Source organism: Marmota flaviventris, chromosome 12, assembly GCF_047511675.1.
Source record: "Marmota flaviventris isolate mMarFla1 chromosome 12, mMarFla1.hap1, whole genome shotgun sequence".
In the NCBI taxonomy this organism is placed as follows: domain Eukaryota; kingdom Metazoa; phylum Chordata; class Mammalia; order Rodentia; family Sciuridae; genus Marmota; species Marmota flaviventris.
The window spans coordinates 93,862,819-94,151,176 of NC_092509.1; the positions used below are offsets into that span (position 1 = coordinate 93,862,819).

A 288,358-nucleotide genomic window follows, 5' to 3' on the forward strand; every position below is an offset into this window, starting at 1 on the left:
TCTTACAGCTAGGAGTGTGTGCATGAATGTGTGTGTATGTGTGTGTGTGTGTGTGTGTGTGTGTTGGGGAGTGCACAAGAGAAAATGCTCAAAGCATCCTTTTGACCATTCCCCATTCTTGCAACTTCGACACGTGAATTTATGAATTTGTCAAAGCTGATGGGACCAAGTGTACTATTCCTGAAAGCTGGAGTTGGGGGCCTTCTAAGTGGGTGTCAACACATACCCTGAAAAACAACCCCTAGGAACAGAAGGGAGAAGCCCTCATGTACATGGAACAGGGAAGAGAGAAGAGGAGGGACAGGACACCAGGAGGGTCCCACTAGCCATTTCTTTTTTCTTTAAGAAGGATTTGCTTATTTTTTAATTATATTTTTAAGTTGTCCATGGACCTTTATTTTATTTACTTATATGTGGTGCTGAGAATCGAACCCAGTGCCTCACATATGCTAGGCAAGCTCTTTACTACTGAGCCACAACCCCAGCCCCTCATTGCACATTTCTAATCTCCGCTTCCCCCACCCCGACCCAGGAAAGGGGAAAGGCAGAAGAAAGAACGCAGCCAGACCAACTGTTAAAAATTATTTAATAGAAAGTTCAATGTCAAAATGTAACAATAAACAAAAATACACATGTATAAATATGTATATATAATTAGACCTGTACACTTTCTCAGACCCTTTTCAAAATGGAACAGAATCGTAACATCTTGGTGGTCAAATCAAAAATAATATTCAAGCCACACGGGTCCACTGGTGCCATGCGCAGTTCAGCTGAAGCACTTTGAAGGGTCAAAGAATTCCAACCAGGAGGGAGTTTGGGATATTGCCAGTGTCCTTTTCTGGAGACCCAGAGAGGGAAGATGAACAATCCCGTGGTTCTGTACAAGGTACCTGCTATTAGCACCTATAGCCGCTGCTGTCTAGGGACAGTTCTCCTGTCTGAATGACTTAATTTATGTTTGCTCCCAGAGTTGAAGTGCCTGGGAGTCTGTCTTGCCACTTTCTTGTTCCGCACCTAAGTGCCACACAGTGGTTTGGAATGCCACCAAGGTGTGCTAATTTGTACCAAAGCGGTGGTGTTCAAAGCTGGGGTGTATACCAGGAGGTAACCAAGGTCACCCTCAGGAGCCCATGAGAAAATGCTAGAACCTTTGTTTATATGATGTTTTGTATCTTATTCATTTAAAATTTCTGTGCTGTGTGCTTTTTGTAATGTAACCATCACTATAAAATAAGTGGATATATACTTTAAGTAAATCAATACACATATAGGAAGGTGCATCTCACAAAGTTCTTGCTGATACCCAAATGTGATGGAATCAGATCCGCAAATGATTTCCACTGCTTTCAATTTCATGTTCAGGCAGAGTGGTGAGGAGGTTGCCCTCCTGGGTTCCCATGCTCACCTGAGCACACCTCTGCAGGTACTCAGAGAGCAATGCCCCAAGGATCGGCCACACCTGACTGAGAGCTGATGCCTCACAGTCCTAGATTTTCCTCAAATGTTAGACCATGTTCCTAAATAAAACCCAATTCCCATGGGAATTGCAAAGACACAGCCATTTGATAACTGGCCTGGGAGCAACATAGTCCTTTCCTGGCCATGAGATGACAGGTGTGTGTGGGCATGAATGGGGAGAGGGTGCCTTACTGTGCTGTTGCTTTCCAGCATTAGGACTGTCACAGGCCACGTTCTGTTCTACACTCCTAGACCCAGGCCTGTGCATCAGGAACCAGAGGCGGATTTAGAAACCTTCAGTTAACAACCACAGGACTATTAGGAAAAAGTCAGTGTTGGAGTAAAAATCTTGCCATGGCACCAGAAGGCTGTGTTTCTCTTGGGTACATCAGGCTGTGCCCAGGAGGAGGGCAGGTGTGGGCATGTTGTCAAAGAGGTCAGCCCCAAGGAGCAGCAAGAGCTGCCCAGGATCCCCAAGCAGAGGAGCAGAGTCACTCAGCTGGGAAAACTGCCTTCAGGCCCAAATTCCTCCAAGCCCTCAAGGGAACTGTCTCCTGTATGAGCTTTTTTCTTGGATTTCTGGAAACCACGCTGATATACAGCTCTCATTCTGATGCATCTAATTCTATTCCTTCTGCCTAAAAATTTTCTGATTTTTTTTTCTTTTTTTGGTAGGACAAAAGACAAAGAAAGAAAAACCCCAATGCTCTCTACTTTGAATTGGTTCTTTGGAACACCCAAGGCACTGCAAATTGCTTTCATAAAGGGATTCTGCTTGTCTCTGAGCCCTCCCTGACTGACAGTCCCCAAAAGCTTCTCAGCAACTGTCCAGGCTTGTGGGTATTTCCCATCTGCACACAGTTCATCTGTGCTTTTGTCTGTGTGTTTGTTAAATATCACTTTTCTTTGGCAGGACTCAGGAGGTGCGCACTCAGGGCCCAGGAGAGGTTTGGCCACCAGGTGCAGGTAACCTCATTTAGGGGAGGGCTGTCCAGGGGCAGCTGCCTTTGGTTAGAATCATACACTAAACAGGGAAGCCCTCTCTGGCTTCTGTATATTTATTTTCGGATGCACCCTCATCTCTAGGTCTAGGCCAGCTTGGTCCCCAGAGGTATTTTTAGCCATCATGTTTCTAAGGTCAGGATGACCCAGAGCTATCTCTATGTCTCCAAACCAGATCCAGCCCAAGCTGAGGCCCTTGAACTCAAACAGCTTCTGAAGACAGAAAGAGGAGTAGGGGTAGGATGGGAATAGAAGATCTGTTGGAACAAAGCCTCCCAGTAAGCAAGTGTGCACTTCCAGAGAGGATGGCCATCCTGGGCCTGAGAGAGACTACACCCAGCTCTTGGGCTGTGGAAGGCAGAGCAGCACCTAAAGTTTTTCCATATGTTCCCCCAATCCACAGCCAAACCCTGGAGCCCTCTGTGGCCGCCCCTGCTCACTGCTGCGTCCTCACTCCTGGTTCTTCCCCACCCCCCGTCTTCAGCTCTGACTCTAGCCCCTTTACTACATGCAGACCCTGGTCAGTCCTCAGTGTCCATGCTGGTCCCAGGCTGTCTGTCCTCTTAGTCTGGACCATCCTTTGTAACACTCTCCCTGATGAATGTGAGCTCTGATGTCACTGCTTTGAGGGAGTCTCCAAGCACCGTGACGTGCTTCCATAGCACCCAGTACTTTTCCCTACAGGACATCAGAAGGAGCCCTTCCAGGGTATCTCCACCCTCAAGTAGGCTCCTTGAGAGCAGCAGCTGTATTTGGTTCAACTGTGTATTGCTGGCAATCAGCTCACTGCCTGGAATGTCCCAGGTGTCCATAAATAATATGTTGAATGAACGAGCCCTCGAGACTGGCAAGGGCCAAGCTGAAGATGCTACATCTGGGACAACCTAGAGGAAGGGACCCCAGCTTCACACACTGGTGTCAGTGTCCCTGTGGAGGTGCTGCTGCTGTGGCCTCCGTCAAGGCCACATGGATGAGTGGGAGAGTGCATGAGCAACACTGTGGTTGTACGTGGCAGGACCTGGCACTTATGCTTGGGATGTGTCCTTTAGGCACCATGGGCTGGGAAAGGTGGTAAGCCACAAGACTCAGCTAGAGGCCCAGAGAAGTCAACCACAGGGGCATGTCTGTACCTCAGGGGCACAAGGCAAGACAGCCAGCCGACCTAGTGTTCCCATTTGAGTCTAACTCAAACTTGTGGGAGTGATCACTAGTTTTTCCTGCTTTGGTATTATTATGGTGATCTGGATAACTACATTATTTTAAGATTACAGAAAGGCAAAACAGTTCTTTCAATTCTAAGGATGGAACCCAGGGCCTCATGCATGCTAGGCAAGCGCCCTACCACTGAGATACAACATCAGCCTTCTTTCTTGAAGCCAGTCAATAACATAAAGTATCTATATTTTCTTTATGCATGTATCTTTGTCTATATTAAGAATATGGATTCAAATGAAGAGTCCTAAAAAGGGCAGCTGCCTGATTCTCTCCAGGAAACTGCAGTGATTTTTATGGATTTGTATCTTGCTTAGAATGGAAAGGCTGGCTTGAAATCTTTTATAAAACTTCCCTTGCTCACTTGCCTGTCAAGAAGCACAGTCCCTGAAGGTCTGGACTGAAATGCCAGAAAACTGGGGGCTATTCTCTTACCCCCGGCTTCGGGCTCAATGGCCTCCTAAGGTTCTAAAGCTATTTTAACCCCAGGGAACCTGAGGCAGTTATGGATGAGTTTATGATGTTCTTTTTACTCTAAGTCTTACTCAATCAAGTTCAAAGTCTTGGTCTAAAAATAACCTCTGGGAAGGGAGGAAGAGTGAACTGATGTTGGAAAGGGGAGACAATATCAGAACAGGGCCTTCAGCTGAGCAGGGAATCTTTCTGAATCAAAGTAATTCCTTTGACTTCCAAGAGATAAGAGCCATTTCCCACATCACCTTGAAAGAATCTGGCAGCTGCCAGCCTAGAAATAAACAGAGTTTGGAGAACAGATTTCACAGGAAAACTGGTCATGGGACCCCCTGACTCTAGGAAATTCTTCTGATTCTTTCAAGCTGAGTAAATGAGGATCGGAGCAGGTCCTCCCCGGCTAGCACCTTTGACCACTATGACAGGAGTTCTCTTTTGTACCTGTCACGTCTTAAGAAGCAAGGAAAGGAACTCTGGGGGGTGTTCCTCCTCTCTTCTGACCTTGGAACAAGTTATTTAAATGACTCTCTAAGTCACTGCATGCCTATCCCCAAACATTTAAGATCTTGAAAGAGATTCACCTCTGGTTCTGGTGCTCAAACTGCCTGGAAAACACAGCTGTGGTCTAACCATCAAAAAGACACCAACCCTCATCCACGAGAAGGGATTTCAATACAGGTGACTGACCCCACCTCGCCTTTCCTCCACTGCTCTCCATCAGGTTCTTCCAAGCCTCCCGGCAAGGCTGAGGCTTTTAGCCTTAAGAAGATGCAGCTGCGATGAAAAGAGCAAATCCTGGGAACCCAGAGAAGGGAACTAGGCACCCAGTGAGTAGCCTGTTCTGGATGCATCTGGAAGGTTCCTTTCCCAGATGCTGAAAGGATACCAGGGGTGGGGAACCACGGGCCTAAACTCCCAAAGCCTTTTCCCCTGAGCACCCAAGTCCTGTCAGCCAGGGGCCTCTCTTGGTTTGTGTGCAGATGCAGGAAGGCCAAGTGAAACGCCCCCCATGAGGAAACCAAGCTGGTAAGGAGCCAGAGAATCTGGAAGGTAGACCCCCCCCCCAAGGTTGTTTTCACAGTGTTTCAAGGGGCACAATTATAATAAAAACATGTGAAAATACTTGAATGACATCTTTCCATTTTCCATTCAATATGTTATCGGATAGATAACATTCGACACTTAAAATACACTACTCAAACAGGGGGGTGGTAGACCCTGCTTCACAGGCTCCTGTGAGGATTACACAATTATGAAACGCCTAGCATAGTATCTGGCACAGAGTAAGTATCGGTCAAACATCTCAGTTCCTTTTTTCCTCTTCTCCAAGATTAGATTAAATCCCAGATAAGGTATGGGAATCTCCTGAAAAACACAGCCTCACTTCCTGAGTCCCAAGGTTCGTCCCCAAGGCCTATCTATATGTTCCCCACAAGCCTCATTTTTACCATAGCTTCCCTGACCCTTGACCAGAGCCGTACAAAAAGGGGACTGCTGAAGTCAAGGACATTTTCCTCCTTGGAAAAACACATCCACTCATTGGCAAAAGGCAATTCACAGACCTCATTCATGAAATTCCAAAAGGTTTATTGCAGGGACATTTATAGTTTGAAAGCCGGTTGCCTCAGCCAGCTTTACACAGCACACGGGGGTCCAGTAACCCAACATGACATTGTGGAGCTCAAGTTCCTCCTTTGAGCCACTTTTCCATTATGCCTTTAAATATATATTCCCTACCCACCAACAATGTCCGATTTTTCTAGTAGGGTTTTAAGAAATGTAACAAAAAGCTCAGTTTCTAAGAGGTATAAAGAAATAAAGCTCTGAGAGAGGGTGCCTTCCAGGGGAGAAAGCGTGGAGGGCAGATTTTATGTAAAATTACAGAGCACAACCTAATACCTCTTTTTTTTCTTTTCTTTTTTGAGGGAGGCTGGAGGGACAGGGAGAGAACCTTAGATACCAATTGTTTTGCCTTTTAGAAAGAAAATATCAGAGTCCCAGAATCCAAGATTCTGAGTCAGTGTTTTCCTGGATTAAGAATTTGATAATTTTTCTTCCTACAAAACTAACATATTTAACCAAGTTTCTTAGGGATCAGTGCAGATGGAACACTTTCAAATTCTTGCTCAGTGTCTAAGCAGGACATGGGTAGGTGGCCTTCCATCATGGGCGACTGAAGTAAAATTCCTAAGAGGTATAATCTCTGTTTTCAGAAGAATTAGGGGAGATTCCTGCCTTAGCAGAATAAGGTAGCATTGAGGTTGGGAGGAGGACAAAGTCATAACTCAAAGCTGGATGACATCAGCGGGGGCCAAGAGGCGGGCTCCATCACCCCTGAGACTGTTTCTGGGGCTGTGGGCTTGCTGGCGTGGCGGTGCCTGGGCGTGCCTGTGACAAAGAGGCGCTTTATCACCTCACAGTGAGCATAAGGCGGGTGCCAGGGTGGTGGGTGCGAGGACCAAGGCTGATCGAGAGGCAGGCCGTTTCTTATTTGAGTCATCAAAGGCCAGTCTCAGATCACAGGCGCTGCTGACAGGGAGGACCTGCCCCAGGGCGGGCGGCTGTGTGGCCCCCGCTGTTTCTGAGGGTTGACCTAGTTTGCCAGTCTCTGGACTCGGTAGCTTCTTTGTCCCTAAATAGACCATAGCACTGTGCTTCACTCACGGTTTCAGCCCGGGGCTGGGAGGCGTCTCAGAGGTAAAAGCCTCTTTTAGGGTTGTCCGCCAGTAACAAACACGTATTCAATTATGAGCACAGTACTCCATGATCCTGAATCTCCGCCAACCAAAAGAAAGCTATGCACACACCGCTGAACTTTTACAACTCTGCAACTCGGAGTCCATAAGGCGTGTGAAGTCCAGCTGTAAATCTTGTTGGCAGCTCCGCCCCGCCTACTGGCCCCTAGGCAGCTGCATCCTCAGTTGCTCCAGCCCAGAGCCCAGAACCCTCTCTGCTGAATGCCTCTCAGTTGATCCTCATCATGTCCTCGCCTCCATCCACCAGGTCACTGCTCTCCCTCCCTCCTTCCAACTCCCCGAGTCCTACACGGGAGGAGCAGCACGTACCAGCACATACGTGGATTATTCTTTTCCTTGTATCTGAGACAAGCTGCTTAAAGTCTGAATACACAGAGGGAAAAGAAAGGCAAGATTTTTTTTTTTTTTTTTTTGCTTTAGATCCTCTCAGAAGGCATTAAAAAAATAAAGTACAAACACAAGTCACTTGACAATTTTATGATTAAAACCAACAAATGGAAAACAGACAAGTTGCAAGTGTTGCCAACATAACCAAGCATTTCGTTCCAACCCAGCTCGATCACCCCATTGCTTGGACCTATTTTGAGGGGTACCAAATGCGTCCGAAGATAAAAATCACTTTTGCACAGCAAAGACGTATCCAGTGTTAAACAGGGGAGACAGAGCCCCGGGTGAGGAGCCTCTGCTTCACGGGGACAGCACTTATGGTTTTATGAAACCCTCCAAAGTCAGGTTCCCAAGAAACAGGTGGTTCCATGTACCCGTGTAACATGTCAAAATGTTAACCGTGACCTGGAGACCAAAAAACACAGGCGCGAGTCTCATCTTCCTGTGGCAGGTGGGGACTGTCTGGGAAGACACTGTCTGAGACACCAAACAGAGGAGTCACATGGAAGACGTTTAACATTTGCTTCATTCTTGCTTGATAAGAACAGAAGATGGATCCGGGAAAAGGTCATCCACATGACAGTGAACAAAGTCCCCAGTGAGTGAGTTTGAGGTGGGGTTTAGCAGTTCGTTGACAGTTGAGGAAAACTATTTTCATCACTTGGCCAAAAACCCTACAAGGGGTGGGAACATAAAACCCGAGACTACTGGACTCTCCCTGCAGTTTTCTGCTTGAAGCAGGATAAAAGGCCTTAAATTTTGGCTGTGTCTCTATTTATGTAACAACCACAGCTGTTCCTCAAAATAGCTGCTGCCGGCTACAAGATTTCAGGGATTTTTGTTGCTAACATTTGAGTCCATTTTCTATAGCAGGTGACGGGAGCTTGCTTCCCCTGGGTTTTGCTGCCCAGGTCTGAGAGGAGATCGGGAACCTCACCATTAGCCCATCAATGGTGCCACCAATTTTTTTGGGAATGGATTTAAAAGTCAAAGTTCATCTCAGGAAGAACGAATTTAACTCCTTATTCTGCTTCATGGCACATGATCTCTTGATGACCTTGGGACATCCTAACTACCCACTTTCTTAATTAATTATCCACCTTTGGGAGGTGGCAGTGTGGCTGATATGGAGGCCCTTGAAATTCCCAACCCCCAAAGACACATACAGCACTCCCTGTGCACTCCTGGAGAAACCTGGACTGCTGGCGTGGCGTTTAACAGGGTGCCCTCCCCTGAAAGTAACAAAGAGAACCCTCTTCAAAGCTATCAAACACGTTAAAAAAATACAAAAGTTATTTTCTCCTTTTGATTGCTATTTACTTGTGACAATATTTGTTAAAAATATTACTTCTGTCTTTGAGAAGAGATCAGTCTCTTCATATAGTATGGAAAAATAAACTCTACCAAACACACAGTCAACATTCCCCACCACGGCCAGGGCTTTTGGCTTTTGCATTTCCAAATATCATCACCAGTGTAAATGTCCTATGCTTTCGAGTAGGCAAATGATTTTCACTGTCCTATCCAGTGCCGGAAGTTAGAGGAAAAGGAAGTGGCAGGCTCATGTAGCATCGTGAAGGGGAGAATTATAAAATAAGATGCTTTATTTGCTAATAAAATAAAAGGTAACAGGGTAGTTTCATAGGCCCTCCTAAAAAGTCGCGGGGTGCCTCCTCCTCTCTTCTGACCACTTAGAGCCCTTCTAAACCTTGGTAGATTATTAACGGATGGGTGGGGTGCCCTTGAGGCCCATGATCAGCGTCACCACAAAGGCGGGCTCAACTCCACACCCAGGATCATCTTACAACACTGAGTTGGATGAATGGGAGAAGACAAGGATACATAAAAACAGTAAAATGTTTATTTCTTAGAAAAAAAAAAAAGCGAGGAAGAGGGATTGGAAATGATTGTGATCACACTTCCATCTGCATCTGACCAAAGCCAGCATTGCAAGCTTAATCGTTAAGAGACCTATTAGGTGGAACAACCTGCCGCCCCACTCCTAGGTCACTGGTAGGAGTCAGGTCACAACATGCTTTGAATAGATAATGGCTTCTCTACTTCTTCCAGACAGAGAAACAAGGCTTGCTGCAGCAATCATCCCATCTCCAAAGCTCAACATTGCCAGTGAGAAGCCAGGCTCGGGTCCGTCTCTGGACCGCTCAGGAGAGACAGGGAGGAAAGAGAGAGGGAAGGAGATGCTTGACTTAGAAGTGGAACCGGTCTAGAATAGAAGTTGATATCTGAGTTCACCACTACCTCATCTTATAGAAAATAGGTTGGAGAACATCTGTAAAACCAATAGTATCATTATGGTGAAATTGCAGAATTTTGCTGCATACCTGCACACAAGAAAAGTGAAAAGTTGCAACAAGTTTTAACTAGCAGCAACAAAGAAAGTTCGAGAACAGTTATTTTTTTTGTTTGTTTTTAGGAATATTCCTTTGCAAAGTTCATTAAGAAACACTGTAATTTAATGGGGCATACGATATGGAACGATCTTCTTTTGTTATAGCGCTGTTCGTTGAAGAGAACCGACCTTTGCAAAGATTTTGACTGGGGTGTAACCTATTTACACAGTAGCAGCTCCTGGTCTGAGTGGCAGAATTGGTGCTATGTGATGTCTTCTTCCTCCGAACAGTAATCTCGACCCTTGGAGGAGAAAAGAAAAATAAAAGTAACAAGTGAATGAGAAGTTCATTTTTTTTTTGAAGTTCAGAGCAGAGCCTGAAATAGTGGTAATTGATTTTCCTTCAGTCTGTTTCTTTGCAACAGAACCTGGGCTTCATCAGGGACCACTGGGCACAAAGTAGACACATCCTCAGTACTCGCTGACAAACTTTAAAGCTATACATGTCTCAAAGCATGAAAGTCTTCCCCAGGCCCCAATAAGCCCTTCCTTTATGTTGTCAAGAATTCATAACAAACTGTGTGGCATGTGTGTGAGACTCGGTCCTGGCACCAAGCAACAACTGAATGGACGATCCATCAGGAGATGGATTTCTCATCAGGAAGATGGACTGAGTCACTGTCAACTGCTATTCCCGTATATGGAACATAACATTTCACAGAGTGTGGTGGTACACATAACCCAGGGATGTCTCAATTGTAATTCATTCTGAAATCATTTTTAAAACAACAAACAAGGATTTGTTGAATCTTGAGCAAGGTGTCTAGAACCTTATTTTTTTGTGGATGCAGGAAAAAGCAAAGTCTTCTGGACTCTTTCACTAGCACAGCAGATTACGGCCTAGGTGATAGTTACTTTTGAACATATTTTATCCTCTCTGCACTAGGTTCCACATCTGACCTCACTGGGTTGTCTTGGTCAAAACACACTCTTTCTGGCTCTGTAATAATATGCCACAGATACAACAGGAGACAAGCACACCTGCCCCTTGCATCACAATGTCACAGATAAGGGTTTGTGAAAGGTCCTGTATTATTATCATTTTTGCATTCTTCAATGTTTTTATTTTAAAACACAAAGTATAGACCCTAATAATGTGTGGGGGAAATAACACTTAGAAACAAAATTTTATAAATCTCTGGAAAGCATTCCACAAAGTACCAATACTTCAAGAACAAAATAGTTTGCACACAACTGTTTCTCAAATGTATCACATGTTTGTCATAGTAACTGTATATTGAAAATATTTCACATTTTCCTAATATTTAAGCACTACCATAAATGGTGGGTGCTAACCCACCTATCCTATCAAGTTACCCCTCTGTGTCTCAGTGTCCTCATTTATAAGATAAAGATAACAGTGGTTCTTTTTTCACAAGGTTGTTGAAGATTAAATGAGTCAATTGTAATAAAGACAACTTGTTCTGTTAGAGTGTGCCTCACCCCTCAGCATGCTGGTCTCTTCCACCATCGGACTACTGACCCCCACCCCTGCTACCTGCAGGAGTGATGGAGTCCAGTGTCAACTTCAGGCTTGATTGACCTGCTGTATAACTAGGTAATCAGTGTTCCTGAGAAGATGGTGTGTACTTAGCAGTGTCCCCCCATTCACCACCTTCCTGGTGACACTGCTCAAGCTGAGGACACCCCAAGCCGGGACCCAGACCATTCAGTAGACGTTGTCTGAGTCATCCATTGGAGAGGCAGAAGGAGACCCTCATGGTCCCTGAATACTGGGAATGTGACCTCTAACATGGGGAGCAGGGCAATCCCAACAAGGCTGGAAATACCAAGAGATGCGCTCCTCTCACCCTTAACCCACGAGGTGCAGAGAGGGGACTTGCACAGGGATGCTGGGGGCTCAGCTGGACAGGAAAGGCAGGACTCAGGAGGTTTGATGAAGGTTTTATTAGGAAAGGAAAGTGGGACATGAGACAAATTACCAGGTTTTGGTTTCCTGGGGATAATCATGGTCTCAGTCCATGTTGTGATCAGGATTAAATGGGAAAAATACAATATCGTTGATAGATGTTAGCTGCGGCAATGATTACTCACTGCTGCTGCTATTGTAATTGTGGTTATTATAAACTGACTGTGTCCAGGCCTCTAGCAGGAGAGGAGGGACCTCCTCCCTTGTGGCTGTCAAGTGTGCGAGGACTGTGGTCATGAGCTGTGCTACCACAAGGGTCAGGAAACCTTCCCCTCCTTGGCCCTGTACTCCAGACAGACCCTCGGACACAAAGAAAGCTTCCAAGCCAGAAAGTGAAGTCCCTTCCCTCCTTATGTCTAAATGAGGCTGCGAATCTAAGCAGAGACTCAGCCAGCCAGAGTGGGGTTGAGAGGACACCTCTCCACCAGGAAAAACCTGGAAGTAATGACAGACAGACAGACAAACAGACGCACCCCTACCTCGAAGAACTGCTATACTCATTGATAAAACAATGTCTCCAACTCTGTTTAGGCAGCCGATGGACCATTTCAGGACCTACAAAATTTACCGCTACTACCAGAAAGGCTCTCCACACCACATTTTGAGGGACACAGCTAAATAAACCCTCTATATCAACACAAGATGCTGTAACTTTCCTTTCCTAGGTATTTATTCCTCTAAATTATTATAATTACTGCAAGATGGTGGAGGAAAACACGTTAGTTGCTTTGCAGTTATCATTTCATTTATTATTCATATCAACCCTGCAGGGTAGGAGCCGGGCCCTGTTACTTGTGGGGAAAGCTGAGAGAAGCCCAAAACCACAGAGCTAACCTTTGCCCTTTTTTCTTATGACTGTAGTGACTTGATAACTAAATTCAAATCAGTTTCATTTTTGTTATTATCACCTGTCAGCAGCTCTGGGAACCAAATATTTTGGCAAGTCAAAGCTATGAATCAAAACACATCCAAGGTAAGTGCTAGCATACGGCCACCCACTGCTGTTCTAATGACATCTGACTGTTATGGGGAGCCCCATCTCTGTATCATATGGGGCCCCATTTACACACTGGCCCCACTGGGCAGGACAGGGAGCTTGCTTCTGTGACATGACTTCATGTCTCGTTTAAATTGTTAAGAACTGTGCTAAAAAGAGAACCTGAAAGCCTTTAGCTGTCAGAGGCAGGAAGTAGGAGTGAGCAGGCTCAGGAGACACCAGCAAATCTCTCAGCTGAAGCACGCCCTCCCCGCTTAAAGGGACCCAAAATGGAAGTCTTTGTAAAGACGCTTTATGCAATCAGAATGGGGGACTGTTGCTCACAATTCCACCCTTGTGCAAAAGACACAAGGAAAGATCCCCAGGAGGCCTCAGAGAGCTGCAAGAATGGAAACTCCAAATGATGCCAACAAGGAAGGATTGTTTGAAAGAGCCATGGGGACATTTTGGTCTGGACTCAGAACACCCTGAGGAGCTCTTGCCCACAGAGAATTTTCTGGTCACTCCCTCTGCCTATGGGCTTACATGTCGTCTTGATTATCCATATTGTGTTTTTCCTTTCAACTTGAAGAAGTTACGAATTTGAGCTATTAAGGAGTAGCAAGAGATAAGACATGCTCCTACTTTTAAGTTCACCTAGATTACAGAGGAACAGTTCAAAGAGTGACTGGATAAAGAAACCGCTCCTTCAAAGTACCGAAAAGTACTTTTTCTACTCAGGTTAAACATCTACAGGTGCGGCCGTATCGTAGATGTCTTCAGTACCTTTCTGTACACGTGCATTTTGTTCATTCAGTCTAATATACACACAGCTCGAGATGTGACCATCGGTTGTGGGCTCTGAGAGTACTCCTGTGGGGAAGGGTAGGTGCAAGTTCCAAGTGAGGAAGTGCCGAATCTCTTTCCTCAGCTGTAAAGTGGGAATGGTAAGACCCAACTTGTAGAGTTGTGGGAATTACTAGGAATACATGTATGGTGTTGAGCAAAGCTGGGCACAGGGTAGGTGCTCAAATGCAACTTTTATGATGATATTGAAAAATGAGAACAACTGACCCAACAGTTAATGAAACTCTCCAGTGAGACGCTGGGCCATGTCTGGATCAGTTCATGCACATCCTCGCTCAGCCAGGCAGCAAGCACGGGCCTGGGTTCTGCTCTTCCTGCTTCCTGGCCAGCACCCCCTCCCCCAGCTCTCAGTCCACCCACTACTTCTCACTTTCTAGATCTTGCCTCAGAAGCCACCTCATGGTCTTCCCTGAACACCCTGGATAAAACAGCACTTCTTACCTGCTTTGTTTTCTTATCACTCCCTGCCATGATTAACATACTGATTCTTTTATTAACTCTCTTTTCCTTTGAACAGAAGCTCTGAGTAGGTTCAAGTTTTTATTCCCTGTTGAATCCCCAGGACTTAGGGTGGCATTGGCAACATGCCAAACGTTCAATAATTACTTGTTGAAAAAGCCAGCAATGAAAAATATCTATAGAATTTTAAAATTCTGAAGTTGGGAGAGGACCTAGAGATTTTCCTCTTGGATCTCCCATCTAATGTAGGATGAGCCTCAATTTACCACATTCCTCACAGAGGGACTTATCTGTTGCTAGAACATGTTGGATACTTTCCCAAGAGCCCAAATCCTGCCTCTCTGCAGCTCCCAGCTAAGACCTTGGTCTCGGCCTTTGGAACCCTCCGGTTCATCTTTCCAGATATCTTTCCAGACCAAGAGCAATCTTGATCCCCTTCCCTGAGACTGACATGGTGTCATTCTAGGTCTTCCTCCCTTAAATGTGCCTCAGTTTTCCCCTTGAAAAATGGACCCATCAAAAACAAAGAAAGAACTCTCTGCCAGTACAGAATATCTCATACACATCGCTTAAACTATGTAAGAATTAAGTGTCTGACTAAGGGGACCCCCAGACAAACAGATTCCAAGAGGAGCTCTATGCTAAATCTTAGTAACAGTATAACAGAACATGGAAGGCGAATTAACTCTTCAAGCTCAAGGGAACGCCAAAAGATCACAGAGAAAAATTAAAATATGAACACAACTGAATGTTTGAAAATGAACTTTTCCACCCCTGCCCCCCCAAAAAAATAAAGAAAAGAAAGCAACATGAAAAGGCAAACTTCACTCTAAGAAAAATATCTGCAAATTATAATATGCAAATGATGAACACTTACAAGGCTCCTATACAAAAAGACAAAAAATAATTGTGAGAGGATCCCAGTGAGAGGGAATGTGCACAAAGTGAAAATTCAGTCAAACCAAAATAAAACCTGAAGACACTCAAACAGGAAAATGATCTGCTTCAGTCATCAAAAAAAAGATATTTAAAAATAGTAGTGCCCAATTCTTGAGTGTCTACAACAGCATGTGACTTGTGTATATTGCTGCTGCTGAATAAAATGGTTCGGCTGCGTCAAAAGCAGTTTGTCAATACACATTAAGAATCATAAAGATTCATACCTTTCATTATAGTCACCGCAGAAATCGGAACAGAAAATAAAATATGTGGTTGGAGGTGGGCCTGGGGATTGACTGTAAGCAGGCAGGATAGATTTTACTGAAGTGATTGAAATGTTCTAAAACTACAGTGTGGTGATTGATGGTCTTGCAGTTGGGTAAATTTACTACAAATCATTGAATTGTGCATGTTAAGTGAGTCAGCTTTAAGGTAGGTAAACCATACCTCCATCAAGTGGTTACATATTTATGTGTGTGTGTGTGTACACATACATACACAGACACATATTTACATTCCAGTATTTTTATTAGGCATGAAAAAAAAATCAGTCTAATATCCTGAAGAGAAAATGGCTACTAAGGTTTGGCTCCTGTACTGTCTCCTACCAAACAAACAAAACTGAGCAAGACCAAGCGCCTGCTGTGTCTAAGATGGGCAGGTCCCTCTTGCACCTCCGAGTGTTCTCACATATTGCTCTCCCTTCACACCCTATCCTCCAGCCTTCTCTTCTTGGTCTTTATGATGTGGTTTCAATATTGTGTCAAGTGAAATTTTCCCCAGAGAATCAGTCCCCTTTCAGGGGCATTCTGTCACGCCACCAGGTTGTAGAGTAATTCTGGCCAAAATGTTTGCTTCCCTTGTACGAGGGGGCAGGAAGGGTTTCCTGATGCCTAATGACTCCTGTGAGGCCCACTTCACATGGGCTTGGGGGGAGGCAGGGCTGGGCTGTGGGCAGGTGCTGGACAGGAAGCATCCTGGTGCTTTAATTAAAGAAAGAAGATGTGAACATTTTGCAGAATCACAATGAAGAAGACCTTTTAAATAATTCAGCTGATAATGTTTTGAGCCTAAGTATGAACAAAGGCCAGGTACAGCCCCCCATGAAAGAACAGGCTGGAATTTAGCAGAAGGGCAGCTTGGCTGCAAGGAGGGGGAACCCAGGTAGGTACGTAATACCTATGTTTACCTCTGCAGACCACCCAGGAGCATGTCCAGCTCTTCCATGGTGCTCAGTCAGGTCCCTTAAGCAGTCTTTTGCTGTCAACACCAAGCTCGGAGTTAAAGAACCTCTTAGGTATAGCAATGGAGTCAGGGAATTGAATTTCATGTTTAGAGAAAGCAAATATGAAGTTGTACAGTGAAGGCTCATGACACAAGTTGTTTCTAAAAAGGCTCCTTTTTGTCTGGAATGATCATCATACAGATCCTTGTTGTTTGTTGACCGACTGAATAACCAACAGAAAAACCCATCCTCTTCTTTACCTGCTGGGATGTCACTGGGAACTCTGTTGGTGTTTGGCTTGTGCATCACTTTGGTTCTCCTACCTCTTGTCTGCTTCCTGGGCGTGACTTTTCTAACTCTGTGCTTCCTGAGGCTCAGTTTCTTCCTCTTCTTGTTCTTCCTCAGCCCTTTACCCTGTGCAATGGGACTTCACTACTTTCTGGGTGGCAAAGACCTTTTTTGGGGGGGGTGTTATAGGGATTGAACCCACTGAGCCCCATTCCCAGCCCTATTTTGTATTTTATTTAGAGACAGGGTCTCACTGAGTTGCTTAGCGCCTCGCTGTTGCTGAGGCTGGCTTTGAACTTACAATCCTCCTGCCTCCACCTCCTGAGCTGCTGGGATTACAGGCGTGCACCCGGCATCAAAGAGCATTTTGATTAATAAAGTATGACTGTCCCACCTGAACGTCAGGTGTGTCTCCTAACACCTTTGTTTCCAACCTGTTCCTCCATGTGTCACCACCCAGAGGCAACCACAGAGTCACGTTTCTCTGAGAACCGGGACATTCCTGAACTGGCAACACAGGGGCAGGATAACTGCATCTCACAGCCTGAGCGCCTGTGAGCCACTAGCCAGAATCCAGATCAAACTCCACAAGGAGGAGGCTGGAAAGTGGAATGAAGGGATCCCCAGGGGCTGCCCGGCTTCCAGCTCCTCCCACAGGGTTGCAGGGCTGGAAGTGCCCACCTCCCACCCCTTCCCCAGGGCTGCAAGTGCAGGAGCCTCTTTAGCCATAGATGGCTTTTCGAGCATTTTCATTTATGGTCCAATGACAATTTATAACAACAGTTTTAAACGCCGAAGAAATGCTGAAGAAAAGCAAAAATAATTAGCTGCCCTGTTAAAGTCTCCTTCCCCCGGCTTACTTCATTAGAAAAATCAATCGAGGCATTAATGGCTGTCTCCGTCTCTAATGAGCTTTATTCTAATTAGACTCACACGTTATTATTTCAGTTGGAGGAAGGTCTGGTTGGTAATGAGCAGGGGAGTGTGACAGCCTCTAGCTGTGCCTTTGACCATATATAGAACGATCACGGTGATTATACAGCAGTGACAACAATCCCAGTGTACTGGGCTTTTCATTTCCAAGAGAGGAGAAGTATTAACTAAACAGCTTTAACCCCCCCCCCCCGCCCCGCCCCACGGAGTGTTTATTATACCCGAATCTCCACTCCGCCAACCGTAAGGAAGGTAGCTTAGAAGCGTTCAGGCACATAATTCTCAGGCTTTATCTGAGGTTGGCACTCAGTTTTTATCTGAGCCTTATCTGATGCTGGTGTCTTCAATGAGGCAACAGGAGATAAGCAGGAGTAAGGAAAAAGAAGGTGGGGACATCCCAGGTTTTCCAGGTTGCGCTGAACTGGTGTCCTAGGGCAGGGACTGGGGGACTTCCTCTGGGGAAAGGCTGGACAGTAAACATTTCAGACTTTGCATTCCATATGGTCTCTGCTGCAACTCGAGGACAGTTGTAAGCATGCAGTTGTAAGGTGCCGTAAACACAAGTGGCCAAATCAGCATGGTGGCACCCCAATAGAACTGTATTTGTGGGCAATGAAGTTTGGATTTCATATAATTTTTCACAAGCTAGAAAATCCTCTGTTTCCTTCCCAACTATGTAAACATGTCAAAACCATTCCTGTTTCAGGAATTAGATGTGGCCTAGTTGTTACAGCTTGCCTACCAGTGGCCCAGAAAACAGAATTTGCACCAGTGGATTAAGAGGCCAGCGTTGCTCAAGGGTCTTGCCCTTTCCCAAAGAGATCAAACAGCAGAGGCAATTTCCATCCTGAGATTTCTCCCAGGATAGAGCCGGAATTCTGCAAAATGTTATTTAATAAAATTGTTCCTATTTTGCAAATAAGCAAACAAATCAAAATCAAAATTCAATTTGAAAATTCACCTATAACCCCATCTCCCCAATAAATCAGAGTTTTCAAGTTTCATTTGAATCTCTGTCCATGTGCATGTCATTTTTATACGGTTTCAATCCTACGATAGACATAATTTTTTGTTTTTCTTTTTTTTTAACTGAACATTATCTTATAAATCATTTTCCTGTTGTGACTGATCTTTTATAATGATAAATAGATGTGCCATAAATTTTTGTGGAATTCTTTGTGGAAGATTTCCAGGCAATTCGGTGGACTTAATGCTAAAGGATGTCTCAATTAGTGTGTTCCTAAATGCCAGAGCTAAGATTTACATACCACCCCTGTGGCCCCAAGCCAGGAAATCTGGGACAGCCCACTTGATAGACTGGGCCCTTCTGGATTTCCCCTGAGATTCACTTTCTTTTGGATGATGGTTTTAGCAAATCTGGAATCTCAATTCATCTGCGTCTTGATGGAGAAGTGCCTCCCAGACAAACTCTTTGTCCTGAATTAATTGCTTTTGCCCTAGAATTTGTACTGAACATGGATGGAGGTTTGGGGAGACTAATCTCGCATCTTCTTTTCCTACAGGTAACTGGAAACTGTTGGAAGGACTCCTAGGAGCATCAGCATTCCTGCAGGATTAGAGACCCCAGCAGGCTCCCTTGGACCCTTTCCTCCCAGCCCCTGAGCTTCTCTGGTTGTGACTGATCCAGTCAGTCACAGTGGAGGGAACCTCTTCTTTTATTGCTTCCTGGGCTGAGCTGCCCAAAGAGGCAGAGATGAGTGACAGGCTTCTCAAGTTCGTTCCTTTCCTTCCTCCCCACCAGGAGCACTGACACCCTGGATCCCAGGGCTCGCCTTCCCTTCCTTTCTCTGCTTTCAGACTAGGAAGTGTGTGCTGCAGTAATGAGGTTGGGAGTAGGTGGAGAATAGTGGACGAGTCAGATGGGGGCAGAGAGGCATGGTACCCTGGGCCCAGGGATGGGGAGAACACTTCCTTTTGGCTTTCTTTCTCTTTCAGGGCATGGCTAAAGTGGCCAAGCTGCAGGTACCCCAGAAGAGGGAGACAAGCAGGGTCCATGGGACTTCATTATGCATCCTGCGGAGTCCCCTGGCCTGATTAGCCCTACATGGTTCCTGAGAGTGAGCACTTTGAGAAGACAGAGCTAGGGGAGGCTCAGAGGACACCAGAGAGGCGGGACCCACGGAACTGATTGAATACGTGGAGACTATCCGGCTTCATGGGTTACCAAGCACTGACTGAATGCAGAGTTGTCACCCATGTGCCCAACTGGTCAATAAGAACAGCAATTCACACAGGATGGGCAATTTGATTGTGTCTGTGGCTATGACTATGACAGCCCTTGGAAACACTTGTGATTTCAAATGAAATCTCAAATAGGAGCATTTCAGGTGACTCGGAGCAAGGCTCCTTGCCCACGGGTTGACACTTCCTGGTGGTTTTCTTCCACTCGGTTGCCCATGCTGGGCACAGTGGGACTGTGAGCAAGACCAGTGGCCACGGTATGATCCGCTTTTCTTCCACTTGACATTTTGTCATTAACATTTTCCTCTGACTTTTAGAGATTTAAAAGTTACAGAAAGGAATAAAGAATGGGTCAAATGCTACATCTCCACTCAGCTGTATGAACTAGCATTACTTTCTATCATTTGCTTTAGTCTCTCCCTGGCCCACCTAAGAGATGGTATTACTATCCTAGTCCCATTCCCATTCCCCAGGTCCAACAAGAGTCAAGGCTTAATAATGGTTTTCCCAATTTATTTTATTTTACTTTTTGGTGCTGGGAGTTGAATCCGGAGTGTCAGGCATGCTAAGCATGCATTCTACCACGGAGCTCCACCTCCAGCCTCCAGCTATTTCAGATATTTTAATATTCATGTCAGATTGATACTAGATCAAACACACTGTGCTTTTACATGTATGAATGCTTAAATGTTTAATATCGATAAATAATTGCCATTTATAAAAAGATCATGTAACATATCACATTATGTGTGCATGCAAGTGTGTGTGTGTGTGTGTGTGTATGTGTGTGTGTGTTGCGGGACTATTGGGACTCTCAATACCTGATAGATGACTTGTGTTTAATAAATATTTGTTGGATGTCTGTCTATAAACAATGTACTACGTCATTTGTGTTTTAATTCATATGGTTCCATACAATTTTATTTTGCATATTCCTCTAATTATTTAATAATATGATTTGATTATTACAGTTATGGACATACACATACATGGTTCATTTCTTCCTCTCTTCTCTCCTTCCTCCCTCCCTCCCTCCCTCCTTTTTTCCTTCCACTGAACAAAGAATTCTGCAGTACACTTTACTGTGTAAGAGAATCCAAGGATATATACCAAGAAGTCTGATAGATGGTTTTTATTAGTTTATGTTAATGGCTCTTCTTTATGTATTCGGACAACAAATCCTCCTGATGCTCTCAGTGTTGCAGATATATTTCAAACTAGTTCTGGACCTGCATCTGGGATCACTCTGCTCTTTAATAAGGCAGATACTGACTCTGGAGGCCCACTTGTCTCCTTGTGTCTATTTTCAACTTGTTACTAGCCCAGAGGGGGGCAGGGGATGATTACATAGCTCCAAACCACCAATAATCAATTTTGAAAATAGGAGCATAAAATATTTCAGTACTCCTTTTGTGGGTTCGAGAAAATGGCATTCCAGTGAGGGCAATCCAGAAGTGTCAGCTCTAAGACAGCTTTCTCTGGGAACAGAGCAGGTTTTGTGCCTCCACCCAGTGGAATTTCAAAGAGAGGAATAAAATAACAAGAGACTTCAGAATAAAAATTTTCAAGATATATGCAGAGCACACTAAGCCTCCTAACACTGTTCTGACTGATAAATAAGGACATGTCTCATTCTTTGCCACAGAGGAAGAAGAAAAAGTTGGGAGTAAGTTGGATGATACCCTTTAAAGATCTTTCCAACTCCAAAGGTAAGCTGCCATAGTTGAAGCGTCCTATAGGCAAGACTTTTCTGACTGCCCATTTGGCACCTCCCCTGGCCCTGGCTCATTTCTGAGTCCAGAGAGCACATATAAGACAAGCTGATTAAAGGAATCACAAGCTCCTCTCCTCATTTAGATGATTTTGTTGAGAGCTGCCTTTCCTAACATTTTGTTGCTGTTATTACTATACGCATTTTGAGGCTGATATTAATGAATAGTTTTTTTTTTTAAGGCTCATAAAAGTAAGAAAAAAGAAAACAACACCCACAGGAATTAAAAAAGAATGAAGCCTTCAAACAGAAAAAAAATATAGATAGGGAATTTAGCCGTGCTCAAGCCACTGACTCCCTGACTCATTCTGTAATCACAGCTCAAAAGCCAGCAAAGGTGATTTAATGGATCTATAAAAGTTCACAAGGCTTGAACTCCTGAGCATGTTTCTACCACAGAGCAGGGAGGCCGACCCCTGTGCTGGGAAGTGTCCTGTTCCAACACTCCATCTGCAAGGAGAACTTCTGTCTTACTGCATTTTCAGTCAGTCTTAGACCCACCTACCCCTCATTCCCTCCTGTATGAATGATATGGATGATATGGACATAGGACACTTCAACCAAAATAAATGCTACCAGTTACAGAATATCTACAACACAGCAAAAACTCTGCAAGTGACCTGTGAGCTCCAGTCTCACAGCTAGGGGACAGGAGCCAGTCCTTGGATTTGGCTCGGGTCTAAAGCACAGGTTCTTTCTCTTGCACCATGATGCCTCCTCCCCTGGACCCCTATCTTATTTCCTGGCAATACACCTGCTGTATACTGTTATGCTGCTACAAGCTGTTACAACTGCAGCTGTGCACCTCCTATCACACTGAACCCTTACTGCAGGTTCCTCCAATCGTATCTCCACCCTTTGCATGCATTTGCCTCTGTCTGACTCCCAGAGGTCTTATCTGCACCATTCAATCATTTGGCAAGTTTCTTACGCTCTGTGTTAGGCTCTCGGGAAACAGTCAAAGCCAGACCTAATTCTTATCTTTAGGGATATGTTCAATGCATCCAATTATTTTAGATGTTCTTAAATAATGTAGCAGTAGTTACTAATATCGGCACTCTCTATCCCAGAGTGTTATCTGTAGGGTTGAAGCCAGGCTCGTGGTTGCAAGATCATAGGGAAGGAGGGAAATGGATAGCTAAAGAAGAGTAAGAGAAAAGAGAAGCTGAATGGGAACAGACCAAGGGAACAAGGCACCCAGCATCCTGGAGCTTGGTGGCTTCTAGTGGTACCCTGAGCTACCTTCCTTTGCCCACTGGCAAAATGAAACCAATCACTGATTGCTGCCTACTGCTGCTGAATTCAGGACTCAAGCACAGAATGGCATGGTTTTTATTTGCATTCAGGGCTCTTCTGCTTCAGAAGCTTAACTCTTCTCCTCTTGATGCTCCCTAAAGAACCAGGCTGACAGAACTTCAAGATTTCTCTGAAAATCAAACTCTCCAGAAAACAAGAACGTGAGCGGAGGCCAAGGCTTGGAGCCTGGTTCCCTCTCTTGGCTGCACCACCCAATCCTACCAGCAGCCGAGAACACCAGGAGTGAGCTTACTCTCACACTTTTACCAGTGGTTCCTACATAGGGTCGCCATCTTGATGAGCAAGGAGTCATCTGCATAAAGCTACGTGGTAGGAATAAAAACAAAACGGGACTGAGTCACACCCTTGCTCTTTGTAATTAAGGCTTCAATTTGGCCGACAAATGGGGAGAGGAACACGTGGGAGAGAGAGAAGACAAACAAGGGGATGAAGAAGAGGAGACACAAAGAAGGGTTTTGTTAGCAAAAGCATGGTCACAATGTGCTCAATATGCTGCAAGAAATTACTCCATGGGGTGACACGGCAGCCAAGCCCACTTCCCAAACACACATGAACACGCACGGCTTCCTCTGTGCTCAGGGGACAGGTGTGGGTCATCCTTTAGAGTTATATACAATAGTCTCAGGTTTTCTCATTACTTGTGGGAGGAGTGATGGAGGAGATTTTTAAACACACCTCCAGAAAGTAAAACCCATTCTATCAGTTTGCATGGGCCAAACATTACTTTTTGTTCTACAGCAACTCTGAGGTTAAACAGCCTCCACAGGAGTCGTCCTCACACAGAGCTCCACATCCTGGTTCTTAACTGCGTGCAAGTCCCTCTCTTCACCAGATGAAAAGCAAGCACCCTCTGACCTCTGACCTGCTGACTCAGAATGAGGGTCAGACAGACCTGATGTGATATTAAGAGAAGGAGCCCTTGAAATAAGTTTATAAATGCAGATTGACCATGACCTTTCTCATCAGCTATATTATTCTGGGGCCAAGGGAATCAGGTCACTTCTGGAACTCAAATGTTTTCTAAATGTAAATGACTGTTCAATAGATTTAAGACTGTACAGATAAACATCTTTTAAAGTCAGCTGACTTAGAATTCTGCTCTTTCTCAGACATTTCCTCAGAGCATCAAGTTGAATAATTCCAGTCAACAAAGCCAGAGCCTCAACATGGTACAGGAAGATTCGAGATACATTAGGCATGCCGACGGCTCAGTCTTGGGCACACTGTGAACTGTTTTTAAGGAGAAGAAGAAAGGAAAGAAACAAAGGAAGGAGAGTGGGTTTGTGTTGAGTCATTTGCACTAGGTTTCCTAATTCTCTTTAAAGCCAAAGATATATATGGATAAGGTTACTACCTGAGCTCCTGGGTACAGCTGGGCCCTGGATGAAAGGGAATCACATCAATGAAATGTGCCATAAAGAAAGCTACCAGTTCTTTCCTGGGCCAGGTTCCATGGAATTATAAAACCTGAAATTATAGTGTTTGAGATACGATATGCATTTTTATAGGGAGAGTCTTTGTAATTCTTAGAAGATTTAAAAAAGATGCCCAAGGCCCAATAAGTTTAAGAAGCCTTGCTTCAGAAAAACTAGCAAGATGCCAAAAGCCTTGTCCTGAGACATTCCTCACTTACTATTCAGGGTATTCTTTGCAAGAGCAAAAGACTCTAGTTATTGGATGGGTTTGCACATCCTCATAAAGCAAACTATAAATTCTTGTTTTGCCTGTAGAAGGTGCTACTATTGCAGATACTTAAAAAAAAAAATTACTGACCTTTTCAGCTTCTTACCAATAAATTGAAGTGTACCAGGGGAAAGCATACCTTAAAATCTGAAGTTACCTATACTTAGTATTATATTGAGAAATTCCCCTATGATCCAATTTTTAAACCTAGATTCTGGTTTTCTCCTCTAGATACAGTGAAAGGCTGGAGTTTAAAAAAAAAAAATCACCACCTTGTTCTACAGCAAACTCATTTTCTTAAAGCTGCAAACTGAGGCAAATGTCAGTACTTCAGATAAAATTAGGAGCCCAACTAATTGAGCACAACTACTAATAGAATAATAGATATCAGAGTGAAACATGATAAGATAAAAAGAAATGAGGGGGCTCATTTTTTAATTCTCCAAAAAGGAAAGGCAAAAGTAAGTCAAGCAGATCATAATGCTTCTTTGAACTTCCTTTGCTCTGGCCACGTCTCTCTCCCTTGGTCACCTTCGGATGCAGCTCAGTGGCATGGCCTCCTCTGTTTCAGCACAGTGGAAGGCACCAAGTGTCCCAGAAACTGTCCCAACTGCCTCGTTAATGGCCTGAAGTTTCAGTACCTGACTTAGGAGGTGGATGCTTGTGTTGAGCACAGGACAATCTCAGCAACGACAGTGGGACCAGGGTGGGGAAGGTGGTGGTGACGGATGACAGACTCCTCTGCCAGGAAAATAATCACATTCTAAAGAAACTCCCTTTAAAAATGGAACTGGTGAAGGAAAGGGACTGTTTCCCCTTTATTTTGTAACCCATATTTCCTATTTTTTCCCTAGAAAAATAGCATAATGTTTGCTGTTCAGTACATGCTGAATCTTTTTTTTTTTTAATTGCATTTGAGGAAAGGTCGCTATTAACTTCTTAGAAAACCATTTGTCCAACTTTAGTGCAAAAGTAAACTGCAGTTCTGCACGTGACAAACTCTAGAGTAATTCAAAATCAGTCCAAAATAAGTTTTACCATGAATATTAAACCATCCAACAGCCTCAGTTTCTGTATACTAATGCTGTTTTACATCTATTTTGAGGGACATGGAGTAGAAATTTTCCTTTGGTATCCAGAGGTGGGATTTGGACGGCAAACAGGAACCAAGCCCCACAAATATCCAGGAAATGCAACGGGTGAGTCCAGGAAGGGCAGGACAATGTCTCCAAAAGTTCACTTGGATTTAGTTTCTGAGCAATTTAAGGAAGAAAAATGGAATTCCTGAGGATTTCTGGGAGAAGATGAAATCTTAAAACTCAAGGCCTCTCACATGACTCAGTGTCTCAGCTCAAAATTCTAGGCAAGTTTAATCTTTTTTTTTTTTTTTAATCAACCCTATAAAACTCAAAGGATATATCTGAGCTACATTCATGATTGTCCTCATGCTAGCCTTGACCAAAGAAATATTTAACCATGGAAAAAGCCCAGGAAAAAATCTGGAAGAATCTAAGCTTCAATTTTGGCAATATAAACAAACACCAAAGATGACACTACACCAAACACATATATTAAGAAGCAATATTCTGATTTTTGAAGATGCTTCATATTTAAATTATAACATAGGATAGCCTATTCAAAATATTCAGAAGGATGAATTTTAGGTAAGAGAAGAGAAACAGAAAAGCATGGCTCAGGAGAGAAAATTCTTGTAGAAATCAACTGGGTGCATGTCAGCTGAAGCAACAGCTTTTCTCTAACTATAAACGTATTGACACTGGGGGTGTAGCTCACAGGTAGAGCCCCTGTCTAGCACACTCCTTGCACAAGCCCTGAGTTCTATCCCTGGCACAGCAAGCAACAGCACTATCACCACCACCACCACCACCACCAGAAAACACACACTCAATAGTGGAAACATTGTTTATGTTGAATCTACAAATGCTCCTTTGTCCAGGGAATGATCCAGTAAACGATCAAATTACAAACTTTGTTTTGGTTCCACTAAACACAACATAGTCTACATCCTGGATGCAAAGGGAAAAAGAGAAATCAAATTTCAGATGGAAGAAGTGAACTACAGTTTTGAGTAAAAGGTGGTAGAATTTCAATTATGGAAATAAGCTGGAAAGAGATTAGGTCATCTTAAATGCCTTGTATAAGTTTGTCAATGTTGTTTGAAAAGATAACTTAAAACTCAGGTTTTAATTTTTCCAGCCTACCACTAACTACTAGCAGATTTTTTTTATTACCAAGAAGCTAGTGGGGGAAAAAACCCAAATAAGCAGAAAAAGAAAAGATCTTCATTGTTACAGTGGGAGCAAAATATTTCTTTTTATGTTTCTCTTCACTAAAACAAATGTTATCAACAAGCCAAATAAACAGTTTTTGAACCAATACATAAAACTTGGTAACTGCGTCTAGATGAAGTTTTCTATCTGAAAAGTCATCTTAAATATTTATGCATAACTGGGGAACACTTTACTTAAACTACCATTTCAATTCATTATCCACCACTATTTTTCACATTAGAGGTATCTGCTGTGTGTTTTAGAGGGGCAGAAGATTAAACAACTGGTTATTCTTCCAGGGGTCCACCTCAAAATGGGGTCTATTGCTGAGACATTGATGAATTTAAGACCTCCTTCATTATCTTCCGTTAAGTGATATGTATCATAACTTAGGAACTCACAAGAAATACTCAGGTAAAAGGGCCATGAAAAGCAAGAAAAATTAAAATTAAAACTGAAAAATTGTAAAATCAGCCTGTGGTGCCTTAACCATAGTGAGAGATACTAAAATTTAGATTTTACTCTTCTTTGGAATGAAGTTTGCAGATTGTAATACTCAAATCTATAACTTTAACATTTAAAATTTACTCCTCTGCAGTGTTGAATTTAAATTCTACAAATAAGCCCTTCAATATTACCATATTCCATGTTTCATTCAGTTGATTAGCATATGGCAATCTGACATCAAAATTATGTATTCCATTTCCACACAGATCAACTCTGCATCTCACTGTCAATGTAAATCCAAACACTGCTTGAGAAGCAACACAGAGTCGAACAGAACTGGGCTGGAATTTCAACCTGATCATCTCTCATATATGGAGAATATGTTCCAAGACCACAGTGGATTCCAGAAGCAGAGGAGGTTACTAAACCCTAAATATTCTGTTTTTCTCTACCAATCACATGTCACTTAATGATAAAGACACATTCCGGAAATGCATCATTAGGTAATTTTGTCATTATGCAAAGATTGTAGAGTGCACCTACACAAACCTAGATGGTATAGGTCAACCACTTGATGTGGCTTCTGGATGCAATCAAGAGGTTTAGTAAGCAGGAGAGGCATGGGGCTGCTTCTGGGGTAACATGGCATTTTTAACAAGGCTTGTTTTACAGCGAGCCTTTTGCTAACTAGAAGGAGTGCACTCTAAAATAACTATAAGGAGTATAGTGTTGGCAGTGCATACACCAGTCGCACCGTCCCTTATGATCATTATTAAGGATTACATACCATATTGGATATCCCACATTTTTATGTGACTGGCAGCACAGTACGTCTATTTACAGCAGCATCACCACAAACACATAAGTGTTGTGCTATTACATTAGGACAGCTAAAAAAAAAATCACTAGGTGACAGAAATCACTAGGTGACAACCTCATGTGACCACCCTTGTAAATACCATCACTGACCAAATCATCATTACACGGTGCATGACTGGACAGACATACCTATAATATAGTTTAATTTACAAACTGGACCCAGTAAGAGATTAACAGTAAATAATAAAAAAAGAACAATTATAGCAACACATTGTAATCAAAATTATCTCAGACTTATGCATTATTCCTGGAATTTTCCATATAATATTTTTGGAGCTTGTTTGACTGTGGGTAACTGAAACTGTGGAAAGGGAACCCTCGGGTAAGGGGTAATTACTGCAAATAGAGTTGCAAATCTGGGTTTGTTACTAGAGCATCCTGAGCTTCCGTTTCCTAGTCTGTGAAATGTAGTTAATATCTGTCTGTTTACCTATAGCATCACTGTACAGGTGGGTGCTGGACATAAACAAGCCATTATTCTGAGATAGGAATTAACCGAGGTTGGTTACTTTTTAAAGAACTCAGAGCATTGCAACTTTAATGAGTGACAGCATGCCATCACCTCTCAAATTTTCACCCACACTCTTTGTTTTAACTCTGTACACATCCCCTTACAAAAAGCCTTACAACACAGACAGAAGAATATTTTATTCCTAATTTATAAAATGATTAGTTACTTCCCTTAAAACATATAATCAATTTATTTTACTTCTTACCTTTTCAATTTTTTCATCCAGCATTCTGAAGAATTCTTGTTGGCTTTCAGAGATGTGCATGCTAAAAAACAGACAGTAGTTAAGCACATATTTCAATGTTTCCTTAAACCTAACCCCCTCAAATGAAAAATGGCAAATCTCTAAACTTGAGGCAGACATTGATTTATTGTAGACCTTTTCACTAAAATACTCTGAAGTTATATTACGGATAAATGTCATTACAAGTAATCCTGCAAATATGTTTTGTAGTAGTCTATCAGTACCTACCATTTAAGGAATACAATTTCCTTTCAGTGTACAGATGTTATTTAGAGTAATGTTTCTGGGAGGTACCTGTCTTTGTGATTTAAAAAGAAATACAGCAAGGGCAAGCAGAACACGGCATATCTCAACCCTGTGTGTAACATATAAAGGAAATCCATCCCAGTTATATTGAAATGCGTATTTTACAGAGGTTATCAGCATCAGCCTGATATCTGGCTGACGGTACAGGTGAGGGATGGAGACAAACAGAGGACACAGCGATGGCCCCACGTTGCCCCCTATCACTTTCTGCACTGGTGACAGTGAATGCACCATGAATGTCTGGAACTGATCGCACGGGGACCGGGGAGCTCGTCAGGAGGCATGTCTGAGCAGCCCTTGCCTTCTCTGTCCTATGCTATGGAATAGCTGCTTAGTGAGATGTGGACGCGTTGGTCGGGACAAAACCCACAAAGGCAAGGTGAGCAGAGAACAATCACGGATGGGAAGGGTGTGGGCACGACGGGCCACAGTGGCAACATGGTTTTAAGGATGGCTGTTTCTACTGAGCAAATAGCTGTGAGTGTTCCAAGGAGGCTGAGGATGCTGGGTAAGAGATGTGCAGAGTTCCTTGCAGGTACTGTTGGTGCCTACTGGTTGTACTGTTTGGGGTGGGAGTGGAGGTGGGCTCTAGAACGGCTTCTTCTCTTCAAGCCAGGTATGGGCAGAAGCCATCTGATGTCCCCTTACCACGATGCCTCACAGTTTAGGGACCACAGGGAGAGGGAAAAGTGACCCAGAACTCTTCAGGCCTCCTGTAACAGTGGGGCTCAGAGGAGGTTCTGCCCTACGTGTCAAACCAAGATTTAACGTCCATGAGCACCAGCTCTGATATAAAAGGAAATCATTGCAAATATCTGACACCATGAATCATTTTGCGGTTCACAAAGCACTTGGTCATTCATTTTGCCGTCCTCTGTATGCTCATTCAAATAAAGTCCATGTCCTGTCTGGGGAATGGAACCTATCTTACACAGGTCTGAAAGGCAGAGCAGAGTCTGGGATAATAACGCAGTGACCAGTCTTCTCTCTGTAACCTCGGATGGAAAGGCCACTTCCCAGGTCCCTTATATTTTACTTTCTTAAGTACTAAAGCATTTTTTAGTTGGAGCTGCTTTGGATGCAAACCTTTCTAAACTGTATAGTCTTAATAGAGGATCCACTATGACATTGCTCAACTTTCACTTACTGACTCAGGGCCATTCCTGTGATCTTAAATCACCACAATATCTGGCCAGGGCCACCTGCATGGGTGGAGCTGGCTGCCTCTAAGCAAAACTCCAGAGTTTTAGTTCTTTGCTGGCCTTTGAGATTTTCCCCTCATCCCTTCACGTCTGAGAGGTGTAAGTCTTGTTCAGCTTCCCCCACTGCTGCTTCCATCCGTGCTTGGTCTCCGTCTGGCCAACTTGCTCAGCTGTGTCTCAAGTTAGTGCACAGGGCTCTGTGGGAGGAGCCGGGGCTTCCTGTGAGCACACCAGGTGAATCCTTCTGCATGCACTTTGGCTGCTCAGACACCTTTTTGGTGTCCTTCCTGTTCTTAGCCAAAGACTTGACAGATGAGGTTGCTGGACGGCTGCAGGCCCCGGACAGGCAGGGCATTAAGATATACATATGGTGCTGGGTTGTGGCTCAGTGGTAGAGCACTTGCCTCACATGTGTGAGGCACTGGGTTCAATCCTCAGCACCACATATAAATAAATGATTAAAATAAAGGTCCATCAACAACTAAAAAAATATTTTAAAAAAGATATACATAGATATCTTAGTATAGATCAACAAGCATATGTGTACATAGCTTCCCTTGGAAATCCCAAGATACCTCATAAAAAGTGACATTTTTAGGTCATTTAGAGTTCATAGTCAAAATTTTCTGATTGAGGTTCTAGGCTATATCACCTTGCATGTAATAGGAAGGCAATAAATATTTGTTAACTAATTGACAAAGTATTCTCTATTTCAATTCATGTGATTCGTGACCCTTCAGAGAGGCAGCACAGTTGGTTAGCTCGGGTGAGATGCGGGGTCCCAGGTTCCTCATCTATAAGCCAGCAGGCTGGTCTCTGAGGTCCTGTCTACCGCTAAGCACCCATGGCTGTTACTGAGTTCCATTGGCTTCTTTATTTAATGGTCACAACATGAAAACCGCGACATTTGGTGAGTACTAATACATACACACCTCAGGGGGACAAGTGAGGGCATCTTAACTCTGTAAACATGTCTGCCATCTCTGTGATCACTGATTGCAGGCTCAGGGGTCTGTAGCAGGGCTGGAGACCACAGGTGAAGACCACAGACCTCAGGATGGTGACACAAATACAAAAAGCATCAGTGGTTTCGATTTTGCGTCATGGAAATGCTGGCTGCTTTTCCTTCATCTGAGTGCATCAGAACATGCCTACCGGCCTTTTCTCCAGTCATTGACCCACTGAGCAGAGTTACACACTAGACTGGTCACTCCTGTCACCTTGAAATCAGTACTTCATTACCAACTGGATAAGAATTATTATTATCAGACCCCCGTGCACTAGACAAGCTCTCAACTCTGCTGTCACCGGGAGTGTGGTACACACTGCCAGAGGAGCAAATGCCCACACGAGGTCCCAGCTACCTGTGCGGTGAAATCTGAAAGTAGGGGGCTTACTTCCCTGTTTTGCATGGGTTCATTCCAGATAGAAGAACAGAAATCTTTTCAACAGGGGCAGAGATAGAATTTTTATCCTGATGAATTAATCTGCTTCAAATCAATTGATTCTCACCTGGATAAACACAGATCTTATCCTCCCATGTGGAAACCTGATCAACATAGCAGCATTAATATTAGTGTTCACTTTTGAGAATAAAAGCTGCACTGTGAGGAGCTGTCCCTGGGTAACAACTTGATTCTTAAAATCTTTCCAATGTGCAATTTGATGGTTGTGACTGGGGCGGGGAGAGGAGATGAGGCCTACTGGCTTCCTTGTCTGTCCTCAAGAAACAGACAGGGGCTATTGAATTGTTTATGACTTAAGTTTACCGTAACCATCAGTTTATACCTGGCTCTGAGATTCATTACCCCTAGAAATCTTTTACAAAAGCTTATACCTTGGTACCTGATGAAACTCTCTCTACCTTACAGAAGGCAATGTTTCTCTGGAGCACCTCCTGTGTCCCCAGTTGTGCTGTGTAACTCCGTGAGCTAACCCTGCACCCTTGAAGTCTCTTCTTTGGGACCTCTCAGCTTCATGGGACTATGGAGAGAACACTATGAAGTCTTCATGCAAAATAAATTAAGGAAGGGTGGCCAAAATGGGCTTTGGGACTAAAGGATCTATGACTATCATTTGTAATGATTTAAAAAAATAAAGTTTCCAGGGCTGAGGATGTAGCTCAAGGGTACAGCATTTGCCTGGCATGTGCAATGTCCTGGCTTTGATCCCCAGCACTGCAATAAACAAACAAATTTAAAAAAAAATACAGTCTCTAAATAATAAAAGCCTAAGCCCCCACCCCCTCAATAAAGAGGAAGCTAGGTTCTAATAATACGTCACCTGTGAAGGATGGAAGAATATACTACCCTCAAACATGCCACTTTGGCACAGTGATTATTTGAGTTCAAGATACTTAAAAAACCATGATTGCAGGAGGGCACCCTTTCTTCCTGAAGGCAGGAAAATAAAACTGCCATTGCTGGATGCTCTCCCTGTGCCAGGAGGAAAGAAGTCTTCTTAGTACTAGAGATGGGGAATCAGAGCCGAGAGGACTCCGTACAAACAGACCTTGTTAGAATCACTCTGACTTTCCTTTGTCTCCCCACGTACTTCAGGTTCTTTTCCACAATGGCCTCTTTCTGTCCAACCTAGTGTAGAAGCACTTTGGTGTGGCTCCTTCTTTGGATCTTCCTTTTCCCATGAGGGCTCCTGGGCACATGTACATGTTTTCATAACATTGCTATTGTGCTTCTCTGTGTGCTTCTCTCCTGTTCATCTGTCAACTCAGTTCAGGCTGGAAACCCCCGTGGTGGGGTGGACAGGGGGTAAAGTTTCGCCTCCCCTTCATCTCCAACAGTGCAGCTGAGTCACCCAGTGGGTTCCTGCTAAGTCTTGGCCTGAATCCTGTTATACCTCCATGATCATCATTAGCTTTCAAGTGGACTTCTGGGAACATTCATCCTAATCTTCATTTCACTGCAGACTCCTACACAGCTCACTTTTATTGACTGAGTTAATTATTTTGTTTCAAAAACAAAAACAAAAACAAAAACCTCAACAGTATAATAAGCACCCCCGAAGCCCAAACAAAAGCAACAGCTAGAACCCTGACAACCAGCTACGGCTAACTCCGCGTTAGTCCCCACTGTGTGTGCTCTGCCATGCCAGTGTGGCCATCCCTCTGTCACTTGACTTTGATTTGGTTTCCCTGCATCCCTATGTGAGCTTTTAAAGAGCCAATTATCCGTTTTAGTTGTTTTAACGTTATAAAGAGTGCACCAAGCCTTGTGTAATACTTTAGGAATTACTCTTTCCTCTAATAATATATTTCTAGGGTCTATCTGGCATTGTGCAAAGCTGCAGAACATTTGATTAAACTGCTGACTAACACTCCATTATGTGAGTGTAGTGCGGTTCATTTATCCAGCCTCCTGTTAACAGGGCTTTATTTATTTATTTTCTAATTATGAAAGACATTTTCACCAAGCACTGGGCATACATTATTTTCATTTAATCCCTAGCCTTATTAGACACAGAATTTTTCACTTCCAATTTTGCCTGAGAAAATGGAAACTCAAAGACCTGCCCAAGATAACAAGCTACTAAGAATGTGCCCTACGTTGGCATCAAGTGAAGGGATGAGGGTTACCTGTCTTTGTGGAATGCGACTGTCTTTCTGCTCATGGTGTGTGTGGGGAGTCTCACTATCTTACTTAATTGTATTTATATTTTTAAAATTGTGTGTTTATTAATGCATTAAAATTATACTTAATAGAAGGATTCACTGTGACACATTCACATGTACACTTAATGTAAACTGCCCCATGTCATTTACAGGAACACCCTTTCCCTCCCTCCTTCCTCTCCTTGGTCTCCTTTGTCTACATGACTGGTCTTCTATCTGTTTTATTTATTTATTTTAAATTTTATATGTATACAGATATTTTAGTTGTTGATGGACCTTTTATTTATTTATTTATTTATTTATATGTGGTGCTGAGAATTGAACCCAGTTCCTCACACATGCCAGGCAAGTGCTCTACCCAACTCCAGCCCTATTTATTTTTAACTGGTGCATTATAATTACACATAAAGTGGGATGCATTGTGACATATATGTATATGCACATTACATAATTTGGTCAATTTCATTTCACAGTTCTTTACCTCTTCCTCAATCTCTACCCCCTTCCTCTCCTCTCCTATTCTCCCTTCCGTTTTTGTGAGATCCCTCTTTTTCTCATCCCTTATTTCTCTCTCACTTCTCTATATGAGGGAAAACATTCATCCCTCAGCTCTCTGAGTCTGGCTTGTTTCCTACTTGGCACGATGCTCTCTGTTTCCATCCCTTTACCAGCAATGACATAACTTCTTTATGGCCGGGTACCTATACCACAGTCTGTATATACACACAACATTTTCTTTATCATTTCATCTGTTGACAGACATCTGGGCTGTTTCCATAACATTGCTATTGTGAATTGCGCTGCTGTAAACAATGAAATGCAGGTTTACTACAGCATGCTGACTTCAGTTCTTTTGGATAATCACCAAAAGTGGAGTGGAATAGCTGACTCATAGAGTGGTTCCATTCCTAATATGTTGAGGAATCTCCATACTGATTTCCATAGTGGTTGTACTATTCTGCAGTCCCACCGACAATATGTAAGTGTTCTTGTCTCCCCACATTCTTGCCAGGATTTATATTATTTATATTCTTGATGATTGCCATTCTAACTGGAGTGAGATGACATCTCAGTGTAGTTTTGGTTAGCATTCCTCTGATTGCTAAGGATGTTGAACACTTTTCATGCCTGTGTTGGCCATTTGCATTTCTTCCTTGAAGAAATGTCTGTTTGTCCTTTTGTTGATTGTATTATTTGATTTTTGGCATTTCTTTTGGTTCTTTATGTAATCTAGATACTAATCCTTTGTCAGAAGAGTAGTTGGCAAAGATTTTCTCCCATTCCTTATTTCTAGACACATATGACACTCAAACCAAAAGGATATGCATGAACCAAAACAGAACAGTAGCAAGTGACAAGATTGAAGCAAAAATAAACGCTTCCAGAAAAGAAAAGCCCAGGACCAGAGAGATTCTCAGCTCAGTTCTACGGATCTTTAAAGAAGAACTAATGGCAATCCTTCTCAAATTATGCTATGAAATAGAAAGAGGGGAACACCCCCAAACTTATCCTAGGAAAACCTAGTATTATCCTGTAACCAAAGGCAGAGATGGACACACCGAGGAAAGAAAACTACAGCTCAATATCCCTGATGAACAAAGATGCAAAACTCCTTAGTAAAATATTAGGAACCTGCATTCAAAAACACATTAAGATTTTCTAATTGTGATGCTAGGGACTGAAGCCAGGGCTTCACACACACTGGGCAAGTGTATGCTCTCTACCACTGACCTATACCCGCGGCCTTATCTTATCTCATTTATCTGCATCGTAAAAGATGATTTTTCTTGAGTCTTTACATGTCAGAGGATGAAAAGTAAAACTTTTCCCATGACCTTCCAGAAAGATTTCTTAGCTGAATTTCAGGTACCCGATGTTCTGATTCAGTTTAAAACACATACACAAGTGAGCATGCTGCTGTGTAGAAAACAGAGGATTTTCTTCATAATTTTAATGTAAACACATGAGCCAATTTAATAAACTTCCCTGAAAGCTGCGGCACAGTGTAGTCTACAAAGTGTGCCATGTCAGTGTGTCAAAGGTAAATAATGGGGCAGAGAAATAAATACTCCCCATTCAATCGCTCCATGTAAGTCAGACATGAGACAAGCATTTGAAATGGCACAGGGTTGTGGGTGAAGCTCAGTGGTACAGCACTTGCCCAGTGTGTGTGAAGCCCTGGCTTCAGTCCCTAGCATCACAATCAATCAATCTATCAAAACAGTGTATTTCAGAGGCCTTGAATGACTTTGTCGTTGTTTTCAGGGCTGGGGATCAAACTCAGACTAATCAAGCACTCTACTGCTGGCCTGTGTTCTCCCATCTTCAGAGGGCGTGGATGAAAAGGGGACCTGGCTGTTATCAGATATCTGTTGTCCCCAAAGGCAGACAAAGTGCACAAAAGTGATTAGTAGTGAGGCACAATAGGGAGGTCATGGTTATAGAACAACATTTACCTAAGGGTGAAAAAGAAAAGGTGATATCATTACACTGACATTGTAAACCACTTAAGTGGATTTTAAAGAGTTCAGTTTTCTCCAAAAGTAAAAATTAAATCACCAACCTCTACCCCCCAGGTGGCCCTGGCTGCGGCCATGCACAGATATTAAGCTAGGTTAAAGGGGTTATGACTGAGGTTATTTTTGCTTCAAATTTTTAGAAGGCCCAGAGATACAATGACTTCTTTTGCTTATTAACTCGAACATGTAATAGTCAAATTGGTTTTGAGGTAGGAGGCAACTATGCCATCTGTACCTGTAATTGGTTCATATTTAGGTGGAACACTGGCATAGTTTTTTCTCCTCAAAGCTCCTGTATTAATGCATTAATAATTTCAGAGGTGAAACAATTAGATTATGAGGTCTGTAACCTGATCCCAGTTAGGATGGACTAACTGGGTGGTAATTGTGAGCAGGAGGGGTGCAGCTGGAGGAGGTGGGTCACAGTGGCTTGCCCTGGAAAGGTACATCTTCCCTGTGGCTCCTCCCCCTCTCTGCTTCCTGGATGTCATGAGTGGAGCAGTGCCCCTCTGCCATGCCCTCTTGCCATGATGCTCGCATCATCTTTGGCCCAGAGCAATGGATTTGGCCTGCCATGGACTGACCCTCTAAAACCATGAACCAAAATAACTGTTTTCTCCTTTAAGCGGCTCTTATTGGGTATTCTGGTCACAGTGATGAAGAGCTGATTAACAAAAACACCACAGTAGAGATAGCTTCCTGGCTGCAGAAAGTACATTTCATTGTCAAGGTAGTCAGTTCTAGAACAATTTAGAAAACTACTAGTTATTTTTAACTTAAAAAAATGCATTCTCTATTTTATTAAAATATTTGTGGACTGTCATTTGTTGGTAATCAATAATTATATTTTTAAGTGCCCCATTCATCAAAGAAATGTAGCGAAACATTCATAGCATCATTGTTTACATGAGCTCTTGAGGATAAAACCATGTCCATCAAAAACATAATGGGTAACAAAACTGTGGCATGTTCTTGTGGTGGGTATGCTCTACATTGGTGAGAATGGATAGCTCATCCCTACACATTGAGTCAGAGGAAACTCGGAAGTGTTTCATGTGATATGACTTCTTCTTCTTCTTCTTCTTTTTTTAGTTGAGGATCTTTCTTCTTTTACTACTTCTTTAAATGCTTCCCACGCACCACCCCCCCAGGCTTGAACTGAACCTCACTCTCTCTGTGAAATTGTCCTACCACTGAGCTATATTTCCAGCCCTTTTTAAACTTTTTAATTGTGAAATACAAAACACATAGAAAATATGTTATTTGGTCATTTAAAAATAATTATTAAAGAAAAACCACATAATCACTACCCATAAGCAATTAGAAGGAACCACTGTTCTGAATTTAATGACTTTTCATGCCCTTGCTATTCTTTATTGTTTTATCTATACTTAAATACAATATATTGCTTCATTCTGTTTTTGAGTTTCCTCTGACTCAATGTGTAGGGATGGGCCATTCATTCTCACCAATGTAGAATATACCCACCATAAAAATATGTCACAGTTTTGTTACCCATTATGTTTTTGATAGACATTGGTTTTATCCTCAAAAGCTCATGTAAACAATGATGCTATGTTTCAAAATATGTCTCCTGGCATGGATGTTATAAGAGTTTCTTGAGGCAATACATCTGGGAGTGAAGGGTAAAGGTTCAATTTTATTAGACAATGTAAATGGTTTTCCAAAGTAATCACTAGTTCATATTCCCATGAGCAGAGGTTAAGAATTTCTCTTGTTCCACATCCTGGTCAACTTTCTGTATGTCTGATTCTTGCAAATCTGGTGGTAAGATGCAACATTTTTTTTTCATATACATTAACCATTCACATTTTTCCTTCAAATGGCAGTTGGTGTCTTAAGCCTGTTGGTCCACAGTGTCTCTGTCCTTATTCATTTGCAGAATTCTTTTCTATGTTCTGGAAACCCAGTTATTGTCATTTATATGGTCTTCTCCATTTTGTGGTCTCTCTTGATTTGATACGTAGGAGTTCTTAATTTCAGGGTAGTACATTGATTTTTCCTTAAAATTGACACCTTTTGCGTCTTACTCAAAATTCTTCTCTGTCCCACAATCATGAAGCTATTTCTCTTTCTTTTCTTCAATTTGGCCTGGAACTGTCAGCTTTCGCAAGAATTGTGTGTTTGGGGACTCTCTATTCTGTTTGGGGCCACACTGTCTGCTTTACTAAAGCTTTATAATAAGTCTTTATTACCAGGTAGGCAAAATGGAGCTCACTCTGAAAACAATTTCAGCTTTAAAAACAATATAAGGAAAGTCGGAACTAGAACTTACTTTGCTCTGGGTTGATGAACTAATCCAGGAATCTCTTTGTTAGTTTTAAGTCTTACATTTGAGCTGGCACTTTTTTCCTGAAACACACAAACACAAACATACGAGACAAGATCAGAATCCGCAATTAAACCATAGCATGAATTTTCATCACAGAAAGTGGTTCCTTCACGAGGACAAGAGTCCTTGCAAAGATGTCACACAACACGGTGGAGCCTGCCAGACATTTTAACAGGAAACACTGTCCAGAAGGAGGAATTAGCTTTATAACAGCCATGACTGTTTAGAAAACACTGTGCCGCTAGTGTTCAACTCCTCAATTCTAATAGCCAGAGAGTCAAAGAACAGAAGGTTCTCACGTCAAAAAGAGGAGCAGCAGTCAGGGTCACTGGCCAGGTGAACGGACTTCATTGTGTTTTATTTGTGAAAGACAAACTGTAGTTACAGGGACATCAACTTTGCACAAGTCCCCAGCTGTGACAAGGCCAAGAACACAACTAAAAATAACAACTCTTTTCACCCCACAACAAGTAGTGGGATTGAACTCAGCTGAATTAATAAAATGCAATTCTAGACTGTATGCAAGAAGCATTTCTTTGGCTTTTCACCTTATCTGATTTCTTTATTCTCAGTATACCAGCCACATGGCAGAGAGATGCTCTCAGATCATAAAGTGCCACGTATCAGGAAGCACACTACCTCGACTACATGGCTCTTCTGTTGGGAAATGTTCAAAGTACTTCAAATTTCCTTACAAAGCTTAACCCGCCAACTAAAAGCAAAGACTGTTCTGACCCTCGGTAACAGGTGACAACAGATATTCAAGGAACTCAAGATATGGCCATGATTTAAGACCCCGTCTATGGGGAGGAATAAAAACTGCTGTGGTCCAGCTCCACATCATCACATGTGGAGGGACGTGAGATGACAAGTAGAACAGATGTCCCCAAATGGACTCTTTTACCTTCCTATTTCTCCCAAGACAATCTGAAGGTAGTTATGCCAATGAAGTTCCAATGACTTTTATGCTGTGGTTGTTATTTATCATCAAACATGAGCTTATCTGCAGCTCTCTAAAACATGTGGTAATTTTGTTTATGTTTTTCTAGGAAAAGAAACTACCATAATTCTCTTGTCGTGTCTCCTATCTTCCCAACCTTACATTAAACTTAACGATGTTTTCAGGAGCATTTATGAAGTGTGAAATATATACTGCCTCCTCTGCTGCTGATGTAATGAACTATCTTGTCTTTTACAAAACAGGTGGAAGAAATTGGAAAACTATCATTGCACTAGCTCTAGAAGGGCAGGGCCTGTCCCTCTCTACCCACCACAGGGGGCTGGGATGCCTGGCTCTTCATGGAAGGTGCTCAGCAGATAATGGCAGACTGACCGACTTTGTCAACAAACAATTTACTTCTCTTTAAAAAGATGAAAATAGCTCCCTGCAGGGCTGAGGACAAATGTCCTTCCAAGTTGTATATTTTCTCCCTTAAACTGTCTGTCCTCTTAGGTTCAATTCCGAAAATGGGTCTGTGTGAGATGGTAGACCCTGATCCTTTTTCTCCATTCACCCAATCTCCAAACTATTTTTATTTTTTCATGGTACTGAGGACCAAATCCAGGGCCTGGCATATGCTAAACAAGTGCTCAACCACTGAGCTACATCCACAGCCCATCTCCCAAACTCTGTGAGCTTAAATGATGATACCAAAATTTTCAAAACTGCCGTGACAGGAAAGGAAACTTGTATTCTTAACTCTAAGAATCTAAGTGATATACAATTGTAGTCTATTGTTATTCAGTTTATTAAAAGCAAAGACTATAATTACATTGCCTCATCAAATCTTCCTTGAATACCTATTGTGTAGTTGTTAAGCAAAGAAAAAATTTCCCAGACAACAGTGGCTCAATGGACAGTCAGGAGAGAGGACCACCTGTCCTCAGCACTGCATCACTCACAGGTATGTACTCCCAGGACCAGAGGGGCAAAGCCCCAGCTGAAACACACACATACACACACAATTACAAAATATTTCTATTATGCATTCATAATGTATTAATTTTTAATTCACCAAAACTAACAGTAACACTGAACACATACTATAAGTCGGGTACTATTCAAAATGATTTACATGTATTACTTTATTGTTCATAAATATTTATATATAAACTCATTTCCATGCCTACAATACCCCTCTGAGAGAGGTACCATCGTTGTCCCCAGTTTATAAATAAGCAAGCCAAGGCCTGGAGATGTGTAGTACTTCTCTGAGAGCAACCAGTGCTAAGTAGAAGGATTGGGATTTGAAATTAAGTCCTCTGGCTCCAGAGTCCAAGCTGTTCTCCACCAAGCCAGTGGTTGTCTAACTTTTTAGTATCAAAGCCTTTTTACCTATAATCTTCAAATTTTGACACATTTCATTACACCATATGAATTTTTTTTTTCATTTATTGATACCACTGTCCATCTTATCAGAAAATTCTTGACTGCCACTGTCAAGCTCATGATGGTGGATATAAAAATTTTCCAAAATTCTAGTTTTGGGTTTACTATTTGACTTTTATCAATGGCAACAAAGACTGTCAGTTATTTAATTGAAACTTACAAGCTCTCTTCATTCATTTTTGAGAAAATGATTAGCCAAATCCCCAGGTCTGAATATCAGTGATTTATCTTTTAGGATTTTTTTTTTTAAGTAGTAATGACATCTATTAAAAAAAAAGGACTGCTAGTTTAGCTGGCAACTCAATCAACTGTACAAGTGCTTTCCTCATAATAACCATCTTACTTGGTATGTTGAGGAAATGCATTCTGTGTATTTCCCAATTTATCACAAAGACTATCAAAAAGATGTGTCCAAGCTCTCCAGATTTACTAAACTAATAAAACTAAATAATTTGTACTGTTTCATCAAGGCCATTCTGAAATGAAAATAGTCTATATTTTTCTGCTATGAGTCCATGGTAGTGGTGAATACAATGACTACTATATTTGTCTGTTTTCTATTGCTGTAACAAAATACCTGAAGCTGAGTATTGTATTTTAAAAAGAGGTTTATTTAGTTTAGTTTGAGGCTGAAAGTCCAAGATCAGGCAGCCCATCTGTTCTGCCTCTGGTGAGGACCCATTGGCTGCAAGACAACATGATCGAGAAACAGAAAGGGAAATAGCTCTGTGCAGAAGGAGCCAAGTGTGCATGCTTCATAACAACCCACTCTCAAGATAGTTACATAACTTCCTGAGACCAGCATTAGTCTCTTCAGAGGTCAGTGCCCCAGCAACCTAATGACCCTAATGACCTCTTCCCTCATACTGAGCCCCACCTCTTAAAGGTTCTACTATCTCTCAACATGCCACACTAAGGGCCAGGCCTCCAGCTCATGAATCTTTGGGAGGCAAAGCGCAATCAAATCATAGCAAATACTAACAAGGTTTCATGCCACTGCCTCAATTTAGATACCAGCAGTTTATCTACTGCTGCTATTGTACCACTAGTACAGATGTCACACAACGAAAAAGACAAATAGCTCCTTAGGGAACCCAACGGTCTGCAGACTATATATATAATTTTTTTTTCAACTTGAATTGCTGGCATTTATTATATATAAAATTCTCATTAATTTACAACACATTTCAATGCCAGATGCATCTGAATAGTCACATGAATCACATCTCCTCTTTTTTTTCTACAGCTTTGAAATGTGTCAATATACATATTAATTTAATTGCATATATTTATTTGCTATGCTATGCTAACATTCATGTTTATTAGCATGTAGAATTTCCCATTAATTTTTGCAGACCACACTTTGACCATAGTGTGTCTCTATTAGCATAGGAAAAAAACCCTGATTATTTAATTATGCTGTATACCTTACTTTTAAAAAAGTTTAATAACTTTACTGGGGTAAAATTTTATCTCCCATAGGATTTCCCCCTTATAATGGTACAATTAAACAACTCTGGTAAATGTAGAGCTGTGTGATCTTCTCTACGATCTAGTTTCAAAGCAATCATTCCCAGAAGCTGCCTTTCTCATAACCAGTTGCAGTTAATCCCTGTTCTTATCTGCAGATCCAGGCAAACTATAGATTTGCTGTCTATCGCAGTGAATTTGCATTTCCAGATTCATATAAATGGAACCATGATATGTAGCCCTTTGCATCTGGCATTTCACTTAGCATATATTTTTTTCTCACTACTGAGGATTGAACTCGGTCTCCTTGATGCTGGGCAAGCACTCTGCCACAGGGCTACATCCCCATCCCTAGCGTAATATTTCTGAGGTTTGTTGTACCTTGGATTGGTATTTCATTTAATTGCTAAATAACATCCCAATGTACTAATATACCACCTTTTATTCTCCTTTCCATCACTTGACGGTCATTTGGACCATTTTCAGTTTGTGCTGTTATGAATAATGCTGCTATAGACATTCACATGCAAGTGTTTGTGCAGACAGGTTTTCATTTCTCTCGAGCAGATTCCTAGGAGCAGAAATGCTGGATTCCATAGTAAGTTTATGTTTCGCTATTTAAGATATTGGCAAACTGTTGTCCAAAGGGGATGCAGCATTTCACCCCTCCAACAACGCGTGATGATTCCAGCTTCTCCACGTCCCCTGCATTAGCACTTGGTGTCGTCTTTTTGATGATTGCCATTGGGTATGTAGTGGGGTCTTTGTGTAGGCTTTGGTTGTAAAATGTGATTTCTCAAAGGCTCATTCTTATATTTCTGTGTATCTCAAACACCTGGCACCTTACTACATGGGAGTGTTTGTGTATTTGCTGGCTGGCTGCACTTCTGAAAAGAAGTCAGTTTAATATTTGATTATAAACATCATTTAACTTCTATTTTGGGAATGTTTTGTTGGGGAAAGGGAGGTTTGGAGACATCTGCCTACTTTAAAAAACAAACAAACAAAAAAAGAACGAGGCTGTGAATGTAGCTTGGTGGTAGCTCACCTGCTTAGCACATGCGAGGTGTCTGGGTTGGATCCCCAGTAGTGCAAAAATAAATATAAATAAGACATTTTTAAAAAGGAGAAGCAGCAGCAAGCCAGCAGGGCTGGAGGAAGAAGGAGAAGGAGGTCACTGGTGGGAGCGGTGGAGACATGAGGTCACCCCTAGAAGCAGCTGAGATGGAGCAGACCCAGTGGAGGGGGCTGAGAGCCATGTGACAGCTGAGCTGCTCCAGGAATAGGAAAAGAGAATTCAACTGGGAGATGGAAGAGGTGACTAAGATATTGTTTCCCTTGGCAAGACAAAAACGGTTTTGATGGTATGTGACCTTTGTAAACTAAGTACTCTATCTAAAATAAACCGGCAACCACAGGGACTAAGATGAAGCCGTCGAAAAGGGCAGGTTATTTTTCATGGTCCACCCACACTTGTGTCAGAACCATCTGGAAGGCTGATAAAAATGCACATTCTCAGGCCTCCCTCCAGGCACCCTGAGCATGGGTCTCTGTGACTGAGGCCCAGGAACCCGCAATTTAAACAAGAGTCCTAGGTGATCCTTTAAAACGTTCGAGAACTTCTATTGCATTTCGGATTTCCCCATTTGCTGGTCTGCAGAGCAGTTTTCAAATTGAGCCCTGGGGTTCCACAGAGTTGCCTCAGGTCAACAGGAGGCTTGCTAAAGCAGCAACCCCTTGGATTTTCACACTTACGGGGCTCTGACAGTTGGAAAAAGCATCTATTTTTCAAAATTGTTGGCACCCTACAATCAGTTAATGATGGACTTATTGAAACAGCAAACTGAACACATTGTTCCTTTGCTTGGAATCATTTCATTTCTTTGTGAACAGAGTACACTTGTCATGTCAGAGTAAACTTATTACTCCCGACGTAGTTTCTGCGATGCCGAAGACAGACTGACTGTGTTTATGCTGCTGCTGAAAGCCACCGTGGGAAAGGGAGCCTACCAGAAGGCGTCCACGGCTTTGCTTCCTGAGACATCCCGCCAACCTCTCCTCTTCAATTCTCAAGGAGGCAATGCCATGTTAGGATGCTGGCAGAGAGCAGCTTCTCTGTTTGGGAGGGATGCAACTTCTCTCCTCTCACTTCTTGGCCTCTTTCGTCTCAGGGTGAGAGGACTGAGGAGCAGGAGCTCAGCCAGGTTCCCTTTTCTAGTTGGTCTTGAGTTGGAAGCCTGGTGGGGAAATCTCATGTTCTCCTCCTGGGCCCAACGGTAGGAAGTTCTGTCTGACACAGAATCCCTGGGGTCAGAAAAGTCGTCGGGGTTGAAGAACAAATAACAGCTCCTGGGACTGTTAATAAGATCTACACGCAGAGAAAGGACACAAAGGCATGAAATGGAAACTCTCAAAGGGTTTGCCCTACACATGACTCGTGTGTGTGTGTGTGTGTATTTGAACCACTGCATTTCAGAAAGTACATGAAAACTAGATAAAGTAAATACTATGGTAACCATAATCAGGAGATTTGGGAGTATATACACACATTTTAAAAACAGGAACACATTTGGATATAAAATAAATAATCCTTTCAGCTTTTACGGAGAAACCCCTAGGATGTAATCACAAGGAAAACAATCTCATTTGACATTGTGCATGTGATTTTTCAAGTGCTAGTAAGATGAGATTGGATGTGGTCGCTTTCAAGTGCAAAGAACTTTAAATTCTGTCTTTCCAAAAGCTGGTGATTATGTGAGCTGCCCTCACTCCACCAGAATCACTGGATGTTTGCAAATGGAAATGCCCAAGCCACCAGATGCAGCCATAGAATAAAAGTGGTGCTAGGGATCCAACCCAGGGCCTAGTGCATGCGAGGCAAGGGCTTTACCACTGACCTAGGTCCCCAGCCTCCAGATGTAGCTACTACCGTGGGCCATTACCATTAGGTGAAGTCAACACTTCATAATTACTTGCCCATGAAGATTATTAGAATTATTAGAATTTTGTTAGAATTATTTAATCACGATGAAAAATCTGAGCTTTTTGGAAATCTTTTTTTTCTATAAAATGAAAGAGTGTTTTATATCATGCTGTGCATCTCATTTTATATCAAACAATATAAAGTGAGGCAAATCAGTGTTTAAAGCAACTAATATTTTTCACATAGTTGTTTCTCAAAGTAGACTGGAAAAAATTTAAAAGAATCTTCAGAAACTAAATGGAGGTGTTAAGAAATTGCTCAGAACAGATTTAATTGCATACCAACAAATTTAGAACAAAGTCATTAAGTCATGATGTCACTAATTAATAGAAATAAGCAATCATGTTCTGCTGGGAATTTTAAGTTAAGGATATTTTGAAAAAAATGCTGTCTCTTGAAGTTTCTCAAAGAAATATCACACACATGAAGAAAATCAGTGAATTTGGAGGAATCATATTCAATTTTTGCTCAAGAGGCTTCTATTAGTAAGGATAAGGGAGATTCCCCAGAATCCTGACACTGGAGCAGAAAAGCTGCTCCCAGTGTCAGGAGTTCAAGGGAGCACATTCACCATCCAGGTCTAATGAAGGATGCAGGAGCCTTGCTTATCCCAGTCCCAGAGCACTCAGGCCCCATGTCAACATGTGCTTTCAAGGTCACTATGGCTGAAGTTGAGCAAAGGTTACATGCTCGTATTGACTTGACCCAAGTATGTCACAGGATTACTAAATTCAAGAATGGGGAAAACACAATCTTACTATGTATTTGACAGGAGAGCTAGAATATTAACATACATCCCTAATAGCCACCATCATCCTAATTTAAAAAAAAATTATGATGCCAGAACTACCTAATAGCGAACACAGAGGTCTTCCTTCTGTGTGGTCTGATGTCCAACTCTGCCAAGTATCTCATTTATATCGACACATATGTGCTTCATTAGGAACATGAAAGAAAACCTTTAATGAAGGTTTAAACTGAGACAAAATGCCATTTGGGGGTTAGAATTCAAAACAGGCTAAAACTACTTGGTTAGCTGACCATTGTGGTTAGCATTAGTGAATTATGCTAAATGCAACCTGGACACAACAAAATCTATAGTTTATACTCCAAAAGACCACACACACACACACATACACACACACACCTTAGTTTCTCCACTTCTCATTTTTCTTTTCCAACCATCCAAAAAGCACAAATATTTGAGAATGGAAATCACATTCACCATATTCCATAGTAACAAGAGCAATGCTCTTAAGAATTCAACTGTCAACTATGCCTGCCTCCTGGTGCCTAGAAGATTGCATTTAAGATATGAGGAGCACAGAATTATCATGCTGTAAAACTAGACTTCTGTAGTGAGTAAAAACAGAGCTAGAAGAAAAAAAAAACAAAGTATAATTTGATTGAAGTTCACAAAATAGTAGGACAAAAAATGTATCATCTACATGCATTAAATATTTTAACAAATAAAAAGCTACCATTTGTATAGAATTGCTAAATATTTCCCATGATAAACCAAAATCTTAGGTTTTTCTCACTACATGGAGAAACTGCAAAATGTCAAAGCTAAAAACAAAATTAAACAATCCAGTTTTTCATAAAGGCATGATCTTTCTTCTTGCATTCGCCATGTTGTATAAGCCAGGCAAAGTTTAAACTCAGAATCCAGCCCTCCAAATCTGTCTGGACATACCCACAACTATCTTTAACCCCAAAACTGAATCTGATGTATTAGTTTCCTATTGCTGCAGTAATAAATTAACACAAATTTAGTGGCTTAAAACAACACACATTTATTATCTCACACTTCTGGAAGTCAGATCAAAAATTGGTCCACAGGACTATAAAACTTCATGGAGGCTCTAGGAGACAATCTGTTTCCTTGACTTTCCTAGCTTCTAGATACCACCTATTTTCTTGGCTCATGGTCCTCTTCTCTATCTTCAAAACCAGAGTGTAGCACTTTTCTCTTTTCCAACCTCTGTATCAGTCTTCTTTCTCTAACTCTGATACTTATAAGAGGATCCTTCTTATAAGGACCCTTGTGGCTATACTGGGTCTGTCCACATAATTCAAGATAATATTAAGATTTTTTCATTTAATCAGTTCTGCAACGTCCCTTTTACCACGTCAAGAACTGTATCTATGGGTTCCATGGATTTGGATGTGGCCACCTTTGGAGATGTTACTGTGCTTCTCATCACAGTGTGCCCTCTGTTTCCCAGAGAGCTACACCCATTCCACATGCAAAATATATTTACCCATCCCAAGATCTCTCAAATTCTCAACCCATTATGGCATCTACTTAAGATTCAAATCCACCCAAGTCCCATCAGCTCCAAAGTTGTAAGTCTCATTATCCACGTCATCTAAATTCAATTGGCTGAAGCTCTGGCTACAATCCACCTTACAGCAGAATTCCTCTCCATCTATGAACCGGTGGAACTAGATAGCAAGTTATCTGCTTCCAAAATACAATGGTGGATATGCATAAAATGACAGCTATAAGTATTCTCATTCAAAAGAGAAGAAAAAGGGGGAAAAAAAACCAAGGGATCACCAATCCAAACAATTCCAAAATCTAACTGGGCAAACTCCATTAGGCTTCAAGGTCTGGGAATAATTCTCTGTGGCTTGGGACTCTGCCTTCTGGGTCTGCAACTCTTGTCTCTGTAGTCACTCTTTCTTCCTGAAGGGTAGCACATGTTTGCAGCTGAGTAGTTTTATCAGTTTGTTTCCTGCCTGTAGAATTTTGGAATAAGACAATTTTCTTTCATATAATCCTTTCGGTTCCCTTCAGTCAAAAGGGCATTTTCTGGCGGTCTAACATTCCCAAGAATCCATGAGCTTGGCCGGGTGTGGAGGTGCAGGCCTGTAATCCCAGTGACTCAGGGGGCTAAGGCAGGAGAATTGCAAGTTCAAAGCCATCCTCAGCAACTTATCAAGACTCTGTCACAAAATTAAAAAATAAAAAGAGCTGGGGATGTGGCTCAGTGGTTAAGTTCTCCCCCTAGGTTCAATCACCAGTACAAAAAAAAAAAAAAAAAAAATTCCTGGGTCTTCTGCATTTATCACGGGAATTCACTCCCACTAGACAAAAGGTTCCTCTACATATTTTCCTGGATAACCAATCCATCCCTATTCTTGGCTTTTACTGAGATGCCTGAGTAAATTCATAAATCACATGCCTAATCTATTCAGAGAGCCATCTGTGTGACTAAACACGTTGACCTTTCGATCCTTCCCAGGAATTAGCAAAGGGTTATCCAGCCACACCCTTGGCCTTCTCTCCAGAGCACACTTTCCTAATAGTCTCCTAGTTCTTAGTGTCTTCTGCAATGTGGATAGAACAAGAAGTTCCCAAACCATAGAGTGATGGTCCCTTTTTACATAATAGTTGTTTCCTCAATTTATCTCTTTCCTCTCAGATTTTACTATAAGCAGCAAGAAGTAGTCAGGCTGGGACTCGAATGTTTTGCTGGGAATCTCAGCCAAAGATTCAAGTTCATTGCTTACAAGTTCTGCTTTCCATATAGCGGAGAAGAGGTTCAGCTCAGCCCTTTGCTTCTGTATCACAAGGATCACCTCTTCCCCACCTTCCAACAACACACTCCTCAATTCCTGTAGATCTCTTGGGAATGCTGCCTTTCACCTCCATATTTCTTTTTCTACCACTAAGTTCCATCTCCAGTCCTTTATATTTTTTGAGATAGGTCACACTAAGTTGCTTAGCCTGGCCTCCAACCTGCCATCCTCCTGCCTCACTCCCAAGTCACTGGGACTGCAAGGTATGACATGGTGACCAGCCTTAGGTCCACATGTCCACCAACAGTCTGTCTGTGACAAATAGATATGAATTTTATCTAACATTTTATCTAACTTTTCTCTGAGCCCTTGCCAGCAGAGTTGTCAGCGTCTGTTCAAAGCAATTTAAGCTTTTTTTAAAAATCATTTTCCTCAAAAATTTTCAAATCTCGAATCACTTTACAATTCCAAAGCCTTCATCACATTTTTTAGGTACTTATTACAGCAGCATCATGTTCCAAGTTGACAAAGTCTGTATTCTTTGCTTACAGCAACTTAACAAATGGCCACAAAATGATGGCTCAGACACAGAAAGAAGTGTAAGAAGTCTAAAACTGCTTTGAAGAACTGTCTTCTCTCTGGATGCTCCAGGAGAGAATATCTCCTTCTTTTTCAGCTTCTAGAAGCTGCATATCTTGGCACAAGGTTTGCTTCTTCATCCTCATGTTCCTCCATCTCCCATCTTGGCATTTCTCCTTCAGACCTCTGCTCCCAACTTTATATCTTTTTTTTTTCTAACTGTGATCCTTCTGCCTCCCTCTTAAAAGAATTCTTGTGATTATATTGGGTCCACCTGAAGAATTCAGGGAGCCCTCCCTGTTTCAAGATCCTTAATTAGTCACATCTGCAAAGTTCCTTTTGTCATGCAAGGTAACCCATTCACAGACTTTGAGCATTATGACATGAACATCTTTGGGGAGGGATAATCGTTACTCAGCCTATCCCACCTGTGACACTCCCTCCTCTCCGTCCAAATCAATATTGAAACCAGGTCCATGGCTTACAATCAAAAGCATATTACTAAGTACTAGTGGAAAACCATACTGGAGAAATTAAGGGGTCCATTCTTCACTAAAGCATTATTTAATGGTACTTAGGTGCCAGAAAGTGCTGGGAGGTCAGAGATACAATCCTCACCCACTAAGAACAAATAAAAAAGCAAAGAGATGTTTTAAAAGGAGAGAGTTAGATATGGCGGAAGCAGTAGGAACAACTCTGGGAAGGAGGGAAACTTCTTGTAGGAGTAACCAGGCAGGTTGGGTCTTGAAGGGGGATGAATGGGGACACTTTAGGGAAAGGAGAGAGCGTGTCCTGGACTGAGGACCACCTAGAGTCTGGGATTGCAGGGGTGCAGGGGAGGATGGAGATGAGTAGAGGGCTGGGCCGCCAAGCAGCTTAGACTCAAGAATTTGGATTTCCTTCTGAAACAAGGAGAAGCCACTGAGGGGGTTTATGAAGCTTTTGACAAAATGTCAGAACTGTGTTTCAAAGATGGACGCAGAAAGCCACCAGGAAGCAATGCCAGTGAGTCTGGAGAGATCCTCTGAGTAGATAGAGAATGGGCTCTGGAGTCAGACCTCCTTACCGCTCTGCTTGAACGACCTTGAGCACCTTACCTGACTGCTGTGCTCCAGTGCCTTCGGCTATGAAGTGGGGATAAAAGCAGTACCTGCTTCCGTGGGCTGTGTATTATGTAAAACATGCACAACAGAAGACCACTCATATTAATAAAATAGCCGCTCTGGGAATGGAGAAGAGGGAGCTGTGGAGAGAATCAGTGAGTGCCTGTTACACACTAGGCACCTTGCTTGGCTGTGAGGGACAACAGGGAAAAGACAAATGAGATCCCTGTCCTCATGGAGCAACTGTAAGTGCCAGAGAAGCAAAATCCAAATGGTTCAACAATGATAAGAACTGGTGCGGAGCGTGGTGGGGCACACCTGTAATTCCAGTGACTTGGGAGGCTGAGGCAGGAGGATTTCAAGGATTTCAGGAGTTCAAGGCTAGGCTCAGTAACTTAGGGAGACCCTGTCTCAAAAGAAAAAAAAATAAACAGGGCTGGGGATGTAGCTCAGTGGTAAGTGCCCCTGGGTTTAATCCACAGTACAAAAAAAAAAAAAGTTGATAAAATTTGAGGTCAAGAGAATGTATGCGGGGGAGTAGGGGAAGGTAATAGTACACATTCTAAGTAAAGGCGTTTTCTGGGCAAGAAAAAGAACAGTGACTCTATTGATGCAGAGGTGATTTTTCTTTCTTTCTTCTTCTTTTTTTTAAGGTGAATAAAACTCAAGCTTCAAGACCTACACTTGGATGGCCCAAACAGAATAAATTAGAAGAAACAGATTTCTGCAGGAGTGGGACAGGTGAGAGCTGAGTCACATATGCATTGGGTTGGGGACACTGTCACAGCAAAGCACTGGAGACAGAGGGGACACTGGTCTGACAGCTTGGATACCCGAGGGGCGTGGAGTATGAAACAAAGACAAGCCACCTGGGCTCAGAGCTGGGTGCAGAGTCCAGGGCACAAAGGAAGATGGGATGAAGCCGAGCTCTGAGCCTTCGCCACAGCCCCTGGGCTCCACAAGGCAAATTAAGTCTTCTGGATTTTATTGTAGGAGTAAGGGAGAGCCTCTGAAGGTTTTTAGGTAGAGAAGTCAGGGGACCTGACTGATCTGAGTTCTAGAAAGATCACTCTGCACAGCGGGAGCGAGTCGGTTGCAACAATCCTGGTGAGGAAACAAGGGCAGGCTTTTTAGCTGGGCATTTGGATAGACTGTGGCTGTGTGGGGTGAACCCGAAGGTGGTTGGTAATAAAGACCAGAGAGGACTCTCAAGGGAAGTGCTGATGAGGAGACAGGAGTGGGTGAGAAGTGAGCTCAGAGTGCTTTGAGAACTCCATCTGTGTCTGTTAGGACTGTCTAGGTGAAAAGAGCCAGAAACTCAATTTGATCGACCTCAAGCAGAAGAGGGATTTATTGACTCACCTAACAGGGAGGGGGTCTCTGAGCCTGCCTGACAGGCCCAGGTAGTCAGGCAGTGACCCCTCTCCCCCTCGCTCATCTTTGCTTAGCTTCCTGGTTTCACAGGTTTCATAAGCCCCCTGGAAGCTCTAGATCAATCCTTCCAACTCTGCCACTCGATAGGCAAGACAGTCTTTCCTGTTAGCCCCAGAGACAAGAACCCTAGGGAAACACTGGTCAGCTGGGCAGTCAGGGGCCCGCCACTGTCATGGTGGTGAGTGGAGGGTCCCCACCAGAGAGTGGGCACTGGCTGGGAAGGAAGCAACAGTCTCCCCATCTTTCATTCACCTGCCCATGACCTCTCTCTAGTACAATTTTTTTTTCTATTAGTACATGTGAATTTATATAAGATATATAATCTCTGTATGTATTATGACTTTTTAAGTATGCTTATTTATTTTTATTTTTCTCACGTAATGGGTTTAAGTTTTGAACTGGTAAAAAAAAATTATTTCTTTTTCCAGCACTTTTAAAATTTAATTTATTTAAAATTGATACATAGAAAGGTACAAATGGTACATATGTATGGGGGGTGCCCTCTTGCCGCCCTTTTGTGGTAAGTCCTGGTTAATTTTAAATTCAGCTGTCTGCTTCCTATCAGAGTAAAGGAGGGGGAGTCGGTGTTTTAATGGTCCCTCCCCACCTGGCTTTTCAGCTAATACAAACATCAGTTCTGTTGTGCTATAACTAATTTACAGTGTGGACACAGTCAGCTGCTAGATTTCTATACACAGTCTTGACAGCCAGTAAGCAAATTTGGCATGTTTCATTATTAATGGCCTCTTAGCCCAAGTCTCCCAAATACAGACCGGCTGTGGCTGGATTTGGGGGTTGAAAAACTCTTTAAAATGGAAATATGTTCAGGCAATAAACTGTGAACACCACTCTTTTTTTTTTTTTTCTCTCTCTCTCTCTCCTTTTAGAGAAATGTGCTGCTAGAAATAACTTCATTATAAACTTTGCAAACAGAATCAATCCTGACATCCTTTCAAAGGGGGTGTGTTTAGCCAGGAGTTTCTAAACCTTCTAGAAAAGCTCTCCTATACATGTGCCCCCCAATTTGGTCCATGGGGGACACACTGCAGCCTGACACGGTGGCCTGTCACTTGAGAAAAGATCAGAACAAATGATCCATGTCACCGCTGCTCCCATTTCTCTCCTCTCTGAAGTTCTTTACAATTAGGGTTTCACTGCTGAGATAATGAGCCTGAGTTTCCTGAGTCTACCTTGTGTAAAACGGGTTCTGGATCTTTCATCTCATTTCCTCTCTTCTTCCGCTCCTTCTGGGTCCTACCAGGAAAATTAGTTTTCAGAGTTGGTTTGCTTGTTCCCTCACCCCTTGACCCTCACCTGCAGCAAAAGCTCTTTTCCTCCTGGAGTAAAAGGCAAAAATAAATAAATAAACTGCGTGAATAATGGGGCCACCTAGGTCTGAATATAAGATGATTTCCTGTTTTTCCAAAGAAATCCTCTGCAGCGTGTTTTGGCAAGCTTAACTACAAAATCCTTCAGCTGAAACCAGGAGGTGACCACTTATGCAGTGTGCCCAAAGTGAGAGTTTTGGGGCCAAAAGGGGATAGGATCTCTGGGTTTTGCATCTCTTTCAATGTAGGAAGAGGAGGGGGACATTTTCCAAGTCCCTGCTCATGTTCCAAAATCTAAAGTTGAAATCAGTCTCTGGATGGGACACCCGATTTTAAGGACATAGGCCCCAACCCTGGAAAGGTCACTGGTGAGAAACAGTAACTGCTCCTTTCAACCCCAAAGAAGTCAAGGTCAGACAACATAAGGAGATGAGTGCCCTAGGTCAAAAACAGGGGGTATGGGGACCAAGTACAGCTGCTAAGAGCAGCTCTCTCCAGAGACATTCAAAGTCAAATTTTCTAAAGGATTATTTATGCTGACCAAATAAAACATATATCCAGTGTTGTGCTAGACCTGATTCTTACTAGTGAGAGCCAATTGTTAAATATTTAGGAATGTTCTAAGTCAGCTGGTAACAGTTTAAAATCAGCCGAAGAACTTACACTAAGGAAATTGGCAAATTGGAAATATAAACCAGAGGTTCCCCCATCCCTCACCAGCACTGTATATCTAAATCTCATTTAAATATAAGATTTGTTTGTTATGACTGCCTAATTCCTTGTTTTACACTGACTAGGATAGAATGGCTTTACTTAATTAGGTGGCAGTTTTCCTTTCAAATAGATATCCTCTATACGTGGTCAACTATAATCCCAGGGAATGTTTTGGATGGGTGACACTGCATAGTTATTATGCTGCTTTTTAAAGACCGGGTTAAAGAGCCCTCCATTCTTGGCTACTTGTGCTCGGCCTTACGACATGTGGTCGTGCCCTGGTCCTCTCTATAGCACAGTGACGTCCTCCTGAGCCAATAACAGTGAGGTCCTTTTCCACCCTTAGCTTACTGTTATGTGAGCTAAAAAAAAAAAGTACCACCTGGTCAGGACCAGTTTCTAGTTTCATGTCTTGTACAAAATTTTATTTTATTTAATAGTCCATTCTGGTGATTTTCTTTGAAAGGAGAGCACTGTCCCTTGGAGGTGAAGTAGTGTTCTCCTGTTTAACCTTCCAAAGAAGAGAAAATGAAGTCTCTGACAAAACGAGGCAAGTCACAGAACTCAACTGTGTGCACAAGAACTTTCCACCATGCTCTAGAAAAGCCGCACCCTTCCACTGAGAAAAGAAATGAAAGAAGTGGCCATTTATTTGATGCTGCAACCGCATCCTAATTAGGAACCACTGCCTGCTCTGTTGTTTCTCAATCACCTGAACAACAGAATCTTCCAGAGTCTACGTGAACAGGGAAAATAGCCTGTGCTCATCACCAGGTTACGAAGAAAAGCGAGAGGAAAACATCAGGAAGGAACATGGGGCGGAACCCTTTCTCCCTCCGTGTTCCTGACAGAGGCCTGTCACCCAGTTTACACACCCGTCTCTTCTTATGATGGGCTGTTTCAAATGCAGCAGCCTCATACAATGCAAGCCCTTTACAGGCAGCGAGAGCATCTTTGTCTTAGGTAGCAGAGGCAGTGTTTGAAGAATGAGTAAAGGAACCTTCGCCCTCCTTCACTTCTGTGCTATGCTTTTCAGCAACATTAGCTCCACTCAAGATGAAGCTGGACATGGACAGGGCGGGAGGACCTCAGAAAATGAACCTGGGAAATGGGCAAAGGGTTTGGAGAATTTCAAGGGGAAGAAGGGATGGCACTTTCATTACAGTTGTGACTGTCATTGTGATCCCATGAGAGAAGGCAGCAAGCAAGAGCAGTCAGAATGAGAGTGACGAAATTGTTATGTGCAGTATAAAAATGGAACAAGTCTTGCCGCAGGTGGTGGCACACGCCTGTAATCCCAGTGGTTTGGGAGGCTGAGGCAGGAGGATCTCAAGTTCAAAGCTAGCCTCGGCAAAAATGAGACACTAAGCAACTCAGTGAAACCCTGTCTCTAAATAAAATACAAGAAAGGGCTGGGGATGTGGCTCAGTGGTCGAGTGCCCCTGAGTTCAATTCTGGGTACCAAAAAAAAAAAAGGGATGAGTCTAACCATTAAATAGCATAATTATAATGCACCAATTATAAAAGAAAGAATCTGGAGAACAACAAGAAAAAAAAGAACATTCATCTAGGTACACGGGTCTCATTGCTTTTAAATTTACTTATAACAACCTCAGGGTATTTTTTTTTTCCCAATATGTCTTAAGTAATTTCAAAGAGAGAGAAAAAAATGCTTAACATGCACCATTTCACTCCACGTATCTTTGCAATGTTTTCACTCTAAGTCTTTTGGGTCATAATGGCAATAAAAGTCACCTGTAACTCATTTGTAATATTGATCATATCATGTAAAATCTTTTTGCAAAACCCACAGCAACCTAGAGCAGTCAGTCATGGCAAATAGAATGGGTGTGGCCAGGGGGTGGGGGAGGGATGAATGGGATACGTGATTCATGGACATAGAGCTTCAGTTATGCAAGATGAGAAAGTTCTGGAACTAGATGGCAGTGGTGGTTTTGCAACAAGGTAAATGCACTTAATGCCACTGCACTGCACACCCCCCCCCCCCATGGTCAAAATGGCAAACCTTATGTTAGGTATATAATTTTCCCTCAATTTAAAAAAAATGCACAAGGGTTGGGAGTTCTCAGCTCCAGTCTCTCCTAACATTTAAAATTATTTTCCCATTTGTTTCATCAAGTCTATTAAATGTTCTGTCCTTATTTTTATGTATTTCAAAATCCACATTAAAGAGAAAACAGATTCATATTCCTAGATCTGTTAAAACATTTACTTATGTTCACACAGTCCTTAATCTCCAAGAACAACTCGTGTGCCACACAATCCACTGGCCAACAGTGGCGTGTGGACCTGGCTGTACTGGAGAAAGGATGGCGCTATAAAGGTGTGATGAGCAGCACTTGAACAACGCGCGGTCTCATCCGCAGATCCTTTGACCCGCTTGTGGACTTGGAGAACTCAGAGCAAACAAACTTTGCGAGGGAAATATGGCACTTGGTTTATGACTCCAATGCTAATCCACCCGACAGGGAGAAGGCCCACAGAATTTTCTAGGGAGAGAGATTAAAGTCAGACTAGAGGCCAAAAGCAGCTGGAGGAATCAGTAAGAGCCTAATGACCTGACTGGGGAAGGACCAGAGTTCAGAAGAGAGGTTCATGGCAGAGTCTAGAAAACCAGGGCTCTGGAGGGGGCCAGATCATCAAAACGTAGACTCTGCCATTGACTGTTGATGAATTTTTAAGTAAAATAAATTCTCAGAGCCTCATGCATGTTAAGTGAACGCTCTTAACACTGAGCTACATCTCCAGTCCTTTTTTATTTTGAGATGGGTCTTGCGAAGCTGCCTAGTCTGGCCTCAAAATTGCCATCCTCCTACCTTAGCCTCCCAAACAGTTGAAATTACAGGCATGCCGATTTCTTTTTGTTTGTTTGTTTGCTTTAATATTTTTATTTTATTTGTTTATTTTTTAAATATGGTGCTGAGGATTGAACCCAGTGCCTCATACATGCTAAGCAAGCACTCTACCACTGAGTCATAACCCCAGCCCCTCAATTTCTTAATCTACAAAACAGAGACAACAGAATTTCTCTCCTAAGCATTATTATTCCATACAATGAGATTAAATAAGATAATACAAGTCCCTGGAATATGATGGGTAATCAGTAATTCTCAGATATTATTATTTGTCTACACAATGTATTATCCTGTTCCTTTAATATAATAAGTACTGGTATACATATAGTTCTGAAAAGTAACAAGGTCAACCTCAGAGTCTTCCCCTGAAATATTTTTTTTGTCTCAATGTTGTAAGGTTTGGGAGCAAGACACCTTTTAAAGATGGTGTAGGGTGGTCCTTTCTACATCAGTGGTAATTAATGTCTGGACAGACTAAAGGATTTGAAGGTCATTACTGGTTTGTTGTTGTTGTTGTGCGTTTGTTTGTTTGTTTGTTTTGCTGGGCTGGGGATAGAACTCAGGACTTTATTTTATTTTAGGTGCTGGGGATTGAACCCAGGGGCGCTTAGCCACTGAGCCACATCCTCAGCCCTTTTTTGGTATTTTATTTAGAGACAGGGTCTCACTGAGTTGCTTAGGGCCTCCTGGCTTTGAACTTACGATCCTCCTCCCTCAGCCACCCGAGTCGCTGGGATTAGAACTCAGGACTAGACACACTCCAGGCAAGTGTTCAACCACACCCAGCCCAACAGCCTGCTCTTTATTGAGGGCTCCTCCCTCTCTCCTGAGGAACTTCTGTAGGTAGGAGTTATGGGCTAGTGGATGGCGTGCCCTGTGGGAAGAGGGTGAAACTCTCTGAAGGTGATTCACTCTGAGCCACAGGGGCTGCATGACTGAGCGTGCGCTACGTGCTAGACACTGCTCAGGAGATACCCAGGGGTGTGCTTGGAACTTGAGAGGAAGAAGCAACCAGTGAATACCCAAACAAAAATAAACCTCCTTTAGGAAGCCAGTACGACAGTCAGGTCCTATGTGCCTCATTGTACAGGTCTCCCAGTCCAACTTCAGGAGTCCTGGACCCCTGGCTCTCTGCTCCCAGTTACTTGTGGAGCCGGGGACAGCTGACTGGCAGCTGTGTGTACTCAGGTGGGAATGTGGATCGTGGCTTCAGTGCTGGGAGTTAGTTCTGTAAGTTCCAAGGGCAGTGTGCTTGGGGCGATTTACCTTGGGCTCGTAAACAGAAGAGAGAAGGCACATCTCACCTCCTACCAGGAGAATCTACTCCTGCAGGTCCAGTGGGGAAGACGACAGATAGCCTTGGCATTCAGAATGTAGATTTCCACTTAAAATCTGACTTCAGTTTGGTTTCCTCTCCCTATTTAATAGCGCCTGGCTGTAAGAACGGGGACGACAGGGCTGGGGTTGTGGCTCAGCAGTAGAGCACTCGCCTTGCTCGTTTGAGACCCTGGGTTTGATCCTCAGCACCACATAAAAATACATTTAAAAAAATAAAGATATTGTGTCCATGTGTAACTAAAGAAATATTAAAAAAAGAATGGGGACTACATCCTGGGAACCTGCTTTTTAAACAGACGTCCAATTGATACTCTTTGTTTTTAGGTCCTTCTTCTTCTCTATTTCCAATGGCACCTGGTGCTGTGTCCTCCAATTTCTAAGCCTTCTGTTGGCTGTACAGTGTAACTCGCTTTCCTGAGTTTGCTAAGTCAGGTTCTATCCTGTTTTCCAGCTTACAGAATGTTGATATTGCTGTCTCCTGTACTCTTCAGTCCCAAAGGATTATTATTATTATTCTGCATAGCTCATCTGCCATGTGTGGCCTGTTTCACTTCATCCTAGGCACTTTGTGTGTGTGTATACATTTTTTAATTCTCCAACTGTATGTAGTAGTTTTTATTATCACCATTTTAAGAGGAGAAAACTGAGTTTCAGAAACATGCCTGAAGTCTCTCAGAGGGTTTGAATTCAGGTCTTTCTGATGTTAGAACCCAAGCTGTAGATGACCATATCTAAGTGTCCCTGGTACAATAATAGTAAAGATAACTGGACATTCCCTGTGTGCATTAACTGCAATAGCTCCAGATGGCAGCCACCATTACTATGACCCCATTTTACAGTGGAGAAAACTGAGCCACAGAGTGGTTAAAGAGCCTGCCCAAGAATACAAGGCCCAGAGACTGTGTCTTGGACACTCACCAATGACAGTTATAAATGCTGTCTACATTGATGATTTCCCCAATCTACCTTAGGAATTTCCCTCTCCTCTGTTTCTTTTCTTTCCTAGATGACTACTCCAAAAACCATAAAATCCTCCTTAAGCTGTGCAGACAAAGCAAAGGCAATGGACAGAGTATAAAAATATAATAATAATAATAACTGGACATAGTCAAATAAATCTATGGACAGAGTTAAGTAAAATCATTCTGAAAATATTTTTACAAAATATGATTTGGCTATATGATGCACCCTCTGTTCACGGTTACCTTCAGCCATTTAGTTCAGAAGTAATCCCAAGAATGTGCCATGCAACCGGACATATAGAAAACACACACTTTCTAGAAAAAGACAACTAGAATTTGCTTCCTAGTCTGACAGCCTAAAATTATGTATGCTAGGGGGTGCTGTTGAACAATTTTAGGGTTTTTGTCTATTTAGCGTTTAAATTGTATCCGGTATTACATGGGGGGTAGGGTGAGCTGTAATTTTTAATTAAAGTCTGTTCAGCTACAGTCTGGAAACTGTTAACCAACACAATATCATAATGCAGAAAAAGACTTAAAAATAAGTTATATTCATTACATGTACATTTCATTCATATCTCCGCAGAAGCATTAATAATCCATTGTTTTCCCTCTCTACTTGCATGTCCAAGAACTTAATTAAAAGATAATGAGATGTAGGTGTAAAATGCAAAGAAGGTGGCCCAGTTTCTACAGCATTATTGATGGTGCAAAGATGTGTGTCTCGCAGCAGTTAATAGAACGTGTGATGTAAAGGAGGAACAAAATCAAATTAGTGGAACCCAAACATTAACAATCAGGAAATCTTAGTTCTCACCCTCGTGCTCCACCATTAAACTGAATTACCTAAATACTTGTTGATAAATCACGATGCTGACACTCTCACTTCCTAAACAGCATCTGTCTTGGAATAGCTGCTCAAGAGATAGTTGAAGGGATGAATGAATCGGCATCAGAGAAAATAAATCAGAATGCAAGAAATACAGAATAGGAAGGTTGGGACGCTCAGAAGCATCTACAAGGTGCTGACACTATTTTAACCACATAGGCCAGTCAAAAATAGAAAATGGGATGCATTTAAACACATCAAAGGTCAAACAACACGTAGAACTATCCCAAGGCCATATGACGAGGAATGAAAGACACATACAAATATATGCCCTTCTCTGAACTTTCATTAGTGTCCTAAAAATTATTTGTTATAGAACTCTACTTAGCTCCATACAAAACCATTTTAGTAGTAAGTTTTTAAGTTTTTTTAAGAATAAAGATAATTAATTCCAGCAGTTACAAGTTTCCAGCCCTTTAGTACTTGCTTCCATAAAGGAAACGAGGAAGAATCATTTGCGTGGGTTGAAAGTCGCTGTGTAGACAAACGCCAGGGACTAAGGTATCACTGTCTCCCTCCTTATTCTCTGACCACCACACCATTGCTTCTCCCAAACCGGTGAAGGTCCTGAAGATGGAGGCCTTGCCTTTACCAGCTACTCTGATATTTTATGCAGTTGCTAAAGGAGCGCTTGACCAAAGAAAACCCTGTGAACATGTGCTGATTGATAACCTGTCCAGATGGGAGCTACTGTGGTACAGGGCTGATCCAAGTTTAGGGGAGCACTCCTATGGGACAGGGAGAGCTCTGACTACCTCCCTGGAGGTGGAGGTGGAGGTAAACGGCCTAATTCCATTTTATTATAAGAAAACTTTTCCTTTTTTGAAAATTACTCAGTTAAATGTTCTCTTTTCTTTCCATTCGCCAAGTGGAAGATAATTTTTGCTAATGATTAGAAGAGAGCTTTTGGATTTTCCTATTATCCACGAAACCACGAGTTTCTCCTTTTCTGGAACCGTTTAGTTTGTTCTTGGAAATAGCTCTCGGCAGCACACACATCACACGGGCCTTTTTTTCAGTTGGCAATGATGAAACTACTATTCTGGATATATAGACTAAAAAAAGAAAACCTCAAAGCACTTTTGGTGGGTGAAAACTGATCCTAGATGTTTTTTTTTTTTTTTAATAAAAAGAAAACTAACAGGAAAAAAAATTCCCTAAAGGGCCTTATTTAAAGAAACTCAGAAAACATATCTATCTTAAAAAGTAGTTCTTTTTTTTTTTGTTTTGTTTTGTTTTTGTTTTTTGCATTTTTTTTCCAAAACAGAAGTTATTTTTCAGGGACTTAGGAGATCAAACACTTATAATGAAGTTTTGGGGGAAAGTCATGTGATCTGATTACATCCTTTAACCATTCATATCTCATGATCTTAAAATGCCCAATTTTGGCCTTATCTCATTACTGAGTGTATTGCTGCCATCCAGCTAACACCTACCTGGAATGTACCAGGCCAGGAAGGAGCCTGTAGTCTGCTCAAGGGGGCTGGGTAAAGTTTAGCAGGTGTCCTCCTCCTTCCTCCCCTTGCAGCCATGAACTTTGTGTGTGTGTGTGTGTGTGTGTGTGTGTGTGTGGAAGGAGCGGTACGTGATTATGTCTTTAAGGAGAGCAGAGGGCTGGGAGAGAACCAGTTCTGAAATCGATTGACACGCCTTCTGACTGGCACTGGCAGGCTCACCTTGGGCTAGGCAAACCCCTTCTCTGCAATTTATTCTAAACATGGTAAACGCCTTTGTCAAGGTGCTCTTCCCTAAAATTGGATTATTCCACAAAGGCTGGAAATGTGTCTCTGCTTAGCAAAAGAGTTCTCACAGAGAACACAAATGGCATTGTAAACAAGAGCGCTTAGGCGAAGCTTAACAGAATTAAGAAAATAAACTGTTTTCCAAAGGCCCTAAAGCACATCAGAGACTGTCATTTCCATATAGACAATTGGAGCACTAATTAAAAATAATTCCTATTTGTTCACTAAAACAGGCAATTTAAGGGCTGCCATTAGTCACCATCTCATTAATCCATGATCAAAGAATTATTCAGGGTAAAGTGAAGAATTAATTTCATAGGGGCATTTTTGCCTTGGCTTTTTGGGGTGGTGGGCCCGAGATCACATCTACTACACTGGAGAACCTACTCTTGGGGACAAGCCTGAAGTGTTGGGGGTGAAAGGCTGCAAAGGAGTCTGGTCCCCACCCTCCACTCCATCGTCTGTAGAAAAGACACACCAAACAATGATTTTCTTAAGCTCAGATTTCCCAGCAAGCAGAGTTTACTATATAATACATGAAATGAAAAAGTCTGAATTGCCTCATGAAGATTCAGGGTGCCTTTCCCCAAGGCTCACATGACCCGGTATGTTTTTCCTATCATGGAGGTTTATACAAATCTTCTTATACTTTCTAGTAGGACTTTCAAGATTCTGAATCTCAGGTTTACAAAAAGCATACAGTGTGTCCTTTCTTTGGTTCCTGGAGGCTCCAAACCTTAAGTATGCTCCCATATAATTTAATATCGATTACACACCAATGGGACAGGTAGAGTGCTATATTACCTCCCAAGGCAAAGCAAACATATACTTCTCTTTCGGCTTCTTCAACTAGGAGGAAAATGTGACTGATCATGGTGTTTTGATTGTTTAATGCATATCTGCTCTGTACCAATATCTCCACAAATTCCTGCCAGCCTTTTAAATAAGCTAGCATTTTACTGACTGCCTGTGACAGTGAATCTGTACTAAGGACCGAACCAGCTCCTTATTCATATTTTATATAGAAGGAAACTCAAGTTCAGAAAAAAGCAGGTAACTTAATTTTCATGTTCAGAGGATCAGGTATTGGCACATTATGGACTCCTCCTCAATCAGCTTGATGGGGGCCTTGCCTCTTTTTTCTACCCCATGATTATGCCTACAGAGCCTGCATTACCTTCTCCCAGTGAAGGAAGAAGGTATAGTCTTGCCAGGTATAGTCCAAAGAGTTTGATGTGTATTGGCTGATTTAACACTCACAACAATTCCATTTCAGAGGAAGAAATGGAGAGCTGAACTACCTGGCCCAAGTTCATCCACAGGATCTGACTCCAGAGACCCAACAACTAGAGGGTGCAGACCAGTGAACCAGGATTGTCCTTCTCTCACCCTGGATGGTGTCAGTAGTCAATGGTCCCTGTGCTGGGATGCTGGAGAAGGGCAGATAGTTGCATTTGACCTTCAATCTTCTTCCTAAAGATTCCTAGATGCTACCTGTAATCCCAGAGACTGAGGCAGGAGGATTACAAGTTTTAGACCAGTCTCAGTAAGTCAGAGAGATGCTGTCTTAAATAAATAAAAAGGACGGGGGATGTAGCTCAGTGATAGAGCATACTTGGGTTCAGTCCTCAGTACTGCAATAAATTTAAAAAAAAAATTTTAAAATAAGATTCCTAGATGCTTTTACTCATGACCTAATGGTTTATGACTCTTTTGACTTCAGAATTCCTGTCATGTAAAATGGGCATTTTAAAAAATGTTCTGGTAACTATACAAGGAAATAAAAGAATGTGCAATTTGTCACCTGGCCAAGAACGAATGCTCTGAAAGCCTTGCAAGTGACATTAGCAGTCATCACTCACACAAATCAGGGCCACAGAAGACGTAAGAGCCTTGAACATTAAAGAGCTGATATTCTGTGACATGCACGGTGAAGTCTCCTCATGGGTGAGTGATGGGTCGAGGGAGCTGGTGGGTGTGCAAAACAGAAAACTGCAGTGACTCCTCCTTCTAGGGCTGCTAATGAATTAATGAGAAGTGGTAACAAGAGGAGATGAACCGCTGGAGGAACCCGGTGCCCTTGGAAAGCTGGCCAGGGATACTGTAACTGGCCGCCCTTTGCTCTTTCCATCTTGAATACCAAGCAGATAGAGCAGGATATAGGAGATGCTGTATACAGACACACGCCTGAATTAAAATATAAAAAACAAGGGCTTTATCTCAGCGAAGGCTTTTAAGGACTGGAATTCCCCACTTCACATCTGACAGGCAAGCCCAAATCACAGGGATTTGATGGACAGTACAAAACTCCAACGGCTAGAGTCAGTGGCTACTGGTGGTAGGATTTTAAATTAAGACAAAATTGCTCTTAAAAATTAATGTATACTCAAAAACACCAAAATCAATCTAAATACTTTCTAAATAGAAATTAAAACCTGAAGGGAATCATGTTTTAAACTGAGCATCTCAGACTAACCCAACACTCTAAGAACAACAATGATTAATTCATGATCCCCCCCCCCCCACATTGATATTCATGAGAGTCAGGAGCCTGGGACACACACACACACACACACTGTGAATTTTGATCTGATAGGACAAGAATGGGGGCCCAGGGCAGCTCACAGGCATGCAAACAAACCAGCAATGATCCCTAAGTCACTGTAATGTTTGCCAATGAGGAGAAACCATATATTGTTTGGAGCCAGATAAAAACTGATAGGGGAAAAATAGCCATTTCAGGAACAGTGTGGGAGGGGAAATGACACAAAGGTTAGTAAGTCTTGTGATGCTCAGGCCGCTTTTATCACAAGTGACTCAGTTGGACAAAAAATAGAAACGGATTCTCTAAGCCAAGACAGTCTTCCATTCACCTCCTCCTTCCTTAACAATATAGCCTCCTTCCTTAACAATAAAGGTCTTGTTTTTAAGGAGTGAGTGTGGCGTATGTTTTACCCTGCCCTGGTGGCACGGGGCCCAGCCACTCTGCAGGTGTCCCCTTTCTACTATTAGTAGGTCTGATTCTGTCCCTCCTCCTGCATTCTTCCTCAGGACACTGGATTGTTCTAAAGTAAGGGCGTTAGAATTCCTGGTTCAAGTACTGATGGGACTGCGTAGGCCAGAAAACAAGAATGAGTAGCCAACACACCAGCCATGGTGCTGGAAGGTTCCTTCCTTCCTGTTTTGTTTTTAAATAACCAGGAGGTTGGCTTCGTTCCGTTGCTTAGGATGGGCCTGACCTCTGGCTGAGGTGCAAGTTCCTCACCTCTGCCCAGATGAGACCCAAGCCTTCTGGAACAATGGGTCCTTCACCAGCAGAGGAGCTGGGCCCTCCTTTGCTCTGGAAGAAGAATGAGTTTGGGGATGCTGTGAACAACCAAGGAGCACAGGGCACCAGGCAAGTCAGCAGTGACCGGCAGGGTCCTTGGGTCCTTTTGCAAAGTTGGACCCTCGAATGACCCCACAGCTTCGCCCCATACTTCTGTTCATTTGGCCAAGAAGCCAGACAAAACCTTGTGAGAATCTATACTGTGCACACTGTGAATGCCTGTGCGTGGGGGGGGGGGGGTGAGGGAGGAGAGCAATCACCCATTAGGATAACATTTCTTGCAGCTCTAAGGTACAGTTGGGAACAAAGAAGAAAGGAAGCAGCCAAGCTTTATCTCTTCCTAGCAGGAGGCCTGGCCTGGGGCTGCCATGAGTTCACCTCAGGGGTCTACTGAGTCCAGATGGCCTGGAGGGCCAGTGTGCTGCTTCTCACAGTGATAATTTGCAAGAGGCACCACATCAGCTAGGGAAATTATTCTTCCTGCCACAGGCTAATTTAGCTAGCTCCAGAGAATGCCTCCGTTGGAGGGGAGCCTTCTGCACACAGAACTTCTGACCTAGTCCAGCCTCATCCCCATCCCAGGCACCCTCTTTCCCTCCCTCATGCCTCCCCCTGATTTGAGAGTAAAACCAGAATGTGAGATTTCATCAGGGGAAAACAGTGTAGGAACACAGGAAGACCGGAATAGGAAGGTAACAGGTGTGTGTGCTTGTATGTGAGTGTGTGTGTGTGTGCTCACTCCTGCATCACAGTACAGCACAGTTCCTGGGAGCAGTGGACTTTGATGAGGATCTTTCTGTGACAGAAGCAGCAGCTTCAGAGCCCTGGGCTTGGACCTGGGAGGCTACTTTGGTGCAGATCTCAGCAGTACTGATAGGGCCTCTGCCTGGCACAGACTGATGGCTTTTTGTGTCAGAGGTCCAGTAGTAGATTCCACATAGGGCCAAAGCAGGGCAGGTGCACGGCTAATCACATGGTAGTGTTGGGACTCCTCAAAGTCACCCATTAGATGGGGACCTCAAAACGGGGAAGAGAAAGTGTGGTCCCACATAGCAGACAGAGGTGGAGACATTCATTCATTCATTCATTCATTCCTTCGCTTCAATGGAGACGAGGCATTGTCCTGTGTGCTAAGGGTGGAAGTTGTGGGGGTGGGGCAAAACCCTGTGTCCTGATGGAGCTTTCACTCCAGTGAAGGCCAAGGGCAATAAAAATGAGCAAAGACACAAATAACAGCAAGTAAGTCGTGAGAAGCACTTAAAACACACACACACACACAGCAGGGTAACAGAGAATAGGGGCCAGGTGGAGAAAGACTATTCTAGCCCAGGAGGCAAAGGACTGCCTCAGGAGTCAGAGAACCATATGCATTACTGGTGCACACACTTTATGCACCAGATTATGTAGTCCATCTACTACATAAATAATAAAAAAAACTTAGACTTTTATTTCCCTTTTAAAGAATCTTCTAATAAGCAAATTAAGAGAATCCTATTTTATGCCAATAAGTTTCAAGGAATTTTCAAGAGAATTTCCACAATTTTTATTGTTCTTAGATTTTATAAATCATGACACAAAGAAAGTGAGTCCCAAACCACAGGTGACAAGTCTGTTATACAGACTTCCTCGAATGGCTGTCTATTATATTTGCTGAATAAATGAATGAGACTTGATAGCCCAGTTAACAGATGGATGGGTTCAAAGTCACCACTTACTAATGACTTCTAAGCCAATGTCTATAAAATGGGGGAAAGCCCATGACCATAGGGAAGTAAAGACAAGGTCGGGCAGTTCATTAAAGCAGGTGCCACAAAGGCAGAAAGTAAAGAGGCAATGGATTTTTTTTTCTTTTTCTTTATTTTATTTATTTATTTTTTGATTTAAGAATGAATAGAATACAATTTACGTGGATTCAATGTGGTTTTTAAAATTATTAAAAGATAGCTCGTGGGCTGGGGATGTGGCTCAAGTGGTAGCGTGCTCTCCTGGCATGCGCGGGGCGCTGGGTCTGATCCTCAGCACCACATAAAATAAAGATGTTGTGTTCACCGAAAACTGAAAAATAAATATTAAAAAAATTTCTCTCTCTCTCTTAAAAAAAAATAGCTCGTGAAATAACTTCAGTGCCTAGGATTATTAAAGGAAATCCGGTAGATATTTTTAAGAAAAAAGTGGAATTAGCTTGTTTCCTTTGGATATTTGAATAAACAGGGCTAAAAACTGAATATTTTTCCTAATTTAAAAAGCCAAGCACGGAGGTGCATGCTTGTAATCCCAGCAACTTGTGAGACTGAGGCAAGAGGATCACAAGTTCAAGGTCAGCCTTAGCAACTTAGGAGACCCTGTCCCAAAATAAAGAATAAAAAGGGCTGGAGATGTGGGTTAGTGGTCAAGTGCAACTGGGTTCAATGCCCACTACCACCCCCGCCCCCCCCAAACCCCAAACAAAACAACAACAACAAAAAAACAAAACACAGCTTCCTTCATCCTGGTTATCTGTGAAAAGTTGCACCTAGACTATATGAAGAATCAAGAAAAAACCTAGCCTCAGCAACATAAGGAGACCTATTTAAAAAAAAAAAAAAGGTGGAGATAGCCTCATGTACAAGGGACATTGGCTGAGCATCTATTATAGGTCCTAGGTAGACTCTCTTCTTATCCAATATGCCAGAAATACATGAATCAATTTCATTTCCAAACAGACACATCTCTTTTCTAGGTCAAATAATTAAAAAAAATAGACTTTAGTTTGATAAACACACCACATATGTTATTGCTGATGTTCTTCTGATATCCCAAGTAATCTTTACATTGTAGAAAATAAATCACCAATTATCCTACCAATTAAGTGCCATTAAAAATCTAGGATATTGACCAGGTGTGGTAGGCACGCCTGTAATCCAAGCAGCTCAGGAGGCTGAGGCAGGAGAATCATAAGTTAAAAGCCAGCCTCAGAAATGGCAAGGCACTAAGCAACTCAGTGAGTGAGATCCTGTCTCTAAATAAATACAAAAATAGGGCTGGGGATGTGGCTCAGTGGTAGAATGCCCCTGAGTTCAATCCCTGGTTACCTGCCCCCCCCCCAAAAAATCTAGGATATTCCTTCCCTCTTTCAGTTTTACCTCTTGTCTCTCTACTGTCTACAAATCTACAAAGTTGTAATTATGTAATAGGGAATTTTATACAAATGACTTTTAGGGAATTTTATAAAATGACTTTTAGTTGCTTATGCTATTCCAGTACATGGATACAACATTCATTAACCATTAGGGTAATATCGGGAATTTAGGTTATTTCCAGTTTTTCACCGTCACAAGAAAAGCTGCACTAACCATTTTTGTACATAACTTTGAATCCCATTGTCTTAGAAAGATTATTAAGTGATATTTATGACTTTTTTTGGCCTGAAATATCTTTATCTAGAAAGCCTGTACCTATTTATACACTAAGTAGCAGTTTATGAGGGTCTGACTTACTCTTTGTCAAAAGTGACAGCATCATTTTAAAAATAAACAAACAAAAACCTCACAAACTGTTGCCAATTTCCTAGACAAAAAATTACGATATTCTTAGATCTACATTTTAAATTACTAATAAGATTAATCTTCTCCCTTCCACATATACCTTTTTTTTCCCCCTGCAAACTGTCTGTTCATATCCTTTACCTATTTAAACAACTGCATTGTTAGGAATTCCTATTGTCAGACAAAAACACTTTTTGTGTTAATGATATTAATCTTTTTTCTCCTGTAATATTTGTTGCAAATATTTTCCCTGAGTGGTATTTCTCTTTTAAATGTTTACTCTGTTTTCTCATCTAAGAAGCTTCAAATTTGCACATACTGGGCATGAGTCATCGCTGCCCTGCCCAGAGACTCTGTCCCTTTTGCATCCTTAGAGAATTCAGTCCCGCTCAGAGGAGGCACTGGGTCTGCCCTCCATCAGATGTGGCGGATCAGAACAGGAAGCACAGCTAACCAGAAAGCAGCAGACCCAAGTTGTGCAACTGAGCTTCATTAGTAATGGGCCCAGCAGGGGAAGAGCCTCTAATCCAGGGCTCAGATCCTGGCCCTTCCAGAATCTAGAGCTGCCTCCTTTTCAGTTTGGAAGGTCTCGACCAGTCACAGTCCCTGCCTTAGGGTTAACCTGAGATCTACTTGTAGTAACTCTTTATTTCTTTGCAGTAATTTGAGTTAGTTTTGTTCCTCACACACAAACTATTTTTATTAAAACAGAATGAAATAAAAGAATTCTTTCTCTTGTGATTTCTTCTGCATTTATATTCAGTCGACTTCCCCATCCCAACATTGGTTAAATACTCACCCACTTTTTTCCCTAGATTTTTAAAGACAGGATTTTTTTTTTTAAGACACACAATTCTCTAATTCATCTGTGGTTTATTTTGGTATTGATGGTTTGCTGAACAATCAATGTATGTTTCCCCCATTTGTCTGCTGTGTTCCAGGGATCACATGCTTGTTTGTGTGTGTATGCAAATATGCATGCCTGTGTCAGTGTGTGTACTTCAGGGCTACTTATTCTGTTCCGTTTGATTTCCATGTCCACAATACACTTTTTTTTAACATTGTTTTTAATGATTGTAACTTTATTACATATTTTAGTGTTTCAGATTGCAAGTCCCCCTTCAGTGTTCTTTTTTTTTTTTTTTTAATTTTTTATTGTGGGTTGTTCAAAACATTACAAATTTCTTGACATATCATATTCCACACCAGTGTTCTTTTTGAAATTTTATCATAGCTATCTTCTCCAGAACTGTTCTGTTATCAGAAGATATCCTTTTTTCTTTCATCAGATCACTGACTGAAATGTTTCAATGTTTGATTGCTTTTGTGATGCTCTACACATGAATTTTTACACGTCACAAAAGCAATCAAACAAAAAGAAAAAAAAAATGGTACAACCACTATGGGAATTTGCATGGAGGTTCCTCAAAAAACTAAAAATAGAATCATCCAGCAATGCAGTTTCTAGGTATTTGCCCAAAAGATTTAAAATCAGTTTGTCAAAAGGACAAACCCAGGGACACTCTACTGAACTACATCCCTAGCCCTTTATATGTTGAGACAGGATCTCACAAAGTTGTCCAGGCTGCCCTTGAACTTGAGAACCTCCTTCCTTGGCCTCCCAAGTAGACGGTATTAGAGAGGTGCACTGCTATGCCCAGCTTATTTCGGTAACTTAAATGAAATATGGAGACATCTGTGACTTCCACTGTTGAAAACTCACAGAAACAGCTATTCATAACTGGGTTTTGTTTGCTGAGTACCTCTTTTCCTTCTCTAAAGGAGGTTACCCTGCACATTTGTTCAAATCAGAAGTCAAATGTCAGACATTAGAGAAAATAAAGATGCAATATTTTGAGTACTGTACACTTCAATCTTCTTGAACTGTGTCTATAGAATTCTTGGGAACTCTGGATTCTAGCTACGGACTCACTGTAGATTCCATGTGTACCATTTCGTCTACGCACACACCAGCCGGAGTCTATGATGAGTGTGGGTAAGGTGAATGAGTAAATGAAAGTTCCCACCAAGCACCGAGCTGGGTCAGCCACTCTTGGTTGATGATTCATTTTCTCTTTCAGGGCCAATTTAACCAGCTCTCTTTCCCTAACTCGAGTGGTGGGTGATGGGGATTGTGAATGTCGACTGCTATGCCTCCTAAAAGCACCTTATCTTATTACCCGACCAGTACCTGTTACCAACAGTCCCCTCTCCTCCAGGGAACCAGCCCAAGGCCACCAGGAGGTGTCAGCAGATTGTGGGAAACACACCTGGACACAAGGCCCAGCAAGAGGAAGGGCCTGAGCAACGGGCAGCAACGTCTGCGGTGGACAGAGGGGCAGCAGCAGGTGTGTGTCCAATCACTTGACTTGTGTACCTCAGAATGCCACATTTCTGATGTCCTGGGTCAACATCTCAGATTGTTATGAATGTCAAACCAGCATTACTCAGATTCTTGTCTGATATTCACCCACACTGTCTTCCTAGAGAATAGCACATGTTGGTTTTGATCTTTCTCCTCCTGAACGACGAGATACATTCATTTATTTAATCTACTCAATTTTTATAATTACCCTATGAGAGTTGCCAAAACTCTAAATACTTGAAATGCTGCCAAAGAAAAATAGACAAACACATCTGGCTTTATTCTCTCGACTCTGTATGCTGGGGAGAACATTTCCGTGTTTGTGTGCATGTGTGTGCTGGTCCTAGGGAAGGGAAGACAGCGTCCTCATGATTTCCTCCTTGTAGTTCCCAGAAACTGTGTTCCCAGCAGCAAACCCAAGAACTTGCCTTGGGTAGCCATGCCCTTTTTGAAAAGAGAAAGAAAAAAAACCCCGAAGTTTGTATATATCTTTAATTGGTAAGGAAGTACTCTCATAGACGTTAACTTAAATAAGCAAAGAATGATTATACATAAAGACAAAAAAGGAAGCTGAATAATTCAGAGCCTTCTAGAAATAAGGCCAACAAGGCCACTTTCAATGTGGCCATAGTGACTGTGTCCTGGGAGGTCCTGCTCTGCTCTGCCCACTCTTGCCCTCCTTCTCCTTCTCCAGCCTAGGCTCCTGGAGTAGGCCAGCCTCTCTCCAGTATGGTGACTCTTAGCATCCAGTTTTCTCTGCCTGGAAGACCATGGATGATCACCCCATCACCCCTCATCCCTCTATCCATCCTGCAGGACTCATCTCAGATCTCAGATCTCCCCAACAGGTGCCCAGAATGTGGACATGCATTTGGTTGGGCAAATGGTTCTGGTTAAGAGTTTTTAGTCAAGGAACGAGGAGGAAGAGGGTGCTCTACTGGTCAAGACATGCACCCTGATGCTGGGCTCTGTCCAGCTGCAAAACGCGAATCCTTTGTGCAAACTAGAAAAAGGCTCGGTCGGTAGCCAAACTATGTGCCCAAAGGTTTGCACATACCTGGAAGCTGCCTGTAAATCTGCCCACTTTGGAAACAGGTACACTCATACATTGCTGGTGGGACTGCAAATTGGTGCAACTACTATAGAAAGCAGAATGGAGATATCTCAGAACTCTTGGAATGGAACCACCATTTGACCCAGCTATCCCACTCCTCGGTTTATACCCAAAGGACTTAAAATCAGCATATGACAGTGACACACCCACATCAATGTTTATAGCAGCTCATTTCACAATAGCTAAACTGTGGAGCCAACCTAGATGCCCTTCTAGAGATGAATGGATAAAGAAAATGTGGTACATATACACAATGGAATATTCCTCAGCCTTAAAGAAGAAAGAAATTATGGCATTTGCAAATAAATGGATGGAACTAGAGAATATCATGCTAAGTGAAATAAGCCAGTCCCCCAAATCCAAAAGCCAAATGTTTTCTCTGATAAGTGGATGCAGATCCACTGTGGGGCGAGAGGGTGGGTAGGGATGGTTTGTATAGGGAGGAGTGAGGAAAGGGATGGGGCTGTGGGGATGGGAAGGATGGTAGAATGAGACAGATATTGTACCTCATATATATGTACGATTACATTACTGGTAGGACTCCGCACCATGTACAGCCGGAAGAATGAGAAGTTGTGCTCCATTTGTGTACAATATGTCAAAATGCATTTTACTGTAAAATAAATATATAAATAAAAATCTGCCCACTTCAAGGGCAGGACTTTCCTAATTTGCACAAGGCACTATATAACCTTGATGGATGCTATGGGCCTCCCTGATTTACATATGCACTGGCCTTTTAATTCATAGCACTTAGTGGGAGTTGGTAGTCATTGACATGATGCTTAACTGAGTGGTTCAGACTTTCCCATTGAGGACAGTACGAGCCATTAGGACAGGAACCACGGCCTTCTGCTCACAGTTACCTCTCCAGTCCCTAGCACAGTGTTGATGCTGAATGCACATTTATGGAATGAATAAATAAAAAAGAGAGCCATGGAGACGTTTCAATGAAAGAAATATCCCAACTTGGGGCACGGCGGAGGTGTCTAGCAGATTTACTTGCACTTAACTAAATAAATGAGGTGCACAAATGAGGATCCAACCCAGAGTTGGCAGAGCAAAAGCTGGACTCCATCCGTTTATAATCTGAAGGTGAATTTTCACTGAAGCATTTCCCCCTAGGGCAGCAAAGAAATAAGCTGGTTCTAGAAACAAGTGGAGTCTGGCCCGGAGTACCTCGAGGCCTGCTTGGGGCCACAGGGGGTTTCAGAATGGATAGCAAGCTGCAGGCAACCCAGTGAGACAAAGCTCTAGTGACTCATGAGATTAGAGATCGACCAGGCATCTGGGAACTCGCAAAACTTGTTGAAACAAAAATTCTCGCCCAGTTGGCTGTGGATACTGAGGCCGAAAGCCTCTACCTATCATTCCTTCCCAACAACAGCCTGCAAATTAAGAGCTGAAGCCAGTATAGGAACAGCTACAGTGAGCAGCGCTGCAGTCCTGGACTTGGAAGGATCTGTGTGACAATCACTGGTAAGTTTTTCATTCTGGAAAAAAAGAATGCTACACCAGTTTATATGTATGTATCTATTTGAAAGTTTATATAAAATGTTTCCAATCATACATCAACATCATTTCCTATCATAATTCTTTACTCATTAGTATAGATTACTTCATATCTGCACATATAGGTCTCATTTTTTTTTAAATAGCAGCAACACAAACTGCAACATGATACATCATTATTTCACGTACAGATGGCCATTTAGCTCAATGACACTGCTTAGGTGTTTGAGACTAGCCTCTGTGTTAGGAGGCCCTAGAGAAGCTCCCAGTCTCCAGTATTCACACTTTTCGAGGTCCCTTCCCATAGGACTGGTCTATGTGGCCAACAGTTCATGGCAGAAGACTAGAAGATGAGGTTTGGAAAGTCTCAGCTTCCCTCTGTGGAGCTCTCCACTGGCTCTCTCTCTGGATCATTTGTTCTGGGGGGAGCCCGTACTTGTCACGAAGGAGCACAGGCAGCTATGGAAGGAAGCGAGGCCTCCCAACAGCATGAGTGAGCCTGCAAATGAATTCTCTTGAAGGCCACCTGTGCCAACGGCTTGACAGCAACCTGGTGAAACACCTCAAGTGGAATCAATGCTGAACCACTCCTAGTCCCTGACTCAAATGGTGTGAGATAATATTTGTTGTTTTAAGCTGCTAAGTTTCGTGGTAATTCATTATGCAGTAATAGATAACTATGACACCGTGGCTGAAAACGTCCTAGCGGTAAACTCCCAAGATATAAGGTGCATGCAGTCAAAATTTTGAAAGAGGTTGCCAAATTGTCTACCAAAGAGGTGGGCCCTACAAAGCAGGGGAGTTCTGAGTTTCCCTAAATCTTTGCCAGCACCAGAAATTCTCAAACAATTTTGCTAAACTAATGGCTGATAAACAGCATCCAGTGTTTTGATTGATGTGGTTTTGTTTTTGTTTTTCCAGTACTGGGGACTGGACCCAGGGGTGCTCTGTCATCAAACTACCTCTCCAGGCTCTTATTTTGAGAAAGGGTCTTACTAAATTGCCCAAGGTGACCTCAAAGTTGGGATCAAACCCACCTGGGTTTAATTCTGAAAGTTCTTTTTTGGAAACACACCACACAATAACAGAAATGCAAAGGAAAAGGTGCAATGATAAGGTTCCAAACGGCTTATTGCAAAATGAGAGCCTGGGAGCTGCCATGCCTGGTCCTCCACATCATTTAAAAATTTCCTGCTTCATCATTTAAGAATTTCCATTAAAAATTAATTTTATAAAATAATAAACCACTGAATTTGAGTATGAAAGAAGTGTCTTGTTTTGATTACTGTCTCAAAAATGCACTCGCCATTAAGTGATGATAAGAGGCATAACCATGAATCTCTACCTATAAACCTCAAATCGGAAGTGATCCAAATCCAAACATGAATTCCCTTCAATCATGCCAAACAGGAAGTTCAAAAACAAAACCAGACTGAATTGGATCAACGAGAACTAAATATTGACATATTTAAGTGGACAGAAATGAAGTATCACAATAGTGTCTGTTATAGTTTGGATCTGGAATGTCCCCAAAAGCTCATACGTGGAAGGCGTGGTCCTCGGTGCTTCGATGTTCAGAGGTGGGGCTTCTGTGAAGTGACTGAATCAGGAGGGCTCTGAGCTCATCGATGGATTGATCCACTGAAAGGTTCATAATTGAATGGACTATTGGGAGGTAGTGGAAACTATCCGAGGTGAGGCCTAGTTGGAAAAAGTAGATCACTGAGGGCTTGCCAAGGGAGGGTGTATCTTATTCCTGGCTCCTTTCTCTCTCTTTCTCTGCTTTCTGGACACCATGAGGTGGGCAGCTATGCTTTGCCGTGTGTGTGTTCCCCACCTCGATGTTTTACTTCACCAAAGGCATAAAGCAAAGAGGCCAAGTAACCATGGACTGAAACCTCTGAAACTGTAAACCAGAATAAACTCTTTCCTCCTTTAAATTGATTTTGTCTGGTATTTTGTCACAGCAATGAAAAGCTGCCTAACATAGTCTCAAATCCAATATAAACTCAATTGAGTCTTTATTTGGTTTTTGTTCCTGTTAAGAATAGATGAACCTGGGTGAAAAAAACAATTTATCTTTTATAAAAATCTATAAAGAGACCAGGTGTGGGGATGCACATCTATAATCCCAGCTACTCAGGAGGCTGAAGTAGGAGGATTGCCAAGTTCAAGGCCAGCCTGGGTACTTTGTGAGACATTGTTTCAAAATAAAATTTGAAAAAGGGATAGGGACGTACTTCAGTGACAGTGCGCTTGCCTAGCACATGTAGGCCCTAGGTTCCAATCATGAACACTGCGGGGGGAAAAAAAAAATCTGTCAAGAAGATGTGAAGCCAGTGATGATTGAGAGAAGCAAGAATAAATGTTCCTCACTAGAAAAAGGCATGTGAAATCACTTCTGTCTTCCACCCCCAACAACCTCCAGTACCATACTAATGAAGACAAATGTATACTTAGTATTTTTGCAAATTAACACTATTCTCAATGACATGTCACTAAATTATTAAATGCATCTGTTTATCCTGCCAGAAGTCATAAAAAGTCATGTTTATGACAACACACCAACCTGTTGTAAAGATGCAGCAGACACAGCACACCAGTGAAATTCTAGACAGCATATCCCGGACCTTCAGGGCCCCAAACCAGGACAAATTGGTTTGCGGATGATTTCAGATCATCACTTTCATCTCATAAATGAGCAGCTTAGAAGGTCTTGAATGGCTATTAAACTAACTACTTGATTTCTCACTTAGTACATGAGTAAGTGACAATATAATTTAATTATCACTGCTACTTTCCCAGGCTACACTGGTCTGGGGGAGGGAAATTAAAGGGCACTGGCTCCCTCAGGAAGGCCAGGCCGTGCGCTCAGCTCCCCAAGGCGGGAGTGGGGAGAACGTTTTGCTTGCGCTGTGCAGTGTCATCCCCCAAAGCACTCTTCCCTGTTCAAGGTCAAAGGGGGTTCTGGAGGAGGCCACGGAACAGTACCTCTTTCTTTTCTCCCTGAGGATGCAGTGGCCTTGGGAGGCAGAAGTCCCTGAAAAGCAGGAGTGGGAGGAGTTCTGGAATCCTGACCCTGAACTTGACTCTCCCAAAGCTCTGCTGGATGCTCAGACAGGTACAGTGACGGTCACCCCTGTCTTGTCACTGGCACTTGCTGCACACAGGCTGCACTCACATTTTCTAAAAACCCATCCATATATAACACTGCTATGTCCTCACTGGCTCTGCGACCTCTCCAAGTAGGGAGGATTCAGGATTCTCCAGCAAGAAAGTTTCTCATCCAGCGGTAGGACAGGATTCCACCAGGCTTGCCAGAACCTATAACCTCAGATAATAATAATAATAATAATAATAATAATAATAATATCATACTATATTTTGCTAAAATAGGCATTCCTTCCTCTGAATCATTACTGATCCATAATTCACCATCCTCAGCTGCGACTGGGTCCTCCCAGCTTCTGCAGCCAGACTGCCTGGGTTTGAATCCAGTTCCATCTTTCACTGGTTGCTTCCCCCAGGCAAGTCACCAAAGTGCTGAAGATTGTCTTATCTATAAAGTAGGGATATGAGGAGCACATTTTGAGTGGAGGCATCAGAGGTGTGCAGGACTGTGCCTGCCACCTGGCATTTGCTCTCAGTAGCTTTATATGAATTGTCCTGGCCTCAACATCCCCACCTCTGATAGGACCTTCAGGTGAAATCCTGTAGAAGGGCCAGGGTTTCTGCTCAGTTAGGCAACTGTAAGTGGCTAAGCTGATGAGCCTCCCAACAAGTTGTGACAATAATGTGCTGACAAGCTAAACAGACTGCACCCTGTTGGAAGAGGAATTTGCCTAAGAGCAAAAACAAGAGCATAGTTCAGGCAATTAATCATCCTTATCCCTCCTTTCCCAGAACTTGAGCAAACTCAGAAATTCTGCACTTATAAAATTGTAAGAGGACGGCTGGCCAAAGTGACATACCACCCCCACTGAAGCTGCATAAAATGCTGTCACCTTCCCACTTGAATTCAGAGGTCTGAGTGGCTCTGCACTCCAGTACGTGGTACCACGAGTCTCCAGAGGATTAAACGAAGCACACTCCCGGGCATGCTTTTCTCAAGAGCCAACCAAGATGAGATTCCCATTGGGACTGCCAGGTTTCCTCTGCTTATCATGCAAAAGAAGAAAGCCAGACCACTGCTTTAAAAGTTTTAACAGAAGAGCACCATAAACATTTTAGGCTCTTTGGGCTCCTGAGTTCGTAAGACCATGATGAGATCTCTAAGCAAATATGCAATGATATTTTCTTCCTGCAATTTCTGCCAATGTTTGAGCACAAGATTTATACCCTTATTCTGTAGCCTAAGGACATCCAAAAAGACCAGCTGTAAATAGACTTGGCCCAAAACGTGAAGAGTAGGTGAGGTCATTATTTTGTCAGTTAGCAGGGGAGAAGAGAGGGCTAGACAGTTACTAGATCAAAGCTAGTTTTGTTTTGTTTGTTTGTTTGCTTGTTTGTTTGTTTTAGTACTGAGTATTGAACCCAGGGGCACTTTGCCAACCGGGCCCCTTTTTTATTTTGAGACAAGGTCTCACTAAGTTGCCTAGGCTGGTCTCAAATTTGCAATCCTCCTTCCTCAGCCTCCCAACAGCTCAGCCTCCTGTACCCAGCTCAAAGCAAGTTCTTGTGGTGATGATGATGATGACTGAAAGCTTAGTCATTTAAGATGATGAAGCGAAAATCACCAAGTATGCTGTCCCTTTAACCGCTCACTTCAAACAAACCAACAAATGAATAAAAGCTGGGATTTCCTGAGAAAAATCACATACTGATTGTACCAGGAAAGATGTGTAATTTATATTTAATCTGCACTGTTGATGATGTGGTTGGGCATAATCAATAAAAGATGCAGGGCTCCCAGGCACCCTTTTCAAGAGGCAGGAAGACACAGTGGATGTCGATGGAGACTCAGGGCCAGACAACGTGGCTTCAAATCCCCACCCCCTCGACTCCCCACCTAGGTGGACCTCAGTAAGTGTGCTGGTTTCACTATGCCTGCGTTTTCTCATGTAAAAGGTGACTGTCAGGAGGATTTTATGAGATGGTTTATGTGGTTGACTTAGGACCCCTGGCAAGCAGGAAGCAGACAATAATGTTAGTCATTATTATTTATTCTTGGAATTGGCTTTCAAATAGGTAAATTAGTTTTTTACAGTTATTTAAAAATGTATAAGTATACTTTGATGGTTCTACCAAATAGTTGAAAATGATAAACACGTAGAGGAGGAAACTGGTATGTAAGCACCACAACGTATATACCCTGTACAGGTTAAAGATCAGAAAAATCAGCTATTATGCTACAAATTGTTGGTCACCAGAACTACATGGAGATCTTTTAAACATAATGAACTTCTCCAAAATGAGTTTAGAAATTTCTGAAGCCCAACTCAAAATGGTGTAAAGTGCAAGACCAAGGAAATACCACACACCTGTCAATTTCTTTTATATATAGCTTAAAAATTATGTTCAGTTCTGTGATATGAGTTTACTTAATATATTATTACTACTGACTACCAAGAAAAGACAACAATTAAATTGAGTTCAGTGATTAGTGTTTGAATTAAGTGTTTAGAAGGAACAAAAATATGCATGAAGTACACACAAGATTTCTATGACATTTATGGACAATGATGAGTCTTTATTTAGTGAGTTAACTTTCACTGACATTAATAACTGATCCCCTATCATTCATCATTCACAGGTAGGGTGTCACTTGTATGTATCAGTCAGTTATGCTGTGATAACAAACATCTCCCAAACTCAATGGCAAAGGTCTATTTGTCAGTTATTTATGTGTGCATCAGGTCTGGAGTGGGGTGCTGCTCTACACCATGTCCTCACTCAGCGATGTAGACCAAAAGAGACCAGTAATCCAGAACTTTGCTAGCCTCCATGGTAGGCAGAATGGAATTTGTAGAATTTTGCAGGAGATCTTGAGGTTTTCCATTAGATGTGACACATATTACACCTCCACTCTCATTCTGCTAGGTAAAGTAACTCAGGTAGTTCCCATGAGGACCTGGAGATTTAGAGTATTAGTGGCTGCCACACTGCATAAAGGAGCATTGCAGGAGTCTTCCACTGTAACTTAAGAAGTTAAAACACCTTGAGAAACATCCTGGGCCTGAGGGCTTCACTGTTTGGCTTCACCAAACATTTAAAGAAGAACTAATACCAGTCCTTCTCAAACTTTTCAAAAAAATTTGAAACTCATTTCTAACGAATTCTGTAAGTCTAACATTACACTGATACTAAAGCCAGACAAAGATACCACACAAAAGTAAACTACAGACCAACATCCCTTATGAACACTGATGCAGAAATACTCAACAGAGTATTAGTAAACTGAATTCAAGCCATATCGAAAAGGATTATACCCCAGAACCAAATTCAATTTACTCCTGGAAGGCAAGATTCCAGAAAATAAACTGTTAGAAGAACTTACTACAAAATTACAATAATCATCAGCATAGTGTAGTACTAACACAAAGACACCCAGAAACAGAATCAGTCGGACAGGACAAGAAAAAAACCCTTGCATTTATGGCAAAGGGATTTTTGACAAAGGTGCCAAGACATTTCAATGAGGAAAAGGCAGTGTTTTCAATAAACTTTCTGTGAAAACCGGACATTCCCATGCAAAAGAATGAAGTTAGACCCTTACCTAACACCATTACAAAAATTAACTTCGCATGGATAAAAATCCTACATATAAAACTTAAAAGTGGTAAAACTCTCAGAAGACAGCCTAGGTGATGTTTTGACAATTTTAGATCGTTCAGGTATGACACCAAAGGTACAGGCAACAAAAGAAAAAATAGAAAAGTGGGACATCCGGAGAATTAAACATTTTTGCTAAGGAAAAAAAACCCAATAAAGTAAAAGGCAAACTACAGAATGGAGAAAGATACTTAAGATCTATCTGATAAAGGGTTAATAACCAGAAGAGATCAAGAATTCTTAAAGACACAGCAACAAAATAAACAACTCGATTTGAAACTGGGTAAAGGGCTCAGCTGTACCTAACTCAAACATCAGACACAACAGAAGCCTCTCAACAGAAACTTAAATTTTCCTTTCATGCACAACAAAACTTGGGTGTGAAAATATAAAAAAAATGAAAGTCCCCGTTAACTCATTTCTTGATAAGTTATGAGATTAGGTACAGAGAGGGGAAAGTAGGCTTTTTATTTGTTTTCCATTTTTTCACATAAAATGAGCACACCATCAAGGTACTTTCTTGGGTTTTAAAATGTCACTCTAGTTGGCCTTTTCTCCATCTACCCCCTCTGCTGCCACCACCACCTTCAAATACTTACCTGCACAAGACTGATAGTGTCTGGTTCCCCCCACGGGTTGGTAGGCAATAGACACAGAACTTTCATTCATTAGTAGTATTTATTTTTAAAACTAGAAAGGACTTCTGATGTTGGGGCAGGAGACTGCTGGTTGTCCCCAAAAATCTACTCCTCACTCATGCAGCAGGTGTCTATGACCACTGTGTGACACATTCTCTCCCAGTGGGGTGTAACCAGGTGACAGCATTCTGGCCAGAGAGGTATGAATGGAGGTTGTGCGTCCCTTTATTTGGTCATGCCTCTGAAGTGTGCTGATTGTGGCAGAGGAGAAAGATGGAAGGAACCTGAGTCCCTGAACTATGAAGCTTCCACAACAGCTCTATGGTACGTCAGCTAGCACTACCCATGCAAGCAATGAGTGTTTGATAATACGGGGCTGACTGTGCCTCTGTCAGCTGGTTCAACTCTCTTGTTTTCAGATAAAGAGATTAAAAGACACACCCAGGCTCATAGAGCTATCATCTGTGCAGACTAATTCTCCTTTATTGACTTAATGCCATACTCATACAGCACCAGAATGGCAGGGTTAGTGATAGAACCTTTCTCTTTGCTATTTTTAAAATTTGCTCTTTTTAGATATACATGTCAGTGAAGGTATTTTGACATATTATACATACGTGGAATATAACTTATTCTAATTAGGATCCCATTTTGGTGGCTCTACATAATGTACCTAACTCAAGCATTCTGTATTCATATATAAACATACGAAAGTTATGTCCGATTCATTCTATTGTCTTTTTTATTCTCATCTCCCTCCCTTCCCTTCATTTCCCTTTGTTCAATCCACCAGAATGAACTTCTACCCTCTACCTTATTGTGTGCTAGCATCTGCATATCAGAGAGAATATTCAGTCTTTGGTTTTTTGACATTGGCTTATTTCACTTAGCATGATATTTTATTCTCCGGCTCCATCCATTTGCTGGCAAATGCCATAATTACTTCTTTTCTTATGGCTGAGTAATATTCTATTGTGTATATGTACCACATTTTCTTTATCCATTCATCTGCTGAAGGACACCTAGGTTGGTTCCATAGCTTAGCTATTGTGAATTGAGCTGCTGTAAACATTGATGTGGCTGTGTCACTGTATTATGATGATTTTAAGTTCTTTGGGTATACACTGAAGAGTGGGATAGCTGGATCAAATGGTGGTTACATTCCAAGTTTTCTGAGGAATCTCCATATTACTTTCCAGAGTGGTTGCACCAATTTAAAGTCTCACCAGCAATGTACGTTTCCTCCACAAGTGATATAATTTAATGCTAAGAATAACATCATTTTATGTTTCACCGGATGATCAACATGTCCTATTAATATAAATTATTTATTTAATCCTCTGTAGATTGTTGAGTCCAAAGTTAATGGGAAATTCTGAAGGTTTTGGTCAAGGAAACAACTAAACTAGGAGATGCTTGGAGTACATTTCCTCAAGTCACAGGAAGATGGCCAGGGAGTTGTAGTGCATCTGTATTTCCTTCTGAGAAGGGACAGTAAGGCTTCAGATATGACTGGAATTTGGTTCTGACGATGAAAATGACCAGCTTTCAGCCCACACAGACCAAAAAGCAGCAGTCTTACTCAACTAACACCAAGCCAGCCATGATGCCACGTTTGCTTTCAGGGAATTTTTTTCATGAGAGAGGAGAAAGCAAGTTTGCAATTCACCATTTGCTTGGTATCCTCATTTGCTGTTTTAAATGACACTCAACAGGAATTGTGCTGTTGATGTATTTCATGCAGCTGATGGTGTAAGGAGTTGCAAAAGGGCTTGGAATTGTTTCAGAGAGCAAAAACACTTCCCCTCATTGGTTTGGGTGGGCTGGTAGAGCACTTGCCTAACACATGGGAGGCACTGGGTTTGATCCTCAGCACCACATAAAAATAAAGAAATAAAATAAAGGCATTGTGTCCATCTACAACTAAAAAATATTTTAAGAGGGGTGAGGGGGCTGGGGATGTAGCTCAGTGGTTACGTACCCCTAGGATTAATCCCTGGTACAATAAAAAAAAAGTTCACTCTTATTTGAAATGAGGATTGCAATATAATTTCGTTTTTTTGCATGAACAAATAGCAGAAAAAAATCATAGTGGAACATTTATTTTTGAAGTTGTTCATGAAGCATTGCTTCTTGGTATACAACCTGGCTAAGTTGTAAGGATTAGGAAAAGCCAAAGATGGCCTCCTTTTACATGTGTTAACAATGGCATCCATTCATTCATCCCATGAATATTACTGCTTTTGATCACCTAGGGCAATAAACTACATACTGAAGAAAGGGCTGTTAACAGCTAGACGTGGCCCAGAGCAAACAGGACTTCAAAGACAATGGTGGAAAAGGTTGCAAAGGAGAAGTACAGGGTTCCAGAGCCAAAATGAAATCTGTAGGGAAAGAGGGAATGGGGGCAGGGTCCAGGGGACAGTCAGGGGAGGGAACAGTGAGAGACAGGCTCTAGAGGGGATGGGGCTTGACTACAGATGGGTCAGAAGCTGCCTGGTGGACCCCAGAGACCAGAGAGGGGTCGTGTCCTCTGGCGATCACACAAGAACATTAGGAAACCACTGTGGGAAGGGCTTTCTGCAGAGAAGTAGCATAATCAACTATTAAAATACAGAAAGAAAAGATAACTTCAATAGCCAGGATAGTGCAAGGTGCATACAGAACTGGGCGGGATGAGTTGGGGGTCATCACTATTGCTCAGGATCCCTTCCCGCGATGGATGAAGATGTGAAGTGTCTAGACCAAGACCACACAGAGAGATGATGGCTGGGTGTCCCTGGTCTGACTTTTGGTCCAGTGTTTTATTTTATTTTTTTCCCTAAATTAAAAACCATAACTGTCAAGTTGCAATCATAGCTCTTCCTACTTTGGTTCACATGTACACAATCTTAGGACTGACTCTGCTTCCCCTCCACTTTGAATTTAATGATGCTAACAGCAGCAATCATTTATTAGGCACTTGCCAGGTGTCCGGCGACTTGTTAGGTTCTCCTGGGGTCTAATCTTCATGACAGTCTTGTACGATAGATGTCACTCGACTGTTTTGCATTTGAAAATATTGACGCTCAGAACTATGTTTCGAACAGCCCAAGGTCACACAGGCAGTAAAGAGCGGATCAGGATCCAAAGCCATTTTCCTCTGACTCCAGACTTTGCTACCGCACCATGCCAACCCTATATTTTTATCATTAACAAATGCTAAACCTTGTTTTTTCTGAGGAAAATCAGAATGAAAAGCAAGAACTTTCTTTCTCTAAGTAAAAAAGTATGTATGTATATAAACATATATAAATACAAATTGCCTGAAAAGTTATATATATGTATATATAAAATCCACAAAGGTTAAGAATTGAGAAAACTCAGAAATAGATTTTAATTTTATTTTTAACTACCACATGAATAGCACAAATATTTCAACATTTTGCGGGGTAAATGCTGGCAATAACCCATGGCTGGGACAAGGGAAAAAAGTCCCCTTAGAATGATCTGATCTATAATCTCAACTGTAGGACACACTACTGACCCTCAAAAGGATGGCGCAGTGGGGAAAAAAAGAGAGAGAGAGAGAGATCAGTTCTGACTGACCTGTTCTTAACACCCCTCAAGCAGGAGGAATGGAAATTAAACTCAGCTTCCATGTAGCAGACACTTCAAAAATTAGAAAGTATAAGAAAATAGGAGGAAAAAATCTGGCCTTAATGAGAAAGTGATGTAGTACTAAAGAAAAAGGAAAACTGGAAAGATCTTAGAAGCAATTGTAATTCCCCTGAAATAAACCTTGCACATCATGCAAAAAATATTCAGGAAACAGCTGTTATTCATTCTTAGGGAGAGAGAGAAAAATATTCCCATTAAGAAACAAGAAGAGGCCAGGAGGCGCTCACTCTATCACAGAAGTTAAGGTCATCACTGCCTGAAGTCAACACAAAAAGAGGGCTGGAGAATAAGAACTGGATATGAGAAACATAAGTGGAGAGTTGAAAAACATCAGAAGATGAAAGGAAGGTGAGGGAAGATGGTAGACACAGAAATCAGAGAGTGGAGATGTCTTGCAGGCAGGGGGAGTCCATCAGGGAAGAAGAATAGGGAAGAGTCAATTTTCACAAGATTTAATGCCAAAGTCAAATACAAAAAAAAAAAAAATTGTGTTCTGTGTTGTAAGCAGAAAAACACACAAAGGCAAACAAAAGCATTGTTCAGTGTAAAACCAGATCTTTTTCAATTGGTGAAAATTACTAGTTTTCGTTTTTTCCCTTGTAGAAATGGACAGAGTAAACAAAAGAATGGGAAGGATTCGAGACCTGTGGGGAGGGAAAACAGCTGTATGCTCTCCAAGTCGCTTTTGTGTGCACCAGGAGTGCCCCAGTACCTTTCTACAAAAACCAGAGAATGTTGCCCCAAATCCCAGGGAAAGAAGAAAAGGAGAAAATCTCTTAATGGGGGCTACTGATACTGAAAGGCTTTAGGAGGTCACGGGATCAATTTTCCATTTGGCAATATGTAAGCATGATCATCAGTTCAGGGAAAGACAGCTGCTGATTTAAAAGAGCCACACAATAAAAAGAAAAGTCCTAAGTATTGGTCGTGATGGATTCTAATAGTGACAAAATCACTGAAACAAAAGTGACAGAAGAGAAATATAAGGGAAACCTCGGAAGAAAGAACAAATGATAAAGATCCTCAAGATAAATTAAGGAAGTGTGGGCAAGGATGGTGAAAGTCAAAAGACAAAAAAAAAAAAAAATTCCTTATATTTTCCAAGTGGAGTAAAGTCATTTGGTCCAAAGAGAAAGCAGCTATCAACATCAATATCATCATCTCCTTTATTGTCTTCATCGCTGTTGGCATCACTATTGTCAACAAAGCTGTTACTGATACAGTACTTATTAGGTGGCAGTTACCATTCTTTGGTCTTTTAATCCCCAAAATAAATCTATGTGATGGGGGCTATTGTCTCCATTGCACAGATGAGGAAACCGAGGCCCAAAGTGATAAAGTTATTTGCCCAAGGCTCAGAGCTAAGTCAGTGGGATTATAATTCAGCTTTTAACTGCTTCACTCTCCTCTTTCTCTATGGCTAGTTATGACCAGAAGAACAGGGCATGTATGGGACACATCTTCCTTTTAAAAATCACTTATTTTGTGGTGCTAGAGGTATAATCCAGAGTCCCATAACTGCTAGGCAAAGCACTCTGCCCAGCCCCCTATTGATATTAAATATAATATTTAAAGGAATAATAATAGTTTTATAGCAACTACTATGTACAATGAACCTATTATGTGTCAGGCATTGCATTAAGCATCTGACATCAGTTTATTTAATTCTAACTGCTCTGTAAGTTGTTGCAGAGGTGAAGAATATGAAGGTGAAGATATTGTAAAGATACTATAGCTATTCAGATTCTTGCTCAGTGTCACTCAGACAACTGGCCAGTTGCAAAGTCATCATTTGAACCTGGGTCTATTTGACCCAGAAATATAGCCTCCTCCTCTAGTAGGCTACATCTCAGAGAGAGGCAGATGTTTGCACACTGAATGGCATTAAGGCAAACCAATATCAGGCTGTCTTTATTTTTTAAAAAGCTACAGGGACTGGTTTTGTCAAGATTACCAAGGACCTCCTGACAGCCACATTCCACAGACACTGGGCAGTCATCTGAGAGATCACTACTCTCTTGTCTTTAAGCTCCTCCCCCCACTGCTGTCTTCTCATCTTCCTCCCACCTGTTTGCCTGGCTCTTTTCATTTATTGAGCAGTTCAGTCCTAAACCATCTCCTATCTTTTGGCAAGCATTTCTCTTGTCATCCCATGATAATGATGATGGATTATTATACATCTCCATATTTTTGCCCTGACACACACACACACACACACACACACACACACACACACATGTTCAGGCATTTAACTGCCTGTTGAACACTCAAGGATCCAGGCACAGTGATGCACACCTGTTATCCCTATTTGGGAGGTTGAGGCAGAGAGATCTCAAGTTCAGGGCCAGCCTGGGCAATGCAGTGAGATCCTGCCTCAAAATAAAAAATAAAAAAGACTGTAGATGAGGTGATAGAGCACCCCTGGGCTCAATCCCCACCATTGGGGGTGGGGGGGGGGTGGGGGAGACAAAAAACAAAACAACTTTAAAACTAGAAAAGAAACATATTAAGGGTTATTAAAATAGGTGACAATACATTTCACAGAATTAGTAATCAGAGCATGCAAAAAATAAAATCGCCATGAAATATCATTTGTATTAAAAAATCTGTAGGAGTTTTTAAAGAAAGAAAATATCCATATTAGTGTTAAAATTGGCAGTCTCCATACACTGCTGCATGGAAGACATAGGTAATGTATGTCAAAAACACTATAATTATTCATAACCATCAACCCAATGAGCTCAGTCCTGGAAACTTAAGGAAATAAATCAATGGAAGAAAATGGCTTTATTTGGGGTATGCTTACAGATGCATTATCTACTATATAATAACGAAAAACAGGAAACACAGTAATACTCAGCAGTAGAATAAAAGCTGAGGAAAATCAATTACAGTACTTTTGCACATCCATTAAAATTTAATATGATGACTATAAAGGAAAATAGAAAATGATGGAATGCTAAGAAAAAAACTGGAATGCAAAATTTAGGCTGGCTAGGACTACAGTTCCTGATCAAAGTTGGAAAGCATCTTACCAAAATGGAAAAAAAATGTGTTGTGATGGTACGTCTTTTAAATCAAATTTTAAGATGCAGTTGTCATGATATGAAATGAGACACAGGTTGAATACTGGCTCCAAACTTTATTAGCTGTCTGACTTCAGGCAAGAAGTTCAACTTCTCTGAATTTACCTTACTCACTGAAAATTGAAAAAGTGACATTTCTAATCCTCAGCACATTTGTTTAAGTTAGACTGAGATATAAAATAAACAGGCATACAGCATTTAGTACATACTTGGCACTGTTCTAAGCACTTCACAAATATTAGCTAGTAATTAAATAATATTTAATTAAGTAATATTTAATCACCATCAATAAATTTTAAGATGATGCACAAGGAGATTCTGGAATCTGGAGTAACCATAGCAGGATAATAACTTTTGACAGCTTTCCAAGGTCCATGGGGTAAAGTCTAGCAGTAATAGCAATTTGCCAACATTTATTGTGTTTGCTATGTGGCAAGCATTGCTCTTCACAATAGTTCTGTTATAAAGTAACTATAACTGTGTCCTTAGGAACTCAGGTTCTGTCAACACTGTAGCATCTTTTATTATATGTAAAGGATGAAGCACAGGATCCCATGGTTCTCTGTACTGGTTTCCATGGAGCCTTAAGGCTGGAGGTAGATCTGCTAAATGAGAACATAAGGGGACCACTCCACCCAGAAGGCTCCCTGGGCACGCTAAATTGGCTTAGGTGTGGTAGTACCATGTGTTCCCCCATTATACGGGTTGGCGTACTCCATGGAAACTGTGTGCTCCCTGGCTGGCATCCTGAAGGATGGGGCTGGGTATTCCTCATGATACCCAAAACCAAGGACAAAAACTGGAGATTAATGATTACTGGTTTCATGAGTGAATGGATGAAAGGATTAATGGGGTAGAGGCACTATCTTTCCCCAGGATCCCGATGTTTCCATTTGTAGCACGCAACTATACCAGTGTCAGACTTGCAAGACCTTGATTTTCGGGTGCTCCTTGAATTCTGTGGAACTATTAAATCAACAACTTCAAAGGTTACACTACTTTATATTGAATCTTTCTGTCTTCTCTTTAACCTGAGAAACTGTTAAGAACTCTGACCCCATAAAGAATGTTTTCCCTTTTAAAAACAGAATTTTTACTTTGGAGAAAGAAAAAAGAATTACTGAAACATTCTTAAATACACCAAAAGAAAAGATTCATTTGGTGGACGTGCTCTCTTCCTCTTTATCCTCAGATCAGTTCAGGGCTGAGGAACTATTATTAGAAAGCTCCGTTGAGGAGGATGCCTTGAAAAGGGAGATAAGATGTGGGACACCCTTGTGTTCAAAGCTAATTTGAATTATACAGGCTTCTGGGGTTACTGAGATATGCCAAACATTTAGCTAATTAGCAGGCTCTTGAGGCAAGAGGGCTGCCTAGAGGTAGACACAGTTTTTCCTCATTAGTGAGTGATCACAAACTGTATCTAAATATGCATTTCCACTCCTCTCTATAAATTCACTTAATTTGTTCTTTCTCAAATTCTGATAACATGAACTAATTTAAACTTGAAAGTTAAAGATTAAGACTAGGGGTATTCCACCTTAAACACAATGATCCAACATCCACTGCCATATGAAGACACTTATATAGAGGAGTAAGATAAAATGTTACTATTATGATACTATATTTATACTTATGTTTGAAGATCTGAAATTGGAATTAATTGGAATCTTATTTTAAAAACTCTATGGATGATGTTCAACAAAACAGTAAAACAATACTTAACAAGCAGAGGTGCATGGAACCTTCTAGAAAGTTGAGGGCACATGATATGGAAACTAAGAAACAGAAATAGGAGGAATAATAACTATCTGTATTCAGTACTTAACTAAGTATCATAGTATACGACTGGGTATTTCACCAAAATCACCTAATTTGTTCCTTAAAACAACCCAGAAATGTCTAGCCGCCATCTGATTTTATAGACAAAGGATCATGATTCATGGAATTTAAAAGAACATCTGGTTAGAAAGCAGCTTGGCTAGGTTCAGTGCCAAAGCCTTCTTTTCTTCGGTTCACCATGTGTGTCAGCCAGTATCAGAGAAGATTTGATGAACAGCATAATTGATTTTGTCTCCTGGGATTATATGCCTTATGCCTTTTGTGTATCTGGTATATCTGGTACTTAAAAAAAGGTGTTTCCCCAGTACAGAAGTACAAAGGGATGTTTCTTTATCAGCGTTTGCTTTTTTCTTTTTTTGATAGTACTGGGGATTGGACCTAGGGATTCACACATGTTGGGTAAGAGCTCTACCACTGAGCTACATCCAGGCCTTTTTTTTATTTTGAAACTGGATCTTGATGTACTGCCTAGGCCGGCCTTGAACTTGCCATCCTCCTGCCTTAGCCTCTTGAGTAGCTGGAATTACAGGTGTGTATCACTGCAATGTGCTTATTAGCTTTTCTTTTAAAATAGAAATTAGATTAAAGAGCAAAGTCCAGGTTTTGGAAGTCAGTCAGCTTTCTCATGATACTAATCCTGTAAAGTGGTCTCTATCCACCCACATATTTGAACAAGATGGTAACTGTACCTCCCATTCCCTGTGTTCCTCTGCAATGCAACTTTGCCACTCTGCCATCAAGAGGAGGAGTTTGGATTTCCACCCCCTTGAATTTGGGAGGCTCTATGACTGCTTTGACAATAGCCTCAAAAACAGGGCCACTGCCTGTAAGAAGACAGTTGTGAAGCGCCCTCAGAGACCACCACGCTGTGAAAAGCCCAAGCCACACAGAGAAGTCATAGGTGGACACTTGTCCGAGCTGAGCTCACGGCCAACATCAATTGCTAGCCCTGTGGGTGAGCTGTCTTGAACTTCTAGCCCAGCTGAGCCTACATCCTATTGCACGTGCAGAGACCCTAGCAGGAACTGTCTAGCTGACCTCTGTCCATCCATGGAAGCATGAGAAAATAAATAAGGCACTGTATTTTGCAGTAGTCAGTTATGCAACAACAGATCATCGGGACAGTGATGTTGATGAGGGTATCTTTCTTCCAAGGTGAAGCAACCATAGTTCTTTGAAGCAAGTAGGATCTTTTGGTCAGGGGTGTGTGCGTGGTAAAATACACTACATGGGGCCTGGGGTTGTGGCTCACTGGAAGAGTGCTCGCCTAGCACATGTGAGGTGCTGGGTTCGATCCTCAGCACCACATAAAAATAAATAAAATAAAGGCATTGTGTCTCAATGAATAGAAGGGTTATCTTCTAAAGTTGGTGGTTTTATTTCTATCTAGAAAACAATGTGGGTTTAAAGAGATATTAAGAGTTAGTGTACCATTAGGCTGTTAAATTAGTCAGCTTTTCATCACTGTGGAAAAAAAATGCCTGATAAGAACCACAGAGGAGGAAAAGTTTATTTGGGCTCAGTTTCAGAGTTTTCAGTCTGTGGTCAGCCAGCTCCACTGCTCTGGGCCCGGGGTGAGGCAGAACATCATGGTGGATGGGTGCGGCAGTTGTGAAGCACAGAGAGGGAGGGAGGGAAGAAGGGGCCAGAGACAGATATAGTATCCAAGGTCACAATCCTGATGACCTACTTCCTCCAGCCATGCCCTGCCTGCCTACCATTACCACTCAGTAGTCCATTTAGCTATCAATGGATTGATCCAGCAAATGGATTAATCCATTGATGAGGTCATAGCCCTATTCACTGCCTAAAAGCTCCACCTCTGAACCTTGCTGCATTGGGAATCACGCTTTCAAAGCATGAGCTTTTGGGGAGATGTTCCAGATCCAAACAATAATGGCTGTCAAATAATTCCCTTTTTTTTTTCTTAATTTTTTTTTCTTTTTTGTTTCTGTACTGGGGAACTCAGAGACATTGCACTGTTGAGCTGAATCTTTAGTCCTTTTTATGTTAAGACAGGGTCTCAAAAAAATTGCTGAGGGTCTCAATTAGTTGCTAAGGCTGGCCCTGAACTTGCGATCCTCCTGCCTCAGCCTCCCAAATTGCTGGGATCATAGGCATGCATCACTGTGCCTGGGAAAATTCTCATTTTCTAAAGCAAAAAAAAAAAAAATCACCTAGTACCTGACTAGCATCAGAATGCTGATGGCATGATTTTTTTTTTTTTTTTTCAGTACCTGCCAAGTTCTATCCAAGCTGACAAGAAATTTCAGCACTAATGATCCCAAGAAAAAGACTGGTTTCTCTCACATAGTAATATGCATTTAACACTCACCTATATTTTCTCATAGCTTGGTTTCTCATTCCTTTTCATCACTGAGTAATAGTCCCTTATATGGATGTACACACTTTGTCTACTCATCCCTGAAGGACATATTGGTTGCTTCCCATTTGGGGTGATTATACATAAAGTTGTTACCAACAGTCACATGAAGGTTTCTATATGGTCACAGGTTTTCAAATCAGTTGGAAAAACACCCTTGGAACATGACTGCTAGACATATGATATGACCATATTTAGCTTTGGAAGGAATTAAGATCTATTTTTGTTTAGGAAATATTGTATTTTCTATGTATATTAGGTATAAAAACATAAATGATGATTATGAGATGTATGACTGATTTTGTTTTTATTCACTTCTGCATTTCTCCAAGAATGGCTTAAAGTAATTCACGCAAGTAGAATGTTTATTTAAAAAAAAAAAAAGGAAAAGTTAATTTTAAAAATGCAATTAAACAACAGGAGGAAATGAAATAAATACACTAGCTACGCCTAGTTGACTTTGGCTCAGTGGATGGCCGGCTCCTGGCAGCTCAGAGTCTTTGATATGAGCCTAAACACTGTGTGTGTTAAGATGTCACTCTGGAGCACTTGACTGGAATGAGATTTCCCTTCTTTTTATCTATAGCTGCTGTTCCCTGCCATGCTTTTCAGGCTCAGCATGTCTCTGACTCTGGAGAAGTGAAAGAACCCTTGTTAGTCGGACCAGAATCTTGTCAGTCCTGCTGGGCCCCGTCCTAATGATGAGCCTTCTACTTTGCATTTGAGATGAACCCCAACCTCATATCCAGTTACCATCACAATACTCTTGACTTGTTTCCAGTCGAAGTATCCTTAACTGTAAAAATCCATAAAAGAAGTATTTATTTGAAATTAGGCAAATCCCCAAATTTTTCAGTTATGAGCACAAGTTTGTCAGTAAATGAGAATCTGTGGGGTAGCATCTCACACGACACGATCAAAAAAAAAAAAGTCAGTTCATTAAGTTTTGGAAAATATATTATCAGTATCAATAGTTTCACTTTTCAAAGAAGAAAGAAATCCGGCGTCTACTATCATACAGAGCACAGAGTAAATAAATTCAATTAGTCCTATCCTGAATGTGAGGCAGGCAGGAGCAACGGCACCTTCATATATCTATTATATTGTTGACAAGCTAAACAATACATCTTCATGTCTCCAAAGAAGATGCATGAATTTTTCATGGCTGGTTATTTATTTCCTTCTTTTCTGAATGACAGCTATAGAATCATCTTCAGAATCATCAAGAACCCCTGAAAATCATGAGGCTCCTGATTCCTGCACCTCTTTTAACAATGGGTATTATTTGTTCACAAATGACGCCCAGAGGGACAATGACCAAGTCCAGGCCCTTGAAAACATTATGGCTTCTTTCGAAACTCTCTCCTCCAGGGCATAAATTATTAATTCTGGGTGAAGCTATCTTCTCTCACAGAGTTTGCCAACAGATGCATGAAACTTATATGCTTTGGTTTTACTTTTAGTATCCCATAGATGATAAGGCAGAAATTTGAACAACCTGCAGAAAAGACACCCAGCCATGTCTAATACTGGTGGCCCAGCCTCAGGTGTCACTCATTTCCCTCATTCCACTGTTGTATCTGGGCCACTGAGCAAAAAATGCCCAGGTTTTAATAATATTCAGATCCAACTTCGAAGATGACCATGTGGATCAAACAGAATCAGGCCTTGATGAAAGTTCTTTCCACTTCCTATTTAAATGTCAGGGTTCCACTCTTGAAGAAGAGTGCAGAAATCTTAATCTAAAGTATTGCTTGTGTTTGTGAATTTCCAGAACTGAGCAAGAAAAGTTTCAAGGGACAAGTTAGAGGCTATCATTTATTGGGCAGGAGGAGGTCAAGAACAAATAGGTCCAAGAACTTTTAGATGAACCTTGTTTTCGTCAGTTTTTTCACTGCTGTGACTAAAGGGTCTGAGCAGAACAACTATAGAGGGGGAAAAGTTTATGTGAAGGCTCACAGTTTCAGAGGTCTTAGTCCACAGAAGGCCAGTTCCATTTCTCAGGGTTTGAGATGAGTCGGAACATCACGGAGGAGTGTGGGGCAGGCCGAGGGAAGCAGCTCACATCATAGTGGTCAAGAAGTACAGAGAGAGACTCCACTCTCCAGATATAAAATACATACCCCATAGTCGTGGCCCACTTCCCATCTCCTCCAGCCACACCCTACCACTTCAGTCAATGCCATCAGGGATTAATTCACTGATGAGGCTAAGGCTGTAACCCAGTCATTTCTCTTCCAAACTTTCCTGCATTGTCTCATATGTGAGCTTTCGGGGGACACCACATCTAAACCATAACAGACCTTGTATCCAAGGAAAGCATGTTTAAAAGCAATCACTCTTGTAACAATGCTGGGAAAGGGAAGTCATTATCACACCCTCAATCTTTTAATCAGAGCTGCAGAGGCCTGTTCTATTTATTCTGTAGTTACAAATGCTACAGACTACTGGTAAACCCGACATCAGTATGCTGACAAGAAAGAAAAAAAAGCGACATCAACCTGCCAAATAAACACTTCACAGTATATCCTGTCAGTCTCCCGAACCACTCGTCATTCATGCCGCGGCTCAAACTTTTCCTTCTGCTTGAAATCCCTTCCCAACTTCATCTGTCAATCAAAACCTGGTTTCCTTCACGGCACAGTGAAAAGGCAACCTTCTGATTTTCCTCAGATCTCCCAGTTGGCACCCACCATTCCATTCTGGTTCTCCCGAGACTTCATCAGGGCCTCTATTTGCTGTGTGTGTCCATCTCATCTAGATTTTCCGGAGTTACCCCTGTCCTAGGTCAATCCTTACACTCCTTTCAGTGCCCCCACAAAGCCACACTGGTAGTGAGAACAGAGTACAATGAAATAGGGACTTGTTCAAGAGAGATATGGCACTGGGATCCTAACAAACACTGTTCACCTGCATTTGGTCAGTTCAGTGTGAATAGGGGTAAGAGAAAAAGTCATCTGAGATAGGATTTGTCATGCTCTGCTACCCCCTCCTTTTTGGATGACTGTAGAAGTTTCTTCAAAAACCACCTTTAAGTGGCTGGGGATGTAGCTTACAGGTAGAGTGTTTGCCTAGCATGCATGAGGCTCTGGGTTTGATCCCTAGCACTGCAAAACCAAACCAAACCAAACAAACAAAACACCCTTGCGTCATTGATTTCTGCGTATGTTAAGCTGAGAAACACTTTAACATTGCCATTTCTTCGTGGGAGACTGAAGTCCACTATGATGCCACAGCTCTTTGTTCAAGGAAGAAGGGTGAATGCTTACTTAAAACCAGAAGTATGCCGTGCCCTGACTGTGTTTCTATTAAAAAATACCAACAGAATACCAAACGAATCCAGGTGTCCTCTTAACCAGTAATAACAACAATCATTGTAATCTGTGTTGGGCTTTATGCGTACAAAGCACTTTTGTATGCACTATTATCCTTGTAACATTCTGTTCCTGAATCAGGAACTTTGCTTCTGTCCCACACTTGAAATTTAGAAGGCTGATTCAACAAATCCCTTGTCCTTAGAGAATTAAACACTACTCCTGCTCTAAAACAAATTGCCACGTGCCAGAATAATATCTAAGACCTGGAATGTGCTTGGCTCAAGTAACACAAAAACGCAGGGTAGCTGGAGAAAGGAAGTCTTTCAAGACAGATGAAGAGGTGCCACTCTTCCCACCTGTTCCTTCTACACACAACAAACATCATGGAGGAGAAGGACACTGCCAATGCCCTCCGCTCACGTGAGCCGCTCAACTCGGAGACACTAAAACGCTCAGGGAGATAGCATCTGGGATCCTGATGCTGTTTCTCCAATTACTTGGATGAACTTCAGGCTGATGTCAAAGCCTAAGAGAACAGGGAAGGAGACCCAAGAGATCCTATGGGATGACTCTGGCACTAAAATGATATTTATGTTCTACCAAAGGGTGTATCCTGTCTCTTTCAGACACCCAGAACCCCTCTCCATCTTCACTCTGCTTTGGGGAACTCCCTGGTCCTCTAGAGGCCCCCAAACCAGGAAGTACCCCCCTCAAGTACAAAGCCCACTCCCAACAACTCACCCACCCTAACCCGATCTCAAATCCAATCCACACCTGGAAGGAGAGAAGAGAAAAAAGAAGAGGTGCTCCACATACCAGGACATTTTGTTTGCTAATACCAGCTTCACTCTTGTCGGTTTATTTTACCTTATTCTCAAAAGTGCTGCATGTTTTTAAATGGCCTGGGAAATTGGGATGATGCAAAGTCATAGTCTTTTGCATTATTTGATTTCTAAAAATAATTACTTGACTTTGCATTTGAGGACAAGCATACAAAGGTAAATAGTCTTTTCTAAGATCTGCAGAACAATCTTTAAAGAGAAATGTCAATTTGCTACTATATTAGTTGCTCTAAGAATCACAGAAAAAATAAAGACGGTAGTATTTGTTAAAGAGAGGTCAAATGGACTCGGGTTCCTAATTATGAGAACGCCTATATGGGAATGTATGTATCTGATTCATTAACAAATCGTTTTATCAGTGACTAAAAGTTTACAACCTTCATCCATGTACCTTTTATTCCTCCCAAGGTATACTTTGATGATGACAGTGATACAGTGACTGTGGGCTTGAGCACCTAGCTTTCCTATTGACTACCACTTACTGAATGGAATTGCAGAACATTCTCTGGTTTGTTTCAGACTGTCAATCAATTCGGTGCTTTGGAGAATAGGAGTTCCTCCTTAATTACAGGGGACTGCTTTACCCACAGCATGTTCTATGGGTCAGGGCTGCTTCCTAGTTTCACTGACTGATGCCACTGCTTGGAGGAGGAGGCTCTGATGGGTTGCTAGAACATTCTGTCTCATCAAAGATGTTTCCTAATTTCCAAGTCTTCATGTCTGCAGCCGGATATCCTGATATTTATTAGAAATTGAATGCACTGGAGATAGGTATGGAAGCTCTCACAAACTCACCAGGCCCAGGGGTAAAAGGCCCCCTGGTTCTGAATCTAGTACCAATGGCGAGAAAATGTCCAAATACTTAAAGATTCCAAAGTAGTCCAAATTGGAATTTCTATGCTATCCCCCTTTTAATAAATCAATTTAAAATGAGAATTAAAACATTAAGTGTAAGGATAGATATCCCCTTGACCACACACTCAATTCTTTCTCATTTCCTCCTTCCCAGCACAATACCCTAATAAAAATAACATTACAATAGCCAACAATGGCATTTTCTATGCTGTGCTAATATCTTATTTAATTTTCACAACTTCCCGTTAAAGTGGGTCCAATTATTATCTCCATTTTGCAGAGTAGGAAACACAGCCTCAGTGTACTTCAGTGCCTCATCAACTGACGAACCCATTACTGATAGATCCACCCAGGTTTTGTCTTTGAATCTCTACAGAGATATGGATACTCATGAAAAATGCACAGTGCTGCTGTTTTATTTAATTAAACAATCTTAGCAGGATATGAGGGCAAACGCCTGTAATCGGATGACTTGGGAGGCTGATGCAGGAATACAAAAAACCTGAGCTCCTTAGTGAGACCCCTGTTTCAAAATAAAAAGGGGTGACGATGAAGTTCAGTAATAGGACTAAGTCCCAGGTATCAAAAAAAAAAAGACAAAAGCCACAACAATAAGCCCTCCCCCCCCACACAAAAACACCTTAAATGACATCATGCTAAAAATATCAATTCTACAATTTGCAGAACATTTCCATAATAGTTTGTATGGTTCTCATTTTTTAATAATTATTTCCTAGTATGGTGTGCTGTACTATTGTCCTACTGACAGGCATGATGGTTATTATTATTTTTCACGGATAAACAATGTGTAGTGAATGTCCTGAGTGAGCCTCCTCAGGTACCTGGGTAAGTGCTTGAGTGCAGAGCAAGATGTGGAAGTGCTGGGTGAGGCCATGCATGTTTAAACTTTCATAGATACTGCTAAACTGCCCTCCGTGATGTTTACCACCAGTATGCAAATACATATTTTCCTATAACCATGCCAAAATTTGATATCATCAAATGTCAAGTCATTGCCAATCTAATGGGTGAAGAATGGGATTGTGTATTAATTTGCATTTCCCTGATTACCATTAAAGTTGTATTAGGTAACACCACCCACACAATTAAACAAGACAGTGAGTTAAAGATGGGTAACACAAAAAAAGATACAAGCACATGCAACATATTTTATTTAAAAATACACAGATGTGCATTTCTTCTCTAATCTCTTGATATAGGAACCAGGTTTCTCCTTTCAGTAAAGAACCACTCCACATTGGGCTTCACATTAGCCATATCCATAATGCACATCCGAGAGTCCCTATTTTGGTTTCTTAAGTGAAGTGAGAATGTAAAGACCTTGTGAAATAGTCCGAGTTTAATCTAATTTAACAGGAAGCTTTTAGTAACTTGCCTTCATCAAGACTTTCCAAAGCATTCAATTTAATTTTCACTGAAACAGCTCTTTCCACACTTGTGTTTCATTGGTTTGCATATATTTAACTAAATTACATAATTACAATGACATTCAACCAGTAGAAACGGATTTGGGAACCAGCACATCAGTTCTTGGAAAACACAAAATTAACTGTGGGAACAAGAGCCGCGAGGTGTTCCTGAGAGCAGCCCCCCAGCCGTCCAGTTGAGCATGGCTTGGGCAGCGGTTTGTATCTTCAGAGAAAGATGCATGGCGGTGCACACCTGTAAAGGCTGCGACAGGAGGATCCCAAGTTTGAGGGCAGCTTCAACAAATTAGTGAGGTCCCAAGCATCTTAGCAAGATCTTGTCTCAAAATAAAAACTAAAAAGGACTAGGGATGTAGCTCAGTGGTAAAGCAACCCTGGCTTCAATTCCAAGTACGAAGAAAAAAATAAAAGAGCTGGGCATGGTAGCATATGCCTGAGTCAGGAATATCACAAGTTCAAAGCCAGCCTCAGCAACTTAGAGAGGTCCCAAGCAACTTAGCAAGACCCAGTCTCAAAATAAATAAAAAGGGATGGGGATGTGGCTCAGTGGTTAAGTGCCCCGGGTTCAGTCCCCAGTATGGGGGACGAGGCACTGTACTAGTGATGAAGATGTGTTTTCATATGCTATCCTCCACATTTTCTACTGTGAATCAACTGCTCATTCACCCATTTTTCTAATGGATTGCCTTTTTCCTAATTATTTACAAGTGTACTTCAAAGTCTCAGATATTAATTCATTGCCTTATAGCCATTGTAAATATTTTCTTCCAGGCTCTTACCTACCAATTAACTACTTTTTGCAGTCATCCTATTTTACAAAAGTCTCCAGTTTGATGTCACAAAAGAAAAAGTGTTTTCTCGACAGCTTTTGTGTTCTCTGTCTTGTTTAGTGAAACTTCCCTTTGCTAAGATGTTAAACATAATCTTCCACATTTTCTTCTAATACTTTTAATAATTGTGTTATCTCCCAGGTTCCAGATGTGGAACTTGAAGTTGAGAAGTTTTAGATATCTGGCCAAAATTATAAACCATGGCAAAGCTATGGTCCATATTGAGATCTATGTATGTATAATCTTCAAAGCCAGTGCTACTATTTCAGACCACCTTCCTTAAGAAGGAATTAAAGTCTCAGAGAAGCAAAGTATAATATATGGATGTTAAGCAGTGATGAAAATTGGAACAAATGCAAATCTTGGAATTGAGAGTGCATAAATGATTGACATATAAATGATTCATCATTAGTCTCAGACAACCAGCATAATCTCCTCCAGCCACAGAAACAGTGGTCACAGGGCCAAAGTGACTGGAGGTCTTAGGCAACTATGAAGTAACAACTAGGTGCTACACACTGTTAGGTGCTGGACATTTAACTATAAACCAAAATGAAACAGTTTTACCCTCATGAGCTTACGTTCTAAAAGAGGAATATACATTAAGCAAATTATTCAGAGGTATTCCAAAACAGCTATGTTGAGTACTATAGAGGAAAACACAAATATAGTCAGGGAGACTAAAGGAGAACTAGCATAGCTAGTGAGGTCTAGAGGTTTCTCTTAGAAGTGATACTTATTAGCCTGTGGTTTCAACGATAAGTAAGAGTGACCCAGGCCAGGTATGGTGGTGCACGCCTATAATCCCAGCAACTTGGGAGGCTGAGGCAGGAGAACCACAAGTTTGAGGCCAGCCTCAGCAACTTAGCAATACTTTCAACAATTTAGCAAGAAATTGTCTCAAAATTAGAAAAATATATAATAAAATAAAAAGGACTGGGATGTAGCTTAGTGGTAAAGTAACCCTGGGTTCTACCTCCAGTTTAAAAAATAAAGTCTGATAATAATAATTTCTACTATTTAGTTACTGTTACCTTTCCCTGGGTTTTAATGTTGATAGTAAAATATATCCTCATTGTAGGCATGAATCTCTGTCACTAAGTGATACTTTAAGATCCAAATCTCTCTGTCTCTCACACACATACACACACACACACACACACACACACACACACACGATCCAAATCACATTTATCAATCAACATTTTATTATCGAGAGTGTTTTCACTTTTAAAAAAGATCTAATATGCAAGCCGGGCGTGGTGGCGCACACCTGTAATCCCAGTGACTCTAGAGGCTGAGGCAAGTGGATCAAGAGTTCAAAACGAGCCTCAGCAACTTATCGAGGCACTTAGCAACTCAGTGAGACCCTGTTTCTAAATAAAATACAAAAAAGGGCTAGGGATGTGACTCAGTGCCCCTGGGTTCAATCCCCAGTGCAAAAAAAAAAAAGATCTAATATTTACTTGTTGGTACTTTAGTTCTCATGCTATAGCTCATGCATTCAGAAGAGAATAAAGATAAAACAAATAGCCTCTAATATTCACTAGAATATCAAGGAAAATGATAACCTTAAACAATCATTGTGCATTGGTTACTATCTGGCCAACTCCCTCTGCTATAACAGAAATCAAAAGATGAAAACTGCACATAATAGAAAGAGGAGTTCAAGTGAAGTGGAAATACTTTACGATATTGCAGGCTTCTTAAAAATACGTTCACTCAATCATGAAAGGAAACAATTCAAGAATAAAATATACATAAAAAGCTGTTTGGCACCAATACAACTGAATAAATGTAGATTCTCAGTTATTTGTAACCTCTTTTAAGAAATCATCTAATAAGACAGTCAGCTAAATATTTTTATAGAGATGGAATATTAAGGTATATATTGGTTCATATGGAAAAAAAAAGTTCCTAACTTCCTATTTCCTATCATTACCATTTCCTGCTAACTAACTCAAAACCCACATACCTTTAACACTGTGAGTGGGGGGCACTGACCCTGGGTGGAGACCCACCCTGGAAGTACGTTATTTTCCCTTGAAAGGCAACTTTATCAATGGCATTACACGCTCAGAATACGGAAACTTTACCATTCACCTTGACCTGGATAAGAGTTAAAAAAGGGGGAGGGGTAGAAAAAGCCCCAAGTGAACCAAACCTCCTCCCATAAATCTCAATCCTGCACCATCCCCCCCCCACCTTTAAATTTAGAACTTTAAAACATGAATAAGTGCACTGCATTTTCCGGGGTGCACTCCCATCAAGATTAAAGAAGGGTTTATTCAGACAAACAGGATACAGGAGTAATGGTGCAGCTTCCAGGCAGGCTATAAATAACCGCAGCGCTTTCAAGAAGTGTGTGAGTTGCAGCTGAAACATGCAGTGTGGATCCTATTACAATGGTATCACCAAAATTCATTGTCAAAGGAGAAATTCGATTCTTACCAAGTTTTCTTGGTTCCTGGCTGCTATTTTCTGCTCCTCTTCTGCCCCATTTTTCATGTATTTGACCTCTTCCACTGGTTTGATCCTATACTCATCTGAGTGCCAAAAAAAGAAAACACATCTTGTAATTTTTCCCACAATGATGGAAAAGTGTCAGTTAGAAAAGCCCAGTGCGTGATTTGTTAGACCCTTTCCCCTGCGGCTGTTTTATATGTGGTTCATTTGGAACAATCTAGAAGAGGCTTAACCGGGGTCTTGGATCCGGTCCTTTTAGGAGGTGTTTTTCTCTGTTGACTGGAGAAAGCTCAGCTAATGACAGTCTGACTGCTTGGCTCCTTTCAGAGAGAGTAAGTGGTGAGTGGAAACAGGTTATTCTGTCTACTTGGACTATTTGGAACCCACACATACCGAGACACCTCACACAATGCCCCAAGAAGACTCGAGAGAATGATCTTATTTTCCCCCAAGAAAATATTAGTCCAAAATGCCTATAGCAGCAATTTTCAGCAGTACATCTGGACCTTAATTTCTCTTTTGGAAAAACCTAAAGCATTGTTTAAAACAAAAGAGTTGGGATGATGAACAAAATAGACCTTAACAATTGGGAACAGAAATGTTCTATGATCCTTATATTAAATTTGAGCATGTGACATTATTTCATTTCTTTATTATTCATTTGATACGCTTCAGGGCTGGGGATGTAGTTTAGTGGTAGAGCGCTTGCCTAGCATGTGTGAGGCCCTGGATTCAATCCATAGTACTACAAAAACAAAAACAAACAAATAATACACCCCACATATATACTTTCATTTCATCTCTGTAAAGTCATATATGTGAAAAGCTGCAGTATTTATCACATAGATCTATCACTTAAGGGTAGAAAGTAGAGAAGGGAATGGATGGGACCAAGACTTTGCTATAGCCAGAGAGGGGACACCAATCCCAGATCAATACCCATTACAGAACAAACTCAGGAAAGCCCACAGCTAATGAACTTCTCTAAGCAGAGGGTTGGTGACAACAGCGATGACATATTCATCAGATTCCCGTCAACAGGAAATGACTGGAACATCCTAAGTTCAAAAATAGGTGTGACTTTGAGTCATCTTTAATCCAATTTGTGGGGGAAAATTCACACAAAGTAAGGCATTAGGAAATTTCATCACACACACACTGACGACTGCATAGCATATGGTAAGAAGCAATGTCTAACTATGATAGACAGCTATCATAGAGCATTATCATAGATCATTGAGAGTTTGGGCTTTTGTTTAAAAAGTTGGAATGTATTATTGTCTGATTATTTGGCTATAACAACTATATTCTTACATAATGCCTTGCGTTAGGATTTCTAATGCCAATTTCTAATGTAGTTTCATGTTTTCTGATATTAACCCTGAACACATTAGCCCTGAAGACATTTGTGATGGCCACATTTCTCCAAGCAATTATGCTGGTCAAGTGTTTCCACAAATTATCATCCTTAGGAAGGTGATTCATTTGCATATGTCCACATAAGAACTCCATGTTCATGACTAAACCAATTGTTTTTTCTATCTGACCATTCAAGATAGGTATTGGTGCTGCTTCTTTCCAAAGAAAGTTGAGAAACTAGTGTGAGAATTCAGTAATAAGCCCTTCAAGAATTCCAAGTCCTAAATGCATTAGCGCGTTATCAGTGGATCCTGCTGCGCAATTACAACACAAAAGGATTTCACATTCCAACTTTGATTCAGAAAACAGTGAAAGTAAATTAATAATCCTGATCTATTTAATTAAGGATTATTCACTCAGGAGTTGGAAAAACAACTGTTAATTTAAAAAGAAAAGACAGTGACAAATCATGGCTCTGATACAATTACACAGAAATAAAAATAATGGTTAAAAGAAAGTTATAACAGGCCTCCCAACGTCAGTTTGGGGGGGTATTAATATTTGCAGGGGCATAATATTTGTATGAGCTAATTACAAATATTTAACTAAATTCAACTGTGATTTTTAGTTGTTTCTAACAACTCTCTAATGACTTTATATATAAATAACATGTTGTTATAGATGATACATAAAATTCATGTCATATTTGTATTTATGTCGAGTGTATATGTATGTCTATATATATATAGATGTGTGTACACACACACACACACCACAATTCTAGTGGATTCTATTATTTTTGCCTATAAGACCCAAATTCTCAAATGGTAGGATTTTAGGACCTATATGCTTCTGCATGTCCTCTCCCACGTGCCAAGACAAACTCAGTGCGGATGCACTCTGAGTAGCCGGGCAGTATTCAGTCTTTATTTTCTTATCCCTCCAGGGAACACAACTGAATTGGAAGTAGCAAACTATTAATATTTTTCTAATATTTTTCTCCGATGAAATGGAAAATGCTCCTGGCGATGTGACTTCCAAAGTAGCATTCTTCCAAGCGCAAGCTTTTTTTTCCTTTCTTCTTTTTACCTCAAGACAGACTCTCCTCCAATTGAGAAAGAAGGGAGGTTTCAACGTGTCCTTAACAATCCCGGCTGGCCAGCCCCGTCAGAGTGAGGGGAACACAAAGAGAAAACAAACAGCCATTGAGCCTGCTCACAGGACACCCTGCACAAAAACCCATCACAGCCTAAAACCAAAAAGACCCTCGGAGAAGCCTCAATTTGTACAAAGCAAATACTAAAATCTGTCAGATTTCTCAACGGCCGGCGGCGTGGAATGGCGATGTCCATCTGGAAAGAGACAACTCGTCAACAAAGTGTCACACATTTCCATGGAGATGCAGCTGTCAGGAACAGCCCTCCTCAGAAGCACTGGGGGTTGTGACAGCCAGGCGATTGCTATGGAAATCCAGTTTCCTCTGGCTGGAGGCTCAGGGGAATTCGTTGGGAACTCTAGGCTCCCTTTATCAGAGCCCACACCAGGGACAATGAGGGCAGTGTTACCAGCCAGGGGGTCCTGGGAGCCTAACAGTGTGGGGACTTGAGTCAGAGGGGGAGGGCAGGGTTTCTCTTCCTCAGGCTCCCTCACACCTGTTCGCCACGGATTTTCTTTTCTTCCTGTTGATCTTGTCAGGTGGCTTATTAAAATGCACATCAGGAGCAGTGGGTTGACTCCCATCCCCTCCATGTAAACAGTCACAGGCTGTGCTAGTCTAAATAGATCTGGGTCAAAAGCAGGCAGTGCTGATATTTTTAGTATTTTACCCTGATATTATAGCAGGGAGGGGCTGGGATTATTTGTCATTGATCAAAAGAAGACCTTAAGAAGGTGTCAAAGTAGATTGGAATTTTCACACACATCCAGCACCTCTCTCCTTCTACTTGATTCTTTTTAAAGTCAGTTCTGTTAACGATAAAGGTAACTTGGGAGCAGATCGTCCATCTGCAAAGCCAACGAGTTCTTGGCAGCCTCCATTGATAGGCAACACACAGAAGGCCAATCCCTTCTGGACCCACTAATGACACTATTTGGAAATGGGAATTTGACCAAGTCAAAGATCTGCTTGGAACTAAGAGAGTGGTATTTTCTAACAGTGAGTGCACCTGAAAGGAAACAAAAACTACAACAGTTGCAGGGTCTGCACTCTGAAAAGCATTTCTGCACAGAAACTACATAAAAAGAGATGGTTTTCTGGATTTAAAGGAACTAGCAATGTCATGAGAAGATGATCACCATGGACTAGGTCTCGGGAGGAAGTGGGCTTGGGACCCAGACAGGGAAAGAAGGAGAAAGGAAACATTTTCTCTTTACCTGGATGGAAGGCTGGGCCTAGGCCAATATTTTAAAGAGGCAAAGTGTGTCTTTGAGGTCGAACAATCTTCTTCCAGAGTTCTAAACCTCTGTATGACCCCTCTTTAAGTTTCCATTGCATTCTGCAGCTTTCCTGGACCCTCCCCTCGCCTCTCTTGGAGCACCCCACTAAGGCAAGTCTCCAAAGCCCTTTCTCAAACTTCTCTTTTCCCACACTTTTTTTTTTTTTTTCTTATTGGTACTAAGGATTGAACTCAAGGGCACTGGACCACACCACTGAACCACACCCTCAGCCTTATTTTGCATATTATTTAGAGACAGGGTCTCACTGAGTTTCTCAGCGCCTTGAGGTTGCTGACGCTGGCTTTGAACTCATGACCCTCCTGCCTCAAATTCCTGAGCCACTGGGATGACAGGCATGAGCCACCGCACCTGGCTACCCAACACTGCTCTTTATGCCCAATTAAAAGATGATTCTTGTTGAATTAGCAATCTCTGATTGGTGCCCTTCTAGGAATGCAACAAAAGGTAAGACACTGAGGTTGCATGGGTGGCGTGGATCCAGGGTCCACAGCTATTTTTTAGGGCAGGACGGTCACCACTGGGCTAGCCAGGCACACCCAACCTTTAGCCTCTGGGGGTTGCTGCTTTTGACCAAATTCAGAAAAAATTCAGCTAATGTCTGTCCCTTCCTTCCTTCTTCCCACACCCTCCCTCCCTCCCTCCTTTCCTTTCATTCTTCCCTTTCTGTCTTCCTCCTTCTCTCCTTTCCTTTGTCCAGGGCTCCTGAACGTCGGCTTGGGAATGATGGAGCTGGGATCAGGTGGTGTGACTTCAAAGCTCACATAATCAACCTCTCTATCACACTTTTATACTGGTCTCTCTTAACATCCTAATCTCCAAAACGCATTTTTATACTCCTCATTATTTCTAGCAATATGTCAGTAACTAATATTTATTTGACTAAAGAGAAGTTTAACAGCAGAGGCACTGAAGAGCAGAGAATAAATAGTTCAGGCTCTGATCGTATCTGGATGTCCAGGCCTGGTTCCCCTCTAATCGATCCTCATCTGCAAAGCCTCTCAGTACGGTCTAAGCACCTAGGATGGTCTGGGCTCCATGAGAATCAACGCCAGGGGCATGCAGGAGCCCAGGAAATGGGACCCAAGGAAAACCAGCCCTTTCAGGGGACAGCTCCTTCTCTGGGAGCCATCTCCTGCTGAGAGCACACTCCTGGGCACAGTAGATGAACCACGTTCCACTGCCACAGTTCACCAGGACAGATTCTAAATTTGGAACAAATTCATATACAAAGTAGATGCGCAGTTGAAGACCCTCATAAAACACGTCCCTTCTCAGAGGCAGGCAGTCCCTTCCCAGTAATTACGGTCAGCAAACTTGTTGGAAATGAACTGGTCAGCTCCGATGTGATAATTAACACTAAGTAATTTCTAGGATAATTCCAAACTGCCCATTTTTAGTGTTCTGAACATTTCTCAAGCAAGGCTTTGGCGCCTTCAATATAAAATAACTCATTTCTTTCCAGAGTTTGTTTCAAATCAAACTAATGAAGGAAAACTAATTTCAAAATAAGATTGTTTGACACATTAAATTTTAATAATCTGGGCTGGGGTTTGTGGCTCAGAGGTAGAGCGCTCGCCTAGCACGTGTGAGGCACTGGGTTCGATCCTCAGCACCACATAAAAATAAATGAATAAAGTCATTGTGTTCATCTACAACTAAAGGAAAACAATCTAAAAATTTTCAATGATCTAAAAATATAAGTTGTGCAAAAATAACAAGCAGGAAAATTATACTTTGAGACTTTAAATCTGTGGAGATTGGGCATGAAAAGTGCCTAGCCATAATTTCTACTAGAGGAGGTGCAGGGATGGTACATATTTACATTCAGGCCCCTTTAGGACACCTCATAATATAAATGCTAATGTCACCACCACAGCAATTCTCCTATGCCTTTGATGTCTTCCTTTATAGTAAAAGCCAATGCTCATTTACATTTAGACAGGAGATAAACAAAGCCAGATACAAAGGCCTGGTGGTATCACCTACTGTTGCTCCGGTGCTTGCTACAGCTTGAATGGTGGTGTCCCCTCCAAAGTCCGTGTGGAACTTAATTCCCGCTGTGATGGTATGGAGAAGTGGGGTCTTTGGGAAATGGGATTGATGCCATTATAAAATGGTGCTGTGGTTTGGGTCTAGAATGTTTCCTAAAAGCTCAGGTGTTGAAGACTTGGTCCCCGATACAGCAATATCCAGAGGTGGGGCTCTTGGAAAGTGATTGGATCCTAAGGGCTCTAACTCCATGGGTGGATTAATCCACTGAGAGCTGAATGGACTACTGGGAGGTGGCGGAAACTGTGGGCAGGTGGGACATGGTTAGAGGAAGTAGGTCACTGGGGGCAAGGCCTTGGGTTATACTTTGTCCCTGGCCCCTCTCTTTCTCTCTGCTTCTGGGCTGTCATGAGCTCAGCAGCCTTCCTCCACCACACCCTTCCTCTAGGATGCTCTGTCTTGCCCCAGGCCCAAAACAATGGCCCAGGCGACCCTGGGCTGGAACCTCTGAAACTATGAGCCAAAATAAACTTTTCCTTCTTTAAGTTGCTTATATGAGGTATTTTGGTCACAGTGGCCGAGGCTGACTAACAAATGCCTTGAGGAATGAGATTATCCCTTTTGTGCTTCTGTCGTCTGCCATCTAAGAACACAGTAGGAAGGTCTTTACCTGATGCCAAATGCCAGGCCTTGATCTTGGGCTTCCCAGCTTCCAGAATTCTGAGAAATAAATTTCTGTTGTCTATAAAGTACCCAGTCTGTGGCATTTTGTTATAGCAGCACAAAAGGACTAAGATGGAGATATAAGACCCATTTCTGTGCTGCACCCTTACTAATAAAGGCCATTATCCTTTTAAAAAACATAAAATGAATTGAAAGGTAAAAATGGTATCTAATTTTTTTTTTAGTTTGATGTGGCACTGGATGCTTTCCCATGTGCTGATCATTCATCTGGTCTTCTTTGTGCATCTTTTCCTATTCTTTGCTCTTTATTTCTTAATGGAGTTGCAGCGTTTTTTCTTATTGACTACTATGAGATCTCTGTAAATTACACCACTTTGTGGATATCCTTCTGGCCCAACCAGGTATGAACAAAAACCTCTTGGTTTGATTCTGGGCAGGAAGATGAAGGGAAGGATCTATTTTCTGACCTTGAGTCAAGTGCAGGGCTAGCCCCGGCCATCCGTGCTATGTTTCTCTCTTTCCTTACTTCAACAATGTTTATGGAGAGCACCTACTACATGCCAGAGTCATTGCTCAGTCCTGGAGCTGTATCTAGGAAAAGGAAGCCATCCTGTTCTGAAGGTACTCACAGCAGGGGAGGGGAGGACATAAGAAAACAAGCAAGTAGAGTCGGGAGTGTCCACGGCCATGAGAAGCACACTAGTGGGGTGGTGGCTGTGGAGTGGAAAGGAGGGACCCTGGTCAGGTTAGGGAGAGTCTTGGAGGAGGTGACAAACTTCAGTTCCCCAGGACTGAGGAACACGGATGCTTGGGAGGAGGACTGGTGGACGGCTCAGCAAGGGGACAGAGAGTTCAAAGGTGGAGAGAGTGTGACAAATGGGGAAGTGTAAGCAATTCAGTGTGGAAGACACAGGGAAGTCCAGAGGGTGCAGAGAGAGGTCAAGGACAGGGCCAACCAAAGAGCCAGGTCCAGGTGACAAGACTCAGCCAGAGCCCAAGTCCTGAGACCACTGGTATAGGCTAAGGCTCTGCCCTGGGTCCCTGACCATCTCCTCTGGACACACCCTGGCCAGCCTGGCCCAGGCCTGTGGACGGTGTGTTCTGTTCTCATTCTTAGGACCTTGTTCTTGCTTTTTGAGAGGACGAGATGAGCAGTGCCCTCAGCTGCATAGAGGGTGACCTTAGGCCTCAGAGTTTCCACAGAAAGGACCCAAAATGACAAATCCTCTCATCACGGCACCTTTAATAATTAAGACTGGACCCGCAGGCCTCCTTCCTGAATCATTCCATCAACCCAGAGGCCAGACAAGATATTTCCTTCATTCGTTTGGGGTTCATTATTCAGTGACCAAAGAACTATTAGCCAGTCATTAAGGGCCCCAGAACATTCATCTTCTGACAAACTCTGACAGAGGCACAAGCAGATGCAGAGCCAGCCCAGATTCCTTCAGGAAAGCGCACTCAGATCCAAGGTCTAGTGATAACTGCCAGACTGTCCCCAGAGAGCGAGGGTGCCCTAGGTAACCACTGGGGGATCAAGACCTGTCCAGGCATCATGCTGTCCCCTGTTTAGGCTCCATCCTCCCTGGGGCTCCCATGAGGCAGCGTTCTAAGTCCCCACTACAGCTACAGGGAGAGTGGCCAGGTTAGGGGACAGACAGATGCGGAGAGTGGGAACACAAGGTCAAGGGAGTAAGTCCATAAATGGGCCCACTGTGCTGACCCCCATATGCTTTCTTTTTCAAGAAGCAATTCACCTGCTGCCCTGCCTGGCCTCAGTGGACAGGATATGTCACATTCCTCAGCAAACTACTTGCTCTCTGCAGAAGAAATGCAGACCCCAAATAATGTCAACAAGAGGAGCCCATGTTACCCTGAAGGGGGAGACTTTTGTGACCCTTTTCACAGACCAGATACTGGAACTCAGGGAGATAAGGATAATTCCTCCTAACCATAAAATCTATGAATTTAAGATTTAAGAATGTACGGTGAAGAATTCAATTAGAACCGGTCAGCCTGGGCCAAAGTGACTGAGAGTTGTCGTGGTAGTGGGGACTTGAAAATCTGATGTCACCCTGCAGTCAGTCAAAAGTGAAGAGGTACACCTGGGCAGGACTCTCCAGAAACTTCTCTGAGATCTCCAATAAAACTGGACTGTAGGAGAGGCACATTGTCCTTCTCCTCTTTCAGAGGACCTCTCCCTTGAGAGTGTCCCCTTTCCCTTTTCCTTCAATTGAAAAACTCATTCCTGTTACTCTGAGTGTCACGTCTGAAATCTTTCTGACTTGATAACAATTTTGATTGGGGGATCTTCATGCTGCCTCAGTTTCCTAGAAGGCCCCAGCTCTCTAACAGCCAAGTGGCAGTGCTGGGTTCAAGCTCAGGCTGGTCTGAGTCCAACCCCAGGCTCTTAACCACCACCACATCAGTCCTTGTTGTTTAAAACCACAAAGCACAGAGAATAATTTCTTCAGGGCATGGTGTAGGCGTTAAATATGTAAATGGATTCAGAAAAGATCAGGGCAACTTTAAAAACCACAGAGATATGAATAAAAGCATCTAACCTTCATGGATACCACCAGGAAAGCTGTCATCTCCTCCCTGGTCAAATCTCTGGAGCCTTAACCAGTGGAAAAATGTCATTCTTGACCTACTTAAGCGAGGGACCCACATGCCATCTGAAGTCAGTACTGCAGAGTGCCATTCTCTGGTGATCTAAGCACCGCTGCACCTAACAGCAGAAAACTGAAGTGTTCCTCTGCTATACAGCAACTAGAACAATGTCTATGGAAAACCTTGCTATCTTAAACGGTGATTTTGTTTGCTGGGTATGGTGGCGCATGCCTGTAATCCCAGCAGCTCAGGAGGCTGAGGCAGGAGGATTGCAAGTTCAAAGACAGCCTCAGCAAAAAAGCAAGGTGCTAAGCAACTCAGTGAGACCCTGTCTCTAAATGAAATGTAAAATAGGGCTGGGGATGTGGCTCAGCGGTGGAGGGTGGAGTGTTCCTGAGTTCAATCCCTGGCACCCTCCACCCCCCACCAAAAAAAAAGATAAACCTTTTCAGATCAGGCATTTAAAACACACACACACACACACACACACACACACACACACACACCACAGACCGAGCATCCCTTATCCAACAATCCCATATCCAAAACTTTCAGAGAACCAACATTACACCACAGTGGAAAATTCTACACCATGGAATTTTGTTTCATGCACAAAGTGATTAAAAATATTGCATGAAGTTACCAAATTACCTCAGGCTATGTGTACAAAGTGAATGTGAAACATAAATAAACTTCTCATCTAGACTTGGGTCCCATCCCCAAGACACCTCAATATGCATTTACAAATATTCCAAAATCCAAAAGAATCCAAATTCTGAAACTCTTCTAACCCTTCTGCTCTGGAGCATTTCAGATAAAGGACACTATACATACGCAGCATACAGTGCAAGCAGTGGTATTCTTTTTTAGGGCAAACTATACAGCAGTAATAGAAAATATGAGAAGATACTAGCACAGTTTCTCACATGCCCTCCTTTGTAGATAAAATTATACAACTCCGGCGTCATCAGGGGGCTCTGAAACATGAGTTCTTTTTCTAGGACTGGAAATAAATTTCTGCAGCTTCATCTGTAGTCGGTTCTTCACTGTCCCCCTTGTCCCCCACCCCCACCCCCACCAGTGGTCATGAATCTATAGGATGGCTGATTAGGATTAAGAAATGATTGAACCATTTCAGAAGCTCCTGCTCACTCAAACATTCAACCATTTGGGTAAAGGGGTGTGTGTGTGTGTGTGTGTGTGTGTATACACGAGCACGCACGTTTTTGCCTGTGTTGGGGAAGAATCCCATCTTAATGATCTCAATGCCCATCTGCCTTAATTCCTTTAATTGAGTTCTGACTTCAGTGAATTTCTGGTAAAGAAAAGATTATCAGCATCCAGCATCCCGGGACCTCATCCCCCAGCCACCTTGCAGAGGAGAGCTACCAGATGGGCCAGCAGGCTTTTGTGATGCAGATGGGAAGGGGTGAGGTGAGCTGAGAACCAGCAGCCAGGATTGTCACGGGAAGAGCTAATGAGGGGAGAAGAACAGAGCCGGCTTGAAGCAGGCGACCCTGAGCAGGCTGGGCTGGAGGGAGAGTTGGGGAGATTAGAGAGAAGAGAGGATGTTTGAGGTACAGGCAGAGAGGGACAGATTCGCAGAGGGTAGATTTCAGAATGCTGCGCTGTGGCTCATGAATTGAGATGCCCCTTTGAGTTCTTGGAGATTATTCAGTAAAAAATTTAAATAGCTTTCCAAGGGTATCCAGGGTTTCCTCTAAGATGTCTCTGCACGGAAGCTGGCTTGGGGGGCGGGGGGTGCTGACTGTATCTGGGTTATGCAACTGTTAAGATTGCGGTGCAGCAATGTCATTACCAAGAGCAGGAAGAAAGGGATGGAGGCCTTTTCAGCTCAAGTAGTTCCCTGGCAGAAGCACTACCGTTGCATAGATGCAAACTGGAAAAACACACCTGAAATCTACTTTGTGGGAAAACAGTGCAGTTTCTCTACTTGTGAAAAACACTCACGACCGGGTTTCACTGCAGATCTCCTGGGAGCGGCCGCGGGGGAGGGGCAGAGCGCGGCTCTTGGGACAAGCCCGTGCCTCTTCCCGCAAGAGGCATAAAGCAAGAGATCATTTCCAGTGGATGGGGCTCGCCAAGTTATTCTCCCCTCCGAGACTGAAGTGTGTCCCGATGGGACCGAGAGGAGCTCTATGGGAAGGATGCCTTGCAGGAGCGCGGGCAGCGCGTGCTCCCTGGTCGCTTAATGGTGAGCAGCGCGTGTCTCAGAGCACTCTGCTGCATCCCGGTGGGTTTGAGCGAGTCTATTTTAGTAACACATTCTGCTCAATTTGTTTGGAGAAGATGGTAGCGGCTCTGAATAGTTCTCTCTGGGCGAGAGGGAATGAGGATTCATTCAAGTAAATTCAGATCAAGCATCGGGTAGCAATTGCCAGCTAGGCCCCGTCCTGAGAGCCCTAGGACCTGAGCGGATGGAGACAGAGGGGGTCCTTAGAAACCCTCCCTCGCCCACCGTCTACTTGTAAGCTATTGAAAGCTACTGAAATGCAGATTAAGAAATCTGGAAATTCTGAAACCTGAATTCTGCTTCCCCAAAAGAGATGTGCGTAACCAACAGAACTGTAATTTCTAAGATTTTGGATGATTTAAATCAGATATCTTCAAACTACAACAGAGTCTGAAAAGACCCCTACAGCAGGGCTTGGTGGAACACACCTGTGATCCCAGCTGCTGGGGGAGGTCGAGGCAGGAGGATCATAAGTTGGAGCCAGCCTCAGCAATTCAGTGAGACCCTGTCTCAAAATAAAAAATAAAAAGGGCTGGGGGGTTGTAGCTCAGGGGTATAGCACTCTTGGGTTCAATCCTCAGTACTACAAAAGAAAAAAAATTAAAAAGAAATAAAAAATAACAAAATAAAAGGGCAACATAATTCTATACAAACAGACAATGGGAGAGATTGGAAGTTGGCACATCTTCTTCACTGCCTTCTCACAAGAAGAGATTTATCTTTCTGAGATGCTACTTGCACCCCAAAGTAAAATCACAGAGTTCAAGGATTTTCAATTATGATGCAGAAACCTGGACATAAAGTTTCCCTTGCTTGGTTTACATCTGAATCTGCACAGAAGGAGTAAAAAGAGCCCCTTCCCCCTAGGAAGCCAGTGGGTAAACAAGGCTTCTCACTGCCCCTGCAGGATTGGACAGAGCACTCTGGGGGTCACAGCAGCACATACTCAGTGAGATGTCTTCCAGACAAGAAGGGGAAGACTTGCAGGCTCAGTGCCTTTTAAACCCTCACCAACCACATGCACCTGTTTCCAGAAACAGTAAATATGGCCATGGGAGGCAACTGTCCCCTACAGAGCATGGTCAGTTGTCCACTCCTCCTTTCAGCCTTGAATCCTCCCTTTGGAAGGACTTCAGCATCTCTCTCTCTTTTGGTACTGGAGGGTTGAACCCACGTGCTGCTTTATCACTGAGCTACATCCCCAGCCTTTTTAACTTTATATTTTTAAATTTTGAGACAGGTTCTTGCAAGTTGCTGAGGCTGACCTTGAATTTGTGATCCTCCTGTCTCAGCCTCCCAAATCTCGGGGATTACAGGCATGTGCCACCACACCTGGCTTAGTATCCACTAACCAGAGAGGGGGATGTTTCTTTGGGGATGTTCTATGGGTGGGCCTGGTCTTGACCCACAAATCCCTTTGTTACCTGCTCCCTTTTCTACCTATTCCGTTTGACCATTTGACTATTTTCACAATTTCATCTTCATTTATCATTTATCATTTTCCTCTTCTCTTCTTCTGACTATCTGGGGAGGCAAATCAAACAATCAAACCTTCAAAGTCCAATTTTCTAAAAAAAAAAAAAAATGAGTGCATCTGACAGGAAGCTTATGCATTTACCATACCTCACTACAGGGGATTTTTTTCCACTTCTATAACATTCTGCTGGGTATAAAAGAGCATCCTTTGCTAAGCACCCTGAAGACTACATACTACTCTAAGAAGAATGTGGTAGCGGGGGAACTGTGCCGGACTCACTTCTTTCCTTAAAAGGTACCAATGCAACTTGGAAAAGACAAGAGAGTCACAGTGATGAATCCTCGGGGGCTTGGTTTGCCTCCACAGAAAGCTATGCCTTTTTTAGACGTGGGTCTCTCCCGTTGTAGGAGGCTGGGGAGAATGGGTCTGAAGTGAAGTGAAGGGTCAGAGAGGGTCCTCGAAGGCATAAACTGGAGCCCAGAGTGCCATGAGGAACCAGAGTGCAGGAATGAGAGGCTACCACATCCAGGAAGGAAGAGCCTTCCACAGGAAGGGAGGTGAGACCAGGAGTGGGCCTCTTCAGACACCCTGGCCCTCAACCAACACCCCAAAACTGGGCAAACAAGGCCAGTCTGAAAGTCCCTTTTCGCACTCAGGGTTGAATGAAAGGAAACATAGTGATTTCTGTGAGATAAGATGAAGAGCTGGATAGCCTCTTGCACCAGGAGGTTCTGGAGACCAGGAGCCACCCTGCATCTGGGCCAGCCCTGGGCCCATGCACAGCAGGGCTCTCTGCTGAGAGCATCAGTATCAGCACCTCTCTGGACGTCCCAGCTAGCATCAGATGACCCCTCAGGAAGGTAAAAGAACAAGACAGAAAATGGAAATGTAGAATTTGGAGCCTGTCAACCCTGTGGCGCACCTTGAGCAAGACTTTGCTTTTACATCCTGTGGTGCAGACCTCAGTACACGGTTGCCTCTGAACATAAAACCAAGGAGGAGCTTTGTGCAAACTCCCACCCACCTCTCCCACCCCTAGCTGAGAAAGCCATGCTCTCAAACTTAACCATTCTCCAAATAAATTCCAGCTCTGACCCAGGTTCACCACCTCCACCAGTTCCCCCAGTCCAGACCCCACTTGGCTCGCGGGGACCACAGGACCAGCCTCTAACTGGTCACCAGCTTCACTCCTGCTGCCCACAGTTTATTCCCTACCCAGTAACCAGAGTAAACCTTTAAAATTTTATTTTTTATTTCCGAGTGACACATGATTATACATATTCATTGGACACTCTGCGATGTTTGGGTACGGGTATACACTATGTAATGATCGAGAATCAGGGTAGTTAGCATTTCTGCCACTTTAAACACTTCAGTTCTCTGTGGCGAGAACATTCAAAATCGCTGTGATTTTGAAACCTGCAGGGCCTTATTGTTAGCTGCAGTCACCCTGCTGAGCAGCAGAACACCAGATCTCAGTCCTCCTGTGTGGCTGTAACACTGCACCTGTTGACAGATCCCTCCCCATCCCCAGTGAGCCTTTAAATTAAGAGTCAAGCCAGGGTGGATCCTCTCCAAACCCTCCTAGAATAGAATCCAGAGTCCTCCAGAGCCCTGGCTGCCTCTCTGTGTTTATGACCAGAGAAACTCTCCAGGCACAAGAGTCTCCAGTGTCCAGCTTCCTCCTTGGAACCCCTAGCTGGCTCCGCCCTGCAACACTCTGTTCCCAGGTGCTCTTGGGGCTGGCTGCTTCCTCCAGGACCTGTGGAAAGCCAACGCCTCCCATGTGCCTTTTCTGAGAGATCAATCTAAAATAGCCATCCTGTCACCAGCTGTCCCCCTTCCATTATCCTCTATGTCCTTCTCTCTGCCTGGCCACACCGTCTGACCCTCTGGCTATTGACCAGCTCACCCCCCAGAATGTAAGTGAAATGAGGGCAATCATGGTCTTATGACAAGTCCCATTCCCTAATAAAAGCCAGTTTATAGTATTGGCTCAATATTTCTTGAATAAATAACTGTGATTTTCAGACATCTATCAGAGTAAAAGCACAGTGTTTTTCGTTGGAAAACTCTGCTATTTAACAGCTGCATCTGGGGAAACAGGGCAAGGAACAAAAGAGGAAAGCCACCCTCAAAACTTGAGATCTTCAGCATCTGTAAATGAAGAGATGCTTCTTGAGTGAAAGAAGGCAGTGAGAACTGAAAGATTAATAAGGGAAATTACACTACACGGACGACTCAGTCAATGCAAAAACGCTTAGTGTAACATTAAAAATGAAATCCCACTGAACATGTTACTCAACAATTTCTTCTGTGGTTACAGATCAAAATCAACAGTGACATTTACACAGTGAGGCATGGATATCTGTAGCTGGAAGGAAATTCAAATGCAACGTAGCTCATCTAGAATGCGGTTTTCAAAATGGAAATGAAACACGGTCTAAATAGAGATTTGTACCTGTGTGGCTTTATTTCACGACTTGAAGAAATTCTTTAGTTTTGTAGGTGTGCTGTTTTAACACTAGGCCTTTTAATTTCACCCTTCATCTTTTGCCTTCAATTCTTAATAGCTATGCACATGAGCTTCTGAAAATATACTCTAAATAAAAATTTAAATATCTATGTATATCATAACTCAAACATGAACTATCACTAGTAAGGAAGAGGACTACAAACTGCATTCCCTTAGTCTCTCTCTACTGGCCCCTTCCCCAGCTATGGCCCTTCTTTCTAAATGTTATGCAACTTTTTAAAGACTTTGTATAGTTTAAATATTCCTTATTAGTTATATTACATACATGTATATAGTTTTAAAATATACATACAGTCATAAAACTATTATCATTTTAATATCCTTTATTATCTTTATTTAGAATTTGACTTCCTGTGAGTTTAGGGGTTTTTTTTTGTCTGTTTTTATTATTATTTTTTTGTACTGGGAATTGAACCCGGGGGTCTCTACCACTAGCTGCAGCACTGTATTTTTATTTTGAGACAGAACTGCTGGGCTTGGCCTTGAACTTGCAATCCTCTTGCCTTGGTCTCCTGAGTCACTGGATTACAGGAATATGTCACCACTCCTAGGTAGCTCAGAAACTTTTGAAGCCACAGAAGACACTGATGATACTTCTTTGTAGTTCTTACAAGGAATAAATTGTATTAACAAGAAAGCAACAGCTCCGTGGACTTTGCGTCACAAAGCTATTAACAGCTGAAAACTACCACCAATGTCATCTTTCTAAAAATAATCCTCATGACATTATCATATATGTGTCTTTTTAAGGGCCCCATGGCTGGGGAGAAATAGACCACACAGAGGAGTGAACTGTCCAGCATCTGGGGCACAGGTGAAGTGAAGCCTTTGAATGTCAGCACTTAACATTTCAGCAAAGATCACTCACTTTAACCTTCACTCCCAAAGAGAAGCAGAAGATCCCACCATTCACCAGCAGCTTAGTTCCTCCTCAGTGGAATCCAAACACAACCCAGATCTACAGCTGCCAAGTCAAGGGCTTTAGGCTTACCAGGCTGACCACCTGATTTTAATTAATTTATTTTATTTGTTTGTTTTGCAGTTGTGGGGATTGAACCCAGGGCCTCCCACATTCTAGACAAGCACTCTACTGCTGAGCTCCACCTCCAGTACTTTTTTATTTTATTTTGAGGCAAAGTCTTGCTAAATTAGCTGAGGCTGGCCTCCAAGTTGTGATCCTCTTGCCTCTGCCTCTCAAGTAGCTGGGATTACAGGTGTGTGCCATGGCACCCGGCTTGTTCTCAGATCTTATGCAACCTGTTGGGTACAGGGTTGAAAACCGGTAAAGTAAAACAAAACTGCTTAACCAATGTACTGTGTAAGCCAAAGTTAGAACCCGGAAGTTCACTGTCATTCAGTGATTTCTGGCATTGAGGGTGGCCTTGGGAGGCACAGACCAAAGAAACTTTGCTATCAGTAATCACTCCTAATGGTTCATTAGTTACAAAAACAAGGGCATGTATTATGGGCAGTAAGCAAATAAAAATGCAGAACAGAGTTTTTTTTTTCTTAATAAACGGGGGTCTCAACTACACTGCTGTTCTTATAACTGCACAGGCAATGACCTTATGCCAAGAAAGGACTTGCATATAAGGTTGCAAGTCATAGAGATTTAGGGTCTAAACTGACAAGTTCCTCATTTGTAAAACTGTAACTTACTTTGTAAAATGTAATGAAGATTTAATGAATTAATAAATAATAAAACACTTAAAATAGTGCCTGGCACATAAAAAGTATTAAACAAACAAAGGTTTGGAAACTTCTCTATGTCATTTTCTCATAAATAACACATTTTCATCTTTGCAGAAGTAAAATTCACCACAGTGATTTTTTTTTTAAAAGTTTGCAATTCCTCAAAACACTATCCTTTAGAAAAGGAGATGTAGAATATCTTGGAAGTGCAGAAGCAGCACAAAGGCTCACTGTGAGGGGCACCAGGAGAGAGAATCCTTACTGACCTTTCCTGGTCAGCACACACCTGGTGACTTCTGAAGCTCATGCACGTATCCACTGAATACACATTCTCATTTAATAAATGGAATCATTCTACATATCTTTCATAACCAGTTTTTCCATTTAACATTAAAGCCTTTATCATTAAAATATTATTTGTATTTTAATGCAATGAAACAAATAAAAATCCTTAATAAAAAAAATAAAATAAAACATCAACTCCATATACCTAGCAGACCCAAAAGGGTCTACAAAGAAACTATTAGAGCTAATAAATGAATTCAGCGAAGTGGCAGGATATAAAATCAACACGCATAAATCAAAGGCATTCCTGTATATCAGCAACAAATCCTCTGAAATGGAAATGAGGACAACCACTCCATTCATAATATCCTCAAAAAAAATAAAATACTTGGGAATCAACCTAACAAAAGAGGTGAAAGACTTATACAATGAAAACTACAGAACCCTAAAGAGAGAAATAGAAGAAGATCTTAGAAGATGGAAAAATATACCCTGTTCATGGATAGGCAGAACTAACATCATCAAAATGGTGATATTACCAAAAGTTCTCTATAGGTTTAATGCAATGCCAATCAAAATCCCAACAGCATTTCTTGTAGAAATAGAGAAAGCAATCATGAAATTCATATGGAAAAATAAAAGACCCAGAATAGCAAAAACAATGCTAAGTAGGAAGTGTGAATCAGGCGGTATAGCGATACCAGACTTCAAACTATACTACAGAGCAATAGTAACAAAAACAGCATGGTACTGGTACCAAAACAGGCGGGTGGACCAATGGTACAGAATAGAGGAAACAGAAACCAATCCACAAAACTACAACTATCTTATATTTGGTAAAGGGGCTAAAAGCATGCAATGGAGGAAGGATAGCATCTTCAACAAATGGTGCTGGGAAAACTGGAAATCCATATGCAACAAAATGAAACTGAATCCCTTTCTCTCGCCATGCACAAAAGTTAACTCAAAATGGATCAAGGAGCTTGATATCAAATTAGAGACACGGCGTCTGATAGAAGAAAAAGTTGGCTACGATCTACATACTGTGGGGTCGGGCTCCAAATTCCTCAATAGGACACCCATAGCACAAGAGTTAATAACTAGAATCAACAAATGGGACTTACTCAAACTAAAAAGTTTTTTTCTCAGCAAAAGAAACAATAAGAGAGGTAAATAGGGAGCCTACACCCTGGGAACAAATCTTTACTCCTCACACTTCAGATAGAGCCCTAATATCCAGAGTATACAAAGAACTCAAAAAATCAGACAATAAGATAACAAATAACTCAATCAACAAATGGGCCAAGGACCTGAACAGACACTTCTCAGAGGAGGACATACAGTCAATCAACAAGTACATGAAAAAATGCTCACCATCTCTAGCTGTCAGAGAAATGCAAATCAAAACCACCCTAAGATACCATCTCACTCCAGTAAGATTGGCAGCCATTATGAAGTCAAACAACAACAAGTGCTGGCGAGGATGTGGGGAAAAGGGTACACTTGTACATTGCTGGTGGGACTGCAAATTGGTGCAGCCAATTTGGAAAGCAGTATGGAGATTTCTTGGAAAGCTGGGAATGGAACCACTATTTGACCCAGCTGTTCCCCTTCTCGGTGTATTCCCTAAAGACCTAAAAAGAGCATGCTACAGGGACACTGCTACATCGATGTTCATAGCAGCACAATTCACAATAGCAAGACTGTGGAACCAACCTAGATGCCCCTCAATAGACGAATGGATAAAAAAAATGTGGCATTTATACACAATGGAGTATTACTCTGCATTAAAAAATGACAAAATCATAGAATTTGCAGGGAAATGGATGGCATTAGAGCAGATTATGCTAAGTGAAGCTAGCCAATCCCTAAAAAACAAATGCCAAATGTCTTCTTTGATATAAGGAGAGTAACTAAGAACAGAGTAGGGACGAAGAGCATGAGAAGAAGATTAACATTAAACAGGGATGAGAGGTGGGAGGGAAAGGGAGAGAGAAGGGAAATTGCATGGAAATGGAAGGAGACCCTCAGGGTTATACAAAATTACATACAAGAGGAAGTGAGGGGAAAGGGAAAAATAATACAAGGGGGAGAAATGAATGACAGTAGAGGGGGTAGAGAGAGAAGAGGGGAGGGGAGGGGAGGGGAGGGGGGATAGTAGAGGATAGGAAAGGCAGCAGAATACAACAGACACTAGTATGGCAACATGTAAATCAATGGATGTGTAACTGATGTGATTCTGCAATCTGTATACGGGGTAAAAATGGGAGTTCATAACCCACTTGAATCAAAGTGTGAAATATGATATATCAAGAACTATGTAATGTTTTGAACAACCAACAATAAAAATTAAAAAAAAAAAAAACAAACATCAACTCCAATAACTTCTGTGTGTGGTCTTCTTATCCCTAAGCCTAGAGAGTCTGGGGTGAGTTATCCATTTTACATGTGGGTATATTAGCTATGGAAGGCACACAGGCTTTCCTCTGGTCCAAGGAACCCCAGAGCCAAACATGCCCATGAGCCTCTGAATCAGAAGGGCCCTGGACCTCCCTTGGACTCAAGCTCCCCAGGCTCCAGCAGCAAGAGCTGGCTCAGGAGGGAGGTGACATCATGAGGGCATGTTTTCAATGTTGAACACGGCTGACGACAAGGTGTGCTCTTTCTTTAGATCCCCAAAGGTCCCTGTCATCTGATGATTCATGGCAAGAAGTTGGCACTGAGGGGTGTGGGCCAGAGGCATTAAGTTATCAGTGCCCACAGTCAGGCCAGTGCCCAGAAACCCCACCCAGAACAAGCTCAATCAATCAGCATGTGATGATACAACAACCTGGCAGCGAAGGAAGGATGGGCGACCTCAGGTTTTGTGCTTCCATCAAATAAAAAGGACTAGGCATATAGCTCAATGGCAAAGTGTCCCTGGGTTCAGTTCCCAGTACTACCAAGCGGGGGAAAAAGCACACGATGTTCCCTGAGGTTTAGAAAGAAGGCAAGGCCAAGAACCCGAGCAGATACGCACACCATGACCCGTGGACCCTGAGGCAGGCCACTTCCTCCTCACAGCCTCCCCTCACCTTAGAACGTGCATTGGCCAGTAAATAACAGCTGTCATTACAACCAGGACCTGTTCATTAATTATTGAGCAACTATGTGCTGGGCACTGGTTTAGGCACCAGGGATGTGTAATTAAATTATGTACATTGTCTTCAAGGAGCTCACAATCAGTGGTCACAAAACAACGGCCGTTAACTGAAGAGTGGCTAGCTCTTTCTCCAAGCAGGGAATGTCTTTCTTTCTCATAACCTCTCCCTATTCCGGAAGCAGGCCTATGCTGACTTCTCCCACTGCCCACTGTCTTCCTCAGCTCAGCTGCTGTAACAAAACACTAAGCCAGGACTCCTTCTGGCTTACAAACAACACAAGTCTCAAGGTTCTGGAGGCTGGAAGTCCAAGGTCAATGGGTGTGGCAAGTTCATGTCTGGTGAGAGCTGCACCAGCCCTATTCATGAGAGCTCCCTCTGGGGACCCAGTCACCTCCCAATACCGTCACAGTGGGGATTTAGGATTTCAATTTATGATTTTGCGGGGGTCAGGGGTTACCGGGGATTAAATCAAGGGGAAGTGCTTAACCACTGAGCCACATCCCCAAGCCCTATTTTGTATTTTATTTAGAGACAGGGTCTCACTGAGTTGCTTAGCGCCTTACCATTGCTAAGGCTGGCTTTGAACTTGCAATCCTCCTGCCTCAATCTCCCAAGCCACTGAGATTACAGGCATGCGCCACTGTGCCTGGCTCAACATATGAATTTTGCGTGGATAATCAGACCCTAGCACCACCACCCTGGTAAACATTTTATGGGAACAGAAGCCCAGTATAGCACTTTGGTACAGTTTTCTAGTCTCAATTTCTGGTGCATAAATGTCTTCTCTTTTAAAACTCAGTAAACTCTCTGAGGATGGGACACCTGGTTTTGTTTCTTTTGTGTCCCCCACCTTCAAGCACGCAGCATCTGTTCATAAATAGGCATTCCAAGGGAACCTTTCCAACCTTCCGATCAACAGCCCCTGACGGAGGACCATTGCTGAGGGCGCACTTCACGGTTTGAAGCAATTTTCCTCACTGTTAAGAGCGCTGTTATCAGAAACCAACTGTGATGACAATTTATGATCATACACTTCCAAACCAAAAACACAGTTCGCAGCTGAGGAAACGCTGGGGGAAGTGGGTGGGTGGATGGTGGTCCTTCCTTCAGCTCTCCCATGGGGACAGAGAGGCCATGGACCCCTCCCACGGGGTCCCACCTACCCTCTAAAAAAGAGAGCCAAGACTCTGAGAGCTCTCCTGCAGCAAGAGCCTACCTGCCTCTCGAGGAAGTGACCAGCATCTTGGTTTGGTGTTTCTCGTTCCACCACATGTGACACACATGTGACATATGATGCATAGGGCCACAAATGACTACTTTGGGGAGAACACCAACGCACAGTAGGAGTCACGTCTAATCCCACAAGGGAAGACTACCACATCGTCACACCCTGTCTTGGGTGGGTGGTTAGATCATGATTTAATAATACAGCGTCAGCACACACGCAGGGCTGTGTTGGGGAATTATTACTTCAGGGTCCATAATTATCTAACCTGAGTTGAAGCTGACCACTGACAGAATGGGCATCAAATCTACACTCCAGAGTTTCCCAAATGTTGAACCAACTTCCACTTCCCTAACACGATTCTTGTACCGTTCCTAGGACCCCTTTTTAGTTTTTGGAGGGGGCGAGTTAGTGTAAAATTCCCAAATCTTTAAGCTCAGTGTGAGCTGTCTCCAGCTGGTTTGGTCAAGGTTCTCAGACTCCCTGTGACATACTTTACAGGCACAAGCATGGTGGACCTCTGAGCCTTTGTTCTCACAGTCCCTCAGCCTCAAACTCCCGCCCCACCTCCATTCCTTTGTTATTCATCTTTTAAGACTCAGTGGAGACTTTCATCATCCTCTTTGTGGGTCCTGTGTCCCTGGGATAAGAGACCCTTCTGCATTATCGCCACACGATACTGACACTTTGTGTTGAGATGCCCATCTGTCGCCCCTTTATCAGTTCCTTAAAGGCAGAGACCAGATTTACCCATCACTGTAGCCTGATGCCTGGCACGATGCCTATGGCAGACGAGCCAGTTAGCAAGTGTTTCAGAGTCCGAAGTGAAATGCTAGGATTTAAATGAAACCCACAAGACCCGGTGATCAGACCCCATCTGTTTACCTGGGCAAACCTGCCCATCAGTGGAATCCCTGCCGCCCTGAGGCTGTTTCCAGTGATAGCACTTTCTCATCTGGGAGAGATTACACATTGCCCTGAAAACACAACCGAAGCGGCCCCTTGGAAGATGGAAACATCCAAATATATAGTTGCACACAATGATAAATGTGAACTGTGAGAGATTCAAGTCATACAGAAATATACAAAGAAGAAAAGAAGAATCACCTGAAACTCCACAACAGAGAAACTGCCACTGTTGAAGTTCTGGTGGATGGACAGCCTTTCAAGCTTTTCCTTTATGCACGGACACAGAATTTTGCATACGTTTTTTAAAAAGAAAATGTGCAACAAGCAAGATATGCTGTGGAAAGGTCCTCTCTTCACTTATATAATAATTCCTAACAGTGGCACTACTGGAGCAAAAGACATGCTCATTTAAATGTGTGATATATAAGTTACTATTCTGTGCCCCAGAAATTTTGTTCTGGTTTGACATTTCCCCATTGTGACACAAGACAGATACTCAGTCCTGCCCAATTAGAGGCTAACAAAATGTTTTGCTTTATTTCTGTTTGGGGGGATTTGGTGTGGTTTACTATACGATTGAGAAGTTGAGTATATTTTCCATGTGTTTATTGGCCTTTTTATATTTTTTTTCTTTTTTTGAAGTGCTTGGTCACAGATTTTTGTCCGTATTCCAATCTGATTGCTCTTTCCTTACAGTATTGTGAAGGGCCTTTTTAAATATTTATTTTATTTAAATATTTTATTTGTCCTGCAAATATTATTCTCAGTTTGACCTCTGTCTTTTAACCTAGTTTATGGAGGTTTGTTTTTTTGCCGTGCAGAGATTCAAGACTTTTATGTAGCCCAATTTATCAAATCTTTTTCTATTTCTATTGGATTTTGCATCATTATGAAGAAAACATTTTGTAACCTAAAAAGCATTGACCTGTATTTTTTAAATATTTTTTTTAGTGTTAGTTGGATACAATACCTTTATTTTATTTATTTATTTTTATGTGGTACTGAGGATAGAACCCAGAGTCTCACATGTAATAAGTGAGTGCTCTACTGCTGAGCTACAACCCCAGCCCCATTATCTGTATTTTTAAAGTACTTTCACAATTTCACATTTTCCAGTTAAAATTTTAGATTCATATAAAACAATTCTAACATGATGGGCTACATGGAGAAATTCAACTATAATAACATGAATAACCAAATGTTTATTTTTTCTTTTTAAATTAATCAATCTATTTATGTATTTATTTCAGGGAATTGAACCCAGGGGCACCCTACCTCTTTTATTTTTTATTTTAGGACAGGGTCTCACTAAGTTGTTCCAGACCTCACTAAATTGCTGTTGCTGGCTTTGAATTTGTGATCCTCCTGCCTCAGCCTCCTGAGTGCTGGGATTACAGGCGTGCACCAAATATTTTTAAAGAATAAAATGTGAGTTGAAATAGTACCTAATTTGTCTTTTTATTTCAGTTGGTTACAGATGCATTTTTTCCAATTATAATCACAGGGGTATCATCTGTTCCATCCTGGCCTCTTTATGGTGTTTTAAAAGAAATAAATGTCCTTACTTCGACAAACATCCTCACTCTGCCTGACACACCCAAATATAGAAAAATGCTGGGTTATATCCCCCCCTACTCTTTTGTACTGATTTAAAAACAAAAATAAAGTTTGTTCATCTTTATGGTGGTGATTTTTTAAATCCACGTTTCCACAGAAATATGGATAATATTATATCCATGACTATGTGATATATCTTAAGTCATATTCTTTGTTCTTTTGGTTGAAAGACACATGCTTTACACAGAACAAAATCCAGTCTAGGTCAAAGAAAGAGCCAACCATTGAAACACAAATCTCTTAAAATCCAAAATAAAAAGATTGTGTGATTGTGTGATAACTGGCAAATTATTTTAAGTTTGGAGAATTATATATCTGCCAGAAACACATGAAGCACTTCCCCAAGTTTGATCAGGGAAGACCGATCAACCACTTTCAGAAGCTGCGAGGAGATAGATCAGAGGCCCATGCGTCCTCAGGCCTCAAGGGTGACGGTAATAATAGCAAATGGCCTCACTGGGTGCTTCTCATCTGCTGCCAAGTTGCATTCTAAGGCTTGACGAGATAACGTGAGTTTCACAACAGTCCTTCAAAGACAAGCAAGTACTAGTAGTTCCCACAGTGTACAGATGGGGGAAACTGAGGCAGAGAGAGGCTCAGTAATTTGCCAAGACTACATGTTAGTGAGTAGCTCGGCCAGGATTTGAAACCAATCTGCCAGATTCCGGAACTGTGCGGTTACCATGACACTGCGTTTCAGGTCAAACATAGCCTTAATTACCATAAGAGAGTCTCCAGACATCCTTATTTAAGAGCTGAGGCTGAGCTCAAGCAGCTAGTTAACAATTACTTCCCAAAGAGTCCTGAGAAAAGAGTGGTTCAGATATGGCACCTATAGGGCTCTTGCTCCTAAGGGGTTATCTTCCTTAGGCATGAACCACCGCCTCAATTCTAGCCACAATTTTACTTTTTTATTGAATTGGGATGCTTCTTAGCTTCAGTTTCCTCTTCTACCAAGTGGGGAAAATACTGATAATAACTGCATATGAGAAGCCTTACAAACTGTAACGTATGAGTCTAACTGTGGTGGTTTTGATTTTTGTTGTTTTTATGGCACTGAGCATTGAACCCAGGGGTGCTCTGCCACTGAGCTACAACCCCGGCCCTTTGTTACTTTGAGATAGGATCTCATTAAGTTATTCTGGTTGGTCTTGAACTTGTGATCCTCCTGCCTCAGTCTCCTGAGCAGCTGGGATAATAAATGTTTGCCACTGCACCTGGCTAATAGTTGTGTTTTGGATGCTGTGTAAAAATTCAGGGGCAAAAGAAACAGCCAGGTTTCAAGCCCCTGGTGCAGAAGGCAGGGGTTCTGCTGGTCCCCACAGAGCAGACCTGCGGCTTCAATGAGGCTTGAACGTGCCTGCTGGGCACGGAGGGGTGGAGGCTGCCAGGCAGGTGCTCATGGCAGAGCGGGTCCTTTCTGTCACACCAGCCAGGATTCCAGGAAGCAGCCTCTGTTTTGAATTTCTGAATTCTGTGATGTCACCCAGGAGAAAATAACTCGAGGAGAACTGCTATGGGTAAAGAAACCTCCCACCTCCACTCTTCTGGTAAGTCTCTTTTTTAGAACTTCCCCCAGCACCGAGCAAGCCCTGCCCACAGCTCCAGTCCTCTGTGCCTTTCACTGAATGATGTGAGAGGGCTGGAGGCGCCCAGCAGCTCCTCCACCGGCTTCTCCAGGGTCAAGTTCACTTCCTTCTGCCTGAGGACATCAAGCAGCTACAGACACATGAGGCCCCTGAGGGCAAGAAAGCAATGGAAGGAAACCCCAAGGGGCTCCCTGGGTCTCTCAGGTGCCACCATGATCCTCAGGACTCAGAGGCCCCCTCATCTTGCAGTCAGGTGCCTGGCAGCAATGAGTGACAAAGGTATCTGCCACTAATAGAACATGACCCTGAGTGGCAAATGAAGGAAAAGCGGCCCTTGGATTTTTTTCTTTTTTTAATTCAGAATGCATAGAGCATTTTTTGACTGTGTTAGAAAACTCTTCAAAGTAGAAACATGTACTAGCTTTAACTCAGCTAGACCAAACTGGACCAAAGCAGCCACCTGCATGGTGTATATTTTATGGTGGTCCAGGGCACAAGGGTGAAGATGGCAGTGCATTTGGGCAAATATCCTTACAACTAATGCTGGAGTGCTCAGTACCCGGCACCAGGCCTGTCTAGGCACCCTGTCCTATAAACTCGTTGGCCCTCCAGTAGGCTCCACATGGTGAATGCTGCTGTTATCTCCATATTCTGGATGTGAATCAAGTTACTTGTCAAAGACAAGATAAGCACTGGTGGGCAGGAATCAGAGCCTGGCTGGTAAGACCAGAACTGACAGCCCTCGGCTGCATGCTCCCATACACGCCTCCTCTTTCCCATTGAAGCAAGCACCCATCAGAGTGGCCAGGGGGAGGAAGGGCTGTGTCTGTGTCAGACACTGGGCTAAGGGTTCAACTTAGAAAATGCAGTTAAAACCCTTGGCCAAAGTGGACTGGCTATGGTTTCACGAGGCCCCTGTATACTTCTGACCATTAAGAGCTTGGTGAGGCTCAGCTGAAGACATTGTGGAGTCCTCATTTTTTTTGTACCATGGAGTGAATCCAGGGGTGCTTAACCACTAAGCTACATCCCCAGCCCTTTTTTATATTTTTATTTGGAGACAGGGTCTCACTAAGTTTCTGAGAGCCTCACTAAGTTGCTTTGAACTCGAAATCCTCCTGCCTCAGCCTCCTGAGCCATTGGGATCAGAGGAGTGAGTCTACCACCAGGCCTGGCTCCTCACTTATTTTGACTAAAAGTTTTTCAGTTTTTAGGACTATGATGTAGCCCTATTACAAACCCACCAACACTTCTCCTGCACTTAGAGCTCTTTACCATCCCTTAGACTCCTAAAAACAAAAAAGAAAGATTTTTTGGAATGAAGATTCCCTTTCTAACCTTAGGGGAATAACAACCTCAGAAGCCAGTGGAAGGTTTCCCACTTGGCAAAAAAGAAAAAAAGAAAATTCCATTAGAGATGGCTAACAAATGCTATTAGCACCAAGAAGATCTAGTTAGAGAGCTTTGCCCCTTCTCATGGGACAAGTCACCTCCCAATCCCTGCCACCTGTCCTCCCTCTCCCAAAAGAAATACTATGTGGGTTCTGTTCTATTCTATCTGTACTGGGAATTGAACCCAGGGACACGCTACCACTGAACTACGTCTCCAGCCCTCTTTATATTTTATTTTGAGACAGTGTCTCACTAAGTTATAGAGGCTAGCCCCCAACTTGTGATCCTCCTGCCTTGGCTCCCAGAGTTGCTGGGATGAGCCTGGCATGAGTTACATTTTAATATTTCTGGTAGCCACATTGAATAAAAGCAGGAGAAATTAATTTTAAAACACTTTTACCTAACCCAACATATTCAAATTACTATTTTGCCAATAATGAAATCAATAGCAAAATTATTAATAAAATCTTTCACGTTCTTTTTCATATTAAATGTTCATTAGTATGAAATTTAAAACTGCCCTTTACACTTACAGCCCATCCCCATTTGGACTAGCCACACATACCTAATAGCTACCGTACTGAACAGCAGACACCATTTTCTGTTACTGTCTTGCACATATAGGTATCTTTAATCTTCCTTTTATGCAATGAGAAATTATTGGAGGAATAAACACTGAACTATTATTTGCCTATGACTGCATTCAATTTTTAAGTATGTCTGATGTATTTTCTCATTTAATCTTCACTACAACCCTGTGAAATAGGTCCCTAGAGAAATTTTAGGTGGGTAGCAGATTGGCATAATGCCATGTCTCTCTCTTTCTCACACACACACGCATGCAGGCGCGTGCACACACGTCCACATCCCTGTTGTGAATTCTCAGTTTATGTCCAGCCAAGGATGGGAACTTAACTGAAGCTACATAGCAATATAAAACTCAAGTGATAGATTACAGCCAAATTCTTGCTGGCTTTCCTGCTGCTCAGTCTTGCACTACCATTCCAAAAGAATTTATTATAGTAATCCAGGCACCTACTTCATGGGGGTGTTTATACACATCAGACTCACTTAGTCCTTAAACCAAACTGTGCAGCACTTGAGGTCACCATGGTCATAAGCAGGCACTGGTATGGTCTGTGCCCAACACGATTCCTGAGCAGGTCCTCTGCTTCCTGCTCCCTGGCCTTCTGGGAACCCTGGGTCCTCTCAAGATCACAAAGCCCCTGCCACACAGGGGATCACCAGTTCACTAAGAGAGATTACACACAGAAATAAATGCTTCAAACAAAATGAGACTACAAAAAAGGTATTTTAGGATGGCAGGAAAGAGAAATTTCTGCAGGTATCAGAATTCTAAGGTTTTATACAAGAGTCTGCATTTGGAAAATGCAGCAGGATTTAAGAGATGAAGGCAGGAGAAAGGCCCATGTCAAGCAGAGGTCACCATGTCCTGAAAGGCCTGGAGCACAGAGGTGTGGGATGAGGTCACAGGGGTGAGTCGTGGAGTCTGGCTGGAAGAACAGAGCATGAACCGTGGCTGGCAAAGTGCATATGAGCCACCTTCCGAGGTCCTGAGTGTTGACAAATGACATGGGATTTTACTAGAGAAGATTAGGCACAAAGTTCTGGAGCAGAAGATTCAACACCAGTGGAGGCATACTTTAGAAAAAGCAACCTAACTGTGGTGCAAAAACACAACAACAACAACCACAACAACCAAAAATCTGCAGTTAACAACAGCAAAGAAACAAATAACAAAGAAGACTAAGGACAGACAGTTCCAAGGACCCTGGAATCCTCTGGGTGAGGGGCTACAGCCACCTGATCAACCGCAGTGATCAGAAAAGTGACACTAGAAGAAGAGGGTAAGATTCACGAGATCTGGGAACAGACAAGAGCCAGAGTGACTACATTACTGGAAGAATAGAAATAGAAAAGGCACAAATAGGAAAGTCAAAGTGTGAGTTTCTTTCCCTTGCAGATACCCTGAGAGCTCAGGATCTCAGGTTTTGACATGTTAATTTCCCCACTAAGGCCTGAATCCACCCTATACCCCTACTTTAGTCGGCTCAGTGAATGACTGTCGAAAGAAACCCAATACAATTTGGCTCCCTTAGAACTTGCTTAACTAGTTCATGATAACTTGTTCAACTGTTGGTCATTTATTTTTTTGCAAGCTGGTCTTGGCAACCTGCTCAGCTGTCCTCTGAATGACCTATCCAGATCTGCTGACCACTGTTCACATCTGCCCTGACCACTAAGGGGAGGAAAATTCCAATATGGAGATGAGCCTTTTAGCCAGGATCTGACTTTTGAAAGGGTCACGGTACGTTAAAGCAGAAGTTGAAACCTGAAATCCTTTATGCTTGAACATTGAAAATGTGTAGGTTAATATCAGTGATAAAATTCCTTATCAAAGAACTCCTAAATTCTTTGAAATCTAGGAGTCAGGATCAAAATTCAGATACACCATGATTTCTGCCAGGTGAGGTTATGCACACCTGTAATCCCAGACAGGAAGATAGCAAGTTCGAGGCCAGCCTGGGCAACTTAGCCAGAGCCTGTCTCAAAATGAAAAATAAAAAGATCTGGGGGCATAGCTCAGTAGTAGAGTGCCCTGGGTTCAATCCCCAGTACTACCAAAAAAAAAAAAAAGATGCCCATTTGTCACTTAATCCTCAATGGCGGAATTTTCTACATAATTCTGTCACACACATTTGGAGTGGTTTGTCTCCTAAATAACCCAAACATCATGGAGATCAAACTGCTTCACAAAAACAGAAATTACTATTTGTATAAAGACACTGAGCCTCAAAGCTCTCCAGTTTGTGTCTTTGGAAACTATGAATTAACACCTTTAGGAAAAGAATCTACTACGGGCTGATACTAACTCTCAGAGACACTTGATTGCCATCTCCAATAAGCCACCCTTCACAGATCCTGTCAAATCTTCAACAACAGGTTGTAATAACATTTTCAAAACATTTTTAAAAGTGAATGAGACCATTCTAATCAGTGAAAAATATGCCCTGGTTGGAATAAAACCCAGTCACAGGGCTGTAATTACCTTTCCCCAAGGGTACGGAACCCTATGTAAAGATGGCTCCCCAAACTCCTTCCCTCCTCGGGGATGGAGTGCCTCTGTGCTCCCTCGGCTGGTCTCATGACTTGCTTTGACCGATAGAATGCAGCAAAAATGACATTTTTGGACTTTCCAGCTCAGGTCTTAAGTGGCCTGATAGTCTCCACTTCCTCTTAGATGACAGTGGCCATGTGAAAAGTTTGTCTACCCAGCTGGGAAGAGAGGTCTTGCAGACAGAGGCCAGAAGCTATGGTGGACAGCTGAGTCCAGCTGAGATCCCAGCTAAATGCAGCTGCATGACTGAGCCCAGGAGAGAAGAGCAGATGAACCCCAGCCATCGCACAGAATCATGAGAAATAAGACGCCAGGACTGTTTCAAACCTTCTGGTCATTTATTATTCTATCAAAGATCACCAGAGCAATGGGTAACCATAAAGACGAGCCAGACGTATCATTCATCTGCTACCATCTGGAATCATCTTGGGATTCTGCAAATGTCTCCTTGCAAACTAATTTAAGTAAAGTAACACAGGCAGGACCTTCTCTTGTCATATTTAAACTCAAGCAGACAGTAACATCTAGAGTCCTGGCACTTAATCTTGACATTGTATTCCATCAATTCTACCCTCAGAACCCTGGTAAAGCTAGAAAAAAAAGTCTTTCTTGACTGGTGAAGCTCTGTTCACCTTTATTTAACACCATATTACAAACTTGCATATATTTATGTTAGACTAATAAGATAATGATGCTAAGTAAGTATTGTGGAGATGAAGAATATTAAGCAGAGGACCAAAGTGCACCTATGGGTACAGACTATATGGAGCCACAGAGACAGCAATGACAAGGCAGGTTTGGAGGAGATGGTTTAGCCCCAGTTCTTACTCTCCTCCCTATGTCCACACCCTGTGCCATGAATGTGCCGTGGTCAGAGTATACTTTTCTGCCTCTTGACCTTGGGCTTGTTTGTGTGACCTGCTTTGGCTGGCAAAATATGGGTGTGAGTGACAGCAAGCTGGCTCTAAGCCACATTTACAAAGCTTCACGTGTGTGGCTTGCACTCCTGCCTTTCTTTAAGGGAAGGAATGCCCTCAGTTCACTGCTCCTAGAACTAGGAAAATAAGAGGGAAGTGGGTCAGTGCCACCCCAGCTAGCCCACCAACTCATAATACGACCAAGAAAGAAATGCTTACTGTCTAATGTCACTGAGATCTTATGGTAGTCTAATACTCAGCCAAGTTGACTAATATAGCATCCTTTATCAGATGCTAACATCTGCAAGATGCTTACGGTTCACTAGAACAACAGAGTCTTCCCGGCTATGTGATTGTGACTAAATTAGGAAATAGGTGGTTAGGTGTTCTCATCACTAAGCAGACTGTAAGCACAATATCTCTATTATCACCAAATCTTGTTCTTAGAGTCTAAGTTATCCTTCTCAAGATTACAATTTGGCATTTAAAGTTCTCTCTTTTTTTAAAGTATTTTTTAGTTGTTGATGGACTTTTTGTATTTTTTATTTATATATGGTGCTGAGAATCAAACCCAGTGCCTCATGCATGCTAGGCAAGTGTGCTAGCCCTGAGCCATAACCCCAGCCCGCATTTGAAGTTCTCTATTTAACCCTCAGTTCTCTCCCACTTATTCTTTACATTCCGTGCAAACTGGATTATTATAATTCTTGAATACACCTCACATGACTTCTAGCCTTTCCTCATCTAGGTTCCTCCTGTGCCCTTCATCCAGCAGGGTTAGATTCCCTCAGCCCTTGAAGGCCAGGTTCAGATGTTGCCACCAAGAAAGCTACTCTGATGCTGCCGTCTCAGCAGGGCTGCCAGTACTCTGTCCCCCATCCTTATCTTTCCCTCTTCTGGTACATGGTGTGTTCTGCCTCACAACACGTCCTTATCTTCTCATGAAGTCCCACATAGCACGGTTCAGGATTATTTACCTCTGTAATCTCGATGGCATGTAGCATTACACCTAGTACACAGCATTAAAGAATGAGTGACCAACAGGAGATGACTGGGCATCGGGAAACAACATCAATAAAGGTGGCTGAGTGTGCTAGTGCACACCTGTAACCCCAGTGACAAGGGAGCCAGCCTCAGCAACTTAGTGAGGTCCTGGGTAACTTGGCAAGACCCTGTTTCTCAAGATAAAAAAAACAAAAAGGGCTGGGGATGTGGCTTAGTTGTTAAGTGCCCTTGGATTCAATCCCTGATACAAAAAAGAAAGAAAAAGAAAAAGAAAAGACAGGTGGATACAAATCTGAGAGAGAGAGAGAGAGAGCGAGAGACTGTCACTTAATAGACAGGCAACCTTCAACCAGCTAGCATATCTGTGTTTCAAGCTCCAGATATGCAAAACGGATGGCACATATTTCACAGGATTGTTGTGAAAATTCAACATGAAAATGAATGTAAATGCCTCCCGGGTCTGACATATGGTGGCAGCCCCAGACATAGGAGCGCTATCACAAAAATGATATTGACACAGAGGCCTCACATGGAAGCTAAATCTAACAGATCCCTGATGTTAGATTATTTTCTCTTAAAAGTTAAGCATTTGAGAGTGACAGTAATGACTCCAGTTCCAATTAGCTGTTTTCCCAGAAACCACGGTTTCAGCAACCCGGATTCTAGTTTTATTAAGATGCGCATACATACGTTATTTTTTCTATAGGCAGTCACCAAGAGGGGCAAATGTGTCCCAGCCAGCAAATGCATCTCCTTAAAACAACAGAATAAAATCTACCTTCTCATTCAGACTACTCCATTTACATAAAGCATTAGCTCTTAAATAGCATTCCAATTCTTCATAGAGGACCAGAACGGTTACAATGGACTAAAAGCTACAGCCCGTACAAGCAACGGAATTGTCTGACAGTGACCGAGTGATGCAACTCAATGCAAACATTATCTCAATGAGGTTCCTTATCCAGCAAGAGATGAAGAGGGGTTTTTATAAGTAAAAGGGCCACGTGAATGTCAAGTGGTAGATATTATTGGTAAAGTCGTTCAGCAAAAACTGCTTCTCTGACTTCTAGGGCCTGGAATTGTGTACACGTATCCATACTTCATCAGAGAAGTAATTGATGATTCCAGGGGCAAACTCAAGATCAGGAAACTCAAGAGGCTGTAAGTGGGCAGGCAGGTAACTGATGAGTAGCCTGGGCTTGGTGTGCTTCTGCAGGCAAGGGTGAGCACTTCACTGGGTGCCCCAGGCTGACTGGAAGGACAATTGCTACCCCACCCGCTGAATGTCACCTCAAGGAGTGAAGACACAGGGTTGCAAGAGCTTCTGAACATATTTGGGGTTTTATGAGAAACATCCTGATTTTTAAGGTGGAGGAGGAAGCAAAGAAAATATATTCGTGGCCAGATGTATACTTGGCAGTTTGTGACCTTTGCACTAGATATCATGAGGGCAATTTGAATTATCATAGAGAAGTTAAAAAATGACTACAAATTCATCGCCTGTGTATTTTAGAATATGAAAACATGTAATTCACTCCATTAACCCTGAAACACCCCTCCCTCCCTCGTTTATAAATCCTCACTCATTCCCTTTTTGGACTTTTCAGTCTTACAGTTCTTCCCCACGAGGACATTCGATGGCTGCTGTCCTATGCTCCTGTTTAAATCCTATTGGTTCTTCAGAACTCGATCTAAATGCTAACTCCTGCAAAAGACCTCCATGATCTCCGCAAAGCCCCTATTAATCATGATGTGTGGTCAGGAAATAGAAGGTCTGTGTTGATTTTGGGTCTTGTCACCCCTTCAACCCAACGGCATAAGACTCCCATGGCTACCGCTGTTCACCATCACCAAAGTGAAAGGCCTAGAACCAGCCATCAGGGTTGCCGTGTGATAGCACTCACCGCCAAACGCGTCTCCGTTCTGGTAGCTCTTCCCTTTCTGGGCTTCCTCTTCATTTTGAACAGTGGCAACATGCTTGGCGGAGGCACAGCCCATAGTCTCATTCGGTCAGCTTCAGCCGGGCTGAACTGCAAATCATCTCTACAGACACGGGGACATTTTTTTTTTCTTTAAACACGAAGAAAATCCACCTTCTGCTGAGTCGGTCAAGATGTGCGCACCTGCGAGAGAAGAGAGTTAGATTAGCCAGGGAGACTCCAGCAAAACCTGTGGGGTGGAACGGCTCTGAGCGTGTGACCTGTGACATGCTAGGACTCATGCAGAAGCCTGTGGCGCCAGTTGTCAGGACGTGGCGCTGAAGAACAGAATCCCAGTGTCCTGTTCTCAATTGATTCCCACTTAGAAAGCAAGATCGGAGGACACTCCCCCCTCCCCCAGGGGTGAAGTTTTAGGAGAGCTATAAGAAATACATATTTATTTACACAAGTAAGTATTTGAGCACTACTACTTGCCACACATGCACGCCATGTATGTATAGGTTGGCTGAGGCTCTGGAACCTTCAGAGTAGGCAAAGCTCGTTCCTGAGACCCAGCCAGTGCAGGGGGCTGAGAACGGCTTTTCCTCTCCCTCATCCTCCCCCCCAGGCCACTGTCTTCTCAGCCCCTCAAAGTTTTCCGGGAGGAAGTAGCTGTCCTGCTCGGAATGAAACAGGGTCTGGTTTACACCTTTCTCACTGGGGCTGAAAATAGTTCAGTATTTTATTTTACCGGAGGTGACACTTTTGGAGGAAGGAGATGGGACAAGGTCTTAAAATTACTTTGGACGATGTTCTGCTTAGCTGTCTGAAGGTTTGGAGGATCGAGCAGAAAATGCAGGGATAGGAAGAAAGGCAAACAGCTGTCCACCCCTGGAAGGGCCTCTACTGGCCTCTCACGAAGGCGTACAGAGCACTTAGGATACACCATGAAGGAGTTGATGCTCAGGCCAGCTGAGTGATTCAGCCTTCCCCTGCCCCACCCAGCGAGCCGTCAGAACCCTCAGCGTCTGCAGAGCTCACCATGACCATTGTTGCTTTCTATTTTCCCTCCTTTTTACCCAACCATCGCAGTCCTGTAGGTGATCTACTCCAGCCCTGTCCACTCCTTCACCTCCACCCATCCCACTGGGACACAGGCCTCGCCTGAACCCCTGGCCTCCTTTAGCCTCCATCAGCACCGGCACCCGCTGCTGGCTATGAAGGGCCCATGCTCCTGGGGCTCACAGACAGCGCTACCAAGTGTGGCTAGGAGCTTCCCACAGGGGCCGACCCTACGCCCTCCTGCCTAGAGCACTCAGAGCATCCACAGATCAGGAAACCCAATCATTTAAACCATAAAACCTCAGCAAAGAGGATTTTTCAAATTAGCCTAGTGCATCCAATACCTGAACTTAGATACAAAGGTAATGATCTTAAATTAAGCCAAATGTAAACTGCAATAAATACCAACTGTAAAATTATAGTCTGAATAATTCTTCAACTTTATCATTGGTTATGTGACATCATTAATAGGAAGTAGAGGGTTGGGCGGGGGAGAAATTTTATAAACCCAGAAGCATTTATCTCTTTATACTTAGGTAACTCCACGTTAATAAATTTCTTTTCTCCTTTATGGTGGTATGGGAAATTGAACTCAGGAACATCCTACCACTGAGCTATATTCTCAGCCCTTTTTATTTATTTTGAAACAGGGCCTTGCTAAGTTGTTGAGGTAGACCCTCCTGCCTCAGCCTCCTGAGTCGCGGTATTATAGGCATACACCATCAGATTCGGCTCACATTTTCATCTTTTTAACACTAAATGAAATCCAGGCCTATAGGTAGGCGTGCACACACACACACACACACACAATTATTTAGCAGTAATATCTTTGAAAGTTATAGTCTTTCTATTTGTTTATTCATTTGTTCTATTTGTTCATTCTATTTGTTTATTCATCCTGGTGTGCAGAGCTCAGGAGTCTGACGGGAGAGAGACGCGACCCAGTGCAGTGTCATAGGTGCTGTGATAAAGGTTTCACAAAGCCCTCAGAACTCAAAACAGCAGACCACACCATGACTGGGTGGAGTCAGGAACTGGAAAGAGGAAGTGGGTGTTTTTTGGGGTCTTAGAGGTTTGGTAAAAGTTCATCAGCCTGTTGGGACCGTGGCAACAGGTGGGTGGCAGGACCCTTCTGAGCAAGAGCCTGTTTGTGTGTGTGTGTGCTTATTTTAGGAGGGGTCACTTGGGGGATGGGAAGAGGCCGGACCGTGGGCTCTTCACTCTTTGTGAAGAGCCTGGAGAAAGCCTCACTGCCCTCATCCCAGCTTCATAAACCAGGCCCAGGGGGTCTTTCTGATCCAAATCTGCACACACGGTGAGAAATAGTGCATGAGTGTGGAAATCCATTCTGCCCACCTGTCTCAGTTCCTGAAGAAGCATCCCTGAGTATGGGAGGGATGGGAGAAGGGACTGGGCTTCAAGGTAGGAGGAGGGTCAAGCCCTCCTAACAGGAGGCTGCGAAGGGCCGGCACTGTGAGGCACTGTGATTCTGCTGCCGTTGCTCTGTGCACACCCGGTGGGCACTTTCCCTCCTCTGTCTCACCTCCAGCATCATCAGGGGAGGTCACAGGTGTGGGCTCCCAGGCAGGAGGAGCCTCACTGTCCCAAAAGAAAGCGTGAGGAAGCAACCTCACATGTCCACAGGGAGGGGGCCAAGTGAGAGGGCAAACCTGGCCTGGCCCCACTCTCGGCTGCTACCTCTTTAGACTAAAAACAGAAGCAAGAAGGGTTTTCAGAAGGAAGAGACAGTTCACAGCCACCCTCTCTGGTAGTCTTCTCCCTCTTCCTCATTCCAGTTTCATATTTGAAATGTCATGTTTCTCAGTTATCCAAGAAGTATAGTCACCTCACCTTCCTCCTTGGGGGATGAGTTTCAAGACCCCAAGTGGATGCCAGAGAGTACCAAACAAGGTGAACTATGTTTAATTTCCAAATCAGACACAGTAAGACATTAACAGAAATAACGATAAAATAGAACCATTGTAATAAGATGATATGATAATTAAATGAACATAGTGTCCCTTGAAAGAGTCAAGACCAATGTTAATATTTTTGTTGACTCCTAGTGACATCAACTGTGGAAAGTGAAACTGCAGACAAGAAGTTAAACTGCCAACGTCAAAGAGTTTAAGATGAATTATCCTGTGCTACTTTTGAAAAGCATTCCACAATGTTTCTTCTGTGTCCAAAAGTTTTGTTTATAACAACAACAACAACAACAACAAAAACTTATTGGAATTGAAAAAGTCGACATCACATGAAAATCAAATACATTCAAGAAGGCTAACAAAAAGAAAACTTAAGAATTTTAGTTGCTCATGGCACATGCCTGTAATCTCAGGTACTCGGGAGGCTGAGGCAGGAAAATTGCAAGTTTAGAGGCCAGACTGGACAATTTAGGGAGACCCCATCTCAAAATAAAAATGACTGGGGTATAGCTCAGTGGTGGAGCTCCCCTGGGTTCAATCTCTGGTACCACACACACATAAAAAGACTGCCTCTGTTATTCAAGTATTGGGGTAAAGGTCATGTTAACAAGCAGATTCGACACAGTTTATATCCAATGAAAACAAAATTACTTAGGAAGTTTAATTAGATAGGTTCTTGTTTTGTTTTGCTTTGCTTTGTTTTTGTTTTTTTGAGACAGGCTCTAGCTATGTTTCACAGCTGGCCACAAACTTCTGAGCTCAAGAGATCCTGTCTCAGCCTCCAGAGCGGCTTCGAGCGTAGGCGGGCACAGCCATTCCTGGCCATGTTTGCATGTTTTAAAGAGAACTATTGTTCAATCTGAGCTTTCTCCAAGTCATAAGCAGGTGTAGATTTTGTTTCTGGAACAACTACACTACATGTCTTACAATAATTAATTTAAGAGTGATATTTTCAAGTCTTATAAGTTCATCAGAAATATATTTTAATTATGAACCTATTTGAAGGTGCTAACTATGAAGTCACCTGTAGGGCAGGAGAGCACCAATTCATCAAATTAATCCTGGATCACTGAGGCAAGTTTTTTTTACAATGTTCCTTAGATCGTGTACATAAACACAGTTATTTAATCAAGAGGTATTTGTTGAAAACTACTAAGTGCCAGATGTGTTTGTATACAGGTATTAGGTTTACAGTAGTAAACAGACAGGAGTTCATATTCTCTCCATAGAGATGAACTCCCAGAGAAGGAGATAATTAGGAAGACCAGCTTCGCAGCCAAGTGGTCCAGTTACCCCAGGTTAAATAGAGGATGCCAGGGCATTCGCTCCCCAGGCACCTGACTTGGCTTTGGGAAAAGGAGTGACAATAGATGTCCGGTTTGAGACCCAACCCCAGTTAAAGACATAGCACTAAAACACCCTTGAACTGCATCTCTTCGTGGACTGAGGCAACGTCAAGGTTTCCTTCCCCACCCCCCAAATTTCTTTCCACTTAACCTCAACCCACTGAGACCTGCTTACAGAATTTCAGAATTCTGAGCACAATCATCTCTGCTCAGAAAAGGGTCCCTTCAGTTAAGCTCTGTTTTTTGTATGTTGTTTTGCTTTTTAGCTTCCACTTTTCCATTAGCATCTAGGGTGTTCTCTCCCCTCCCCCTCCCCCTTCTCCTCTATTCATTTTTCCTCTTAGAAACCACAGCACTTAGGTGCGGTTGAGGGTGCTCCGGGCGCTCACGCAGAGACCACAATATTGAGCCTCTGGGAGAATCTCATTTTCACATATTGTTATTAACAGTCTGCTATTTTTCTAGTTGCAGATTACAGTGTGAAAATTAAACTGAAGCATCTCTTTGATGTTCTAAAATGAAGTTTCACTGAGGATGATTTTTTTTTAAGCTAAAGAATCTAGCAATAGGACCATCAGGCACCTCTAAAAACATGAGATTCAATTAATTACTCAGGGCTTTGTGTAAAACCCTCCCCATGGGGTTGTGTCCACGTTATCCTGCAGCAAGTATAATCCACAACACCACAAGCTCACCAAACGCGATGCCGTCTTTATAAGCTATCTGTCCTTCTTTGGATAAAATAAATCAGCAAAATTAGAATCCGATTCAAATCCAAAAACAGATTTTAAAAATGTGCAGACAGGCAAGTGCATCCTTCTTCTCCTTATACCATGCCATAAGCCTCTTTAAGTGTCCTATGGGGAATGTTCCAGAATGTTCTGTGTTACACCACAGGAAGGTCTCTCTCCCCAAGTCTATTACTTTCAAATGAATACGTTCTTTTCTTTTTTCCTTTTTTTTTTTTTTTTTTTTTGGTACGAGGGATTGAATTCAGGGGCCCTAAACCACAGAGCCACATCCCCTGCCCTTTTTTATATTTTTATTTAGAGTCAGGTCTCCATGAGTTGCTTAGAACTTCACTAAGTTGCTTAGGCTGGTTTTGAACTCCAGATACTCCTGCCTCAGCATCACTGGGATTAGGAGCATGCGCCGCCATACCTGGCTACAATGTCTCTCTTCCTTACGTTAAGTTTTGAACCATAAGTATGGTTTCATCCCCAAACCCACTTTTATAAGACTGGGAAGAAATCAAATAAGCCATGTCTACTTTTGAGAAAAACGAAAGCAACATCTGACCTTTTATTATTATTATTATTTTTAAAAAACAGAGGCTACAGGAAAATATTTCTGTTTACATAATATCATGAGTAATTTCACTCTCCACTAATTAAAGACTTCTTGCATTTTGGATAAAAAAAGGCAAAAATATTTTAGACACTTTCCTTGTCAAAAATGGCACTTGCAAAAAAACCCCCCAAAAATTACAGTGATAAACTCCAAAAAGAAATCCCAGGCCAGAAAGAACATGAATTCACGACGTGGGGTTGCAGGGACTGGAGGGAAGTCCTTCCTGTTAGCTGGCAGTAACTGGCATCACCGCACATCTGCTCCTCGCCTTGCACTTATTTGGTGGCAATGGGTACACAGAGAGCTATGAAGTCGGCAGTTAAGAAAAGAAGGGAGCTGCATTATTAATAGATCAGGAGCAAAGTGCCCCCTTTCTACTGCTGATTAAAAAGGGAAATCAAAACAAGGCGACATCTAAAAACTCCTTTCTTTTACTGAAGAAAGAGCCAACATCTAAGCTCCATAAAGAAAAAAAAATTATATATATATATATATATATATATATATATATATATATATATATATAACACTAATCAGTCTGTTTGCCCATCTGCTTTGCTTCGCTATAATGAGTGTTAATACAGCAGCCCACTGGGGGGAAGAAGAAAGGAAGCTTAAAAGTGATTTCTAATCTTGAAGCTTTGGTATCCTTGGGCTACTGTTAACACCATTTCACATTTCATTGTGAACATTAAAAATAATACATACCTGGATGTCACGTTTGACATGAGGATAATCTGGGAAAGCCAAACCTTCCTGTGTGCCTGCAGTTACTGACATCGTGGTGCACCGGCTCCTGGCCTCGCACTCTTTTGGTGGCATGACAGGCGACAATATGCTATTAACTGCAAGGATTTGTGGGTATGGACTTCTGCTGCTTTATGGGAAAACTCGCAATTCTGCAAATAATGATTGCACAGAGGTGTCCCTCAGAAATGTGACAGTAATAAATACTATGTAAGAGGACACACTGGTGCTGGGAGATGTGGGAGCAAAGAGACACTGAGTCAAGTGGAATGACCACTGGAGTGGGCAGGAGAGTACCAAGCTCCGACCTGACCCTTCACACACCTGCCTTGGGACAAAGCTCTTGGCCTCTTGCTTGGATTTTTATGCCCAGCCTGAATAAAGCAATCAAATTTTTCCAGAAGCCCTAAAGGGCCTGAAAGTTATTACCAATGATGTTTTGGCCTGAGAATGTTGATTTCAACTGTGAGTGAGCTGGAAACAGAACAAAGCTCAGCTCCCTATTTCCTCTTTTCTAACCTTCCTTTAATGAATAAAATTAACAATGTTTCTTTAAGGGAATTGGTTAGAAGGTTTGTGGAATAACTGTTCTTCAAGCTAAGGATTTCAGAGTTGTGTGCCATTACCTTGCACCTTATTTGGGGGTTACCTGTACATGTACACAGAAATTTGTCTAGGGGATATTATTTCTGAGGAGGTGAAGGAGGAAAACATCAGCTCCTGATTCAACCACACACCCACAGCAGTGTGGATCTACGCAGAAAAAAATGTGTGGCTTCTCAGCAGCGGCAGCCAATGGCAGATACTCTTTGACTTCAAGTTCTTTTTCTTCTAACACTTTCAAGACCAAGTGTTTGTAGGAAGTTGTCAACTTGTGTGTGTGGGAACCTTCTATACCCTGGGCTTTTACTAGAAGAACCTACGACTGGGATTTTTGTGACAGCCATGCTGTTGGTTCCCCACGTCACCTGGGACAAATCCATGGGATCTCCTTGTCAGGAACCACCATGTGTCTCCCCTCCTTTTTTGGATTGTTTAGAACATCTAAGTCTATGATGAATGCTCTGAAAAGCACTTCCATGTGCAAGGCCACGTTCTGTGAGTACATCCCCAGGCCAGGACATCCCCATCAGACCGTCTGCGTCCACACTGGGTGAAACCCACCTGCCCAGAGGGTCTCAAAGGTAGGTCTGCTGGCCTAACCCAAGCACACCCAGAAGCAGATGGAGAAAATGAGAGAAAATACATGCAAAGGAAGAATGAGAAATCAAGAAGCGAGTGGAAATTGAAAGTAGAATAAGTATGAATTACTAAAACAAAAAACAAACAACAACAAAAAAAAGCCACACATTTTGATTTGAATCAAAGCAAATAAGCCATGGTCCTTTCAGATTGGCCAGTGACCATCCAGGGCAATCCATGTGTTGAAATCTAAAGAACAGGTATAATTCCTGACCTTGATGGGCTAGCATCTGGATAGGGCTCACAGATCAATAATGTGATAAAATAAAATTCCAATGACTAGTGTAAGCTGCAAGGAACAAGGCATCAGAAGCATTCTTGAGAGTCAGGAGATATTTCAAGCTAATTTAAATAGTGCTGCCCCAACTATATTTTATGCCCCAAGAGGTGAAGAATGCCCAGCAATGTAGTGTTGTTAGCAGAGCCTCAGAAGCATTTGCTGATGGCGAGGACAGCAAAGATGCGCTTTCAGTGCTCAGCTGCTGATCCTCCCTTGCACCACAAATCACAGCACAGCACTGTAGCTGAATGGACCTCTCAGAAGACTCTGGGTTACCTCCATGGGGCCAGGACAAGGGTTAACATCAGCAACCCCTTTCCCATGCACACATCTGAAAAGTAGGTGTGGGGCTCCGTCACTGAGTTAGAAAGCCTCCAGGTCTGCATGCGTCCAGCACAGTGCACATTTTCAAGTCAATTCAATCCCTAAGTTTTCTGCTGAAAGGGCTTGTACCTCAGCCTTAACCTGCGTACTGTGGTGGATAAAAGGCAAGGTAGGCAATAGACACAAAGATGATGAATCACCTAAGCTAGTCATTGCAAGCAAATGGAAGAATAGTTTAAAAACAAAAAAGCCTGCTTGTATTTATTTGAGGACTTAATTTGCTGTTTTTGAGTATGGATATGTTTCCTATGGTCAAAATTAGCACTAGTTTGATAAAGTAATGCATTACACTTTGGAAAGATCTGAATGCTAGAAATTTAAAAACAATCTGAACACACATCCCTCTTCCTTCCCCAAAACCCTTTCCCTCCTATTTCCTCCTCTTCTTACTAAAATAAACAATATTATCCAGAAGGGATGAGGTGCTCCCTCTGGCCTAAGATCTCTCCCTCCCTATACTCTGCCTCAGCACAGGTCTGCGGAAAAATCTGTGGTGACAAAGATTCAGTAAATCACCCCATCTGCCGGATAGAGGACTGCTAACTGCAAGAAACACCTCTAGAAGACTCTGAAATTCTGCCTCCTGGAACCTTCAAACTCTATTTAGAACAATTCAAGATCTGGAAGTGCCTTACAAATGTAAAGAAAGCAAACACATAAAACATAAAACTTTCTTGTGGGTGAAGGAATTTGTCTCCTCCCCCTCCCCACTATCAAAGTTCTAACAATGCAAAGATTATACCCAGTATTTTGTGGGAAAAGAGTCACATAGCTTTGGGGAAGTTCCTTCCTTCACAGTGCTGTGGGCCCTCATTTATAAAGTGGGATACGACCTCACGAATCTTGAGTGGAATAGACGAGATGCTATATGGAAAGTACTTAGGCCAGTATCTGGCACATAGCAAATAATCAATAAGAAAATAAGAGGGAGCTATTGTCATTATCACCACTGTCATCACTATTACTTAATATCATGGAGATGAGCTTTCAGATGATACAAGCAGAGGCAAAAGGGAATAGAAAGAAGAGATGGGAAGAGAGATGACTGGTTAATCTGGGCAGCGTGGTGGTTTTTAAGAATTGGACCAAAGATAACTGCAGGTGGACGGGACATGGACAGAAATGGAGACACAGTTCCATAGCACGAGAAGCACCTGGCCCATGTGCAGCACTGACAGATGGCCCTGAGAAGTGCCCAGTGCTTCTGCTGTGGGGGTGGGTCAGTCACCTCTGCGTGGGATATCCAAAGCTCTAAAGGCTAAGGCTGTGTGCCCACAAGTGGAGGGTCAGGGGCTTTCGTGGGGTTTCTTGGGCTCTGTTATGGCCCCCATGAATGCAGAGTTCACATCAACTTCCTGTTACGTGCTGTGTGTCTATCTCCTTCCCCAGGCAGGTTTCCAAGGTCATGACCACGTCCTAATCATTCCTCTTTGGATTACCCACCCCCGCACCGCAGCACACAGTGTCAGGCACACAGTAGGTGTGCAATCAATGTCTAGTGGATGAAGTCTCTTAGAAACCTCTTTTAACAAAGAAATGTGGGGAGCTCTCAGGGAGTGATCTCCTCTCCACTCCATGTCCTAGGTCACCTGCACAGACAGTGACTTCTTAATATATCACGAGTGACTGAAGTTAAAGATGTTATGTGAGCCATCACAGGTGATTTAAAACTATGTTCAGTATTCACACCTTAAGAAGGTAAGAAAGGAGTAATACGTACTATTATCCCACACAATGGGCTTCAGAAAGCTTTTATCACTTGTATGGTTGGCTCTCATCTGCCCTACAAAACTGTGCTAATTATTTCAACAATGAATTTTTGAGAACTTGCTTAGTTCTTAATATTCCACCAAGGACCAGAGACTCCAAAATGGCTAAGAGAGCCTGTCCTTGGTGCATTTTCTCACTTTCAATCAGAGTCCAGATGTTTAGCAGTGCTTCTGAAATTCACCCATCTGAAAAATCAAGGTCTTTGTTTGCTTGTTGGTTCTTGCTCAAATTTAAACTTTTGATTAGCTTCCCATAACAAAGAACTATTTAAGGAGGGTGTCCTCAGAAGGCCCAAGAGACTGAAATGATAAATGTCATTTTCAGATAGCACAAACCCAATGCCCTCTACTTCCTGTGTTAAGAAAAAAACAAAAAACAAACAAAAAAAAAAGCATCTCCATTTTCATACTGTTAAGAAATGCATAAGACTTATGGGAAGTTCATTGATTTTGTAGCATTCAGCCAAAAACATGCGCTCTGCAATCATCTATTAAAAGAAGGCAAAAAGTGAGGGGTTGAAAGAACAGACCCAGGAAGACAGGGTCAAGTCAGCTGAGGGGTGGTCACACCCTAGAGTGCCCTGCACTCTCCTGCCCCCGCTGAGCTTGCTCATGACTCCGGACCAAGAGTCCTGCAGTCATTCCTGATGTTTACTGGGGGTTGAGAGACAGACTATAGAAGAGAGGGCAAGATGCCTGCCCTTGGCCTTGGAGCTCTTGTTCAACCACTGAAAAGCTATTAAGGAATACACAGGGCTACAGGTTTGAAGCTAATGTGACCTCGTAAAGGTTACCAAAAATGACAGGGTATACTAAAATAATGGTCCAGATGTCTTTCAGAGACCTCCAATGAGTAGCCCATGACAGTTGCATTCTTGCATATGACAAAAGTATATATGACCAATTGCTTAGTATTCCCTTGTCTGGGAGGATTGTGACTCCACCGTCACCTCTGGTTCCACACTGTCATTACCACTCCAATAACAAGCCTACAAAAAAAAATTATTTTTAAAAAAATTTTAGGATCCAAATTAAAATTGGTATTTGTATACTGTTTTCTACAAACCTTACTTATTCATCAGCATTTTCTATGATACATTTTTTTGGGGGGAGTTGTTTTTTGCTTTGTTTGAAAGAGGAAAAACACAGTCATATTCAATGGATTTCAGGATGGTCCCTCCTAGCAGTTTTTAAAGTATCATAAAATAACTAGAATCTTTAGTAAAAATTTTACTTCTTATAAATTCATAATTATCCCATTTATTTTATACAACAAAGACAAATTAAGACAGTTAGCACACTGATTCTGTTGGGTCCTTCTCCCATCCCCAAATCCTCCATTCTCATTAATCTCCAGGGTAAAGACTGAGGTACCTGGATCAAGGTAGACACATCCTCAGGGACAACTGAGGTCAAGGTTCCTAATATTATGAGTGAAAACTGATGGCTAGAAATTCAGAGAACTTATTGGACCGTTTGCTAGGATCCAGTCTTGGCAACCTACTGTTGCCTCTTCCTATAGCTCCAAAATAATTAGCATCGACCAGACCACCCTTGTCCCTTATCTGCTCACGTCCAAACCTCTGCTTCTGCAAATGCCTATCCATTTCTGGAAAGGAGGCTTCATGTCACTACTCCATGATGCACTTCAATTTGCTCTTCCCTAAACTCTTAAAAACTTAATTATTTGGTGTTTTGCAGACACCTCTAAGTAGATAACCCGAGGGTAGTGGTGCTGTGAGGGCAGAAACCATCTCCTGAATTTTGTCCCCTGCCATGTTGGGAGCCCTGCTATGCAGAGGGCAAGACTCAACAACCCATCTTCAAAATGGCGAGCGTAGACTGTCTTATCTCCCCACCTCTGCACCTGCTACCACCCAACCCTGCCCAGAAGGCTCTCCTTCCTCACCTTTGCCTGTTAAATTCTAGTGTGCACAAACTGTCCCTTGCCAAAGGTCCCAGAGCCCCTGATGATTACCCTTCATAGTCATCTTCATAGTGCAAGATAGCTCTAATTCCTAATTACCTATCTATCCTTCCCATGAGTCTACAGTGTAAACTCTTTGAGAGAAACAGCCTATATATTTCATATTGCCTGTTGTATCTACAGCCTCTAGCAGGGCTTGGCTCAGAATATGTGCTCAGTTAAAAATAAATAAGCTGGCTTAGTGGCACATGCCTATAATCCTAGAGATCTGGGACACTGAGGCAGGAGGATCACAAGTTCAAGGACAACCTTAGCAACTTAGCAAAACCCTCAGCGACTTAATGAGCAAAATAAATAAACAAACAAACAATACAAACAAATAAATAAAAAGGGCTGGAGGTGTAGGTCAGTGGTAAAGCATGCTTGGGTTCACAAGAATATTACTAGATGAAAGTTTAAACTCCTTCCCAGAACTTTAGGATTTTCATCTACATCTCTAATCCTATCTAGCTTTATTTTTTTCCCCTTAGAGTAGTGGGGATTGAACCTGGGATACTCAACCACTGAGCTACATATTTTTCATTTTTATTTTTTATTTTGAACAGGGCCTTGCTAAGTTGCTGGCTTCGAACTTGTGATCCCACTGTCTCAGCATCAGCCAGTCCAATCTCTATATACTAACCCCTCTGTTCAAAGCTGCCCCCTTATATACATGCGCCCTCCCCCCATCTCTGCCTGTTATTCAAATTCTACCCATCCTTGAGAGTTCAGAACAAATCTTATCACTTCTAGGAAATGTTGCTCCAAGCCACAGATCTTCCCCTTCCCTAAAGTGACCAGAAAATACCTATAGAGCCCATTTATCACCTATCTGTGTGGCTACATGTCTGCAGTTACCTCTCCATCTCAGTCCAACTTGGCCCACATGGAGTGTCCTCCCTCTGACGTCAGCCCTGACCTCTCATTCAGGAAATATGCATAGCCTTGGACCATCTCCTCTACTGATGTTTACGTTGTTAACTTCTGTGCATTTTTTCCCCTTGAGGTTCTAATTCATTTACAAATTTTTGAAGGCAAGTCATGTTTTCCACGTCTTTGATCCTGTGCAATCCTTTGCACAAAGTAGCAGATTAATAAACATTTCGTTACTCCACAAGCTGGGTTAGAAAGCAAAGGTGTGCAGGGTGAGAGAACTATGGAAATTGTTTCTTTAAGGAAAAAAAAAACAGCTTTTACCACAAGTGTGTAGTTGAAAAAATCTAATTATTAAGAGATTGTTTATAAAGGTCAAATGTGGTTACTATAATTACACCACAATTTGGTAAAATTATTCTCTGAATAAAAGTTATTTTTAAATAAAACTTCTGTCCATGTGATAAAAAAAATTATGAATAGAAGAGTAGAAAAGGAATAAAAGGGAAAAAAAGAAAAACCTATATCCAAAATTGACAACCCAACCCTGCCTCCAACCAGAGGAGCGGACGTGGTGCATCACCTAACTTTCATTACAAGGTCTAGTTCACGACTGAGCTAACACCATGACGGTACAAAGGCTTGCCCAGCAACTAACTCCCTGAGCTCAGTGATTCTACATTGCCTGGAGAGGAGGGGAGAATCAAATCTTTCAACTGGTTTGTCATAAACATTTGCTTATCCTCATTTTTTTGAGGAGATGTGTCTTAACTACTTAGTTCTATTCATTTTATATCTCATTGTATTGCCCTCAAAATATGCACAGTGGCTGCTTTCAACCATAAATAAAAAATTTTAGAATATGGATGCTAGGTACAAGGTTCAGTAATTGAGGGTTCCGTAACCTAGCAACAGAATGTCAAGAGATCTCCTTCTAATCTGTGCCCTCGGTGGCGTGCATCTGCATCCCTCCAAGAACGGGCCCGCGAAGTCACTGCCAAGTCAGGTTTGGCTAATGACAAATCAATATTGGAAACAAGCTCGCAAAACACAGAGGCCTGTTGCCAGGCTCCAAACACCTGAGATCAAGGGACATATACAGGAAGTACACACAGCACTGGGGACCAGAGGCTACAAGGCCGTCATTTAAGCTTCTTCCTTCGGATAATCAAATTAACTAGCATTCATAACCTTCTACTAACCAACACCTCCGATATTTCATGTGGCTATTTGCAGGCTAGATGAACATGAAAATGAACAAACAGACCCATTACCAGATACATCCTCCTGCAAGATGAAGAAGACAGGAAGGAAAGAAGAGGGCACTTTAATTTTTTTTTTTTAAATAAATGAATAAAAGTTGATTCCTTCCAAGATAGGTCAAGAAATCAAGTCTCCTGTCTCCTTCCTGTTACTTGGTTTGGCTTATCAGCTCATCCATCTCACTTTAATGGGCTGTGGTTTCTCCTGGGCAATTGCAGTTAAGGGTCCTTCACCTGTTAAAAATATGGATGTGTCTTTTACAGCGTTTCCTTCCCTATTCCATTATGAAGGTCATCATATAGGAAAGCAACATAACAAAGTGCTTTTTTTTAATCAACTATCCCAGCAGCAGCAAAAATAAATGCAACAACGTGGGAGGCTGTTTATTTGTACATCAAAAGGAAAGGGAGATTCTCTACAGGGTGACACGATCATTTGTTTTCCCCAGTGAAGCAAACAAATCAAAGAGGAATAAACCTTCATCGTTCATGGAGTAATGAGTTCTTGCTAGATTTAGCCATTCTCTTTCCCTGTTATCCTCACTCCAAAAAACAGATGTACAATGACATCAGCAAAACAGCTAAAGACCATCAATCTTTAAGACAGGAAATGCAGCAGCCAGAGAGAGCATCCTTTATAAACATCGGCCGTCTCCCGGCTGGTGGCTCTGGTTCTGCAGAATAGGAAGGGGGCCCACTGAGGAGACATATCTTTGGGAAGCAGTAAGGGCAGTGGTGTCCTAGGAAGTAGAGACCAAACCTCCCACACCTCTCCAGACCAGGGAAACCTATGTGGAACGCCCAAGGTCACAGCGCCCAGATAGGGTACTTTTATGGTACTTCCCTTCCCACCAGCTCACATGACCATTAGTAGAAGTTGCACACTGATAACCTTCTGTCAAGAAGGCCAATGACAGAGTGTGTAAGGCTTTGGGGAGCCTTGTCCACTGACTTCAGAATAGTTCATTAGATGGACTAGGCCACCACACTTTGCAAGAGGAACAGGCCAGTCCAAAGCCTGCTTGGTTGAACGCTCTGACTGTTCCTGGGTCACAGGAGTGGGACAGTGCTGCTGTTAGTGGTGATGCTGAGAGTTTAAGATGACAATAGGGAAGCAAACCTCAGCATGTCCTCCACAGCTGGCATGGAGGAAGGACACCTGTCTCAATGTCAAACAGTGACGAAGAGCTTCGGAATTCAGAGCAAAGGCTGGTATCCCAGTTGCAAAGTCAATCAATGCTTATTCACTGCTCTACCATCTGCAGAGCCTTTCACGACCACCAGCCCCGTCGAGCTGCCCCAGTCCTAGCGAGACGACTTAAAAGACACAGCATGCCTCGAGATGCCAGTAAAGTCAATCCAGATCTGGGGTGCTCCTAGTGAGGTGAAAGAGAAGCCCTACCTTTAGGAAAGAGGGTACTCCCCCCTGTTTTGATCTCCTGCGCTTGAGAGTAAACGTTTTAGTAAACAAAAAAGTCAAGTGAGAGTACTGGAGCTTTTTCAATGCCATTTATAACACCTCCAACCTTATTACCTCTCGTTGACACCTTCACAACTCAGTTTCTGTTTTCCTTTCTTTCTTTCTTTTTTTTTTTTTTTTGGAGGGGAGGATGCTGAGGATGGAGCCACGCCCTCGCGCAGGCTAAGCAGGCACTCCATCACTAAGCTATACCTCCGGTCCCAACACAACTCCATTTCTAGTGAATGTCTGTTGAAGCTGCCTATTGGTTTTGATGCAAACAAAATGGTAGCAGTTGCCCACACAAGCTGGACCAACACTAGAGTCTGGGACTTACTGAGTGATTTTCCTCCTCCTTCTTGCTGGCCGACACCCCTCTAAACTATTTCAATCTCCACCTACCAACAAGATTTTGCCCGTCTACACACAGGCAGCCATGATTCCAGCCTTCCACAGAGGAGCCGTGCCTTCTTCCAGGGCACGCATGGCTCTGCTGTCCTGGGCGTGGAAGAGGCCCATGTGCCCCGCAGGACAACCAAAGAGCTGGAGAGAAATGGGGAGAAGAACAAGGTGTGCTGAGCTGCTGTGGGAGGCTGAGGAATAGTGAGAGATGAAAGTGAAGCCTTCTGGGACGCCTCTCCCTGCCAGGGCGACGAGACTTCTCAGACCTGGCTCCAAGCATCTGCTTCCTGGGAAGCAGCTGTGACCCCCACCCCGCCCCTCTACAGTGCCCACCCCGCCCTGCACCTCCCTGACTGGGGTCCTCACTGCCCTCTCCTGTGTCTGCCTCCCCAGCCAGACCCTGAGGGTTCAAAGCCAGCACTCTCTCTTGATTTTAAACAACTTACCTTCAACTCCGAGAGCTGCAAGGATGCACAGGTGGCCAAGGCCCGTTTGCCAAGACCAGCTGATTCTCAAAGATGAAGATGTCAATAAACTGATACTGGCCATAACAATTCCAGAGCAGCTTTGGGATCTTAAACCCACGAACAGTACAATGAAGAGGAATAAATTTCTTGTATGAGAAATTCAGCAAGTCATTCAGTCACTGGGAAATGAAAGGGAGCTCAGTGCTGCTTCTCTCAATATTCTACAAGTTCAATTTAGGCATTTTACCCCCACCCCCGCATCAATTCCTTACCAGTACAAATTTAACACTTTATATTCTGCCCTAAAAAAAATGTTAAAGTAAACCTTAAAAGAGGCTGATTTTAGGGGCTGGGGTGGAGCTCAGTAGTAGTGCACTTGTCTTGAAATTTGCAACCAAATCATTCTAGCATGTGGGAGGGCCTGGGTGTGATCCCTAGCACCACACACACACAAAAGTCTAATTTACTCTCCAGCCTCTGCTCCAGAAACAACTCATAATTAGGAAAATACAGCTTATTCTGTTAAAAGTGATAAACCCCTTGGGATGTCAGGCTATTTATTATAAACTACTCTCCACACTACTATCTATCTACTCTTCCAGGGAAGATGGCAGAAACTGAGGTGCAGGGTTAGGACCCTGGAAACATCACTATAACGGTCAATGTTCCCCAGAAAGCGATCAAAATGCAAATAGCATAACATGAAACTCCACACAGAATGAAGTTAAATAACGCCTAAGTAAATATAATTACTACTGCAATATTGTTTAAAAACACACACACATTTTATTCAAGGGATGGGAAAACATTTGAAAGAATTATAGAGACAATAAAGATATATGAACACTACTAAAATTGCTAGTAATTTAAATTTGCAACCAAATCATTCTTGCAGGCATTACTTTCTCCCTGTTTGGAGTTCCATCATTCTGTCGTCCTTTTGTTTCCCAACACAACTTGAATGTCCCTTAAGCTCTGAATTAGTCTAAGTTTGATTCTTTTAAAGTTCTTTTTAGGGCATATATTTAGAAATGCATTAAAATTAACTTTGCTATAAGAAAATTCCCAAATCTCTTGTGAACAACTGGCAACGAGTCAGATTGTTATAAAAGTCAGAGTTGGTATAAGTGAAGGAAGATGTTAAACTAAAGTACTTTTGAATTCAAATTACAGCAGCGTTGAAACCACACCCAACTTCTATTAGGTACGTGTGTTAGGCACATGACATAGCTCTTTATTGCATCACAGAGTCTAGATCTTTAGTAGGTATATTAACTCCTTTAGAGATGACTCCTCTCATTTTCTTTTTCCAACAAGACCCAGCACAGATGAATGAGCAACTATGGGATTATGACATACATTGTCTCCTACCTGACACTCATCTGGGTGCCGGAAGAGAAGCAAATACTGCAGAAGATGAGCAGAGGGCAAGCATCACTAAAGCAAACCCACGCAATAGAAGAGTGATAACCTCCCCTATGGAGTTAGTGATCAGCCCTTCAAACACCTGGTCCCCAGCCCAAACTCTGCCACCTCCATCCTTAGCACAGAACACTCAACACCATCCGTTAATAGGTTAAAAGACAGAACCAGGAAATTGAAAGAATTCTGAAGCCAAACACACTGGGGTGGAATCAGCCATGAGATCCAGGGAAAGTTCCTTCATCCCTCTAAACCCCCGTTTCCTCTCCTATAAAGTGGGCATAATGCCAATTACCTTGTAGGGTCATTCCGAGGATTTGAAGCAGTATACACAGGTGTTTACAAATAAGTGAACACATATCAGGAAGGCTTTAAATGATTTTTTTTAAAAAAGGCTATTATTGTCTCAACTAACTTTTTACTAAGTGTCACACTCAGAAAAATGCTTCGGTACGCTCAAAGTTGATGCCATCCCACTTCTCCTTGATCCGTGTCACAGCCCACTACAAAGTCAACTGGGGAAAGAGAAGAGGAAAGCCAGCACACGGACACAGCCAGACAACCATCAAAGAGGCACAAAGAACCAGGGCAGAGGCAAGAGTCCACAAGAGCCCAGACAACGCCATACGGGGCCAGCAGCTTTCAGGGGCAGAGCCCAAAACCCCTGATCTTGTGAATGATCACAAAGAGGTCAGGCTGCCGGCAGATGGGGAGAGAAACAGAGTCTGTGTAAGGAAAGATCTCTATCACACTACTTGTCCTTGACTCCCTTCAGCTGGAATCCATGACCCCTCCCTTTGCTTCTCTGCGACAGAGCTCAGCACCGCCTGTCTGGCTGGTCTAGGCATCAGGAGACCATAAAGCCCTGGGAAACGCGTCAACAGTAGTGCCATTCATTTTTGCTCATTATTTCTCTAACATACCAATTTATCTTTCAAGATCACAGATGAAATTCTAGTCACTTCTAGTCCTCCATAAGTTTTCTTTCCTTTAAATAAGAACTATGTTAGAATACTCTTGTGTCTTTAGTTTATTGCTTATAGGGCAACACCGTCTAATGAATCATTTATTTACAACTCTAAAATACTGAGAGTGATGTTACCATAATTATAGGGCAAGAGATAAAGTCAAACCAAATGATCACCCTTGCCTTCTCCAGAAAATTGCCCCCAATGCTATTTTCTGCCTGGTTTGCTCTTCTCCCTTCCCCTCCAATACTCAAACCATTCATATGCTAATCTTTTCCAGATCTCGTTTTACTGCTCTGAGCCAGCACTATACTAGGCACACCCAGAGGTCATCAAATGTAGACAGGAAAGATTTGTCTTTACAAACTAATCCTCAGAGGGTAAAAGATGAGCTGGTAAGAAACTGCAGCATGATAAGGTGATTGGCTTAACCAGCATCCATCTGGTACAGGAGGTGAAGTTACAGAGTGTTCTCTGGGTGGAATCAAGAAAGACCGCAAAGAAAGTGGAATCTGAGTTGCAGTCTGGAGAATTTTAACACGAAAAATGTGAGATCCAGGGCTGGTAAGATCACAACTGTTCCTCAAGAGGAAAGGTGAAAATACCTTTCCCATAAAAGAATATGGGTACATCCTAAGCTTTCTGAAGATCATCAAGTTTCTATCTCAAAAGCAAACTTTTCATAATGCCTCTAAACTGTCAGCTCTGGTGATGGAATTATCTAACTTGGTTAATTAAAAAGGAAGTTAAGGGCTGGGGTTGTGGCTCAGTGGTAGAGTGCTTGCCTCACATGTGTGAGGCACTGGATTTGATTCTCAGCACCTTATATAAATAAATGAATAAAATAAAGGTCCATCAACAACTAAAAAAAATTATATATATAAAAAAAGTTAAATGATAAGCACACAGCACCGAAAAGAGAGCAAACGGACAATCCAGAGCAGACAAGAACCAAGTTTCAGGACATAGACTTGATACCTCTACCCAGAGAACCATGCAGCTTCTTGGTGTGCTCCCAGGGACCACTACTAAAAACACAACTGAAAACCAAAAGTGAATGGGACTCATAACACCCCAAAGTCAAGCATTAGATACTCACCCACCCCTCACCTCACTCAACAGATATTTGTTTATCCAGGGCCCAGCATGTTCCAGCATTAGACACGCAGGAATGTGAGGAAAAGAAAAAAAAGACATGAAGTTTTAAGTGTTACTTGGAAGGGTTTTACAGTAGATCTTAATATTAGCAATCCCAGAAAGGTTAACTATTTGTGGCATTATATTCACTGTGGACCCCAAAGGGGAAAATACTGTTGACCAAGAAAACAGTTGAGAAGAATGTATAAAGAGTTTCTGATTTGAGGGTGGAAGGAGACAGGGTGTCTTACGCCACTGTCTAAGACTTTGTTTCTCAAAGTGTGATCTGGGGACCAACAGGACTGAGATGCACCTGGCAGCCTCACCCTAGAATTCAGAAGCTGCAATCCCTCCAAAATCCCAAGTGATTCACAGGCACGCTGAAGTTTAAGAAGCGTGGTTCTCATAGATTTTATTGACAAGTGTAGTGGCTACGCAGCTTGCTTAGTAATTGGCAAGACAGACCTCTGAAGCTCCTTGCCACATTCAAGAGATCAAGACTTTGAGAACTTGACTGTGAGGAGGTGAAAGTTCATGGCTGGGCCTGACTGCGAGTGTGCCATTTCTGAATGGCTCCAGGTGGTTATTCACTTTGGACAGAACTGATCCTCATGAATAGATGAGTAAGAAGATCACGACCAAGGGCCAGTTTCTGCATAGAAGAGGTAACCAAAGGAATCTGAAAGCCACCCGCAATCAGCTCTACATTCCCTCCGGCCCTTTACAAGGACTGTGGTACCCAAAGTCTGACGGGATCCCATCCGCCCTTGTGAACTGTCAGGTCATAAGGTGAGGGACAAACCTGCAAACACCTTTGCTATCATTAACAGCAGAACTTAGAAAAATTCAAAATTCAGATGTCAGAATAGTTCTATTATTAGACACTCATGACTAATCACATCTCATTAAACTTTAATTCCTACTTTCAAAATCTAGACTGTTTTGAAAAAAGGATATAATTAACTGATTTAAAATGATCTATATAAAAGAAAGGTATTTACTACTTTCCAATTCCTCCCCCAAAAAAATGCAGGTGTCTGAGAATAATTTTGCACTTGTTTCAGATTGGTGGCTTATCATTTGGAAGGAATTTGGGGTAAGGATGTCATGATGCTGGGAACCTTTCAAAGGACCCAGTCTCTCCCACATGCTACTGAATAGGGTTTTCTTGTCCACTGCTAAGGGACCTACCATTAAATTGACCCTAAGTACCTGTGACTGTAACTTCTGGCTCTACACACATCTGACAATAGAATATCCATAAAAAATAAAAAGTTTCTAATTCGTTCTACCATATCCTACTGAAGTATATAAAAATATACCAAAACTTAAAACAGCCATATCCCTTTTTCCAATTCTATTTCAAAATACTGAACATGGGTTAAGTTTTATACATCCAAAATTTTCTTCTCTCTACTCACAACTTTTGTAAATAAACAAATAAAATCCATCCTGTACATTTTTTTTCCTTCTAGCATCTTCCTATGGATCTGCTGCCAGTCGTAGATTATTTGCATAAATCTACTTAAAGTCCCCATATGACGCAGATTGAATTTCTTTCCATAAAATAATTACTTATCTTCAAGAAACAAAGTTCAATCTCTCCAACATCTGCAAAGGAAGACTAAATATAATCTCTCTTCTCTTTCAGAGTTCACTTTTCAAACTGTAATTTAAAAAGCACGATCCAGACAGAGCAGGGGGGACAGCTTCCTTTAGGCTAAAACTCACCTAAGTAGATAAAGACTGTGAGGAACCAGCCCTCACTGTCCCTTCACCTCTGAGGTTTCACACAGGAACACTCATAGCTGTTGTCTTGAAGAGCAAGTCAAACATGACAGTTCAAACCAAATAACCAAATTAAAAATAAAAACAACAAAAAACAGTTCTGGTTGAGATTTCTTCAGAGATTAAAAACTAAACTAGGTGACAGCATCTAGCAAAGTCGAGGCTTTTTAGAAGATTAAGAGGATATTAACATCAGTACAGTCAGCAAACTAATGAAAAGACAGAACATTAGAACACAGACCAATATTTACATTGAGTGGTTCCCTTTAGGGAAACAAAACCCCAGTTTCCTGAGAACAGCAGTTCTAATAAAAATGTGTTACTACACGGGCTATTACGCAATGCTTCAAACCAACATTTTATAAAAAGCAAAGAAGCACTTGCAAACCAAAAGCTGAGCCTCCAAAGCACCAGTTCCTTCTCTACCTGTGCCCCAGGCAATGAATGCTGCATTAATGGGGTGGGGGGGCTTCCAGGTGCAGAAGTCTGAATGCAAAAATCAACTAAAAGTGTGTTCTCCAGTATCTCTGCAGAAGGAAATGGGGTTCAGCTGATGAAGACGAGAGTGTCCATAGCAACTCTAGCTTCCTCTCCTCACCGTGGCTGTGGTCTTCATCACTTAGAGATGTTTCATAGAACGATTCCCAGCTAGAAGATCTTTCTAGAGGCAGACCATAGCTCCTGGTGGGTACTGTTTAGGAGGGAAATGGCCCTGGCCGAATAGAGACTCACTGCTTCTGGAACACAGCAATGCTGCCAGCAAAAGGTTTCATGCTTGCTTCTGACTGAAAGTTTTCCACTTACAAGGCCAAGGAAAGCTTTTAAGGTACAAAACAATGGAGTTGAGGAAAAGCTACTGAATTTTTTAAAGCCCTTAAGAATCTCTCATCCAATAGAGCGGTTTATGATAAAACCATATTGGGTCACTGGGAAGATAAAGCAAGCTCAAAGCGGGAAAGGACAGAAAAAATAAAAAAGGAAAATTGAGAATTTGCTCCTGCTCTGTATAACCCAAACAATTTCATCGATTTTTTTTGTAATACCATCAAGAACCTTATTGTGTGTGCTATTTATTGATAAAAAGATCATCCAAAATTTGTTCTGAGCCATGAGTCATAGAGATATATGACGAAAAATGTATGAACTGCCAAGCGTGGCAGCCAAGCCTGAATCCCAGCTACTGGGGAGGCTGAGGCAGGAAGACAGCAAGGTTGAGGCCAGCCCGGGCAACACTGCCGGACTCTGCTTCAATAAAAGAAAAGGTACAAATCACAGCCTTCCTACGTGCAAATGATGAACATGGTGGTTACCCCTTCCCCTTGTCACTTGGCCATGATGGGGTGAAGCTGATCTTATGTGGGGGAAAATATGATCTTATTTCACAAACACAAAAATATGGAGTTTGTTCCTGGTGTAATCTTTTCGTTTTGCTATTTCTGACAAACAGGACGATGTCCACCGACCTATCTCCAATGGGGACCCTGTCAATGAGCTGAGACTGATAGAGTTGTTCTCACACACACACTTGCAAAGAGAGAAGAGATTTGGCTTGGTACCAGGCTTTGGGGACTCTAAAAACCAAAACCTTTTTTAAAGGACTAAGCCCTTCCCGGGAGGCATGATGACCACCATCCTTCACTGCGTTCCAGCAACCCACTTCCTATCCTGTGAATAAGAAATAAGCTCCTCCAGGCTCTCGATGGGTTCTCATGTGGAACACTTTATTGTGCAAAGGCCCATGCCAAAGAGTTTTGGGAAGCTTTCCATACACCACCAAAAGAGAAGTTTCACAGAAGTGATCGGCTCTAGCTTTGACTTGTGATTTCAATGTCACAAAATATTTTGCATTCCAGGAAAGCAAATGATCACTTGGGGACTGATTAGCACTTTTATTCCTCTCCAACAACAAACTAACATTAACATTTATTTCTAAAAACAAAATTATTTATAAAGAATGTAATCATCAGTGAAGCATTTGCTCATTAAGTTTATAAACATGGGGAACTTGAACCTTCAGATGCTTATAATTTGTGAGTGCCCTTTTTGTGAACCTGGAGCAAAAGAGGCCCTCAATGTACAAGACACTCATTTGGGGAAATATTCTATAGCTAGATTTTTTGGAGGGCAGGAGGCAGTACTGGGATTGAACCTATGACGCTCTGCCTGTGAGCTCATGACCATTCTTGCTCTTCTGTATTTTGAAACAGCGCCTTGCTAAGTTGCCAGGGCTGTTCTGGAACTTGTGGTCCTCCTGCCTCAGCCCACCAAAGATTGCTGGCATGCATCATCAAAACTCGACTGTTTTGGGGGCATGCTCTGCAACCCCACTGCCTAACATTTAGGGAAATCTGTGAATGTGGACAATGGGGGTGTGCACTTGTACGTGTATGTATATAGAATGTATTAGAGCCACTGCATTAGAATCACAAAATATAATATTACAACTATTGATGGACAGATTGAGATTAAAACCAACATTTCAAACTGAGAATAACAGGCAAGTCCATGATTTTTATGTAGTTCTTTTTTTTAAAAAAAATCAGAGTTTTAATAAAAAATTTTTATACTGGTGATAACTTCAGGAGTTACCTGAAACTTTCTTGCTTTCATCCTCACTTCTGATTTTGAAGATTAAAATAACTCATTAAGTCTAAATCAATAGGTTAGGTTCTATCCTAACCTTTATAAATACTTACATTTACGTAAAATTTCATTAAGTATGATATTGACATGGCCATAGCGGAGGACAGGAAAGCTAAAGCGAAAGGACAGGCGATATGGTTATGTTCAGTTTGATGACCTTTACCTGGAGGGGTGTGTGTGTGTGTGTATATGTGTGTGTGTACGTGTGTACGTGTGTGTACAATTTTGGGTGTGCCACACAACCCTCAAAGCAGGTATTTCAATGGGAATAGCACCTCTGCTACTTGTCACCATAAAGCTCACAGATGTCTCATTTTAAGGCACTGATGACATCCATTAAAATGTATACGTTAGCGGGCAGATGACACATTCTCTCGTTAGCACTGTTCTTATTCAGTGTTGCAGCAAGTTGCTTAGAGGCATGGGGAGTCCAGGACAGGGCAGGATCAGGGGCACTGGGCCTGGGGCTACTGAGAAGCAGAAACATGCTGTGTTCTTCACTTCACTGACTCCAGAGAGTCCGGCAATAAGAGCGTCTCCAGTTGAAGCCTGGGTGACCAGCCCTTCATGAAAACCCCCTGCAAGGTGATCCATACCCTATCTTCCATGGCGGTATCAGGCCCCCACCCAGGACCCCACCATGCTTTCTTCTAGGCAAGTGACCAATGATGCCTGGAATTTAATACACCACACATTCCGATCTTACCATCAAATAGCCCCTGCCATCTTGTGCTCTGTCTCCCATGCTTTTCCCTCCCAAACAGGGAGGCTTTTCTGTGATTTCCAAGATCCAAGCCTTCTTTCCCTAACTTCAGGATTAATAAGTCCCAGTATCCACCGCCTTTCCCACCAAGCCCCTGGCACGATGAGGTTACTAACTAGGAAAGGAGAGCTACGTGGAGATACATAATACACAATTAGATAAAACTCAGAGTTGCTAATCCATGGATTTATACATATATTAGACATGGTGATCTTAATTTTGACTGGTATTATATATGTAATGTCAAAATCACTGACAAAGCCTTTTCTGCCTAAAACGGTTCTCAGAAGACTTACAATTTTCTGGGAAAAGGGGCCCACTGTCGTTATTGAATTCAGTGGCTCCTGGATATAAAGGGATCTAGTCAAACCCTACTTTCATTGCTAAAAGTACTATAACATAAATTTAAAATAGAATTTGATCTGCTTAATTCATTTTAAAAGACACATATTCAGGCAGGAAAATTAAGAAAACAGTCTGACTTCAAACCCTTTATTCACATATCTTAAAGGGATCACTAAGAAACGGGAGAGAGCAGGAGAACTGGGGGAGGAACACAATCCAGTTACCATAATCCAGAAGTTAGAAACTTCTGCTAAAAACTGTCCCTCACCACCCCTTCCAGGGCACACACTTCCTTTCTCACTTTCTTCTCCTTGGAGAATGGAAGCCAAGAGATAAAGCTCTATGGTCTCCCAGCCACCGTCTCCCTGAGAGAGCTCAAGGTGACCTCCACAGGTGGAAAAGCAAGTGCCTCTGGAGGCCCAGGCCACAAGCACTCAGCAACCACCCAGGGATTACAAACCCTGGGTCTCCAGCAAAGGCTAGGTGTTCCCAAAGATGCTAAGAAGGTACTAGCAGGTTAGTTTACAGCCCCGTGAACAATTAGAAAGCAATTAACACTAATGACAATCCCGAATGACAGTATTCGCGAGTGGAGTGCTTGAGAAGCAGAACGTCAGGGACACCTGAGCCAAGGGCTGTCTCTGAGGTGGGAAGGATCAAGTGGCATTACCCATTTGCCTCATTTCTTTATTTTCATTTTGTTTTTGGTTTTTTAAAATCAGGATCCAAGTAAGGTCCTCACATTGTAACTGGCCAACGAGGCTCTTCCATCTCTTTTAAGTGACGGGTTTCCCCTGCGGGTCTGCCTGTCTTTTTCTCTTGGTCATTGCGTAAAGTTTGGGGGTTTGGTTTTGCTGTTCTGGGAGGTGGCTGACTGCATTCTTGAAGTGTTGTTGAAAGTGTTCTTCTGATTCCTTTATATTCTGTAGACTGAACTTGTTATGATGTTTTAATCAGATTAGAGCTCAATGTTTTGGCAAGAACAATTTACAGGGAGTGCTGAATTCCACTGGAAGACACAAAAGTAGGATTTTTTTTTTTTCCTAAGATGGGGTTGATGAATCACAGTGAAAAAGGTGAGGTAGAGGAATAAGAAAAAGCAAGCAATAAAAGATAGTGGATAGTGAGGAGAGAAATATAAAAAGCAACCGCCCGCTCCACCCACGAAGCACCACCCTCTGGGGCCATTTCAAGTAGCCCTGCACATCTGTGCACAGCAGTGAGGCCATAACTGGCACCCATCACGGAGATCCTAAAGGCATCAAGAAGAAAATACTATAGTCCTTTATTTTGCATTTACTTTAATCAAGAATCCTGAACATTTCCTAAATTTTAAAGTCTATCATTGAATTTGTCAAAATCAGACATTTTTATGCTTACTGTCCCAAGAAAATTCATGGAAAAGAAGTCTCTACCACGTCACTCAAATGGGTAACTATTTTTATCTTGTCAACAGAGTCCATATAATCACATTCTTTTTTTTAATATTTATTTTTTAGTTATCAGCGGACACAACATCTTTCTTTGTATGTGGTGCTGAGGATCGAACCCGGGCCGCATGCATGCCAGGCGAGCGCGCTACCACTTGAGCCACATCCCCAGCCCCATAATCACATTCTTTCTATCCTGAAAGAAAAATATTTTGCCAAAAACATTGACATCATTATGATAATGAAATGATAACAGAGATTCAAAGTCATGTATACCCTTGTAATTAATTGTCACCATTATCCTTACAAGACATTTTCCTCCTAGGGATTTTACAAAATGCATCTACAAGACCCACAAGGCTCCACTAACTACTGCCCACCCAAGGGACACACGTGAGGCACCTTAGACGGTGTCCCTCCTGGCCTTGGAGTTCTCTTTCGTCCCTGCCTCAGAAGAACACACTGCAACACCTCCAGCAAGTACGTTCCAATGCATTAAGTGTTCCACATACTGTGATCACTGTGCCTTCAGAAACAACTCCAGACTTAAAAACAAAGCCTGCTTTGACTTGGAGAGCAGGCTTCTCATGAAAACGGATGCAAATAAACTAACAGATTTTTTATTCTAAGATTTTATACCCTGAAAACTTTCTTCTGAACATGCCTGTTTTTAATGCGTTTTACAGACACAACTGTGAGGCAGCTTTATTAGGATGAATGCACAAGTCAAAAGCTAATGCAGGACACCAGTACCGGGAGGAGTGACAGTCCACCGTGAGTGCAAAACATAAGGGCAGCGGATTACGTTTTTCATAAGGTTACTCATCTATCAAGGTCCATCCCAAAGTCACCTTTGCTGGGAGGTCTTTCTACCCCCCCATGAAAGTGGTAATCCACCCTCTTGCTCTTTTCCCATATTGCACCACATATTACAGCACAAACTATGCCCCAGTGACCACTGAGCAAAATGCTCTACCCCTCTTCCTGCGAGGATTCCACAGGTAGAGGCAGAACTGTCTCTGCCTGGAGGAGTCCAGGAACAGTCTGCCTCTGCGCTCAGCCTGACCCCTACCTGGGCTCAGCGTGTGTTCCTTGAGCGCCAGGATGAAGCACTTTCATGATTTTCTTCGCAACAACCTCTGACATGGGCATTCATTTTTATATAAAGAAATGAGGCTCAAACATAATGTGACTCCCCCAAAGCCTCACATCTAATAAGTAGGCATGCCGGGACCCAGTCCATTTTGAGAGTAGATGGATGGGAAGAAGGATTGACTGGGATGGCTACTCTAACAACCCTGGGGTTATTATTATTAAAAGTCCCCCTTGGCTTGCTGGCTAAATCCTGGGGTCTTTCTACCGCCTTCATCAGGAGGCAGAACCTTCCAGAGACGCAGGCTAACCATCCTGAGATGAAATGCATTTCTGGAGTCTGTACTCCCACCAGAAACATTTTTTAATTGAAAAATATTTCAATTACCAGCTTACTCTGAAAGGTCCTGCTGTACTTCCAGTTACTACGGAAAGTGCTGCCCAGGTACAGGGCCACTTGTCAGGTCTGGGTCCCCTCATCTCCTGCCCAGGCAAGACACATCTCCAAATGTAGTGGAATGTGGTGCGCTTCAGACTTTGCTATGATTTCTGTGCCTGATACCCCCTTTCCAGAGACTCCATGCCCAGGGAACCTACCTTGTCTCGCCATCCCTTCTGCAGGACAGCTGGATAAAGTGAAGGGATGAAACAATAAAGTTCCAGAGACTTCAGTATGGTCCCCCAAGGAAGCAGGGGACAGCTCTGGGAAGGAGGGATACGGACCCCAGAGAAATAATACAACAGGGTAATTACTGGAGAAAAAAGTCAGAGTGAAGAGCTGTCCCAGCGCACTTTAAGTGACACCACGCACACACTTGATCTTTACAGGTAAAGGAAACTTTGTGTTTATAAAGAAAATTTTGTTTTTTGAGATCAACAAGCCTATGTTCATGAGGAATGATGCTACAGTGGATGAACCCGTCTGAGGGAGAATGGAGGAAAGTTAACCGGTTATTTAGGTTATTTATAGACTTGTTAGGCAGAGGAATATAATATCTGGCACTCAGTGGTGAACCAAATTTAGGATTTTAAAACCAGATAACTATACATCTCCAAACAGGCAATGTATTCTCCAGAGTTTTCCAAAACAGAAAAGCAGGTTAGGGAATAGCTTACATCACACATAATCATTTCACCCAGAGATTTTCATGCAGGGCACACAGCAGTAGTCCTCAGGAATCAAATAAATGTGCACAGAAAAGTGGAAGGGCTAAGTAAATGACGAGGGACCTTGCACCCAAACCCCAGGGAAGAGCCCTTAAGAAGGGAGCTCCCTTGAGAAAAATGCACAGGAAAGTCCTTTATGTAGTGGCTTTCTTACTATTTCTTCCCATTCCCAGCCCTGCATATTACTATTGTGATTACTGACTTCAAACTATAGTGCTTCATGCAAAGTTGGGCAGGAAGGGAGAAGCAGAGAAGGGGAAAGAAATTAAAATGTCACACAATGTCAATTATTTAAAATACTGATGATCTCAATATCAAATTCTGAATCACCAGCAACAAACGCATACTGAACCTTCCAATTCACATGCTGATGGAAAGGGAGGCACTGTCATATTCTTTGGTTTGGAATTTTTTTTTTTTCATATACATGAATATTTTTATTTGGCACAGAATGTACCCAGGAAGATAGAGATAAAGATCAGCTACAGAAGAATAAGAACTTCAATCTTAAAAATCAAGTGAATCCTTTGTTTCCAGAGTTCACCAAAATCACCAACCCAGAGAACAAAAATAACTTTCTCAATCAGACCAAACTGGCAAATGTCACAGGAAAACCAAAGTTCGGTATAAAAAAGCTCTCTAGTAATTCCAGGACCCTAGAGCTGCCCTGTCCCAAAAAGTCACTGAGCAAAGGGAGGGGGTCCACACTGTTTATAAAGATCAATCAGTGCTGGGTGTGGTGGCACATGCCTTTAATCCCAACAGCTCGGGAGGCTGAGGCAGGAGGATCCCAAGTTCCAGGCCAGCCGTAGCAATTTATCGAGGCCCTATGCAACTTGGTGAGACCCTGTCTCAAAAGAAAAAAGAAAAAGGGTTGGAGATGTGGTTCCATGGTTAAGCACTTCTGGGTTCAGTCCCTGGTATCAAGAAAACCCCGATCAATTAGTGCTAAACACTTTCAGATATCAGACATAGTGTCTTTAGTATAATCCTTTGTTACGTTATTATCTCCATTCTGAGAAAATGCAAACTTAGACAAAGTGATTTAACTAGTCTCTAGTTAATTACTAGTAGACCCAGAACTTGTACTGTCTGTCTGACCTTTAATAAGATCCTTTCCAACTCATATCATATGATTATGATGAACACTATTAACAGCTACCATTTTATTGAATATTTATTATGTGTAAGGCTCTAAGCAATTCACATACATTTTCCTATTTAATTATTAGTTCCATTTTATAGATGAATATATTGAGGTTAGAAGGACCTTCTGCAAGGTCATTGGAGAGCAACGAACAAGTTGGGATTCGGATTAGCTCCACGTGACCTGAAAATCCATAGTAGTGCACTGTATTATGAGTCTGTTCCATTTACCGATCACAACATAATGAAGTCCCAGAATCTGGCTGTGACATTCATTGACGTCTTTCACACTACCAGTGAGTGTCAAGTCCTACAAACATCAATCCTGCTGGATGCGAACTACAGCAAAAGGGGCCTGCACCCTTCTGTTACTGTTGTCAAATTCTTTGACCTGCTTCTGAAAAATTCCATTATTAGCTAGGACTTATACCAGCTTTACATACACCAATAAATTTCCAAAACAAAAAAGAGCTCAGAATTAAATATTTACTATACAATATCAGTAGGCAGTATAAACACAGGGGTTAAGATGACTAGCTCTGCCTCTCCATTGATTAAGTGGAGAGGATACAACTAACTGATCCCATGACGCTGTCGTGTGCAATTTAAGCAAAGTCGTGCACGTGGGGCACACTGTAGTCACTCCACATAACCATCACACAGCACTGCTAGTGCTCTCCTATTTTGGGATTGGATCTAAAAGCAAAAAAAAAAAAAAAAGTGATTTTAGGTCAAATAAGAATAAAGGAACTAACCAGGTGTGAACATGGAATCAAGCTTCTTATTTCGGGACAGATCTGATATCCGATTTCTAGACAAACCAGATGTTTCTCTTTTTCTTTTTCTTTCTTTTAAGAGAAAGATAAAAATGTTTCAAGTATCTCTCAGTGTAAGAAATGTTTTAAGAAAAGAGCTGTGGGAATTAATTAATGGAGAAAGAGAATGAAAAGACATAGCATCGTTAAACAGGGACTAGGGGAAACATGGCAACTCACTAAAAATAACTCAATCACAAAAACGAAGAAGCCTGTGTCGAGGTGAAAATGCCTACGTATGCTGGGGATGGAAATTTCCATGAACAAAAGAGGAAGCTTTCCTCCTTCAGAAGAATTTCAAGAGGGCACTTCTCCCCTGATGCTTCTCTAAGGGAGTAAGTGGAATTTCAGTTTACTTAGGAGGTAGAGGACCCTCCCAGTTCCAACTACAGGGAGAAGCCCCCGCCCCCATCTCTGATGTGTCTTTGGCACCAATGTTCAAAAGGAAATGCAAAATCTTCCCAGGACTTGATTTTCTTACAGAAACTAGAATCTGGCTGGCTTCTCAGCCAGGTCCCTTAAATTGAAAAAAAGATAAACCCAAGCTTCCTGATAATTTTTTAAGATAAATTCTGAAGGTGTAAGTTAACAGGTATTTTTAAGTGACATATACTTCACAAACTTCAAAGAACAACCCTCTCCTGTCTCCTTTTACCCTCTTCCTCCCTTTTTTTCTACACACACACACACACAAAAAAAAAAAAAAAAAAAAATTCTCATGCTGTCATACTGGGGCCTCTACAGAATCAGTGACATTTTTCCATACTTATTGTCTTGCCAAACTGGAATGTGTTTGTTTAACTGCTTAGTAAAGTTCTTAAAAAAAAAAAAAAAAGCTGATAGCATTTTTGAATTTCCTCAAGGCAAATATTTAGATTCCTCTAATTTTTTTTTAAAAGAAATCGACATGTTTTCTGATGCTATTATCTTAAAAGCGATTCTCCTCATGCTGAGTTCTACCAAAGCAATCAGTATCTATTGTGTAGATATCAGAAATCACTTCCCACCCCCTTCTCCCAACAATCATTTAAAAATCCATCTCAGTGGCTCCTCATTCTCATGAGACTCAGCCCCACTCAGAACTGGAGAAGTAGAATCAAGAGACATGTCTACTATCATTTCTCAGGGTTTGGTTTCTTTGGAGTAACTTACTACCAAGCTGAATTCTTATTTCATTTTAATTTTTCTGAATGAACAACCACAAACAACAACAACAAATAGTCAAGAAATCATCATACAATCTATGCCACTTTTCGCGTATTTTTATTTTAATCATCTTTATAACTCCAAAACATAAAATAATGTCCAGCTGCACGTGTTGGGTTATTATCTCAAGTACTTTATAAATGGTTGGATTGATCTCTGGTATTTTACTTCAAATCTAAACATTGTCAGCCAATATCCAGTTTTAACGAAATCACAGAATCGTGCTGTTGCTGTTGCTCTGTAATCCCTCCTTCTCTTGTGTGTGATACATGTAGTGGCATAGGCCAGGGCTCTGGAGTCAGAGGGCCCTGGGGCAGGGCCCAGCCGCCATCACACATGAGATAACGCCCTTAGCCTCATGTAGAGATGGGGAAGCCGCGGGCCGGCCAGATGAGGGCAAGTGCTCACGCTGGAGTGGCCAATCGGGAGCAGACCAGGACTCAAACCAACGCTGCGGTGAACAAACAGGACAGGGACAAACGGAACAACAGTTTTCACAACATATCTTGACGGCAACCCAGGGGTTTATCTTTAGTTATCAACGAAGCGAATAGATCAATCTCTGTGGTCCAGTTTCCCCGGAAGAGACTTGCTGCACTTGAGGCACATATTCATGGGCTCCCTACCAGCTATAGAAACCCTTCTCCAGGAACTGAGGAGCTCCAGTTTAGATCTGGAATGTCCTCCAAAGGGTGTCCCAGTACAGGTGTGGTTGCCACTTTGGCACTGTTGGGAAGTAGTGGAAAGATGAAGAGGTGGGGACAGGGGAGACGCTGTAGGGCAGTGGGAGTGTGCCTTGAAAGGCATCGTGGGATCCCAGCCCCTTCCCCTTCCTGTCTCTCTTTTGCACCTAGACATGAGGTGAATGGGCCTCTCTCACCATGTGCTGGCTCTAGGATGTGCTGCCTCACCACAGGCCCCAAAGCGACAGGGCCAATGAATCACGGACTGAAACCTCCAAAACTGTGAGTCAAGGTATACCTTTTCTCTTTATATGTTGATCATCTCTGGCATTCGTTACAGTACTAGAAAGCTGACTGACACAAAGGTATTCAACAATGACCAAAACAACCCTTTACCTCAAAGAGCCCACAATCCAGTGTTCTATCTACGGGGCTGCCCCACCAGAGGGGCACCAATTGGTTGAAATTCTGCCCACATATTATCTTCTCCACCCTGTACACCTCACCCCCAGCCCCAGAGCCCAGTCTGTGTCTGACTTTGAGCAAACTTGCCTATTGACCCAGCATGGCTTGCTGATACGATCAGCTACGTGCGCTGCACAGTCAAAAGGTGAGGAGGATTGCACTGTGGAATTCAAGGGGCTGGGTGGCAAGAAGCACTGCCACCAAGGAGGAGCCAAGGGACCTCCCTGGATGACTAGACAAGTTCCAAGACCCTTCTTCCAGCTCTCAGAATCCTGAAGAGGGAATACAACAGCAGAATAAGACTTTTAGCACAAACCTAGCACCTGCTCAAGTACCAGGGCAGCGTGGAGTTTGGAAATGAGCTGAGTTCTACATTCCATGGATCAGGAGAAAGAAGAGACTCTATTAAATAGAGTTCCTGCAACTGTGAACTCTTTAGCTTTCCTGATTTTTTTTTTTAACTGGTAAAAGCCCATAAAATGTTGTTATGGCTGCAGATTATACAAAAGATCCTCTGGGCCCCACCCAGCAAGCACACAAACCACCCGCCGCCCACCTTTAGCCCACAGCTGCTGCGGCCTTTACACAGGGTGTAACCAGGGGTCATATAGGAGCCCACACGTAAGAGTTAAGATAGGAGCAAAAACAAGAGCCAGGGAAGGTCCGGGAGGAACTTCCGGTTAGGGAAAGATTTTCTTATTTATTGCTGTTTGTTTGCGTTTCTGAAACAAGAGCCTTGATTTTGTGTTTCGGGTCAATTTTCTGTGTTCCTTCGGAGCAGGCTGGATCTGAATACCAAACCCCTTTTTCTGCTTACAGGATTGATTTTGTTTCCTGAAATGAAGAGTTTGATGAAATGCGTGTGACTGTGTGTGTGTGTGTGTGTGTGTAGACAGAGAGAGAAGGGACGGGGGGGGGGGGCCGGGGGGACGCGGGTTAGGCTGAAATTTCTTCCATGGTGAGATTCAAACATTCTAACCTTCAGAAAAACAACCAAAAAACAATTCAAGGATTTCATCACCCCACCCCGAAGGCTCTCTTTCATCTATTCTCCTCTTCTCCACAATGGACCGAAAAAAGTTCCAGGTTGTCAAAGATTTCCCCACAGCTGACTCTTCCTACCCTTCAGGTCTCAACTCAAAGGGACCTTTGAAAGTACTTGCCCACAGCCCAGCCACTCGATCTCACTGCCACTCAACTCAAGTTTATTGACTTTAGGGCACTTATCAGTGTCTGATAGGAGCAACGTGCAACTGTTTCTTTACTTGGAGGTGGCTGCCACCTCTCTTAGAACAGATGTTCCTTGAGACAGGGGACCTTCTACCTTGTTTACAGCCCTATTGCCAGCCCAGAGAACAATGCCAGCCACTTGTTAGGTGTTCCATGGATGTTTATGGAGTGAATGAATAAGCAGGAGTTGGAAGGGAAGTCCTAAGAAGGGCAAAGGGGAGCAAAAGGTCATTACCTTCATGTTCTAACTGGTCGATCCAGTGGGGGTTGCAACAGTAAGGCACAGATCAGATTCATTCTTTGACCTTCAGGGAAATGTGTTGCTCAGTCATGGGATCTTCCTGGCAGACTTAGGTTCCAAAGCCATTCTGCCTCGAAGGAGAGAAGCGAGTCTTCCCTGTTCTGAACCTTTCTAATGGGCTCTTGGTTGTGCCACATGCCCTTCCCACCTCCCCTGAATGTGCGAGTTGCCATTCCCCATGCTGATCTCTCTCAAATCTTCAAACCTCAAACACTTCATCCCTTCCTCTTGGCTATGACTATAATGCACTTCATCAAGAAAACAGGTGCCACACATAAAGAGACCTACTCTGCCCAACAGAAATGCCACTAACTTAGCCACATCTACTCCCTATGCCCCACCTTCCAACTACTTAGAGGGCAAGAAGGTTCCTTCTGCTCAGGCCGATGGCCTCCCCAACCTCCTCACCTTCAAGGACTTCTGTGTCTTTCCCCATCTCCTCTTCCATCAGCATCCCCACCTCTGTTGGCTCATTCTCATCCTCAAATCCATTCTCTTCTCACGCTACTGCTGGGTTTTGGTCCCTCTCTACTGCTGTCCTCACCTGGTACCATTCTTCCCACTCAGCGACGGCCACAGGGTCTTCTGTGTCGGGCTACCTCACCTGGGTGCAGGGTTGGTTGCAACCAAATTGTTCTTTCTTGTTTAATTGGGAAAACATTTTTCAGATTTGTTCTTCCCAATGAAGAAAACTGCTCTCCTTCCTTTTGCAACAATTTCTTAGCTGAGTTAAGAGCGATCCCAAACTCTCCTGGTTCTTCCCATGCCCCCATCTTTTAGGTTCCTTTGCTCTGTCCTTCTCTTCTACCTGATCCCTCAAATTTGGAGGCTCAGTCCTAGACCTGCCTCTGGTTTCAAATACTATCTATATATGAGTGACTCTCAAACATAAGCCATCATGATCCTGGACCACTTTCCCGGGCTCAGCACTGGAGTATCTAAATTCCACCAACGTCTCCCTCTCCCAAAATTAACATGGCCAAACCAGAGTTAGGGACTTCCCTTCCCTCAAAATCACCTTATAACTTTCTCACTTCCGTCAATACACCCAATGAGATGCGTCCAATCCAGGGATTTATCTTGACGTTCTTCACATAGCTTACCAAGACTTCCAATTATATCCTGAATCTAACATGTCCCCATTTTTCATTGCTTCCACATCTGGTCCAAGTCATAACCTCTCTCTCTCTCATGGACTTGACAGCAATGGCTACTTATTTCTATAAACCATTTTCCACACAGTGGGGACAATGATATTTCTAAACCATAAATCAGCCAGATGCAGTGGCGCACACCTGTAATCCCAGTGGCTTGGGAGGATTGCAAGTTCAAGGCCAGCCTCAGCAACTTAGCAAGGCCCTAAGCAACTTAGCCAGACCCTGTCTCAAAATAAAAAGGGCTGGGGATGTGGTTCCGTGGTTAAGCACCCCTGAGTTCAATCCCTGGTACCCCCCCAAAAAGTGTAAATCAACTCATACCTTTCCCTGCCTCAAACCCACCAATGTTTCACAATACAGTTAGAATAAAATCCAACATCTTTCTTCTTTTTTTAAAAAACAGGAGAAAAAGCATACAGATTTTTTATTGGTACAAGAGACACACTAAATATGGAAGTCAAAGAAAGACCAGAGAGTTAAAAGTTTAAACATTCTCTTCGTAAAAGAGGGAAGTAGGGGGATTCCGGGTAATTTTGGAGGGATAATCAGTGACGATCCAGCATCTTTCAACAAACTCCCACAGGCCTTGCCTCCACTCTGCCCTTCATCCCTCCACCGCTCTCCTTGCTTACTGCCATCTCCGTGTGACGATATTCTGTTATGTAGTCACGTCCAGCTCCTTCCCAGGAACATGTTCTACATATGCTGCCCATTCTGGCTCTTTCCTGGCTCTTTTTATGGACATCTTCTCATTTTCTATCCCTCTCCACACTGAGTTTTCGGTCCAATACTGCTTCTTAAGAGGGTCCTTTAGGTACAAGGCCACGTCCCAACCCACACAATCCACCACACTATCTTCTACTTAAGCGTTTTTCAGTTGCCTGAAATGATCTCATTGGCTTACATATGTATAGCCCACCTCCCTCCATCGAATCTAAGCTCCCAAAGGGTAGCCTGTCCAACTCCCCAGAGTCCAGAACAGTCCCAGCATGTAGCTGGTAGGCACAAACAGTTGCTGACTGACAGACATGGAACCTCAGCCTCTGCATTCCTAGTGTTAATCGCAGTATCTACCTGGCCACGTAACGTCAGGATCAGGTAACACACAAACACTGACAGACACCACACAGACCCTAGCTGACACACGACTGCTGCCGTTAGCCACACTGATAGTTCTTCCCCGGTATTCACTCGAGAGCTGTTAAATGCCAACTATATTCCAATACTGGGCTCAGTGCTAGTTAAAGAAAAATAAATAGGAAACAGACCCTATGACAAGGTGCTCACAGTCTAGTGAAGGATGGACACGGAATCAGGAAACTGATTACAGTAGGAGGAGGGGAACCTTGAAGGAGTAAGGGATGGGATAGAACCTGGGAGTGGAGTAAGCAGGGAAGGCTCCCAGGGAAGGATTCTAGAACAGGTGACATTGTAAAAGTCTAAAAGAAGAACAGGAATTCCTCAGGCAGGGGAGAGGTTCTTGCAAATAATCCCAAGTATGAAACAGGCAAGCACTGTTCCTAGGATTGAAGGGGAAGGTGGGGAATAGACTGCAAGGGAGCTAAGGTCAAGAGACTACCACTGGGAGGTAGCTTATGGCAGAGCATGTGCCCAGCATGTGCAAGGCCCTGAGTTCCGGGCCCACACTTGGAGGACGGGGAGGGAAGAAAAGTGAAGGCCAAAAGATTAGAACTTCTCAGTCCCATGTGGGAGCTGTTTGCCACACGCTGCTACTGAGTGCACCAGATGTGACTAGTGCCAGATGTTGAAATAATGTTATGGCTACAAGGGATGAAATAAATATTTTATTAAAATTAATTTCATTTGTTTTTTACACATGATAGTGTGACAACTAAAATTTTTAAATACATATGTGGCTTGCTTTATAGTCCCACTGGATAACAATGGTCTAGAAAGATAGAGAATGGTCTCTATCTTATACTTGGAACTGGAGTTTATTCCATGACCTTTCATTCTACAGGTAATAGAGCCACTGGAAGCATCTGTGCAGGCAATGTATGCTTTATATATTTGACTCAGTCCTCCCTCCGTCCTCTTAAACGAAAGACCTGGGAAAGAAAGCCTTCTGCACATGGACTCTTCTCTACGCCAGGCCAGCAGAGAGCTCTGGGCAGCCTGAGCAGAAGGAGATGGGATTTTCCATGGCTGAATTTAGATCATGAAGGCCATTAATAACCACCATGCATACATGCCAAACTCTGTCCCTATGAGCAGGGAAAGGGCCGCCAAGCCTGCTATGCCACCACAGGCCAAGGGAAATGGCCATACTCTGTCCCCTTGGGGCATGGCAGAACTTCCCGCCTGGTGACTCCAGGCCTTGAAAAAAGTCCATCTACCTGTGTCTGGGGACAGCCTCAAAAAGAATGCTACATGTGGTTCTTCTCCCCCAGGAACTTGAGAGAACCAGCATGTAGGTCTTGGGTCTAGCTTAGATACCAGTGGTCCTGAGTTTCAGTATCAAAGAATGTGTGATTGAATGAGGATTTAAAAATGTGTGTGTGTGTGTGTGTGTGTGTGTGTAACTTATCTATTGAAATCAAATACAACAATGAAAAACATCAAATTCATATTCCATGCCTCACTCCCCTTCACTAAAAACAGCAAAAGCTAAGGCAGAGGAATTCCTAATTATCTCAAGAATTTTGCAAACCTCTCATGTTCTCTCATCAGGACTTCAGCAAATATCTTTAACTCACCAAAAGCCTATAAATTTTGCAAAGACGTGGGGCTGTATTTTTCCTTCTTCCTCACAGAGGCACCAGATCTTAAAAGAAGAAATGATGAATGGGTATAGTTATAAATATTCCAAGGCTAATGAGAACCAAAGTTGAACTGTAGAAAAATCTGGTATTTGGGGGATAGATGTTGGCGTGCACTTCAGGTAACAGGTCCTGACCCATATAAATTCCAGAGTGATTTTATCAGATAAGAAAAGGAAAGCCAAGAAAGCACTCATAAATTATTATAAATTCAAATTTCACCAAATACGGTTTGATTTTTTTAAAAGAACTGTTTTTCAAAATGTTAGTAACTGGCTGCTAATTAAGATAAACTGTACTTATGAACATTCTGAGAATTTTGATAGAATGGCTGCTCATCACTTCCTTAACAGCAGAAATACTCAACCTTGAGGTAAAAGAAGCATTAACCAAAGTCCCATGAACAATATAATGGGTTATGTTTGCAGCAGCAACAACTCTTTCTGTCTGAGGAGGGCCTTGGAGTAGAGGACATGCATTGGAGTTGGAAGAAAAGTTTCTTACCATTAGATAAACACCTTTTGCAGTGACCTGCACGGATGTGTTTGCAAGGTCACAAGTTACAAATAGATGCCATGCAGGGCTGTCAAATTTTGCAATAAGTAAATAAATAAAGATCTCCAGTAAAATTTGAATTTCAGATCAACAGTGGATAACTTTTCAAGTGTAAGTATATCCCAAAGTCAATCACATGATATATACTTATGCAAAAATTATTTTTTAATTATTGAAAGCAAAAAAATAATGTTGCTGTTGTTGTGGTGGTGGTTATTATATACTATGCTTTACCTGGCAAATCAAATACTGTCTGGTGGTTAGGCTAAGCAACTATAACACTTCAATTGAGAATCAGAAGCACAGCAAATCCCTCTAAGTACCTTGAGTTGCCCTCAGACCAAAATCCAGTAATTCTATGCCAGATGGCGCCAAATGTGACTAAGCAGACACCTCAACACAACATCCACAGTGTCCATGGAAACACATTCAAAAACTGTCTGCCTGCTTTCCTAAATTAATTCAGAATCATACAATCACCGAATTTTAGAATCGGAAAATTGCAAAGATTCTTTTTTATTTTTTTAAGGAAAAAATTATGTCATTCGCAAGCACAAAGAACTTTCCTATGACCAGCCGCCAAGGTGGGGGTGAGGAGAAGGATGTGAACACCACAGTCAGCTTCAGGAGAGCAAAGGCGCCATCCCCCTGCAGCCCAGATTCTCTTTACTCTTCCAACATTAGGACCTGAGGGTCAGCGTTACCAGGTGGTGACATAAATAGGAAAGAAAAAGACTGGGAGCTTCTCAAGGACAGAACAGGTGTGGAATTCACCCATGAATCCAAGTGCTGGACACTCAGGGGCACCTGAGAGATGTCTGATGACCGAATGAGTGTGTGTGTGTGTGGAGTCTTGGGACACTGAGATCCAGTGTGTGCTGGACAGGGAGGAGTCCAGATGGGGAAGAGCACACAGGGAGGGCAGCCACGGTCATGTGACCACAGCCCCTGCCGTCAATCCGATTTCCTAGCCAGATCCTTTGTTTATCACAAGCCTCAACCATGTAGCAATGGCATGGCACCCTCCATTTGGATCCCCAGGGAAAACAACCAAATCTCAGCTTGGGTTTAGCTCAGCCAGCCTCTTCCCCTTTCTGGACCCAGATTCTCTAGTGGGTCACAGGCTTCTCACAGTCCTATCAAAACACCCGTGACTCAAGAAAAAGAACAATTAGCTCCAGACTATCAGAGGAAATCTGAACTGTCAAAATTAACAAACACTTGCTTAAATGTCTGCAAAATATCACTTAAGTAGATAATCAACTTCAACTCAATGCTCATTTTGTTAAATACGTGCGTACATTTCATTCGAAGTATAACCTGTCCACGTTACTTCCTCCCTCCCTTCTGTAAATGCTTTGATCCCAATGCACATCGCCAGATAGACCATGTCTCGCAACGTTCAGAAAAAGAATCGTTTCTTCTGGCCCTTCCCTGCCTCCTCTCTTCTTCCTCCTCAAGGCTGCTCAAGGTAGTAATGCTCTTCTCCATGCAGCAAACCTGTAGGCCTGCAAATCTTCATCCATACACAGTCTGCTAAACAGCGACATTCCATACGGGACAGCTACAGAATTCAGTGTAGGTCTACTGGGAAAAGTCCCAGTGGTGGAAAAATGGAGAGACACAAATATTTAAAATGCCTAACTTTGATAGAGTGCCCACCATACAGACATGACTGGGCTCAGTGAGGTACTAATGTCTCAATGACAACAGCTGAAGTGGGATCTATTATCCTCATTCTAAAGACATTGAGACGAGACTCAGAGAGGTGAAGTATCTTGCCCAAGGCCAGACAGCTGAGCCAGGACTTAAACTTGGGCCACTGGCTTCTATAAGTCATTGAGCATTCTAGCTCTGGACTGAAGCAAACAAAAGTCATTACCCAGATGTGGTTCAAATCTGGAAGAATGTTAGGATGGTCACGCCCCCAATGAGCTAAAAATCCTAGGAGAAAACAAGGTGGGGTTGGGAAGAAGAAAGACAGCCAGAACTTATTCAAGTTCTGGTGAAGATGGAAAGATGCAGACCCTTAAAATTGAAGGCAGAACTACTCAGTCTATATTTTGGATCTAGAAAGTCAGTAGATTAGGAAGTAGAGCTTCCTAATACTGGGAGCTGCAGGCAGAACCAACAAGATCATTCATGTCAGCCACATCATTTAATAGATGAGGGACCAAGGCCAAGAAAGTTAAATATCCTTCCCGAGAGCACCTGGCCAAAGAAGACCCTGGTCTCCAGCTTCCAACCCAGGGTTCAGTTCCCTACGCCTGCTGGTGAGAAGTGAAAGGCAAAATAACTAGAAAGATCTAGGAGGGGGGGAAAAAAAACCAGGACAGATGAGGACATCCTGACCTTGGAGCCTCTCTGAAAAAGCTTTAGGGATCCACGGAGGAAGAGAAGCTTGTGCAAACACAAAGACAAGTGCCAGGTGTTTTTGCTTTTGTTGTTAAGTGGGGGATTCAGGAGACCAAACCTGTAGCCAGGTTTCTGTCAAAGCAGAAGAGGGCCTTTAGCAAATTTTCATAAGCACAAGGCTCTATCAAGGATTCACTGAGAATCACATGTCAAGTTAACTTTTACATCCTGCTTTTGATAGAGGTCTTGGTGGGCAGGAAAAGTTTGGTCCACACAGGGTGTCAAGAGTTTGGCAGTGCAGGCGACAGTCTGATACCTGGAGAGTAACATGGCGGAATATGAGCTGGATTCAGCTCAAACAGGACCACCTTGCAACACCTACGTGGGAAACTCAGCCTCTGGACTCCCCGGTGGACTCATGGAACTCGGGAAGATGGCATCTGCCCCGGCCTGTGCCCACAAAGGGCTCTCAATAAATGAACCGGAATGGGTGAGATCACACTTCGCGTTTATGTTCATTCAGCTGTCACCTGCTGGGCATTGTGTGGAGCACGTTGCTTAGAGACTGACACTCCAGGTCCCTGCCTACCCTGGGGGAACTTGAAATCTAATGGAAGGTTCAGGTAGTGAGTGGACAGTAATTAAACAAGTACTTACCAGTGCTCTGAAGGAGAGGCACCAGGAACTGTGAGAGGGGCATCAGGACTTCTCTGCAGAAATGACCCTTCCTGGTACTGGGGTTTGAGCCCAGGGGCACTCTACCCCTTAACGACCTCCCTAGCACTTCTTACTTTTTAGTTTGAGACAGGATGTCACTAAGTTGCCCAGGCTGGCCTCAAACTTGTGATGCTCCTGCCTCAGCCTCCCAGGTAACTTAGATTACAGAAGGAAATGACCGTGAAGCCAAGAATCAAAATAGGAGTTAGCAAATTAAAATAGGGAGAAGAATATGTCTAGAAGAACAACCCCATGAGTGCGTCCCAGTACGGGCTGAGAGAGGGCCAACCAGGAGGGGTGGCTGAGTCTCTTGAGAACTCCTGGTCCAAAAGTAAAAGGGTGTGGTACCGGAGAGCTTAAAGCAGAAGAATAATGTGAACGGACAGGCCTCTGACAAAAAGACTCCTCCAGTGGAAAAAGACCCTCCCCACTCCCCACTGGGAGGCTCCTGCAGTAACCCTGGCAAGTTTTGAATGGAAAGACACCAGGCTCTTACCATTCTAGGACTCACCACTACATCACAGTGGCACAGCTGGTCCATGCTTGGGTCATAATTTGGAGGAAGAGCTTCACAGGGCCACATTTCTCCTTGGTCCCCACCCTTACCAACATCTTTACCTTGATGGGACTGATGCCAAAAGGGAACCTAGGGAAGTTCCAGGCACATAGATCTGGGAGGCCACCATCAAAGGTCCCGCTGAAGTACTCCTTGACTTTCACAGGCAGGGAAGGGAAGAGCACCAAGATGAACACTCTACAGGTTGGGTTTTCAAGAACTCTCCAGCTGGGGGAGAGGGAGGTCTGGGCAAAACACAATGAAGACCCACTCAGGGAAGGGCTTTTGCGGGCTGTAAACACAGTCTGCATGAACAAGCACTGGCAAGAAAAGTCAGTTCTGGTGGAGAAGGGAGGCTTTACAAAATCACCCTCTACCCTTGCTTTTGCAGGTTAACTTTGTGTGTATAAGGGGGGGGGGGTGGACCTGGGAAAGGGAGGGTTACTAGGGATTGAACCCAGCAGTGCTCTATCACTGAGCTATAACCCCCTCCCCCACTCCCTTTTTTTTTTTTTTTTTTGAGACAAGTTCTCACAAAATTGCCCAGGTTAGCCTTGAACTTGCAATCCTCCTGCCTCAGCCTCCAGAGTTGCCGGAATTGCAGGCACACACCACCTCATCAAGCCTGAGTAGTATTTTGAGGACTGAGAGGGGCGAGGGTAGGGACATTCTCGGCAGCAAGAATAACCTGAGAAAGTCAAGAACAAGAGGAGCCGGTCTGAGGGAGCCCGAGGCTGGCTCCAATTCACATGTTAAAACACAGGGATTAGTGTTCACTTACTGGTTTGGAGTCTTCCCACATACACTGTCTTGCCTCATCTCACTTCCACACTGAGGTCAGTACCACTGATCTTGACTGACATCTAAGAACGCTGCCACCCATCACCCAACCACGTGGGTCAGAGCCAGAAGACACGCCCAAGCGGGCCTCATTCGTGAGTCTTACTTCACTCCTGATCAACAAGATTGGGCAAAACCAATGTGCAACCTTCAATAGAAGTTAAGCCCTCTACGCAGGTTTAAAAACTTCCAGAAGTGCCCCTCAGTGCCCCAATCTAAAGGGCTGGGCAACTGCGGACCACAAATTCAACACAGGACTCCAAAAACTAGGCTTCAGCTAGTGCACCTCCATTATGACATGCTCAGAGATGAAAGTGTACAGAAGGGCGTCCTGTGGCAGGAGCTCAGTGACTGACCTTGGAGTCAAAGAGCCCCAAGTCTGAGTTCCAGCCGTCCACTTCTTAGCTTGTGGCCATGGGCTGGAAACCACTTCACTGCCATGAGGCTCCGTGTCTCCATCTTGAAACTGGCACACTACTGGACCCTCTGCGGGTTGCTGGGAGGCTGAGTGAGAAAATCCAGGTGAGGCTGCGCAAAGCCCTGTCAAGGTTGGCTTTTGTTGTCTCCCATCTTGGCTTCTGGTCAAGGTCACTAGAGACACTACACTCAACTTTTGGTTCCACCTTTTTGAGCGATATTAAATATTTGCAGAACGTTTGGGAACAGTTATCAGGACAGCCAGTTTGAGAAAGCCCTGGAAGTACTGCAAGTCTGGACATTGTGCTGGTTTTCTCCCTCACTAGCTCTGTGATCCTAGGCAAGTCACAACTTATTTGTGACTCACATCCTACTTGTAAAGAGATGAGGGCTGAGGTATGAATTCTAAATGACTTCCAAAGTCTCATTCAGCTCCAGAATGCCTTAAATTTTACGAATTTGATTTAAGAGAACTGGGATTTTCTAAAAAAGAAGATCAGGAGGGTCTGTCACATAGTTTGTGAATACGATAAAAGCAGTCACATAAAAGAGGAGTGAACACCGTGTATGGAGAAAACCAGAAAAAGTAGGACCAGCAAGAGAGAAGCTTCAAGGACAGCAGATTTTTGGCTCAGGCTAAAGAAAAAAGAACTTTCCAACAATAACAATTATTCAATAATATGTAAAATGTGACCCCGGGATTGTGAAATCCTCAAGGCCAGGCCTATGGTATTCAACCTCAAGCTCCCAGCACCTACCCCAGTAACCCCACACAGGGCATTCTTAAATGATGGATTGATAGACAGACGCATGGACGGATGGGTGGGAAGGAGAGAGGAGGAGGTAGAGAAGGGAGAGAGGAAGGGGGGGCTGCCTAAGTGGGTGGCACACCTCCCCTGCTGGGTGCATCCATCCTCAGCTGGATGACCATCTGTAAGGGCCACACTGCAGGGTGGATTTCTAAGTCACGTAGGAGGTTCCACTAAAGGTCTATGTGATATTTATTTCCTCACTTCTCTCCCTACTAACTCATCCTACATATTTTTGTCAGATTAATCTTCCTAAAGGACAGTTCTGTTGATGTCACCCTCCTACTCAAAAAATTTCAATGGTTCCCCATTGCCTATTCAATGAAGTCCACAATTCTGGCATTTGAGGGCCTCATTCCTGCTCTGCCTTGTGAATTTCTATTCATTTTCTGAAACCCAACTTAGACAGCTCCTCCGCTGCCCCCTTCCCCCCCACAACAGTTTATCCAAACTGTGTCTACTGTTGTATATTACCGCACACAAGTATGATGAATGCAATTGATGATAGTTAGACTCTTCTGTGAGACTGCAAAGTCCCTGAATGAGGGGACAATCTTTATCCCTGTACCTCCAACCAGGAGAAGAGGACCTAACTTTCAGCAGTCACACCAAAATTGTAAATCCATCAGTTCACTGCTTAGCATACACAGACATTCTGGTGTATCCCTGATGTGCATTAGCTCCTTGACCGTCTATAACTCTATCTTCCCCATCAAATAAATAAGGAAGTAGGGGGCTTAAGGCAGGACAAACAATTTGAATAAGACACAAAGCTAATAGACGGTAGGAACTGGATTTTCGTGAATGACTTCAAGTTCTGGATACGAGCTGCTCCACAGTGCTGATTTTCCTGCAGCAGGACCATCGAGGCAGTCCAGATATTTTCAACAAGCATTGTCTGGGCCATTAGGGGACAAGTTCTGTATGTAGAACTTCTGCCCTCAAGGAGCTTACAGTCTAATGCATGAAGCAGACAAATAAATTACAGCCCATTGCAACAATGCTACCAGAGAATCATCCAAAAGAAGAAAAACCTCTCAGTCAAACGGGAAGGACAGGGAAGATTCATGATAGCAGTGAGTTGCAATTATGGGGTACCTACTGCATGCTGAACACAATGCTGAAAACCATACCACAGATTCACAAATCAACACAGTGAGGCATAGCAGGGCTTGATGCAGTAGTCAAGAGCATCGTTTCTGGAGTCCAAGTGCCAATGTTCAACTCTTACAGTGCTGCTTCTTGAGAGCTGTGTGCACAAACTTGTCCTTTCAGACCTTCAGTTCCCCCAGTGTAAAATCAGAATAAATCAGTTCCTCACTCGTAGGGATGTTGTAGAGATTAAAAGGCTAAACCAAAGCAAAGCACCGACAAAACTGCCTGGCATACAGCGTTATATGAATTTCACTTATTATTCAAGGAACTTGTTCAAGAGCACGGCAAATAAAAGTCTGATTCCACTATCCATTCCAACCACACTCTTCCTCAGGAATGCACCTGGTGAAGTTTAACCTGAGTTTTAAAAGGCAAATGAAGAGAGAAGGAGTGGAAAGGATCGTGGGGGACCTTCATCATTCTTGCCTGCCCCAGCACGATTGCTCACTCTTTTCTCTGCCTGATACTCCTTCTCCAGCAAACTTGACCCATCATCCAAAGCCATTCCATGAGACCTCTTGTATAAGAATGCTCCTCTGATCTCCTTCCCAAGTATTTGGTTGATACCTCTCTTGGTATACAGTTGGTATTTACCCACTTTTATGCATACAAATGTGCATACCCATGCACACATATGCCCAGATACACCAGAGCTCCCAGGCGCAGTTGATTTTATGAAGCACCACAGTAACTCTCTGGCTCAAGTTCAGAGACACTTGTTATACTTAATTACCATTCCAAAGCTGAAATTGAAACTATCCCCAAACTGCAGACAGCCCCGCTGTGAACAATATTTCCTACTCATCCAACTCGTTATCTTGAATTTTGACCAATGGGAGCGGTAAGCAATGATTTGATACTGAAAACTACCACTCCATCTAAGTAGATAAGGAGAACCGGAAATAAAGAAACCTCTACCCTCCCCAATACATATTTACTAAAAAGTGACGCAGTTGCTTTCCTAATTTGCTTGTAAAGTGGAAGAAAGCAAGGAGAAATTTTATGTTTAAAATTATCAGAAACAATAGAAATTGCCAAATGCCAGCAGATGTTAAGTATTGTTGTTTTGTTTTAAAGCTTGAAGGAACTTCATTTTCTCAAAATCAACTTTTGGTTTGATCAAGCAGCTCAAGGACACATTCAAGAAGGGTAACAGCAGGTGGGGTGCGGAGCACAGAAAATGCACCTAAAGGATGGCAAAAGTATGAGGTTGTAACTGAACACAATGGGTTTGCATCTTGGTGAGAACAAAGCCAAAAAGCACAACCAGGGTACAAAAGAATGGAGAAACATTTATTACTCACAGTGAGTATGGAAAGCACTAGGGGCTCTGAAAGCCATGCTCCCTCCAAACATGGGAAAAATAGGGATTTGACGATGAGACCCATACATATTTATATAGGAAAGCCCAGGGGGTGGGCACTTTCCGGAGCATGCTCAGTTTAAAGTCACAGATCAAACATTTAGAAAGGAAAAATGGCGGACACATTTCTGTGGATGCTTATTATCAAGGTCATGGAGCACATGTTCTAAAGGGAAAGATGGCAGACATATTTCTGAGTAGGCTCAGCTCAGTATCACCGTTAGGTAGCTGGTCAGCCATGAAGGGATAAGCAGGGCAAAGATAATGAGGGCAACTGAAAACCACACAGAGTCTTATCTGAGAGATAAGTACCTGGAAGATCAGGGCTTGGTATGTTAAAACCTCCCCCGGCCATAATTACATCCTCTTAAGACAAACTATTATTTTAAGATCATGTCACAGCCTGCCAGGCTACCTGGACCCTCCCAGTCTTGATGGGGGCTACTTAAAGGATAGTGAACTGATTAAGGGCAGGAAATTGAGGCAAAAACAGCAGGACTCCATCTTCTTAAAAACTCCAACTCTGAGCACCATACTCATCTCTCAATTCCCATGCTGTCAGTCAAAAGTCAGAAGGTGGACTTGGGCGGGGCTCTAGAAACTCCCTGGGACCCCTGATAAAACTGAAGAGCAGGAGGGACATGCCACCCTCTCCTCTCTGAGAGGACCCACCCTCTCCCTTCAGAGTGTCCCCTTTCCCCCATTCCTATTCCTCCTGGTAAACTCATGCCTGTTACTGAAACGTTTCTGGCATGATTGCAAGAACCAGGGGGAAGGGGGACCTTTGCGATGGCTCAATTTTGTGGCAGCCCCCAGCCCTGTACCATTATCATGATTACTGTAGGTGACCTAAAATAACAAGTCAAAGTGGCTTGGTGACCTTAGCTTATCCAAAGAGTTTTAGCAGAAACCAAAGGAAGGAACACCTTGCAAAGTGCATTTCCAGTCTCTTCAGGGGACAGCAGGGGTTTTTCCCCCTCTAAGTGTAGGAGTTTGCCCCTAATGTCCGCCTCACTTAGCAGCTAACAAAGTTCATGGATACCAATGGATAAATAAGAATGCCATCACTTTCCCTTCAATCACAGAAAAGGAGTTAGGTTTGTGGTCACGAGATAAGCAAAGTGACCACAGGAAGCAAAAAAGACCAAGAACACCCCAAATTAGATAATCATTCCTCTCCCAAATGATTGACATCTGTGCACTGATTAATCTTTAATTATTATAACTCTCCTTATTTATTGCTTTTATTATTTATCTATCTATTTTTAATCATGGGCTTAAAACTTCAGAGCCAGGCACAGTAGCACACGCCTGTAATTACAGCTACTTGAGAGGCTGAGGCAAGAGGATCACAAGTCTCAGGCCAGCCTGGGCAACTCAGCAAGATCCTGACTCAAAACAACCAACAAACAATAAATAAAGAGCCAGGGAGTAGGTCAGTAGCAGAGCACTTGCCTAACATGCATGAGGCCCTGGGATCAATCCCCAGGACCACAAAAATAAGTTAAATAAAAACTCAGAAAATCATAACTAAGGGAAGAGTAATGTTGGGTTATTTTAGACACTAAACTATTTTTAACAACTTCAGGCTAAACATCAGGGAGGATAAAAGTATATTTTGATGCCAAATAAGACATTTTGGGGATTTCCCGGAAGCAGAGGAGAGAGAGTCTGAGAGGATCCAGTGTTGACCGCTGCTAAAAATGAAAAGGCAAATCCAGACTAAGCTATTTTTTCCTCCTATCGCTAAAATTAGATGCCTCAGCAATGCTACCTTTCTTTAGGTAAAAATGATGTATTCTCATACACCTCACTGTTTAACGCCATTCAGGCATTTTGGTCGTGGCTAACCAGACCTAGGGAATTGAAGTCTAATGACGTGTCATCACCAACCTAAGGAAATCCTACCTCTTACACGAAGTAGCCATCCATAAACCCAAAGCTGTGTGGACAAAGACCCCGAGAGACGACAAAAATGCCCCTGCTTTCATCCCCCCAAAATGCATCATCAGTAGAATAAATGAAATCAGCATGTCATTTTCCTTCTGGCCCAGCCTACACCCTGGCTCTCAGAGATTAACAGGGCAGTTTGAAAATGTCCCTCAAGATGCTTCGATTTTGGATGTCTGACACCCACAGTGGAATAGAGGCCGACTCGGGGTTCGAGCCCTGGCTCCAGAGCCTGTGCTTACCTGGGAGGGGGCTGACGATGTCCTCTGCTACGTGCACCCTCCAGCTCCACTGCCCACTCCCAGGGCAGCCAGGGGTGCTATGGAAACGGTCAGGTCATTCATCCCTCCGCTAGCAACTCCTCATCTTCTCAGAGGAAAAATCGCAGCCCTCCGATGGCCCCCGGGCCCTACGTTCTCTGGCCCCTGTGCCCTCAGCCCTCCCCCACACTGGCCTCCATGCCCATGACCTCCCCTGTCCTGGCTCCCCGCCCCCAGCCCATCCCCGCCTAGGATGCTCTTCCCCAACTACAAGGCTAACTCCTTCAAATCTTTGTATAAATGTTTCCCTCACGATTAGATTAGTGTAAAATCACATGTCCTTTAAGCCCTATTTTTCCTTTCCTTTCTTTAAGTGTTAGGCAATACTTAACACTTTCCAACAGATGGCAAAATTGACTGACTTCCTGTGTCAGTCGCTTCCCGTCGGCTCTGAGGCTGGGGATTGTCTGGGTGGCTTACCCGGTGACATCTCAAGCACTTGGTATGTAGCAGGTATCCCATAAATATCTGCGGAATGAAAAACTAAGATCTTTTATTGCTTCAACTTCTTATGATTCTGGGAAGTACTTAGTATTCCTGCTTAGTAAACGGGTGACTGGTTTTTATTCCCTGCAGAAACCAACCCAAAAAAGAGAGTTACTCAATGCTGTGGTTTTGGATATGGTTTGTCCACTCAAGGTTCACATGCTAGAAGCTCAGTCCCCAAACTGGTGGTGCTGGAATATGGTGACTCTGAGAAGTGTTTCAAAGCCTTAAAGAAGAATCAGTGCTTTTCTAGGAAGCACTAGTTCTCCCAAGTTCCAGCTCCTGTGAGACTATGTTTGGACTTTCTCGACATCAGAATCATAAGCCAAATAAACCTCTTTTCTTTGTAAGTTACCCAGCCCTTGGTTTTTTGTTACAGCAACACAAAACAGGTTAAAAAATACTAAAGAACAGGAACACTTCACTGTCACCATCTAATGAGAATTCATTATGCCCCAGGTTCTGTGTTGAACATGTTTTCTTATTTCAACTTCACCAAAAGCCAGTGAGCAAGACATTGTTATCCTAATTTTACACAGGAGGAAACTCGGCTCAGAAAGATTAAATAAATAAACCAAGACCACACCACTGCAAATGGTCCTGCTGGGCTTTGTACAGATTCAGGGGTACAGATCTTGATTTCAAAAGAGAAAGGTCTATGTGCAAAATCAACAATCTACAAAGGAAAGCTACTCTGTAAATCAATCTTTGTGTGTGTGAGTATGTGTAGCCGGGGGACCAAGGATTGAACTCATGGTGCTCTGCTACTGAGCTATATCCCCAGCCTCAACAATTGCTAAACTGTTGAGGCTGCCTTTGAACTTGTGATCCTCCTGCCTTGGCCTCCCGAGTCACTAGGATTACAGACATGCACCACCATGCCCGGCAATCATTTCTTGATCACAGTTTGTGGGGTTGGGAGTAGCTGGAGAGCCCACTCCCAAGCCTAAACAAGCAAAAGCTAAGTCAACTTGGACAGCTGAGCCCAGCAGGTCCCAGAGGGCAGCAGGAAAAGTGATGATAATTTTATTGGAAGCTCTGTCCTTTGAATCATCACACTGGTGGACCAAAGTCTTAGTGGACACCCAGCCACAAAGGAGACCAGGTCAATGAGCAAGTTTCCTGAAGGGCTGGGGTTCTCTGCAGAAGGGCAAACAATCCAAACCAGTCACCCACGTTTGGCTCAGAATAGGCTGCATGGGGAGAGAGACTGGGAAGCCCAGCCAGAGGTAAGGCCACCACTGACCTAACATCACCTTCCCCAACTCCTGACAGACACGGAGGAAGGGGAGAGAGGCCAACACCATCACGGAGCATGGTGCCTGGCCACCTGTGGGGCCTCCTGTCCAACAGCATTCACCGTCTTCTCCTCCTCGTTCACCTGGTGGTTTCACCATCAGACACTGCATAAGAAAGCATTTGCGGTTACCTTTCTGAGATGGGAGGTGGTGATCTTGGTGACTAGGGACACAGGCTAAAGGGTAACCTAGCATTTCCGTGTTTGACCCTGCCTGATTCAGGTGAAAGACGGATAACCCAAGTTTTCCTTTTATTTGTTAATTCTACATCTTGAGATCAAAGACTCAAATTAGATTTGATTACGCAGAAATGCCGAGAATTCCTTTTGTGATAACTGTTAAAACCCCCAAATTTTAAATCCCCACTCCAACTGTTTTAAACCAGATAGCAATCCTAAAATACTAATTTTTGAGGTCTATAATTTGCAACGATTTTTTTTTTCCTTGTTAGTAATGTGAAACAAACACGCTGTCCTGAGAGGGGGAAAGATTTTAAATGAAAAGCCTTCTATAACCATTCTGAGAGCTGTCTTGACACCCGGATATGTTGGGGGGAAGGGTGTACTGAGGATCTCACTGTACTTAAAAAATAGCATTGTCGCTATGGAAGCAGCTCTAAATTTTGACTGTTTTTTCCCTTATGCTAGCAAAGGCCATATTCTTTATATGCAGCTTTTCTTTTCACCAAAAAGGGTTTTGACAGTAATCCAACTAGTTTGCAGCATGCCCTGCCTTGCCCTAGTCTGTCACCCCCTCCCTCTTACTACCCAGGTATTGCTAAGCCTAAAACAGGAGGAGAGAGCAGAAATCACTGATGACAGAACATCAATGAACCAGAATTCTCTTCTTTCTCTCTCTGCCATGCCCCCCTACACACACTCACACACACTCTCATTCAATCATTCATTCCTCGAAGAAATCATAGTTTAACTATGATTAAGGACCTGAATGGTCCTTGTCACTAGTTAAACTGGCTTCATTCCAATCTCTCATTTTCTAGCCCTTCATTAGCAACTGCCAATCAAAGTCAATCAAAATTATAGACATAAATGTGAACAATTTTTGTTTTAAAGTGAGTGCTTCTGAAATTTTACATTGATGTACACTGGCCTTTCCAAGTGGTCCTCTTTAGTATTTCACAGTCTCCCAGAAACACATGACACGTTAGTTGCATATGTCTGAAACTCTGCTAAGCTGCCTTAACAGCCTGTGACCCCTTCCCATCACTCAGGGGCAGCAAACTGCCACTCTTTGAAGATGTACTTGACTCTGGGAAGCAAGCAACAGGCATTCAGAGCCAGTCTTGCCAAACAAGGCAGGTACTCATGGTGAGGAGTGCTGTTTTTCACAGAAATGAGATGTAACCGTGAAGTCATGAAACTGGCTTTCTCGTGAGGACCATAACTTGACCCTGAAGGGGAAGTCCAAAAGTGCCTGGTGATGGACATTCGTGGTTTTAGTTTGTTTTTACGCAGTGGCAAGGTCTTTGGAATTAGCACACAATCACCACAGCTACACTGAAAACATTTCTCAACTAGACACATATGCATACATGTAATGAATAAAATGAATGATTTCTGCTAGCTGCCTCCTACCCTAACATTTTGATTATTTTTTCACAAAACTTGATTCTTTTCCCACTGTCATTCTCTTAGGTTAATGTCCTCTACTGAATGGAAATGAAATATTAAAATACATGATTCCTTCAAGGAACAAATGATTAAATAAGTATAAGTCTTACCTGACATCTTAGAATTGAAGTGTTTAGAGAGCCTTCATCCAAACAACACTATTGAACAAATACCAGCAAAGAGACAGGCAGATGTACAGTTTGCCAAGAGTAACCATCCAGACCTCCTTTCAATAAACCATCTCTTTAGGAGGATGATTTTGGTCGTGTGAAAATTTTACCTCAGCAATCTTTTTGGTCTGGAACTGCTATTTATGTTATTTGAATTGTTTTTAACAAGTAGAAGGAAGAAGGGCCCCCTATTACAGCAGTTCCACCTTATTTGTGGTAGGTACATTCCAAGACCTCCAATGGATACCTCAAACCAGATTGGACATCTCTCATTTTGTGTTGCTAGAACAAAATACCTGAAGCTACTTTCTTTATAAAGAAGAGGACTGTCTAGCTCACAGTTCCAGAGGTTCAAGAGCATGGGACTAGTGACCTGGCAAGGATCCACCAGGCTGCATCACAACATGGCCAGGAAGCAGACAGGAACAAGCTGAGTGCAGAAGGGGCCAAGAACAAAAGGTTGCATCTCTTCCTAACAGTCCACTCATGAGAACTAAGCCACATGCAAGGCCATCATTAATACATTCCCAGTGTGAGTGACCACATAATCTAATCACATTCCACAAGGCCCCACCTCTGAAAAGTTCTACCAGCTCAACACTGCCACACTGGGGACCAAACTCCCAGAACATAAACCTTTGGGGACAAACAATTTCTAAACCATAACAGTAGATAATCTTATGTATTCTCCCCCCCCCCCACATACATACCTATGACAAAGTTTAATATATAAACAATAACTAATAACCATAGAACCATTACAATGATACACTGCAATAACTTATACTATAATATTTATTATGTGACAAATAAAAGTCTCTTCTCCACCAAAATGTCTCATTGTATTTTCACCTTTTCACTTAAAGGAAGCATTATAGCTTCTCTTTGGCATACCCAAAATTGCCAGAATCACTACTCTTGCACTTGGGGCTCTCATTGAATAAAATAAACCTGAACACAAGCACAGCCACACCATGACTGTTGTCTAGTACAAGACAGCTACTAAATGATTAACAGGTGGGCAGAGTATACAGCATGGATACACTGGACCAAGGAATGATTCACATCCCCAGGCGGAATGAAGTGGGATGGTGCAAGATTTCATCACACCAATCAGAATGCATGCAACAGAAAACCTATGAATTGTGTATTTCTGGAATGTTCCATTTAATATTTTTGGATCACAGTTGTTCACAGGTAACTAAAACCACAGATAAGGAGGTTGTACTGTATGTCCTGAGGAGAAGACTTAGGAATGACCTTGTCACTCTGTGTTATCATACTGAGAAAAATTGCCCCAGCGATGGTGGAATCAACAAATGTCGTATGACAGTTCAGGAGACCCTGAGAGAATGAAAACCCCTGTAACAGGCAATTTCACCTTCTTGAAATAATCAGTTCTTCAGGAGAGAGATGAATTTCAGTTCTTCTACTGGCACATTCAAGTCAATGGCCCATGAGGAGGCATTACCGTCTTTTCAAGGCACAGGGCTGAGAATTGGGTTGCTGCTTTCATACATGCCTAAAACTACAGACAGGCGCTTTCTGACTGTACTGATATTCATTCTATGATGCCCCGGATATGCTTTCTTTTCCTTCATTTTTTAAATGGCCTTTCAAAATCTACCAAGTTGATGTCATGACTCATGAATGGGTCACCTCTCACAGTTTGGGAAGCACAAGACCCACATTGTGTGTTTGGGACCATGTGCTCCACAGACCACCTCCACGGGATGGTGCAAATCAGCACATCCCTAGGCTCCACCCCAGGCCTACTGCAAGAGAATATTTGCTGGAAAAGCCCAGGACCTGTCTTTTCAACGAGCCTCCCAGCTGATCCCGCTGTGTTCTAAAGTCCACACCATTATCTGGTCATGAGTCCTAAGGAAAATAACTCCAAAGAGGTTAAGAGATTTTTTCAGGGTCACACGTCTAATGAATAGCAAAGCCAACAATGGGGACCCTTGCCTCCTGTCTTCTGGGTTAGTGTTCTTTAAACACATAAAGCTCCTCTGACTACCCAGGCCCACCTCTAACCCAGTACCCCCCACACTGCACTCCGCGGTTGTGCTCCAGAGCCCAGAATCCTGAGTGTCTGGGTGAGAGTCAGGAAAGCCATGGGAACGGATGTCCTACCATTTTAAAAATGTTCCAAGAAGACAAGAGCCAAAAAATCACATATATAGCCAAATACTAACTCCTGATCCAGTTTTAGGCTTTAGGGAAGTGGGGAGAGATCCCCTCACATCACACTGTTCAGTAAGTATTGATCTTCAAATACACCTCTGACCTAACAAAACAAATTATCTCAGGAGATGATAAATGAAATAATGGTGCTTCGCTTTCCCTCTAAGATTTTAGAAAAGTAATAATACCAACAAGAAGCAGTCAACTTCGGTTGTTCAATAAAGCCATATATATATATATATATATATATATATATATATATATATATATATATATATATATATATATATGTAATTTTTTGACCATGGAATTGGGACTTGTATAGCCAAATCCTAAGATTGGGCTGGCTTTATGACTTTGCCTTTCTAATATCATTTTTCCCCTAGAAGGGCTCCCCAACTTAGATCAAGTTTACCGAGTCAAGCTTTGATATTTTACACACACAATAATTCCCACAGTAAGGCCAATGCTCAACAGAGATTCTGCTAACTAATGTTGGCCCTCTCTTCCAGAAGCAGCCCAAAGATAGTTTTCCCAGGGTCTACTCATATTAATCCAATGAGCATTTATTGAGCAACTTCTAACTTCTGGTCCAGTGTTAGGCCCAGGAGGTGGGAAGAGATGCTACAGTTCTCAAGTCACATGTTCTATTTCTGAAGACCACTGTGTGTCCATGAGCATTATGTTATTATTATAAACCACACAAGAAGGTACACAGTAGTACCCAGGATTCGCCTGGGTGGCAGAAGGAAGCAACTTCAACGTGCACCCAGAGGGGAAATAGGCGAATGTGAGACAGAGTGACTTGTTCCTGCTCCGCCTCTCTGGCTTTGAGACTCCTTCCTCCCTTTTCTTTTGACATATCTGGCAAAGTATAAATAGAAAAACAGGCCTGAAGATGCTGCAGTCTCTCTCTCTCTCTCTCTCTCTCTCTCTCTCTCTCTCACACACACACACACACACACACACACACAGTCCACACTCTCCAGGGTCGAGAAGCCTCTTCAAAGGCTGACATGCCCTGTCACATCTCCTACGTCCCTCTCCCAGAATCCCTGTGGAGAGACAGCCACTCACATCCTCAGACCCAATGCCTCAGGTTTCTGAGTATTTTTCAGTATAAAACATCCTCCCCTGATATGGTCAAATGTGACTACAGCTATTTCAGAGATTTACTGACAAGCTCTGTAGCTGGGCAAAACAAGAAAGAAATAGTCTACAGATTTCAGACACATTAATGAACCTTAAAAAACCCCACAACTCTCGCATCATTAACCTATTAATTCAGGACCTCCATGCTAATCCAAAGCAACTCTTCATTCTCTTACTTCAGTCATTCTTAATACTGTGAGATTTCATGCAAATAATTTCTAGAACTGACTACAAATACACTGTATGATTTTTATGGGGATGTGAGATGAGATTTAATCTCTGCAGTAGGAAGACAAAGGTTAGCATTTTAAGGATTTCTCACACATACATTTTACTCTGCACGTCCACACACAGGAGACCCAGCATGCATGGAGCCCCAGACACTCCTCTGCTTGAAGAAATTCAGGCATGGCTGGTGGGGTCACTGCAGGATCGCCCCAGCACACAGGTCCACGGAGCAGAGAGCAAGAAGAGCAGCAGAGATTCGGTTTCTTCCACTTGCTCTTGGGACTTAAGTTGACTATATCCTGAGAGTTAATTCTTCCAGATGTGTAAAATGTGGTGTCTTACAATGCTCCCTGCTGAACTCGTCAACAGAATTATTTCTAGAAAAGGTCAAGAAGACACCTGGGTTTTCCCAGCAAAGTTAAGGTGTCAATATGCAGTGTCCCTTGATAAGGAGAAATTTCACTCTGTGAGTAGCAGAAACAGCCACAGCTGTCCAAAGCAATGGTATATTTTTATCTTATAACTAAAACTTGTAACTGATAGTGTTTTTTCCTTTCTTATGACTACAGGGAAACTCAGGGCTGAGATTTATAGACTTTTTTACTAGGTCTTGCTAAGTTGCCCATGCTGAACTAGAACTGGAGATCTTGGGGTCCTCCTACCTTACCCTTCATGAGTAGCTGGGGTTACAGGGGTGTGCCACCAAGCCCAGCCACAGACTACCTCTAATACCATAAGAGACTTATAGACTGTACTTCTGGATCCAAGCCTAGGTGTCCATCAACGGATGAATGGATAAAGAAAATGTGTTATATATACACAATGGAGTTTTATTCAGCCATAAAAAAGAATGAAATTATGTCATTTGCAGGAAAATGGATGGAACTTGAGAACATTATGTTAAGCAAAATAAGCCAAACTCTCATATATGGACACTAGACAAGATAAAAGAAATAGAAAGGAGGGGGAAAGGATCTCATGAATCAAAAGCTTCTCAGTGGAGTAGAGTAAAGGGACCAGGGGAGGGAAAGAGGAAGTACTGGGAATAGTATTGGCCAAATCCTATTGTTATATTGTGTGCAAGTAAAAAGATGTTAACAACAAATGCCACCATTATATACAACTATAATGCATCAATAAAAAATACGGAAAGAAACTTCTTTCCATTTCATCTGTTGGATCTATACGCCCTTTTTGTTTTAACTTCTTTGTCTTTTCTTTAAGAAACAAGCAAGTAAATAAAAACCTAGACACTGCTTCCCCACTGCAGGTCTTCCCAAGCATGGAGAGGTACCTGTGCTATCCTGAGTCACCTTCAAGCTCACATTCCTTATACAAGAAGACCCATTCCTGGCCTGTGAACAGCACTGGGAGGTGACCTAACCTGGCCTTTGACAATCACTGGGAGGTGACCTAACCTGGCCTTTGACAATCACTGGGAAGTGACTTACCCTGGCCTTAACAGGGGTGGCAATACCATGTTCTGTTAAAAGGGAATTAAATGTGGCTTCATGTTTTCTAAGACAGTCCTTATTGGATCTCACAGAGATTTCTTCTAAAGTGGAGGTTAAGGAATTTAAAGAACTAAAAACAAAGGAAATGGAAAAACCACCCAATGACAATATTCTCCACAGAATCCATCACATTGGAGGCCGGGGATGGGATTAAGTGGTAGAGCACCTGCTTAGCAAGTGTGAGGCCCTAGGTTCATTCTCTAGCACCAAAAAATAAAAGAAAAGATAGGAAGGAGAAGGAGAAGAGAAGGAGGAGGAGAGAATCCACCATCATCTTAAGTAGCCACCTAAAGTCATCTGTACTTCTACAATAAAGCAAGAGAGAAGTAGATATAAAGTATGTTTCTCCCAGTTTCTCTTTGAACTTTTATTAGATGATGAACAGCCTTATTAAATAATTTCTAAATATATAATCCTCTTGCATAATTTTAGGTATCCCAGCTATATCATTAGCACAGCAGGAAAACATCAAATAAGTTCGTATCTCACATCCAGTCCAGAACCCTCTAAGGCAAACTTGGCGGATGAAGGATAAATTCTGGCTTGTGATAGAGCAGAAGCTGATGGTCTCTGAAGACATGCACAGAACCAACTCTTTAATTATGTTCACTTTAGGAAAAGATGGCCCTGAACATCATGATTTGAAAATGACCTGAAAAGTGCTCTGGAGCCACACTCCACGCAAAGAATAAATAAATCGACATGTTTCACAATCCTTAATAAGGGAGCGACATCCCCTAGCCTACCAGCAGAAGAGCTCAGACAAGCCAGCAGGTTTTTCCAAGGCTGTTTAAAGACCAAACCTGGTAACCAGATGGAACCTCAAGAACCTCAAGGGTCTTGCATTTGATCACAAACTTTTCCTTCTGTTCCCTATATTCGTTTTTAAATACAGATGTATCAGCAGTAAAACACAAAGAACCAGCTGGAGTCATGGCACATATCTATAATCCCAGTGACTCAGAGGGCTGAGGCAGGAGAATTCCAAGGGCTAAGCCAGACTCAGCAACTTGGCGAGGCCCTAAACAACTCGGCAAGACCCTGACTCAAAATAACAAATAAAAAGGGCTGGGGATGTAGCTCAACGGGGTAAAGCAACCCTGGATTCAATCCCTCTTACCAAAGCGAAACAAAACAATCAATGAGGCATTTTTGTCTAAATTGGAAATATTTCATTTCAATGTAGGGTTTTGCCTAAGGGAAGTGACTCTGGTGGATGCAGAAATTTAGGGAACAAATATTGTTGGCATATTATCAATGCATCAGATAAAGGTTGTATTAGAAGAAAATCTGAAAACTGACTACAAGTTCATGTTCAATACCATCATGAATCACAACCTTTGTCCAAATAAAGTTTACTGTGACTTATTTCAGTTTACACAAATATGTCTGCCTGGTAACAAACGGACCAGGTTTGTTTCAACATCACAAACCAAACCAAGGTTGAAACTATATTTCTTGTGCTATTACAAATTTGGTCAAACTCATTCAACATTTCCAAAACTTAGGACGAAAGCATAAAATCCAAGAATCTCCCTGAAAAACATCCTGTATTTCAGCATACCCTATTTTTTACTACTCCAAACATCTTTACCTAGGTAACTATCAGGACATTACCTCCAGAGCTGTATTTCCTAAACAGACAAACTAGTCCACAGATCTTTTACTGATAACATGTTTTTCCCCTTTTATTGACTAGAACAATAAGTAAAAAAGAACATTGCAATATATTTACTAGATACTATTTTAAAATATCTGATCAGATGCTTTATTTCCATTCATATTGAAAAATAAATTTCCTACTGTCCCTATAGCTTCTTCTCCATAGAACAGGTTAATACATCACTTTTATTTCTCATGTTTGCCAATTTTTCATACTTTATCCCTATTCTGCTGTATTTCTGTCCTTGCTATTACACCAATTTATATCAAAGTTTTGTTTCTCTTCTGCTGGTAGCTCCTCGGTAATGCTGCTAGGGAGGGAACATAAATAAGAGCAAGGCCAACCAGAGGAAGAGCTTAGGACAGTAAGTCACTGAGATGGGAAGTGACAGTGACTATCCAGAGCCCCTGGCGTCATAACACTGAATTCAATTCAGCAGTCTTTGTTCAGAAATGAACCAGGGTATGGGAGGTGGGAGATGAGCTTCAAAGGTGGGGCGGAGCATGCAGATCAAGGTTCTCCTCTGCCAGTTAACTGATACCCTGCAAAGAGTCACTAATTCATGACCAAGAGGAAGATCACGAGTTCAAAGTCAGCCTCGGCAACTTAGCGAGGCCCTATACAACTTAGTGAGACCCTGTCTCAAAAGGTCTGAAGCTGTGGCTCAGTGGTAAATCATCCCTGGATTAAATCCCCAGTACCAAAAAAAAAAAAAAAAATTAAAAAGATCTTTACTCTGTAAAGATCACATTCTATCTGTTTTAATTCACCAAGATTTTCTATGACAAATCCCTTTATTCTAGTAAGCCACCTAAGACAGTACTGGTGCTGAAAATGTGCCTGTGGGTCACTTTCTGCAGACATCCTCCCCACCTCCAGCCCACATTATACACTCCCCAAATTTCCATCACTACCTTAATTCATTTACTCCCTCAATACTGTGAGGTGATTTCTTCCTACAAAAGGTCAAGATCAGAAGCCAATCCACATTTGAAGAACCTTCTACCAAGAATAAACAACCTATTTCTGGGTTCCTCAGCTGTACCTCATCTGAGCTAAGAAGAAACTAGAGCAAGACCCCACCCCACTTTAGCCCCCTGCTAGCCAAGGTCATCACAACACGAAGGAAGAAACTTTTCTTTGAACACTGAGTAAGAAAGAAAAAGAAAAGTGATGAATAGAAGATAAAAGAGTTGGAAACTGCCCATATTTCACCTTCTCTGCTACAATAACTCGTGGTAGAAAGAATGTTGACATCCAAACCCACCTGTTAGAGGTCACTGCAAGAACAGCTATGTGACAGAGGCACAGCCTTTGTTCTAAACTTTTCTGAGGGACCATTGTCAAAATTCAATGAAAGGATCCTAACTGGCCACTCTTGTTATGCATGAGACTTCATCAGATTGGGATGCAAGAGAAGGGGTGGTGAAACCTGACCAGCCTTACAAATGCTTTTTTCAAATGTCAGACGACTATTCCCAAAGGATGGTAGAGCCTGGGGAGGACATGCCTTGACATTCAATCTAGCTAGCAGCAGCTCATGCACTATTCCCATTTCCAAGTGCTAATCGGGAATTTCTCACTCCTCACCAACACCTCACTCAGATTTAAAAAAAAAAAAATCCCTCCTTGATAATGAACATTTCAACTGATAGCTCAATTTAGCAAAGCTGCAGGCCCTAGCCAATGATCCAAATGATAATCCTTTGTTGATATGGATTCAACAAAATGAATGATGAATGAAAAATAAAATCAAAGCAATAAGATGTCCAGTAGAGCAGAGCCGGCTCTCCACTCAGATGGGTCCCACTGATGGGGTGAAGGAGTCTTTGGGGGTAGGGTCTGCTCCAGGCACAAATCTTCCCAGGGTGCCCACTGTAGCACCAATTCATTTAGTTGTCTGTCTACTTAATGAAAAGTAATATTTCAGTTCAGGCTTTATGTTTGATTTGAGAATCAACCACCGTCAACAAAAATAAACTGTCCCCCACTGTGATGAAATAATATAATGCTTACACATTTTCCAGTTTTAATACAGCAATTTGAATGTTTTGCTAAGTGTACTGAGTCATCTACCTACTCAACAAGGTGATACCAAATCGCTGCAATTTCTATTTAGGTTATTTTCTTCTTATTCTTAGCTGCCTAATCTCAGTCCTACTGAATTATTAATTCCCCAACTGCTCTATCTTGTGTTTATCATCTGAGATAACAACGTTAGAGGCCATGTTAATAGAAAGTGCAAATAAGAACCAGACTCCCTGCTCCTAGCAGACGGTTTCAGACTCCCCCGCGCTCCCCCCCCCACCACCACACACACACACCTTGGTGGAAGATTATGGCTTTCTTCCCCAGATATCCATTAGTCCAACTACAGTAAAATCCGTCTGTCTAAGCAGTGCAAAAAGTAAACCCTGGTTCCTCTTCACACTGTTCCCTGTAACCAAGATAGTTTGATAGATAGATGGGACTTTTTATATGTAGTTCTTTACATTTAATAAAAGAAAGATAAATTGCTATGTCAAACACAATATTCACTTGGTATCCCGATAGTCATGAATGATTTGCTTGCAACCTAATACATCTCCTTAAATGCTTCTGTCCAACTTTTCCCCCATTCCCACCAAAGGCATGATGTTTCACAGGTGATCAGTTAAGAGATTTATTAAAACCATCAAAATAACCCAGGATGATGTATTTTATTTGCTTCTGGAGGAAACAGTGCTTGTGGGTTTTTGGACTAACATGCACTCGCTTGTTTAACAGGTGTCTACACTGCACTAAGTGGATACGGCAGAGTTCAGGATGTGACCGGTAAGCGGGGTGGGGCTGTTCATGCAGCTGCAAAAGAAAATCTTACCTGCGAGATTTTCAGAATTTTTCACATTAAATGCCACCAGACTAAACGCAATTGTATATTCATTCAATTATGGGAAATGCCATTTCGATACCTATTTAATTTTCCCCCTCATTTTAGACATATAAAATGGTATAGCTATAGTCAATTCCACATCAAAGACTCAACTCCATAGAGAAGGAGAGGTGAGAAACAATCAAAAGAGGGGGAAATGCATTTACTCTGATGAACACATCCAAATTTGGAGCTTGGCTGCCCAGATTTCCTCTTACTCCTCCTCACAGGTGTGGCTGACCTATCAAAGCCCCATGAAGAGACAGAGAAGGTTCAGGTCCTTCCTGAACAGCCCTTTAAAGGAGCAATCAGGATAAAACACTGTGAATGCACTTCACAGTGTACATTTGGAGGTTATCTTCAGGCTGCGTGGAGACAAGGGGCACTAATCCAGATGCATGCCCTCGTGATTCTGAGCCTCCATGGACTGAACGAGTAACCTGCCACATCTTCTAATGCAAATTCTATCTTATGACCATTATTTGGTCATAAATATCAAGGTTTCCTTTCCTTCTTTTCGAAGGACATTTCTCCCCTGCCCTCACTCTAATTGTGATTGTCATTTAAGATCTAAAGAATGGTCCCCAACGTGATCTGACCAGGTAGCCAAGATGGACCTCAGTGCACTTCCGTTCTGGATACACTCATTCACGGGAGTTTATCTGATTCTCTAAATGAAAATCTGGTTCGTTTTTTAAATTGAGTAGTCTGAGACATGAGGATTTTTAAAAAGTGAAAAATCAAAACACATGTAAGAGATTTTATCTGGAGATAACAGCATCATCAAACTTTCATTAGAGATGACATAAGGAGGGGGTGGGCATGCATCTCAATGGTGAAGGGGCTTACCTCACATGTGTGAAGCCCTGAGTTCCAGCCTCAGCACCACAAAAGGAAAAAAAAAATTAAAAGAAAAGAGATTGTACTAGAAGAAAGTATTTTCCTCAACATTAGAACCTAGAGCAAACTTGGCAGAGACTCAAACATAATGAAAACAGGAAGAACATACAAAGATGGTTTCAGAGTCATTATAAAATCTCTCCTCCTGGGCATGGAGTGGCGCACAAAGAACCACAGATCAAAAGATCAGAAGAGAAATTTATCATTTCTCTCTTACACTGACCTCCTTTTGATTAGAAAATCATTTTTTGTTTTGCTGGTGCTGGGAATGGAACCCAGGACCTTGTGCATGCTGAGCAGGTGCTCTACCTCTGAGCCCGGCCCCAATGCCAGCTTTATTGTCATTTTCATTCCCTTGAAACAGCAAGCCCGAGGGTGCCCAGGAAATTCTGCCAGCTCAAAGCTGGAGGTGCACGCACATGTAAAGAGAATGGCCAGAGACCCCAGGCAGCTCCTCAGTGATTTCCACATAACTGGTGGAAGTCACCAGTTCTGTGTAAATGGTTCCCTAGCAACCCAAATGCTCATTTGCATACTTCCCACCCCATCCCTTATATCAGCAGCATTTTCTGGTGAAAATATCAGAAGGAAGGATTGGTAGGAACAGGAGAATTGTGGAGATAATCATCTACAAACTTCAAAGCAAAAAAAAAAGAATTATTAGTGCTGAGTCTGATTAAAAACATGCTAACTAATGACACAGATAAAAGAGGGGAATAAGTTTAATTAGCTATTACAATCTGGGATACACAGGTTATTCTTTAAGAATGAAGATACCACAAGAGGTGCTAAAGTCTGACAAGTTGGAGAAATAGATACATATAGTCTTAATGCAAAAATGGGAAAATGGACTGCAAAGGTTTTGCACAGGCCGACCACAGACAGGTTTTTGGAGTTCAGGCTAATCTTGAGGATGCAAAACTAGGAAAGGCTTCATACTAGAAAACTAAGGAGCGAAACCCAGGCAAGTTTCCCACAGTCCAGTCAATCAAATTCTTTAAGGCCTGCAAATCTGCAAAAGTCAGAGGGGTAGAGAGCAACTGCCTAATGGTACTACAGAGAAGCAAGAACTCCCTTAGGGGGCTGAGGTTGTGGCTCAGTGGTAGAGCACTTGCCTAACACATGTGAGGCACTGGGTTCAGTCCTCAACACCACATAAAAACAAACAAACAAACAAATAAATAGAATAGAATAGGATAGAATAATGGTGTACAAACATGAAGTATAACTTATTCTTTAAAAAAAAAAAAAAAAACTCATTTAGATACTCCAAGAACTGCCCCAATATAGTCAGGGATTTCCTTCTCTGAAATTTTGAGAAGAGCTGAAACAAAATTTCCTAGGATGGGTCTCAACATCTGAAGTTCTTAATAAGATACTTGGAACAGAATTTATGAAAATGGGCTTTGAAACCAGATAAACCTGCATTAAAATGCCACCATGTATTTCCTGTGTGATTCTGGATATGCTGCTTACTCTCTCTGAATATCAATTTATTAATCCAGAAGAGGAACACTGTACCTAATTATTCACAGGACTATTTTCCAAATTAATGAGTTAGTGCACATGCTGCATCTGGTATACAACATATGCTGAATAAGCATGTGCTTCAATAATCTTCTCTCAATAAATAAAGTTTAAAATTGGCCATGATGAAGGCAGGCATGGTGACACACAACTGTCATCCCAGCAACTTGGGAGGCTGAGGCAAGGAGGATTCAAAGTTCCAAGTCAGCTTCAGCACTCAGGGAAGTCATAAGTAACTTAGTGAGACCCTCTATCAAAATAAAAAAATAAAAAAGAGTTCAGGGGTAAAGCATCCCTGAATTCAATTGCTGGTACCAACAATTGGCCATGATGATATTTTGTGTAAGTGGTACCAAAAAAATTATTTAATGACAAAATACCCACAAACACATGACTAGTTGTACCATGTAATAGTTACTTAAGTGTGCATACCACACGATGACAAATTTCTTGTTGCTTGACACAGACACTAAAAGCAAATTTTTGTTTTCGATCTTCCATATAACCAATCAAAAATTACTACTGCTAAATAAGAAAAAGAGCCCGTGTTTCATCCCTGACAGAAGTTCTTCTCAAGCATAAATTTGGTTATTTGAGTTCTGGTTGGCCTATTCCTGGGTCTGGATTCTTGTTATTGTTTCTCTTGTTAAAAAATAACCACGTGATACACATTTATCTTAATGTATAAAAGCAAAATGAGTATCTATGTACCTACCTACCGATCCGATCATCACAAGTACCTTTGAAGTGTTGTGTGAGTCCCTTCCAAGCACAACTTACCCTTCACCCCAGAAGAATCTACTGCCCTCCTGCAGATTATTTCAATCATCCCCTTGTTTTTCTGAAGTCTTCTCACATGTGAACAATACATTGCTTTATTTTAGCATTTTTGAACTTTACATGAATAGAATCATACTGCATTCATTATTCTTCTCTCTTACTTTTCCACTCAACATTCTGCATCGCAAAAGCATAATGCTGGGTGGAGAAGCAAGATAGAAGAATAATATAGTATGACATTCACACCTGTGGTTACTCTCACTATGCTTTAAGATGAACGTAGCACAATGTCCTTATTCAATGTTCTACTGATAGACACGTGGGCTGCTTCAAGTGTCTTGCTATTACGAATGGCTCCGCTTGCTCTGTTCGTACTCACTCACGTGTCAGAGTTTAAGCTCTTACGTGACCCAACTCAAATGAAAAAAATTATAATATTTGCATGGCAAACAGAGTTATTAGAGAAAAACTCTCCCACTCCAGCCTTACCTGCTCAATCAAGAGCATGCCCTGCCATGCTGATGGCTCAGGGGAATCAGAGGACCATTTTTCAAAACATTCCAAGCCTCTTTCCAAAACACTGAACCAATTTATAATGTCGCCAGAATCATATGCATATTCCTTTTGTTCCACATTCTTGCCAAAAGCCTGAGATTGACAGGTTTGCCAATCTGGTAGACAAGAGATAGCATCGCACCATGAATGGTTATAATATTAAAACATATTATACAGCTCTATGATTAATACAGCAGGGCAGTGGAGCATGAAGAGACAGAACTAAATAGAAAATGAAAAAATACAGCTGATTGTGTCTAGATATTAATTCTATAATGAAGCACATCTCAAATCAGTGGGTCAAGATGGACTTTTTAATAATGTTTGTGAAACCCAGATAATCATGTAGAAAAAATATAGCTAGATCCATTTCCAGTACCATTCATCAAAATAAGGTCAGAGGTTTAAATACTAATGATAAAACCACACAAGTACTAGAAGAAAATATGAGTGACCCTCCGTATCATAATGCTCTCCAAAATGGCGGCCACTGTCCAAAGGTGGCTACTGAGCACTTAAAATGTGGCAAATGTGACTGAGGAATTGAATATCACTTCATTTAACTTTAAATTTAAATGGAAAAACTGATGATTCAGGTACTGGAGAACTTTCAAGTACACTTGGAACAACTTGGATATGTGAAATCTAAATACAGATAAAACATTTAAAACAAAAGTTTAGTGACCAGATTGAGGTATGTCAAAAGTTAAAACACACATCATTCTTAAAAATTTACTGCAGAAAACAAAGAATGTAAAATATCTCAATTCCTTTCAAATATCGATTACTCACTGAAATAATACTTTTGATATACTGGATCAAATAAAATATATTATTAAAATTAATTTCACCTGTTTCTTTTTTTTTTAAGGTAGCTGTTGAAAATGCACAGATGTGGTTTGGATTATATTTCTGTTGGACAGTGCTGTTCTATAACCTGGAAGTAAGGGAATTTTTTTCAAACCAACTCAAATCCATGAGGCAATTAAAGACATAAAACTGACCACACCAAGGGAAATAATTTGTATAACAGGAAAAAAAGCATAATTGGAAAAGAAGAGAAGATGTTAAACTGAAAAAAAAAAAGTTCATCAAATATTAGGAATAATATCCCTATGAAAAGATAATTCACAGAAAAAGAAAAGCAAATGATCTATAAAAATAAGAAAAAGAGCTCAAGCCGACTCATGATATTCGAGATACAAATCAAAGTTGCATAAGATTATCATTTCTCACTATCTAGATAACAAAGACACAAAGGTTTCACTGATACCTGTTGGTGAGGATCCAAAAATACCAAATGTGAGCATCCACTTAGTGTGAAATAAATATTTTGCAAGTTCCAAATAAATTTTTTTACAGTATAATGTTTATAATTGTTCTATTTTAATCTCTTACTATTCCTAATTTGTAACTTAAATTTTACCATAGATATGAACATATAGGGGAAAAACTGTATTTACAGGATTTAGTAGCACTAAATCATACTTCCAATTGGGGTTGTGAAACTATACCCTGAGGACAGGAAGGGAATACCATATCTGGCAAAACTGAAATGCATTTATCCTCTGATCCAGCTACTCCACTTCTAAAAAACTATTGTAAAGATAGACTGGCACCAACATAAATATTCCCAAGGCTGTTGTTCATTACACAGTTAGTTCCACTATGCATCTAATTCAGCTCAGGTTTTAGCTTCATTTGCAAATAAACCCCCCTCAACAAAAATAAAGGCTCTCCACTACAATGCAAAATCAAAACACTAGAAACAACCTAGTTTATCCAAATAAATAACTTAGATATATTAACACAACAGAATTTTTGTTGCTGTAAAATGCAGTGACAAAATTCCATATATGGCTCCAGAGTAATCTCTGAAATATGTTCTTTAGAGCAAAAGGGAAGATGTGTAACTACAGTATGCTACCTTTTTTCTAAGAGGAAAAAAATAAAGATGATGTTACAGTTAACAGAAAACAACATGCAAAATGCACGTATGTTTATGTACATGTGTAATGCATACATAAAAACATATATATACATATACATGAGCTTATATCTGTGTCTCAGTAGATAGATATGCATACATATATATTTTTCTAATTTTGTCCACTGAAAAAAACCTACAAATAATGACTGGCCTTGAGGCAACGAGAGCCCCTACAACATGGACTTTGGTCTCTAAATACCATTTACCACTACGAAGAGCTGGGGTAGATAAAGTACAAGATAAGTCTGAAATAGCCTGAATCTCCTGAATAATAAACCAGAAAGTAAAGAAGCTATCAAAGTCTATTATACTCTAACAGATTCAGAAGCCAATTTAAAGAGTATCCTGCTGACCAAAGACAATTTGAGCTTCAAAGGAAATAAGTGCAAGGAATTGAAACACATAAATTTTATTAAAATCCATGCATTCATAATGATACTTAAACAAAACAACCAAAAATACCTCATTGGTTTTATTTGGAGAATACTAGAAAATTAACTTATTCTGATGGTGGTTAAAACTGATGGAAGAAAACCAAGCCTTAACCTTCCCACACAAACAAGAACTCAAGGTAACCTCAGAATTGGTGCAATTAAGTTATTCTTGAGGGAAAAACTCAAGCTAGCAAATGTAGAAGGGAGAACAGAATATCAGGATTTTATAACCCTTACTGAAATGACAGGGGCCACCAATGGTTTCTAAGGGCCTGGGACAACTTCATTGTGGGAAATCAGGCTGACAAGACCTAAATCCAGTGATCAGTCTGAACTTCCCCAAGAGGCTGTGTGTCCACAAATGCAGAGGGACCGTACATAACACTTTCTACCATGGACTTTTACCCAAGCATCTGATCAAGCTTCCAATTCAGGTCAAACTACCAGATTACAGGAAATATCAGAAACACAGGAAAATAAAAGAAGCAGCAATCAGCAAGCTACACGATGCAAGGAATCCTGTAGGCCAAAAAGGGGGGCTTCTTCCACAAACTTCTAGGGACGAAAAGGAAGAGGGAAAAATAGAAAATGGAAGACATAAATAAAGAGTATCCTGCTGACCAAAGACAATTTGAGCTTCAAAGGAAATAAGTGCAAGGAATTGAAACACATAAATTTTGTTAAAATGCTTGCATTCATAATGATACTTAAACAAAACAACCAAAAATACCTCATTGAAACACATAAATTTTGTTAAAATCCATGCATTCATCTCTCAGGTGTAGAAACTGTTCAGATCCTGAATACGACAAAGTATCATTAATAAACAACTGTGAGACAATCAAGGAAATTTGCTTCCTGACAGGATATTTGACATGAAAGAACTATTGTTTAAAAATTTTAGGTATGGTAATGATATTATGGTTATCTTAAAAGAAAAGGGGCCTCATCTTTTAGACATATCTATTATGCAAAGACAAGATAATACAATGTCTGTGCCTGGCTCCAGAAAGATCCAGTAGGTAAGGGGAAGTTGGGAGTGGGACAGCAGAATTGGCCCAGAGTAGTTGATCATTAAAAGCTTTCTGGAGAGCAGAAGATCCTAGATTCCTGTTCCACCACCGCCAACTTATCAGCCATAACACCTTGGTGAAGATCCCAAACATAATGGCCCTCTTAGTAGTTGTTGTAAATAGTGTTGCAAGCAGTAAAGATGATAATACATGTCATGTACTTAACACACAGTACTTGAGCACAGAGTAAGCACTCAAGATCTGTTAGCTTCTATTATTACTGTTTTCAATTATTGCCATTGTTATTCAGAATCACCAAGATAGAGGAAGATGAACTGGGATAGCGTCTTTTGAACCCAAAGCCTCTATATCAAGAGGCCTCCCATACCTCTAAGGGGAAACTCTCAGAGGAGACTGAGAACAAGGACAGATGATCTCTGCAAAAGATTTCCCTATTTATATGACACACCCTTAATGACACTGCTTCTCAGCCTCCACTTCTGGAATTATACAATTAACCATCCTTTGTTATAAAGTTGAAGTTTAATGTGTCGCTACTGTTGACGGTTATTCATCTGCTGGGATGTAAATACCCATTTTTTTTTATTCCCTTATAAATCAATACACACACTCATAAATGATTAAACATGCTGTTTCATTATCCTCCCAAAACATTGCTCCAAATTTTTACTACATCAGGTGGTGGCATAAATTAGATAAGGCATACAAAACTAACAAAGTGATAAAAATTCAGACTCCCCATAAGCCAATATAACATCACAATGCAAAGTACCCACACAGCTTTTTAAACAGTGAGGAAATGCCTGGAATCCTACAACATAAGGTAAAGATTTCCACCTCTATTAGTAACAGACATTAAATCCTGAGGAACCCTCTTAGGTATCATTTTGTTTCTCTATGCGAGAATTCTAAGTGCTTAGAATTCTACCAGAACTGGTCCTCTTTCTTTCCTGACCCATACCTGGCCTGGTTCTCCTGCCTCTGAGGCCCTGCCTGCACCTTTCAAATTCCATCCCCATCCTTTTCTATCACACATCTTACTGCGTAGCCTTTCCTGGAATTCACTGGATCTGAGTGATGGATCTCACATCAACCCACAATGGTGACCCCACATTTGAAAAGAACTTTCATTCATTCCCTCGTCTATTCAACAAATAGGTGCTGCACTTCATTTGTGTGATGGGTGTCGTTTCGAATCGAGAGGATTAAAAAAAGAGGTAAAAACCTTATCAGGATTAATGATCGTCAAAGAATCACAGAAATGAAGGTGCGGTTATAATACTGGGAACACATGTGGGGGAGAAGTGGTGGTGCAGCAGGAGGGCCAGGCAGAGGGACCTGACCTCACCATGGAGATCGGGCGATTCCCTGAGAAATCAAACTTGTACTCTATCTTAAACTCTCCTCTGAAATTCAGGTCAGAATTTCCAGTATCTCCACCTAACAGAATACATCATTATTTCAAACTGAGTTAATTGCCACTTCCCCACGCAACGCCATGACTGCCCACCTCAAGTAGGATCCATCCAGAAATTTTGCAATTATCCTTTTCTCCCTTCATCACTCTGAGTAATGCCCAGTTTTACTGAGACCTACCAATTCTGCTTACGAAATTCTTCTCCTAAGTGCTTCCTTTCTCCACTGGAAGGGATTAACTCAGCTCTCAGCATGGCCTACCAAGTTGGTACTAGAATTCACCGTTCTGTCTCTGTCCCTATTCTAGTCACTTACCTACATTCACAAAAGAACCATCTGTGGGAAAATTCTGTTTCTTCCTTCTTTATAATCTTTCACCGTCTTCCATTGAATGAATGAATGAATGAATGAATGAATGAATATATATATATTATATATCTATAACTTTTTGTTCTTTCTTTCCTTTTTTGGGGGGTAGAAGGGGAGCCTAGGGGTACTTCACCATTGAGCTACATTCCCATCCCTTTTTGTTTTTTATTTTGAGACAGAGTCTCACTGAGTTCCTGAGGCTGGCCTCAAACTTGGGATCCTCTTGCCGTAGTCTTCCAAGTCTCTGGGATTATGGGTATGTGTCTCCCCCACACCCAGCCCACTGCTTGTATTTTGAGCAAACATCAAACCCTATAATTTGACCTAAAGGCTTCGCATGGTCCAAGAGCCTCATCTCCCCAGTTTTCCATCACACATGGAAAGTCCAGCCACAGTGATCTACATCCATGTGGTGTGTCTTCTGCCTGAAATGCCCTACTTCATCTTCCCTCTGCCCCCAAACCTTTTGTCCCCAAATGTCAATCTACAAACCAACCTACAAGTCCACAGGAAAATGATAAAAATAAAACTACTGAACCAATGTTAGTCCCCCAATACTTTTGGAAATGTAAGCCTTAGCCCAGAGGACTCCTGTGCAGCTTTCAATAGAATAGCCCAAATACCTCCTTCTCTGGAGCCTTCTATGACTTCTTGATGCTGGGGAACCCTATAACCTATTGCCCAACCTGGAACCTTCTTCAAGAGTAAAGGGGTGCTATGATTAACATTTGGACAGTGAGAATAAACCAAGACTGCCCCCGGGAAACTGGGGTGTACTGCTGGCCTATCTCTAGACCCAGCTGGGTATTTTCTTGTCTCAATTCCCAAAGCACTTGTGTCTATTCACTATACATCATGGTTCGCATGTCAACTCCCCTGCTTATCTGAGAACTGCACCAAAGCAGGGCTGGGCCTTGTTATCTCTGTATCTCCAGCATCTCTCTAGTGCCAGGCACCAAGATGACACAAAGCATCAAACAAAAGTAAATGTTTGTTCAATAAATTATCTGAGCTAATAAGAAAGATTAGGTGCCTTAACCTTGACCAACAATTTTTTTTTTTCTAATTCCCATTATCTTTTCTCAGTCCAGACTCTACTTCCTCTTTTGGTACATGAGAGCAAGATTTTCAAAGAAAAAAAATCCCAAGCCTCAGATCAACGACTAGCTGTCAATTAACCAATAGCTACTTATTCAGCACAATTGACCCTTCAGGCTTAGAGAAAAGATAGAAGAGTTTACATTTGGTTGGGGCCAAAAAAAAAAAAAAAATCTAGAAATGATGGTCTGGGATATAGCTCAGTGGCAGAGCATTTGCCTAGCATGCACGGGGGCCTTGGGTTCCATCCTCAGCACTTGCACAAAAAGAAGTATGTAAATGAAAAATAAATAATGAAATAAAAAAGACAAAACAAACTTCACAGGAGTTCATGGAAGGAATAGAGAACCTAATCTTATGGCAGAAAAAGGGTTCCTTGAAAAAGACGGGATTTGAGCTGAGATTTGAGAAACTGCTTCAACCTCAAGAGAAACAATAAAAGGGAGATATCCCAAGACAAGGCCAGGGCTGGTGTTGGGGAGACCCTGAAGCTAAGTGTAAGATTTGTTTGGGGAGTTGTTATCTAGACCATCATGGACTCCTGGACAAATGTCAGAACACTGAATTTTCAGCAAATATGAAGCAACTCAAAAAGGTTCCTGGTTGGTCAATTCCTTCATCTCAAAATAGTGTCTGCCTGAGACATGGGACAAAGTATGTGCTGCTTATTCCTTTATAACCTGTTAACTGTAAGAACTGTTACAAAAACTATCTTGGGAAAATTACTTTTTGGAAGAATTTCTTTTTAAAAAAGTGTTCAAGTCACACGCTCCTTGGCATGTATGAACTATCTATTCTCGAAAAAGCTCTGTGCAGACCTCACCTGCAGCATCTCCTCCCTTGACCCTGGGCCTCTTGACCCTCTCATGAAAGAAATGGTAGTGTGACTCTAGAGGCTCTATCACACACACAGACCTCCTTGTTGACTTTGGGGTTTAAGGGGTGGCTGTAGCACACATGATATCTCCTAAATTGTTGCTGACACTGTCACTTACCACTTGCATCTGTGATGGCCAGTATAAAAAAGTCCCCCAAAGCTGGGGGTGTAGCTCACTAGCAAAGTGCATGCTTAGCATGTGTGAGGCACTGGGTTCCATCCTTAGCAACCAAGCCAGGCGCTGTGTGCACGCCTTTAATCCCAGCGGCTTGGGAAGCTGAGACAGGAGGATTGCAAGTTAAAAACCAGCCTCAGCAGTGGCGAGGCACGAAGCAACTCAATGAGTCCCTATCTCTAAATAAAATACAAAATAGTTCAGTGGTTGAATGCCCCTGAGTTCAATCCCCAATACCCACCCCCCAAAAAAAGTCCCCATATCTTAGTGAAAACTACCCACTTCTCTCTCAGTCCCCTTTTCCTACCCAGCTCTGACTGGCAAAGCCATAAATCACCAAAAGAAGTGAACTGTGTCTTTAACAATGAACTGAAACTACAGCAATACCCACCATACTCTAATAGAACCAGCTTCATTTAAAAAAACAAAAACGGAATTCAGCAAGGTTCAGTGGCACTTGCCTATAATCCCAGTGACTGGGGAGGCAGGCTGAGGCAGGAGGCTTATAAATTAGAGGCCAGCCTCAGCAATTTAGGAAGGCCCTGTCTAAAAAAAAAAAAAAGGACTAGGGCTATAGCTCAGTGATAGAGAGAGAGAGAAAGAAAGGGAAATCTTACTTCACTGCAATCATCTCCCTGCTTTACCTAAAGCGCCTTCTTCCAAAAGCCCTACAGCACTCAGGATATTGCACAATTTGCGTTAGATCTACTTTTTCAAGTGCAATTTTCTAAAAAGACCAATCCACATTCACACACATAAGTTAATGAGGTATGTTTTTCCAGTAGTAATCCTCAATTTACCACTCCCCCCCCTCCACTAACCTTACTAATAAACTCAACATAGGCTACAAACTTACAGGAGAAATCAACAAAGTTAGGTCTTAGCCAAAGAATCTTTACTTGGCATAAATGTGCCCTTGTGAGCTTTACAAAATTTTCATGAACAGCAGTAAAACCACAACAATGAGGGGGGGGGAGAAAACGTGATTCAAGTTACAGTCATATTTATCTAACTAACTGGGGAGAAAAGGGTAACGAAGATGATACTAAATATACCGTTCCACTTGAGTGATTAGCAAGGAGAATCTGGCATGCAATGCAACTTTGGGAAGGGTGCTATTATGAAAAGCTCAGAAACGCTTTCCAAGATTTGTTGTCCAAATCTTTAAAAATAACAATAATCATCAAGATATTTCCTTTATCTATCCTCCAACAGAGGATATAAGAGCTAAGTGAAGAACCAAAGTACTTTGGCTATTATTAAATGGCTTAAGAGGCTTAAAAAGTCAACAATATAACACAGGAGAATCAAAAGTGAAAACAAAGACACAGAGATCCCTAAGCTGGAGGGTGCTCTGATTCCACCCCCACCCCCCCAACCAGGCGTGAAGTATGCGGCCGTCAATTCATGAATGCCATAAACACATCTGCTCAGATGGCGGGAGCCCGGGAGACAGGCAGAGGCAGGTAAGCGCTGCAAGATCTGAGGCTGGAAGGGGAGAAGTGGGTGGGAGGAACGGGGGAGGAGGCGTGGGGCAAAGTAGGACAACAGCAGAGGGGCCCCGAGGGCAGAAGGGAGACGCAGGCTGGGAGCAGGAAGTCTACGGTTGGACAAACAGGTGGGCGGAGTCCGAGAGAAAGTGACTCTGGAGAAGGGGTTGAAATGCCTGAACAGCTCATCAGGCACCAAAGACTCGCCTCTTGCAGGCTCAAGTATGGTGGCGGGATAAGAAGCAGGAGGGATTTAGGGATGGAAATATGTAGGAATGATAAAGCTTCAGAAAGAAGAGGAAGGTGGAAGGGATACTGGGCAGGACCAAGAGGTTAAGTCAGCCCAAGGGAGGGGAGAGATTTCCAAGAGAGCCACAGGGTGCTGGGAGCCTGGGGGAGCTCCATGAACCAGGCAGGGCTCCACTCTTCCTTCTTCCAAGTTACTTGAGAGGGAGCAGCAGTGAATGTAATAAATCAAGAGCTGGGGCTACCTCAGCTTCCCGGTATGTCTCCACCACTCCTTGATCAAGGCACTCAAGAAGACCCCAGCATGGAAAACCCTGAATGCTATGACTGCAGTCAAGTGTCAGATGAGACAGGCACAAAAAAAGGACCTTGAAAACCATAAGGCACGCTAAGTAGGAGGCACTGTTATTCACGAACCCTCCTACAAACAAGGCCAAGCCACTATCATGAGGAAATGAGTGTTCGTCAAATAGGGAAATTGTGTCTATTCCAAGTGAAGATGCCCCCCCCCCCACTAGGAATACCAGTTATCTGACAGAACATCACATTTGATATGTTTGCTCGTCAAATATGTTTCAACATTAAAAAAAAAAAAACCCTACCTGAGGCATAATAGGGAACTCTTAATAAACCATCACACAGGTTTATTAAAATTTATGTCTGCATCTAATGTATGTCTCCAAGGTTTTGACACATTACAGATCTTAACTAATTAGGTTAATTCCTTCAATTTGATCACTCGCCCAGTGACTTCCAAGTGCAGAGCTGTGTGCCAGCTGCTGGGGGGGGGGGGGGCGCTGAGATGAGCGAGACCATCCATCCCGCCCTCCAACAGCCTGGCTCATCAGGCTTCTCAGCTTCCGTTTCAGACAGGGGCAGTGACATGTCCTTCCATACATGAAAGGAGAAAGCAACCTCACATTATGTGACCAGCCCACAACCTAGGACATGCATTTTCCAGCAACATACTAAATAAGAAAGTAAGGAAACTTCTTAAAACCTGGTGACTGCAGACACTATGTGTGTTCAATCCTGTGTCTCTCCGGGCCCAGCAGCCGTCCAACAACTCCTGTCCTAATTGCATAACCACATCATGTCATGTTGCTTCTTGTTGCAACTGTTAACTTGTAAAATTAAACTTCAGAACTGAGATAGTCAAGCTAAATAATTGCCTACTTTAAAATATGAATATATATAATTTACATGCCACTTCAGATAAGCTCTTGAATTATGATATCTGAAAGTCAAACTGTCACCATTTTGAAAAATATAGTTTCACTGTTTCAATTTTTCCTGCACTCAAGCCCTGGTTTGAAGTTTTCTAAGCAGTATTTTATACTATCTATTGCAACTTATGCTTTCCATGTTTCAACAAGAATCTATTTAAACACAAATTTTCATCCCCCATGCTATGGGGCTTTAAAATTGAAGCTCAAAGAAGAACCATGAAATAACAAAAAATGCATTGATTTGCTAAAAACATTAATAAACACTCACACTGACACAGTCTCCTGTAGCCCTCCATTCACCTTGGGAACCTTCATTAGATTCATTTCCAAAATAATATTTTCAATATTTCTGCATTTTCATAAACCTAAGTTTTATGAAATATCTGAGTGAATTCCTATTTGTAAGATATGTGAGTTGATTTACATAGTCAATATGTTCCTGAAAGGTGGGGGTATATCAATTTTTATATCTAAACTATTTTCATGTAAACTGGTATTTTAAGTCCCATCTTCACTTCCAACTGATAGGCAGCAATGTACCATGCAGAGGGCTCACTGGAGTGCTGCCGTCCATCCACGTGCTCTCCTCATCTCTAACTCTCTGATGAGTCTGATTTCATTCCACTGTGGGGAGGTCCAGAATTAAACAGTTTAAGCCATATAAAACAAGCAGTGCCCACAATCTGAGATGTCAGCAAAACAGCAAGAGGGAAGATACATTGAAGACAACCAAAAGCAATGCCACCCGCCCCCTTCTGTTTGGTTCTAACAAGCTGGAGAAAAACAAAGTACTGTATCAGAAGACAATGAGGTTTGGACTATTTCTCTGTTAAACAGTCAGCAATCTCCTTCTATAGTCTCCCTCCAGCATTAATTAATTGTCATATTCTCTCCTTGGGGCCATTCTCAAAGAAGAGCTGGAAGGAAACTTTGAAGGACAGAGAGACCCACGATCTGTGTATTTAAATGTGTGTGCCAGAAAAGGTGCTTCATACAGTTGCAAGTGATATAACAGGTTCAAATGAAGCCTGGGATACTCAGACCCTATGGGAGTAAGTCTCCTGCTCTCTCCAGTTCTGATGGGAGGAATGGTAACATTCCTTGTCCCAGCCCCTGCTGCTGTCTTTTCTGATAAAAAAACAAAAACAAAAACAAAAAACATATCCAGTAGAAGGGGGTCTCAAAGGGCCTAGAACAAGCTGCTCTGACTATAACATGGCAGAGCTTGCCTGATCCCAAATTCAACCCAGTGCAGAGGCCCCAGCAACCTGTGAATGATGCCTTGGTACAGTGTTTTAATCAGCCACAACAAATAGCAAGAATTAATGGGCAAACTCTTGATTTATACCCTGTGCTGCTTCAAGAATCCCAGATCACCTTTGACAGTGGTCAAAAATCCTTGTAAAACAAAATAAGATGGGAGGGGAGGAAGGATGAATTACTGACTGGCTTAGAAAACAGAAATCTGTTCTCTCAACTCAAAGTGAAACTGAGTCAGCCCTGAAGAAGGAAGCTAGAACCTTCACATCCTTTTAGGATGAACTTTTTACACTGGAGGATATAAATCCTCTCTACCACCTAAGCCATAATGGAGGGGAAATATTCCCCAGATGAGATGGGCATCTAGACAACATGGGTACCTCACCCCTCCTGCAGCATCCACCAATCCCTTGTCTTCATTACTTTCCCAGCAGCCCTCTAGAGCAGTTCTCTGCTGGGTCTGCACAGCAGGAAACATTAGGGGAGATTACATTTCAATGCTGCATTTGTGATCCATGAAGTGCTAGTCCCAGCATCAGTATAATGCCTATAAATACACTCGGTTGTTCTATCACACTAGCACTTCCTACTTTATAAGCAGCAAAACAAAAATAGGTGATCAAGTCCAAATTAATTTCCATGTCTGATCACCAGCATTTCTAAACAACCAATACAGAACATGTTCTTACTGATCCTATAACTCTGCTCTAGTAGTACAAAAAAGGGGGAGGAAAAACCCCAAATTCAGCATCTTGGACCTAAAAGACCCTCAGAAACATTTTCTTCCCCCATTGGAGCTGAAGTAGCTCAGGCCCTCTCCACCCATGATTTTTCCCATCCTGGTACATCCCAAATTTACCAAAATGAAAGGTTATTCTCATTAGGTAGAAGGTGAGCCCTTGAACAGGAAGGTTCGCTACATATGTCTGTGTAATGAACTTGTCATTTCCCCAAATGGTCTAAAAGAAAAAAGAAAAACAAAAGCACTGCTTGGAATCTATGGTGTGTCAGCCCCCTCCCAAGTCTGAGTCAGAGTAAGTGTCTTCACTGAGGTTTTGGGTGATCAGGGCGTATCACTTTCAGAGTTGCTCCAATAACTGAACTTATGGCTGTCTTCCAGCCAGAGAACATAAGCTCTATCTATTTTAAAACAATTTTCCTACCCCACATGCATGGAGGTATTTCATAGGCTGTCAACTTCCTATTGGAAATAAATCACTTCTCTCTCAAACTGTGCTTGCCATCTCTCAGGATTAATGCGTGTTTATGTGGGTATATTTTTATCTTTGACCGTGCAACTCCTGGAGCAAAGAAAACCACCCCAATTTTCACCAAGATGCCTGAGCCATTCACAGCTTTAAGAAAAGAAATGAATGGGTGGTGAGAGCCCTTGAGCTCAGGGACTTCTCTCACACAAACAGTAAGTGGGGAAAGGGAAAGAAAAAAAAAAAAAATCCTTCTGTAGCGAGAGGGGGGCAGGGTGGATGATAGGGAAGGACATTAACCAGCAGACCAAAGGCAGCCGCGGCGGCCGCACTTCGCAAACTGCCTGCAGAGGGGAGTGAAATCTGTTTCGTACACAATAACCAAGCACCCTCTGGCTGCTCGAATGAGCACGAATGATAAATACACCGAGGAGGGCAAACATGCACAGAAACAAGCCACCCCGGAAAGGTCAAAACTTCAGGAACCCCGGGAATCCCACCACCCACATAAACACATCAGTCGGTACGAGCGAAGAGAAGGGACTTGGATACTTAGCAAAGGGTCTAAATTTTGTTTTTTTCTTTCCAGCTCCGGCGTGCAAAGTACAGTGCTTACAGGCAAAGCTAGAGAAGAGCAGGAAGGCTGAGGGCGGCGGGGGGTGCGGGTGGGAAGGGAGGGGTGTCTAACACCAGCCACCCAGGCCTCGATGTGACGAAAGTCGTCAGCAGCCCCAACCGCATCCCAGCCCCTCCACCCCGGCAGGCAGACGCCCCCTGCAGCTCCCCCACCCAAGCTTCCGTCCCTTGCAGCAGCCCCACCAGCCCCGCACCAGCAGCAGCCCCGGCCCGGGCACAGCGCCGGCAGCGCCACGACCGCGGTTCCCATCCCTTCCGCGCGGCAGACACCCCGCAGGCCTCCCTCCCAACCCACCCGGGGATGCCCGGGGAGCCAAGCCCAGGCGGGCAGCGGCGACAACTCCCCCCGCCCCAGGGCTGACTGGTGATGGCTCCCGCTTACCTTGGGCGCTCGCGGGGGGGCTGAAGGTGGCAAGCCTCCCGCCCCCCGCCCCTTGCCTCCTCGCCTTTTTTCTTCCTCCCTCCTCCTCCTCTTCCTCCTCCTCCCCACAGTGTGTCCGGGTCTCCCCCTCCTCCCCGCCGCTTGGAGTAACAGCAGAAAACCCCGAAGCCGGGCCCGCGTGCGTGCGTGCAGGAGGCGGCGGCGCGCGGCCAGCTCTCCAGTAACTGAGCGCGGCGCGCAGCTCCCAACTAAAGTGTGAAAGAAGCGGTGGCCGCGGCGGCCGCGGCACGGATCGTCCCCCCGGGAGTGGGCAGGGAGCGAGCGGGAGCTGGCTGGGAGCGAGCGAGGGTGGGGACCGGGAAGGAGGGAGGGAGGGGACCTCCTCGCCCAGTCACTCACTCGAGGGGCGGGGGCAGCCAGACACTCCCCCGCCGCCAGTCCCTCCCCGCGCCCGGCTCCCGCGCGCGTCCTGCTCCCCTCCTCCGGGGAGGGGCTTGCGGAGGCCGCCCGGGCGCGGCGCACTGGGGAGGCAGGGCCGGGGCGCGGGCTCGGGGGCCGCCGGAATGCAGGAGGGATATCTGTGTGTGTGTGTGTGTGTGTGCGCGTGTGCATGTGCGTGTGTGTGTGTGTGTGTGTGTTTGCGCGCGCGCTCTCGCGCGGGGAGGCCAACTGGAGAGGAGACTCGGACTGCAAAGCTGTGTCCCTGTGGCCTTCCTGGGCCTGTCATTTGGGTGGTAACGTGGGAGCCGAGGGACTGCTCGCGAGCCCGCGCGGGCGCAGCTCTGCGGGAGATCCGGGTCCAGCGCGTGGCTGTGCCTGGTGGCAGCAGTCGGGGGAAGAAGGCTGGGCATCCTCGGCCTGCGCGCGGCTCCTCCCCTCCCAGGCTACGCTGGTCCTGCGGGCTCAGCCAGCCTCCCCGGCCCCGCCAACCGACCGCCTCCACCCTGCCCCGAAGCTGCGGCGCCTGCATGATGAACGAAGCACCGGCGACTGGGTGGACGCTTCGCTGGAAGGCAAGACCGGAGCCCCGCGCCCTTCTCCCCTTGCTGGCCTCCTAGGACCCAAGGGCTGGGGCCGCTCCTGCTGGGGGATGGTTTGGGGTCTAAAAATATCACAGTCCACCACTTCATGCGTCCAGTTCTTTGCGGCATCTCACCGAAGGTCAACCAATTTCCTACTCTCTGGAAAAGCGTGTTTTTCTCCTCTTCCCGGCACGCTGGGTGTTTGATGTGAGCCCTGAATTGATCTCCCTGCACTGATAGCCTTGGATGTCTTTTGTGCTGCTTCCCCCCCGCGCTTCACTGCTCCTTGATTGCCTTAGACACGCGAGGAATGTCAGGCCCCCAGAGTGAGGACACCCAAGAAAACAATAGAGGCAAAAGGTCCTCCGAGGACCTCGCGGATTACTCACAAACCCAGTTTCCCACGTTTGGCCAAGATGAAGTTGGAAAGTGGAAAGAGACACAGAGCAGTGGCAGTGATGAGACACTTAATTGAAAAGCGAATTCATAATTCAGCTTAATGAAATGACTTAGTAATCACCCATTAATGTCTAGGAAATTAGCTTTTTTTTTTAAATGGTCTTCCTGTTTTCCATCTTTTTATCAGCCTGAAGGGCTAGTGTCACATTGTTCCTGAAATTAAACTTGGATATTGTTTGTTATTATTATACATATTCTAGTTTATTTTTTCTTTGTAACCCGAATTCTTTGTAGTGTAGCCACTTGAAAAGGAGTGGTTAAGAGGGGAGAGTAGACACATTTGGGTTTCAATCGGGGCTGTCAGCCACCATCCCTGTTCCCATTGGTAACTTGTTTGATATCTTTCCCTCTTTTTCCTCATCTGTAAGATGGGATTGATAACTAGTAGATCCTTCTTCACAAGGTTGTTGTGAAAGTAAATGAAAGATAAAATGAGGTGGCAGTGATGTAAGGCACTTTGCATTGTGCCTGACTCATGGTAAGACATCAGTAAATAGAATTTTGAAATATTATTATATTATTAATGATAATTATTGTTATTTCAAAGATACATTTGAACCTCAAATTTGGAGTACTTTTTTCCACCCCCCCCCTCACCATGTTCCCCCTTAAAGTAGAAGGGGAATTCCTGCTGAATTTATCCAAATACAGTCAACATCTTCCTGGGGTTTGTAGGCCATGCCTGAAAACTTCTCCTGTGATGAAATAAATAATGTGTGTGCGCATGCCTCTCTGTCTGTATCTATATATGAAGGGAACTTTGAGTACAACACACCCTGTTCTTTCCCTCCTCTCTCTTTCTCTCATCTGCGTAGACCACCCTGAATGGACCAAGCTCTCTACTATTGACCTGTGTTAAACTCTGAAGAGATTCAAGGCTCAGACAGTGATTGGCACCATAGATTTCTTAAGGGTCTCCTTTGACTTGATATCTTCAGAAGCAGAAGGCCAGAGAACAAGCACTGCCTACCTGTGTAGATGAAAGTCTATCCCTACTGTGAACTTTTAAAGCTAGTTTTTATATTATTCAATATACTACGTGTTCGTGGTGGAAATTTTTGTTAATGTGAAAAGCTCAGCTAAGTCTGAAGAGAATTAAAAATCATCATAATTCCTTTATCTAGAGAAGCATTCAATATGTGCTTCAAGTGTATTCATTTTCCCTTCTCTTACTTCTTGCCATATTGTATGCTGGGGATTAAAGCCAGGGCCTCACTCACACTTGCTAAGAATGTGATCTACCACTGAGCTCCAATCCCAGCCCAGCAAACATTTATCAGGCACCTAGGTGGAAAACAATTTACCAGGTCCTGGACAGATTGTACTTTGCTTGTATTGTTTCTTTCTCAGAGAAACTATTCTTTAAAAGCAACATTTTATATGATAGTGAGGTTCTTAAAATACTCTACAGAAGTACCCAGCAGAGCTTGAAGGACTTGAAACTCAGGGAGCTGACTTTAAAAAAAGGCGAAAGTCTGAAACTTCTGTGGAGGGGCTCATGTACATGATGGTTACAAAACAAGCCACACTGGCCTATTTGTTAGACAGGAATTTCTCTCGAAATTAACTGCTTTGATAAGTATTGTTTCAATGTGAAAACTCATTCTGGGAATCCCGGGGATCCCTTTGCTCCCTTCCCTGACAAATTTAAGCCATGGGAGAGGACTCCCACCATCACCGCACACTTTCTCACACCCAGCCACAGCAGGGACAGTGGACCTCGGTACTTCTTCAAGGGATGTGGAAAAGAGAGAGGGAAGAACGGAGGGAGGTGCAGACTGGTGGACATCTGTATCTGCCCTCCCCATGAAGCAGGAGCAGTGGCAAATCTCCTTGGTCAGCACAGGCTGAATCTGCTCCATGTTTTATTACAAAATAAACTTCCTAATGAGCCAGAATCATTAAGTTGACCATAAACATATTTACTTAAAAAGAATGAAAACCAAATGTTTTCTTGGCCTTGTCACCTCTTTGACTTTCCATACTGTCAGAATCTCTAAATATCTTCAAACACTATAAATACAGCTTTCCAAAACAGTATTCTCCTTCCCCAGCAAAGTTACATTTTAATCTTCAAAGATACCCTTATCATCATAAATTTTCTCTTATTCCTAAACATTGTGCTTATATTTTGCTCCTAAATGCTTGGTCCTATGAAACCATTTATAGCACATCAGTTTATTTTTTTTCTTTTCTTTTTCCTTTTTTTTTTTTTCCTTTTCAGTAGTGAGATGGAACCTAGGACCCTGTATGTGCTAGGCAAGAACTGGACCGCTGAGCTATACACCTGGCCCTGTGCGTTTATTTCTTTCTTTTTTTTGTTACCAAGAATTTTACCCAGGGATGCTCAACCATTGAGCCACATCCCCAGCCTTTTTTATTTTATTTTTTTGTTTTGAGACAGGTTCTTGCTAACTATGTCGCTTAGGGCCTAGTTGCTGAAGCTGGCTTTGAACTTGTGATCCTCCTGCCTCAGTCTCCTGACCCGCTGGGATTACAGGCATGTGCCGCCAGGCCTGACCCCCTGCTCCTTATTTTTAAGTATAATTGTTTGTTTGTTTGTTTGGTACTGAGGATTGAACCCAGGGGTGCTCAACCTCTGTACCACATCCCCATCCCTTTTTCATATTTTAGAGACAGGGTCTCACTGAGTTGCTAAGTGCCTTACTAATTTGCTGAGGCTGGCTTTAAACTTGAAATCCTCCTGCCTCAGCCTCCTGAGCTGCTGGGATTACAGGCATGCGCCACCACTCCCAGCTTAAGTATAATGTATTATGGACTGAATAGCATATCTGTTTCATTTTTTTCTTTTCTTTTTTTTTTTTCATTCTTTTTCTTTTCTCCCCAAAATTCATCCATTGAAGGCCTAACCCGCAATGTGATGGTATTAGGAGGTCAGACCTTTGGGAGATGATTCGATTTAGATGAGGTCTTGAAGATGGAGTCTTCCTGATGTGATTGGTGCCCTGAGAAGAGCCAGAGAGTTTCCTCCCTCCCATTCCCTATGTGAGAACATGGCAGGAAGACAGCCATCTCATCCCTCAAAATCTGACCAGCTTGGCACCATAATCTTGGACTTCCACAGCGGAGAAAAATAAGCTTCTATCATTCAAGTGACACAGTCTGTGCTGTTCTGTGGCTGGAGCCTGTGCTGCCTAAGACATTGGAGCAGTGGCAAATCTTTGTCTCTAAAAGGAAAACAGAGGTTTACTGAAGAAAGGTACTAAAAGGAATAGACTGCTCTCCTAGAGCTTCCCATATAAATCTGAATGAATTCGTTTTGCCTGGTTTATTTTTAAAAGGTTTTCCAATACGGTTAATTTTTCTGAATAATGATATTAAAAGTGGCTTTGGCGGGGTGATCCACACCTGTGATCCTACGATACCCGGAACGTGCCCTGTTCGTTTTTGCTCCATGCTGCATCAGGAATGGCAGTGGGTCATTCATAACCCGCGTGGACCAATTCACTGTGTCTTCCCAGCATCACAGTCAGACGGACGCTCATGCCATCAACACTCCTATGCAGGCGTGGAAATGGAGGCCCACAGCGGGAGGGGAATCAGCACCAAGCCAACTGGTTGATTCTTATTAATCAGATGCCAACATTTTAATTATTTACAAACATATTTTCTTTTCAGTCTTCTTTGCTTTTCTGCCTTAGTTTTATTTATCTTTCAAGGCTATGTTTAAACTCTTAATTGTTTTGTTTTGTTTTTAGTACTGGGGATCCAACCTAGGGGTCCTTTACTGCTAAGCTACATCCCCAGCCCTTTCTTAAAATTTGAAGCAGGGAGTTGCTGAGGGTCTCCCTGAGTTGCTGAGGCTGGTCTCAAACTTGTGATCCTCCTGACTCAGCCTCCCAAGTCTCTGGGATTATAGGCATGTACTACCATACCAGCCAAACTCTTAATTCTTTAAAGGGAAATCCATCCTAGCTAGAGGCTTGAGTCTGGAGTGTGTGTGTGTGTGTGTGTGTGTGTGTGTGTTTAAATCTTTCTTTGAGTTTACTACAAGACACACACACAGGTCCAATGTATCTGATACACACCTATGAAGTGAGAATTATTTATTATTTTGATTATAATGATGACACCCATCTCCTTCTGAATGGTTCAGGGCTAAACCTAAACAGAGTTCCAAGTCAGTACTAACATCTTGCTAATGGTTCTAATTGGTATTTCAATGATGTGTGAATTCCTCTGATTAACTTGCTTTTTTTTTAATATTTATTTTTTAGGTGTAGGTGGACACAACACAATACCTTTATTTTTATGTGGTGCTGAGGATAGAACCCAGGCCCCGCACATTCTAGGTGAGCACTCTAGGTGAGCCACAATCCCAGCCCCGTAACTTGCTTTTCTAGATCTGAATATTACAGCTTTTTAATATCTATTTGTGGGGAGGGGGGTTACCAGAGATTGAACTCAGGGGCACTCAACCACTGAGCCACATCCTCAGCCCTATTTTGTATTTTATTTAGAGTCAGGGTCTTACTGAGTTGCTTAGTGCCTCGCCATTGCTGAGGCTGGCTTTGAACTCCTGGTCCTCCTGCCTCAGCCTCCCAAGTTGCTGGGGTTACAGGCGTGTGCCTCTGCACCCAACCATCTATTTATTTTTTTCCTTGATGTTATGGTTTGGATCTGAAATGTCCTCCAAAGGCTCATGTGTTGAAGATTTGATCGCCAATGCAGCCTTTGGGAAGTGGCTGGATCACGAGGGGTCTAAGACCATCAATAGACTAATCTAGTGATGGATTCATAGCTAGACGGGCTATTGGGAGTTGGTAGAAACTGTAGGAGATGGGATCTAGGGAGCACATCTTTGGGGACCATATCTTGTCCCAGGTCCCTTCCTATCTCTCTCTGTCGGCTTCTAGCCGTCATAAGATGAGCAAATCTTCCTCATCATGATGCTCTGCCTCATCTCAAGCCCAAAGCAATGGAGCTGGCCAAACCTGAACTGAAATCTCTGAAACTATGTGGCCAAAATGAATCTTTCCTCCTTTAAGTTGATTTTATCAGGTATTTTGTCACAGGAGCAAAAAATCTGATGTTTTCTTTTATCTCATTTTCAAAAGTTGGATTGACAGAAGAAAGCAGGGAACACTTACTCTTGAAGGGAGGAGTAATAGGAACCCATAATCAGGGACCAAGACTCAGCCACGGATGGAAGAGAAGAATGAGGCAGATGGAGGGGAAATTCAGACCCTATTTTGCTGTTTGCTCCCCCTTTTGTTTCATGATCTTTGCTTTGCCAAGATATTGGGAATTGATTTTCCAGAACGGAGCCCTTTTCTCCCAGGTCATACCACCAGCGCCACCTCTGTGGGTATAACTGTCCCCTGTCCACACTGATACCTGCTTATGGTACTGTCCTGACGCTGTCTCCAGTCCATTTGCTCTGGACACAGCAGGCTGCTGGGAAGCATTTGGAAGTTTGTACTTTCCATGGAAAGCTCATTAGAAATGTGTGGCCAGCCAGGCTCAGTGGCACACTGGTCTCCCTGAGTGGCCTTGCCATTCCTACAGGAGTCAGGCTCAGTGTGATCTCATGGGTTGAGAGATCAGTCCATTAAGTGGCCACGATGAGCAATCCTCTTAGTGGTGATAGCAAATAATAACACCCAGAAGCTTCAACCAGTATGACACAGCCATAAGGATACGGCTAAAAGAAGAAATAGAAATAAATTGGAGAAGAAAGGGTGTCAACACAGGAAAAAAAAAAACACAATATTTGTAATTTCCATCTCGGTGTTACTTCTTTGAAAATGCCCTTCCTACTCTTTCACAGAGTGAGAAGATAAACACACAGCGATTGCCGCCGTGCCACTCACCGTAATTAAACAGCAACCTGCGAGACAGCCAGTCCGTCATTAGCCTGGATTGCACCATGGTTTTCGAAACCTGCGCTGGTTCTGATGGCATGGACTGATTTCAGATGCAATTATTGATGACAATCTTTGAAGAATGAATGGAAAATATTGCTCCCATAATGATATAAGCCAAACATTGTTCTTAGATGGTATTCTAAAAGGATCTGGGAGATTCCAAAACAAGAGTTTCAAACAATTTCTTGATGTTGGCGTATATTAATGTTTTAGTCAGCTTTTTCACTGCTGTGACCAAAAGACCCGACAAGAACAATTTTAGAGGAGGGGAAGTTTTTTAGGGGGCTCATGGTTTCAGAGGTCTCAGCCCAAAGAAAGCCAAATCCACTCTGTGGGGCTCAAGGTGAGGCAGAACATCGTGGTGGAAAGGTGGGCCAGAGGAAAGCATCTGGGAACATGGCAACAAGAAGCAGAGAGAATTTTGCTCAATAAGGATAAAATATAAACTCCAAAGCCACGCCCCCAACCACCCACCTCCTCCAGCCACAGGCTATCTGCCTGCAGTTACCCTCTAGTTAATCCCTATCAGCAGATTAACACACGGATTAGGTTAAGGCTCTCATAACCCAATCATTTCACCTCCAACCCCTTTTGCATTGATGCACACATGAGCTTTAGGGGGACACCTCATATCTAAACCATAACAAAATTAGGAAAATTTTAAAATTCTCTGCATGTTTTAATTTACTTAAGCTACTCAACAATGCCATGAAGGTATCATTGTTCTCAACTCTATTTTCTTAAAGCTTAATAAGCCAAAGCCAAGGCTGCTTAACTAACAAGGGACAGAGCTGGAGTATGATCTTAGGCCTGGCACTGAACTCCAACACCACACTAAGGTTCATCCCAGATGTCATGATTCTGGGCAAAAAAAGAACAGTTTTATGTCTGGAATCTGCTGAATGGTATACACCATCAATACGCTTTGCACCTTCTCCAAGAGTTCCCGCTCCTGGACCATGCCACCTGATAGCTAATCAGAAGTTTCCCCTTGCCTCTCCCAGACAGAAGACTTCCTCGAGGTAGATCACAGAGCAAAGGTGGCCGCAGGTCTGGGACAAGACAGCGTTTCCAGGGCTGGGGTTGCGGGGGTCAGTGGTAGAGCCCTTGCCTAGCACATGTGAGCAGGGGGAGGGGGAGGGACAAGGGGAGGGGAAAACGCTTTAAGCCATTTGAGACATTGGTTTTATAGTTTCTTCTCTCCTTGTTGTTTAGTTCTGCGGCACCCACCCAGGCTCAGCCCCTCTCTCCTGGACTCAACCAGTTGTGTCAGCATCAGGCTCCATGGGCTCACATCATTCTTGTTGTTGAAGTCCTTTCTCCAAAGCACAGATATCTTGTTCTGGCTTCAAAGGCTCTGGCTCTTTGAAAAGTACAGAATGAAATCTAAAATTCTCCACCATGCACACAAAACCTCCCATTGTGTCACCCCTGCCTGTCCATTCATACTGATCCCCGCCCAGTTCTAAACGCTGACTGGAGGGATGGTCCCAACATCCAGCTAACCTGCAGGGTCTCACCCATCTGCTGCCCTTGCACCTGTTATCTCCTCCATGAAGACAACTCGAACCCAACACATTTCAAGAGCTGCCTCTCAAACAATCCTGCTCTTTCCCTGCCACTCACTACCTCTGGACCCTGGACCTCTCTGAGCCTTGGGTTCCTCATCTGCAACGAAGAGATCATACTATGTCTATGAAGAATTAGAAAAAGGACTTGTGTTCTGCACATTCACAGAAAAGTCATAAACACTCTGTGAATGGTTTTTATTACGATAACCCACGCTCTTTAGGTTCTGATTTCAATCCTGTTTGTCCTGAGAAACTTTCTAAAATCTTCCTTGTTGAAATTGAACATCTCCTCTCTCACCTTGTGAAATTTTGAGGTATTTTTTAAAATAGTTAAACTTAGTTTATTTTTTATAGTAGTTAACCAATTCTGACTAATACAAGGCAGATATGCGTTTCATAAATTGTACAAATCAGTGTTTTTTAGTAGACTATATAGTTATCACCATTACCTAATTCACAGGAGGGTTTCAATTTCTTCACATCCTCACAGACACTTTCGTTGTCTGTTTTATTCCAACTGTCCTGGTGGATGTGAAACCCTATCTCACTGTAATTTGAATTTGCATTTATTTAATGACTAATTGAGTCAGCTTTTGAGTAGCTGTGACCAAAACACCCAACAAGAACAACTTGGAGGAGGCAAAGTTTCTTTGAGGCTCAGGTTTCAGAGGTTTCAGTCCACAGATGGTCTACTCCATTGCTCTGGGCTCGAGATGCTGTAGAACATCCTGGAGGAAAAGTGTACCAGAGGAAAGCAGCTAAGGACACACCCACCAGGAAATGGAGAGAGAGAGACAGACACACAGACACATAGCCTCACCACAGACAAAATATATACCCCCCATAATACGCCCCAGTGACCCACCTCCTCCAGCCATACCCTACCTGCCTAGAGTTACCGTTCAGTTAACCCCTATTAAGGGATAATGCATTGATCAGGTTAAGACTCTCATAACTCAACCATTTCACCTCTAAACCTTCTTGCATCAGCTCACACGTGAGCTTTTGGGAACACCTAATATCCAAACCAATATTTTTGCCTTAACAGGAGTGTTTGGAGGATACCTCATATCTAAACCATAACATTAATCATACTGAGTGTGTTTTTTCATGTATTTGTCTTTTGAAGTCTGCTTATAAATTTTATTTATTTATTTATTTTTATGATCCTGACAGTCAGACCCAAGGTCTTGCCATGTTAAGAGCACATACTACCCATGAGCTACATCCAGCTGTGCTTCTAGTTTTACAATGGCACTTGGGGTAGCCAGCACTTGGCTGTCCTTGGGATCTCCTATAATCCTTTGCTCAAAGCAAAGTTGTTGGGCTCCAAATGTGAATATTGGATGAGTTACTTATTTCTGACGTCACCTATGGGGTATCCTGATATGAACTGAGTATAAGGGAAAAGAGAGAAAATAAAGAAAGGATAGAGAAAAGTATGGAGCAAAAAATAAAGAAAGAAATCATACGGTCCCTACTATTCTGAGAGTATCCAAGGTTTCTGTTGACTCATGCTTTTCAGCTATTGAATGTCCTGGTTTTTTATCAACCGGTTCCGATTCATTGCTTCTCTCCATGATTACTTGAGCAGATTCAATAAGGAGGTATTATTTAAAAATTAAAACTTCTTAGTTATTACATGAGAAAAACAAAAGGGAGAAGAAATTTTCAATTCACGCTAGTAATTGGAGCACAAGGACCTAATTCCCTCATGCTCCTGTGACATCCACGCTCAAAGGAATTGGAACAACAGGGGGAATTCTGTCATCTCAGAAACTCAACTGGGGGGCTACTACATTCCAGAAAAGTCTAAAAAATTCTTGTTAGATACTCTCTTCCAATGAAGCTGACTCTTTGGGGGGGGGGGGCGGTGGGGTGGTGGTGGGGGGACAATCTTCCATTCATTACTTGCAAAAGAAAGAGCTCAGGAACAAGAGAAAGGAGTTGCAGTAGAATGTCACTGTGACAGGCGCTGGAGGAGCTGGAGCCGAAGCAGTCAGTGTGGAGGGAGTGGAATTCACCAAGGGCACCAAACAGCAAAGGTCAGGATGCAGCTCCCACTGGAGCCCCAGGATCAGCTGCTGTGGGGGACTGTTGAAGAGAGGCCTAGCCCAGCCAAGCTTGGGTCACTCCACGGCCCCTTCCACTGGCTGCTGCCTGGTGAGGTGTTCCCACTCTGCCCGGGCTGCCTGCCTCTCTGAGACGTCCACTTTGAGTTCCATGTCCACCTCCTCAGGCTACTTATCTGATAGAGCCTGGTATCTTTCAGTCCTGAAGGATGTGCCTGGTGTTGCAATTAGGTTTTTTTTTTTTTTAATTGTAAGGAATAAAGGCTTAATCATACTAGCTTGAGTCAGAGAGACCAAGAATTACTGTAATTATTCTCTGAAGCATCATGGGAAGCAGAGACTTTTTGAAAATTCAAGAAGAGAGACTGTAGAAAGGCCAGGCCTCCTGGACCCAAACGCAAAGGAATCTTAGAAGCCTCAAGCAGGCACTGATGTAACCTCACACAGTTCCCATCAATCTTCCCTGTTGTGACAAATGGTTATACTGGATGATATTGTGACTGAGACATCGAAAATGCTCTAACTGACAAAATTATATATCATCCACAAATTTAAATATCTTAGTAGTCACAGTAATATATTTTGCAATATACCACTCAGTAGTTCATGGTGATTGAGAGCCACTGTACTTGGCAAAATAGAAACCGCCCAGAACAGTTGATGTTTCCTTACAAAGTTAAATACAGGAGCCAGGTGCGGTGGCACCTGCGTGTCATCCCAGAGACTTGGGAGGCTGAAGCAGGAGGATTGCAAGTTCAAAGCCAGCTTCAGCAATTTAGTGAGGCTCTATGCAAATCAGTGAGATTCTGTCTCAAAATAAAAAATAGAAAGTCCTGAGAATTCAGCTCAGTGGTAGAGTACCCCTGGATTCAAATCCAAGGTCTGCAAGAAAAAAACCCAAAAGCATTAGAGTTCTATGTCCTTTGCTCTAGCAATTAGTAGCCCTGTAGGAATTTACCATAGGAATAATCAAAGATCTACACGAATATATATTATGCTAAGGAGTTTTTAATGATATGGGAAAATATTTATGATACATTATACTATAAAAGAGCATGACAATTGTATATGTAGAATGATCATAAATAAATTAAGATATAAACTTGGGTGCTTTGAAAAAAATGAAATATTAATAATGGCAATTTCAATATGGTAGGATTTGTAGTAATCACTTTTTAAAATATGTATTTTCCTCATTTTTCAAAGTTTCTAAGAAGTGCACATTTTACTCTGCAATCAGAGAAAAAGGTTATTGAAAAAGGAGTCCACTCCTTTAAGATTCTTTCCCTGAAAACAATTAGAAAAGTCTAGCTACTGGAATTCAAAGTGACCTTTAAGATTTTTAGTTCAAACCCCCATTTTTGCTCACTGCAAGCTCATTTAGCAACTACAATTTATACTGTAATTAATATACTTTGGGGCTGGTCTTTTGTCCTTAAGTACATGAGAGAAAGGAGTGAAAGGAGTGGCTATTTTAAGTCTTTGCGCTCTTGCAAGGAATATGCTGCCCGTGCTTTTTCTAGATGAACTAATCAGCCTATTAGATACCAGGGATGGCTCCTGAGGCAGCTGTGGGAATGTGCTTGCAGACCTCCAGCTAGGCCAAAGGCAAGTGACCCAGGCCCCAGGGGCTGCGCTCAGAAAACCATTGTTGGGCTTGTGCAGAGGCCCTCATTGGCATCTGGTGTGCTGAGGGAGACCTACTCCTGAGTCCTCCTCCTGCCCACCCCCAAGTCTCTCCTGCCATTTACTGAACCTTCCTTAGGCTCCTCAGCCTCCTAGGCTGCTTCCGCCCACCTCGCCTCCTTCACTGTAGCCAGATTGGCTGTCTCAGCCTTCTCTGGGTCTCTCCCTATTTTCTTTCTGAAAGAAAAGTGAGGAACCAGGAGTTGGGAGAGTGAGAAATGAAAGATGGAGACCAGGCAGAGATACACACAAGAGTTTATTTGTCAGAGCTGACAGATAAAGGCACATCTCTCCATAGACAGAGAGAGGCAAAACAGGCTTGGGGGTCAGCACTTTTATGGGGCAGGCTCAGGGATTCAAGCCAGGTGGGTCCTCATGTGGAGGTTAAGGCTGGGGTTGGTTTGAGGGAGTGGTGAGCCTTTCTCAGAACTACCTTTGGGTGGGAAAGTGAAATTTTCCTTAAAATGGCAGCTGTCACTTAAGATGGCCGCCCAGATGCTAAGCAAGGACCTTAAACGTTCCCACAAGTATTTCCCCTAATACAATCTTTGCATCCTAAATCCCAACTCAGCATTTGGTTTTCAGAGGATCCAAGCAAATGCAACTTCCCAGCAGTCTTGAAATCCTAAGCCTTGTGGCCTCCGCTCCTTTCTCTCATCCTGACCATCAACTTCACCAATGAGTACCAGCTACTGCAGGAGGAAAGGGTCAGAATGGGATTTAAGGAGTGGTGTCTTGCTGCAGTTCTGATTCTGTGAAGTAACAGAGGCAGATCTCGTCACATTTTACCAGTTTAGATTTATGGTCCATTTTCATTAGGGTTCACATGATACCCCAACTTTTGGGAGTTTGAGTAAATTTTTGCTGAACACACCATCAGGGAACAGTGCTGTCCAATGGCTTTTAATAATAGATTGCATTTGACCCAATATATCAAAATATTACCACTTCAACATGGAATTGATATAAATATTTCGAATGACATATTTTGCTTTTCGTGGTGTATATCTTTGAAATCCAGAGTGTGTTTTACACTTACAGCACATCTTCATTCAGACTAACTGTATTTCAAAAGCCCCTTAGCCTTACATGGCCACAGGCAATTACGTTGGGTGGCATATCACTGGACTATCAGTGCCTTGAGCAGTAAAGTAAGCCCTTCCACCTTTGGATTAGGACAACCAGGACTGTGATGGACACTTAGTAGGTGTTTCATAAATAACCACCTCATTAGTTAGTATATGAAATGGTGTGGAATGTGCAGAAGCCCCTTACTCACATGCCTGTAAGGGCTTGGAAATAACTAAAATGACACGGCAGGCTGGGTGGGGACCAGTGTACATGGGGTACCCTCATGTGAAGGAGGCAGCCACATCTCAGCTCCAGGGGGTTATTGACATCTGAAAAGATGAGTCCCTTGTGCTTTATCAAGAAAATCTTCCAAATTTAATGTCAGCCATTAATTCAGATTTTAATAGTGTATAGGTCGGTGCCAACTTTGGTGACACAAGCATTCATGACTAGGACCCTCCATTGTGTATGACTCCTTTGAAGGCAGATAAAATACAATGAAGGGTTAATCAGCATTAGTAAGAGAATTCATTAAGAAAACAAAGTTGCCATATTGCCTTTTGTAGGGGGAGAAGGACAGCTTTTGAAAGCTTGGGTGAGACTTATCCAGAAATGCAAAAATTCAATGGTTCTCTCTCCATATACGTATGGAGAGATCCAAGATCCAACAGGACTTTTTCCATTGGATTTGGAGGAGGAGCAACCACTACCACCACCTACATGCACTGAAGCTTTCTGTGTGCTTATATGCCCATAGAGAAAGACAAAGACCATCTAGATGTAGAAATATAGAGGGGTGAGGCACAGCTCCTTCATATGGTCCACATCATCACGGCTAACTAAATAAGTGGGGTAGAAAGGTCTTACTTATATGCGGCAGTGTCAAAATCCTTCTCACTCTCAGTTCCAAAGAGCTGTGACCTTTTGTTAATGGACAGGCTATTGAGAAGTTATCTTGTGAGGCACCCCTGGCAAAACAGCTGAGGTGCAGAGTGGCCTGCAAACTGAGGACCCCACCCTCCCTGGGCCCCTCCTGCACTTCAGGGCACACCTCCCCACTATAGCGATCTGTGGGTTTTAACACAGAACCTAGCTCCTGACACTATAAACATCTGGCTGCAATCCTGAGCATCTGCCATTTGGACTACCAGACTCCTGTGGGTGGGGATTCAACCTGATTCTGCAGATCTGGGCTCTGAGTGAGGAGAGCTGTCACTTCCACTGGACCCAACACCTCTGCAGACAGACAGAACACCCTGACAAATGTCTTTGAGAACATTGGGACTAGTGTTCCCTTCACCACTGAGATGGGCTGCTGTCAACCTCTCGTGGATCTTGAGCAGAAGAGGCCGTAAGTTCAGTCAGTAGACATGTTGGGATTTAAACTCAGTTTTCTGATTGCAGGCGAGGATCCTTCCATCATGCTCACGACGCAGAGGAGACTGGACTGCACACGTTGTTTTCACTGCTGTGCTACCACGGCTCCCCTGGGCCTTCAACTTGTTTTAGATCCAACCGGACTTTACCATTGGATATGGAGTAGAACAGGCCCTGCACCAAGCTATGTGCTTTGAGCTTTCTGTGTGCCAGGCCCAGGAACTAACTGTTCCGCCTGGACACTTTCTATTTAATCTTTCAAACAGCCCCATAAGAAAGGTGCTAGACTATACCCGTTTAACAGATGAGAACAGGAAGTTCATGAAGTTTTGGTCACTTATTCAACACCCCAAAGCTAGTAGATGGCAATCCAGATTTGAACCTGGGTTTCTTTCTCCTTCCTTCCTTTTTTAAAACATTTATTAATTATCCCATGCCCTTCCTAAAAGGATTTGCGATTGGTATTGCCAGCAGTGATAAATCACAGATGATGTTTTTATAAGAACTGATTCTAGTGGAAAGTCAGGGTTGGAGGGAGGATTCCTGGCAGGCTCAAGTACATCATCCTGCTACAGGAGTTGACACCTCTAGTCTAGTCTGTGTCAAAGACTAATTTAATGTAGGTTGTTAACTGTAAATTAAAGCAATATTTTACAGGGTTGCCCAAGCTTGGAATCATCAATCACTTCTCCCTTCCCCACACCTATCTGATCAAGAGTTAGGACTCACTCTTGTCAAATGTGTTCGTCTTTCCTCCTCTCACTTTTGCTCCCTCAGGTCAGGTTCTCATTATCTCTTGCTGAGTATTGAAGTTGCCCAACACATCTCCCTTCTTCTGCCCCTTTATTCTCCATAATTCTCTGTGTTAGAACCTCCAGAGTAAGGTTTCCTTTCCATTTATTTTCTGGTCCAGCTCAGACCCCATCACCACTTGATGGTTTTATCCTGTCTCCCTGACCCTTGACCTTGTCCCACTGAATCCACCCTCTAGAGAAAATATCAATTCCTTGCTTAAAATTACATCCTGTTCTCTTGTTCATCAAAAGATACAATAAGGAAACTGAAAAGGCAACCCATGGAATGGTTAAGAAAATATTTGCAAATCATGTATTTATAAACAATATCTAGAATATATGAAGAATTTCTACAACTCAGTAATAAAAAAGCAAAGAATCCAATGCAAAAGTCCCTATGCAAAGGACTTACAGACATTTCTCCAAAGACATACAAGTGGCTATTAGCCCATGAAAAAAAAAATGCTCAACATCAACTATGCATTGGAAATGCAAATCAAAACCACAGGGAGACACCCCACAGTATGATGGATACAATTACCACCCCCAACAGACGATAGTAAGTATTGTCAAGGATATGGAAAAATCGGAACTCATGTGCATTGCTTGTGGGAATGTCGCATGGCACAGCCACTGTACAAAACAATTGGCTTTTCCTTACCAAGTCAAATACAGTACTATTACTGTACAGACTCATCAACTCTACTTTGGGCTATATATCCCCAAATAATTAAAAGTGGGGACTCAAATAGATATTTGTACACCCATGTTCTCAGCAGTATCATTCGCCATAGCCCAAAGGCAAAAACAAAGTCCATTAACAGATGAGTGCAATAACAAAATTTGGTACATACACAATGGAATATTATTCATCTTTTAAAAAGAATGAAATTTTTGAAAATTCTTAGCCCGTAAATTCTATATTCTTAAATATATATATGTAAATGCATATATATATGAGTTGTTAATGAACCTTTATTTTATTTATTTATTATGCGTAGTGCTGAGAATCAAACCCCGTGCCTCACACATGCTAGGCAAGCGCTCTACCACTGAACACCAGCCCCAGCCCTTAGCCTATAAATTCTTATATAGGCTACAAACAGATGTACTGAAAAAATGCTCTAAGTGAACTAAGTAAGCTAGACCAAAAAAAAAAAAAAAACATGTATTGTAGTATTGTAGGACTCAACTTATATAAGGTACTAGAAAAGGCAAATTCATAGAGATAGAAAGTAGAATTGTGGCTACCGGTGATAGGAGGGTGGAGGAGGGGAAGTGATGAACAAGCAGAGTTTCTGCTTGAGGTGATGAAAAAGTTCCGGAAACTGATAGTGGTAAGATGATTGTTGTAGTACTGAAGGCACTTAATATCCCTAAATTGCATACTCAAAAATCATTAAAATGGGTAAATTTTATATTATGTATATTATTATGGTTTGGATCTGGAACGTCCCCCAAAGACTCGTGTGCTCAGAGGGGGCTCTAGGGAAAAGATTAGATCAGGAGGGCTTTGACCTCGGCAGTGGTTTGTTTAATCTATTCATAACCGATTGGACGACTGGGAGGAGGGACCTAGCTGGAGGAATCAGGTCACTGGAGGTGTGTCCCAGAAGGGTTTATCTTCTCTCCAGCACCTGCCTCTCCCTGTTTCCCTGCCTCTGTGAGCTGAGCAGCTTTGCTTCACTGTGCCCTTCCACCATGTGTTCTGTCTCGGCTCAGGATAGAGCAGTGAGTTGGCCAACCGTGGCTGAGACCTCTGAAACTGCGGGCCAAAACAAACCTTTCCTTCTCTATTTTGTTATTGTCAGGCATTTTGGTCAGAGTGATGCAAGATTGACTAATGTATTTTTTACCACAATAAAAAATTATCTACTTGCCCCACAAGATAAAACCAAGACTGGCCAATAGTGCCTTTCATGCCCTCACCTCGCCCAGTACCTTCAGCTTCATCTCCCGCCTCTTCCTGCCTGGTCCCTTGGAGCCAGTGAACTATTCTTCTTTCACTCTGAAGTTCCAGGCTTCCTCCTTCCCTCAAATCTCAGTTCCCACTTCCTCCTTCAGGAGAAACCCTTTCCTCCCCACTCCAGATGCTGCACTCAGCACCCTTCATCTGCTCTTTGCATGTCACTTAGACCAGCTCCTATTCATCCTTCAAGAGAAACCCCCTGAGAAATCCCACTTCCTTTGCTCAGGTTGCTTCTCCCAGCTCATCACTGATGTTTCTAATCCTCTCTATGCTCTTTTCTCTTTGTGGGGCCATTTCTACTGCTCTCCCACTAGCTTGAGAGCTGCTCGGGGGAGATCGCAGCACCTCAACTTGCAGCTTTATGATGGAGGGAGAATCCTGCTCAGAATCCCGTTCTGAATGAATGAATAAACCATAAATAACCTACTGCTTTTAAACTTGGACATGGGAAGAAAAGATCTTTGTTTTGCTGGGAAATAGAATAAGAATTTGTCGTACTTTTCCCACCAAAGCTGTAGTGGTCTTATTCCAAAACTGTAAGAGTAAACTGGGAAACATTCATGATTTATTTGATTTCAGTTTCGGTTAGTTGGTTTTCTTTTAGTTTTAAGGATATGCTGTGAAGACTGCTATGGTCTGTATATGGCTTGGGTTTGTCCCCTACAGGTTCATGCATTGATCCTCAATGGTGATATTGAGAGGTGGTAGAATCTTTAAGAGGCGGAGCTTAGTGCCAGGTAATTAGGTCATTGGGGGTGCTGTCTTGGGAAAGAGTTAGCATATCCCTTATGGGATCCTGTTTAGTTCCTACGAGAGTGGTTTTTTAATAAAAAAAAAAAAAAACTGGCTTCACTTATCACCATGTGACCTCTTCCATACCTACTCCTGCTGTTATGATGCCATCCACCACGAGACTCTCACTAATGCCAAACAGATGGTTGCACCATTGCTCTTGAACCTCCAGAACCGTGAACTAAATGAGCTTCTCCGTTTATATTACCCAGCCTCGAGTACTTCATTATAACAATAGAAAAGGGATGAATACAAATCCTCAGTTGTCATTATGTCTAGCTTTAATAAGAAAAATACTGGGGGAGGGAAAAAGAAAGAGAAACTTTTAGTAACTTCCTGAAATTGTGATTCTTTCAAGGAGGATACATTCCCTCACCTAATGTCATTTCTTCACATTTTTATTCTAACTTGTACTAATTAGCCAAACTCCACCTTCCCAACACAAATCATTACATCATCACTCTCGGTGGCTTTCAGTGGTCCCTGTCACCATCAAGTGTTTTCCTTCTGTCAAAGTCACTCTTAAACATAAACTTGTAGGAAAGCACAACAGAAAAAGAGAATAATAAGTACAAATTTTTAATGCCTATTATCGCAGGCATTGCCCTGTCTATACTGCTTATGCCACTTACATTAGTTTACTTTGCTAGTAAACAAAAAGACTACTTTGCTAGTCTTAACAAAATTCAAAACACCCCCTCAGTTAACCTTTCCAACAACCCATGGAGAAATGTGTTATCTCCGTGTTACCACAGAGAGGCTTAAACAGAAATAAATGTATTATCTCCCAGCCCTGGAGGCTAGAAGACAAGATCAAGTTGGTTTCTTCTGCGTGCTTTGAAGAAGGACGTGATCCATTCCTCCTCCCTTGTTCGGGTGGTCTGTTGGCAATCTTGGGTGTTCCTTGGCTTGTGATTTCTGACCTGTAGGCACTCTGATCTCTCCCTCAATCTTCACATAGTGTTCCTCTTGTGTATCTGATTAAAAATTTTCCCTTTTTATAAGGATACCAGCCATCTTGGAGTAGGATAGGATAGGTATACTTAATCTTACTTAATTTCATCCACCATGAACCTATTTCCAAAGAGTGTAACAATCTGATGTACTGAGGAGTTAGAGCTTCAATATATGAATTTGGAGGGAGACAAAATACAATTCATAACAACCCTTCATTTAACCTCTCCAACAACCCACTGAGAAATGTTTTATCTCCGTATTACAAAGGTTGAGTCCAAGGATCAGTGAGGCTGCATAACTACCTCAGCCTAGAACAATCAGTGGTGAGGAAGCTGGGATTCAAAACAGGGTCTGATTCCAACCCCCAGGCTCTTCTCGCCGTATAAGCAAAATACCTTCAGTTACAGTCTCTGCCTTACTTCTTTTAGGCTTGGTAAATAACTGTCAACTGATTGAGTCTGGGCCTTTTCACTATTACATAATGATTTAATTCCATTTCAAAATATTTACCAAGTGCTTGCTACTGTAAGTATCTTCAGGCCCTGGGGTTCAAAGATGATTTGAAACATGGACCAGGCTTCAAGGCACTTAAAATTAATGAAAGAGACATACATATAAGCAAGTCACTATTTCATAAGGAACATTAAGTAAGTGTTGGGAAGAGATTCAAACAACGTTGCTTGGAGGATTAGTGCTAATGGCTGGTAATTCAGCCAATCATTTTTATATCCTCACACAGATGACCAGGAACTGAGGAAAGAGTTCACCATGATGCTCTGCCATGTCCCCCCCTCCATGAAACTTTTGTGGACATGCTGTCCCACTGAAAACTTCATTTCTGAAGCAAGAAACCTGGTCTCAGCATGAGGCTCCTTCCTGTCTGTTGAGGTCATTCAATCGCTCTCAGGGAGCAGGTTCTGGTTCTTGAGACATTTAATCTTAGCAAGAAGCAGCCAAGCAAGAAGCAGCCTCTTTTCTCTGAGACAGATAATGAAGTTTCCACGAGAATTCAGGAAGACATTTTCTTTAGTACCCATGTATGCCCAAATGTCACAAATCTGCCCTTCTCTCAGGGAGAGGTACTCAGAGGTGAATAGAGCCAATCTTTTCTTTACTGTAGCTACCCTGTCTGCTGGCTGAGACATTTTCAATGAAGGCACTTCTTCAAAGCAATATTATATACAGTCTGTGCCTTTGAAGTTGTCCAATAAATACTGTAGAACTGGTATAAGTGTATCCTCCTCTTAACTGTGTACACTCACACACACACACACACACACACACACACACACACACACACAAATGTACCTATCTCCACTCTCAATGCAGTCAAGGCTTGTAACCAGCAGAGATGGAATTCTCTGGGCTTTAAAGAAAGATCTTCTTGCAGACATGAAAATGCCTGTTTTAAACATATTCACAGGGTCAGATCACTTAGATTCCAAAACTTCCAGAGAGAGCACACAGAACAAGAGAAAGGTGAGAGGACATTTTATTCTTTTTTTTTTTTTTGCAAGGGGGTGTTGGTACATACTTTTCATCCTTTGGTTTTTCATTAAATGTGGCAAAAACAAAACAAAACTAGTTTAGCATTTGGGTTTCTGTCTCAAAAATACAGCCATAAACATTTCACGTTCTCAAATCTCTCTGGTCTTCTATCTGCAAAAATAATTCACTCAACGCATTCATCCAGCATTTTTTGAATGCCTATTTTGCACAGGGCACAGAGAAGCTATCAAGGAGCTCAGACTGATTGCTTTGATGATGACAATGTCAAGGGTAACAACAACAGATAATGAAGATGCTGGCACCTGCAGGGTAAAGCCTGTCCTTTACTGTATCAGTGTCTGGCATGGATGGACTACAAAGTTAGTAGCTCAGTCACATCTTCATGAGTAAGAATGGCAAATATGAAGTACTCACTGAGACACAGCATGTGGAGACAAGCTATGTCAGTCAGGAGAAAACTAAGAAAGGAATGAAATAAAAACTCTTTCCCCGAACAGGTAAATCCCCAGTGCTGCTAAGCAGCTACTAGTAGGCATTAACTATAATACGAAGTTCTTTCACATCTAGTTATATGACTTATGGTGCCTTGGGACATTGAGCTCCTGGTGCTCAGTCCCTCTGACTCAGGGACTTATCCCAGCACCCCACCCTGACTCTTAGGCCTTCAGCCTTGGACTGGGAGTTACATCATCACCTCTACAGGTTCTACAGCTTGCAGATGGCAGATTGTGGAACTTCTTGGCCTTCATGACTGTGTGAGCCAATTCCTGTAATAAATCTCCTCATATATCTATATATATCCTATTGATTCTGTTTCTATGGAGAACCCTGACTAATACACTATTTGTCATGTCATGGCAGCTTTTGGCCCCAGACTTATTTCCCTGTTGTTGCAAGACGGCTATGGTAGCTCTAAGCATCATATCCTAATCCAACTGTCTCAAAGGAGAAACATCTTGGGGCCGGGGATATAGCTCAATGGGAGGGGACTTGCCTACCATATGTAAGCCCCTGGATTTAATCTCCAGAAACTCCAAATAAAACAAAACAAAAAGCTTTCTTCGCATTCCTTTTGAACAGCATAGAACTTTCCAGAAGCTCTCCCTGCAGATTTTCTCTAAAGTCTTATTGGCCTGAATTGCGGGTTCTATGCTTACTCCTAAACCGATCACTGACAAAGGAAATGGAATTACCACAATTTGTCTAACCATCAAGATTCAGCCCCTGAGACTGGAAAGGAAGCCAGGACTCCCTGAAGAAAATGGCTGTCAATTCCTGAGCAAAATGGGAATGCCTACAACCAAGACGACCCGGCAGTAGTTGGTGGGAGGAAGGAATGGGTAGATGGGAGCAATCACGGTCGGCCACAGCAGTGGCACAAGCAGAAGCACCTCCAGGCAAGGATCCTTTTCTGAGGACCACAGGGCTTGACCTTGCCTCACAGATGAGCTTCTCTTACAGGAACCAGTTTTGCTGATCTTTAGGAGAGCTGCTAAGGACACACTGTGCTGTATATTCTGTTGGTTCATATTACACCACCTTGACCTGAAGCCAAATTATGCATAAGAGTTCTAAATTGGTTTATGGCTAGAACAGGCGAGCTGATGTCATTTGTCAAATGAGGCACTCTAGAATTATCTTCCCAGCATAAAACTAGGCAAAGCTTTTTCCACAGAAGACTCGTAGGAGAAATATGTTTTTGAAACAAGAATGCAGCATGCTACAACTTACTCCATGTGGAATAACCAAGCAATGGAGCCAGCCCTTTGTGGTACTGGCGAAGCAAATGAGGCAGCCATGATGGTGAAGACATCCTTCAGGTTTAACCACATGAAATTTGGAAAAGGAAATTTGGGTGGTGCTTCCTGAGTTGATCTTTCCTTATAAGACTGAAATTATGAGCTTCCTTGAAAAGAAGCAGTTTGCTTTTTTTGCATGCAAATTACTCACAGGTAAATAGGGCTCAATATATTTTTTAAAGATCCCCAGTTTACCTATACAAGGCTTTTTGTGTAGTATCGGATAGCTCTCTTTTGATTAATGGCTTATAGTGAAATTCCTTCAAAATTATCAAAACTAGAAGACTCTCAAGTATTGCTTACTCTTGGCAATATTACCAGCACTAAATCTTTCTTTGCAGATGTGAAAGCTTTCTCCCAGATTTACACCAGGATTCTCAGCAATGGTTGTACACTGAATCATCTGCAGGTATTTAAAGTACATTGATGACTTGGTGTCACTCCTTGAGTTTCTGATTTGATACAGGGTGAAGCTTGGGGTACCGACATGTTCTAAATCTCCTCAGGTGATTCTAACATGCAGCCAAGGTTGAGCACCAGCATCAAAATCCCCTGGAGGGCTTATTATGACTCATATTTCTGGGCACAACTTTAGTTCCTGATTCAATAGGTCAGGGATGAGCCCAAGGATCTGCATTTTTAATGAGTTCCCCAAAGAAGCTGATGTTGCTGGTCCGGAGACCCGAGTTTGAGATCCATTGCTGTCCAGTAGAGTTCAGCAAACCCCTAGGTCACAGGTCTAATCTGGCTGGAGATCTGTTTTTGTATAACCCATGAGCTAAGAATATCATTTTAATAAAGTTGTAGAGAAAGAGAAACAAAACAACAGCAACAAAAGAAAGAAAAAAAAAAAAAAACGAAGCAAAGACACACGGCTTGCAAAACCTAAAATGTCTACTATCTGCCCTTTTACAAAAAGTGTTTATTGATCCCTACTCTAGAGGATCTTGAGGTCTTGCGGGGGCGGGGAAACAAGAATCCAATAGAGCATGGAAAAACCTTTGGTGGGGAAATATGTTCTTAAAGGCACAGGGGAAACTCTAAACATAGCTGAGAGATTATTAATCCCCTACAATGTGCCAGGAGAGTGGCCTAATTTCATTATAATTATGATAATACAGTTATCACTGCCCTTTAGATCAGGAAATTGAGAGGCTCCAGGGATATTAACTTGCTAGTATCTAAGGCTAGTGGAGTGATAGACCTCTGATTTAAACGTTTCTACTAATGATACTATGTCCTAGAAAAGTTCTGTTTAGCAGTGGCTGTAATTCCCAGACTGAGTCTAAAAATATAATAGGCGTGAGCATCTAAAGCATCTTTTTTTTTCCCTAGGTTAGGTTCAAATTCTTATTGACCCCAGACATTGTGCCAGGCACATGTGTTACAAAACCCTGACAATTATCTCTGCCCTCAAGGAACTTAAAGTCCAGTGAGAGAAACAGATATGGACAGAAGCCCAAAGTTCAGTGGGGTTCAGAGGAGGGAGTGGTTAGGTAAAGCTTTGCAGAGCAGAGGGTCCTTAAAGGATGCTAGTTCCCGGTTGGGCAAGGCACAAAGGTTTCCTAGAGGAGGAACCGCACTGATACTTCAATATAGGTAAGTTCCAGATGCAAGGATTTTCCCAGCTTGAGGAGACTCGCAGGACTCCTGCGGACTCCACAGCTCAACTTTGCCTTGGGCATCTGGCTCTACAAATAAGACACAATTCAGCAGCCAGCAGAAAGAGGCCCCTGGCCAGCCGGTGACCACAGCACTTAGTGTATGACAGTAAATGTTGATCCAATTTTAGTGAAACAAGAAACTTTCAATTCTATTCCATGGGTTTATGTAGTCATTTCCAAGCAAGGTTATTAAAAGAAATGCTTATTTGAGTTAATGCTTGGTCTGCTGACGGACCCGCCAAGTTGTAAAAGAACGTGATAATGACACAGGGTTGGGTTTCATATGGCCACTTTTTGGGCAGAATAATCTGAAACCTCTTATTTTTTATATGTGTGATTTGTTGCACTGAGCTGGGAAAGCAGGCAGGATTCTGCATCATCAAACTGATCCTTGTTCAAGAGACTAATATATCACTTCTCATTTGAATTCATTTCTAAGGTCAAGGTTCAGATAAAACCTGTAGGAAAGAAATACTTTGGGTTGCCCAGCATTGCATTCTGAGGCTACAGAGAGTAAGGAATCCACAGTTCTGTTGGGTGCAGGGGAGGAGGCAGGCATTGGAACCCAGAGAGCATCAAAGCAGCTTAGTAAATGCAGAGGTCAAGTTTGGACAGCCAGAACCCAGATGAGGTACTCTTAAGCTCCAGGGGACTTAAAGAAGTGTTGTGGGGGAGACTGCATTGAGCAGAAAATTTCTTCTGAAGTCTGATGGCAACCACTTTGACTATTTCTTAGTGACAGGTTGTCTCCTCCTCTCTCTCTTTCTCTCTCTCCCTCCCTCCCTCCCCCCCTCTCTTTCTCTCTCTCTCCCTCTCTCTCTTTCCCTCTCATTTCTTCTGTAGTGCTGGAGGACTGAATCCAGGATTTCTCCCATGCTAAGCATGCATAGTACCTCTAAGCTACACCCCAGCCCCAGGTTGGTATTTTTATTTGTTTGTTTTTGTTTTCTTATTACAAACCACATATCTGACCCTTCAGTTTGACCTGGCTCTTAGTAATGTAGGTGTAGTCTGAGAGGAATGGTATCATTTCTCACTGAAGTGCAGTGTCCCTGGGGAGGTGAGTTGAGACTGTTTTAAGGACATGACTTAAGACCAGATCACAGATCTTAGGAAAGGTACTGAGCCATAACTCAACCTAGGAAAAGCAGAACGTTTATATGGAAATACGCTAGAATCTGTCATTTACATCAGGTATTCCTTTTTTTTTAAAATTTTATATGCTACTTTTTAAAGCTTAGGAAAATAATAAACAATCATTGCAGAAAATATGGTGAATCAGGCAAAAGCACAAAGAAAAACATTTATCATATTAGCACAACGCAGAAGCAATATTTTAGTATTCTGGAATATTTCCTTCTTTATTTTTCCAGGCACATATAGATATATAGGGTTTAAGTAACCAAGGTTGTACTGAATACATAGACATACATAGCTTTGTTTTCATTTAACATTATTTCTTATGAATTTTCTCATTATTACACAATTCCATCAAAAACTTCCTACTTGAATGGTTTAATTATTTTAACCATTCCCTTTCTCTTCAAACATCTGTATTTTTCCCAGTTTTGGCCATAATGAGTAATGCAATGAAAATAATGTGATAAATATGACTTTGCCCTTGTTTGACTGTGAATTTTAAAGGTTTTTGGCACATATTATCAAAATGCTTTCCAGAAAATCTGTACTCTTGCCAGTATTAAGTATTATTATTTCTGAAATATGTACTAGAGTAAGAGATCAAACTGAGTATCTCATTTTAACTTCTGTTTGTGTTTTACTATTTTTTTTCTTTCAAACTAAAGTTTTTATTTTGTATTTCTTAGAAATAATTATTTTACAGTTGTTAAGACTTGAATTTTTAGTCATATAGATACAGAAAAAGGAAAATATTCATAAAATTAATTGGTTAGGTATTCTTTTTTTTAAATTTTTTATTGTTGGTTGTTCAAAACATTACATAGTTCTTGACATATCATATTTCACACTTTGATTCAAGTGGGTTATGTACTCCCATTTTTACCCCGTATACAGATTGCAGAATCACATCGGTTACACATCCACTGTTTTACATATTGCTATACTAGTGTCTGTTGTGTTTTACTATTAATGTTGACCATTTAAATTGTTTTTAGTAGCTATTTTTACCTTTTCTTCTTAAAATTGTGCCCTTTGCTAATTTTCTATTGAGGAATTAATTTTTATTTATTTATTTATTTTTTTAAATTTTTTTTGAGGAATTAATTTTTATACTGATTAAATTATGTGGGTGCTTTGTAACAGAAGCTACTAAATCTTTACATACCAATAAAAATATAGTCTTAATTTTCATTTGCCTTCAGCAATAAATAAATAAATAAATAATAAATAAATAAATAAATGTGACTTTGATACAATAAAAAATCTATAAATTTTCATGTTTAGGTTCCTTTCTCAAATGTAAGAGAAACATCTAAACTTTACTTCATTTTTAAAACCCTTGCTACGTTTTCTCCAATTATCTCTGAAATATTTTGGAGTTTATTTTGATTTACGATGTGAGGTAAGGACCACATGAATAACACTGATGAAAGCTTCCAAAGCAATATTCCAGGACCAGGAGGTGGGTTTCATTCTTTTTATGTGAAACTCAGCAAGAATCAGATAGCACAGGAAATCAGAATTAACAGGGCCAAGATTGCTCAGGCAATCTTTCCTTTACTTGAAATCAGTGAGATCAAGCTAGAATGTATGTTCCCCTGCATTTGACTACAGCGAGTCTAGAAGGTAAAATGAATTCTATCATCTTGATCTGAAGAAGCAAATTTATTATTATCAGAATTCAAATCATCTATTAGACAAACTCTTCCAAAACCTGGAGCATGTGGGAGAAAATAAAACAGTGTCCCTGACATTCACTTATTCAATGCATATTTTTTGAATGCTTATGTGTATAGGCATGTTCTATATCGTGAAATGGCTGGAATTATAATCGTTATGTTCAGGACACATCACCAGCATGTCCTCTACTGTGGAATAGAGAACCTCTGACATTTTGATCTGTTTCATATGTTTGAAAGAAGCAATTCTAAAATATAATTAGTTCAGAAATGCCTTCATATAGGACATAGCATTATTAGGAGGGAACGCAATGACAGAAGTTTCTAGCATACTCAACTACTTAAAAGGAGAGAAAAATAATATTTAGCCAGGTCTTACCCAAGGGGTATTTTTAGTATTTTTATTTTATTTTAGTATTTTTAGTATTTTTTGGTATTACACAGTCACTGGAAAGTTATACCACACTGTGGGCTGGCTGTAATATTCCAAACTTGGAAAATATTCTGCAAAACTATCAAATTCCCTTTGGTATTACCCACCCACAATTCTCAGTAGTCTAAGTTTATTTTTTTGGTTTCGAATTAGAACACATTATCTTGTCCCTCTCTGGAATTGCTTCCGTTGAAGTAAGCCTGAGGCCCTTGGCATTTACTGAAAGATGGTATGACCAATAGTCTTATGAAGTTCATTGCTGCATTAATCATAGAAATAAGGACATTGTCTCACATAGCACTTGCTGTGCCTCCTGTGATATTCCATCTCAAAACGTAGGGGGTAGCTCAGTGATAGAGCATGTGATTAGCAGGTGTAAGGCCCTGTGTGCAATCCTTAGAACCAGCTCCCCCAAAACCCATAAATAAAGTAAAATAAAATTTTTCCTATGTAGAACCATGCCTGTCACCCAACCCTTTTATAATTCTTCTGCCTAATTTATTTTCGCTTGTGATTTTTATTCCTGTGTTATTATTTGGGGATTGGTTGTTTCCTCTGATTTCATTCTTGCCAAGCACTATTCTAATAAATTATTACTTCCTGGGTAGCTTGATATAGGAGGAATGGCAAAGGCAGGGACAGTGTCCTCTTGCATAGCAGCGTAGATCAACAGCACTGGGTGCCTGGGTCACTATGCTAAGAAGGAAAGCAACCCTGTGCTCAGTGAGCAAGGTCTGCCCTGAGCTTAGTAGGAGAAAGCACTGGCACTTCTACCAGATATCTGACACTTATGTCTTAAATAAAACACACGGCTATTCTGAGAAGAGAAGCACAAACATGTTGTTAATGCCTTACTTTTTGACTTATAAGCTAGTAATTATCAGTTTCACTGGTTCAAATCCATTTCTAAAAGCATGTCTATACCTATGCAAAACAAGGTGTTGAACTTCACATTTACATGGGATCTTGGTCATAAATCTTGCTAGCACTGGCCTTGGGACAGGCAAAATACACTTTTTCCTGGAAGGGGAGATTTCAGGAACCTGGTAACTAAGTGTCCCTCCAACTCAGGGTACGAAAATTTATAATTAGAAGTTAATTTCTCTAGATTCTCAAAGCTGGTTCTTTATAAATTCTTTTACTACAATAAGTATTTAAAGGGATAACACTTGATCTCTTACCTGTTAATTAAGTGGTTGGCTACCAGTTAAGAGGAGAGTGGGGCCTGGAGATACAGCGGGGACGTGAAGAGTTCTAAGGAGGCAGAAGAGCTGGGATTTGCTTATTTCACAATCTTGCCTGGGTTAGTCCACAGCTCACTTGAGATAAGCAATGAGTAGGTACAGGTGCATCCTTTCTGGCCATAAATAATGAGGCATGCAGCCATTGTCTAACAAGGAGTTGAAAGGGACATGTGGGCAACCACCAATGACACAAAGAGAGTCCCGCGTGCTGACGGGATTCTTAATTTTTAGTAAATAACTTGTTATTCAACTTCTCTCAAATCCAGTAGACATGTTGCTGAGAAGGGCTTGTTTTTCAAATTGGCACATTAGGAGTCATTCATCCACTGTACCAAGAACAAATACACACGTTTCTCCTGGGTTTATGGGATCTAGCAGGCTGCAAATGATACTCGGGATGCAAAAGAAATGGGAGACCCAGCTCCTGCCTCTGAGGAGGTTACATCTGGCTGGGAGATGAGTGATGAGAACATGAAACAGCTGGCGAATAATACCAGGCTGGAAAAAAATCAAGCATGAGGGTGTTGGGCTCTGACTACAAGCACTGAGAAATTTAAAGATAAAAAAGATCACACAAGGAGAGAACTCAAAGAACAGACACGTTGAAAGGGATTGCAAGAGGCTGCTCTTCCTGTTTCAGGTGTCAGTAGCAAACTCTGGCTGTCCCCTGGGAACAACTGGAAACAGGACAATGTGATATTCCACCTCTGCCCTGGAGAGCCCAGCATCCCACCCCCAGAACATCTAGTCAACCACCTTGAGAAGGAACTCACGGACTCTTGAGAATTCTAGAATCATCCGCAATTTAAAAAGAAAGCAGTTACCTAGGCTTCTTGGTGTGTAAGTTCTTTGTTGCTAATTATGAAATTTACTATTCTGATCATCACTATTCTGGAGACATCATGTAGCGTAAGGATCTGAGGATGAGTGTAGCAGATACGAATCTCAATCCAAAAAGTCATGCTCATTTCTATTTGAATTTAGGAAAACATTGGTACCATTCTGTAATCTCACATGAAGTACCCACTTGAATGTTCAGGCCAGTTGTCTGGAACGATGTTCCTCTGTTTGAGTCTAACCAGTTGTTTTCTTCATCCTTTTTTTTTTTTAATGGATCTTTAATTAATTAATTTATTTATATGCGGTGCTGAGGATCAAACCGAGGGCCTCACACATGCCAGGAAAGTGCTCTACCACTGAGCCACAACTCCAGCCCCATCCTTAGTCACTTTATATTTTATAATTCAATTTCTGTTTGGTGCCTTGCCTGAATAGGGGAACTGAGGCAGCCCTTTCAGGCCCAAATGTGAAGATTTTAGTGTGAGACATGCTATCTCGACCACGTTTTCTAAGCATCACTAAAATTTTCGAAATTCTGTCTTTAAGAAGATCCCCCAAAGCTTATGAAAGATGCTAACAACATGGCCTCCTTTCAAATATACTATCTTCATTTTCCTACTCTCTCTCAGTTCACAACTGAGTTCTGGAAGCTTCCATTGTGCTAAGTTGTCAGGGAGCTTCTATGAGGAGAAGATCCATTTTCCTGAACTCATCTCTCCATGCAGCCATCTACTGACATGTCTTCACCGTGGTTGGTCTTTAGACATCGGTTCACACAGGCCAATTTGAAGACGGTTCACCAGGTCCATTCTGGACAGCCATGTCTTTCTACTGTTTGGGGAACTTGGTGAGTGAACCCACAGCCCTGACTGCCTGGGATTGGCTGCTTCCCTAGGACCCAAGGGGGGCAGAGTCTTTCTTTGTATGAATCGCTGACATGTCTATGAAGCCATTACTTGTCCTCATCCCCACCCTCCCACTCCTCAGTGCAGAAAATCCTTTTCTAGTCTGGGGCCAAGAAATCTTTTATGTAGACAGGTGGTTCTCAAAGTGTGGTCCTTGGTTCAGAAGCAGCAGGATCACCTGAGAACTTGCTAGAAATGCAAATTTTCCCCTCCTCATTCCTACTGCATCTTAAATTCTTAGGGTAGGATCTAGTGATCTTCATTTTAATAAACTTCCCCAGTGATATGGGATGCAAGAAAATTTAGAATCCATTAACTTATGCCTTGAGGTTTTTTTTCCTTCCCCTCATACACTGGTTCTTAAATTTTTAATATGCATCAGAGTTACCACAGATTATTGAGCCACACCTACAGTTTCTTATCCAACAGGTCTGGGGAAGGCTTGAAAATTTGCATTTTCTGGCAGGTTCTCTGGTGAAGATGCTGATTCTGCTGGTCTGGAGACTACATTTTAGAGAACCATTGCCCCAGAGCACTTGATTCCATTGCTGTCCATTCTCTTCCTTCTGTGTCTTCCGGTAGGAGGCATTCCATTCTTATTGATAATTTAATCAAACACATCTTCTAGAAATTTGCTTGTGTATAAATGCTTGCGATTTTGAGTCAAACGTCACCAATTTGTCGTGGGCATATATCAGTGTTCTTGGAAAACCACTGTCTGAAGCTGGGCCAGCAGCTCTCAATCTTGCCATCCCAGGTTCCCTTCCTGGGTCCAGGGCTCCCACAGCTGGTCCCTGTGCAGGAGAACATCCCACAAGACTCAGAAGGAGGTAAAGAGCCCACCGTTCACCTCATTAATCTATGTTTTACAAATAGCAGGTCTGAATTCGGTTGGCTTCTTTCTGCCTAGAACCCAAGAGAAAGATACTGAGCATAATGTGGCTCTAGAGGAGAGGGAAATCAGAGAAGGTGTGGGAGGGAGATTGGGGTAAGTGAGCCAACGCCTGGAGAGTCAAATGCTGGTTTCTTGAGGCAGAAATTTTTTGCCACGGTTTGGAGTAGAAAGGAGAACCCCACGGAATCTTGAAATTTAATTCTTGTTAATTAATATCCCCAGAATTTTGGAGAAGTGGCCACCACCTGGTTTCTGCTTTCTTAAATTTAAATCCTTTCCTCTTACTCTTGTTCTCTTCTCTTCCTCCTTCTCCTACTTTTTCTTTTGCTTGCAGAGTTATCAGAATCCCCAGTTCCTTTTACCCCATTTATGTTTTGTTCTTTACCTGGCTTTCTGAAGAGACACAAATTCTCATCATCACCATTATTACATATTTTTTGTTTGGTTACCACAGAACAATTACTTGTAGTCTTCAAGGCACAGCCACACTCTCAGCTAGGCCAGGGGCCACCCCCGATGGCTGCTTATTCTACATTTCTTAAAAAACAAAATTCTGTTTTGTTAAGTGGCCCACATGGTTCTGGATGGAAGAATCTACCAAAGAACATGCTGAATATTAGTTACCATGAGTATTTAGGTAGTTCAGCATCATTTATTAATACGTCCAAGCATTGCTATTATTAGGATGGCCCTGAGGGTTCCCAGAACACTTCACTTACAGTAAAGTTGTGAAGACTTTTCTGCTGAACCAACACTCCATGCCAATGTGGTGACAGGGCAGATTCTGTTCCTTACACCTGTGCTACAATAGAATGGGGCGATCTGTGCTCTTTAAATACCTGCTCTAATTTTCTGTTTCCATCTTTTTGTTCTCTCTGGTACTAATCACAGCACCTTATTTTTTTATAGGCACTGAGCAAATATTTATGGAGTTGAATGGAATTAAATTCAATAGAGACTTCTAGTTAATGATTGGAAAGGCTTTTCTTCTCCTCTCTTCCCTGTGAGACCAATGATAACAATAACCATAACAAAAAATAACAAACCACAGAGAGGAAAAAGAAGTCAAGGAAGGAGCAAGGCAGAAAATGATAATCTATGAAGAGTAACTTTCATGTAGAGTAACACATGAATCAAACACAGGGAACACAGCAAAAAGGAGCACATACCTTATGCCCCCAAGGGCATGTAAATATTTTAAAGTGATTGGCTGCCCTGAGGGTCACAAGGCCATCTATTGTGCATCAGTAGGTCTGGTGTGCAGGTGGCTTGTGGGAAAATCCCAAACCTGGATTCACATCCCAGAGTAGCAGGAGAGGAGGGCTGAGGGACAATCCGAGAAGGTCTGCTATATCTGCAAGAGCAGGGAGTCACATTGATGGGGTAGACAAGAGAAGGCAGGAGACAATCAATTTACCTGTTGTTGCTATTACATAAAGAAAACAATCAGAAATAATAATCACCAAATAGCAATTTAAAAAGCATATAAGAGACAGGTGGATTTTCCGCTTATTCTAAAGATGGCTCCAGAGTGTAAAATCTGAGACACGAATATGGTAGAACAGGGTGAAAAAGTTCTAAACCCAGTTTGCCTTCTGCCTTTATTCAGTTCATGTACCCTTCCCATACAACCTTTTATAAGTAATGGGTCCAGTTATATTTTGCAACTCAATTTCTATTTGGTGCCATCAGGCCAGTTGCCTGAATAGGGGAACTGAGGCAGCCATTTCAAGTCCAAATGTGAAGATTTTAGTATGAGACATGCTATCTTGTCCACGTTTTCTAAGCATCACTAAAATTTTCAAAATTTCTGTTTTTAAGAAGATCCCCCCCCCAAGTTTATGAAAGATGCTAACAACATGGCCTCCTTTCAAATATGCTATCTTCATTTTCCCACTTTCTCTCAGTTCACAACTGAGTTCTGGAAGCTTCCATTGTGCTAAGTTGTCAGGGAGTTTAGAACTGGCCTTAGAGTTGAGTTGTAACTAAAAAATTAGCCACAAAGAAAAAGGTACGAGACAAGCAAGAATCAGTTAAAATATACTCACCAAATGAAAACGTGCCACAGAATACGTGTTTCCTCTTGACAGTGAATAAGTAAACTGTGGTCTCTAGAAATAAATTAAAGGGGAGATAAAGGTATTCAAATAAAAGGTGCAAGACTATTAAATGAGACGAGGAGAGAACAGACAACCTTTGTGAATAATAAAGAGAAAAATAAAACCTTTGTACATAACAGAAATCACAGGTGCAGCAGGAAAGATCGATAATATTAGGGGAAAGAAGACAGGACAGAGACAAATAGGGAAAAATGCAAAAGAATACAATTAAGGAGGGTGAGACAAAAAGGAGCACACAGAAGACGGTGGAGAGCTTTACTACCCTTGCTGTACCAGAAGAAAAGAAGAGATGAAATAGGAAATGGAAAAGTTCTGAAGGTGTAGTAGGAAAAGCTTTGGAGGATGATGAAACCCTGAATCTCCTGCCTTCGTCTTCTTTAGCTTTGAGATGAAAGTGATGAAACAGTGGATGACCTTGTCAGCGAAGGGTCTTGCAGCCCTTCCCAATGTCTTCTGCAGTGATTGATTTATTCAAAGGTTTTCATATATTCTTCTTGGCATAATTTTGGTCATTTATATTTTACTAAGAAATTTTGTGTTGCTATATTTGCAAAGTTGTTTCCATGGAATTGCATGCAATTCTGTCTTATATATATATTTTTCCCCTTGAGTTTCTAGGGATCAAAGCCAGGGCTTTGAGTGCGGGGTAAGCACACCCAGCCCTACACCCTTGACCCTATAATTATTTTTAACTCTCCTGTACTGTAATTTGCTATTTTTTCTTCTCTCATTTCCAGTCTTCTCCATTTTACTCCCTCCCATTGCCTTAATCAAGTTTACAATAAATTATGCATTTTATTGGCTTTTTGGAAATGCCAGCATTTCCATTAACTTATCATTCTACTAGTTTTTGTTTCTCATTTCATTAAGTTCAAATTTTATCCCTAAAAATTCTCTTTTCCTAAATTACAAATAAAATTCTGGATAGATAGTAATTTTCTTCATCTTTTATCTTTCTTATTTAAAATAATACACAATAGAGGCATTATGGCTTCTTATTTTTGACTCAGAGTACGTCTTTGATTGTGTCCACAAATTCATGTATAAAGCGTTTTCCTTTTTTCATTGCCTTCTTGGAGTTTATAATTTTAGTTTTGAGATCTTTTTGATTTAATGGCTATTTAGAAGTCCCCTAATTTCAAAGTAGTTAATTTTTAAAAAATTTTTGGTTAACTTTTTATAATTTATTTCTAACTTTACTGGATTCTTTATAACAACATCTAAAGTTTTCTTTATATGTATATACCAGGGATTGAACCCAGGGACATTTAACTGCTGAGTCACATCCCCAGCCCTTTTTATTTTTATTTTGAGACAGGGTCTCACTAAGTTGCATAGTGTCCCACTAAGTTGCTGAGGTTGGCTTCGAACTTGTGATCCTCCTGCCTCAACCTCCAAAGCTGCTGGGATTAATGGTGTGTGCCACCATGTCCAGCTATTGTATGTTTCATTTTTGTAAATATTTTATTGTCATGAAAATTGTGTATCTTACACAAGGAGTTTCTAAAATTGTTCTAATTTTTGGATTTTGTGATGTATTCTTCAATTTCTCTTTCTCTTCATTTTTGAGTCTCATATTCCCTGATTCTAAAAGAAGTTTACTGTCTCACACTCCGGATGCATTTGAAATAGATTCTAAATAGGTTCATTTGCTTTATTTATTTAGCTCCTATGCTGTTTGGTATAAGAAAGTTTGTGATTATTGTAACTTTTTCATAAAAATGAGCATAAATGTATAAATTTGTGTTATCACATTTTGCTCAGCTATAGTCTTTTTAGAATTTTTAATCTGAGTTCCCTTCCTGCTTAATTCTAATGTTAACATTCTTTTGTTTGTTTGTATGTGTCTTGGAACACTTTGCCAATGTCTCTATTTTCAACCTTTCAAAATCACTTCGTGTGAAACGTCCCTCTGATGCTTGGGATATTCCCAGGGCTTTTCATTGTGCCACGTGACAGTCACTGTTTCCTTTACAAATATTTAACTGGATTATAGCATACACATGGAAAGGGCTCAAATCATTAAGTACACACACAGTTCATAGGATTTTTACAAAGTAGCACAACTTTCTAACAACCTCCAGGTCAAGCTATAGACTACTGGTACCCCAGAACCCTCCATGACCCCTTCCCAGTCCCTGCTCCCCCAAAGTCACCCATGATTCTGCCTTCAAAATTCAATTTTGTGTAAATGAAAATATACTACAAATCATGTTGTGTGTCTTTGTGTTTGCTTTATTTGTGTTCATGTTATATTTGTACATTTTATCTATGCTTCTGTGTGTGGTAGTAATTTATTTTTTTGTATGCTGTATGTCATTTCACAGTAGAAACAGGCTAAAATGTCTTTATTCATATTATGGCTGATAAACATCAGTTTTACTTTTGCGATTATGCTGCTGTGATAATTTTTTTGTACATGATTTTTTGGTTTGTACCTATGCAGGCCTGCTCTGCCATTTTTTATTGTTAAATATGTTACAGAAATACCTAAAATTTGTAGGTCTGTATGCCTAATATTATATACAAATAAAATTAAATATTATATATATACAGCGCTTACTTAAAAGAGAAAGAATGAAAATAAAACACAAATTACAAATAAATACATTCTCCACAAAGAGCCTATAAAATAATAAAAGGGAATTATAATGTTTAAAAACTTACATGTAGTACATAAGTACCTAGAAATTACAAGATGTCAAAATTGACATGTGAGAAAACGAGTTTAATAGACCAGAAGATACCAATAATTACTAAAGTGGTATCTGAAAGACATGTCACCTCTCAAATCCCAGGCACAGATGGTTTTTACATATTAATGTTACAAATATTTCAAATAACAGTCAATTTCTATCTTACAGAAGTACTTAAAGAACATAGAAAACTGAAATTGGAAGTACTTCTGATCCCCAGCATTTTGTTCACATTATTCTATAAACCTGGTATAAAACTGACCTCATAAGTCAATAAGGATAACACAAAAAAACGCATATCCAAAAGAAATAATAGATCTATTTTACTAATGATTACTACAATTATGTATGATGCAAAAAAAAAAAAAAACCTAAATAAAGATTTACATTTGATGGAAACATTCTAAATGTTTAAATTATTCTAAAGTTTAATTATTCCTTTTATATATGGAATGAAAGGATGGTTTAATCAGAAAATCTAGACACATAATTCACCACATTAGTAGAATAATGTAAAAATATTGAATGATAATCTCAATTGATGTAGAAAAAGCTTTGATAAATAAGTCAATACCTGGTAATGATAAACCTATTAGTAAATAAGGAACTGCAGAGACTCTTTTTAACATGGTAAAATTTTATACTGAAAACTCAAAAAAAAATTATATAAGTTTTCCTGGGCTGGGGTTGTGGCTTAGCAGTAGGGTGCTCGCCTAGCATGTGTGAGGCCCTGGGTTCAAGCCAATGTAAGACCCTGGGTTCCATCCTCAGCACCACATAAAAATAAATAAAATAAAGGTATTGTGTCCAACTACAACTAAAAAATAAATATTAAAAAATTATACTTATGGAAAAGCTCAAAATGCAGTCTCTTTAAAATTGGGGACAAGGGGCTAGGGATGTAGCTCAGTGACAGAGTGCTTGCTGGCATGTGTGAGGCCCTGAGTTCAAGCCCCAATCTGAATAAGATTGGAAACAAGACAAGGACACTCACTCTCACTGCTATTGTTGAAAATAAAACTAGTTGTCTTTCCCAACCTCTAAAAAAGGGAAAAGAGAGGTATAAGCAATGGGAGAAAAAAATAAAACCCTTGTGATTTGCATCCTAGTAGGGAAAAAATAATTTAAAAAATTCAGAAGAATAAAGCATAATGCAAAAATACAGCCAATTTTAAAAAATGGCCACCTCAATTTTTACCAAAATAAAGGATTACTAATCAATAAGGAATAACAAATAATGAACATAGGATAGTTTGGCAGAAAAATTCTTCATCATCTGACATACTATAGATTCAACTTGTCTCTTCAAGAGTTTTTTACAAATGGAAACAGGCACTGCACTGTCTTTTGTGTCTGACTTCCTTCACTTAGCATGCTTTTGAGATCCACTTACCTCTTCTTCCTGTTCTGAAACTTTTTTTGTTGTTCCAAAGTATTCCATTATATGGGTTGTTACAGTTGAGATACGAGGGGCCCCCCAAAGTGCATGTGTGAGACAATGCAAGAATTTTCAAAGGTTCAATGATGAGATTAGGAGAGTTATGACTTAACCGTTGGATTATTCTACTAATGGGTTAATTGAGTGGTAACTCTTGGTAGGTAGAGTGTAGTGGGAGGAGGTAGCTCACTGGGAATGTGACTTTGGGGCTTATATTTGGTCCCTGGTGAGCAAAGCTCTCTCTTCTTCCCTCTGCCATGCCCTCCCTCCATGATGTTCTGCTTCACCCAGGGCCCAGAGCTATAGGGTCAGCTGACCAGGGACGGAGACCTCTGAAACTGTGAGCCAAAATCAACTTTCCTCCTTTCAGTTGTTCTTGTCAGGCCTTTTGGTCATAGTGAGGCTAAACTGACTAAAAGATGGATATACCAAAAGTTTTCCTGAGGATATATTTTTGGGTCATTTCTACTTTGGGCTATTGTGAATGAAGCTGCCAGAGACATTTACATGCAAGTCTTTGTGGAAACTTATGTTTGGATTTCTCTTCGGGAAATGCCGAGGAGTAAGAATGCTGGGTGTGATAGTAAGTATATGTTTGCCTTTTAAAGAAACTGAGAAAATATTTTTATAGTGATCTTTCAATAACACCATGTGCTTAAGAGACTCAACACTTAATATTGTCTTTTTAATCTTAGACACTCATTAACTAGTACCTCATTATTATTTAAACTCACATTTTTAATATTAAGCATGTTTTCATGTGCCTATTGGCAGATATAGCTTCTGTAAAGTGTGTCTGTTCCAATATTTTCTATGCCTCAGTTTCCTTTTCAGAAAACTAGGATAATGTTAACCTCAGTGTGTTTATAAAGATGAAATAAGCTATTATATATATTAGCACCAGAACAATCCCTGACATCCAGTATTAGTTTCCTATCACTGCTATAAAAATTATATGAAATTTAGAGACATAAATTTATTATCTTATGGTTTTATAGGTCAAATGTTCCTCACAGGTGTCACTGGGTTAATTTTAAATAATTGGCAGGGTTGTGTTCTCTGCTGGAGGGTCAGGAAGGAATCTGTTTGCCCTTTGTAGCTTCCAGAGGTCACTCATGTCTTGTAGTCTCCTTTCTCATCTTAAAACCCCTATAATTGGAAGTCAAACGATAATGTTGCATCTCAGCTTCACCACTTACCCACTGTGTGGTCATGGGCAGGTGAACTCTTTGAATTGCTATTTCTCTAGCTGTGAAATATCAGATGATTTTATGGGCCATCCTTACAGGAATTTTGTGAGGAAGACAGACAGGATAAATGAGAGTTCTGGACGCCTGGCCCCAGGTCAACAAGGCCAATTCCCAGCTCAACTGATGAGCACACATCTTAGCCTCTAATCGAGCTCCAAAAAGGAGTGAAGGAATCAGTATATGAGAGAGAGAGAGAGAGAGAGAGAGAGAGAGAGAGAGAGAGAGAGAGAGAGAGAGAGAAAAGAAGGAGGAGGAGGAGGAGGAGGAGGAGGAGGAGAAAAAGAAGCCTGCAAATCGTTTGCAGGTGGAAAGGATAGAGGAGACAAGCAGTGGCTCAAGTCCTGGCAGAGGGGCTGCCACTGAGAAAGGCAGCATTTGGCATGTCGCATGCACAAGGCCCTGGGTTATAAATCCCCAGCACTGCAGACAGGAAACAAGCAAAAAACCCACCACCAACAACAAAAAGGGAACCCTCCCACACACTGGAAGGCAGAGAAGGCCAAGGTGAGTCTGGGGCTGTGGGGTGGGGATGAAGCCTGAGGCCGACACAGGCGCTGGTGGAAAGTCTATTTACTCCCTAGACTCTGTTAGGAGCCAGGTGACCTCAGGTACCAGCCGCTTGTTACAGGGAGAAGCTGAACCCAAGGCGAGCACTGTGGTTCATGAGGGACGTAAGGAACTCGGGGACAACCCAGAGGGCAGGCCACCGCCCTCTCACGCCTGCTGGCCACATGCACGCACAAACCAGGCTGGAACTTGGAAGAACCTTTCTCTACCGAAACCAAGTGTCCCCAGAGAAAAGACTTTAAGATACTGTCATATGAATTTCCTATTAAAAGGGCCAACTGGCCCTATTATTCTGCAATGATAGGAACTGCTAGCCCAATTTTTAGGGCTTAGCTTCTAAACATGAAGAGCCAAGGATCAGAAACAAGTGCAGGAAGTCTCCAAGAAGAAGGGCAGAGAAGAAATACACAAGAGAGAAGACTCATGTAAACAGGGGCCCTAATTGCAGCAAGATCAAATTGAAAAAATTATAATTACATTCCTAGAGAGAGAAGGATATTGCTCTACTTACAAGAACAATATACAGTAAAAACAAAACCCAGGGAATAAGAAAGAGCCCCTCAATACCAAATGCGCGACTACCACAAGTAGTTATACACTCATCTACTGTAATTGGAAGTCAATGGATAGTGTCAAGACCTAAAAATGAATAGGTGACAGGGCACTGTAAGCATGGTATTTGGATATATGCAGAAAATATGCAAATAATCAGTTACCAGAAATCATGTAGTTCTAAATGGAGCCCCTAGATCTAGAACTGGGAGTTAGAGATTGGTGGGGCAGAGGTCTGACACTTTATTACATTTTAACTTTAAACATTTTTAGCTATTTGTCTTTTTTAAAAAAATATTTTTAGTTGTAGGTGGACACAATACCTTTATTTTATTTATTTATTTATATGCAGTGCTGAGGATCAAAACCAGTGCCTCACACATGCTAGACAAGCACTTTACCACTGAGCTACAATCTCAGCCCACTAGCTATTTGTCTTTTAAGAAAAATCTCATTGTGGTGGAATACATATAACTTAAAATTAACCTATAGTGACATTTAGACACTGTCAGTGTTGTGCAAGTCTTACAACCATCTTGTACCAGTGTATTTTTATTAACATGAAAGAAAACCTCGAGCCCAATAAAGTAGTCACCTGTGATTCCCCTCTCCTCCTAGACCCTGGTAATCATTAATGTACTTTCTGTCACTATGGATTTTTTTGGCTGTAGATATTTCATATAAATGGACTCATACAATAATTGGCCTTTTATAACTCAGTTTTTCACCTTTAGCGCAATATTTTCAAGGTCTATCCACTCTCTAGGATGTATCAGCACTTCTTTCCTTTTTAAGAATACATAATATTCCATTGGATGAATATACACCTTTTTTTATTTATCCATCTGGGGCTGGGCATTTGGATTGTTTCTACCTTGGTGTTATTATGAATAGAGCTGCTGTGGACACTGGTGTGCAAGGTTTTGTTTTAACACTATTTTACTTGTTTTGACTTTATATACAAGAGTGGGAATCCTGGACCATATCATACTTCTATATTTAACTTAACGTGAACCACCAAATTGTTTTTCATAGCAGCTTCACCATTTCACATGTCCACCAGCAATGGACAAGGATTCCAAGTTCTCCACATCCTTACCCACACTTGCTCCTTGGTCCTTTTTATTTATTTTTGCTGTGCTGGGGATTGAACTCAGGGCCTTGTACTTGCTAGCTAATTGTTCTACCACTGAGTTATACTCCCAGCACTTGTACAATTTTTTTAACTGGAACTAAAAAACTTATGGAATTATTATTATTTTTATTATTACTACTACTATTTTGGCACTAGGAACTGAACCCAAGCTCACCCTATCACTGAGTTCATCCCCAGCTATTTTAAAATTCTTTTTATTTATTTTGAGGCAGGGTCATCCTAAATTGTTCCAGCTGACCTTGGACTTGCACTTCTCCTCCCTCAGTCTCTCACGTAGCTGGGAGTGTGCCAGTAGGTGTGCGCCATCCTATGAGCCTGGCAGAACTTACAGAACTTTCAATGGAACTGAAAACTGTGTATAAAGTACTGTGATAAACGGAAGTCATTAAAATAAAATCAGAAGATGATATTAATAATCGGCATAAGAATGAAAGAAAACAGTATTTAGGGACTGTCAGAGCCTTACCAGGTCTGTTAATTTCCTATTGCCACTGCAAAAAATCATCACAAATTTAGAGGCTAAAACCAACAGAAATTTATTCTGCTCTAGTTCTAGAGGTTGCAAGACCAGCATGGGTCAAATTGAGGTCAAATCAAGATATTGGCAAGGCAATGTTCCTCTTTGGGGTTTTCAGGAGAATCTGTGTCCTTGCTTTTTTTCTGGCTTCTAGAGATCACCAACATTCCTTGGCTTGTGGCCCCTTCCTTCACATTCACGGCATGGCGTCTCCTCTCCTCTCTGACCTCTGTTTTCATCCTTATCTCTGCACTCTCTGATTTTGATCCTCCTGGTTCCCATTCATAAGGATCCCATGACTACTCTGGGCTCACCTAAAGAATCATCCACTCAGAGGGCATCCACCTTCACTACATTTGCAAAATCCCTTTTGTCTTGTCAGGCCATATATTCACAATTTCCAGGGTTGAATATGGACTTTTCCAGAAGACTGTTATTTAGCCTACAACTCAGGGAATTTATTGGATACTAAGATCATACTCATGGAGACACAACCAGAAAAGGCTCTGTCAATTACAAAGTATCAATTAGAAAGTACTGAACTTCCCAAGACTCACTTTTCTTTCCTAAGGGGAAGCTGATAAGGATAAACATGTCATTTATTATACATTTTTTTGACAAGGGTACAAAATAATAGAATATGCTTCTCTATGCTACTCAAATTTCTTCCAAATACCCTTTAAGGCCTGTAGGAGCCTGCAGGCAAAGCTCATAGCTGCAAATTTCAGGCATGACATTTCTTTGAAGTCTCATGTTTTCTCAGAAATTCACGTGAATTATATATTATATTTAATAATAGATGTGTGTTTGTTTTAATACATAAATAACATTTTAAATGTCTTACCTGAAGGAACAATAAATGATTCTCTTTATTCTTTAATCTTGTATATCCCCCATCACCTCTCTGATGATCTCTGAGAAACATCATTAAATAAAAGAAAGCACATTGTAAACTATAATGAGCAATAATAATAAAACTTGTGTTTTTACATCCAAATATCAAATATTGACAGCATTCCATTGGCCTTAGATCCATAAAGTGAACCTAGGAAGAAAAAAGAATTTAAGAAGCTGAGCCAAACTGAACTCTAAAATAAATCTGAAATTAATACAGTATGACTTGTTCTTCAAACTGTGGTGAAGTTAGGTTTCTCACTGTGACTGTCTGCTGGGAGGTGGGAGGCTTTTTACAAGGAGAAATAGGTAAGGTGCTTTAAAATCAAAGTATGAGTGTGGGAGATATGGGGGTGTCCAACCCTATAATATCTATAAGCTTCTCAAATATCATTCATTGAGGTTTCCTCAATTTGCTTTGCAAATATATGCAGCTTCCAAAAGTATCCCATCCCCATCCAGATCACTGCCCTCTCTAGAATCCCAGTGTCCACATTTTCAAATCAAAAAGACCAATATACACATGGTGCTGTGAAAAGAGGGTCCGGGTTCCCTAATACCTCCAGGATAATGACCAACGGACAGATGCTTAGGAACGTTGAAGACCCTTCCAGACATTTGTTCAGAAACATAAAGTGGCCTTAGACCTACTCCCTGCATTAGCCAGGAAAGCAAGGGAAGGAAGCAGAGCTCATAAGGGGCCCCGGAAATAACTTCCACAGTTAATACCACGGAGGAATGTCTCCTCTGCTGACAAATTCTTTTTTATCTCACTTAATTCTATTAGAGACTGTCCTGAGTACGTGGACCATGGCCCCTTTCTTAGAAATCCTTGAAGAATATCCATGCCTCCCTCCCCCAGCAACTGCTTAAATACCTGTGAACATGTTCCTTGGAAGAATATCCCCTTGACACACATAAAGGGTGGAGCTATGTCACAAGTGTGCCTTTTATTGGGAAAGTTACCATCTAATTTTGGCAAAGATGAGCTGGACAACATGCAAACTTGTGGAGTTTGCACGGTTCAAGTGGCTGGAAAATGGAAGTCTGATGGAGATTTGTTATGGGGGAGAGGAAGAGCTTGGGTAATGGCAGAGAATTGGCAAAGGGACAGCATCAGAGCAGGCCTTCATGGGGGTGAAGGAGAATGGGCAGCACAGAGCAGGTGCACCCGGGCTTTTGTGGGGCATGTGATGAACCAGCCACAGGGCTGGGGTGAGGGGCAGGTGTCGCCTAAGAGGCAAGGATGCCCAAGAGAAAACATGTATATTAAAGCAGGAATCTGTACTCTCCATTCTGCTAAGTAACTCCTTGGTTATCTTTCAAAACAGGAAAGATGGTGCACATTTTTATTCCCCTGCCTTGTAAGAAATTAAATACCAATTCTTTCACCTTCCTCTTTCCGATAAATTATCATTTGACTTTGCTTCTTTTGGGCAAAATGAGCAAATCTAACAATGAGACAAACTCCCTTTTTATTCGGACTGTTCAGAACTTGTGTGCTGTTTGCTGTTTGTCTTCCAACAACCTGACCGGTACTCTATTTTTCCTCTCATTCCTGAAATGACTGTCTCTCTCTCTCTAGCATTAAGCAAGTGCTCTACCACTGAAGCCCAGGGGTAGAGCACCTGCCTAATGTGTCTCTTAATTTGCATTTTCCTCATCTCCATGAGCTCTAAGCGAGGTTTAGGGAGCTCTGTGGTTCACTAGGCACAGTATGATTCTCACAGCTAGTTACTCCTTTGGGCTTTGGTTCAAGCTTCCATTATTCATACATCAGATTGCTTCTAGGGTATGACACTTTGGACGTGATTAGAAGGCCAAGTGAAAAATATTTAGCAGTCTCACATGACAAGGCCACTTGGACAAAAGGACTTTGTACATGTGACTTCACACAATGGGAAATCGTGAACTTTCCCTCACCCTCTAAGTGGCATGGTGCCCGAGTAAACTTAGAAGCTACCCTCTGGCATGATTCTGGAAATCTTTTCGTTTTTGATATGTGGAATTTTTACACTGAAATATAAATTAGCATTGAGAAAAACTTAATTATTTTTTCATAGATTAAAAGTTATGTAAACCTCTAACGTTTGGCTCAATAACACTCTCCTCTTATAAAATAGAAATCTCATTCATTACTAACATTTTATTTGTTTACACAATATGTTGTCACATATGGGAACACATATAAAACATGAACACATGCTGGAGTAATAAGAATGGAAAATACAAGAGAATAGATTTAAATTCATTGTTCGTTTAATGAACAAGGTTTTTCATTTAAAAGTTGTCAATTATTAATGAAATAACATAAAGGACCAAAATTATTTCTGGAGCGTCTGTTGTGTACTCTGCTCTGCGTTGTATGTTTGGAGAATACAGGGGAGTTTAGAATATAGGATTAGCTGGGTGCAGTGGTTCACTCCTGTAATCCCAGCGGCTTGGGAGACTGAGGCACTTATCTCAGAACTTTAGATACTTTGCCTACTGTTTTGAAAGCCTCCTCTGTCCTATGTCACATCCACATGGAGGTCTGTATGTGAACTATCTATTCTGATTCTGTTGGCCCATCTCTACATTTTTCATTACTGAAGCTTTAGAGTGAAACATTGTATCTGATACAGCAAACCTCTAGTTTATACCCTGTGCACAGAAAGCATCTTTCAAAGTGTCCATGGAATATTTATAGAAAGAAATCATGCATTAAAAAAACAAATAAAAACTAATAATGTTCCAAAACATAGAATTACATAAACTACACTCTTTTTTTTTTCTTCCTGAACTGGGGACTAAACTCAGGCATTTTACTACTGAGCTTCATTTCCAGCCCTTCAATTTTATTTTTTAGACAGGATCTTGCTAAATTGATGATGCTGGCCTTGAACTTGCAACCTTCCTGTCTCCCAAATTGCTGGGATTACAGGTGTGCACCACCTGGTTCTGGGTATGGAACGTGCCAGATAAACTATGCTCTTTTATACAAAGTTATAGATGTGAAAATTAATAACAAATATTTAAATGAAAAACAACCCCTTGCCAACTGGAGATTATGTGTCCTTCACTGCTTTTTAAATGTACTTAGAAAATAATAAATAAACCTAGGCCTTAACTCAAGAATTAAGAAAAAGAACAGGAAAGGAACCATTGGTATGATAAAAGGAATTAACATAAAAGCAGAAATTAATTACTCAGAAAGCAGAGCAACAATGGAACTTAAAAAACCTACTTGTTTGTAAAACAATAGACTAAGGAAGGGAAGAGAGTAATTTACAGTGGAGAAATGGATACTACTACCTCAGCAATGATAAGTGATGTCACCAGCAGGTTCCCAGGACATGAAAGGAAGATAATGGCACTTCACCCCTGTGACCTGCATCCTCCAAATCCAAAACCCAGCTCTAATCATGAGAAAAATGCCAGGCCAATCCCAATGAAGAGTATTTTGAGAAATCCCAGACTAGCATTCCTCAAACTGACTGCATTGTCAAAAACAAGGAAAAACTGAAAACTGTCACAGCTAAGAGACAGGATGATTAAACGCGGTGATATCCTAGATGGGATCCTGGAACCGAGGAAAGACATGAAGTTGGTATAAAGTTAGGAAAGCTGAATAAATAATAAGTAATTAATGGGTCAATATCAGTTTTTTTCCTTTCCTTTTGGTTCTGGGGATGGAATGCAGGGCCTTGAGCATGCTCGACAATGGATCTGGAGATTTTAAGACTATAAGAGAAAAATACACATGAGCATAAAATAGTACATTTCATTAACTAGATGAAACGATTTCTGGGAACAATAGGATGTTCTGGAAAAAATATTAGAAAAAGACTCAGGCACAAATGCAAAGTGTTGTGAAAGCAGGCTCCGGAATGAGATGTTTTTTGATGATTACAGCTTCTATCCATTGAGTGCTACTAAGTAATGGATGGAGCTAGAATTTGAACAGCCTCTGTCTGGTTTCAAAGCCTGTGGACTTTGACAGCACCATTTGTTCCCGTGCATGTAGGGACTGGTCTTTTCATACGTTGGAGAAGCAGATTTTTTCCTAGTCTCTGTAGACTATGCCAGCATATAGAAAGCTACTCAACTCATGTTTAAGCCTCAGTGCCACATTGCAAGGCTGTAGAGACAGGATCCCCGCTTACACCATCTGGTCATGGCCAGCTCAAGAGCCCCTCTGGACCTTGTTTCCTCATCTGCAATTATAGAATGCCAAATCTAATCTGTAAAGTCAATGTAAGAATTATGTGAGGAAACTCACATATTTAATGCATCAGAACATGGGACAAGCTTACAAAATCATCCCAACTGCCATTATTATTATTACTGATGATAAAACCTAATAAAGATAGAAGAAAAAGAAAAATAACTTACATATTTCATAATTCTGAATAATTTGCCAGCTAATTGAACTAAGAGTATTTGAAAGGAATTATCCATCACAACCAAGTAGAAACAATTTGTTTACATCCTATCAATAGATCAAAAAAGAAAAATAATAAAAATCATTAAATTTTAAGATAGCCTTGAAAGTATTATAATCATTTTCATTAGAAAAGTCTTTTTGTTCCATATGAATAGAAGAGTAATTCCTTAACGTAGTGAAGAATATCTTACAATGACAGCCTGTGTTATTATGATTGGAAAATTATCATTAGAAGCATTTTTATTAACACTAGAAATAAAACAAGGATTCCTGCTATCTTCCCTGTTGTTTATATTATTTTATAAGTATTGCTTAGAGTGGAAAACAGAAGTAGGATGTGTGGAAAAGAAGGAACAAAGTCATCATTATTTGTAAATGGTATGATCATATGCTTAGAAACACCCTAGAAAATCAGAAAAAAAAATTAAAAGAGCATTCAGAAAGACGGATGAAAACAAGTTTGAATGGATTTCAACATACCAACACCAGTCAGAGAATATAATGAGGAAAAATCTCCTCTACAATAGTAACAGAAACATAAAACACCTAGAAACATAAGCTTAATAAGAAATGTGTCAGACCTTTGTGAGTGATATCACAGAACTCTACCAAGAAACATAAAATGAGGCTTAAATAAATGGAAAGACATACAGGGCGACGGTGTGGATGATTATAAAGATCTCAATTTTGCCCACATTAATTTTTAGGTCTAATGGATTCCAGCGCACTCTCAATGGGACTTTTTTTTCTTTGAGAGTTTTTCTAGAAGACTAAATAATGAGAATAGCAAAAGAGAACTTGAAAAGAAAAGCCAATGAGACAGGTCAATCTGAGAACAGATGGAAGTTATATTGCAAATCTACAGCAAAGAATGGTGTTGGGACATGCATGGATCGATAAAAGAGAGTAGCCCTAAAAAAAAATACCAAGCATCCTATTATATATATATAATAGCTTGAAACAGTATAAAGGTGACATCACAAGACAGAGGAAGAGATGGGTTACTCAATACATGGAATATGGAAAATCACAAGCTGGATCGTACACTACACTTGACACTCAATTCCAGAAGCATCTGAGGATCCAAGGAGAAAATCAGGGTGACTAAGGAGAAGGGCCCTTTGATCAAGGAAAAGACTGATAGGTTTGACAACATAGAGTTCCAAAGTCTATATCAAAACTGCCATTTCTAATACTAAAAAGAATATATTACCAAAAAAAAAAATAGGAAAAGTGTTTTCCACAGATGACAAAGAATAACATTTGCTTTTAGGGGTTTTTATAAATCTCTAGAAAAAGACCAAAATTTAACAGGGGAAAAAAAAAGGGTGATTATAAAAGAATTACAAATGGTCAATAAAAATGAGGGACAATCCAATTTCCTCAAAAAAGCCTAGACATCATATTTCATGGTTAACTGAAGACTAGCGAGGGTCAGTGGCTGCTGTTGTGGAGGAAGTGTGGAGGAAGTGTCCCCTGCTACTGTTTTCCTAGGGTGGGGTGGGTGGGGCATTTGGCAGAACTGTTTTCTTCAGAGCCTGAAGACCTCAGGGCAATTTCCAGAATTCTGTCACTAGGAATGGAGGAAACATGGACAATGCTTTCCACATAAGAATGTTCTTTACATTTCATTCATAATGTCAAAAACTGGGAAACACAAAATGATAGAGGGCATTGGTATGGTTTAGACCTCGGTACGTGGGTGGTTCTGAAGGATTCTGATTCTGAAGAAGTTGAATAGTATGATAAATATTCACAATGTAATTTTTAAGTAAAAGTATAGAATTTAAAACTGCATCCTGGAGAAATTATCTCTGGTATTGTCTTGTGTTAGTCAGCTTTTCTGCGCTGTGACCAGAATACCTGACATGAACAACTGAAAGGAGGAAAGTTTTATTTGGGCTCACAGTTTCAGAGGTTTCAGTCCATGATCCACTGGCTCCACGGCTTTGGGCCTGAGGTGAGGCAGAACATCATGGTGGAAGGGTGTGGTGGAGAGAAGCTGATCAGCTCATGAGAGCCAGGAAACTTAGAGAGGAAGGGACTAGGGACAAGATACAGTCCCCAAGACCTTGCCCTAAGCACCTACTCCCTTGAACTAGTTTCTACTTCTTAGAATTTCCACCACCTCCCACTAATGTCACCAAGTTGTCAATTTGTCAGTGGATTAATCCACTGATGATCTCAGAGCCCTCATGATCCAATCAATTCCTAAAAGCCCCACTTATGAACATTGCTGCACTGAGACTAAGCCATTAACATGAGACTTTGGGGGACACTCCAAATCCAAACCATAACAGGCAGTTAGGGTAAGGTATTTATTTTAGTTGGAACTCTTAAATATATTTTTAATACTTTCATGTTTTATAAATAAGATTCATTGCTTCTATGATCTAACAATAGGATATGTGGTTCTCTGTGTATTCAGATGAACTGTGATTGATCAATTGCTCTTCAAGGGGTTAATCAAACTTGGAAAATTAGAGGGGATTTCATTGATGTTTCAGAATGTTTTAGGCTTTGAGAGATGTACCCTTCTCTTTTTTTTTCCAAACTTGTTCTGCTTTTTCCAAGAAACACTGTCATAAATGCAGCCCATTTTACTTATTACCCTCATCTTTATTTTCTGCATGATAAAGGAAGATATTTAAGTTTGGCTTTTATTTTTACAAGTTTATGAAAAGATTTTCAGATTTTGCTTTGCTAAAAATGAAAAGATGTTAGCACAGAATAACTTTTTGTTGCCTAGGTAGCAGAAATGCTAACAACTCTATCAAATATAAGATTTCTAAATAAACCTATGCCTAAATTAAAGTGTTATTTCCAAATGGGTAAAAAGTTAAGAGGATGTGAAGAAAGCTGAAGAGGAAAATCAGGTAATGGCTTGGCATGATGAAGAGTATGGAGTGGATTTTCACATGACCTGTTCACATTACACAGCAAACGGATTTCTGGTCCTTACTGCAGCATCTGGAAAATGTTTGGCTACTTTTTAATTTTCATAACTTTCTACAATATATATATATATAAAGATTCAGGAACATACAGAGATTAAAAAATAATCAGTAATTGCACCATCTATGTAAGTCGAGTGACTTCCAATTTCTATTCTCTCTCTTCCTTTCTGTCTCTCTCCCTCTCCCCCCACACACCCTTCACAGGTTATTTTTAAAGATATTTACTCAAAACTTTAAATAAGATTTTTGTGTCTCAGGGAGAGAACTTGGATGCTAGCATTCCAGTATGAATTCTCCTCTGATCTCTCCTCTGGGTATCTCCTCCTCAATGGCGGCTCTCCTTGTGGACAGGGAAAGTGAAATCTGGACTGAAAAGCCCTACGTATGCAGATGTAGCACTAATTGCCCCTGAGATAGGAACAACCAAGACAATTTAAACAGATATTTATTAAATACCTACTAGGTGTCAGAGTATTGGGCATATAACAGTGAAAAAAAAAACACATCAAAATTCCTGCTCATTGGAGCTGATATTCTAGTGATGGAAGAGGAAAGAAAAAATAAGAGAATATCAGTATTTAATTCAGTTTTTAAAAAGTTAAAATTTTCTATGGACAAAAATGAGACAGGGCAGGAAGAAGGATCTAGGGCTGGGGCAAGTGTGCAACTCAATTTGATGGTGAGGAAAGGCCTTGCTCAGATGGTGACATTTGTACAGACACTAGAGAAACTCAGAATTCAGAGAGCCACTAGATGCCAAGAAAAGGCCACAAATGGTTATATTCAACCAGGCAACGTTTTGTGAATTTCTGTGTATGAGATTCTAGAATTTCCAGCAGGGGAGGATTGGAGGGTGAGGAGAAACATCACACCAAATGGATGAGATCCAGATTGGAGTGATATTTTTTTCAACAATAACAGTGAATGCTAAAAGAGAATGGATCAATGTCTTTGAATTATAAGAGAAAATGTCTTCAGTCTAAAATATAGTGCTCAGTCAAATGATCAATCCAATAGTCAGATATCCCAGGACACAGAGAAACTACCTCCTGTGAACCCTCATTAGGAAGTTACTTGAGGATGTGCTCCTCATCAAATGGAAGGTATAAATTGAGAAAGAGTGCTGGGGGAAAAATAAGTTGAGGTGTAACCCATAGAGGAAATAAAAATAACAAGTAATAGGAAGGAGCAGGGATAAGAGGTGAACCCTAGCCCTGCTTTAGCAGAAAGCCAACAAACATATAATGCCTAAGGTAGGTCAGTCAAGAAACAATGGTATAAGCTGAGAGATAAGAGATGGTAATGGCTTCCACCCCTAGAGTTTATGATCTTGACAGTGGAAACTTGAAATAACATGTAACCATCCCACTGGTTGTCAGTAGTGAGGACCTAAGAAGGAGGACATATGAGAGGGATAAAGTGGAAACCTTGGAAATCATATCAGGGTTTAGATGGTTTGAAGCCAAGTGGAACTGAGAAAACTTCCTAACCTAAATGGGAGCGCACTTACAAAAATCTTTTAGAGTGTGGGGCTTTGGTGAGAACAGAACACTTACGGTCATTTCCCCTGCCGGCTAACCGTGCTGATGTGTAGTGTAGGAAAGATAAAGCATGCCCACACGTTTTTTTGCCTGTAACTTAAATTGATGTAATTCTGTGAAAGCTAATTTGTAAACATCTCATTAATTCATTTAAGATTTTTATATGCCTTCTGTATGTCAAATGCTATTGAATTGATCGAACTATAACGATAAATTAAATTCTCTCCCAGTAAGGATAGCAGTCATCTTCTTAGGGATTCACAGACAGAAACCAGCAAAGGGAGACAGGCTGGTGATGATTCCACTCCTTAAAATGTTTTAGGCACCATGACAGGAATTATGCTGGGTCCACAAAGGACAGCAAGAGGGAGTGGTCCCTTCTGTCTGTGGGAAGATAAGCTCGAGAGCTGCCTGAGAGATGCAGTGAGAATTGTGCTGTTTTGAAAAGAAGTTTCCCTGCATATCTCTTTGAAAATACAATGACTCCCTTAGTGAATCTAGTCTAGGGAAGTAATCCTAAATAAAGAAAAATAATTAAGCATCATATTTTAATGTGTATTTATTTATTTAAAAAGTTTTTTTTTTGTGAATGAACTTTGGTAATATCCTATAGGGGCCATACCCCCCAATTAATCACCAATATTCTTTAAGGATTATGGTAAGAATTAGGAAAAAAACATACATACAGGTCTTAGTATATAATAAACATTTGTTTAGGGGGACAGTGATATTGATGCCGCTGCTGCTGCTGCTGCTGCTGCTGATGATGATGAAAATTTGAGCATGAGTCTTTGCCCTGGCACAGAAAGATCTAGAGTGAGTCCAGCTCCCCACACATGGCCTTTCAAGAGAAGCAGAAAGGTTGAGGGCTGCAACTGGCACGTGCCTCAGAGCTAAGTTCAGCTTTCTCACCTTGTTATGGAGGAAACTGAGACCCTGGAAGTTCAACAATGGATCTACTATTCTCCTGCAAAGTCTACCGGAAACCTGGGTACATCACCCTTGCAACCCTGGGAAGAGAACTGTGTGTCTTCAGGCAAGGGACGCTGGTGAATCTGAGTGCGTGTCTCATTTTTTTTCTAAATTATTTAAATCATGTTGTCAGCAAAGACTGACTTACAAATTGCAGACCCAGCACACCTCGGGAGTCTTCTCTTTTCCTGAAATCATTTATTAGCCCAATCAGTCCTAGCGCTGATTGTTCTCAGAGCTAAAGTCAGAATCATCAAAACTTAAGTGTTGGGGTACAAACGCTGTCTAGACCGTCGTGATGTTTTCCATGCTTTTAACATTTTGTAATGCTGTTAGGCATTTCCTACTGATTCCATATGTCCCAGAACTGGAACGAGGGTTAAAGGAAGTGTCAGGGTAGTCAGAAGGGGAAGCACTGGAAGTCCCGGGATCACTTTTTCCTTTGCACATCTGACAAGTATGGAGGAAATTAACTTTGTCAGCATTAACTCAGAACCACGGTCAGGGTCGATGCACCTCTCTGGCACACCGTGATCTCTGGGTTCCAGTCCTGTAGTGGAGGGCAGGAAACAGTCAATCAGCGCGTCTGTCACGCACATCCTTTCTCCCACCGTGTCCTGTTCAAGAGGATCCTGCCTCTCCTATCAAAGTCTCCTTCCTCCAGTGTGTTAAAAAAATAATGACCTTTCATTCTTTGAACTTTGATTGTCTTCATTCTAAATATGGGCTGTTAATATCTTCATTAAGGGTTTGCTGAGATAATTTAAGTGATCTAAAGAGTAGAGGCTACTGACTGTCTATGTGTTAAATAGTACTTAGCCTCATGGCTGTGCTTCTCTGGACCCCCTCCTTCTCCTTTGTTCCCCCCTGTTCTTTCTCTGCCTTCTGTCTCCTCTCTTTCCTCTCACGTCCGCACCACCATCCCCCCACACCCCGTCCCCCACATCGATCCTACTCACAGCATCTTACAATGGTCATGAGTCACATAACCACTGTCCATACTCTTTGTGGGATGTGTCTTCCCTTTCGTGAATTAGAGACGCATCAGTTAGAGGTTTGGATGGAGACCACTCATCTCTAAGGTTCTGAAAATCTTTTTTGACCATCATTGCACAGGATACCAGTGTTTCTAGGGATAGCCTGCTTATATATATATATATATATATATATATATATATATATATATATATATATATATATATATTTGCTTTGGGACTTGGTCTTTTAATTGTTCACTCACTCCCTTTTTTTTTAAAAAAATACCTTTTAGATAGATAGATAAATACCTTTGTTTTATATTTATTTTTATGTGATGCTGAGAAAGGATTGAACCCAGTGCCTCACACACAGGAGGCAAGCACCCTGCCACTGAGCCACAATCCCAGCCCCTCATTACCTTTTTTTTTTAAAGAAAGAGAGAATTTTTAAATATTTATTTAATTTTTTTTTAGTTTTTCATGGACACAACATCTTCGTTTGTATATGGTGCTAAGGATCGAACCCAGCGCCACGCGCATGCCAGGCGAGCGCGCTACTGCTTGAGCCACATCCCCAGCCTCATTCCCTTTTCTTAAGAGAGAGCTAGAAAGGTGCATGGCTTGGGGAGAACACACATTTCCGATGTGGCCTTTTGTACTGTTTCAAAGGCAAGAAACTCAGGTTGATTGATGTTTCTTCATTTTCTAAAGAGAAGGATGAACACTCCATGTTCTCTTTTTACCTACAGCAGATTTGGTGTTGGAACAATTCTTCAAGGAGATATATATCTTGAGAAAAAGCCAGAAAATGTAATGTAAATGGGTTGTATTTGTCACTAGACTTTCCATTATTCTGAATTCCTATGGAACTACCCATAATATGCTATGGTATTTAGCATTTCAGTATATATATATATATATATATATATATTTTCCTCCTAGGATTCGGAGACTTAAAGATAAAAACACAGTGATCAAAAAAGAAGGAATTCTTTCAAGTAGGACAATTATTTATGTATGCTAAAGGTCAGTTTCTTTGCATTAGTCCCCATTTCAGGGAAAGAATATGATTTAAGTTCATCATAACAGTAAAAGAAATGCCAGGAGCTTGGGGACTCAAAGAGGAGCAAGAGAGAGACTTAAAGAGGAAGAAAACGGAAACAGGTGAATGAAGATGGATCTCCTGGGCACAAAAATCCTGAACCATGAATGTGCACACTTTGCTTTGGGGAGATGTCTAAATTCAGGGAATACTATTCACCTTCTCCCCATGGTAGGTAATTGTCTCACTCAACGTAAAGGCTTAGGGTTGGGGTTTTGGTTAGGCCCCTGCAATTTCCATGACACACCTAATATAGAAGAAGGAGCAGATGCTAGGCAACCGTGCTGGATCCCTGTGAGGGGGAAAGGCAGGGAGGCTGAGGGTGGCAGAGCTGTGTTGACTCAGCACTAAGCTTTCCTGGGGCCTCTGATCCTCGACCTTTCATTCCCCCCCACCTACCCCCCACTGCCCTGCCAATGAGCTCTCAAGGTGCTTTCTGAAGGAAAATGGCCTCAGTGACATTTTCATCTAAGCATTGATACAATCAAAATTACCTATTAGTCATATAATCAAAATAAACCCCATGTGATATAGATGAACAGTAGAGTATTATTCAGCCTTAAAAGGAAAGGGAACTCTGTCACAGGTCTACAGCATGGATGAACCTAAGGACATCAGGCTGAGTGAAATACACCAGTCACAGCAAGACTGCATGATCACATTCACAAGAGACATGCAGAATGGACAGATTCATGGAGACAGAGAGTGGAGAGGTGGTGGCCAAGGGCTGGGGCACTGGCCAGAAGGTGTGGGTTCAGGAGATAGAGAGGGGCAAGGTTGGATAATAGTGTGAATGTGTTCAAGGCCATGCCACTGTACATTTAAAAAATGGTTAAGATGATTAAATTTATTTTATGTATATTTTACCATGATTCATAATAATTAAGTTACCTGCTACAGGTAACTTATTATTACCTGCAATGAAAAAAAAAACAACAAAGAAAAATTCCTTGCAGAAAATAAGCTGCCTCTAGACAAACTATAATACAGTAAGTAGAGGAAACTGTACTGTGGAAGACTCTTGCTGTCTCTTATATAGGTTAATGTTCTCTCATTCAGCAAAAACTCTGTAGGGCAAGTATCATCAGGAAACTGAGGTTCAGAGGTTACTCGCTTGTCTATTCTTAAAACGTGGAGGTGGCTACATAAGGAAATTGATGAGGCAGCATATGACCAAGACCACACTCTCCTCCATTCTGCACTCTCTCCAAAGGCTAGTTTTTCACTCACTTGGAAATACTGAGGATCACAACTCCATAGAACTACTTAAGAAAATGTAAGCATGGCTCAGTTGTGAAAGAGAAAGTAGGGAGGAGTGATTCCTAACCAAATGAGAAAGCTAGATCATTTAAGGTAGAATAAGAACCTCTTCCTTTACTCCTGGAGATCATTTCGAGTTTCCTATCTACTTTGATTTCCAAATTTGAAAGCATATAATATGCTACTTATGCCTATACTTCTAAAGCTAGCACAAAAATGAAGCCACAGCTAGCCTTTTCTGAAAGTTAATAATGGAAGGTTCAGTATTAGCTTTAATAAAAGACAGCATAGCTTAAGATGGAATTGGAAACTTAGGGAAAGGGTTTCACTTTATCCTTCACCTTAACAATACCAACCACATTCTGATTGTCTTAATGAAAGGAGCAAATTGTCCTCCATAGAAAAAGCACTGCTACTGGAACCATGAGGTCTGATCTGTCATCAGCTGCTTTACAGTCACCTTGAACCTCCCTCTGATCTTCTCTGGCCTTAGTTTCCTAGTATATAAAATGGGAAAAATAAAGCCTGAAATACAAATTTGTTGAAGGATTTACTTACATTTAATAAGGTAGCATATGATAGACTGATTAAAAAATATCCCCCTGTACATCCTTTAGGATCACCGGTAGGCAAAAGCTACTCAAATTTATAAGAGAAATACTTGATAGCACAAATATTTTATTTACTAGTATTCTACAGGGGTGGCGTGGGAAATAGTTCACTTGACTTGAGCCAGGGAGTAACTGGGTGGATTCAGAACACATTTGTGCAAAGTGAGATTAATAATTAAAATACAAAGCCACCCCTTCTTTTAAAGCAACAATTATTGGCTTCAGTGGAGTGAAAACTCTCTGAGTGACTGGCCTTTATAGTCTCTTATCAAGCTTTCTTTTCAGGAAATGGGGGTGGTTTAGATAACTAGTTTTGAATTCCTGATCAGAACCGTCATCCATATTATGCCTGGTAGGTGTGAGCTGGAGAATGCACAAGTTTATGCTTTTCTTCTTGTGAAAATGTTCTGTATCAGTATCTTCGGTTTGCATATGCTCTCTGGGGTAGGCAGAGTCACAGAGGCCCCCAGTGAGACAGGCCATCTTCCAGATTGCTGATTACCCATCCTGCTTCAGTGAGTGGCAATAATAGCTGGGTAGGAAAATCATAGCAAACCTGCAGAAATATTTTTTAAAAACACACAGATATTTAGTTCCCAGATGCGTAACTGTTTGCAGGCTTTACAGTCATGGAACTCATTAGCTTTTTACTGGTAATATGTTTTGCTTCTTGCCTTCCTATAAGAAAGTGTGAGGCAAAGTTAGCTTGTCAGTAGTTTTAGGAGAAAGGAAGCAATTGCCCCTTAGCTTCTTGTCAAAATGAAGTTTAAAAGAGAAGAAGTGGTGTTGCATTTATCAACATAAAAATTTAAACATACTGTGGGACCTCTAGATTAGAAAAGCTGTTAATTCTTAAAGACAAAATGGCAGAATTTGGTTTTGATCCTTGGTCAATAAGCATTTAGCATTAGTTCAAATTATAAGGGATGAAGACTGAAGACTGAGGTGTCAAATAAGCTTCTCTATGGGTTACGGTAAAATTATGATGTGTTTATTTGTTGAGAGCAACACTTAAGGTCTACTGGAAATTTGGTATCATATTATAGATTTATTTATTTTTCTTTCTTCCTGGTGAGTTAATCTTCATACTTCCTGAGAGTCAGAGGGAGGGAAGAAAGCAAGCAAGAAACACAAGAAATCAAAACTGGGCATTTCCCCAAAATATCTAATTTTTTTTTGTGTGTGTGTGGGGGGTTGGGTACTAGAGCTTTAACCCAGGCATACTTTACCACTGAGTCACATCCCCAGCTCTTTTTTATATTTTATTTTGAGACAAGGTCTCCCTAAGTTGCTGAGGCTGGCTTTGAACTTGTGATCCTCCTGCTTCAGCCACCCAAGCCACCACACCTGGCCAGATATCTAATTTTTACATGTCAAAATGTTCCTGTTAAATCAGACTCTTCTTTTTCCCTTCATTCCCTGCCTGTCCCAGGCCCAGAGGTTGGTGGCGAAACAGTTCAGGACCTGTGCTAAATGTGACCCATTAATGTGATCATCTAATCATTTGGGGTCTGCTGTCAAAATTCCAGTAATTCTTTGCATGAGACAAAAAGCCACTCATAAGGAAATGATTTCATCTTCTCTGTCTTATCTTTCCTTTTCGTTTAATGGCCCCTGGACTGCACATCTGTTCCGTTCTAAGACCCAAGGGCCATACCTTAATCCCGCCTCTCTGGAGGCTCTCATTCCCTTTTCTAGCTTATTTTACACATAAACAGACTTCAGTGGTTCTCTTTCTACACTTCTGAAAGAATTGATTTCCGCTAACTTCCAAATGATGAAACTAAATGTCACCAGGTTTGTTTTTTTTTAAACTGCTCATTCCTTATTGTAGTTTGATATTGTTTTCCAACTACTGTAAATAAATGCTAATTAACAAAATATTAATTGACTTTCAAAGCAGCTGCAGATGGCTTTTACTTTTTTTTACTTTTACAGTTTCATCTTTAACAGCAACAGATGAAGAACCACCATCTCAGACACCATGGCAATTCATTGTGGCTCCAGCACATGCATTTTAAATTAGGCTCCATGCAATGTCTCCTGAATGGTATATTTTAATTGACTTAATAATGCCTAATGGGGTTATGATATATGGGCCTCACTGGATGGATTCTAAATATAGTTCAAAGATACTTTTTAAAGGAATCACAAAAGAAAGGGAAGGATTGCAACTGGTATATGAATAGATTTATATAGATTTGTCTCATATTCCTCTCATTTTGAGGTATTTTTGTACAAAAGTATAGGTTCAAATGGAACCAAAGCACACACACAAAAAAAGTGTTGGATCCAAAAAACCATTGGTAGAATAGATAAGGAAACTCCAGGAAGAACCTCACTAGGTTAGAAGAACTTAGCAGTTAGCAGAGAATAACCTGAAGCTTGAAAACACAGAATAAAAAATAGGTCTTTCCAAACATTAGACAAGGGACGGATTGAGATAGGACGGAAGAGTTGAAAAGATAGGCAGAAAGGAGACAAAAGGAAGAACAAGGAAATATCACTTTATTCTGAAAGCCTCATGCTAAAGTTCCACATCCCTGTCCTCCTGGAGCCAGTTCTGTCTCCCAGATCTGTCACTTTCAAATTTATGGGAGGTCTGTAAATCTTAGCGTTACTGCAAATTCACCCAGTTATAAAACTAACCTTGCGCACTGTTGATCAGCTCATGTAATAGATAGACTAAGCAAAGAGAGAGACCATATTTTAAGAAACCTGTCACCTAGGGTTTCCAATATTATCTACTGATCCAGTAATGGAGAGTACATTAGACCAAAGACCCAGAGAATTCCTAGACCACCATAAACTACTTTGTCATCACCAGACTGATGTGTCCCCACATACCTTTCCATGCCTACCCCTCACCCTGTTTCCTTTAAAGGAAGAGCTTGAGAACCCCAAAAGTGTCTCTTATTCCTAAATAAGTTTTGCTGCCTTTGATACATCTTTTAATTAAAATTTGTGACATTTTTTCAAGAACTTCAGTCATTCTAAGTTGAGGTCCCTCTCTCTGGGAACCCCTCCAGTGACATTTTAACTCAGGAAATGTGACAGTCATTCTCTTATTCGAAGGTCTGGGTATAATCAGAAGAGTGAATGGGGCAAGCCCAGCCATGAAGTGCTGAAGCCATCTAACATTTAAGCAGCATGGGAAAAGATTCTCACATATATAATAGACAAAGAACTGCATTTCCTAGAACCTGACAAAAGAAAAACAATGGAAGAAAAGATAAAAATTATGTGCTTCAATTACATGAAACATTTGCTACTTCTGATTTTGATGGAGTATCTTACAGTAGACCAAGTATCCTGTTGAAATGTCCACATAAAACACAAAATACATATATATATATGAATGATGTGCTAGGCAAGTGCTCTACCACTGAGCCACTACCCCAGTCCCACAAAATACATATTTTTGTAAGGCATCCTTAAGCCAGGAATTGAGGAGTCAAGATTCCACAGAGGAAAGAAACTCATTGAGGTGAGCCCACTATTCTCTGTGCCATAATTAGGGAAGTAGCTGATTTGGAGAATGGAAGAAGAGGTTGAAAATTGGAAGGAAAGGTTGAGAATTCAAAGCAGAGGTTGAGAATTAGAAGAGGCAAAGAAGCCAGCAGTGCTTTTAGTAATCTCACACCACCAGGCCAGCAAAAAGTGGAGTTCAGGCTGACACAGAAGGCAGGACCTGGGAGGCTAAGATCTCAGAGGGAAGAGAGGTATAGAGGAAACTCTGGTTTCCACTAGAGATATTTTCTAAGTATTCAAGGTACACAGGCAAGGAACTAAAAAGGTAAAGTGGAAAGGAGGTATAAAGCACAGAAAGGTTTGGGTAGTGTTGTGGCAGGAAAGAGATAAAAATAGAGCCCAGGACCTGTCAAGGAAGAGGAAGGAGCTCCAGTAAGAACCTTAGACTCTCAGTTGGTGTCAAAGGTTCACAAAGCCTCCCAAAGATTGCTACTCACCTGAGTCAGCTCAGACCCTGGTCATGTCAATGTGGTTTCCTAAAGTACAGCTGTCTACACAGCAAGAATAGATCTTGTCTGAAGAAAGATACATTAATCCCAAACATACCCAATTTTTCATAAACAATGTTATTCATTTGATAAAAAATTACCAGACAAACCAAGGACCAGAAAACAAAAACAGACAATAGGAATGCATCCAACTTTAATCCGGATATTAGAATTAGGAGATAGGGATTTTTAAAAAAAGCAGATTAATATATTCAAGGGGAAAAAAAGTGCCAAGAGAGAGAATTTCACCAGTGAACTGAAGTCTATGAGAACATCAAATGGAGCTTCTAGAATTGAAGATACAGTGAGTGAAACAGGAACTTAATAGATGGTCTTATTGTGAATTGGACATAACAAAAAAGGAGGATTTGTGAACTTGAAGATGTGTCAGCTAACATATTCAGATTGAAGTACAGATAGCAAAAGAAGAAAAAAAGGCAGAAATACGGTAAGTCCTATCCGAACACAGAGGAAAAGTCCACACACCTGTAAGTGAAGTCACAGAAGGGGAAGACAGAGAGAGTAGTGCAGAAGCAATGTTGGAAGAGAGAATCGCTGAGATTATCATAGAAGTGCTACAAACTCCAAGTGGGATAAATACAAAGGAAACAGCTATTCAGTTTATAACTGAAGTTTCTGCACACCAAAGTCTTAAAAGTACCCAGAGAAAAAAAGACACATTACCTTTAAAGGAACATCAATAAGACTGACAGCTACTTTTTTCAAAAGAGAAATAAAAGCCAGAAGGTAATGCAACGATGCCCTTCTAGTGCGGAAAGAAAAAACAGAAACCAAAAAATGCCAACGTGAAAAATCCTTCAGATGTGAAAGTGAATTATGCATCTTTCTATACAAGCAAAACAAACAAACAAAATCACCACCACCAACAACAGAAAATTCACCAGGGAACTTGCACTAAAAGAAATGCTAAAGGGAATTCTTCCCCTAAAAGGAAAGTTATTTCAGAAATCCAAGGAAAAATGAAGAGCAATATAGAGAGTAAGTGGTAAAGCCTAATGCATACTTATCATCTTATGTGGCTTAAAATATATACAAAACCGAAAACTCTGAAACATAATCAGGAGGAGAGGTGTTATCAGAATTAGAGTATTCTATAGTCGATTATAGAAGCAAATATAAATAAATAATCCTACTGAATTGGTCAAGCTGATCCTGCAGGTCCTTGTGAAGGCTGTGGGATAGAGCTTGGCCAAAGTGCAGTTAGTTACAAAGAGGTCAGAGTAAATAGAAACTAAGGGTAAGAACTTGAACTCCATCACGGCACACCAGGAGAATTTGCCCAGAAGACCAAATTCCTAGACAAGGCAAAGATATCATGTCCTGGTTGCTTGATGGGGAGTTTGTAGGTAGGATGAAGAAAGTGGGTCCAAAACTGAATGGAAAGTTACCAATTTAATGTGGGAAAGAAAAGAAGACAAGTTTTCCTTTCAATGTTAGCAGGATAACACATATGACTACAAAGGTGGCCATGTATTGAAAAGTCAGTGGGATTTTAGGTCCAAGGAAGTAAACCTATCATTTATTGAGCACTGTTTATTGTGAGATATTTGGTAATGTCTCAAAAAATGAGGCTTCTAGAAGATTACTACTAAATAGGGAAGAGAGGTGGGAGGGAATGGGAGGGAGAAGGGGAATTGCATGGAAGATGGAAGGAGACCCTCATGGTTATACAAAATACATGTATGATGATGTGAGGAAAAAAAAAAGAAATGTGTCACATTAGATTGGGTACAGAGAGGTAATGGGAGGGGAGGGGAGGGGAAGGGTGGGTAGGAAGGACAGCAGAATAAAATAGACACTAGTATTGCTGTATATACATACGTGTCTGTATAACCAATGTGATTCTGCAACCTGTACACTTGGAAAAATGAGAAATTATAACCCATTTGATTCAAATGTATGATATGTCAAGATCATTGTATTGTCATAACAACTAATTTTTAAAAAATGAGACTTCTAATATCTAATTCTTTCTTTGGGTATATCTAATCTACTACTAAAAATTTATTAAGTTTTGAATTTTGATTGTTCCGCTTTCCCTTTTTAGATAGAAGTTCTATAGGTTCTTTAAAGAAAAATCTGCATTGTCTTTCTTTCTTTCTTTTCTTTTTTTTTTTTTTTTTTTTGCTGGTGGTACTGGAGATTGAACCCAGGTCCTTGGCAAGCACTCAAACAACTGAGCTATATCTCCAGCCCCCTGCATTGTCTTTTTGTAAATGGCATTCTGCTACTAAACCAAATATTTCTTTTTTTTCTTTAAGAATAGTAAACACTCTTGCTCTATACTGTGTATCTGATCATTTTAGTTAGCTAAAGTGTTTGCAAAATTGTTCTAGTTACCATCATGGTATTGCATTTGTTGGTGTACCTAATTTTTTTTTTTTTTTTTTTTTACTATATGAATGGTCTTTTGCTTGGAAAATCATTTGTAAGAGTCTTTAAGACCTAGGATTAAATGAATGCACCTTCTTTCAGAAAGGTTTTATATTTGCTTCTGAAAGATGTCTGGAGGAACTATCAACCTTAATGTCAAATTCAAGACTCGTCTTTGATCTTCCAGGAGAAGTGAGATCTACCTGCTTATTTGCAGCAAGGCTGTGTCACTTCTGATTTTTCTTCTTCTTTTTCTCCAAGAGTTATTTCTTTGAGGTTCCAATTTATTGCAGGGATGAATTCTATTTTTCCCCCACATTTTTATTGATGCATTATAGTTGTACATATTGATGATATTTGTTGTTACATATTTGCATATGCATGCAATATAACAATATCATTTGGCCAGCATCACTCCCTAGCATTTCCTCCCCACCCCCACTCCTAACCTCTCACACTCTGGTCCCTTTTCTCTACTAATCTCCCTTTGATTTTCATGAGATCTGTTCCCATGAAATTTTTATTTTTCCTTTTGCCTCTCTAGCTTCTGCCTAGGAGAGAAAACACATGACCCTTGACCTTCTGAGTTTGACTTACTTCACTTATCAGAATGGTCTCTAGTTCCATCCATTTTCCTACAAATGACCTAATTTCATTTTTCTTTATGACTGAATAAAATTCCATTGTGCGAATATACCACAGTTTCTTTATCCATTCATTCATTGGTGGACACGAGGCTGGTTCCACAGTGTAGTATTGTAGATTCTGCTACTATAAATGTTGGGATGCATGTGTCACCGTGGTATGATGACTTTAATTTTTCAGGATAAATACCAAGGAGTGGTATGGCTGGGTCACAGGGTGGTTTCATGCCTAGTCTTTTGAGGAAATTCCATACTGATTTCCATAGTGGTTGTACTTATTTACAATCCCACCAGCAGGGTAAAAGTGTTCCTTTTTCTCCACATCTTTCTAGCATTTATCATTATTTGTATCCTTGATGACCGTCATTCTGACTAGTAGGAGATAAAATCTCCGTGTAGCTTTGATTTGCATTTCCCTAATTGCTAATGATGTTGAACATTTTTTCATATATTTGTTGGCCATGTGTAATTCTTTGGAGAAGTGCCTATTTAATTCATTTGCCCATTTATTAATGGGGTCATTTGGTATTTTTTATAAAGCTTTTTGAGTTCTTTATATATTCTAGATAATAATCCTCTGTCAGAAGAGTAGCTGGCAAAGATTTTCCTGCAGGGATAACTTTTTTTTCTTTTCTTTTTTTTGTACTGGAGAATTGAACCCAGAGGTGCTTTACCACTGAGTCACATCTCCAGCCCTTTAAAATTTTTATTTTGCATCAGCATCTCACTAAGTTGTTTAGAACCTCACTTAGTTGCTGAGGCTGGACTCAAACTTGTGATCCTGTTGCCTTGGCACCCCACCCCACCCCAGAGCCCCAGGTCTCTGGGATTACAGGTGTGCACCACCACACAGGCTGGCAGGTATGAATTCTTAAGATGATTTTTACTTATGTAGGGCCTGGACTTTTGTTATTGTCCTGATGACTCCATGAAGACATCAAAATGAAAAGTTCAGTTTTGCCAAGATCAGCAAATGTATCAAGGCAAACATAGCTTCAGTGCTTGTTTAATATTGCCCTTTATTTAGATCTGGTAATTTATGTCCACCTTTTTAGATCTTAGTTGCTGTATTATATTCAGCATTTCAATAGAACAATTAGTCTGTATGACTAACTTGCTATTCCCAGAAACTAGAAGTCCAGCATAATATGCATTACATTACTATCTTATCAAATTGGAATTCAAGTGAATAGTGTACACTTTGTATGATTAAAAACAACTGCAAATTGTCATTTTGAGTGTTGATAGAAAGTGGAAGAAAGAAACCCCATAATTGTGTACTGGCTACCAACCCACCTGGGGAGGCCAGTCCCACAGAATAGTGAATGCCCAGAGTTCCCATTCAGTATTTAACTAAAGAAGACAATCTATTAGGACTTTACTACAAATCAAAAGCCAATGAACTAAGTCAAGTTTGTGTTGCAGCCTGTTTTTATAAGTAAAGCTTTATTGAAACACAAACACATTCGTTCCTTTCTGTCTTGGGTATGACTGCTTTTACATTTCAAGGACAGAGTTGAATAGCTACAGCAGAATTTGAATGGTCACATAACCTATAATGTTTACTCTGTGGACCTTTTCAGAAAAAGGTTGCCATTCTCTGTCATAAGGTGTTATTCTTTAGAAGTCTTGCCTTGACCAGTTTAAGTTCTGGGAGCAAATAATTTTCTGCATGATTTTCACACAGTTTTGAAAATTCTGGAAGCTTGAACTTAGTATGATAGAACTCTTCAGTCACTTGGAGAAACTGAAACAGGAAATAGCACTAAAATGCAAAACAAGAATACCTCCAAGTTGTAATATGGTAATTTAATCATTACCTTTAAACAGCTAACAGCCCAGAAAAAACATTTTCCTGCATCATTAGTTCACTGGGTTTTTTTTGTTGTTGTAGTTGTTGTTGTTGTTTTGGTTTTTAAAGCACATCATCTTCTTCATCTGTGAAGTCAAAACTCTTTACTTTTTCATTGACTTGTACTTGTTGGGGATAAACAGCCTGGAGAGGGCTTCAAAGCACTGAAAATTCACAGCCATCAAGGACAGACAAATCCGGGCCCCATCATGGTGGAGTGACTGCAGCAGATTTGCAGTTCCCTTCCTCTGCTCTGAGCTGGCAGTTTGTGGGGCAGTGTGGACCTGTAGGACGTTCATACCAAGGAGCAGGATAGTTTTCTGAGACCACTCCTGCTTCTCAGAAGTAATGACAGAGATCTTTATGGAAAAACTGAAGACAAAGAAGCTGGAAAAGGAAGTTAGAGTTGAAGCCCAGGACTGTCCTGCTGCTCTCCTGGGCACTAGCTGTAATGAGCAGATCCTGCTCCAGCCACCGTTGGGGTCAATTATGCTATTGTTCCAGCGCCTGGTTGCCGAAGGGCTTTCTATAGGTCGATGGGGGTGACGCCATTCATGGCAGTCAAGGTTGCCTCTGTGTTCATCTGCACAATTTGGCTTAAGGAGGAATGCCAACAGAGTCAAGAAGGTGACCTGGTTGAAATGTGTTTTTCCAAGATCAACCAGGGGTTATGAAAAATGCACTAGTCCCATGGTGGACATGTTTATGCTAACAGATAAAAACAAGGGGGCAGAGTATTTCCCTTGACCCAGACTCCTGTTGGACAGATGCCTTCCAAGATGTGAGGGTGTAAAATAGGCATCAGGTCTAGGAGTGAAGAATGAAGAAATAATGATATCACTTCTTCACAGAGAACCAGCTGCCTTCTGTGCACACCACTTTGTTTATTAATCCATCAGAAAATTCCCTGGGGATTTGGAGTTGGCTTTTTGCCTGCTGATGATTCTGTGACTCTGGGACAATTAACTGTAATGGCTTCGAGACAGACCCTTCTCAATCACAGCCTGGTCCTGGGCTGCCAAAAGCCATCTGCACCTGGGTGGCTGGGTAACAGCACCCCCATTTTATTCCTCCTTTCATGTGGAATCCACTGTCCTCTGTGTTTGTTGGGAGCCAGCATGGCTCTAAATTCCCCTCTATGATGTGGAGTGGTAGGAAAGGAAAGGGGGGTATGTGGGAAAGGCTACGGGGCTCCCTTCTCTAAGATCACAGTACAAAAAGCCCCTCTATTCCTGGCCACCTGGACTCGCCAGGCTCGTTATGTGAACACTGGAGAGTTGGCCAGGCAGTCAGCTGACCAAGGAGAAGAGCGTTCCTATGTGGCCAGTTCCAGTGCCCCCGGAGGGAGAGGCAGAGGCTGCTGGTAATTTTCCGGGCACTCAGCATGCACCGGGCTGCCCCTCACCCAGGCATGATGGCACCACGGCCAGGGAGCCAGATGGGCCCTGTTCCACGAAAAACAGAAAAGGGAGGAGAGTCTGGTGTCCCGTAGCCCCTCACCCTGGCTGCTGGCCTGTCTTTTGACACTGGATTTACCTTTCATTAGTCCCCACAGGGAGGACGCATCCCAGCTGGGTCCTCTGGAAGCTATGGATTTGCTGATTTGCAGCCTTCTCCTGCATATTTTTTATGTGGGCTGGGAAAACAGATGGCTCCATCCAAGTTGCTGAAAACCCAGCTGGTTATTGCTGCACTAGAATGACCTGAGTTTGGGGATCCGAGTTCTCCCTGCCAGAGCCTTGGGCAAGTTGGGAAATATGTTTGTCTTTGAATTAGAGCACAGGCGGATGAAGTCCAAATCGCTGCATCCCCACGGTGTCCTGTGGGCCGTGGGAGTACAGGAAAGGCAGCATTAAGCACAGCACATTACACACGGCACCCCTGCTCCCTCACTTCCTTTTTTTTTGAATTAGGCAGGTTAAAAATTAATTAAAAGACAACAATAGAGCTGTCTTCCTTTCTCCTACTTTTTTAAAACCAAATGCGTACTATTCCCCATTCTAGGTAATGCTGAAACGGACTTTCACAAATCATACCAATTTCACCTTTATTGAGCACCTACTTTTATTGCAGGAATTATCCCAAGTGCTGGAAATTTAAAAGTGAGTCACATATGGTATCTATGACAGGAGACGTCTGGGTCTAGCTGGAAGAGAGATGTGCAAACACAGACCTGTGCTGAGATAAACGTAGGTACAGAGTGGACAGGAACATAAGGAGGGACAATTTCTTTTCCTTGGAAACAGGAAGATCCAGTCCTAGAGTGGCGATGCTTGAGGGAAAATGAGACTTCACTCATGGCTTGAGGAGGGAGAGAAGGCCCAGCTCTTCCTTCCTGACCTCTATTCTGGTGCCTGCCTCTGCTCTCATGATCCTGGGGAAGTTGACTCCATCCCCAGCTTAGGGGCAGATCCCAGTTAGTCTAATATAATCATGGCAGGCACACTCTGGTGAAGATGGATTTAAAGATGGAGATTCAAATTCTGGCCACTGTGACATGAAGTCTCCCAAGGAGAATCTGGGTGAGTTTCGTCAACACCCTTTCTTCTCACAGATGTCCTTCTGTCTACGCAATGGGAGAGTTCTCAGCTGGGAAGAAAGATGTTTAATTTGTGGGTTAGGTAGATGCAGCCAGAGCAGGAAGCATCCCTGGGAAGAGGCTGGACACATCTGCTGAAGAGCCCTGGGTGCATCGTGGTTCTGCTTCCCAAAGAAGGTGAATGGGGTTGCTTCTGCAGTCCTGCTCACCGCGCAGTGACAACTAAGAATCTGGACTCCAGGTGACCTCGTGCTGGGGTGTCAGAAAACACTGAAGGCAGATGCTGCTCCAGGACTGGGGTGGCTCCTGTCCAGCCAAGATTCTGGTGAAATGACACCCGCTCTGGAAACTCTGAAACGGCACCCGGTCTTTTCAACCACGACCACGGGCTTGAGTTGCAATCACTCCATGCTGAAATGACAAGCGTCAAGTGCTTAGTGCGTATCACCAATGTGCTGAGAGCTCTCTCTGTCCATGTTAGCTACACGCATTATCCCAGACCACAAGCAATCTTTCCTGGATGCCAAGGAGAGCAGGATAATCTGTAGAAATAATCCCAGGGGGATGTGTTTCCTCTTCCTTGCCGATCGTGAGGTTGGTTGGCCTAGTTGTATTCTTATTTCAATTCTAATGCTTCCCTTATTCTTCTAAGTTTTCCCTTGTACTCTTTCACCCATTGGGCCATGGTTCCAGCATGGCTCTCGCTTCAGGCTGCATGTGGCCTGATGAGACCAAGTTCTTAAATTTAGCTTGCTGATCCCACAAGCATGAACTTATTGGCTCCATGTCTGGGCCTCTCTGCTTTCAGTGAGACAGGAAACCAGGGCTGGGCAAGCCTCCAGGGTTTCAGATTGGCCTTCTGTTCAGATAAGCTCCTAAGGATGTTTCTACTCGACAACACTGACAGCTCAAGTTCTTTCCTGGGTTTTGCGCTTGTGCCTTTGTGACATACCAACAGATTTAGAACTGACGTTATAATTGGAGTGAAAATGCCCACATGTGACTTGGATTAAACAGACCTCAACTGATGGGAGACACAGGGCAATTAATCTCTGGGTGTTAAGTGGAAATTCTCTGAGAGGCACCAAGCAATCTACTCTAGGAGAGATAAGGAAAGGAAAGGAAGTCTTTGGCCGATGTGCTTATTTTTAACTGATTTCAGTTTCATGTTCGGATACAGAGCAGCATCCACAGTATCTTAGAGATATCACCCAGTAGGGTCAGAAAATGGGCTGTAGAGTTATTTGGCCCCAAGTTCAAACTCTTGCTCCCTCTCTTGTCAAGTGTAACCGGGTCATTTAATTTTTTCTAAACCTCACTTTCTTGACTGAAACTGATGATAGCAATTCCTTTCTCATAGGAGGATCAAATTAGATATAAGCCAGATGACTAGAATATAATAAATGCTTAATAAGTAGTATTATTTCTAGGTCCCCAAAGAGAAAAGATTGTTTCTGTATTAATTTACTTTACAAGTTCAGAAAAAAAATCATGTTAAGGAAATAATGAAAAGTAGCATGAATCAAGTTTCCTAAGTGCCAGACTCTCTTCTAAGCACTTGCATGTAATAACTCACTGAATTCTTTTTTTAAAAACATATTTTTAGTTGCAGATGGACATAATACCTTTATTTTATTTATTTATATTTATGTGGTGCTGTGGATTGAACCCAGTGCCTCACACATGCTAAGCAAGCGCTCTACCACTGAGCTACAACCCCAGCCCTCACTGAATTCTTATAATACTTTTTATTACTTTTATTTTACAGATAAGGAAACTCAGGCACTGGGAGATTTAGTAACCCTTTGAAAATTGTGGTTCAGTACATGCCAGAGCTATCAGTTCTTTTGATGGGCCAGTTTGCTCAAGGGAACGAATTATTTTGGACATTATGCTTGATTCTTTCTGGAACTTTCATACTGGTTATCCAGGCTTATGAATCTGCCCACATTCTCTGGAAGTGATACATTAGGACAAGATCTTTCCAGCATTGCTAAAACTAATCATGGTGTTTTCCAGATTGATTGGGATGTATGCACCAAGCCCTGGGGAAAGGAAATTCTTATTTCAACATTTCAACATTGCAATCAATTCAACTATATTAAACACACACACACACACACAGTAAAGCAAACAAACAAACCTTCAAAAACCAGATAACTATGAACAAATTGACAAAGAATCTCTGTCCTTACTCAACTTGTTTCCTGTTGGAAACTGCACAGACCTGCAGACACGATCGTCACTTGGTTCAGGTTCAACTTCGTATAAATGTGTGAGCTGAAGTATCTGTGAGGATTTGTTCAGCAAATGATCTCTGAGCATCTACTATATGCACAATGCTGAAAGAATCAGGGATTGTTGAGAAAGAATATATGTGTTAGGTCAGGTTTGAACTTGAGGAACTTCAAGATGAGGCATTTCCAGCCAGAAATCTGAACATTTAAAGATTCAAGATTGCTTACCTGTGGGAAGCATCACAAGCCCGGATTCTAGGGTCTGGCACCTTGAAACATGTTTCTGAGCCACCTCTTACCCATTCCTCACCTCTCCTTTTCTAATTCAAGTCCTTTGCTTTTGTCTTTTATGAATTATCTAAGAAATAGTTCTCAAAATTGAACTCATGGGACTGATTAGTTAGACCTGTTCCCTAATATTTAAAGCATTCATACTTCAAATTGGTCAATAAACAGTACATTTTCACGACACGTAAATCAAGCCCTGATTCCACGTGTCCTTTCATAAGCCAAGAGCCAACAGAAATCTCTAACAATTTTAACACTATGATAGCATTACTCTCTTCTTGCTAATTTAGGTGAGGTGTTAAAATGCTTCTGAGGGGGAGCAGATGCACAGCAACATCTTTTGCCCCTCATATCTTTTCCAGGGTGGAAGCCTAAGAAGCACTTGTTTAATAAATACCCTCTACCTGCCAGGATTGCCGTTAGTAACTGTAACCAAATGAGC

At 42.0% G+C, this 288,358-nt stretch overlaps 1 protein-coding gene across 1 annotated transcript; it reads right to left on the bottom strand.

The window, feature by feature from the left end:
* Positions 1–5,716: 5,716 nt before the first annotated feature.
* Positions 5,717–217,480, bottom strand: C12H1orf21 (chromosome 12 C1orf21 homolog). Its single transcript, XM_027935032.2, has 6 exons — positions 217,142–217,480; positions 136,172–136,390; positions 101,971–102,065; positions 38,613–38,689; positions 28,623–28,683; positions 5,717–9,941 (listed from the first exon to the last, which is right to left on the bottom strand). The coding sequence occupies exons 2-6, from the start codon at positions 136,263–136,265 to the stop codon at positions 9,903–9,905; spliced, it is 366 nt and encodes a 121-aa protein (XP_027790833.1). The 5' UTR covers positions 136,266–136,390; positions 217,142–217,480; the 3' UTR covers positions 5,717–9,902.
* Between the last annotated feature and the right edge of the window lie 70,878 nt (positions 217,481–288,358).

Coding starts and splice junctions, on each gene's coding strand:
- C12H1orf21 (XM_027935032.2), bottom strand. CDS start 136,265: ATGGGCTGTGCCTCCGCCAAGCATGTTGCCACTGTTCAAAATGAAGAG. Junction 38,690..101,970: donor CCAGGAACCAAGAAAACTTG/GTAAGAATCGAA, acceptor TGTGTGTTTCAG/GAAAAAAGTGCCAGCTCAAA. Junction 9,942..28,622: donor TGGATGAAAAAATTGAAAAG/GTAAGAAGTAAA, acceptor TTCTCCTCCAAG/GGTCGAGATTACTGTTCGGA.